Genomic DNA, 219,557 nt, shown 5'->3' with positions numbered 1-219,557 from the left:
AAAACATAAGGGTTTATGTACATGTTCTTATAAGCAGTATACAAATCTCTTAATTCTGGAAATAAGAATGTTCTTCTCTGTCTGTAAAGATGACATGTAAGTATTTTTAAGAGAGATCTCTTGACCATTTCTAAGGGCATTAGTGAATTGCATCCTTTCTTGTTGAAAACACACAGGGAAGCAACTACCCCTTGTGAACCATCCTCTTTCTAGATGAGGCCAAGAAATAAGGCAGAAAAAGTTATGGGAACATGGGCACGGAAAGGGGCCTGGTACTCCAGAGTCTGGTTGAAACCTATCACCAGATGAAAGTCAAGAACTGTAACACATTCAACACTTGTTAAAAGAGTTGCCAATGTGGAAACGACGTTTCCTTTGCAATAGATATGTGGAAACGACGTTTCCTTTGCAATAGATACTTTTAAGGAAGAATGCAAACATAACAGTGAATCATGGTTAGGGCTAAAACCCAAATGATCTTAGTTTTTGTGCTTAGCAGTAGGCCTTCATTTTTCTAGCAATCTTACTAGAAACTCACAGTAAAAGACATTTCTTAACCCTTTGTACAAACTTTATGATCTGTGACTTTACCTTTCCAGCCTACGATCCTATCCAAGGCACTCTCAGAACTACCCACTAGATATAGTTGTTGAAAAGGGGCAAAGGAGAGGGAGTCTCTTAGACACTGGACAGTTTAATCCCCATAGCTTCCTAAGTTGTATAAACAGTTACCAATGGACAATGAAGTAAGAATGCCCTGGTGAAACCCACACCTATGATCCTGGGTCTACTTTATTCTTCTGCTCAACTTTATCTATCTATCTATCTATCTATCTATCTATCTATCTATCTATCTATGTGTGCACACTAACATTTGTGTGCAAACGTGTGTCCAGGCCAGAAGACTTTGGGTGTCACTCCCTAGAAGCAATCTTATTTTTGAGATAAAGTCTCTAGTTAGCCTCAAGCTGGGCCAATAGAAGACCTGCCTAGTTTTGCCTCTCCAGCTCCTTATCACAAGGCCCTCCGTCTATGCTTGCTTTCTTTTACATGAATTCTGGGAGTTCAATTCAGGCCTGTAGTTTGCACAGCAAGCAGTTTATCCACTGAATTTGATTCCCAGCTCTGCCAAGTCTCTCTGTTTAATAAAATGCTGCTCTGCTTCAAACTTGCTTGCCTTGAAAGTCTTTTTGCACTGAAATCAAGGAACCAATGTAATTGAGAGATCTCTGAAAGGGTAGTATATAACTGTAATTTTTCCAAAACCTATTTTTAACAATGGATCTTAAATGCTTTAACCTCCTTTTGACTTACCAGCCACCAGGGGTAGCAGAAAAGAAAGGATACATGGAAGAGAACCCAAGCTTCATATGTCCTCCACAGGTCTTGCCTCAAAAAGTGTCTTGCCTCAACATCTGTCCCAACTGACATCACTCTGCCAATCAGCCCAAATCCTCAAAACAACAAAAAACTATAACATGCCACCAAAAGTTTTTTGTATGTTTCTCTCTATGTAAAGTCCCAACAAATATAACTTAACTATACAGTATAAGACAGACCAATCCATACATATGGTTAATAAAAACATCCTTCATCACATGTCCTTTCACATGATTACTTTAACAAAACATCCTTTCTCCTGTGTCTTCTTTACCTAAACATTCCTTCACGGGTCTACATTAGTCATTTACCTAGGTCCACTTCATACAAAACAAACAAACAAACAAACAAACAAACAAAAAACCACTACTTTATGTGTTTACCCCAAGAAAAATATCATCCAATCAACTTTCCAAAGAACCCTTAAGTTTCTACTTCAGAAGTATTCCAGGCTGCTGGGGTAGTTCTGGGTTGTGTTTCCTACTGCACTCAGCAACCCTTTGAATTTTCGTCCCTGTCATTTTCTTGCTTGAACTCCATGGACTTTGATTAAGAAGGTTCTCTAGGGGATTAGAATGGAATATATGATGGGATTTATTAGAGTGGTTTACAGGCTGTGGTCCCACCAGTTCAGCCATAGCTGTCTCCTGATGGAAAGTCCAAGTATTGAGTAGTTGTCAGTCCCCAAGGCTGGATGTCTCAGCTTCTCTTCAGTATATAGAATTCAGTCTGAATTCTAAGGAAGGGGGCACTAATGCCAGTGAAAGGAATGCCTCAGTAGCAGAATACATGCACTTGCCCGTGAGAGTGAGGGCAAGTAGACAAAAAGCAAATGTTCCCTGCCCCCTTGGCCTTTATCTAGGTTGCCATGAGAAGGTGTGGTCCAGATTTAAGTTGTGTCTTCCCACCTCAGAACACTCAATCAAGAAAATTCCCTCCTTACTGTTCCCAGCTCCTTGAATTTTTACTTTTAGATGTAGTCAAGTTGACAACCAAGAACAGCACCACAGGTTTGTAACATCACTCTAGCCCTGTATAATTTACATCAGCCATGAAACAAAATAAAGAGTTGTAAGTTATACATAATGATATACTTGTAGTTTGCTGTAGAGTAGATACTATGTAGCAGAAAACGGTCTTAGAACAGGACTCTTTTAGACTTTACAATAAGCTCATGAGCTATTACTATCATTTCCACAGAAGATCAAACTGAATCTGAAGATGTAACCTACCTTGTAGGTTACATCTTATAGGTTTGTAGGTTTGCTATCTTCTCTTTTGGAAAAATTCCTCCAGTGACTAATTCTACTACCTTTTGGAAATGACTATTTCCTAAGTATGAGAAAATGCCATTTTAATGTTTCTTCATTTTATTTTTATATACTCTCATTTATTATGGAAATAGGGGAGAAATACAGGGGCAACATAAGAGATCAAAGTAATTTGCTGGAGTATATACAATAGACCAGGGGTTGAGTTCCAAGCCTAACACAGTCACGGATGCTCAAATCTTTTGTATAAAATACAATAGTACTGCAAACCTATGACCTATTTTCATCCTTCGCACACTTTAAATCATTTCTAGACCATTTAGTTTATAATATAGCTGTTCTCAATCTGGAGGTCGAATGACCCTTTCACAGGGGTTGCCTAAGACCATTGGAAAATACAAAAGTATTTAATTATGATTCTTTTTTTTTTTTTTTGGTTCTTTTTTTTTTTTTTTCGGAGCTGGGGACCGAACTCAGGGCCTTGTGCTTCCTAGGCAAGCGCTCTACCACTGAGCTAAATCCCAACCCCTTTAATTATGATTCTTAAAAGTAGCAAAATTACAGTTGTGAGACAACAACAAAAATAATTTTATTGTTGGAGGTCACCACAACAGGAGGAACTGTATTCAAAGAATCACAGCATTAGGAAGTTTGAGAACCATTGCTATAATACAATGTAAAATCATGTGAATATCTGTTATACTGCATTTTAAAGACAATAATGGCTAGATTTGTGGTTACTTTGACCTGTGGGATAAGGAAGGATACATGGACTTATTCCATAAAGTTGAGACATGATAAAATGTTAGAATACCTATAGACTGCATCATGGTACTCTTTCTAGGACGGGGATAATTCAATGTTTGGGTTCACCCCACTTTCCTCTTTTGTTTTCTTCTTGTTCCTTGTATCCTCATCCCTTTGTTCTCATCTGCTATGATCTCACCCCTTTGACTTTGTGTGCAGTGTTCCCAAACCTCTTTCCCTGTCTTAGGTTTTTTGCTCCGAAGAGACACCATGACCATGGCAACTCTTATAAAGAGTTCTTATAAAGAAACACCTTTAATTGGGACTGGCTTAGAGTTCAGAGGCAGAGTCCACTGTCATCAAGGTGAGAAGCATGGTGGCCTGCCGGCAGACATGGTGCTAGAGAGGGAGCTGAAAGTTTATATCAAGATTGGCAGGCAGCAGGAAGAGAGAGAGACACTGGGCCTGACTTGGACATTTGAAACCTCAAAGCCCACCCCCAGTGATACATTTCCTCTAACAATGACACCCCTCCTAGTAGTGCCCCTCTTTATAAGCCCTTTTCCTTCAAACTACCACGGCCTGCAAATGCAAGTCTCCTACCCCTTCGGCCTCAAGTTCAGTGCTCCCAACCAGAACATACTTCCTCAACTTTTCTTGTGAAAAATTTTGGAGTCTTCAACTGTCTTAGTTAGGGTTACTATTGCTATGATGAAACATCCTGACCAAAATCATATTGGAGAGGAAAGGAAGGAAAGAAGATAGGGCAGGAACTTGGAGGTAGGAGCTGATCCAGAGGCCATGGAGGGCCATGCTGCTTACTTGCTTGTTTAATCTGCTTTCTTATAGAATCCAGGACCACTAGCCAAGGGATGGCATCATCCACTGTGGACTGAGCTCTCCCCTATCAATTATAAGAAAATTCCAGATAGCTAGATCTTTTGCAGGCATTTTATCAATTTTCTCTTTTCAGAAGACTAGCAAGCTAACATAAAACTAACCAGCATGTCAACATTCTTGGATGTACAGGTCAACGCTCTTGAATCCACAGAGTAGGAGACTCAGTACACATGCTGAAGCCAGTCCTGACTGAAGTAGCCATCAGCTGTGGGCTCCAGCAGCATAAGAGATAGTGTGGTCTGTAGGACTAGGCAAGGCCTTGAGCACCATCCTCCAGCTCCGTTGGAAAGGAGCTTTTCCTGGTCTCACCATTAGTATATTTATATAGCAGTGCAGGGAATGTTTCAGAAAACTTCTGCAGGGAGAACTAGGTGCAGGTAATTAGGTCACCAGATGATGAATGAATAGAGAGAGTGCTGAGGGAGGGCAGGGGTAACCAAAGGGCAGCAGAATTGAGCCACCTCTCCTCTGCTAGAGAAACAAGGCAGGGGGAGATGATACTGTCCAGCAGATGCAGAACTGAACCTTCTGAGATAGGGGAAGTGCCAGCTGACAGGACCAGCAGATTGGCTTGCAGTGGCCAAAGGTGGAACACCAGTGATGACAAGGAAGCCACAAGAAGCAAAAAAAAAAAAAAAAAAAAAAAAAAAAAAAAAAAAAAAAAAAAAGGGAAATGAGAATAGTCTGGTCATTCTGTCACCTTCTATTATTGCTTCCAATTGGACAAATGCTGACACAGGGCAGTGGTGGCAATTACCTTTAATGTGAGTGCCTGGAAGGCAGAGGCAGGTGATGCTCTATGAGTTTGAGGCCAGCCTGATCTACTTAGTGAGTTCAGTCTAGTCAGGGCTATGTAGTAAGACCCTATCTCAAACAAAACAAGACAAGACAAACAAAACAAAGATAATTGCCAATAAGCAATTATTATAAGGTAAGCACGGCAGTGGGAAAAGAGTAAACAGAAAGATAGGAAGCGTTCCAAAAGATAGAAAGTTCCGAACATGACTGTTGACTTGCTGTTTTTATTATGAAACATTTGAGAAGATGAGATATAATGTGATTAGAATAGTACTTAGAAATGATACAGAATTTTTTTTGAAAGATAAAACAGATCTTACCTGGTGCCTGGGGGAAGAGGGCAGGTGTCCTATTTGGGTATTAATAACTAAGGGGGTGTCTTAGTTTGTTTTTTAACTGAGAAACAATAAACAGTATTAACTTGGAGAAATAATTAAATAAAACAAAAATAGTCAAGAAAGTGACTCTAAACTTGTTGGGTTACTAGATCACTGAGAATCAATTAGATTGATTAGAGAATCAATTATCCTGATAATCACAACAGGAACAGCTGACAACAATAGTTAGCACTTTTTACAGATTCCTATTACCTTACTTTCCTAATAATGGTGACTCTCACTGTGTGTTAGGCTCACCTGCTTACACTCTTCCCTAACCCTGCCGTCTTACACATGTCCTTCCCTCAGGAAATAGAATTCTAACAGTATTTGCTTCATACACCATCACATATACTAGGGTTTGGTCACACAAATAAACTCTTGCAACACAGTGAACATCATGAATTAATTACTGAAAGGTCAGCAGCATATTTCTCACAGTCATAATCTGGTTTGTATAGCATTGGCACTGATTTGGCAGCAGGGCTGTGTATCTGGGCTTCTGAGCTTTCTGCAGGGCCAGGGAAGGTGACAGCAACAGTAGCAATCCCAAGTGCTCACCCTAGCATAGATGAGGCACCAAAAAACCAAAGCTAACCTCATAGGTTCTTCCATTCTACTAAACCCTACACAAGCATCTATGAAATGCAGTGAGAACATGCATTTACAAACTGCTTTTACCAAAAAACATTTAGTAATTGTGATCCAAAAGGTGACTAAAGCAAGGTGAACCTTGGTTCTCTGCTTTATTCTCTCTCTCTCCCTCCCCTGAGTCCCCCACGTTCCCCGAGTTCGTTCTCTCTCTCTCTCTCTCTCTCTCTCTCTCTCTCTCTCTCTCTCTCTCTCTTTCTGTTTCTTTTCTATGGATCAGATTGCTATTCAACTATGCGTAGACGTAGTAATCATTAAGAAATCTCTAAGCTTGGTATTGGGGCACACGCTTTTAATTCCAACTCTGGGGAGGCAGAGATAGGCAGATCTCTGAGTTCAAGGCCTCTCTTATCTCTAGAAAAAGTTTCAGACCAGCCAAGGCCTTGTCTCAGACCTTGTCTCAAAAACACAAAACTAAACCAAAAGGAGTGCCTGTCTTTTAAACCTATCTCATCTCTCTTCAATACTAAAGATTAAATAAAAAATGGTTTATTTAGTTTCCAGGCTGAGTAAAGACACACACACAGAGACACACGACTAAGGAGCTTCACCTAGAGCTGAAATGACCATCTTATAGGAACCAGCTCATGCCCCTCAAGCGATGACCCTGATCAAGAGTTTTGTTGATTGATGGAGCAATTTCTGGTTTAGAAAAGGGGCAGATGGTGTTTGGAAAGGATATAAATATAGCCCAACAGACAGTGGATGATGCTGTGGAACTGGTTTGCCTTGCCACTCTTTGCTGGTCTTTATTGGGCTTTGCTGATGCTGGCCTTCACTGACAACGTTGTGGCATTGGTTTGCCTTACCTTCTTTGCTAATCACCATTTGCTCTGCCTTCATAGTGAGAAACACACCAAAAACTCCCCATAATATTCTGGTGGTTTATTGCTGCTTCTATGGACACTGGCTGAGTGGCAGAACCTTGGGATTTCTTCTTGATCAAGCTACCATTGCTGATTCCTGAATGGTTCCTGAGAGTGGATTGAGCTTTCGGCTGCTGATTCCTGTGAACTGAACTGATAATATCTTGACAACAAAGATTAGATTTGCCCCAAAGAACTATTTCTAAACAGGTCCACGTCCTCCTTGTCTTATTAACCTTTCCTTTGCACTACTTCTGGTGAGTGATGGACTAGAAGGGAGGTGAAAGCATTTAAGAAACTTTATTAAAGTAGTTTTATTTTAAAAAAATCTAATCTCACAGTTGATCCTTTTAGAGAACCAAAGCTAAGGCAATGACTACCAAGAGCACACTTTGGTAGGACTTCCTGATTATACACATCGCTTGTTCCTTCTTCCAAGTCTTCTTCTGTTAGTCACCTGAAGACAGAGTTAGGGTCACTGGATTCTGTTCTCTGTTCTTCCTTATGTAATCACTTTGATTTTATTTTAAATCATCCCTCATCTCTCTAATTGGTATATGAAGACAGGTGACTAAATCTAGACTGTTATAGCTGCCAGGGAGGGGGCTTATAGCTTTGAAACTCTGATTAATCAGTGTAGGGCCTCTACATATTTCAATACTATCTAATGTAGAAACAAGAAAGAGACTTTTTAAAAGTGCTCCTTTAAACATAGCTACCAATTCTAAGGCATTGGTGGTGCATACTTTTAATGCTAGCATTTAGGACGCAGAGGCAGGTGGATCTTTGTCGAGTTCAAGGTCAACTTGGTCTATATAGTGAGTTCAGGCCAGCCAGGGTTATATAGTGAGACTCTATTTCAAACAAAGCAAAGCAAAGCAAAGCAAAGCAAAGCAAAGCAAAAGAAAACAAAGATAATTACCAATAAAAAAGTGAGCAAGACAGTGGGAAAGAACAGATGGAAGACAGGGGTATTACAAAGGATATGAATTCCAGATAGGACTGCTGTCTTACTGTTCTCAATTTGAAATATTTGAGAAGATGAGATCTACTGTGATTAAATGATTAAAATGAGATGGGAATACTGGATCTTCTTTAAGAAGGATGGATACTTTCTCAGGTAGCTGGAGGAGTGTTCCCAGAAATACAAAGACCATCGAAGTTGTTGTCTCAATAAACTGAAGAATGACATTTAAGGAGCACACAGGGTGAGCTTTAGAGAGATATTTCTTATAGATCCATAGGGGAAAGCTTAAAAGAAAGAGATGGCCCAGAGCTCCTAAATAGCAGGAGGGTGGTCAGGAAATGGGGTACCATCCAGGTGTCAGTCTGGGCTTATTGAAGACAAATTGCAGAAACTGGGTGAGGAATAGGGATAGAGATGAGAACTGGTCAGTCTGGTTGGCACACCCAGATGTCCAGGCATCTTTTCTCATTTTCAGTCACCTAAGGCAGTACCACCTGTAGGCGGACACACTGAGGAGATAAAGAAACAGGGATCAGAAGCTTTTCTGGTGCACTGGCCTCCATTGAGGACATTTGGGAACTGCTGCTTTGGCATTCCTGCCCTATTTGACCTGATTCTATCTTTTGATTTCAGGAGAAGTTAGGTCTTATCCCCTTAAGGAACTGGGTATTTATTTATTTCCACTGACTACCACCTCAATGTAATGTCCTCTAACAGGTCTTTCCACTCTGAGCCTCTGTCTCAACTATTAGATATTTTCTGAATGGGTGTCAGCTGGGAAAGCCAGCCTCCTAGCACCTGGGCACACTGGCTAATTCTCCCACAGGGAAAGAAGCAACCACCTTCCCTAGTTCATTGCCAGGCAACCCAGAGGGAGTCCCTGGGGTTGTGGTTGAAGATCTCTGCCATGTACACAATGTGATATTCATTGCATTCCTGGTCATGCTACTCAGAATATCCAGGCTGCTCATGTCACTATCCATAGCCATCCCACCACTATGGAGGAAGACATGGCTTCCCTTTTGGGAATTGGATAGTCAGGAAGGGCTTTACTGAGTAGTGATATCTAGGCAAATGTTTGAGGGAAATGAGGGGTTGTAATAAGTAGTTAACAACGTAGAACTCTTCAGTGTCTGAAAAAAACTCATAAAATGTGGCACTTAATTCAGGCCTGAAACATCTGGGTTAGGAGTGAGAGGTGCAAAGAAAGCACTGTACAGGAAACGTGTGTGTGTGTGTGTGTGTGTGTGTGTGTGTGTGTGTCTGTCTGTCTGTCTGTCTGTCTGTCTGTGTGAATGTGTTTGTCTGTGTGACTATGTGTGTTTGTGTGTCTGTATGTATTAGAGAGATGCAGTGGGAGAGACTTATTGTTGGGAAGAAACAGGTTGTATAAGGCTGAGAGATGTCTTAATTATATCTTTGATAACACAACAAAAACTTATTATATCTGTTAGTTTTATTGTTTAAATATTACATTTACAGATGATTTCACTCTCCTGGTGCATAGAGAATCTATATATAAAGTAAGAAGGAAGGAAGGAAGGCTGCCAAAGGCCATGAATTTCAGTGAGAGATCTGAGACAATGACAAAAGAAGTGCTGAAATACAACTGAGTGTGTAGCTGTGCAGAAGCTGTTTGTCACATACAGGTTAGCTTAGTCTAGCTATAACATGACCTTGGGGATGTTCTTTCTAAGGGAGGTCATTCTATCTCTGTATATATTATGTATCTATGTATCTATTTATATATCTATTTATGTATCTATCTATAATAGGAATGTTAATTGTTTATAAATAATAAATTATTAATTATTATTTATAGGAATTATTTACACGTACAGTCTAGCTAATCAAAAATGGCTAACTATGAATGGAACACCCAAGAATCTAGTAGTTGCTGAGTCTTTATTCATTGCCCTTCATTTAGTTTTTCTTCTCAGAAGGTCAAAAACCCAGGGTCCTTCTCCTATAGAGCCCACCTCAGTTTCTCTCAGGAGCCCTGGAAGGACAGCTGCTTCCCATCCTCACTTGGTCTGGTGTTAAGGTGAAGTAAAAGTAGAATGGGCCATGGTTGGTACAACTCTGTCTTGGAAGCCTTTGTTCCTGGCAAAGGGCTTGGCTGAGTTTAACATGTTCACCATTGGTTCTTCTATGTCTAAACTTACAAAGGTGCACACATACCAGCACATGGATGTGTATCCTCTCTTTCCTTGTTGGCTTCAGCTATCAATTAGACATAGCACTGAGTTATCTGAAAGAATCTCAATTGGGGTTTGGTCTCAACAGATTCGGCTGTACACATTGTCTTTAGGAGCATTTTCTTGATTGCTAATTGATATAGGAGGGCCCAGTCCTCTGTGGATGGTGTCATTTCTAGACATGGGGTCCTAGTTATACAAGAAGGATGGCTCAGCACATGCTAGACAGAGTAATTCAATAAGCAGAGTTCCTCTGTGGTTTCTGCTTCAGCTCTGTCATGGTATGAATATGCTTGGTCCAGGGAGTGGTAGTATTTGGAGTTGTGGCCTTCTTGGAGTAGGTGTGTCATTGTTAAAAGTTGTCCTTATAAGAGTGGACTTAGTTATGGTGTGTGTTCACAGCAGTAAAATCCTAAGACTGAAGTTGGTACTAGGGACTGGGGTATTGTTGTGATAGGCCTGACTATGCTTTTGTTTGGAAGAATGTGGATTTGGGGACTTTGGATTTGGAAAGGAGTGGAATGCTTTATATGGGGCTTAATGGGTTATCTTACTAGGAATTTAGAAAACTTTGTTACTGAGAGTGATTTGAATTATGCAGACCTGGCCCAAGACATTTCAGTGGAAAAGAACTTCGGAATGTGGCCTAGAGGCTGTTTTTTTCTAGTATTTTGGTGTAGAACATGGCTGTTTTTTGAACTTGTCTGGAGTTTGCCTGAGGCTAAGGTGAAGAGAATCAGATTAATTGCATTGACAAAGGAAGTCTGAGAAACACCCATTATAGAGTTTGTTCTCTGGTTAAGTTTCATGAAGAGCATTTTGAACAAGCATAACAAGCATAACAAGCTGAAAAAGGAAAAATATAAAATATATAGTTCCAGTATTAAAGGAGAACCAGGAAGTGAAATGGAGCTGAATCCTGTGTTCAAGGATATGAAATTGAATTAAGGGAGTGCTGACATTGGGGCAAGATATTACCCCAAGGGATCTTACGTGGAGCCCTAGTTGTATAAGAAGGCTGGCTGAGCACATGCCAGACAGAATAATTCAATAAACAGAGTTCCTCTGTAGTTTCTGCTTCAGCTCTGTCATAGTATGAATATGCTTGGCCCATGGAGTAGCAGGATTTGGAGTGTGGCCTTCATGGAGTACGGGTGTTCCTGTTAAATGGTATCCTTATTTAGATCCAGGCATGGTGGTACACACTTTTAATCCCAGGAGATAAAGCCAAGGACATCTTTGAGTTCAAGGCCAGCCTGAGACAGGGCAAATTCTAGGTGAAAAAACAAAAACCAAAAAACCAAAACCAACCTTAAATCCAGGCAAGGTGTTACATACTTTTAATCCCAGGAGACAGGCATCAGATTTCTGATGTCAAGGTCAGTCTCCAGATCAAGATCCAGGGCATCCAAGCTTAGGCAGTGAAGGAGTTAGAAAAGAGGAAGCTAGTAATATTGTAATAGAACAAGGGGACAATGTTCCAGCTACTGCAAGCAGAAGAACTCGGCAGTTTGGTCCTATGGTTCTGGCTTTATAATCAGTTAAGAGGAGAAGGAAACTACCGGGACAATTGATGCTCATTAGCTTAAGTAAAAAAACTAGTGGTGCTTAAGAAGAGACCAGCATCACTGAGGTGAAATCTTCTGGGAAGTGTTTGTGAGAACATAAATAAACTATGTTCCAGAGATGTCCAAGGTTGTACCTTGTGCTGCATCTATACTTGGTAATGTGTAAGAGTCACCCAGATGGTACTGGTTTTGAAGGCATGAAGGGGTCATGAAGAGCAGCTGAGGTTGGGTACTGTGAGAGGTCATGGAAGGCCATTGATGAAGGTGCAGCTTCAGGTGCAGTTGATGGCCCAGGTATGAATGGGTCATGCAAAGGATCTGAGGCTTGGCATAATGAAAAGAGCCTTCAGGAGGTTATTGATGAAACCTGGTTGCAGCAGAAGGCCCCAGTGTATTTGAGATGCCAGTGCCATGGGATGATCACCAAGAACTTCAGCAGCAGTGGAATGGATCAACCTGAGTTTAGAGTGCTACAGAGGACAGAGCTAGAGAAGTGACGTGAGCCCTTTGGAGGAGCCCAGAAGATCATGTGTGTATCCCAGACATTGAAATAAGAAGTTATAACATTGAAGCAGTCTTGGAGACCACAAGATTTTTGAGATGCCAGAGTTATAGGATATCTATCTCCCGATGAAAGCTGCTAACAGGGAGTGGAAGCAGCCAGAAGTTTGTTGCAGTGAACAAAGATGAAAAAGGAGTTGTAGATCTGAAAATTGCTTTGACATTGGACAGGGAGATGCAGAGTTTGGAGTTTATACAGAGTTGGTTTTCTGTCTTGATTCAGGGATTACAGTTAAGAGATTGGATGGATCTCAGAAGAGACTTTGAACTTTGGATGTTTAACATTGTTGATACTGCTATAGACTACAGGGACTTTGGAAGTATTATTTTTAATTATGCTATGGCTAGATATGACTCCCCTAGACTCAATTGTTTGGACAAGCCTATGGGGGCCAGGGAATGGAATGTCATTGTTTGAATCTGCTTGGTCCAGCAGTATTTGGAGTTGTGACCTTCTCAGAGTAGGCGTGTCACTGTTAAATGCTGTCCTTATAAGAGTTGGCTTGGTCATGGTATCTGTTCATATCAGTAAAACCCTAAGACAAGCTCCCACCTTGAGTTCCTGCCTTGACATCCCTCAATCTTGGATTGTAACCTGAAAGATGAAATAGTCTTTTCTACCCAAATTGTATTTGGTCATGATGTTTTTATCACACCATGAGAAGGAGTGAGAACATTTACAAACACACACACACACACACACACACACACACACACACACACACACACAAAACCAAATAAAAGAAAACAAAACAAAAAGAACAAACACAATGTAAAGATGTCACCATTGACTTAAGTACATGCACTACAGGAGTAGAGAGAAAGGTACTTATCAAAAGGACTGTGCATAAGCTAAATGGTGCAGACTTCTCTGGAGTCTTTTGAGGGACTCAGTAGCTATTTGTGTTCTGAAGTTCTGCGTGTGCTTCTGAAGTTGAAGATTTCTAATGTGCTTTACAATTTTTTTTTTAAAAAGATCAAAATTGGTTTTTGTGGTGCACAGGGCATGATCACAAACTGTCGAATAAACCTATGGGTCGCCAGGGTTGGGGGAATCCTAAATATAAAAGACACAAGGGAGTCCAGAGGCATTATGACAGTAAACAAAATGAGCCTTTTTTCAGAAAGTTACAGATGTGTGGCTGAGGAAGGAGTGTCAGCAGGAAGTAGTCATAGATGATTACGTTTCCTCTCATTCCTTTTCTGGGTTTTCTGCACCATATGAATAAAAAAAAGAAAAAATAGAAATAAAAAGGAAAGAACATGACTGGTACTAGCTGTGGTGGAGAAGAATGTTTATGATAGATATGTAGGAGAAGACAGCCAGTGGCAGACACACCTGAGAGAATCTCACTGGTCATGACCCTGAACTGAGTGAGGGGAGGGAGAGGAGAAAGGAGAGAGGAGAACCAAGTATAGCAGCCAGGAGGCCAGAAGTATAAAAGGAACAACAATAGCAAAACAGGGAGCAGGTAACAAAAGGCGTCTGTATTGTGTAGTTTGGAACCTCTGAGGGAAGGGCTGCCCAGACCCTGGGCTGGAGAGTTCAGGGTAGAGAACAGGGTATGCCAGCCATACTTTGTAACAAGTAAGGACTGTGGGATGCTGGGAGAAGCTGGAAATCAGGTCATTTTTGATGTTACATAGCCACCCCAGTCAGTTGTCCTGGGTTTGAAAGTTAGCAAGGGGAAGGTTGAAACTTGGGCCTCAGTCTGTTGGTATTTAACATTCTTATTTGAAATATCACTACAGAAAAGGCACTACAGAAAATGCTTCCTTGTAGGTGGCCTTCGTGATACATTATGTTACTTGTACTGGAATTTTCAGACTCTCTAGAGAAGAATCATAACCAGTGTCAGGGGAAGGTGGCTCCTTTCCTTTTCATGTCCTTTTAATTTTCCTTTCCTGCCATGAATTCTAGAGGCCCTTTACTAATAAGCTGGATACCCTTCCAGCTCAGCCTGTATGACGATGTTCCTGTCTTTTTTTCTCCTGGAAAATCAGGGTGAAAAGTAAAACTTCTCCCCAGAGTATGTCTTAGGAAACCCTATCTTTTGAGAAACTAATTACTGCATGCCAGACATCATCAGGTATCATGGGAGCAGAGAACATATCAGTGAACCAAAGCCCTTATAACACACACAATCATAGAGTAACAAAGCCTCCCTCTCTGGGTTTGGGATGCAATCTGAAAGATTCCCGAAGGGAGACCCTTACTCAAGTCTCAAGAAGTTGCAGACCCCAGACACACGAGAGACCAATCTTGATGCAATACGCAGAGGTGAGGTTTATTATGGAGAGCTCTGGGTCGACACGTATACCACACAGGAGACAGAGGGATCCCTGAGTGATTGGGAGAAGGGCTATCTAAAGGAAGAAGTCACAAGTCCCAGGAGATGAGGGGATGTCAAAAGGAAATACCAAAAATGTCACAAGGGGAAACTCTCAAAGTCATAGGATTGTTCTTAAGACTCTAGGGTTTAAATCAGGGGAAATGTCAAGCCCTCATTCTCCTGAGAACAGATCTTGATTCCTGTCCTTTAGGGTAAATGTTTGTCAGAGTTGACGAAGCATCTGCATCTGATACACATCTGGTTAGGCTTCGGCCCCGGTTTCCTGGAATACTATCTGCAGGATACAATGGCTGGAACATTATCTGTAGGGCACAATGGGGGCTTGAACAAACATCACAGGGGCAGAACAGAACCAGTTACTCATTTGCCCACGTCCAGTGACACCCGGAGGGTCAGTGAGTCTGCACCAGTCCTCCTGTATTTTTAACCATCTGTCTTCCTGAGTCAGATCCTGTTGCTGAGTTTTGAGCTAATTTAAAACCCTATCTCTCACAATCCAGGGCAAGTGCTCTATCACTGAGCTACTTACCCAGTCCCGAAGAGACATTCTCTGACTGAGAGTCATAAAGCATAGTGGGAGGGAATAGGCAGTTTAGAAGATGTGGTTCCTAATTCCTATACAGGCAGGGCTGAAAATGATGATTTAGACAGGTAATATGGGACACCACCTGCTCCCATTGCCACCATTTTGTTTTCTTCAGGTTGGAGTTTGGGGGAATCAACTCCTATCCAACCGTTTATTGTTTTTCGCTCTCACAAAATCAGTGAAATTAATACACTGAGTTGTGCCATTCCTTACAATAACAAGTCCATCCTCTTTATCAGTTTTCTATTTTTGAAAACACTTACAGGTAGGAAATTAAGGTTCAAAATACTGTGGTTAATATAGTTTTCAAGGGACTTTGGAAACCAACCCCAGAGCGTTTTGAATGTCAGCTCTTGTTCCTACCACTCCAGGAGCACATGAGAACAATTGTTTTGGTGTGACTTGGAGTTAAGTGTTTGAAAATTGTTTTACTACATGAACTGGACCAGTGCAAACACCTAACACCTTTGCATGTGCTGTGGCTTGAAAGTGACCTTCAAACTTCACAAAGTGCTGGGAATTGCCTCCCTTGAGCCATTCTTGCTCAGGTAGTGTTTGCTAACTATCTTCCAATTAGCTGCAGGCCCTGAGGGAAGGAAAGCAGGAAAAGGAATTTCTGTCCCTCTCCCCTGGGCCACAGACATTCCTCTTTTTCTTTGGACATTTTCACTCCAGCCCATTGGTAAAACCAAAATCTAAACAAGATCCTTCTAGTTGTCAGGCCCTGAAGTAAAAGTTATATGTTAGCTCCCTGGTTCTGAGACCTTTGGCCTTGGAGTTAGCCATGTTAGCAGTTCCGGTTAGCAGTCTCTTGAATCTTCTTAGTCTCCATAAATGAATAAACCAATGTCCCTGGAGAGGAATGCTATCATTGTAAGGGTCCACGATTCCCTGAAGAATAATACCCTGACTCCAATAGTGTGTAAACACAAAGAATGTTTTATTCTGTAGAAGTTCAGTATGCTGGGGTCTCCCATTACCAAAATTGAGAGACAACTAAATGTATTTGAAGGCCTAATTTAAAACATAATAGGGAATTTCAGGGTAACTGACCTCTGTGTTAATCTATTGGGTCCATCTCTACTGACATTTCATTACGGGAGTGTGGGGGCTGGAAACTTGCTGGGGAGGTTGGGAGGCTGTTACTGAGGAAGTAGCTGAGGAAATCTGGAAACTGCTGCTGATCCATTGTCCTTAGCTTCAGGCCAGGTGGTGAGGCAGCTTCTGAGTCCTGGTCTTGCCTGGAATTGCCCAGTTCTTGGACACAGAGATTTAGGCCTAGTCTCCTGAACTGTCAATTTGAAGCCTATCATGGAATTAGCCTAGCCTTCTTATCATGTCTCTATATCTATACCATATATCTATTGAAATGGATAGATCTGAATATCTATGTAAATAAGTGTTCTCTCTTAGATCTATTTATCTAGTCCCATGTTACTTTTGTCTCTTTAGAGAACCATGCTAATATAGGATTAATTACACAAATAAAGATGCACATTCTTATTATAACAGCATCTGATCTCATACAGTGAGATCATGTGTTCTCTTCTGGAAGGATTTTTAATATTGTGATTAAAAGAACTCGTGTACAAACTTCTTTCCTCTAAGAATGAAAAGGAAAGAGTAAGTTAAAATATATCCATTCTTGACTGTTGTCAACAAAAATTAACATTGGAAAGTTATAGAGGGGGAAAAGAAGTAGAGAGATGCAGAAGGGTATATTTGTTTTCTTTCCGAGTTAGGGTTTCTTTGTGTAGCCTTCACTGTCCTGGGTCTGGTTCCATAGACCATGCTGGCCTTGAAGTCAGAAATCTACCTACCTCTTCCTCCCCAGTGCTGGGATTAAAGGCATGTATGCCCATCTAAAAAGGAGATTCTTAATATACACCTTATTTAAACAATCATATGTATATGTGTGTATACTGGCTGGTTTTGTGTGTCAACTTGACACAAGATGGGGTTATCACAGAGAAAGGAGCCTCCCTTGAGAAAAATGCCTCTATGAGATCCAGTTGTAAGGCATTTTCTCAATTAGCGATCAAGGAAGGAGGGTCCATTGTGAGTGGTACCATTCTTGGGCTGGTAGTCTTAGGTTCTATAAGAAAGCAAGCTGAGCAAGCCAGGGGAAGCAAGCCAGTAAGTAACATCCCTCCTTGGCCTCTGTGTCAGCTCCTGCTTCCTGACTTGCTTTGTTGATGAACAGCAATGTGGAAGTGTAAGTTGAATAAACCCTTTCCTCCCCAACTTGCTTCTAGGTCATGATGTTTGCAGGAATAGAAACCCTGACTAAGACAGTGTGCTTGTGACTGCTTGTCTACATGTTTACTACATGTGTGTGGTGTGTATGGAGGACATATCTCCTGTGACTTGGACCCCATTGGATGTAAATGCTGAAAAGCAAGCTAGAATCCTCTGCTTCTGCAAGAGCTGCAAGTGCTCTTAACTGAAGAGCCATGTCCCCAGCCCCAGTATACTATATCCTATCATTTCAAGTTTTCCAAAACATTTTGAATGTATCAGTTATTTTAAAAAAAGTAGACATATTTCTCCTTAAAAGAGCTCCTCTAGATTTATTCTCTTCTTTTGGCATTCCTTAGTCATACGATAAACAAACCCAGACTGTTTATCTTCTTTGACAATGTTGTACATGTATATAAATATCTTGGTCACTTTTACAATTACCTTCTCTTTTCCCCTCCCACTGAACCCCTTTCTTCCTCTTAGCAGCCCTTTCCCTGGGCATCTTCTGGACTCACTGTATTACAACAGGTTATTTGCATAAAGATGAGTGGTAGGTTATTTTCTGGAGCATGGAAGAATATAGGCTTGAGTGCATGTGTGAGTACGTGTGTGTGTGTGTGTGTGTGTGTGTGTGTGTGTAAGCACATTTCTTTGGCAACAATAATATATTTTAGAATCATAACTTACAGGAAATAAAATGTAAGTTCCTCAGTGTTTCAAATTCTGGCATAATATATTGCCAATAGCCTTTAAAGAAACAGAAACATTTAAGTCTGAGTTTCAGCACCTGTGGAGCCTTGGCTTACTATGTTCAGAAGGAAATAGTCTGCACAACAGTCATGCAGCTCATGGAGTTGGAATGGGCTAGCATTTAAAGACTTGCATGTGTCCATAGATTTTTCTATCCATACTTCCTTGTTTTTGTCCTCCCTGGTGGTCTGTTATGTGGAAACTTCTTTTCTTTGTCCACATGGTTTAATGACTCTATAGTGTCTTTGGATATATTTACTTGTCATAACAACTCAGCACAAGAGATACTTTGCATCCTAGAGCTTCTTGTGTGCTCTTCTGGTCCTCAGATTTTCATGTTGAAAACCCACATCCCAGAATTTAGTTTCATGAACAGAGCGTTGCAGCTCTGATTCCTGCGGTAATAATTCCTTTCTGAAATTCAGGGATTATGAATCAGAAATTTCAAAATTCTGACTATTTTAAACATGCTTCCAATAATCCTCCCATTCTATTTATTTGGATAGCTAAAATCTAGATCTAAAGAGTATACAATTCAACAAGTTTAGTAATACTTTCACAAACCTGCAGCATATAATAATACTAAAACACTGAGAAGCACCTTCAGTCGGCGGATGCAGAGGCTGTGGAGGACGTTGCAGCATGGAAGCACATGTACTCACCCTCCACTCAGGATGCGTTTTGCATTGAAATTGGGTTTCACCTTGAGAGAGCATTTAAAGGACTCAGGCAAAATATAGAATATGTGCAAACATATTATTATTCATTTTATCACTTTAAATCAGCCTTTCTTTTGAAATGTTATACTATACTCACACACTCATTTAATCAGTGTGTTTAAGTAGGGTTATTTGCATGAGCCTGGGTTTTAGTTTATTTACTAGAGCACGAGAGACTATGTTTTTGATACGGAAAATAATGTCAGGTCTGTGACATGGGGATAAATACCATTTAACCATTTCAGGGAATAGTTGGTATTGGCAGACACTTGGTATCGTAGCATCTCATTATTACAGAAACCTACAGGAGAAGGAGTTACAGTAAATGTGTTTGGAACCTTTTCTACCTTCATTTCACGCACTGACCTTTTTTCCTTTTCCTGAGTTTCCTTCTCTCTAGCTCTTGGCCCTTCTCAGTTGTCCACATATGAAATGCCCATCACCAAAGGGCCTAGACTCTTAACTGTGCCTTTCAGATAGAGTTAACAGTTAGCAAACAAAAATACACAGTGCCTAGTTGTAACAGGAATGCCAGGGCTCCTTTTTGTCACTTACAGACACCAAAGAACAGAGACAGTCTTTAAAACTGAACTGTATTCATAGAGATGACAGCCTGATAGGAGAGTGGGTTAAAATCCGGACTATATCAGTCTACTCTCTCCTCTCCAGATGGAGAAGATGGGGTTGGAGACAAAGGCTATCAGTTACTGCAAAACTCAGTCCTGCACCCTGGTCAGGTCATCTTCAGCATTTCTGAGTCTGATAGTTTCCAGGCCTTGCTAGTTATCCTTCTACTGTCTCCTCATTCTGTGGATGTTTGTGCTCAGACTCATTCTGAAAGAGAGTCTATCTGGTTTCTGCTGGTATTAACTTTGTTTTCCTCCAGGGGCATTTGGGCTGGAAATAGTTTAACTCAGAATAAGCAAACCATTAAGAGTACATATGTGTGCTATGCTAGGAATGACTGTATGAGCAAATTCCTTTCTATGACATGACTTAAAACTGTGTTTTCATAATACAGAATATGAAAGTGCCCCTTATCAAAGATTCAAATTTCTGGGGGGGATTATTTGTTTGTTTTTTCTTTAAAAATTTTTTTTTGAGTAAAGTGTGTCTCATGAAATACTGGGACAGGAGAAACCAAAACAACCAGTTAATCCTTATCTGAAACTCAGATTAATCTGGAATCCACATAGTATCTTGTGACCTGATTCTTGTAAGCCACCTGATAGGAGGTGGCTAAATGTACTGCTCCTTAGCCCAGAGGAACAAGAAGTCTCTAGCCCTACAGCTCCCCTAGAGATCTTTTGCAAAAGGCATGTGCGGATCTCTTCTGTCCAACCCGTATAGCAGCCCTGGAAGCTCGAAACATGGTGAGACTGTGAACCTGAGATTTTAATTTCTGAAAGTAAGTTTAAAAATGTCTCAGGTGGCTGTGCTATACACATCTATATTGATCTATACTGAGTCATGTGTTCTCTTCCCAAAATCAGCTTATGCAATTCCCGCCCAAGAAGTGACTACGATGGTGCAAACCTGGAAGTAGGCTCACAGCTCTCTAAGGCTTAGACTGTGAATATCCATTCAGCGGAGATGAGCTTTGTCATCAAGATGGTCTCTTGCATGGGAAGGATGTTAGGTGCTAGTATACAGACACAGGTAAGATGTCACTCTTCAATAAACTTATCCAGTAGATGAGACAGACGACTATGTAAGTTCAGCATTAGAATGGGAAAAATGACCACATGGCAGATCTCTAAAACACATGCAGTTGCCGTTTTGTTGTTGTTTGTGCTTTGGAGCTGTGTAACCCTGATTTCTCCCCATGACTAAGCAAACATCTATTAGATATAGATCCACATTTAAAGATGATTCCTGTAGTGCAAATCAGTCAGCAGAGGAGAAGCCTTAAAAGAATTCATTGTCATTGTGAGATATAAACCTGGTGCACAAATGGGGAAAAGTAGCAAAAAAAGAAGGAACCTGTTGCTGAATTTCTGGTGGGTAGGCAGCAGGAATGGGAATTTCCAACACTGGCAGCAGACACTTTTATATCAAAGTCAGACAAACATGCTTTTGGACAGTGAGGGGCTCTCTGTGCCAAGATATCTGTCTGTCTCTGGTTCATGGACCAGATATGTGAATGCTTACTAAATGCCAGTCTCCCTAGTGGGTGCAGGGACATGACATTTAATATTAATAGACCAGTTCTCTACTTATTGGAGCAAGGCCTAACAGGAGAGGGATCTGATAACCTCAGACTCTATTTTAAAGAATTGAGACAGGTGCTCACTTTTGCAATATGTACATACTAAAATTGTCAATACAGAGAAGATTAGTATGGCCCCTGCACAAAGACACACAAATTTGTTCAGCAAATTTGTTGCTGTCTTCTGAGCATGACATGCCTATGACAATCATGAACTTACAGAAGGTGTGGTTAAAGGCACATGACTTATACAAGATAAAGACAACCTAAACCCTAGCATAGAACACACACACACACACACACACACACACACACACACACACACACACACACGGATACATATGGTTAAATGATATATAATAGATACATACACATATATGAAGCACGTGTATTTCCTTCTTGTTTTATATATGAAGCACATATATTTCCTTCTTGTTTCATGAGATCCCTGCTTAACATATATACATAAACACAAAACATGCATTGACACTATGATATACAAAAGACCTTCAAAATGTCATTGATATTTATATCTCATAATTTATAATTCATACTCCTTCTAGCTAGATCTGTTTTACTTGAGACATACTTAAGGCTGTGATATAGGACAAGAAAATTAGTAACTAGAGCTTCAGAGAGAAAACAGAAAAGCAAAGCCTTAATGCATCAGAGTCTAAAGGTATGGAGAATAGGGAAGAAACCAGAATAACTTGAGAAGCAAAGGAAGTAGATTATTTCAGAGGTGTGTGTAGGGTTCGGTGGAGCCGTGACAATTATGAGAGGATCTTCAGATTGCAGTAGGAAATATGGAGGATTCATTTATACCTCTTGAAGTCTGTGGTGGCTTACAGTTTGGACTGTTAATACAGAAAATTCAGTAGGGCTCACTGTTGGCTTAACTGAGTGGACTTTCAGTAATGTAAGTACTGGACTGCAGAGAACAGAGGCAATGACAGGCTTGGGGCACAGTGGGAACTTGTATGTATTGGAAGTATCTACATTTGAGGAGTGGGTTAGCGTTCAGATGTGGTTTTCATTCTGTGGAAGAGGACAGGGCTACAGATGTGTAATGGGAAGTTTATTACCTTTTTATTTATTTATTTATTTATTTTTTTGTTCTTTTTTTTTGGAGCTGGGGACCGAACCCAGGGCCTTGCGCTTCCTAAGTAAGCGCTCTACCACTGAGCTAAATCCCCAGCCCGAAGTTTATTACCTTTACATGGTTTCTAAAACTTCAAGATTGCTGAAACTGTCAAGGAGAGTGTGTAAAAACAGAAGTAGAGCCAAGCTCTCTAAGTCCCTCAAAGTTCAAGCGTATGAGGTTCTGATCCTTGTGAGGTAGACATTGAATGAAAGGCCAGTTCTTTTGTGGGATTTAGTCAAAGCTTATTTTCACTCAGGGTATCAGTAAGTACAACGAAGAGTGGTCATGTTCATGTATGCAATTCCCTGTAACCTGTAAGCCAGGGGTAGAGATACCAGAAACAGCCTGTGTCTGTACCTTGATATCAGACTCCTCCTCCAGAATCATGAGAGAACAATTTGTCATGCCTCTAAAGCCACCTAGTTTGCAACATTTTGTTATGTCAGTGATAACAGGCTAGCAGATCAGAGTACCAAGAACTAGGGTGTTGCTGTAACAGGCACCCAAAGCTGTGAGAGTGGATTTTGAACTGATTAATTAGAAAAGGGTAAAATATTTCTGAGGATCATGTTGGAAAAAGTTACTGCAAAGTACCTGTCAGTAGAATTGGAGACATCAAAGTTAATTCTGGGGAATGCTTAGAAAGCAAAGTGAAGAGCAATGTAACATGCTTCCATTTTCTGGGAGAATAAATGGTTATAAGCAAAATGTTGGTGCAAATACCACAGGCCATTTAGAGACATGAGAGAAAGGCTTTTGCAAGCCAGAGGTAAGATGATCCTCTCTCTAAAGTGGACAGAACTTAGCTGAACTAGGTCAAGTGTTTTTGAAGGTACTACTTACAAGCAACAATATTAGGTACTCAGTGGACTGGCTATATAAGCAAAGTGAGGGAGGCAGATTTAATCCCTTTGTACAAGTAAATGTCACAGACAAGAGATGATTAGACAAAGGAATGGTTAGCCAAACCCTTGGAGATTGGAAATCAATCACTCTATCTATCTATCTATCTATCTATCTATCTATCTATCTATCCATTTGTTGTCCATATATCTAATCTTTTTTAGTGTTATATTTATTGTGCCTCTGCATGTATGTGTGAGAATGTGTTAGTAGGAGTCCTGAGGCTTAAACTCGGGTTGTCAGCCTCAGTGGGTAAAGGTGGTTGGTTATTTGAACTCTTTATCTGTTTTTCCGAGACAGGGTCTCATGTAGCCTAGGTTAGCCTCAGCTCATGACAAATCTGAAGGTGACTAAGAAAGTCCTCATTGTCCTGCTTCCACATCTCCCATGTTGGGATTACAGACACGTGCCACCACACTTTTTAAATTAAAGACATATGAATAAGTAGCCCTTTGACAAAAGCATCATATCATGGGAACAAGTCATCATGAGCTTACTCCCTTAGTGAGCGAGCGAGAGAGAGGATCACTCCAGCAAAGATTGTAGAAAGTAGAACAGAATGAAAGAATGTTGTCTTTTTTGATTCTATATGAAGAGTCTATAAACTATTCTATTGTGAACAAGCCCTGTCTTTCAAGAAACATAAGAGAACCCCACAAGTATTTTAAAGATCATTATGGCTGACATTTCTACTTAGGGTATCTTTTCAGATTCAGGTGATAGTGGCACAGGGTAGGCAAAGTCCAGTTTGGATAGATATACATGGGTCAATCTCTCACTGAGAGCTGCTTGAATGAAATACCATCCAACCACAGGGTCTGTGCAAAAGAGGAGTCAGCTTCATACAGAGCCAAGCCACAGCAGATGACCTGAAATTTGGGCACAGAGTTTATGATTGGATTCTCAAGATGTAAGAGCTAATACACTTGATCTTTTCAGTTAATGGACTTGCCTAGGATGTCTCCCCCCTTTTTCATGCATCTCCCTTTGAACATGGACATGCTTGTCTTATGCCCATCAACTCTATTTTAATATCATTTATTTATTTGTTATTTTTATATGTATGGATGTTTTGCCTTTGCACCACATGTCTTCAGTGCCTGGAGAGACTGGAAGAAGGCATCATATCCCTTGAAACTGGAGTTACTGATGGTTGGGAGCCATCATGTAAGTGTTGAGAATCAAAGCCTGGTACTCTGCATGAGCAGTCAGAACTCTTAACTGCTGAGCTATTATTCTAGCCACACTGCTGTATATTAGAATTGTATGACTTCTCTGGTTTCGCAGTTTCACAACTGGAGAGAAAATTTGAGCAGGGATAAATATATCTTGAGTCTCAACTATAACTGGTTCAGATTTCTTAGATAACACTTCAGACTTTAGAATTAATGCTAAGCATATGAGGGTTTGGAAATGCGATAAGAGTATTTTGCATGGGAAAAGGACATTGGTTTTGTCATGTCAGGAGTGAAGTATTATAGAATGAATAGTGACTCAATATTAATTTGTTGAAACTCTAAACCCAAATGTTACTGTTATTGGACACAGGTCTTGGGCCTTGCAGTACACCAGTGCTCTTTATACTTACTTACATTCTGAGGAAAGGCCGGCAAACACATAGAAGATGAAGGCCAAGAGGAGAGGAACATCTGGTGCCAAACATCATGGCACCTTGATCTTACACTACCAGGTTCTAGAAGAGGAAGAAGTCATTTAACTGTTCAATCAGCAGCCAGAGGAGGACAGGACAGTGAAGATTGTGATAAGGGGTTATGTCTCAACAGCTAAATTGCATGTATGAAGACTTTAGAATTCAACACTCTTACTTCTTGCAGAAAAGACTATCAGCAGCGTACATAAGTTCTAAATCCTACAAAATGTACGTTCCCTTGGCATGGCCAAACTAATCATTATCAGTGAAAGAACTCCTGGAAAGAGTGTCTGCGAAGACACATTGACTAATTAGAACTCCAGTGATGTGGAAAAGCCAGATGCTTTGACTACAGAGGACTGATCACTGTACCTTGGGCTAGCTTTAGCCTTCTGGCCCATTTCTGAGCCTGCATTAACTTCTTGTAACAAATAGATAAAAACATTTTGAAATCTATTAACTTAGCAGTCCACTAGCTTCCGTCTACCCAAATGCTAAAGATGTCATCAAAGAGCACTTGAACGCTAAAGAAGAGCTTCTCCTCTCTTGCTGTATCCACGCCTCTAATGTACCCACTGATCTTATTTTAAACTTGCCTTTGATTTATGACTTTTTTTGTTCATATAAAACCATAAAACACCAAGAATATGGTTACATGTTTGAATATGGAATTTAGGGTAACCCAAATCTGTGTTCTCAGTCCATGTTCACTAAAATTTATCATTAAAGTCATTCTTTGTTGTTGTTGTTGATGGTGGTGGTGGTGGTGGTGGTGTTAGTGGGGTGTGTGTGTGTGTGTGTGTGTGTGTGTGTGTGTGTGTGTGTGTGTGTATGTGTGTGTGTATGCACAGTTATGGTGATCAGGAAGGAACTCTGAATTATTCGCTTATTCACTGTAGGAACCACCTGAAAGGAATAGTGTACTCACTGAATCTCTAGGAGTATGGGTGTTTTCCTCAGGTGGGTTGTTGAGTTCTTTCCAAAGTTCTCAGACCTCTCTTGCTTTGTTCACAGTCCATTTGTTTATTATGACCTGGTTAACTAAGGACCCCAAATTGACAGATACTTTTTTTTGTTGTTGTTGCCTTTCAAAGTATTTGGTTTACAGTAGTGAGTTTGTTTGCCTTGATCCTGACCTTTGATTTTTTGTTTGTTTGTTTGCTTGTTTTTAAATCTCTAAAGACATTTTGGGTTTTATTTGCTTTTGGAATCCTGAAGCAATTTTGGTTTCTGTTTTTGTTTGTCATGGTTTTTGGCATGTCTTTATTACCATGTGCCCTTTTTATCTTGATTTTCCCTCTCACATACCTAATTATGTGGTTTTCCCTTGCATCTCCTGTGACCTTGGCAAGCCTTCTGCTTAGGATATTTACAGGCACTTATTCAGCAGGGGAAAAAGAAACATGGTACTAAAAGGGTTGGGGGTCGTGGTGGTAAGCTTTCGAAATCCAGGGAGTGCTGGAGATAAACCAACATCTGGAGCTCCAGCTGGCCTGTGAGTGATAACTACTGACTTTCAGCTTGCAAGTATTGATAGAAGTAAGGAGATCTAACCAAGGATAACCTGGTTTTATGGTTCATCCATTGGGGGAAGAGGTTGTATTAGTCAGGATTCTCTAGAGAGACAACTGAGAGAGTGAATCTGTCTAGATAAAAACAGGTTCTAGTAGAGTGGCCTACAGGTTATGGTCTGACCACCCAGCACTAGCTCTCTCACTATGAAAGGCCAGAGAACCCCGTAGTTGTTCAGTTCACTAGGTTGAATGTTTCAGTTGATCTTTAATATACACCAAAACCTGGAAGAAGTTGGTCCTAATAGCTTGATATTGTAAATGTACTTGACAGGGCAAGTAAGGGCAAGTACCTCTTTCTTTTATGTCCTTTTAATAGGATACTTACTGTAGGATGGTGTTATTATGAAGCAAGGCAGGTCCAGGATAAGGCGAAGCCTATCACTGGATGAGAAGGAAGGGTAGGTGGGAAAATGTCTAGGAAGGAGAGAGGAGGAAGAGAAACCAAGGAATCGAGAAAGAGACAACGGAGCAGGATGATCTAGATCCAGGTGGACTAGGTCAATTTTATCTTGTCTATATGTGTGGTTTATGTCTTTATTACTTGGCAGTGAATTTATTGTGTGATGTTTTGTGAATTGAGAATTTAACATATAAATCTGATTGTTGGGTTACAGTTTGTTGAATCTTGATTTTAACAGGTAGTTGGGAGTTTATACTTTACCTACCAGGGGTCAGTTGCTGGGAGTGTGGGTAGGAAGCCAGGTTGGCCAGCTGCTACTGGACTTCTAGAACCATGATTTTATCCAGGGGCTGGAACCAGAGAGTTCGAGGGTAGCAGAGAGCCACCAGGAGAGATGCTAGCTGGTTGGAGCAGGAACTAGTGACTACCAGGGTACTCATGGGAACTGGTTCTGCTGCTTTTTTATTTTTACTGCAACAGGATACCACCAGAAGGTATGGCCCAGATTAAGGTATAGATCTTCCCACCTCAAAAGATCAGGATTTAGGATGAGTCTTACCATTTCAAATAATACAAAATCCAGAAAACCTCTCATGGATTTGTCCAGCTGTTCAGGTTTCAGTTACTTCCAGATGTAGTCAAATTCACATCCAAGAATAGCCATTACAGGGGAACATTTGATGTTCCAAAACTGGCATTTTAATTAAGTTATAGGTAAGAGCAACAAAAATCACAACCAAGTAGCTTGGTTTATTTAAAATGGAAAGTTTTTGTAAAAATTGGTTGGTAATTCATGATAATAAGAACTCTATAAAAAGTCTGCTTTTGAGTTAGAATGAGCTGCTAATAAGAAATATATTTAAGACTTTGGCCAGGGAAGCAGATTAGTGTCTTATTCAGTCATCATCAGAGAAACTTACTCATTCAGGAGACAAGGACAAACACACAGACCCACGGCCAGACATTGCAGGGTGGGAAACCTTGGAATACTCAGTCCTAAATGGAATGCCTCCATTAGATTCCTCCCCTCAGAGCTCAGGGAATGAGGAAGATAAGGCAGAAAGAGTGTAAGAGCCCCAGTGAATGGAAGACACCAAGAAATCAAAGTCAGTTACATCACATGAACTCACAGAGACTGAGGTAGCATGCACAGGGCCTGCATGAGTCTGCACCAGGTCCCCTGCACTTCCGTTATGGCTTCAAGTTCAGTGTTTCTTCCACTATTATTGCTGTTCCCTGTGACAAGTTTAAGGCAAGACCAAGATGTATTTACCCCAAAGATGTGGAGCTCTCAGGATTCTCGACTTTTTCCAAACTGACCAACCCTAAATCAAAGAAAAAAGGTCCCTACAAAGACCTCTGAAGCCCTCAAGAAGAGACCCTGCTTTGGGTCTCCAGTCTTCCCTATTTGCAGAGACCCTGCTGTGTGTGTTTTCTCATCTCTTAACAATACCACCCCCCTATTTATTTATTTATTTATTTATTTATTTATTTATTTATTGACAGGGTCTTTCTATGTAGCCCCCTTGGCTGTCCTTTCTTTTTTTTCCTTCTGTTTTATATTTAGCGATCACACATGAAGGGAAAATAAAATTTTCAGTATGCATTTTGAAATTAATAAGAATAATAAAGATGCCAGCAAAAGTTAATATACTTAGAATCATTCTAGTGGGTAATGATGTAAATGTTTATGACTACATATTTATCTCTGATATAGTTTTCAGTTTTATTTTTTTATTAATCATTTTATTTATTTACATTTTAAATGTTATCCCCCTTCCCAATCTCCCTTTCATGAATTCCCATATCCCCCTCTCTGCTTTGCCTCTAAGATAGTGCTCCCCCACCCATCTGTCCACTCCAGCCTCACCCCTGTAGCATCCTCCTTCTCTGGGACATCAAGTCTCCACAGGACCAAGCAACTCCCCTCCCACTGATGCCAGATAAAGCCATCCTCTGCTACATATACAGCTGGAGCCAAGGGCCAGCCTGTGTATACTCTTTGGTTTGTGGTTTATTCCTTCTCTGAGGGGTCTGGTGAGTTGATACTTTGTTCTTGTGGGGTTGCAATCCCCTTCAGCTCCTTCCCCTAACTCTTCTATTAGGGTCCCTGGGTTCAGTCCATTGATTGGCTGTATGTGTCTTAGTCAGGCTCTGACAAAGCCTCTCAGGACAGCCATATCAGGCTCCTGTCTGCAAGCACTTCTTGTATCAGCAATAGTGTCAGGGCTTGGTGTCTGTGGATGGAATGGATCCTCAGGTGGGGCAGTCTCTGGATGGCCTTTCCTTCAATCTCTGGGTTAAAATTTTTGAGATGGGTGGGTGGCCCCTTCCCTCAACTGGGTGCCATGCCTATCTACTGGAGGTGGTCTCTTCAGGGTCTATCTCACCACTGTTGGGCATTTCGGCTAATATCATCCCACCTGGTTCCTGGAAGCCTCTCAAATTCCTGGTATCTGGGACTTTCCAGTGGCTTCCCCCTCCCCGTTCCTCACTCCACACTGCTACTTATTTCTTTCATTCTCCTGGCCTCAGGGCTTCTCTCCTGTCTCCTCCCATATCCGATCCTGCCCCTCCCCCCATTTCCTCTCCCCCTACTTTCTCCTTCCCAGGTCCCTCACTCCCTCTGCCTCCCATGATTATTTTCTTCCCCCTTCAAAGCATCCATGCTTTGGCCTTCCTTCATGTTAAGTTTCATATTGTCTGTGAGTTGTATTGTGGGTAATCTGAGATTTTGGGTTAATATCCACTTGTCAGTGAGTACATACAAGTTTCTTCAATAAATAGTGGTGGTCTAACTGGAGGTCTGTATGTACAAGAATGTAAATTGATCCATTTTTATGTCCTTGAACAAAGCTCAAGTCCAAGTGAATCAAAGACCTTCACATAAAACCAGATATGCTGAATCTAATAGAAAAGAAAGTGGGAAATACCCTTGAACACATTGGCATGGGAGAAAATTTCCTGAACAGAACACCAGTGGCTCAGGTTCTAAGATCAACATGGGACCTCATGAAACTGAAAAGCTTCTGTAAGGCAAAGGACACTATCAATAGGACAAAATGGCAACCTACAGATTGGGAAAAAATCTTTACCAACCCTACATCTGATAGAGAACCAATATTCAAAATATACAAAGAACTCAAGAAGTTAGACTCCAGAAAACCAAATAACCTAAGTAAAAAATGGGGTACAGAGCTAAACGAATGGCTGAGAAGCACCTAAAGAAACGTTTAACATCTCAAGGAGATAAAAATCTAAATGATCCCAAGAGTCTACCTCACACCAGTCAGAATACCTAAGATCAAAAACTCAGGCAACAGCAGATGCTTGGAAGGATGTGGAGAAAGAGGAACACTCCTCTATTGCTGGTGGGATTGCAAGCTGTCACAACCACTCTGGAAATCAGTCCGGCAGTTCCCTCAGAAAATTGGACATAGAACTTCCTGAAGACCCCACCTATACCACTCTTGGGCATATACCCAAAAGATACCCCACCATATCATAAGAATATATGCTTTACTATGTTCATAGCAGTTTTATTTGTAATAGCCAGAAGCTGGAAATCATCCAGATGTCCCTCATGGATACAGAATGGAAGAATGGATATAGAAAATGTGCTTCATTTACACAATAGAATACTACTCAACTATTAAAATGAGAACTTCACAAATTTTGCAGGCAAATGGATGGAACTAGAATATATCATCACCGAGGTAACCCAGAACAATGCCTCTCTCTATTATAATAACTGAAATCTTTAACAAATAATTAATTAAAATTTAGTTACGAACACACATGCAAAAACATTAATGTACTTTACTTGTATTTGAACATAACTGGTATTTTCCTAACTTGTCATATTGATGTTTTCTGGGCTTTAGTTACAGTGTACAAGCTTTCATTTGAAATTACCTCATAAAAGTTGTTTTCCAAAGTTTTGAATAATGATCATAATGTCAAGATTAGCTTTTGTTGTGAAAGGACTATAAAAATGAAATTCATTGTAACTAAGATGCATATAATACAAACACCATAAAACTTTTTTGTGATCAAGATTCTGTGCCCTGAAATAAAATTAATTCTGATTCTTTAAGAGAACATGTTTTTAAGTATGGATCTATTTTAGTAATGTTCACCCCCCAAAAACTTAAAACAACAAAAACTTTGTTATATCTTTTCACTAAGAAGGCATTTAAAATATGTGATTAGATTTTAATATTATGTTTCCTCATTAGACTTTTTGCATTTTGACTAGTCAGTCATTACTACCACAGACTACATTCTTTTTGGAAAGTTAGGTCTATTTGGGAAATTCTCACTAAACTGTCTAGTGATTGTGGAACTCAATTTAGTAGACAAATATTTAAAACGTTTATAAAATTTGTTCCTTTAGAGAAACAGCAGATAGTACTATAAAGTCCTTTCAAATATAATAACTGAAATTCTAATTGTTACAGAGGCTTCCTCAATGGGTAAACACAAACACACTATTTAATCAACTATAAGAAATAAGTTATAATGTCAATGATTACTTTCTGATTATGTGTTAGGACTATATCCAGGTACTTCTTGCTAGCTCATGAACTATTAAATTCAAGGAGATTAAATTTTCTCATTGTGAGAACATTCATGTAGATACTCATCTTCAATGCAATTACAGCTGAGTGTCCTATGTCACTAACATTTCTCTCATCTTTTGTTTCTTACAGTTAAATAAAAATTGTTACCTTACAGTTAAAAATAAAAATAGTTTACATTTAATATAAACATGTTAATATAACAAATAATGTATTTATATATTATATAAAACATAATAAACATATATAATAAAGACATAAAACTATAGATATAATACTACTAATCTTGATTTTAATGAATTTACAAATGAAGATGTTTCTTTTTTATTGTTATTTTCTTACTGTGATTGTTTGCTTATCCCAAACATATACCTTATTCAAAACTAGTTTTCATGTTTAAGTGATTCAAGTGTGTGTGTGTGTGTGTGTGTGTGTGTGTGTGTGTGTGTGTGCTTATCCTAGCTAGAGTTAACTCTTCTTGTTCAAATTAGGCAAAAGTCATCAACCTCTAATAATAATATTCATAATTTTTTATACTTTAAGTAATGATGTTTCTTTATTAAAATAATATTTAAGATGTCCCATAACACAAATAGGATTAAAAACAGTGAGACCATATTTGTATTTTTCTGAATTTAGAAGGGACATCTTTACAGTGTCTCCTTTCAGGGTTCCACTTCTACCTATTTAAGTGTAAGATAGCTTAGAGTATGGATAACTGTAAATACATGGGAAAATATATACTAATCTAGTTTAAGAGATATGTGCATTTTTGTTGTTTTTTAATTTATTTATTTTATGTGAGTACACTATCTTTCAGACACACCAGAAGAGGGCATTGGATCTAATTACAGACTCAAACAAGACAGTTCCAGACAAGAAGAAATCAATGAAACAGTACCTTGTCTCAACATTTCTAAAGTTTGTGCTTTGGTAATAATTCTATGCCTGATTGTTACAAGCAGACAGGGTTATTCATTTTTGCTTTGTTTTGTTCTGGGTATGGTAAAAACTAAAATGATGACTCCATCTCAGTATTACAACTTAGTAAAACCCTAAACTGAATGTTTCTCTCTGGTGCCCAAGTACCTTCCCCATCTAGAGAGCTAAAGGGGGTATTTGTGACTGTGGGAAAATATCATAGATTCTATCCAATTATAATTAAAAGATTTATCAATTAGCACTAGCAGAACAAATAAACTTGGAGCTACATTTGAGACTGCCAGAAAAGAAGGGAATGAGGAAGGACTTTTAAAGAGGAAAAAAAAACCTCATAAAGTCCTTCAATATCTATGGCAAGCAAGTAAAGGATTTTCTGTTCTTCCAAGTTAAGTGATTGAGGTCACTCAAAATAATCTTTGGGTCTCTTATTAAGCAAGTTACAGAAACAAGCAAGCAAGCAAGCAAGCAAGTAAACAAACTAAAAGAAACATCTAGTCATTTAACAAGTAGTCATGGCTATACATTTTTGGGTGGGGATTACTGGGAACTTATCTTTCAGTCAGAGACAATGGTTGGTGGGGACCATGATGGATATTTAGTATAAAATGGAGCTTCTGTAGCTGTACCAGGGACAACTTTTATCAATCAATGTGCCCCAATACAAGGACTTTCCCAGGACCCTTGAGACAAAATTGGTGAAGATCTGCTCAAGGCCTGAAAGCCAACTGAAGCTGTAAGGTATTTAGTGCTGTAGAGACTTCTGTCTAGTGGTAAGCAGGACTCTGAGGTATACATAGTGACAATGCAGAACAGAAGCCATAGAACCATGTTAGAGATGAGCTGGGACAGAGCTGTGTGAGATGCTGTGCTTGATAGCCTGTCCTTAGCTGCCCCTCCACTGTCAGATGTGTATTTCTCTGAAGAAACTAGACACATTCCCACAACAGATCATTAGAAAGCATGATCTACTGGAAAAGATGGTGGTATTGGCAGCTTTCATTTGGTATCTTCCCTGGTAGTACACTGACTCTCTAGAACAAAATGCTTTCTGGCTTGCCCAGTCTCTGATACATTCAAACAAACAAACAAACAAACAAACAAACAAACAAACAAACCCCAAGCATCTATTTGTATTCCTAAACTAAGCATTTTCAATTTGACAAGTTGAAGTCTCGACCTCTGGGACTTGAGAGAAGATGAAAACAAAAGGGTAAATAATGCTCACAATGTATCCATTCACTAGCAAATGTTCAAAGTTTTGTTTTGTTTTAGGAACCTGGAGCTAAGAACATCTTAAGTCTTCTCTATCTTATCTCCGACCTCACCACATGGAAACAGTTCTTGTAGATCCTGAAAACCATCCTCCCACCTTATCAAGGCTTTTTGTTACATTTTTTCTTGTACCCGGAATAAAAGCCATGCTGACCTCGGAGGGTTCAGCATGTTCACACACTGTCAAGTTTTAACACCTGCCCCTTTATACAGATCCTGGGAAACTTTCCCTTTAAGTTCTTTATGGAGTTTAGGATGTAATTAACTTTTTCTTATATAGTCCAGTTCTCTATATAATAAAGGCTACACATTATGAAATCAATTTCTCTTCCAATAATCTTTTAGGCAAGGATGGTTATAAAAGATAAGCATTTGAAGTGCTGGTTTTCTAATCACAGAGACCTAGTTAACTTCTTTTGATTCTATTCTGTTTTTCATCCAACATCTACAATAGCAATAGCACTTGTTTTTGACTGTTGGCTTACAAGGAGGAGCACCCATGTAACTGACATGCAGTGGTGCTTAACCATCAGCTAGCTCTCTGTCTTGATCAGCTTGTGCTCTCTAATTTCAGGCTACACAATACAGAGTCAGGACCTTTTCCCAGCAAAGTGAACAAAGACACAGAAAGCTAATTAGGTAGGGGAGCTTAAACACATACCCGAAGGTCTCACACCTGGGAAATTTGGGTTCAAAGGAAAATTGGCAAGGAAATGAAAATGATTTCAAAGCTCTTATGAAGTGAGATCCAAGCCTCCAAGTTCTCAGACTTGAAGGAATCCTGAGCTGGACTCCTCACTCACAGTAGTAGCTATGCACAGTGTTATCAGATGTTGCACACTCAGCTTTCCTTCCGGCAGGAAGTCGCGCGCGGGACACATGTGGTCACAGCTATAGTTCCAGCACTTGGGAGGCTGAGTCAAGAGAATCCGTAGTCTAAGGTCATTCTCAGCTGCTTAGCATATTTGAGGGCAGCCTGGGGTAAAAGAGACCCTTCAGAAACACACAATACCATCCTTCCTCAGTATGGCATGTTGACACACACGTGTATTCCTAACATTTGAGAAATGAAGGCAGAAAACTCAGGAGTTCAAGGCCAAGCTTAGGTATGTAGTAAGTACTTAGTTTGGGTCTCATTAGATCTGTTTCTCCAAAACCCAAACAGCTCAGAAAATTCTTTTTTTCATTTTCATTTTATTTTTGTTAAGCCCACAGCACCCAGTCTTCTGGATACCCAATTACTTTTCTACACACACACACACACACACACACACACACGCACCCATCAGGGCTTGGATGTGCATTGCCTTTATTCCCAGCCCTTTGTAGGCAGAGACAGGCAGCTATTCGAGTTCAGGGCCAGCCTGGTCTAAAAAGTGAGTTCCAGGACAGCCAGGGCTATAGAGAGAAGCCCTCTTATTAAAAGCAAGCCAGTCAGCCAACCAGCCAGTTAGCCAGCCCAGATTTGTAGTACACATGTAGATTCGAATTCTGGGAACAAAATGACTTCAACTTGAATGCTTCAGTGAAGTGCCATGAGATTTGTATGTGGCTCCTGGGCTTATCCAATCTTTCTAGAGACACCTTTGACCATTGGGATTCCTTGACCCTCATTTTCTATCCAAAATCCAAGCAATGCTGTCCTGAAGAAAAAATTGGTGAGATCAAGCACACAGAAAAACGAAGTTGGGAACTTTCCTAAGGCTCCCAGATAATGCCTACTTCTATTGTTCTTAGGCCAGAGGCCCCAACTTTTACTTGTTTTAAACTGGAAAATATTGAAGTTCAGATAATATTCAGTACCGTTCATTGAATATCTTGGGCAGTAGACTAATAGTGTTATTCAAAAGATCCAACCTTCAGCAGACATTAGTATTCTTAGACTGGCGAGAACTGGATGTTCTGAGACGTTAGGCTTTAAACTTTCCTATCTATCAAACTGCAAGGGGTCTTACCAACTTCAATAAAGCTTACACTACCAAAATACTTCCAAGCAGCCATTAAGACTGTTTTAGAATCGAGACCCAGTAGCTTATCCTGTTCAACTCCTTTTTTGAAACAGTGGGGGCTCTGAAAAGAGCCTTTGTGTTTGAAGTTTCCGCAAATTCTTAAGTCTTAATTACTTCCCCTTGGCCTTGTGGTGGCTCTCAGTCTTCTTAGGCAGCAGCACGGCCTGGATGTTGGGCAGGACGCCGCCCTGCGCGATGGTCACGCGGCCCAGCAGCTTGTTGAGCTCCTCATCGTTGCGGATGGCCAGCTGCAGGTGGCGCGGGATGATGCGCGTCTTCTTGTTGTCCCTCGCCGCGTTGCCCGCCAGCTCCAGGATCTCGGCCGTCAGGTACTCCAGCACGGCCGCCAGGTACACCGGGGCGCCGGCGCCCACGCGCTCGGACGCCCACGCGCTCCGAGTAGTTACCCTTGCGCAGCAGACGGTGCACGCGGCCAACGGGGAACTGCAGGCCAACCCGGGAGGGAGGTCTTGGCCTTAGCGCGAGCCTTGCCGCCCTGCTTGCCGCGTCCAGACATGATAGTAGTACTGTGATGTAAGACTAAATAGCAGAAATAAAGAACTAAGACTGTGCAAATGTGGCTTTTTTTTTTTTTTTTTTAATAGTAGGTTCCTGGGTAGTAAACGCTACGACTTGATTGGTTACAAGAAAGCATAGAGATATAGCCAATAGAAAAATCTGTATCTGAAAACTTCATTTGCATAATTCCACCCACTAACCCTCTAGTTTTTCTTCTTCCAATTAGCTAAGACTGGTTCGAAATCCTTCATTAGCATAAACGCCCTATAAGTAGGAGAAGTCCGTTTCCAATTCACAGTGAGCTTCCGGTGTTTGGAGATCAGAACATGCCTGAGCCTGCGAAATCTGCTCCCGCCCCGAAGAAGGGCTCCAAGAAGGCAGTCACCAAGGCGCAGAAGAAGGATGGCAAGAAGCGCAAGCGCAGCCGCAAGGAGAGCTACTCTGTGTACGTGTACAAGGTGCTGAAGCAAGTGCACCCGGACACAGGCATCTCTTCCAAGGCCATGGGCATCATGAACTCGTTCGTGAACGACATCTTCGAGCGCATCGCGGGCGAGGCGTCGCGCTTGGCGCATTACAACAAGCGCTCGACCATCACGTCCCGGGAGATCCAGACAGCCGTGCGCCTGCTACTGCCCGGTGAATTGGCCAAGCACGCCGTTTCCGAGGGCACCAAGGCGGTCACCAAGTACACCAGCTCCAAGTAATCGTGCCAAGTAAGCTTCGGTTTGGAATTCCAAAGGCTCTTTTAAGAGCCACCCACTTTTCTCAAAGAGAGCGCTGTGGCCGACTGTTCAGTTTCATCCGAAAGCAGCTAAGGGGCGCTTATAAGCCTTTATAGTTCAGACTGTGGATGCAATGGGAGTTCATCGGTCTTAGTTTAGTATTTTGTTTAACAAATGTTTTATAGGGGAAAATTCAGTCATCCCAGTAGACGTCACTTCCGGCGAGGCTGAGTCCAGAACTAAGTTGTAGAACAGGGGTGAATGGAGACGGTAATTGTTCCCATTAGAGGGAGTTTGTCTTTAAACAATAATTCCCGATTTTGATTTGTGACGAAGTGCTTCCAAATAGGCTTGCATTTTAAAACTAGTAAATAGGAGGGGCCTGTCACAAAAAAAAAAAAAAAACTTCATATTTTTCGACTTAACAGCTTACGGAGCTATTACGTGGGATAAGACCTGAGATCTTAGGTTAGTTTTTGAGAATGTGATCTGGCATTATCAAAAACCTGCAATGAGGTTCTGGTGGGAAAGGAAACTGAATTGTTCAAATGCAAATGTAACAATTTGTCGCTAGAGTACTTTGGCCAAGCTATATTAATTTTTATAGTTCCAAGGACGTGAAGGCTTAGAGAAGTGAGAGGAAGAGCTGAAGCAAGGAGTGAACTGGAAGGACTTAATTTAAGAAAACCCAAAACGAATGCTTGCTGTGGATGTTGACTTAATTCAAAGTTAGAAAAGAATTTCAGTTCTTAGTGGAGTGTATTCTTCTGTTTGTCCAGACGAAAGGCTAATATTTCCATAGCCCTAACTGTCACTGAACAAATTTGGCCATAAATGCTGGCTGTACCCAAGCTCATTTCACTTCCTCTGGACCCATTTCTTTTAAAAGCTCTTGTCTTGCCTGTTCGAAGAAACAGTACTGTAGCTTCCTCTCTTCTCTGATAGAAGTTAACACCATATTATCGTCTACAATCCTTTCTTTCTAGAAGCTGTGCCTAGACTATTTAGTACTACATTATGTCCTGACAATGTGGAGAACCTTTCAGCCTTCTGGCGCCTTATGTCTTCTTCGCGCTGCAGCTTTGTTCTTGCAAACCTTCCTTTTTCTGGTTCGCTTTTGGTTGATTTATTGCCAAAACCCCACCAGTCAGGCTCAGAAGTGTATAAAGGGTTTCCAGATTGATACCTTTTCATTTGACAACAATTCAGTGTCGACTTTCACTTTTGCCTTTGGTGAGATTCCTGTTTCTTTGTGTGGCCTGTCCATTTTTATCTCCTTCCAATTCTCTCTGTCTGTCTGTCTTTTGCCACCCCACCCCCCCCCCCCCCCGTGTGTGTGTGTGTGTGTGTGTGTGTGTGTGTGTGTGTGTGTTTGCCTGTGAGAGGTGTGTGTGTGTGTGTGTGTGTGTGTTTGCCTGTGAGAGGTGTGTGTGTGTGTTTGCCTGTGAGTGAGAGAAATGTGTGGTGTTTATGAGTTCACATGGTTGTCTGTTCAGAATTATCATGACTGTATGAGAGAGAATATAAGTATAGAATAGTTGCCACCAGTAAGTGGATTTTAATGAAGCATAGACTCAAGACAGTTCCAGACAAGAAGAAATCAGTGACATGGTACCTTTTCTCAACATTTCTAAAATTTGTGATTTGGTCATTCCATGCCTGTTTCATATGCAGACAGGGTTATTGGCTATGTTCTTTTTATTGTGATGTTCCAGAGGGGAGTGAGAAACAGCATGAACTTGCCTGCTGAGGCAGAAAGTTTGCTTCTAGGATATATAAAACAGTATTACTTAAATTTTAATGAGTTTATTATAAGGGATATGGCAGTAGAATACCAAACTTGAAACTGAACAAGAGAGGATCACTCCTGTTGGGAATAGTTCTCTCCTGATAGGACCTCTGATTTAAAATCAAAACTTTTGTCTCAGTAGTCATAATACTTCAATAGTTATCCATGTCTGTGTTCATTGACCTTCAGTCTTTTCTATTGTTCTAGTTGACTCCTCTAACTTTGATAACTGCTGTGACTATTTCCTATTTTATGAATATAAGTAAATTTGAGCACATTGACTATCCCAGCAGGAAATGAATAAATTATAATGTGATTTAAGTATAAATAGATTTTTATATAGGATTTAAAAAGTATGTCGACTTTAATTAATTGAAAACCATTAATTAGTATAAATTAATACACATTCTTAGGCCTTAAATTGAAGTGTGGCCTCTAAGGTTGCAATCAAACTCACATAGTTCTAGTCATAATTGCATTTGTATATTTTTTGTTTACTTAATAGTTAGACTTTTGGTTTGTGTTAAGATGGATCTTTTTTTTATTTTTTTCTTTATTAACTTGAGTATTTCTTATTTACATTTCGATTGTTAATTCGTTTTCCCAGTTTCCAGGCCAACATTCCCCTAACCCCTCCCCCTCCCTTTCTCTATAGGTGTTCCCCTCCCCATCCTCCCCCCATTACCACCCTCTTCCCAACAATCTCGATCACTGGGGGTTCAGTCTTGGCAGGACCAAGGGCTTCCCCTTCCACTGGTGCTCTTACTAGGCTATTCATTGCTACCTATGAGGTTGGAGCCCAGGGTCAGTCCATGTATATTCTTTGGGTAGTGACTTAGTCCCTGGAAGCTCTGGTTGCTTGGCATTGTTGTTCATATGGGGTCTCGAGCCCCTTCAAGCTCTTCCAGTCCTTTCTCTGATTTCTTCAACAGGGGTCCCATTCTCAGTTCAGTGGTTTAATGATGGCATTTGCCTATGTATTTGCTGTATTCTGGCTGTGTCTCTCAGGAGAGATCTACATCCGGTTCCTGTCGGCCTGCACTTCTTTGCTTCATCCATCTTGTCTAATTGGGTGGCTGTATATGTATGGGCAACATGTGGGGCAGGCTCTGAATGGGTGTTCCTTTTGCCTCTGTTCTAAACTTTGCCTCCTTATTCCCTGCCAAGGGTATTCTTGCTCCCCTTTTAAAGAAGGAGTGAAGCATTCACATTTTGGTCATCCTTCTTGAGTTTCATGTGTTCTGTGCATCTAGGGTAATTCAAGCATTTGGGCTAATAGACACTTTAAGATGGATCTTTTATTATAAACGATTACAGTTTACAGAAGCTAGGATTTATTGTACAAAAAAAGACTACCTTAAGTTTACCAACATTTCCTACTAGATTTATTTCGTTGAATAAAAATCACTTTTTAATATAAATAAATAGTATATATTGAGCTAAATCAAATCAGAAGGTAATTTTTTAAATGGAATAAAAACTTAAATAACAAGTAGTAAGGACTCACCATGTCAGCTTAAAAACTGAATTCACTGGCAAATAATTACTTTAGAACTTAGATGACTTTTCCTTTTTTTTTTTTTTTTTCTTTTTTTCGGAGCTGGGGACCAAACCCAGGGCCTTGCGCTTGCTAGGCAAGTGCTCTACCGCTGAGCTAAATCCCCAACCCTTAGATGACTTTTAAATGGAATGAATTAGTGTCTTCTCACTTGGAGGTTACCAAACACAAGACATTGAAATGTTTGCTCTGTTTAAGTCTCCTACTGTTACACAGGTTATAATGAGTAGTGCTTACTTAGCACATTAGAAAGCACTGTTCTTTTGATTTAAAATGGTGAGACCATCTTTGCTTTTGCCACTTTAGATTTGTAGGAGTGAAAGATAGTGGAGATAGACCATGGGTTTAGAGGGCCAGGCAGGCTTGGGACTGGGGCTTGTTAGTGTTTATCCACAGAAACACAATTGCTGGCTTTGTTTAAGGGTTGTCTTTAATTGCTACCAAGTTTCCTAGCTACAGAGGAAAACAAATAAGCATACTAGATAATGATCATGTTTACTCGAAGAGTTGGCACTGTTAAGTAATATAGTAATTCACTTTAGTACATAAGACTCACAGGTGTAACAGACTGTCTCTTTCATTTTTATGTAGCTGGGATTTGTTCTCATATCTTAATGTAATGATCAGCTCATTGTAATTAATAATAAAAAATAAAGTTTGTAATAATAAATTTGACAGAATGAGTCTTACATCAAAAACCTATTTCGAGTTTTTTCTTGTTTATCTCTTGGTAACAAGCAATGTTTCTTTACACTGCAAAGAAAGGTTTAGGATTCTTAAGTAATCAGTTGTGTTTGAGTTCCCAGAGACTGTTTACTTGTAATCGATTCTTTAAAAAAATCGATTATTTAAAAATGTTTCGAAAAGAGTACCGAGGAGATAATTCAGTCAGTAAAGTGCTTGCTGTGCTATATGAAGACCAAAGTTTACTTTTCAGGACTTGTGTAAAAAAATGCCAGAGGTGGTGGTGGTGGTGGTGGTGGTGGTGGTGGTGGTGGTGGTGGTGGTGGTGGTATGTGCCTATAGTCAGCACACCAGGAAGTTTATGGTAATAATTAACTGAATGTCCTTGAGGTATTGGCAAATGACACTGTCCTGATCTTGCACGGTACAATACTCAGAAGGATGAGTTGAAGACTGAAGGAAACATTAAATGGAGAACCCTGAACTGAGAACTGGTTCACACAAGTATGTTGCAACCCATTGTTCTGTAAGGACAAAGTGAAGCCTCTGGGGTTGCAGTCAAGGCCAGTCACTTACACTTTGTGTGTCTCAGTAGCTTCACCTGGACCTGGATAACGATACTAGCACTGGCCTTCAGGAAGTAACACAACTAATTAGTTGTAGCATTGCAAAGTATCTTCTTTGAGGTATGGGGAAAATTGTCACTAAGTGGCAATGGAGAAGATAGTATAGGCCACTGTTTTTTGTTTTGTTTTGTTTTCATGTAAACAGCATATTGCCAATTTTAACATCATGAACCTAAAATTTCAATTTAGGATAGGTAAAAATGAAAGTTGTCAGAGAAAAGTCAAAAATATGCTTTTTCTTTTAAAAATTATGTTTTATCTCTTTTTTGTGAGAGTCTACTTTTTCCTTCTACCTTGTGGCTCCCAGGGATTGAGCTCAGCTCTTTGGAGCAAGCACCTGTAGTCTCTCAAGTCATCTTGCCAAGTCAAGGTTAAAGATCTTTAATCCATCTTCATGTTGTCTGCTCTAGTCTGACAAAGTTTATACATTTTCATTCTTATATTAAAAGAACTTACAGATTAATATCAAAATCTTGGAATAGTTCATCTATCATCGCAAGATAATTTTACAAATCATAGAGTTCAGATAAAAATGTCTGGTTGAGAGAAGATGCATTTTTTTCCCCAACACATAATCTCTTTAGGAACATTCCTAAGGAGATTTAAAACAATGATTCAGCAAGGTAGTTTAGATTCAGCACTTTAAAAAGAAACCCCCAGTAATCCCAAATTCATGGCATTAAAAATTCCTTTATGTGAACCTTTGCCCTGTGCACCCTGGGTGGCTAAGGTCACAGACACTTGAGCCAAGTACACAGTTGCTTTTGACCTTCTCTTCAAGACATAATAAACTCAATTACTTAGATGCTAAAAATTCATCTTGCCAGGCATTTAGGTACTATGGTTGGTTATAAATTAGGAAAAGGGAGGTGAATCTTCTTAAGACCCCTTAGTTCTGAGTGGAAAAAAGAAGTGGCCGGGGATGGGAGTAAAGACTCAGTGGTCAAGTGCCTGCTTTTCTAGAGTGCCTGTGTTCAAATTCCAGTACCTTCATGTCAGCTCACAACTGAGTGTAACACTAATTCCAGTGGATTTGATACCCCTTTCTAGTCTCCACTGGCACCAATTCAGCAACTAATATGCAGGCAAAATTAAAATTAAATTATAAAATACAATTAATATAATGAATTATATATAATATAATATATAATATAGTGCGATAAATATTACAATAAGATGTAAATAATATAATAAAACAAAAATAAAATTAAATAATAAAATAAAATTTAAAAAGTAAATAAATAAAAGAAGTAGAGTGTTTCACTCTCTTACAGAATTCTGTAGACCTAAATCCTAGTGTGCAAATTGTAGACTATGCAGAGTTCATGGCCTGATATTGGATCTCCCAGCTGCTGCCTCAGAATTGATGAAGAGTTTGAAATGACAATGCTTGTCTCATTCTGATAAGACAAACCTATCAAGAGGAGGCAACTTGGTTTGTTCTTGATCTGCAATCCTAGGCTTCCTCAGCTGTATCCCATTCTCCAACACTAAAATAACTGGACTCAAGAGCAACAAATTAAAACAGATTAACAACTTGATGGAATTTAGGATCACCAAGGAAACCTAATACTGAGTGTGTTGGTGAGGTCATGTCTAGAAATATTTAACCTTGGACGGAGGCAGTGCCATCCTGTGAGCTGAGGTTACAGACTGGATAAAAAGGAAAAAGTGATCTTTGACAGTGGACGCAGTGTAGACGGTGATCTCACAGCCCGGCCTGTCTTGGTGGATGGGACCCGGAGCCACAGTAAGCCCTCCTTCCTTCAGCTGCATTGTCACAGTAGGAAGAAAGCAAGAAATAGATCTTTACTCTCTCTTCGCTTTTGCTTTCTCCTCTCTATTTTCTTAGGTATAATTTTCCTCATTTTCTCTACTCTTATTAGCCAAACTTAGAAAAGTTGGTCATTTTAACTTTCAACAAATGTGCAATTCTATTGTTAGATTTATCTTAAACATACTTATACTGAAATAAATATAAAATTCTAAATGTGTAATATATTATAAAGTTTCTTAGGAATTCTACATAGATAATTCAGGTTCCAAAATATTGAACAGAAAATGAAACAAAAACCCCAAAACACTGCCAGCTGCAAGTGTCGATTAGAGATCCACTCTGTGCATAAAGATAATGCTGATGGTTCTAGACTCTTAAGAATCAAAAGCTGGTATTTTTGCCCAGTCAATTGTAAATACAAAGAGGAACTTTAATCAGGTAAATATTAAGTGAATGAGCAATGGGCCTCATCACACTCTGGCATTGTAGGTGTTTCTGGAGTGGCCGAAAAGGACTCTTGTTTTTCCTTTAGGAACCTCTGCGAACACTTGGGACACATGTGGCTTGAAGGGCTGGTTCTTTCCAGCCTCTGTGCCCCTCTCTGTGCTCTGCTCTGCCATGGTGCATAGCACAGGCACACTCCTAGCCCTTGCTAGTTTCTTATCTTCCTCAATCAAAAAAATCAATCTCTTGATTTTTTTCCCATTTCTTTCTGTGGGGCAAACCCTTCCCCACCCTGAAGGCATCTGCATGGCCACTTCCTTCCTGGGCAGCATCTAAACATGTTCTGGACAGCATTGTGCAATTTGGACTTTCTACACTTTACATGCTGCTCTACATGTGTACAGATGTAGGTGACAAAATCAGAAAGTGCCTTTCTGTAGAGATCTACCGTTTCCCGGCTCCTCCTGACAGAAACTTGTCAGAATCCACTAAAGAATAGTGTTGGTTACTTTTTTTTTTGTAAGTGTCTGCAAAATGTATCATGAAAGGAAATCTTTCTAAAGTGAAGTGTCAGCTTGAGTATTACATGGGTCAAGTGAGAGTCACAATTACCTTTGATGAGCTTAACTTGCAGCACTTTCTCTGCCACACTAATATGTCAGCCCACAGCTATTAGTGGGAATTGTCTATCATGCAAAACCTTCATACCTTTCCTGCACTGAGCTTGGGAAGAAAGCATAATTTAAGATATACCTTTGTATTGCTTCTTGGCCTTTTGGTTAAGATCAGGTGTAGAAGATATACCTTTGTTTATTTATCAAGTACAACTGGAAAAAATTTATGACACAGTCATTAGACTAAGCATGGGGGGCACTTTTTTATTAGGTAGTTTTATTTATTGAAAAGGAAGATAGAAGTGATCTCTCTAGCAGTTGCCTGAAGGGATGAGCATTTGAGAAAATGGAGGTTTCTGGAAACTCAATGACTGCCTAATGTGGGAATAACAATCACTACTTTTTCAAACTGTTCTCTTACAAGGACACTTGTAGTTCTGCACAGGCAGATCCACAGGGCTCCTGGTGAAGACAGTGCTCCCTCGCCTACTATACCCACACCTGGGCAGTACCTCTGCTTTGGTTAGGAACAAGCTACACTCTCTTTTTGTTTTCATCTATCAGGTTCCTAGGCTTCCACAAAAGGGAACTTCCAGGGAGCACTATTTAGACAGAGTCTGCCCATTAATCCTTTACCAAAACCAGGCTCAAGGGGTACAGGGGGTATTTTTACTGCATAGGCCCAGCATCTAATGACACCTGGGTAAATCAATCTCTCTGTTGCTGTATTTCATATTGTATAATCAGGAGAGGAACAGCAGTAATTATGGCATAATGTGGTTATGATGACTAAACCACTGAATGGTATTTATAGGCTTCTCAGAACCCTCCCTGTTCTAAGAAAAACCCCTATATGTGTCGCCATTGTTCTGTCTTCAGGTAGAAAGAAGGTACATGCAGGATAGCTGAGTCAACCTTTCTCTCTCTCTTTCTACAGGAGGAGTAGACCTGACATCGTTTCTACCAGTCGTCGGTGCTGGATGCTGTATCCTCTGACAAACGAGACAGTGGAAATGGCTGATACTAGCAGATTAGCCGCCATGTTTTCAAAACTCAAGGAACAACCGATAAGCATCTGACTAGAAATTCTATAAAAATGTTCACTGTAGAAATTCATGATAAAACGACACACATGAGTAGGAAAATAAAATACTCTTAGCAAAATTAAAATGCTCCTAGCAAAAGAAAACTTTTAAGTATTTGTGATGTGTGGATATATATGATGTATATATAATAAATAAGTCATGTAAAACAGAACTGCATCATGTTATAAGAATGTAATTTTAAGTAACTATGTTTAGAAATCATGATTTATGCATCAATGCTTATGTAATTGCTTTGTGTTTTTAGTTACTTTGAGTCCCTATTTTTGTGGAATACGAATGTACAAATCACAAATTGTTATTTATAAATCTTCACTTTTTTTTTTAACTTGAGGGGAGGATCAAGCAACTGAAATGGACAGACTAAGGATGTAACTAGAGTGCATGTATGCTGTGTGGAAGGCCCTGTGCTCAATCCCTAGTACTATTGTTCAAAAGGAAAAGGAGAGGGAGAGATAGATAGATAGATAGATAGATAGATAGATAGATAGATAGATAGATGATAGATAGAGGAGGAGGAAGAAGAGGAGGAGGTGGAGGCAGTTGTTGCTGTAAAATTAAAATAAATGGTTTCTTTTAACCTGCACTTTATCTGGCACGATAGTGCCCCACTATATCTGATAGATATCTTCATCTCAGTTGGCAAAGCGTCTCCCCCGCTTTGCTCCATCCTATATCACACTGCCAATGGCTACTCTCTGAGCCTGGCAATAATCTTTCTACCCATCTAGTTCTCAAGGCAGGTTGCCACCATGCCAGACATACATATCCCAATCCAGTGATGGCCCAACGTCTCTAGCCACCACACACTCTCTTAAATTCAATTAAATCACCTCATGAAAGAACACACAACACAATAACCTCTGATCCAATAATATAATTTGCTCATCTAGACATACAAAGCCCTGTACATATCCATCCCTTAAGAATATTCATAACAACCTATAAATGTGCAGAGAGGAATCTTACATCTGCCTCCATGTTCTCTCAGCTGGTTTCTCCTCCCTCGATCCAGTCTCCTCCTCCTCCTCTCTAAAACTTTTCTTCCACCCATCCTTCCTTCTTGTCCAATGACAGGCCTCATTCTATCCTATACCTGCCTTCACCTGTATAATGACATCATCCTACAGACTGTGACTTGTAACCCCATAACTGACCGAAAAGGCTGGGGCAAGAGGACTGGGAGTTGAAGGGCAGCCTTGACTATGCTGGGAAACAAATCAAACCTGGCCAACTTTGTGCATGTGATTTTTTTTTTTTTTTAATGTTTTCAGCTGCCTGGGGCAAAATACGAATCCAAGGTTTTTTTTTTTTTTCTTTCTTGATTTTAAATTATAGAACCTAAGTCTTCAATAAATTCATTAGTTCTATGTTACTTTTAAAGAAATAGAAGAATATATTCTGCCAATCTGTAAAGCTCCACCTGATGCTGGTATGCCATTGATAATTTATGACCTAGAAATTTTGTGTGATCAACAGTCAGAGAAACCAAATGGATGTCAAATACACAGGGTGTTATTTTCCTGGTGGAAGATTACACTGCCAGGTGGAAATCAGTCTGTGACTCTCAACTGGTAGGTTTTGTGTTTTGGGGTTTTGTATTCATTTGTTTTTGTTTTGTTTTTCCAAGTGAAACAGACTAAAATAACATATATGAATCCAGATAATTTATTAAGATACCTTCCTTGTTTTCTGAAGTGTATAGGTGTGTGTGTGTGTGTGTGTGTGTGTGTGTGTGTGTGTGTGTTTGTGCATACCTACCTGTGCATCCTGAGAGAGAGAAACAGAAAGAGAAAGATGTTTTGTCATCTCGCAACCAGAAATTTGATTTCTTGGCCTTCAGTTTTTATTTCAGAAATACTTCAGATGTAGATTTTTCCCCACATTGCTTCCTTAGAAACTGCTTTTTGAATTCTGAGGTTCCTGCAAGAGAGCCCCAACCTTATACATTCAGTCCTCATCAGTAGTGTTGTTGATATTGATGTAAAACAATAAAGCCTAGATAAATATTGTAACAAAATGGATAATATTCTTGACCTTCTGATGGTTCTTGGGACAAAGAATAATCAGCACATCTTTTGCACAAATATTTAGGAACTGTCACAAACAGCCCTAGTGGGATTTCCTTGGTTTCAGATCCTGAGCTCTGGTAATAAAGGACAAAAGAGGAAATTCAGGAGATATGACTCTGGAACCTTCACCTCCACCTCAACTCCAAGATCTAGTTTATGGTTTTCACCATTTGAAATTCAAGTTTCAATATAAACATCTCAAACATAAGTAACAAGACAACTCACAAACTGCGTAAGGACAAACATGTGACTTTGAGCACAAATGCCAGCCCTCCCCTCTCATCACTGAACAGTCTCTGATAAACAACGCTGTGAGTTTATTCCTAAAAGGAAATTCTTGAAGAGAAACAAGGAAACAAGTAACATCTCATAAAATTTCATTAATTTTGAATTGCTTTATTAAACTTTAAACATGGTTGATCAATGTAAGTTCAAAACTCACAAAACACACACACACACACACACACACACACACACACACACACACACACACACACACACCTGCAGTGCTAGAGTTGAATGTAGGCTCTACCTCATACTAGACAGGTGCTTTACTACCAAGACTCTTCCCCAGTGTATTCTGCATGGTTTTTATTTGGGGACAGTGTCTTATGCAGTTTATTTACTCTATAGCTTAGGTTTGCTTTGAACTTGGATCATCTCTCAGGTAGCTAGGGTTACAGTTCGGCACACCAGGCCTAGTCAATTAACTGTTAAGACAAAAGTACAAATGTTTTCCTGAGACATAGGCACCTACCCACCCTCATGTTTTTCTTTTTCTTTTGAAAAATTTTTATTAGATATATTTCTTTACTTACATATCAAATGTTATTCCCTTTCCCGGTTTCCTGTCCATTAGCCCTCATCCTCTACCCTCCCCCTCCCCTATATGGGTATTCCCCCCATACTTCCCCCTTACCACCACCCCCCCCAGTTTTTCTTAATAAACAACTTTTCCTCATATTATCTTGAACTTTTCTGTAACATAGAGATCTCTGCCTCACAAGGGTAGTTATCTCCCAAAAGAACTCGGACTGTATGACTGCTGCATTGGACTTTATGCTCTACTTCAGTTGATATAATCACACTACCCCATCTTAGCATTCTCCATAATGAACTAGCTTAATTAGGCCTCCCTTCTACTTGAGTATCATGTTCCCTCCTTTTTTTCTTCTTCTTTTGACATGTTTTCATTTTCTAGCTAAAGGTGACCTCAAAACTCACAGCAATCCTCCCTTCTTCATGCTGGGATTGCCAGCAAGTTGCCACCATGCCCAGCTGTAAGCACTCTTATTTCTAGACATGTACCATGGATAAAGCCCTGGAAAGAACATTTCTCTAACACATATGTAGACATGTTTACCAGCCCAGCCATATTAAGAGATTGTGAAATCTGATTCCAGCTTTATAATTTTTAAATTAAGGGTAGGCACTGCATCTGTTCATCTAGAGGTAGATACGACATTGGAAGCTGTTGTAATGTGGGATGATGTCACAGGAAGTGGACTATTGTGGTGTTCAGTTGGAAAGGAGTACCAAACTCCTTTGATAACAGCCTTGAGGCTGGATGATTTGACTATATAGATGTTATTGGTAAGATGCTTATAACCGCATCCAAAGCCCTTTTCTTAAGATTCAGGGGAAACAGCGTGCCTCTCACACGATCTGTGGAGTGTTTATTAGGCCATTCTCCCTTCAAGAAGACCACACCTTGGCGTTTTGGGATAATTCTAGGAACACTGTCTAATTCCACAGTGAGATAGTCAAGACATCTGTGTTACTTCTGTCAGGTATATATATAATTTCAGTGAGAATTAGGGCCTGCATAATTGATTTTCTTCACTAGTTAGAAGCCACATATGTAGAAGACCCCTCCCAAGATGTTGGATACATTTTCTACTAAAAGTTACTTTTGAATTAGCAAGAAAAAGAGAAAGTCTTCTTCTTCTTTTTGAATTTGATTGAAAATCAAGGGCGTTTCCCACTAGTTCTGACATGCAGGAACATTTGTCAATAAAGGGTAAAAAGTCAGGTGGAATCCAAGTTCCCGTGGGTCACCTGGTGTCATAACCTGAGCGATTCTGCAGAGAGCACACATGCAAGTTTCTACTTTTTGGGGGAAAAGAAACACAAATGCCCCTTCCCCAGGGGCGGGGGAGGCGCCTAGGGATGCACCAATCACAGCGCGCCCTGCTCTATATAAGGCCCCCCCCCCGGACCCCCTCTCTACTCCAGCGCTGTTCGCTCTCCTGTACTTTTTTTTTTAATTGGGTGTAGTTCTTGACCAGCTCTTGACTATGTCGGAAACGGCTCCTGCAGCCTCAAGTACTCTTGTTCCAGCTCCTGTAGAGAAACCTGCAACTAAAAGGCGAGGGAAGAAGCCTGGCATGGCCACTGCTCGCAAACCTCGGGGTTTCTCGGTTTCCAAGTTGATTCCTGAGGCCCTTTCCATGTCTCAGGAACGGGCAGGAATGTCCCTTGCTGCCCTGAAGAAAGCCCTGGCTGCGGCTGGCTATGACGTGGAGAAGAACAACAGTCGTATCAAGCTGGCCCTCAAGAGACTTGTGAATAAGGGAGTCCTGGTGCAGACCAAGGGCACCGGAGCCTCAGGCTCCTTCAAGCTTAGCAAGAAGGCAGCTTCAGGCAACGACAAGGGCAAGGGCAAGAAATCTGCTTCTGCCAAGGCTAAGAAACTGGGCTTGTCCAGGGCCTCGAGATCCCCCAAGAGTAGTAAGACCAAGGTTGTCAAGAAGCCAAAAGCTACGCCCACAAAGGGTTCTGGGAGCAGAAGGAAGACCAAAGGGGCCAAGGGCTTGCAACAGCGCAAAAGCCCCGCCAAAGCGAGGGCAACCAACTCCAACTCTGGGAAGTCAAAGATGGTCATGCAGAAGACCGACCTAAGGAAGGCAGCAGGAAGAAAGTGAGTTTCAAAGCCAGTTTTCAAAAACCCAAAGGCTCTTTTAAGAGCCACTTACATACTTCTTAAAATGGCCAAACACTGAGCAAAAGTTAGAGGTGGGCAGTCACTTAGGTCGACCTGCTGTTTAAACCCTAGAGTGGAAACCTAGGAGGTCCCTATGTGTAGTTTATTTGGTTGTGGCTTTACATTAGAGTAAAGGTCACCATTGTAACATGTCTTTCATTCTAGAATAAAGATCACCATTAAAATGTAAAATGGATGCATTTCATCCTAGAAATGCCACCGTATCAAAAAGAGATGACCTCAGTAGTAGCTGGCCACTCTGATCAAATACTGAACTTAAATTTACTCATTAGAACACCCGTGACTGGCGTCCAGGCTTTCATAGCACCACTGTGAACCCAGATATTCAGTGACTAAGCTAGAGTTTATACATTTTTCTTGAGTTGGATTTTTATTTCCTGAGTGATGGATTAAAAAAATACAACAGTTCCTAAGAAACTAAAATGTCTTTGAAGTTATTGCAATTGTGCGATGTGTCAACAAAGATTCATTTTTTGTTCCACTTAGAAAGTAGTTTAATACTATTGATCTAACAGTTATTGTTGAAATGTATTGTGTATTTTATGAAAATAGCATGTAGGCTTCATGAAACTGACAAGAGCCATATTAAAAATTAAGGATTTATTTATTTATTTATTTATTATGAAAATGTTAGGGTTTGAGTTCAACGCTCCAACATAACAAAAACAGTACCGGGAGTCTGGGATGAAGAATGTAAACAACTCAGTTTTTAAAGTCATTTAACAGTTTTATGGATTAAAGTGGGCCACAAATATTAAATTTACATTTATTTTAGGCCTTTGTATGAGGAGTGACAAAAGATCATTTAGCAGGGTGGCTTGAGAAATTGTTCTGTCAAGAATACTTGATGCCTTTAAAGAAGTTTGTATATCAGAACACACAAGTGGCTCACAACTGCTAACTCCAGCTTCCTGAAAATATGATTCTCGCTTCAGGCAGAGGGCAAACACGGCACACCCGCACGAACTTAAAATATCAAGCCATTGGACAACCATGCAGTTTGTGCATAAACACTATCAACAGGCGGTCCCTAACACTTTTGTGTATTTAGGCCTTATTAGTTGTATACAATGAGTAACAGTTAAACATGTCTTCGGTTTTTGTAGTTAGCCCTTGCCTTAGACAAAATGGCTCCTGCTCTTTTGAGCTGGCAATTTGGATGGCGCAAGTTTAGAGACAGGTACGTGGAAGTAAATTGACTGAAGGTTATTTACAAGGAAACACTGAGAAACTGGGCTCACTTATTAGAAGGGAGCCTTTCAAAGTTAGGTAGTCACTTAGCATTGTTAATACTTCAGTTCAGGACTATCTACTCAAAACCTTTAGTTAATGATACAGGGTATATAAGAAAGCTGCATGGTTATGGATTAGAATTACAGTCTTACTTTCTAGCTGTGAACATCCAACCAGAGTATAGCATAGGACACCGCTTATATGCTACCTCGCATGCTCCAGAGCAAAGAAGCTTCGAAAAGTGAACAACCCTTTGAATGAGTTCGTGGGTGGCCCTGAAAAGGGCCTTTTGCAACAGCTAAGGAAAGCGCATTAGCAGTTTAACCACCGAAGCCGTAGAGTGTGCGGCCCTGGCGTTTAAGCGCGTAGACCACGTCCATGGCAGTGACCGTCTTGCGCTTGGCGTGCTCCGTGTAGGTGACGGCGTCGCGGATCACGTTCTCCAGGAACACCTTCAGCACACCGCGGGTTTCCTCGTAGATGAGGCCGGAGATGCGCTTCACTCCTCCGCGCCGGGCCAGGCGGCGGATGGCGGGCTTTGTGATGCCCTGGATATTGTCGCGCAGGACTTTGCGATGACGCTTAGCGCCACCTTTCCCAAGGCCTTTACCACCTTTACCACGTCCAGACATGGTTGTGAGTAAAAGTCAAGGGAAGAAAGCAAGCTTCCCTTTAAATAGACCTTCTGCGGACCTGATTGAAGACCACAGGCGTTAGGAGGGGTTTTCGAATCAGGTCCTTGAAAGGGGGTGGGGCAACAAGGATGAGTCATTGCAATCTGAATGTTTTCATTGGCTAGCAAACCTCAGCTATTCTTTGCGCGCTTTGTCTCCTAAAGACAGACCAGGTTTAAGTCCTGCCAAAACCTCATTGTCATCCCCAACCCCTTCTTTCCCGCGAAAGAAAGGCTTATTGGCAGAAAAGCAGATATCCCCATTTCTCGTTCGCTTTTACTTCTATCGTGTTATTAAATTAATTGATGGTTTCTTTGTGAGGACTCAGGTAAGATGTCCAAAACAGAGTGAATTAAATAAACCAAGGATGTCCCTTGGCAGTAATGTTTAAGCCCGTCCCTGGCAGTTTTGTTTGGGAAGGCAGAAACATTGAAAAGGCATCTCCAATTGAGCACCCTAACTGCAAACTTCATATTCCCTATCTCGAGTCAGGGACCTAATGACTCTATCTTCTTTTTTATAAAAACTGAGACAGTCAAATAAAGTTAGGCTACCGGTTATCCGCAACCTGCTGTGGTTCCAAGTTTGTTTCCCTTCCAGCCCTTATTAAGCACAGCATGGCTTGCTCAACGTTAAAACGTGTTTTTTCGAGCTGGCAATTACAGTACAGGGCTAATACTTGATTAAGGTCATTCCAAAGCTGACAAAGTTCTTGTGAAGCTTGTGATAAGATTAGTGATGTCAAAACAAGGCTAATCCTTTTTAAAAAAGATTTATCTATCAAAAAGATAAGTACACCATAGCTGTCTTCAAACACACCAGAAGTGGGCATCAGATCTCATTACAAATGGTTGTGAGTCATCATGTGGTTGCTGGGATTTGAACTCAGGACCTGTAGAAGAACAGTTAGCACTCTTAACCACTGAGCCATCTCTCCAGCTCCAGGGTTACAATTCTTATTCAGGCAAATAGGGAGGGAAGTAGAGAAGCTTTTCCTCAAAACACTATTTTTCTTTTTCTCCACTTTGGACAGTTAAAAACCAGCACCCCTGAACCATCAGAATGTATGCTGGGCAGGGCATGGCCAAGTGCTGTTTAGTAATATGTAAACAAATGCATTGGTGTACTGTATGTGAAAGAGTAGGGATTAGTCACTAAAGAACAAACAAGTTATGCTCCAAAATGTTGAGGAAGATTTGAAATTTCAGGTGTCAGTCAATACACACACCTTTCATGCTTAAAGCTCTTCAGAATGGCTTGATAGCCATTATTAAATCAGAGTATTTTAAAAAAGATATTGGTTTAAAAATAACATGAGAAAATTTGGCACCTTACGTGCAACATTTTTTTCTTTGAAATGAGTCTAGGGGTTGCTGCATTGGAGTTGTCTCTCTTTTTTCCTTGCACCACTTAAAAGGAAATGGTTCCTGTGAGGACCTCCCAGCAGGCATGAGTCACTGTTGAAGGAGCCTCAAAGATCATTGTCTTCTCTACCTTCTGTTCTTTTGGCAGCTTGGGAACTCAGCCTTGGCTTAGCATACCAGCCTTTCCAGTAGCTAGTTCATAATTCTCTTTTACTTATGCACTTTCTCTTTGAAAGAAATAGAAATACACACACACACACACACACACACACACACACACACACACACACACACACACACAAACTTTGTTATTTGTTCTTTTAAGAGAATTCCATTTTCGCCCAAGCTGGCCTCCAGCTCACTGTGTAGCTGAGAATGAGTTGAACTCTGATGTAGTTGCCTCCACCTCCCACCTGCTGTCATTAGAGTGCACCTAGCACATCTGGTGCTTTTCTGGACAGGGGTTGCCCCTTCCACTAGTCCCTACCCAACACTGCCTCTCCACAACCTACTGTGAAGTACTGAAGGAAGCCACCAGGTGTCACCCTTCTTCTACCTTCAACATTGTGTAATTGTTTAACCAGAAATGAGTAGAGTTGGGGGAGATTTGAAATTTAAGTCTTAATTCCTCCAGTGAAGGTCCTAAAATTTTATGAAAAAGTCAGAAGAAATACAAAGCACACAAAATGCAAATGTATTATTTGTCCGGTATAATTAGTATCCCATTACTTAGATAGCTGTAACATGAAGTGGAGGAAAGCCTGCGTTCTGCTCTATACAGGGGGATATTTAGGGAGAACAAATCAGTGTGCTTTTGGCTTGCCTCGTAGATTAACACTGTTTACAACTCAGGCGATGATGTCCTTATGGCGAAGGAAAACTGTCAATCTAGCTATCACAGTGCAGTGAAAATATTCTAAAAGACACAGGTAACAAAGTGTAAATCTACAATCCAATTGCTCAGGAGGTGTGGTTTAAGGCAGGCCTGAGTTCCATAGTGAGCTTGATGTTGTCCTGGACTAGATGGTGTCCAATTTTAAAAACTTAAAGAAAACCAAACCAAAAAAGCCAAAATTAGAAGATATGTGTCCATACAATGGTGAGTTAACAAATAGTCATAAAATGGACAAGAGTATCAATTAACCTGTATTAACTGGCACATTTGCCAAATTGTTTAATAGTTGCACACATTTTGAGGGGAGTGATACATAGGCAATATACCAGGTGCTAGTGGAGATTGTCACTCATTGAGGAAATGATGGGGTACGTTTATCCATTTTCAACAATGAATTAAAATTCTGATGTGTTTTTTCTACCTAACTTTCACAAACAGGAAATAATACAAAAGTCAAAAGAAAAAAAACTTTACATCTCAGCTCAAAGTCAGTGTTCATTAAAGAAACTGGAGCTATTGGTCTGAGGCACTTGGTTTGCAAGATGGAATTCATACCACAGTCATGCAGGCAAATGTGTGCTTAGGGGGAAGTGAACATGTGCCATCTGAGTGGAGATATGAGTCCACACACATGTGCATGTGCATGTACACATATATGAGCACACATCTTCATGCAGACAGATGTGTATACATACACAAACATGATGCAAACACAGGCTTGACTTTTTAACTTTTGATGAAAGTCTTTTCTGAAATCTAGTAATTTCTAGGTTGTCTAGATTGCATTTTAAATGTGCACAACCAGCAATGAGCAGCAGGACCCTAGCAATCAAGAATTCTCTAAGCCTTTAGACAGCTTCCATGTTACTTCCTTAAGATGAGATAAATTGGTGGATTATTGGCTGCCCGGGCAATCACTTTAAAGTTCTAATTACAGAGGCATTGCTTTAAGGCTAAGCTTTATAACAGAACTTAATAAAAACAAACAAACAAACAAACAAACAAACAAACAAACAAACAGCAAACTAGATGCCAGAGGAAGCAGGAGACTGGGGAATGGAGTCACTACTTAGTCCCTGCCCTCTTCCTCTAAGGTTGAAAGGTGATAGTTGATAGTTGAGGACTGGTGTTTGGCAGCCGTTTCCCATCATGTGGGTCAAACTCACTGAAAAGAAACCCCAGCAGACAAGGAAAGGGCCATCTTCTCCTTTCCCCACTTACTTCATGCCATTCATGCCGTTGGGTGGTACAGAGGGTGCATCTAAGAGCCAGGATGGCATTTCTACAGCTGTCTTTCTGTGTCTCTGGTGAGCTGTGAGATAGTTTTCATTTTTTGCATCTACAGAAAAGTAACATTGTGGCAGATAATAATTTCTACTTCATAGACTCATCAGTAGGTCCACACATGCTTTATGTTTAGCAGGTGATCAGAGCAGAGTATGTTATTTAGCACAAGTGCAAGCTACACTTCATTATGATAACCGTTTATGGTTTCTATTTTCAGGACAAGGAGAGAGGGTACTTCATAGGCATCATGTCACAAATACATATGACACTGACCTTTGAAAACCTCATACCTTTGTGCAAATAGGGACATATAACCCTCACCATGTACACAAACATCTATATTTTCTCAGTGGGTGGCTTCTCCAATTGCACAGTGTGTAACGTTCATAGCTTTATTGCCATAACACTCCAATGGCAGAGAAGTCAGAGTAGTCACTAACAGATAGAGAGGCTCAAATGACAATTGAATGGGTCCTAGGATATGTATGAAAAATTCTGGCACAAGAATGTGTGCATCCCAGGATGAAGGTTCATAACTTCTTCAGATGTGGAAATGAATCATGTGTCCCCCAAATTTAGTGGGGCTTTTTAAGTAGACATACGAAGTCTAGGTGGATGCAGAAAACGAAGGATGCCTGCAAGTAGCAGCTTAAAGATCATGAGACTGGTTCTGAAGGGAGAGGTTGCAGCTGGGGCAGTCACTATTATTCAGGAACTGAACTTAACTGGAGAAAACACCTTAAGAAAGCAAACAGGAAAGCTAAGGGCAGAGTCCTCAGGCAGTTTCTGTGTGTTAGGTCCAGCTGTGTTCTAGAATGGAGCAAGTGTGTCCCCTCCAAGTCTTTGGCTGAGTCTTCTCTCTTCTGTGCTTCTGCATGCTGCAGGTCACTCACACTCTGTTAAGACATAGTCACCCATGGTTCCTCCTGGGAAGATAAGAGACCCAGGAAGGGACATCACTGGCCAGGCATCATCTTGTACTGTCCCTTCCCACCTCCTCCATCCCCAACCTTGCTATTCAAGGACTCCATTGGATTTCTGAAATGGTTACTCTTTGTGGGAGAATCTCTGGTGTACTGAGTAAAGGCTGCCTTTGTATTACCAGGTCTTGAGTACAGGCAGGACTTCAGTACTGTTATTCTAATGAAGCATCACCTGACTCAGTGTTTTGTAAACATCTCCATCATCTTCTGATTGGTTTAAGAAAAGCTGAACAGCCTATAGGGAAGCAGGAGCTTCCTGGGAGGGATAAGAATTCTGGGAAAGAGACTGAGGTTGGAGATTTGCCAGCCAGACACAAAGGAAGAAACAGGACCCTGTATGGTGGTAAGGTAATGAGCTATGTGGCAGTGGCAGGACAGGGCCAGATGGTCAGATTTACTTAAATGAGTAAGTTGAGAGTTTGCCAAGCTAAGGCCAAGATTTCGTAATTATTAAAAAAATCTCTGTGTTATGACTGGGGCTGCTGCCGGGTTGAGACAGTCTGGAGGTAAACCATTGGTATGGAGCTGTTTAGTAGCTAGCTACCTAATGGCTTTCCTTGTCACCTAACTCACTTCCTCACAACCCATTCACTAAACACAGACATTGTTCCCTTGCTTTTGTGACTTCGCCAGCTGCCCAATTACCAGAACATAATGTTCCACGGACCTATGTTGGCTCACTGCTTTCTCCCTTGTGTTTTATCCATGCTGCAGATACCCAGAGAGGGGGAAAGAGAATACATTGTGAGTGAGGGACAGAGGAAGTCAGGGACAACGCCCAATAATACACTATCCCACTCAGCATTGTTGTTGTTGTTGTTGTTGTGGGTTGTGGTGGTGGTGCTGGTGTGTGTGTGCTAAGACAGGGTCTCACAATGTAACCAACCGAGGCTGGCTTTTAACTCTTGGCAATCCTCTTGCTGACATTAGGGTCACAAACCACCATACCAGTTTTATATATCCTTTCTGGATGTAATTTGAGCATTTCATCCAGTGACACCCCACATTCTTCAGGGCTCTTCTTTAGCTGCCTCTACTTGTCCTGAATTCTATTCCACACTAGATTTAGGGTCTGGGACTTACCCAGTGACTTTCTTAACCTGAAATCCCCCTCTACCTTAAATAACACCTGCACAACAGTAGGGGCCTAGAAGGTGTTTCCTGAATTAGGAACTTCTTGTCTGGGAAAAACAAAACTAAGCAAAACACTCCCAGAGATGGGCTGGCACTTTCTGTAGGAACTGTGTGACCTGGAGGAAGATGCACCATGACACTTCCTCCATGTTCCCACTCACCTGAAACCTTCCTTTTCCTTAAGACTAGGATCAGAATTCCAACAAAGAAGATGGCACAAATGGTGATCCCACTTATGATTCCAATAATCATGTCCTGAGACCGTGAGGGCTCTAAAAACAACACGTGAAAATTCAAGTCCATGACTACCACATCCCATCCCAGAGCAGACTGCTCTCTCCCTGCAAAGGTGACCACCTCTACAGCCCTGTATGCCCGTCCTCACCCCAAGTGGCAGTGAGAGGCTGATCCAGGCCTGGGTGCTCCACTTGACAGCTGAACCTTGTCTCTTCTCCAGGGGCCACAGCCAAGGTCAGCCAGCCCTGATAGGTCCCATCCCCATTTGGCAGCACGTTCTCAGGGTTGACATCCTTGGCATCTAGGGGCTGGCTGTCCTTCAACCACCTCATAGTGATGTTCTGGGGGAAGAAATTCAGAGCCTGACACCTTAGAGAGGTCCCTGTAGAGGCCCAGTGGCGAGTCACTTTCACCAAAGTAGGCACTTGAAGGAAAAGAAGAAGTACATGAGGAGAGTTATTTTAAGCTGAGCAGGAGGACTGGAATTTTCACTTCTCTTTTTTGGTAGGAAAAAGAGCACACCCTCTCCAGAGAAACCGGCTGCCATAGATGCCATTTGGTATCCTGAAAATGGCTTCATGATGGCTTCAAGATGAAGCCACACACTAAGGAAGTGCCACATTGAAGAACAGCACTTCAATCTGTTCTGTTTAGCACTCTTTGCCCAGTCCTCTGGCCAGGCCACTGACATTCCCCTTTCTAACTTTGTAGTAGTTGTGTTACACACCTCAGTATAAATTGGAAATTCTGTCCCCAACAGTGGGCTTACACTTTGAAATCCAAGATTTGGGAAGACAAGGGTCTGTTTTGTGGCTAATCAGGCCTACATAGTGAGATCTACACCAACCTCAGCTACAGTGTGAGAGACTAAAGAAGAAAACAACAAACAGATAAACAACAACAAAACGAATGGCATTGACTAGATGTGGTTGTTTATGACTGTAATCCTGGAAAACTTGGAAAGCCGAATAGGGGGATTTCTAGGAGTTTGAGCCCAGGCTGAGTTTCATAACAAGTTAGTCAGTCTGGGCTACAGTGTGAGATTTTGTCTAAAGGGAAAGAAAAAGAAAGAAAGAAAGAAAGAAAGAAAGAAAGAAAGAAAGAAAGAAAGAAAGAAAGAAGAAAGAAAGAAGAAAGAAAGAAAGAAGAAAGAAAGAAGAAATGAAAGAAAGACGGATGAAGGAAAGAAGAAAGAAAAAGAGAGAGAAAGGAAGACAGAAAATTAGAAATGACTAAACTGGAAATCTTAGTATTCAGAAGTATTTTCTCTATACTTGGGAGTGGCTGAATCCTTCGCCTTGATACTTGGGATTTTACTCCCTGCCACTCTGCAGTTTGGGGCCTGAGCACAGTTCCGTGTACCTTGCTGTCCCAGAACCCCTCTCTGGAGCTCCAGGACCTGCTTCAGCTGCTGGGGGCAGTCCCTCTGCAGGTAGTCCCTGCTCTGTCTGGCACGGATCCTGTGCTCTTCCCACTCCATCTTGGTGGCCCAGGCCCTTGGCTCGGCTGCACTCCAGTTCAGTGTCTTGGGGCAGAATTCAAGGTGATCTTGCCCATCGTAGCCATATTTCCAGAAGCCACTGGTACTGTTGTCTTCATGCACCTCACATCCTAGGATCACCTGCAGGATGTGAGACTCAGGCACCACTCTCAACTTCGTGACTGGAAATGAAAATGTTGGTTTTTGTCTTTACCATCCCCAAGTATTGAATGTTCTCCCTCTTGGTTTCCCCCCACCCCAACCCCAGGATCTCACTTTAAGATATTACAGGATATTTGAACCTGTTTCTAGTTTGTGTGGCTGGGTCCTTAGCATTCTAATCCCTCTGTGTGACATATAAACACACCTTATTACTCACCTTTAATAGCAAACAGCGAAGGTAGAGTTAGTTTGTAGAAGGAAGCACCCATGTTTGAAAGGGATGTGTAATTGTGAGGCAGACAAAGTGACAGAATAGGATATACCCAACTGTCACAAGAAGAGAAAGGAAAAGGAAGAGACAGACAGTACAGGAACGAGAGAGTGCAGTGTAGGAATAGAGTTTGTGGAGAGCAGTGCAGTAGGGTGGAGAGGGAGACTAGAGCAGCACAGAGAGGGAGGAGGAGGCAGGTTTACCAGAGAGCTTTACAGAGACAGATTGAAGAGAGAACAAACTAGACACAGGTGAAGACAGTATAAGTAAGGAAATGAGAAGGAACAAGAAGATTGGAAAACATTGCCAGAGTTAGTGTGAGGTCAAGCACAGTAATGCAGAGGCTGAGAGAAAAGCCAGACTGAATAAGCAGCTGGGAGAGGAGTTTGGGCCAGAATGTCTGAGTTGAATAAACCAGCTAGAGTTCAGAAGGAGCTAGAAAAAGTGAGCTTATTGAGCAGCAAGTCTCAGAGGCCGAGAACATTCTAGTCCTAGATTGACTGTACAGAGGCTAGAAGCTTCCCTGAGTAGGCCTAGATTAGCACATGGAGGCAGAAAGCCTCCTAGACATCAACTACATCAGGAGAATAAAAGTTACTTTTTCAAAGCTATATTCCCAAGGTAGGAAAATAGTTCTATTCTCTTAGTACCTCAGGGAAGTGACTCCCCTCTCTACATACCCTTACTGTGGTTATAGTTGCCCATGATGGTCCAGAAGTCCACTATGAACATGTAATCCCACCCTTTCAGGCTCTGACTCAGCTGCAGCCACAGCTGGCTTGATGTCTGCCCCAAGATCCATGGGGCCCTGGGCTCAGCACGGCGACTCTCGTGATTGTAGGATACAAAGAGCTGGTCATCCACATAACCCAGAGCCTCAAAGAAAGGCAGCCCGAGGTCTGGCTTTGAGGCACCCATGAAGAGATATCGTAGAGAATGTGAACCTGGGGAAGTCAGCAAGCATTCAGAATGGACAGCCAGCAGACAGCAGGATCACGATGCAGAAGTTCCACAGCCCTGGGTTACCTCCTACTACTAGTGCATCCTCCCTGTGGAGTGACACAGTTCTTCTCTTCCCTGCACAGCCCTGGCTGTTCTGGCCTCTTGCTCTTATTCTGCTCACTTTGATGCTCTCTACTTGAGTGGATAGGTCACCCCCACCCCAACTTCCCCTGACCTAGACTCTGGAAGATCTTTGGGTTTCCCTAGCTATGCGGGCTGAGCTAGGAGTTGCTGCTGAATCCATTAAGATCAAAATCCTAAGGAGTTGGAGGTACTGGGTTTTCTCCACTTCCGTCTCTGAACATTTTCAAGTACAGATGTTGTCTAAAAAATGCCGGTGAGTGTCCTGAGATATAACTCAGGACAATCTGTCAGCAAACAGAGGGCTTCCAGGAAAGGGAACTGACAGCAACTCTCAGCATGGGCATTTTCCCATCACTTTCCCTCAATTCTGGAACAAGGTTGCCTTAGCTTAGAATTGCACCTGGCATGGGGTCAGCGCTTCACAAAAGTTTGTTGCCATAGAGTGGTGGCTCACAGTTCTGACCCTAATACTCTGGAGACTGAGGCAGGAGGATTATCTCAGCTTTGAGTTCGTCCTTATATGCATAGGTGAGTTCCAGGCCAGTCTGAACTACATAGGGAGACACCCCATGCCATGGTTTCTGGAAGGGAAAAAAAAAGGTCAGACTTAAGTTTATGTTCTTTGCAACCTGAGGAAAGATGTAAGCTAGTTAACTGGCAGTAACTGCTGTTTCCCAGTGCATAGTCAAAGAGGATCACAGATCTGAGCATTATTAAAGTGTATTAAGCAGCACTTTGGCATCCTTTAGAAAAGGCTTGCTAAATCCTTTTTAATGTGCAAATCAGCAAAGCCCTTCTGAACAAGGTCCTACAGAACAATGATCTACCCTAGGGGGTCACATATCAGATACCCTGCATATCAAATATTTACATTATGATTCAAAACAGCAAAATTTCACTTATAAAATAGCAACAAAATTTTATGATTGGGATCACCACAACCTGAGAAACTGTATTAAAGGGTTGCAATATTAGGAAGGTCAAGGAACACTGGGCAAGAACCAGGTGCTCAGAAGGTGACTCTGTCAGAAGGTACTATCCTCTTACCCACAGTGCTTAGCCTGCCTTCTGTGTCTCCTCAGACTTTTTCCTGCTGGACTCTCCTTTCTTTTTTTTTTTTTTATTATCTTGAGTATTTCTTATATACATTTCAAGTGTTATTCCCTTTCCCGGTTTCCGGACAGACATCACCCTCCCCCCTCCCCTTCCTTGTGGGTGTTCCCCTCCCAAACCTCCCCCCATTGCCACCCTCCCCGCATAGTCTAGTTCACTGGGGGTTCAGTCTTAGCAGGACCCAGGGCTTCCCCTTCCACTGGTGCTCTTACTAGGATATTCATTGCTACCTATGGGGACAGAGTCCAGGGTCAGTCCATGTATAGTCTTTAGGTAGTGGCTTAGTCCCTGGAAGCTCTGGTTGCTTGACATTGTTGTACTTTTGGGGTCTCGAGCACCTTCAAGCTCTTCCAGTTCTTTCTCTGATTCCTTCAATGGGGGACCTATTCTCAGTTCAGTGGTTTGCTGCTGGCATTCGCCTCTGTATTTGCTGTATTCTGGCTGTGTCTCTCAGGAGCGATCTACATCCGGCTCCTGTCGGTCTGCACTTCTTTGCTTCATCCATCTTGCCTAATTGGGTGGCTGTATATGTATGGGCCACCTGTGGGGCAGGCTCTGAATGGGTGTTCCTTCAGTCTCTGTTTTAATCTTTGCCTCTCCCTTCCCTGCCAAGGGTATTCTTTTTCCTCATTTAAAGAAGGAGTGAAGCATTCACATTTTGATCATCCGTCTTGAGTTTCCTTTGTTCTAGGGATCTAGGGTAATTCAAGCATTTGGGCTAATAGCCACTTATCAATGTGGACTCTCCTTTCTTAACATATCTTATTCTCTTCCAAGGATGAAGGCACAAAGATATAATTGTCCCAAACCTGAAGTTCCCTTGGATTACAGGAATACCATCAAAGCCTCAGGGCAGGACCGACCCTGTTTTCCCCACTCCATCACACCAGAGCAATTATCTATGAGGTCTAGGTAGCACATAGGAGCAGAACAAATTGTTACATTGTGCCCTAACAACAAACAGGTGAACAATTTATGGACTGGGATGCAGGATCCAGGAGCTATCTAGAGGAATCCTTTGCTTTCTGTTTAAATCTAAATGTCATGGCAGGACCCTGAAGATGGACTCTTGCTGGGTCACTTGATCTTGCCAGTATGGCTAGACCGAATAGAACTGTTTCGTTATTACTGGACTTCTTATTTGGAACTGTTACCAACCACAAGGGCCGCTAGAGTCCTGGCCTTCTGCCCTAAAATCTTTGGTTACAATATTACATCCATTTGAAATAAAAATGACGTTTCGAGATGAAAGAACAAATGCCAAGAATGCGGAAAGGTCCAAGACCCCCACCCAGCGCTCCCTTTGCTTTATCTAAAAACAAAGCAAACACACACACACACACACACACACACACACACACACACACACACACACACACACACACACAAGTGACACAGTGGGGTTCGACCCAGCGCAAGGAAAACATCCTTTCCCAGAACCGACTTTGGTCACCCTTTGGTGAGAAATTTCAGATCCCAGGTCCGTTAGGGAGGTAGGATAACACAGTCCACAATAAAAACACTGAAACAGAGATTGGAGACCGAGACCCCAGGCTCAGGTAAGCCAACGTGGCTCCTCACATGGCTGCCTAGTGACACCCTGACAGAGCAGGGGCAGAGGTGCCCCAGGCAGATAGCTGTGTGGCAGGTGTTCCTGCTCAGGGTCTGCGTGCAGAGAGCTGGAAGGGAGATCGGGAGATCGTAGAGGGATTCTGAAGGGAGAAACTCCAGGAGCATAGGAAGCTACTTTCGGTTTTGCGTCCCACACCCCCACCTTTTCCTCCCGCACTCACCGGGCCGCAGCGCCTGCGGGGCCACGGACCACAGCAGCAACAACAGCAGCAGCAATAGCAGCCGCACAGGGAGCCCAGCTGATCGGTCCATGCCTCCAGCTGGGTCCACCGGTTTTCACTAGGACCTGGAAACGTGGAGGATCCAAGAAGTCACCCTGTAGCCATTGCTGAGGCTTCAAACCTCTCATACAAAACTTCCTGGCAAGCTGGATCCCTTTCCGGGACATTGGGGAAAAGAAACAAGTACCAGTGGCTCAAGTCTGTGTCCCCAGCACTCATAGGCGGGGGAGGGGGGGGCAAAGATTGCTGTGTGTTCAAGTCCATCTTGTGCTACAGAGTAAATTACAGGATGGCTTGGGCTACAGAGTGAGACTGATTAAAAACAAACAAACAAACAAACAAACAAACAAACAAACAAACAAATAAATGAACGAACGAACCCTAAGATTAAAAAGAACAAGAGAGTATCCAGAACTTGAAATCTGTATCCTGAAGCCAAGAATGCTTGCTTATGTCACAGTCAGTGACCCAGGTGACCCACCCTCCAGTCCCCATCTCTTAAATCACTGTAGATATTGTTGATTGTGAAAACTTATCACAACTTGAGACCTAAATATTCAACATTTCCACACTTATCCAAATTATGACTTAGGCATTTCAATCATGTTAACATTTTTAATGTATATTTAGAGTCTTTTAACTATGTAACAAATTTAGTAAGTGGTACCTTTCTAGAAATGTCACTTGGCAATTTGAGAAGAAAAACAAATTAGGAAATGTAGGGCTCTTAACTGCATGTGATTAGTTCAAATATGGTAGAGAGAATGGGTACTTCGGGTTTGGTTATGTTTTTCTTCTTTTCTTTTTTTTTGTAATGTAATTAATGCATCTAATACGTAAAAATCAGCAGGTTTTCATATATTCAATGAAGTTAGTAGCCATTACCAATCAATCTGAGAATATTTGCCTTTTTTTTTTTTAACCTCACTGGATTTTAGCCATTTGCCTCTCAAAGTAATACATCGTCCCCGCCCCACCCCCAACCTGAATGATCACTAATTCATGTTTTCTTTGATTCTGACATGCCCTGAAAGTAGCATGCATACTGCCTGTAGCTGTTGTTTGTTTGACTGTGTTTGCGTGAGGGGGGGGGCTTCTGTTGTTTACTATTATGTCATTATATATCCTTGTCCTGACTGATCATATTCTCGACTCTACACTTTCTCCCCTCTTCAGCTTGTGCACTTGTGAGATTCTCCCAGTTTCTACTTTGGTGAGTAACATTTTTATGAACATTGGAGTACATTTAATGTTGTCTTATGATCTCATTGCTCCCACATATACAGCCCTGAGATGGCATAGTAGTCATTAAGCCTTTTAATGAACCGCTAGACTGTTTTCCAGTAACTGTAGGCTTCACTTCACCTTCCCATTAGCAGAGTATGTGAGTTCTGATTTTCTACATCCTTCACTGCCCATCTTTATAACTTTAGCCAACCCACCGCATAGGAAACGGCACCACAGGGTTTGCTTTCATTTCCTTGATAACCAGTGATATAAAACATCATTTAAATTATTGCCACTTTGGAAATCTTTGGAGAAATGTCCTTTCAGATTCTTGCCCATTTGGGAGGGGGGGCTTTGGGGGTTAAGTTATTTGTCACCTGTGTCATCAAAAGGGGTCTCTCAATATTATTTGTAACAGTGAGTTTTGTGAGACTACTAGTCATCAGTATGTGTCACTGTGTCCTGTGAAATCACTTACTAGCTTTTCTGAATTTTGAATAAGGTAAGGATTTACATCCTCTGTGACGCTGTCATGGATATCTCTCTAGCTGCTGTAAATGTTTGTGCATCTTGCTTGCTAAATTCTTACAGTGCCTTCTTCTCATTTGCCACTCCAGCTTAGTACATCAAGAACTTGAACAAGTGCTGAGACGTTATGTTAGCAACAGACGCATACCCCATGGTGAAAATATCTGTTGCCAGCTATCTCTTCAAATCCTATGAGAAATAACCACCTCAGGTCCTGTTAATATGCGAACCCATTTCCATCTATGATGGTTTGTATTTGCTTGGCCCAGAGAGTGGCCCTATTAGGAGCTGTGGCCTTGTTGGGAAGGTGTGTCTCTGTGGGCGTGGGCTTAAGACCTTCACCTTAGCTGCCTGGAAGTGAATCTTCCACTAGCAGCCTTCTGATGAAGATGTAGAACTCTCACCTCCTCCTGCACCATGCCTGCCTAGATGTTGGCATGTTCCTGACTTGAGGATACCTGAACCTCTGAACCTGTAAGCCAGCCCCAATTAAATGTTGTGCTTATAAGACTTGCCTTGGTCATGGTGTCTGTTCATAGCAGTAAAACCCTAACTAAGACCGATGGCATGATGAACGAAGCTAGATAACAGATATTCACACACATTTGACTTCTCCTCAGTATGTGAGTATGTCCCCAACCTCTCTCACAGGTAGATGTATTTACATGTCCTTTCTCCACGGTTATACATCTACCTATACATCTGCACTTATATGTATGTACTATATATGTATGTACTAAACCATCCACCCGACAAACATGCACCTGTATCTCACCTCCACTGGAGGGAAGTAGGGAAGTGAGGCATAGTTACAGAAACCAACCTGCTGCATAATCTGAAATGTCAAAAACACAAACCATATTGTTAAATAGGGATGAATAAAAGATTTTTAAAATCACACAGACACACACACACACACACACACACACACACACACACACACACACGCGCGCGCGCGCGTCTATGTTTTTGTGTGGAGTTATATATGTGGGCACACCTGTGGAAATCAAAGGATAACTTGCAGAACTTGGTTCTTTTCTTCCAGTATGTGTGTCCCAGAGATCGAACTCAGGTTGATTTATCAGTAATTACCTTTACTTGCCGAGTGATTTCACCAGCCAGGGATGAAGTTTGTAACATCGTAATTAGTACTTCTGTTCAGTGAAATATACCATGGATAAAGTTTTATAGCTAACAAAATATCAGAGACATAATAAACTGAAACATACAAAATGATTAGTAACTAGAATGTAAAAAGTATTTCTGTACACGAAGAAGGTTCAGGCAGAAACTCAAAGGCAGACTTGGATGAAAGAAATGATCATAAAATGGACATATTAGAAAGCCCAAGACATATGTTAATCAAAGAAATGTAAAGTGATATTTCATTTCACATTATCATGTTGGAAAGTTGAGTAATGCCTAGTATTGGGGAAGATAAAGACCTAGGGATCCTTATGCATTAATGAAGTGTAGGTGGCAGATTCCACTCCATTTCTTAGCTGTAACCATGAAGCTCAACAGAAGGTGTGAGCCAGTGGCTTTCTGCACTGAGATAATGCTGTTTTATAGCAATGCAAGTCAGTAAATGCAGTGAAGAAGAAACCTCAGTGGAGGTGACAAAATGTACCAACGATGCATTAAGGAATAAAAACACAGATTTTTTCCCCCTATTGAATTACCTTGGCTAGGAATGAGCCCACATTTGAATTTTCCACTTGTCTCCCTATCTGTTCCATCTGTCTGTAGTCAATGGTTATTGGACCAGGGTCCAGCCTCAACACAGGATTGGAGTTCTCAACTGGAAGCAGGGATATCTGTAAGTCACAAACTGACAGGCAATTTAAGGCTTAAAGTTACTCTCTTTGCTCTCTCTCTCTCTCTCTCTCTCTCTCTCTCTCTCTCTCTCTCTCTCTTGTGCACTCTGCTTTCTTCCATTGAGCTTTTCATTCTCGAACTCCCACACTCATGCACATCTCTGTTCATTACCCTTTCATTCTCACACACACTCTACATACACACCTCACACATATCTCACACACACCACATGCACTCTCCTTTTACTCACACACACAATCGTCAACCACACCTCAAGTTCTCTATTCACTCTTCACATTCTCTCTCCAGTCTTCACATGTTCTTCTCATGCTCTCTCTTTCGCTCCCTCATGTGCTCTCTCATTCACTCTCTAGCTTTGCTCTTGCCCCAGTCTTTTATTGATAATCCAAAAGCAGGTAGAAAAAAGACATTGTATAATCATTGCCAAATCAAATTAAAAAAATAACCACATCCCACAAAGAATTAAGAATTACAATTTTTCCTCAAAGTTTCAAGCTTTCCCTATTCCCAGGCCTGTGGTAATAATAATAATAATAATAATAATAATAATAATAATAATAATAATAATTGCAAACTTATAATTAATTAAACTTTAACTTTTCTACTAATCCAAAAGCAGGTAGAAAAAAGACATTGTATAATCATTGCTAAATCAAATTAAAAAAATAACCACATCCCACAAAGAATTAAGAATTACAATTTTTCCTCAAAGTTTCAAGCTTTCCCTATTCCCAGGTCTGTGGTAATAATAATAATAATAATAATAATAATAATAATAATAATAATAATTGCAAACTTATAATTATTTAAACTTTAACTTTTCACTTATTATACTTCAGAGCTCAAAGCTCCGAGGTCAGCTACTTGAATTTTCCTGTGAAGTTCTAATGATAAGTGACATAGGCAAAGCTGCCAGGTAGTAGCCAGAAAGAATCAAGTGAACCCTTAACTCAGTAATTCTGCTAGCTTTCTGTTCCTTGCACACAATGACTCTTGTAAGAGTCCCAGTATTTTGACTTATCCAGCAACCACTCTCAAATGCTATGTGAAACTTATTTCCTAACTTTAATAACTTTTTCCATTCTTAAGGTCCCAATATTGGCTCTAATTCATTTTCTAATAATTTCTTTAAAGTTTCTTTGCAAGTCAAGCATTAATCTGGAACTAATATTATGCAGTTATTACATTGTTTCCAAGATGAGAACACACAGCATGCACCTGGGCCCTTAGGGCTGTGCTGTACTGTGCCCCTATGCCTCATTTTCCAATTATTTAAGAATCATTACATCAAGGAACATCTAGTTTCACAGAATTCACCAGAGCAGAAGGAGAAAGAAGTAGGGAAGTCAGATATAATAGAATAATTATGCACACCAAGGCCAACTGAAAGGCAGTCATGCACAAATGAAATCTATACATCCGTTGTCCAGGGCTAAGGTTAGGAGAAATGGGATCAACCTGTTTTTACAAAGAGCTGCTGTGGGCTACTGAGATGTCTCCATCCTGGCCTACTGCAGGCAACCTCTTATTTCAGATGGTGGGTCCCCTGGAGGGATGTATCTCTGGCTCCTCAGGGTCCCAGAGGCCACCCTTCTTTACAAGGAGCTGCCACAGACTTCTGAGATGTCTCCATCCAGGCCTACTGCTGTCAGTCCCTGTCATCGTATGTTGTCCCCAGCAGACTATCTGTTGTTAGTTATGTGCGTCAGATCTTTACCAGGTACCTATCTGTCGTTCTCTCTCTCTCTCTCTCTCTCTCTCTCTCTCTCTCTCTCTCTCTCTCTGTGTGTGTGTGTGTGTGTGTGTGAGAGAGAGAGAGAGAGAGAGAGAGAGAGAGAGAGAGAGAGAGAGATCTGTGCCTATGACAAGCAAGGAACTTTCCTCTGTATTTATTGGAGTGTACAGAAAATGGTACTTGAGATAAGTGAGGGATTCTTTTCAGAGATCTTTAAAAGAAGTTTCCAAAAGTTACTTTCCTGACAGCGACTCAAACTAACACTGAAAACCACAAAGGTGTTATAAACCTATATTCATATGTTATTTTCAATTCTTATGAGATATTTGTTTTAATGTTTCTGTCAAACTGCTCGCTGCTTTCAGTAAAGGATAACACACACACACACACACAATCACACAATTTTGAAAAGGAACATATAATTTAAGGTTAATCTACATATTTGGCTTAGGTTGCAAAAGCTGATTACATGGGACATGAAGGTATATTAAGGTTAGTCCCGTTGTTCTCTTAAAGGTAGTGTAAATAAAATAAATACCGTAGGGCAGGACGCTAAGTACATAGGTTCACCCTCTTCGAACATAAAGGGAATTTTCGTAAAATGTTTCACTACAGCAATGTATTAAATGACCATATTTATTGGAAAAGCAGTAAGACATGACTTCAGTAAATGGAGGACGTATTCAAGTGAAAAATTATGTGCTTTTATGTATTGTGTCACTCAATAAAAAATCTATGGAATTCATTGAACCTTTTCCTGGAAGGGTAGATGAAGAATGGCAGAGGGAGATAAGGGGAACGTGCTGATAAACTGAACATACACACATGACCATTCACTGATAGCATACTTGCAGGCATTGGTGGGTGGCTCTGGAAGATCAAAACCATTTTACAATCCACTTGCTGAACACAGTAAATGCCTAGGGTGTGCTTTTACTCCTTAAAGGATATTGGAGCCAGAATCAGGAGAGAGAGAGAGAGAGAGAGAGAGAGAGAGAGAGAGAGAGAGAGAGAATATGAATGCAAACGCTGTACTCTTTTCTATCATGATGATACAATGTTGTGAAAGGCTCTCTTACCTCCCAAGAGACTGGAACTGTACAGCCAGACTTAATAATATACCATGAGATTGGTAGCCTAACAGTGCTTAACCTTCCTTTACAAGAATAATGTAACAAACAGCCTTACTTGCCTTGGCTTTCCCATGCAGTCAACTTTTACAATCTAAGCTAATGCATAGCTGCAATCTTAAATTATGTACTCTCCCATAGCCCTGACCCAAGAATAATGTGTTGAGGGGTATTCACCAGAGAAGACTGCTTGGACATGCCTTTAAGTCAATTGAAAGTCTTTTTCAGCCAGCGGACCACTACATCAGGTGCTTGGGATCCCGGTTTAGTACTGAGCTACTTTTTCACTGAGATTTTGAACACACAAAAAGAGAAACATGTTGTGGGTTGATATACTTCAGCTAACAAGAACAGTACACTGGAGCAGAACTACAGAAGCCAAAAGAACAAGGTTATAGAACATTTAGGAACTTTCCAAGAACTATGGGCTTTGGTGGATTTGGTCTTTGTTTTCATTTTGGCTGGGGGTACTGCCTACAGCTTCAGTGGCCCATTATGGAGGCACTTATGCTAAGGTCTGGGCTTCTGTTACATAATGTGCATGTATTACAATAGTTATTTGCAGGAAATAGCAAATAGGCTGGCTCAAAGTGGTCTTACAATATGAATATGCAACATAAAATGCTGAACAAAGCACACAGATATTGCTTAATAATCAATGACCTTTGCCATACTGTTCGCAACTGATTCAGTGGGGAACCATTTGGAGCTAGTGTATCTGTTAAAGATTTCTTCTATAAGGTATCCCATTCCCTTCTCATGTGATACTTTCTGTGCTGGTCAATAAAAACAAGAACGAAGCCCCTAGCTAGAGAAAAAGACACAGAGCAAGACAGAGGGACAGATTCACAAGACAACCTTCAGGAAGGCAGAGAATCAGACTCCCTCAAGAGACTGGTAGGACAAAAGCCACAGGGAGCACGATGTAGAGAATTCCAATCTGGGCTTGCTCTTGGTTAAACGACACCAAGTGACAGTGCTTTGATTTCTTTACTTAATATGACACCAATACATTACCGGTGACACGGAGTTTGTCATACAGTCCTAAGTGATTACATTAAGTTTCTCAGGAAATAAAACCATGCCTGCTGCATACAGCTCTGAAGGGTTCCATAAAGACTCTGGACTGCAATATACATTGTTTAGGGTTTATCAGGAACACACTTTGATATATTTCCACATTCACTAGTATTGTTGCTTTCTGGGACTTTCCTCCCATTTCTCTGCAAAATTGTATATCTTAGAGTCACCTGGTCATTTAACTTTAGCACATGCAACTCCAACACCACATAGAAGGTAAGGAAACCAGCCTTCACTAGGACACCAGGTATCCCTACCTGGTTTTCCCTTAAGGATGACCACATTTGTTCCATCCCCAATGAGTTACTCCCTCTGTGGTTCTGGGAAAGGCCTTCCTTCCTTGCCTATCATAAAAACAAGGGAAGAATCACAGGTTTCTGTGCCATAGGATACCATACTCCAAGAAGTCTGATTGTGACACTGTGTGAGGCAGGTATGTTTGGGAACAGATTCTTATAGGAATGTACTCCTAAAGCGTCCATCCCTTTATTTCAGCTAAAATTTCCTTCTGCCAGCTGATCATGCTGTGGTAATTTGAATGAGAAAATTTTCTTCATAGGCTCGGGTATTTGAACATTTGGTCTTCTGTCGATGGTACTATTTGGGGAGCTGATATAGCCATGCTGGAGTGTCCTGGCCCGTGGGAACATCAATGGAGACCCTGGAGAGGGGAGTGGGATGGATAGGACAAGAGGCACGAGAAATGGAGAGAAGACAGTATTCTGATCAAGTCTCACTTAATCAAGCAAAAAGCACTTGCTTATAATCAGAAAAAAATCACACAACACAAACTGGTAGTCAGGGTAACGATAAACATATGTCACATCAGAAATCAATGGCATAAGTTTTGATTTCCCAGAAACTCCTTACCTACAATAAGTTTCAATATCCTGAAATCTCTCACTAACAATAGAGTGAAACTTGTTCTGTGTAGAAGCAAGCTAGCAGAAAGTCTCCAGTATTCTTGGCTAGTGTTAACCCCCATGTATGCTACTTGGAAACAAGAGCCCATGAAGTGAAAATACCTAGCTCAGGCAAAGAAAGGCATAAGCAGGCCGGGTGGCCCCGGACACTGGAGGAAGTACATCATTGAGGGTGGGTGTGGAGAGTTTGTAACCTCAAGCAGCTTCCAATTATCTCACTTCAAAATTGAAATAGAGGTCATCACGTAGCCACACAGGGAGAGGGAGGCTGTCTTAAACCAGGAACTTATCGCTTACTGGAACCAGATTAACCGACCAGAGTAGTCAAGGAACTCTGGAAGGAGTTAAGACAAGCATCAGTGACAAATAAGAATAGATGCCCTGGTCTCTACAAGGAACACTATCCAAATTCCACGAGGAGGGAGGACAGCTTATCTCAAGCAAGGTGATGCATAGTTGAAACTGTTTAACATGCGTCTGACTCTGATTCTCAACCTCACTAGTGGGAAACACCAAAATAGCTTGCTTTCTCACATTGAAATTTTGGTTAGGAAGTACGTGCCCTTTCCCCAAGTTGAAATATGAACCCAATCCACTGGTGAGTGTTAAATTAAATGTCACTGAAGTTCCTATTCCAGCTTCTTGTGATTTTGGTCAGGATGTCATCAGAGTTATTAGGGTCAGGGCCTAGGCCCTGGAAGCTCTAATATGCTAGGATATCCCCAGTGGGGCAGTTAAAAAACAAGACAAAAAAAAGTAATAGAAAGAAGCAGAAGGGAATTTATTCATTGAGACCCTATTAAGAAGTGCAGTGACACCCGACTCCACTCAGTCTGTCTTTGGGGTACTGACATGGAGTTTAGAAATAAGCAGAGGGCAAGGCATACACATAACCAGGCATTCCTGTCCAAGGTATGGTCCTGCCGTCTTTGGCTCCACTCTCCCGGGCAAGGTGGCCTGACAACTTGACAGCTTGTATGAAATCTCTTGTTGGGAGACAAGTTCCTCCTGTGGCTGGCACAAGACTTCTGCCTTTTTTTTTTTTTTCAGGATAAGACTGTGGGGAGATTCCAACTCCTTAAGCCAACCATGGACCTCAGTGTCCCTATTAAGATCATAAGGGGTTATTTTCTTTCTTTGCTCCATGCTTCTAGGATGGTCCCCTGCTCTGACGGAATTAGGTCCCAGCCACCAATGGACTCTGAGTCTATGAGCCCTAGTGAGTTTCTAATGGATGTGAGACTGGGGTAGAGGCAAGGGAAGGAGGCTGGAGTTGGTCCTGGTGAGTCTTAGTTACACCAGAGGCTTCTTCCCAGATGGCTTGCACTTTTGAAGATAGCACTTTGTCACCACTGACAAAGGCATGGTGCTGTGCCCAGTCTTCTTAAACTCTGCGTTACCATTTTGAATTTAGGGATGTTTGCAGCAGAATGACCCAGGCTGTAATAGGACTTAGTCCTGTTCCTCATAATCTGATTTCAAAGACTCTTGTCATTGTCATCCTCTTTGAAGTTGAGACCAGATCTTCAGTTCAGACTCCATCTTAGAGAGCCTGACGTAAGGTTGAGCTTGAGTTTACTAACAAGCCAGCACCTAGCACCAGTTTCCAGGCTGCTCACCAAGTCAGCGCTTGGCACTAGTTTCAGGTTACAAGCCTGCCCCTGGTCCTCCACTTCCTAACAACTACTGGTCAGGAGGAAAGCAGAAGTTAAGTTTATGGTTTGGCTCCCAGTACCAGCCAATTATGTAAAAGGGCAACTCCGCAATAGCCCACCAATCAGATGTGTGCCAGCCTAAAACCCCCTTTGCTTGTTTCCTATCAAGCCTTGTCCTGCTCAGAGCTCAGGGCTTCACCCTCCCATTCTGCTGTGTCAGTGACAGTGGTGGGCCCAAGCTCAAGCTTGCAATAAAGACCCTAGTACCATAGCATCAGAATCAGTCCCTTGGTGGTCTTTTGGGGTTCATGAAATGAGCACAACAAAGTCACAACCCAGAATCTTTGTAAAATATCAGGAATTGATGTTCCAAATGTTTTGCTTCTGCTCATTGACAATAGAAAATGAAGAGCTGTGCATAAGGACCTGGTGCTTCTGCTCCAAAAAGACACAGTGCTCACAGCTTCCCAGTTAAAACCTAAGGTGAGAGAAACTTGGCAACCATGCCAAGTGGTGGATGGGTGCAGACCCTGGCCTGAAAAGGACCACCTACCTGTCATGGATCTGACCCTCGTGGTGGGGGTGGGTGGATAGGGGAAGCTGAGCTTTGAACAGGATCAGCTGGTGGTTGGGGGCCAGCTGCACAACTGGACACATTACCGAGAGGTCTGCTAGTTCTGCTCTGGTTCTGGCCACCACCTTGTGAGCTTCTACTTCCTCACCCGTTTTTACTGTGAGCACCTTGGGGACATCTTGGAAGACCTGTCATATGGACCTGCCCCTGACCTAGTGATCATCAACTCCTGCCTCTGGCTGGGATCTCTCCAGATACGGTTGCTGCTCAATGGAGAGCTTCAGGGAGAATTTTGAATGAGTGTTTGTAGGAATAGATCATGTTTTGCCAGACTCTTGTCTGCTGGTGTGGAACTTGGCAATGCCTTTGGAGGGAACATGTCACTGGGGGTTTCTTTCTGCCATAGCTCCAGGCCCTGGCAGTCTCTCATCCTGCAACAGGATGTGGTTGAGAGGAACTTCCACAGTGCTACATTAGGTGAGAACTACTCTTTCGACATCCTTGTTCTCCACTTCCATTTCCAGCATGCTGTATGTCACCGTCATCGAGATGGTATCCATTGGGACCAACATGCACACTGCCACCTCTCACACTTCTGAACCACATGGCTGATGCCTGCAGAGTGGAGCTGAGCAAACATGACATCTCCCACACCCATGGATTGAGGATTGGCCAGAGATGGAACATTCATTCCAGGGAAGCCATTAGCAGCCTCCAGACTTCAGAGGATGCTGGCCTTGCCCCTGCTCCCACTTTTCCATTTGCCTCCCCCCCATGTCTTTTCCTTACCTACTTCAGCCCTCATCACCTCTCTTGTTCCCAGCCCTGCCCCAGGATACCTCCTTTTTCCAAGGCCAAGTCCTTTCCACCCTATTAATTCAAATACAATAAAATGAAGGACTTCTCAATGCCAGTATGTGGCCCTGGAACACTGTGCCTGGCCCCTTCCACTGTCTCTCTCTGATCCTGTCTCCCATGATCAGCACTAGGGTCCAGTGGTTCACCAGGGCAAGCCACGTTGTGTTCTGAACTACCTCTACCATGTACCAAGGATGGGGGGGGGGTGTCCATGCAGGCATTGATTCAGACAGACTGATCCACACATATAAACAGGACAGACGGGGATATGCCCACTCGGGAACATGACTGGGTAAGCAGGATCTTAGATTGGGGCTAGAGATGCCAATGGCCCTGGAGGGTCTGCCGACAACCTAGCTGTTGGGTCGGTGTGTTCTTGTCTATTGCTTATATCAATAAAAGCATGGAAGGACAAGGGGGAGAGAGAGAGAGAGAGAGAGAGAGAGAGAGAGAGAGAGAGACAGAGACAGAGAGAGAGAGAGACAGAGAGAGAGAGAGAGAGAGACAGAGACAGAAACAGAGAGACAGAGAGACAGAGACAGAGAGACAGAGACAGAGAGACAGAGAGACAGAGAAGAGAAGAAGAGGAGGGGGAGGAGGGGGAGGAAGAGGGGGAGGGAAGAGGAAGAAGAGGAAGTTTGAAGCCATCTTGAATGAATTAAATAATTCTAGACCAGCTTTGACTACAAAGTGAATGTCACAGATACACACACACACACACACACACACACACACACACACACACACACACACAAAAGAAAGAAAGAAAGGAAGAAAGGAAGAAAGAAAGAAAGAAAGAAAGAAAGAAAGAAAGAAAGAAAGGAAGGAAGGAAGGGAGGGAGAATTAGCTGTTGGCCATTTTGTAGTTTTCTCTCTGACAAAAACAAACAAACAATAAAAAAACAAGATAAATAATCAGAGTGGAACTTTTGATTCAGCCTCAACCTCTCACCCTGTCACAATCAGTTATAGGCCACCAGTCTTGTCATCAAAATACTTTGTATGTGGAAGGGCTTTAAAATCTGCTGAGTAATAGTGTCCTGGTGAATGATTAACTGTTGATGTTTTAACCTGGAATTACACGCTGGGTCTGCCAGTACAAACACCTGCAATTGCAAAAGCTTAGTGTGAGGAAAGAAGCTGCAGGGGGAACCTGTTTTCTGCAGCCGTTCTGCAGCAGTTCTCTCCCCTCTGGACAAAGTCGAACAACCAGAACCCTTCTTGTTCAACTCGCTGCCTAAAAGTTTAAAATTATTAGTTAGCAATGTGAGATGGGTTGGGGTTTGATTTTGTTTTTGTATATGTTTTAAAAATTATTTCTTAATAATTTGTTCTTCTGATGTATTCTTAGCTGGCCTGCTGAGTGCTGGGATTTACAGAGATCATGCCTGGCTTGAACTTTTTCTCTCCCTTCCACTAATGTTTTACATAATTTGTGTTGTTCCTTTCAGCAGTGACAAAATTGTCCTGGGGTTCCACTTCAGTTGGACTTTCATATGATCATACTTTAGTGCAGCTTGCTTTTCTTGAGTTTCTTGGGAGTATGACTCAGGGGATGTGTGTTGAAATCAGGTGCCGGGCTAATCTTGAGACCACTGTACAGGTGTGAGCCCTTTATATCTCAATGATCAATAGATTTATTATCACAATTATTGATAGACTTTAATTTCATAATTCTCTTGCTATAAGACAAAAGCTGCTCTTGCCCTATGATCACTAGCTGAGGTATAGTTGTGAGGGCTGAGGTATAGATCTAGGTCCTTCTTATAGATATTCCTGAGACAGAGTCATGATGCACTACCAAAAAGAATTTCAGTAGAAGTTGGAAACAGAGTTAGAGTTAAACTAAAAGATATTTAACACATAGACATATTTTAACATAGACTGTTAGCAGATAGAGACATCTAGGAAGATAATTTACACCAACTGTATATATAGGGCTCTCAACAGAGTAGTGTTTAAGTGACTTTACTGTGGTCACATATATAACTTTAGTGACTGTAGTTAAGTCGGCTCAGGGACTTACATAAGATCATAGGGCATCTTCTGACTTGTGAACATAATTCAATACCTTGGGTGGGACTATAGTTGATAAGGTAAAACCACAGGGCACAAAGATTGCACAAGCGCTTATTTTTAATTTTTTACTATAATTGAAGTTTATATTCTTCTTTGTTGCTTCTAATAGTGCTGCAGGTTCATAAACAAGCAAGGCCTATTGGAAGGTTATCTATCAAGCCTAGAGCATGGTTCATTGCTTATTTGAAACAAGTTTTTATAAAAGGAATATTGTCTCTAATAGGCAACCTTCACAGCAAATATTGCTAATTGAGCTTCAATTGTTGACTTCTAGCTCTCGGACTTCAAGTAGACACCTGGTGAGGGACTCCTTTGTTTTATGTATCCCTTCAACTGCCTGTCTTTTTGTTTCCCCTATTTTGCAGGACAATGTCTTGTTAGCCTATTCACTGTGGCCATTTTACTTAAAAAAACAAACAGAACACCCCAAAACCACAACTAAGAGCTGATTTCATAACTTAAATCAAGGCTGTATTATCAAACTCTCCACCGTGTAAAGTGAACCATTGTTCCTGTTCATTCCGCTGTGAGCTCTTTCTCACAGCCACCATCCCTTATCCATTCTCCAGCTCCTACATGAGAACAGACTGTCTGGCTTGCTCTGTCATTCCCTAAGCCTGGCAGGTGCTAGGCTTGATGATGAACTCCTTGTAGAAGGTTTTCTTTTTTTTTTTTTTTTTCTTTTCTTTTTTTTTCGGAGCTGGGGACCGAACCCAGGGCCTTGCGCTTGCTAGGCAAGTGCTCTACCACTGAGCTAAATCCCCAACCCCAACTCCTTGTAGAAGGAATGAGCCAACATGGATTCTTCAGTCAGTTAGATCAGTGAGTCCAGTTCACTTAATTTCTTCTTCCCATGTTTCCTGACAATGGAGAGACTGCATATCATGAAGTTCCAGTTGGTCATAATGATTATTTGAAAAACGGTCTTAATAACCGGTCTGAAAGGGATAGAAAAATATGAGCATAGCCAAAGATTAATGCTATGGTAGCATTCTTGGTTTGGACTGCCATCTAGTGTCTATTAAGGCAAACAGCACCACGTGTTGTAAATGGCTGTGACTCCTAGAAGACACAAAACTTCACATTTCCATATATTCATTATTTCATGTATTCATTTATCTTAAATTAAATAGAGTAGTAAGTAGTTAATTGGTAGGGATGTGTTTTTGCTTTGTGTAGTTTATATATAGAAATTTAAAAGTCTTATCTTGGTCAAGCTTGGTTCAATTGATGGTCCAGTTCATTATGGTATCCAAACTGTTCTCCAATTTTGGAGTGTCCTCTTGCCATAGTCTCCAGAGTCCTGGGATTACATACATGAATCATCACACCTAGATCGATCTATCTATCTATCTATCTATCTATCTATCTATCTATCTATCTATCTATGTTTTGAGAAAATCTCCATGTAAGTATTGGCTGGCCTGGACTCACTATGTCAAACATGTTGGCCTGAAACTCACAGAGATCAGTGAGATGGTTGTCTCTGTTTCCTGACTGCTAGCATTAAAGGGGTATGGCACCTCTCATGGCTTCAGTTCCACAGTTTATGCCTAGTTCAAGTGTATCTGGTGCTGGAGGCATGAACTGTTAAGACTAGTGCTCTGTGCTGGAGAAGTCTGAGTTTTCAGTTTACCTTTGCTGAAATGCTAAGGCTGGGACTGTAGTGATAGCATTAGACAGGATACTGCTTACTGGGATGACCACAGTGCTGAAAAGGCCTATGTTGACTAGTATTCACTTAGCTGTTTATGAGCCTTAATGACACTCATTTCAGCACAGTCAGGGATGGGCACTAGTTTGTACACAGGTGTTTATGAACAATATCATAAATTAATTTCTTGTATATTCACCCGAAATATGTTGTACATCATAAATATGCATTGATTCACAAATCCCATGACAACCTATAAAGTATGAGGTTTATTATTGGCATCTTTCAAATGATGAAACGGAAGCATAGGCAGGTTAATTAACTCATCTGAGGCAAAGCAGCTGGAAAACTGCAAAGCTGAAATCAACTCAGCTAATCCATCTATGAGTCGGGGTAGACAAGCCCTTGAGAAATAGACAATGTTGCTTTGTTTTTTAAAACTATAAAGAAAACACAACTACTCCTAGTAGTCATGAAAAGTATACTTCATATATTTGACTGCTACAAACCTTAGGTCAGTTAAGTTAATAAGAATTTGGTCACATCAGAAGTTCTGTTTAATGTAAGCAGATTGAGATTAATGTGGGAGTGCATGTAGGGTAAGAAACATCATGGTCTTTCTTATGAATTACCCAGCAATACCCTCTTGCCATTAGAAGTATGACCTGCCTGGAAGGGAGGAAGCAGGACAGAGGGGTTATATGAGGTTCTTCACAGGCTCGAAAAGTGGACATGGAATGGGGTTCTGAATGACTGTTGGGACAGATCCTTATGTGCAGAGTCATAGACTTGCATCATTTACTCATCTACTGGTTCTCCAATGCATAACCACATTTGTTTACACTTGTGCAAATGCACACAGGTGTGCAGGCATGCAGGAACACACACACACACACACACACACACACACACACACACACTCTCCTCCTTCCCATTTGTGACAGCCCAGCAACACCTCCTCTTATTAGGGTAACTCCTGGGTTCTTGGGCCTTTGGGATGCATCTGAGAAGTACAAGTAACCAGAAAGGGGGAAACAGCTGACTGGTCTTGGTGTACTCTCATCCATCTGTCAGACTTGATCTATTCTCACCAATCTCTTCAAAGTAAAGAAGGGACAGCTTTTCTCAGAATCATGCCCACAGCAGATGGTTCTCACATCTTAGGGGGTCTAGTGGAATTACTGTTAAATGAGCAGTGAATGGCACCCCAAAGCTTAAAGGGAAACACATGTTCCTTAGTCCTCGCTATCGGTGGAGTGTAAGTTGTTTCTCAGTTCAGGCATCGTCCCTAGCACATGAATGGAGGTGTTGGAATTAAAACCAAGTCTGCTTGCTTCAAAGCTAAGTCACTCCATCACTGTCATCACCAGTAAGTTGTAGTCTCCACCCCCACACAGCCGTACATGTTTGGGATCAGTGTGGTATGGCCTTCTGACTGGGAAAAAAACCATAAGAACTTCCCATCTGATGTCATATGGTTTCTTTTTCCATGAGATAGAAATTTGTAGTGTAGCATATATAGCTTACATATGAATAGCATATAATTATAAATGCATTTAATTAAGTTTATATGTTAAAAGATTATTAAACAAATCATGGTTATCAATTATCTGATTAATTTAATACCTGTCTTCAATACTTAAATGGTCCACACAACAGATTTAGTATTTTAAAAGATTTTCAGAGGACTTACTAGATTATTGGAGTAGAAAAGGGATTCACATTTAACAGTTTGAAGACCCCTGTTCTAAGCTATTCTCCTTTTTTGTTTCTTTTTGAGATTGGTTTCACACAGCCCAGGTTGGCCTTGAACTCTGTCTTGAATGTTTGACTCTCCTGGCTCCCTACCCCTGGGCTTAAGCAGGTCTCTTACTTACAATTTCACAGATGCATCACTAATTACTTAAGGAAAAGGTTTAGCCATACCTTAGCCTCTTATTCTTCTCCTTTCAGCCTTTTGTTTTCCCATCAAGAGATCTTGCCCTGAAATGTTTGTCTGTGTCTGTCTTTGTAGGCTCCTCCCTGAGAAGAGATTCTCCCCTTGGTTGATTGCTGTTTGTGTTCACTGCAGGTGCTAAATGCTAAAATGAATGCTTAGGGGGTGTCTGGCGCAATGCATCCACAGCATGTTTGTGGTCTGGGATGACAAAATAATGTCTTAAGACATTTAGCTATATATTTCCTACAAAACAACCATGTGGGAGATGATTCCTTGGCTATGATCAAGGGTGATTATCTAACTTATGTCTTCCTTTTGTGCCTTCATTGTAATCTTAAGTGTATATTGTCAGGACTGTAAAAATGTTTTAAAGTCTTTTGAAAATAAGGTGGGAGGGGAATAAAAAGAGGTGTATCCCAGTGCTCTGCTGGTAATTCTAAAGTCCAGTGTCCAGGGACAGTTTTGCACTGTGTCTCTTTTTGTAATTCTCTATTTGCATTGTGCCTCTTCTTTATGCCTTACCGTTATGCTGTATGTCGGTTTCCCCATTGCATTTGCCTGTGCACTGGGGCATAAAAATGCAAGAGGTCTTGGCCCTTCATGGACTCAGGTATCAATGGGGGAAACATTGTAGCAAATGTTCAATCTTCTGACTGTTGGACATCTGCCCAGAGAGACTGGGAAAATAGAGAAACACTGCTCAATGTTATTTGTAGAAATTATTTGTGAGGTGAGCCAACACACTAGAAGGCTATAAACCTCCTGACATCGCTTGTATATTTTTTAATATTTTTAATGTGGTGCCAACATTATCTGTATCACAATGGACAAGTTATCACTTAATTAATGTAGTTACAGCTTTCAGCATCATCTCTTAATGAGTCAGAAAAACACAGGTTTCGATCACCCCAAGTTAGAATCTATACTAGTAACCTCGAAAAGCAGCTCCAGCACAATCTGGCACACTGGAGGGAGGAAATGGAAAAGAAAAGGTGGAAGCCCTGTCCCTTCAACTTGTCCTAAACACTGTGAGCCTCCTATGAGTATATCTTGCTGTTAAACTTTTCTGTCTCTGGCTCCTTCTGCACTTTCTCTACATATTCAATTCTGTCCACTACGGCAACACAGCTTGAAGATATGGCATGGCAAAACCTTATCTACCTGCAATCTTCACGATACACACATACAAGATCAAATGACATCCTCACAACATTTCATCAGTGCCCTCATTTCATTGATGGTTATCCAGTGATATTGAATCTAAAGGTCAGATGCCTAGTCTAAACTTTTGCTCAGAGCACATATGAATAGAAGTTTTCTTGCCTACGACTTATTCAACTTACTTTAAAATCTCAGACTCCAATGGACACTTATTAAGTCTCAGGTTGCTTTAAAGTCGACGTTCCACAGTGTATAGTTTCCATTTTAGAGGGTGACATCTGAAGATTTCCATTGGATGGCCTTTGGACAGTCTGACTAATCAAGCATCAGCACAAAATTTCTGAACTATTAAAAGTATGACTCATATATAAATACTATATATGGTAAGCTCATATATATTTATATATATATATATATGGAAGAATGATTGAGCTCATTTCTGAATAAGCAAGCTGAATGACAATTTAGTTCAAAGAATATAAGAAGATAAAGGGTGTATTTACTCAGAGAAGGAGTGAGCACTGAATGAAGATTGAAAAATTAGAGATATAATTTACTATTGTACAATACAAATATAACTTTTCATGGTTATCTTTTCTATTGCAAGCAATTGATTTGCATCAACACCAGGTAAACTTTATTTATTAATTAATTGCATTAAAGAGCTATGATTTGACTGATTCGGCTTGAAAGGCTATAATAAGTAAATGAATCGCAAGACTCAAATGAACAAATCTAGGATTTAAAAATTATTCAACAATTTACCATGACGGGAAAGGCGAGCAAATTTTCCTGGGGGAGATGGACAGCTCAAAGATGAGGACAGTATTCATTCATTTCCCATGTGACCAGAGCAAGGTGACATGTTCTTATTTCTTTTACTCAACCATATTGGCATGCTAAAGGTGCTTCAGTTGTGTACTTTGAATGATGCCTTGCGATTCCCATTTCAAAGTCCACACAGGAAGGCAACTCTTGAAGTGGTTCTACTGCTAGCAATTCATCCATCTCTAATCCCATTAGGCTGTTAATACCCAGGGGACACAGCCTAGGATATATTGTTTGCGAGTGCTAAACGTAATATTATTATGGTTTTAGAAAATATGCTTTCTTTCACAAACATCCCTGAACTCAATCTGTATAACCTATGACTTCACCACACATTTAGCGCTGACAACCTCACCACATGTTTTCATGTAGACATAGACTTGAACAGAGATTTCTGATAAAATTAGGGGAACTTCCTTTGTCCCTACATATTAATTATACTAGCAGAGAGTTTACCTTGTATTTTCTCTAACCACAACACGGCCATGTTGTAATTACTGGAGCCTAAGGCTGAAATATGAAGCTGAAAACCTTAAGCTAACAAAGCAAACTTGACTAGAATAGAGATTGCACATTCGGAGGAACTGAGAAGAGGTGACAGACAGCTGTCCACTACTGATGACACAGTGATTTGTACTTGTCTCTTTCTGTTAAAATTTGCTACATTTTCTATTTCAAAATTTCTATTTCTTTAGCTTGGTCAAATCTAAGTCAAAAGTGACCTTTAGTAAAGCCACTGGCTTTACTTACAGGTGCACCATCTAGTCTCCAGTCCAGAAGGTCCTCCTGTATCAAGACAAAGTATTTTCTAGATTAGAATTTCCATACACTGGAATTTATATCTGTATTGCAGCAGAATAAGCAAATACTTGCTCATTGCTTTAAAAAACAGATCTTTCAAAGACTCTAATTGCCACTTTGGGCAAGGAGGGCTCATGCAGACTTTAGGAGGGGGGGGTCCTTTCTTTTTTTATTATCTTTATTCTTTAAAGCGAGACCCTCACCCCTACTTTGCAAAACTCAGAGGGGAACCAGCGACTTTAAAAATACAGCCCAGTGTTTCCCTTCACAGAAGTGAAAAGGTTGCCCCGCCCCCAACAATGAAAAGCATTTTAAAGTCAGTGTCTTTAAATCAGATCTTTAAGTCCTAAGCCCCCAACCACATGATACACTCCCAAGGCCTATGAACCCTTCAACTAGCCGCAACTGTTTTATACTGGAAATCCCAGTCCTAGTCCATGGTTGTGGTGGGTCTGTACTCAGAAGTCACCAAGGACTTGTGTTACTTCCCTTGCGAAGAAACAGAATAATCGTGAAAATTTAGGCGGAAATCGTTTCATTTTTGTTCTTAAATTAAGGCAATCATGTAGTCTATAATCCCTGAGAAGAAGAACTTCCAAGGGCAAAGGAGCGACCAGGTAATTTAGAAGAAAAACAGAAAGTGGTCTCTATCTGCCCGGGACTTCCTTTGGAGTTGGGGGAATTAGGGACTCCTAGGCTCGTTGTCTTTAGGGATGAGTTAAAAATAAACACGTATTCTAAAGCCTGGGGCTTCTCGGATCCCTTACCGACCAAACTCGAGAGATTTGGTGCAAGACATTTTAATATTTTCTCCTTTTTGTGAAGTGTAACAAACACAAGTTGGGCGCAGCGCGGCTGCTCGGAGCTTGCCAGCCAGGAAGGCTGCCGGAGCACCAATCAGCGCGCGCCTGCGCTCTATATATACAGCGGCCGGGCCCGCGCTACTCCACCGGCGTATTGCCATTAGTTCCTGACTTCCAGAGGCTCATCATGTCGGAAACTGCTCCTGCTGCCCCTGCTGCCGCGCCCCCTGCGGAAAAGGCGCCGGCCAAGAAGAAGGCTGCCAAGAAGCCTGCAGGGATGCGCCGGAAGGCGTCCGGACCCCCGGTGTCCGAGCTCATCACTAAGGCCGTGGCTGCCTCCAAGGAGCGCAGCGGCGTGTCCCTGGCTGCGCTCAAGAAGGCGCTGGCGGCGGCCGGTTACGATGTGGAGAAGAACAACAGCCGCATCAAACTCGGGCTGAAGAGCCTGGTGAGCAAGGGCATCCTGGTGCAGACCAAGGGCACCGGCGCCTCCGGCTCTTTTAAACTCAACAAGAAGGCAGCTTCTGGCGAGGCCAAGCCCAAAGCTAAGAAGGCCGCTGCGGCTAAGGCGAAGAAGCCTGCAGGCGCAGCCAAGAAGCCCAAGAAAGCGACTGGTGCTGCCACACCCAAAAAGGCTGCCAAGAAGACCCCTAAGAAAGCCAAGAAGCCTGCCGCGGCTGCTGTGACCAAGAAAGTAGCCAAGAGCCCGAAGAAAGCCAAGGTTACCAAGGCCAAGAAGGTCAAGAGCGCGTCTAAGGCAGTAAAGCCTAAGGCTGCCAAGCCCAAGGTTGCTAAGGCCAAGAAGGTTGCAGCCAAGAAGAAGTAAGCTGCCTCCTTTACAATCCAAAAGGCTCTTTTCAGAGCCACCACATCCACTTAAGAGCTGTGACACTTTGATAATTAACGAAGCAGGTCTGCCTTGGACTCCACCCAGGCATCGCTCCGCGTGTTTGGTGGGGTTACTTTTCCCACTTCGCGACGTTTGCCCTGGGCAGCTCAGAAGTGTTACGTGTTGCACCCTCCCCAAGGCTGTCAACAGCAGAAAGCAACCCCTGGCGCTAGCCCGTATTGGACTGTAAGGTGATTTGAAAGTTCCGCCCTTCCACTGTGTTGGCTCACTTCCACCTGGGACTTCATTCAGTTTGGTTGGGCGTCATTCCGAACTTTGCGCTTCCTGTGGAAAAACGCGTTCCGGACTTACCCTCTGGGCTCAGCGTCTCCTGTGGGTGTTAGCCTTGAAGTGTGGGAGGAAGTCCGATGCTGGCGCCAAGACATATGAGGGGGCAGCTACCTGGACGACTGACCTCAGTTAAGTCTGATCTGGGGCTGAATGATTGTTTCTTGTACTTAACAGTTTGTTTGCTACAGCGATGGAGTGATGGATTGAACTGCGTCACAACCTTGGTCAGCCATTTTTTTTTCTTTTTAAAGTTTATTACCATTACGGATTACTTGTTTTGCCTCCTGTTGACTCAAGACAATTGTAGATTAACATTGCCTCAGTTTCCCGAAGGGCTTAAGGTAGACGTATGTCATCACTAAAGATCGACCTCACATAAATACTGAGGTTTTTTGGTAATGCTTTGTTCAGTTAATACATTGGCTGTGTGCTTATAATAAAAAACCTTTAGTTTTTATTCGCTGTCATTTTGTATTCATTCTTTTATACCTGCAGTCTTTCTCCTCAATAGGGAGATTGAGGTTGCTGTTTGTTGCAGCCTGGATCATATTTCTGGTTTTCCCTATAGTGAGCGTGTTAAGCGTTCCTTTTTGGAGACCTACAGAAGAGTGTTACTCACTGGATCCAGTGTTTCGGTGTCCTTAAGTGTTTAACCTGGGGAATCCAGGAGATCAGAAGGGAAAATCTGTTTTGTGTTTTTGAGTCAGCTTAAATGAACAGCTATTTTAGTGCAAAGCCCAAAAGACCCGTCTTCCCAACTCCATGCCCTCAGGACCATCTGTGAACTCTGCCTCGATTCTTCCCGGCTTTTATATTTTATGTTTCCCAAGTTCTTTGATAACCTATACCTCAAGTTTGTGTCTTTTGGTAGTTTCTAAGGTAAAATTAGACTCAGTGCCATCTTCAATGTGGAGGGTACTTGACACATAGCAAGGATTCAAATATTGTTCGGTAAACTGATAATTTACAATAACTTAAAGCGGAGATATGACCCCTAATTCCTCTCACAACCCTTGTTCTTTTTGTTGCTGTCATACTAGCCCATCCCTACCCCACCTCCCCATCTCTGAGAGAGGGTTTCTCTTTGTAGTCTTTGCTGTCTTGGAAGATTAGCTGAAACCACTGCCAGGCCTATTCTCAGTATCTTTCACGGCATTCCTTCTGTATTTTAATTAGTAGTTAGTTGTTAAGAAGACTGAACGTGTCAGCAGTTGTTCTACCACTGAAATGTGTCTCTGAGACTCTTGTTTTAACTTATTTTGTGAAAAGGTCTCATTCTCTCAACCAGTCAGGTCTGAAACTTGGGACCTCTGCCTCTGCCTCCAGTAGCTGGGTTTTCATGTCCTTGCTACCACACCCAGCGGCCGTCATTTCCTTTGTGGGTTTCATATATATTTGAAGATATTGTCTAGTGTCCTGTGATAGTTTGCGTATGCTTGGCCCAGGGAGTGTAGAATTACTATTAGAAAGTGTGATCTTGTTGGAGGAAATGTGTCACTGGAGGGAAGGGCTTGGAGACCCTACTCCTAGCTGCCTGAGAATGCACAGTCTGTTCCTGGCTCTCTGTGGCTGAAGATGTAGAACTCTCAGCTCCTCCTGTACCATGCCTTCCTAGATACTGCCATGTTCCTTCCCTCCTTGATGATAATGGACTGAACCTCTGAACCTATAAGCCAGCTCCAATTAAATGTCATTTGTAAGACTTGCATTGGTCATGGTGTCTGTTCACAGCAACAAAATCCAAACTAAGACATGTTCCATCACTCAGAGAAAAGCTTTTTGGTATTCTTAATGAGATTGTGTTAAAGTAAATTTGTGGAGTTTTCTTATGCTAAAAAAAAAAAAAAAAAAAAAGCCTTCAAATATGTCCCGATATATTTAACCCTAGGGGCATCTTTATTGTTGTTGGCAATAATACTTTAGGAAATTTGATTTCTTTAGGAACATCCCACAAAAGTGGACATTAAAACCACATTATTGAAGCAATCTCTGCACAACTGAATTTAGAATTTTAGAACAGATCTGTCCATTGATACATAAGGCGAGATCCTATATAGGCACATATCTAACTTTAAAATCTAAACAAAGTATTCATAAGGATAAAAAGAAACAGGTAAAACCCATTTTTTTTTTTTTTTCAGAGCTGGGGACCGAACCCAGGGCCTTGCGCTTCCTAGGTAAGCGCTCTACCACTGAGCTAAATCCCCAGCCCCGGTAAAACCCATTTTAAGTCCACTATATCCAAAGTATTGTCCTTCAATGTAAAATGGATATAAAATGAGTAATAGTCTACGTTTTTTGGTCTCTTATAATACATCTTTGTGATATGTGTATTTTATACTTTTAGTGCATCTCAGTCCAGAATACATAGTATTTCTAATGTTCAGTTAGCCATCTGTGGCTGTTGAGACAACATAGATAAATACAACTTTAGAATAACCTTTTCTGTATATCTTTGTTTTTTGATGGTTGTGTTTGAAAGTATATGTTAATAAATCATATACTGAAATTATGAAGAGAGAATGTCTGATTGTTGAACTCTCTGTGAGTTCTTGGTGAGCCTGGTCTAGTGGGTTCTAAACTAGGTAGGGCCTATAATAAAAAATACATTAATTAAAAATTTAAAGATAGAACAGAGTTATAGGAGCAGTAGTCAGCCACCTAATGTCAGGTGACTTGGGCTTGTTTTCTGAGCCACCAGAAAGGAGAACCCAAATCTGTTGAGCAAGAAAAGTAGAACTGAGCAAAATTGCAGGGAAGGGCATAGATAGAAGATGGGCAGGACTTCATATTCTCATCCCTCCCTTCTCAGTTTCTCATTTCCTCCCGGAGCCATGTGAAATGAATTCTTGTTACTGGAAAGACCTCACTGACCAGAATTGAATCAAGTTGTAACAACCAGGAGATTTAATTGTGATGCAGGGTGTGGTGGCATGTGTGTAAAGCCAACACTTAGGAAGCTAAAGTAGGAGGATCTTGGGTTGTAGACCACAACTGAAATACTGAGCAATCTTGTCAGAGAAAAAAAAAAAACCCCAAACTTGTTAAGCATGGTGCCCTTTAAGCCCAGCACTTTGGAGAAGGACACAGGGGTATCTTTGAGAGTTCAAGGTCAGCCTGGTGTACGTAGAAAGTTCCAAGGCAGCCAGTGCTATGTAGAGAGACTGTCAAAACAAAACAAGAACAAACTCATACAAACGACAACAACCAAAAGAAAATAACCACCCAGCCAACAAACATCTCATTTCAAATAAAAACACAAATAGTCTTTAAAGTAAGACCGAGGATATGGACATGTGGCTCAGTGGAGACTGCTTGAGTTTCATCACCAGTAAATCAATAACAATGACAACAATAATGAAATGGTGACAACAAAGCCCAAAGCAATGACACTGTGCCAAGTATCCACTGCAGTGCTCCTTCAGGTGTTTTCTGTTCTACACATTTGTTTGATTTCAGCACTCTAAGAGTTAGACATGGGAAGAATCACCCCAAGGAAAGATTATTGATTTCCTAATTTTCATTTGTGTTTCAATTTATTGAATTTGGATTTTTAAAGTTGATCTGGATATAGGAAATGTTGCATAAACATATTTTTTAGATTTTCTTTTCTTTTATACTTTCCCTTCACTTTTAGTACTAGACGTAAAACTAAGGGCCTTGTGTATGCCAGGCAAATGAGCTATATCTTCAGTCTCTATCTGTACTTATATACGAAATACCTTTTAATTGTTTGAGAGCTAAAAATTCTGACCCACTCACAGTTTTTAGATGCAACATCACATTTCCTCTTTTTTTTTTTTTTTTTTTTTTTTAAGGTCTTTACTTTTTTCTCTCCCCCTCACAGCACAAATGACCAGCTTAGGTCAGAGTAGCCATTAATCTTGAGCCTAAAAAATTGATGTGAAAAGACACATACTTTTCTCAGCTTGATTATGTGTATGAAAATTTCAGCAAGGACTCTTCCTTTACTCTTGAGTAACTCATGACCCATGAACTGATAAAAGTAAGATGCACAGGAGAAAAAAAAAAAACATTTTATAAGTTCAGAGTTCACAGAACAGAACTCACAGATAAAGTTAGGCTGAGGAACGTAGAATGAATGAATTGTGGTAGCCCAGCAAACTGTGGTTCAACCTTCAAAAGATGACATAGTTGGTGCAAACTAGGTTTGACAGAAGTTCAAACTGTGGTGACAGCCTTGTTTTCCGAGTAAGGCCTCATGCCAATGCCATCTCCACATCCAGAGTGGTAGGGATCCATCCTTTTCCAGTTGTAGAAATGGAGATTCTTCCATAAGGAAAATTTATTCTGATTTTTGGCTAGAGAACCTCATGCCAACACAACCAACATTCTCTTTTCCTTACAAGACTATCCTTCCACACAATAGCTTTCTTTGTGTTTGAAATCCCAGCTAGAGATGAGAAGCCAGATATTCAGGAATCCATTAGAGGCCTTTGGAAGAGAGTAGGGATTTAGGTAGTGACATTGAGAGTTAGTATTTCCTGTGCACTAATTTGTAGCAAGCCAAGAATATAGTAGCTGGTATATACATTTATTTTCTAACACACTCTTGGCATATCACATGGGGGTGTATGTTATTATTTCTTCCCTTTTAATGGAGGCTTGGTAACATTACAGATTCATTTAGTTTCTGTGGATTTGTATCACCTTTTACACAGGAATAATTTTCCACAAAACTATATGATCATACATTTTAAACTTTCTATTTGTTCATTAAAAACCCAAAAGACACGACTAAAACCTCTCAGCTCCAGGATATAGTGAATAAAAAAATAAAGTCTGAGGTAGAACCAGAAGCTAGCCTAAGACTTTTAATTCACACGGGAGAGATAAACTGTAGAGTATTCAAATATGGGCAATCCTTTGAACACGACTTCAAATATGTTTTAAAACGGACACTTTTACACTATCAGAAAAGTAAGATCAATTTTATTAAATGAAAAAGGAAACTTAAGAGTGTATAGGAAACGCTACAGTCTTACCATGAGTATTAGACAGCAGTTAGGAACATTAGAAAGTGAGACTAAAGAAATCTCTATATTGCTGTTAATCATGGAGACCTATATTTAAGGAATGTTAAAAGTATAAGCTTTTGTTGCAAAATTTAACTCATGAAAACTATGTACTATACATATGTATACACACATACACACATAGTAGCTTAGATATGTAACTGGTCTACTATAGAAATACATGTGTACACTATGGCAGAGCAAACAGCAACTTTACATGAAATTTTAGGTGGCTCTTAAAAGAGCCTTTTGAAAATGAAGGAATAGAATCATTTAAGCCCTCTCGCCACGAATGCGGCGGGCCAGCTGGATGTCCTTGGGCATGATGGTCACACGCTTGGCGTGGATGGCGCACAGATTGGTGTCCTCAAACAGACCCACAAGGTAGGCCTCGCTGGCCTCCTGAAGGGCCATGACCGCCGAGCTCTGGAAGCGAAGGTCGGTCTTGAAGTCCTGCGCGATTTCGCGCACCAGGCGCTGGAACGGCAGCTTGCGGATCAGCAGCTCGGTGGACTTCTGGTAGCGCCGGATCTCGCGCAGAGCAACGGTGCCGGGACGGTAGCGGTGGGGCTTCTTCACGCCGCCGGTGGCCGGGGCGCTCTTGCGGGCAGCCTTGGTGGCGAGCTGCTTGCGCGGGGCTTTGCCGCCGGTGGACTTGCGAGCGGTCTGCTTAGTACGAGCCATTTCTTTAGCAATAGGAAGAGAGTTGACACTACAAGGTTTTGTGAGGAGCTGTCCATCTTTTATACAATCAGACTGTTCGCTATTGGACCGGAGAACATTCAAAGGAGCCCGCGCTTTGTTGGGATTGGTCCGCCTTTGCTTCCAAGTCCTGATTAACCTATGCTTTCAGAACAGGCAAGAGCTCTCCACCTCGCCGCTCCTCCATCTTTGTTTCCACTTACACACTGTAGTCTGCAAAACTGCGGACAAATGAGCATCTGTACATCAAATTGGCTGAAGCCTAAAAAAAAAAAAAAAAAAAAAAAAAAAAATTACAAAAAAAAAAAAACCCAAACAAAACCAAAAAAAAAAAAAAAAGAACAAACAAAAAAAACCTCAATTCAGATAAATTTTATCTAAACAGCTTTCGTGGGCTTGGCCAGAGCTAGTTTAAATGAGAACACAGGTCAACACTTCCAAAACCAAATCTTTAGAGCCTGAAATCGCTTCTCACAAAAAGGCAAGTCATGATAGTGAAAACCAAGACGGGATCATTGAAATGGAGTGTGCCTTGACGTTAGGTAATTAGTATCATTGTGCTTTAGACAATTGAGATAAGACGTGTACAATAAACCTGGATTGTGACACTAAGAGGTAATCATGTATAACTGTCATGGTTTCTGAAAATCCCTTACACATGTAACGGCTAAAACTACTAAAAAGTCGCAAATTCTTATTACAGGGAGCAATATACATCTTAAAAGTCACATTAAGTTGAAAAGTAGTGGTCCCTAACTTCATACATTTCGCAATGCAGTGGCAGCCCATTTTATGGAAAAATGTGGGTGGCTCTGAAAAGAGCCTTTGTTTTGGAGAACCTTCCTGTGGGCTGTGACAATTAACAGCTTATTTGCCCTTGGCCTTGTGGTGGCTCTCAGTCTTCTTGGGCAGCAGCACCGCTTGGATGTTGGGCAGAACGCCGCCCTGGGCGATGGTCACACGGCCCAGCAGCTTGTTGAGTTCCTCATCGTTCCGAATGGCCAGCTGTAGGTGGCGCGGGATGATGCGTGTCTTCTTGTTGTCCCTCGCCGCGTTGCCCGCCAGCTCCAGGATCTCGGCCGTCAGGTACTCCAGCACAGCCGCCAGGTACACCGGGGCGCCGGCGCCCACCCTCTCCGCGTAGTTGCCTTTGCGAAGCAAACGGTGCACACGGCCCACGGGGAACTGCAGGCCGGCCCGGGAGGAGCGGGTCTTGGCCTTGGCGCGAGCCTTACCGCCTTGTTTGCCGCGTCCAGACATAATTGGGAGTTAGCTAAGTAAGTGAAGGAAGAAAAAAGACAGTGAAGCTGTAGGCGAACGACGAATATTTATACTAACGGAAGGTATTCTGTCTGTGCTTCTCTCATTGGTTAATAGTAGCACCCAATAGAAAATAGTACTTGAAATCCCTCATTTGCATAAGGCGTACTCTTTTTTTTTTTTTCCCCCCTTCCCTTATCGAGTCGTTTTTTATTTTAAATTTTACTTTAAAAAATAAAAGTTCGGGTTCTGTGATTTAAACTCTGGTTCCCATGATTAATAGTTGAGATCTTTTTTGACTCTTTTCCTGCTTTTACTTAAATACACATAAGTAAATGAATTTTTTTTTCCATCAAGTTCTTGGTATTAAAATCTCGTTTCTGAGTTCTGACTTGTTGAGGCACTGGCCTTTTTTCCGGGTTTATAATCGTGGTTTTGTGACAAGCAAAGACCGTGCGGAGCTTCCTCCACCTTGTCGTCCTGCTAAGGTTTAATTAGAATTTGATCTTGATGTAGTATCTCATAGGATATTGCCAAATTTCTATTTTATGAGCCAGAGGTCAGGATTGCCCAGCTAACTAAGCTTCTGTTGAACTACTCTCACAAACAACAAATGCTCCCTCTAGCGGCAGAGCGATGCCAGGATGTGGTTCTCAACACCAGGAAGAAATCATTTAAATTGGCTATACACTGTCTTTGGTGGGCTCCTCATAACGGGTTTAGTACATATTTTGAGGTTCTACGCCAGGCTTCCTTATAGCTCTACAAATCTCAAATCTCAAAGTAAAAGCATGCAAATACTTCTTTATTATGGCTGAATTATCCTTAAACTGCCTGGAAAATAGAGCCTGAGGAGAAGGAGAGCATGTCCCATGACTGACCCAGGAAAGCCTGCAATGTATGAGGCCGGAGAGATCCTGAAGTCTGTGCACTGAAAAGCACTGATGTCATGGTGACTGGAGAAAACAGATGAAACATGTATATTCAAGGAGAAAACCAAGGCCTGCGTCGTAGGGTTTCTATTCCTGCACAAAGCATCATGACCTAAAATCAAGTTGGAAAGGAAAGGGTTTTTTCCGCTTACACATTCACATTGCTGTTCATCACCAAAAAAGTCAGGACTGGAACTCACACAGGGCAGGAAGCAAGAGCTGATGCAGAGGCCATGAGGCTTGCTTCCCTTACTTTGCTCAGCTTGCTCTCCTATAGAACCGAGGACTACCAACCCAGGGACACCACCCCCTTTGCTCACTAATTGAGAACATACCTTACAGCTGGGTCTTATGGAGGCATTTCCTCAACTGAGGGTGCTTTCTCTGTGATAACTTCAGCTTGTGTCAAGTTGACACACAAAACCAGCCAGTACAGCTTTCCTTAGAGAATGAGACTAAGGACTCACCTCCTACTGGAAACTTAGCCCATCTGTCTAGCTATTCTTATCATATTCTTGTCTTTTTTTTTTTTTTTCACTTGACATAACAAAGTATCTTAACCGTTTCCTAAATTCCCTGTTACCTTCCCTTCTACTCCTTGTTCTTAGCCAGATGCTGAGTGGAAGGGAAGGAATAAGTCTCATGACTCAACGTCAGATAACTTGTTCTATGGCATAAGGGTATGAAAGAATGAGGAGAGAACAACATAGATACATGAGCAGTGCAGAAGCATCACAAGAAAGATCTTGTAAACCACTGAATTCTGATTCTATGCCCAAATCCAGGGTCACTGAGGTGAGGTGGCTCTGTGGTGTTTTCATCTAGACTTAGCAATGTACGTCAGTCAAAGAAAAGATTATTACATAGGTGCTCCAGTGTATTAAACAAATAAAAGATAACAATGTCTAGTGGTAACAGTTCTTTCTCTCATAAACAGTCCTTGCTTCGGTTTATAGGACAGATTTATCAAAATTGAGCTCTTTTTGGAGGTTGTATCTTCCAGTGACTAAGAGGGATCTTATTAAAAAAAAAATCCCTTGAAGCATTGCTATGAATTATTTTTAAGGCCTGGATTATTTCAATCAATGGAGAAGAAAAATAGGAGATATGAATCATGAAATCATGACAGATGAAATAATAGTAATGTCTTGTTTTTGAATTCCAGTGGTGAGACTATGTTGCCATTTACAGTTTCCCAGTGGAAAAAAATTAGAAGATTAACAGTACACACCTTCTGGGAAAAAAAAAAGATGATAATTTTGGTGAATGAAAATAGTCATTCTGGAAGGTGGCTAGGGAATCGAAGGGAGACAAACTATCATATGCTTATCACTGAGTCTACAAATCCCACCTCTTAATATTCCCAATAAGGTGTTCTCAGAAGTACATAGAGAAGTACTTTCATGAATTAAAACACTGTCAGGATTTCAAATTACTGGTAGTCTCAAATACTTTAACTAATGGGCAGGTAACATATTTTAAGGACATTACAGTGAAAAACCTGTCACCTGCATTCACTAACATAAAATTTGTCGTAGAACAAAACAAAGCAAAAAAACCAAAACCAAGATAAAAACATAAAACAAGCAAGCAAAAAGACCAAAAACAGGAATAAAAATAAAGACAAAGGAACCAGCACTGTTGGGGATGAGGTGAGTGGGAACGAAGGCTTGCAGAGCATGCTTTAAGTCCTGTGTTCCACACAAAGGCAAGCTCCGGGAAGACTGGGAGACTCCCATAAACCCCAGCACTTGAAAGGTAAAAGCAAAAAGATCCAAAGTTTCATGTTATTCTCAGCCACGTGGAGATTTCAACTTCTTCATTTAATTAAAAATGTGTTGAAAGACTGCAAGGGCAGAATTGAGAAGCCTGTGTCTTCCTGCCTTCGAATAAGCCAGAATAGGGCATTCTCCCCTCCTGTGTATGCTTTTTGCCTTATCAAATAAGGAACAGTCTAGACTGTCTGTCACCTATTTCTTTGAAGACCTCTGTTATTTTTCTAGTATTTGACATTGTTTCTTCCACTATTGCATGATCTCATGTAAAACAACATTCATGTCTCTTTGTGTGAAAAAAAAAAAAAAGAAAAAGAAAAAGAGAAAGAGAATAATCCCTAACTTGAGAGAGCAGTTCAAAAATGGTAAGAAGTAATATTAATGGGTCTTCCTCCAAATGGAAATTCTCAAGTTAAGGATGGTTCAGTAACTACATGCTGTGTTCATGTTTGTGTAGACTGCAGCTATCCTGGAATTTTCCCTATAGGACTGGCTGGTTTCAAATTCAAGAAATTCTCTGGCCTCTGTCTCCCAGGATTAAAGGAATATATCACCACTGCCCAGTACTCTTCACACCTCTTCCTCGACTTTTCAAGAGCCTGGCTTTCACATACAAAGAATCAATAAACCAATAACAAAGTTGGGGTGAAGTGCCATATCATGGATAAAATATTTTAAAATATTTTCAATCAATTACTCAGATAACTTTATTTTCTCCTGTCACTACGTATTCTCACAGCCAGTTTTAAAATGAAAAAAAAAAAAATTGAAACTTAATCCCATAAGTCCCACTTGTCTCCCACTCTTCCTGTCCTACCCCAAAAGCTCGAGGCACTGACTCTCAGTCAAGGGGTTTACCGGTTTTTTGTTTGTTTTAACCAATTACTTTATAAGTCTTGGAAGTTCAATCATCAATATGGATTTCTCAGGAAAGCTAAATGGCTGCCGCATTTTTAACTCTTCTAAGTTCAACCTACTGTCAATGTCCTACCCTGAATGGGAAAGGCACAAGACCTCAGGACATAAGAAAAAAATCTAATTAGAATGCTATGGTTGCTTTCACTGAAGGGCTCATTTGGCAGTATTTTAATACAAGTAATATACGCTGTAAACAACTACTTCAGAGATAGCATTGTCCCTATGTACTCAGCAGACCGCTGTTAAGACTCAAAAACCCTATCAAACTGGAAAGTACTAAGACCTAACAGCAGCAACCCTAAGTGGCCTCAGCCTTTAATCTAAACTCGGGGTAAAAGCCCAATTTCACTCGGTCTTTCATGAAGGCAACTTGGCTGACAAAGTAAGCAGTCAGAACTCTTCTAGAAATGATGTGGGTGGCTCTGAAAAGAGCCTTTGGGTCTGTTGTGAGCTCTGAGCGCTCACTTGGAGCTGGTGTACTTGGTGACCGCCTTGGTGCCTTCCGACACCGCGTGCTTGGCCAGCTCCCCCGGCAGCAGCAGGCGCACGGCGGTCTGGATCTCCCGGGACGTGATGGTCGAGCGCTTGTTGTAATGCGCCAGGCGCGACGCCTCGCCCGCGATGCGCTCGAAGATGTCGTTCACGAACGAGTTCATGATGCCCATGGCCTTGGAAGAGATGCCGGTGTCCGGGTGCACTTGCTTCAGCACCTTGTACACGTACACGGAATAGCTCTCCTTGCGGCTACGCTTGCGCTTCTTGCCATCCTTTTTCTGAGCTTTAGAGATAGCTTTCTTAGAGCCCTTCTTAGGAGCTGGTGCAGATTTCGAAGGCTCAGGCATTCTTCTCAAAAACCTATGGACAATCTACAGTGTTAAAGATTAAGAAAGCACGACACTGACTTATTTTATTTATACCCTTGGAATTCAAATGAAGGCGCAAGTGCCTTTACTTTTGATTGGATAGAAATAATACGCTCAAAGAAATAAACTTTGATGCAAATAAGGGACCCAAAATCGCATCTTTTATTGGTCAAAAGAAGGTCATATTGACCAATAGGAATGCGATATTTTGGGACTCGGACTAACGTATAAGAAATTTTAACAGTGGCTTCCATCTTTTCTAATTTGTTATCTTTAGTAATGTCTGGACGCGGCAAGCAGGGCGGCAAGGCTCGGGCTAAGGCCAAGACCCGCTCCTCCCGGGCCGGCCTGCAGTTCCCCGTGGGCCGCGTGCACCGTCTGCTCTACAAGGGCAACTACTCGGAGAGGGTGGGCGCCAGCGCCCCGGTGTACTTGGCGGCTGTGCTGGAGTACCTGACGGCCGAGATCCTGGAGCTGGCGGGCAACGCGGCGAGGGACAACAAAAAGACACGCATCATCCCGCGCCACCTACAGCTGGCCATTCGCAACGATGAGGAGCTCAACAAGCTGCTGGGCCGTGTGACCATCGCGCAGGGCGGCGTCCTGCCCAACATCCAGGCAGTGCTGCTGCCCAAAAAGACCGAGAGCCACCACAAGTCCAAGGGGAAATAGAATCAAGTTGGTGATTGGACTGTCAACGTATATAAAGGCTCTTTTAAAAGCCATGCACCTTTTCACATGACCAGCTGGTGACACAATACGTATAGATTCCCGCTCTATTCCTTTGTAGATACTACATCGATACTACCATAAGTAACAAGGTATTCATAGTTAAAAGTCCAATTTATTAAGAAGCAAAGTGTAATTTTTCATGACAGTACTTACAGGAAACTGATAACCTTTAAAATATCCATCCAGGGCCCGTGGCATATTTGTTGACCTTATAAAGACCAAGAATGTAATTTTGTATTGTTGAGTCATGGTTTTATTTTAAAAGTAGTTACAAGGCATTGCACTTCGTATCCTGGTTGAGACAATAAAAACACGAAGGTACAAAAGAGTGGATCAAGGGTCAAGCTGGGGCTTCTGATCACCGCACTTGGGAAACAACTGTGATGCCAAAGGCAAACAAAACTACATTAAAATACACCAATTGAAAGTTCTTTGTAAGAACAAAATGTAATTTGAGACTGTCGGGAAATGTAGCCTATCAGATACTCTTAAAGCTACCAATCACACTGGCTATTACCCAGCCAATGAATTTGTGGCGCGCGACTTTCGAAATGTTGCAAGGCCAATCAAAATGTTTCTACGTCTATTTAAGGGCAAGATTCTTTCTTCCTTCTACATTGGTTTATCCTTTTTACGGGATGGCACGTACTAAGCAGACCGCTCGAAAGTCCACGGGCGGCAAAGCCCCGCGCAAGCAGCTCGCCACCAAGGCCGCCCGCAAGAGCGCTCCGGCCACCGGCGGCGTGAAGAAGCCCCACCGCTACCGTCCCGGCACCGTGGCTCTGCGCGAGATCCGGCGCTACCAGAAGTCCACCGAGCTGCTGATCCGCAAGCTGCCGTTCCAGCGCCTGGTGCGCGAAATCGCGCAGGACTTCAAGACCGACCTTCGCTTCCAGAGCTCGGCGGTCATGGCCCTTCAGGAGGCCAGCGAGGCCTACCTTGTGGGTCTGTTTGAGGACACCAACCTGTGCGCCATCCACGCCAAGCGTGTGACCATCATGCCCAAGGACATCCAGCTGGCCCGCCGCATTCGTGGAGAGAGAGCTTAAACGGTCCTACGAGCAGTTAACCCAAAGGCTCTTTTCAGAGCCACACACACTTTCTGTAGATGCAGCTGTCACTCTCATTTCTACTGTGTTGGAAATTTTTTTAAGTGTTAAAAAGAGCGGTAAGTTTAATAATACAGCTTAGCCATGTTGAATTTAAAATGTTTTTGTTCTGTACCTAAATTGGGTGGCCTTCAGATTTGAAGGGAAACATGGATATTATAAAATAGCCAAGTACTCAGAGTGTCAGTTTTTGTCATAAGGACGTTCTGTCTTCATTCTTAGGTGCTCTGATTCTTGGGTGCTAGCTGTTGAATAGCTTCTGCTACCGTACTTAGACATGTGTCTTGTTCACATATTGCTTGATTCACCACTTGTCTGCTCTAGAACTTTAATACCAGTACAGACTAAGCATTATTACTAATTTTTTGCTCTTACTCATTGAAATTATGTTACAGAACTTAAAATATTTTGATGTATAATTTTTTTAGTAGGTTCTGGAAAGTAGGTAATTGTGAGTAGTGTCTCTGTAAAATAACAATTACATTGTGCTGGAATATTTCAAGTAATGGTTAGAATTTTTTTTGTGGTATTTGTAGATTTTGCACCATATTTTGAAAAACTATAGAGGCCCTTCAAGGATGACAGCCCCTCACCCCAGACATTGGCTCCCATCCTTCTTTCACTGCTTCCTTACATGTAACATTGTCTATCGAGAATGTGAGTAGGGAACAAAGTTATCAAGATGTAATTTGACAGGGTGATCTGTGTGGGTATGTTTTCCAGGAATACTAATAACAAACCCAACAATAACATAAAAACCCATATTACAAAGTATTTTCTTTTAAATTATGTCTGTACTCCCTGATATGCCTCCATAGGCTGAGCGAAGCAGCAGGATCACAAGTTTGAAGTTTGCTTTGGTTGCAGAATGAGTTCAAAGATACCACTGGTGGTTTGGTGAGTCCTTGTCTCAAAGTTAGAAGTGACTGGAGTAGAGGGCACTGCACTTGCTTAGCTTACCTAGTAAACAAAACAAACAAAACAGAAAGGAAGAAAAGTTCTATGTCCAGGTATTTGACCTGATTTCCTAGAGGCTGCTTTAGTCAGCTCTGCCTGGCAACTATATGTCATCCACAAGTGGTGTCATATGGCGATGGTGTCTCTTGAATGCCACTATTTAAATATTTGGTTTTAGCCCTGCTTGCTTTCATGCCCTCCTGCTTAACTTTTTAATGTATTACTCCCCTCTATAAGAATGTAGAGTTTTAGGTACAGCGTGCTGAAAGGCAGCAAACTTGCCATTTTTCTGTAAGAATCAGATGAGCGGTTTTCAAGGAGTCTGGCTCTTCTTGCCTCAGTCCCTACCACAACCATGCATTTAAAAAATAGATTCTACATTCACTCCTCATTTATTTGAGGCCTTAGTAGGATTTTACAATATCTAATAAATTGGTAAATAAATGAATATAGAAACATGTAGTAAATAAATAATAAATAACACATGCATGAATCTTCTTTCAGAGTTCCCAGTGGTGATCTAGCAGCATGTAGTACTCACTTGTACGGGAGGCTTGTTCAGGCTTAAATTCTATCATAAGTGCCTACTATGCCATCTGAAATGAGTCATTTTCTCCATTTGAAATTGGAACCAACACCATCTATCTTTTACGATTATCATTAGAATATATTCATTCCAATGTATGGTTTCAATTTTTCTGAGCTATAAATTATGTGGGCTTTTTTTTTTTTTTATGGCTTAAGTTTTTAAATAACCCAAACTAGCTTCTGAAATTACATCTTACTTGGTATCACGTAATCACATAGACTCTGCTGAGTTTATAAATTATCACTATATACTTAAAATCTTTTAAGGATTTTGTTGTTGTTGTTGTTGTCCTTAGCAAGGGAAAATAGTATGGTACGATACCCCTCTATTTGATTCCTAAAACAGGAAAAACAAAATAAAATCTTCTTTAGCAGAAGGCTATAGATGAGATTACTATGTGCCAAGCCATCAGGCAGTAAGACCAACTGAATTTCAAATTTTGCTAAACTGCTGTTAATCTTTCCTTATTGTTCTCCCATAGCCTATATTCCCACAGTTGCACTCCACTTGGACTAAAAAACTTTTTTTTTTTAAAAAAAATTTGTTTGTCTATGGTGACTTGTAGCCTTATCCTGTAAGTTACATAAAAAAATATTTTTGACAAATCATCCTTGTGCCCAGATGGAGGTCCTAACTATGACATTAAAACGTCAATATACATAATTGAACAGAGTGTGCCGTAGATACTGGTTGTTCCAAGGTCTACAGCAAGCATGATTTCTATCCTCCACATGCCACACACAAAGTGATGTTAGGCACAGGATAAAATTTACAACTCGAAGACAACAGTTTTGTTATGGAGGTTTGTATGAAAGTTTAAGGCTCTGAGAGACAATGAGGAAGTTAAGTTTAGGAAAATAGAACATGGAAAGGAAAAGAGAATAAAAAGACTGAGGTTAGCAGTAGGCCTTAGAATCTTGACCTGTAGAAGCAACTTCCTGAGTGTTCAGAGTGTCTTAGTAAAATTAAACATTTGGGAAAAAGTGAATGGGAATTCGTAAACTGAGCTACACTGCAGTGTGGCTGGCAACAGGTACACTATCATTGCTAACTCACTTTGGGAAAAGGACCAAAAGAACTCTCCAAATAGTTCTTAAAGCTTGATCCTGAAGGAGCTTGCAACCCCATAAAAACAACAATGCCAACCAACCAGAGCTTCCAGGGACTAAACCACTACCGAAAGAAGAAACATGGACTGACCCAGGGCTCCAACTGCATATGTAACAGAGCATAGTCTTGTTGGGGCACCAGGGGAAAGGGAAGCCCTTGGTCCTGCCAAGGTTGGACTCCAGTGCAGGGAAATATGGGGGGGGAGGGGAAATAAGAGGGATGTATAGAGGGAATACCCGTATGGGGTAGGGGGAAGGGAGGGATTGGGGGCTCATGGACAGGAAACCGGGAAGGGGAATAACCTTTGAAATGTAAGTAAAAGAAACAGATCTAATAAAAAAATTAAAAAAGAAAAGCTTGACCCAAAGAATACAAAACATCTGTTACTATACTTTATTACATGCTATAATTAAAAGTAATTAATTCTAATACACATTTGATGATACTGCTTGTGTTGGAACTAATAGCTTGGCAGGGAAATACTTCTAGTAAGAGTATTAAAACAGTGTATTTGGGGTTCTATTACTGTGATAAAACACCATTATCAAAAGCAACTCGGGCAGGAAAGGGTTTATTTGGCTTACAGTTCCACAACACTCTTCAACATTGAAGGAAGTAAGGGTAGGAATCCAATCAGAGCAGGAACCTGGAGTCAGGAGCTGATGGTCAGGCCATGGAAGGTGTTGCTTATAGGCTTGCTCTCCGTGGCTTGCCGGGCCTGTTTTTCCTGTAGAACACAGGTCCACCAGCCCAGAAATGGCACCACCCACCCACAGTGGGCTGGGCTCTTCCCTCATCAGGCACTGATTAAGAAATCCCCGGCAGAGTTGCCTACTGCCTGATTTTATGGAGGCATTATCTCAATTGAGATTCGTCCTCTATGATGGCTCTAGCTTGTATAAGTTGAAATAAAACTATCCGGCACAAATAGTAATAGGTAAAAATTAGTTATGTAGTACATCTTTGAAACAATCTCTTCTAATGTATTATTACCCAGTCCAGTTCTCACAGAATATGGGCAGCATTATCAGACGAGTTTTATAGGTATAAAGGGGGAACAGAAAAATTACCAGTTCACATTTCTTTCTATTAGTTCATTCCTTCGAATGAGAGCATACACTGTGTAGATATGGCAAAATGGAACCCAAGCACGAAGCAGTTTTACTGCTTTAATTAAAAATATGGTAATCTAAAGCAGCGATGAATAGATTACACAAGAATCAAGCTGAGAAGGCGCCAAGCACAACTATTTGACAAGGTAAAGAGGCTTGAGCTATGCAGACAAGGGCTATTTTAAGAAGTTTTACTAGTACCGGTTGTTTCAATTCCTATTAAAAATGTTTTATTATTTATTTTTTTAAAGTATCTTTCCACTTGAATTTTCACATTTAAGAAACAATCACATGTTCTTTTGACACTTGGTGAGTTGTTTAAAAAAGGCTTTAATCCTAAATATTTCAGAGTGGTATTTGTTTCAATTCCTTCAGGTACTGAGCCATAAAAATGTAACTCTGCTAAAATACATATAGAACAATATTATACTTATACTAAATGGAGTGTATTCAAATCTGGGGAAAACCCCAGGGAGTCCATAATGTCTGTATATGAGACCCCTTGGTCACCGCCCTGAAATGGGCGGAGCAAAAGAAGCCGTTGGCCACCTTTTGGTCCCCGCCCACTTGAAGTTCTCAACCAGGTCCGATAAGAGTGTATACTTGTACACGGAAGTTTTAGCAACCCAGCTTGTTGCTGGAAAGCCTTCAAAATAAGGTAGTTATGTAAGGCCGAGGCAAAGGCGGGGCTAAGCGCCCACCGCAAAGTCTTGCGCGACAATATCCAGGGCATCACCAAGCCCGCCATCCGCCGCCTGGCTCGGTGCGGAGGGGTGAAGCGCATCTCTGGCCTCATCTACAAGGAGACCCGCGGTATGCTGAAGGTGTTCCTGGAGAACGTGATCCGCGACGCCGTCACCTACACTTGAGCAAGCCAATCGCAAGACTGCCATGGATGTGGTCTATACTCTCAAGCGCCAGGGCCGCACTCTCTATGGCTTCGGCGGCTGAGCCAGTCTTCACTCACTTAAATTCACTGTAGCAAAAGGCCCTACCCTCACCAATCCACACCATCAGGCTGTGGATACATAGATAAGGCAACATGGTTGATTCATTTTGTTTCTCCCAGTCTGATAATCTGTATAAACCCAAGAGCTGGTATACTATGTGAGTACGGTGTTCCTGTCTTCAGACACACCAGAAGGGGACGTCGGAATCCATTACAGATAATTGCCATGTGTTTGCTAGCAATTGAACTCAGGACCTCTGGAAGAGCCGTCGTCCACTAAACCATCACTCCATCCAAAAATCAAGTCTCGAAAACCCTACAATATTGGGGAATTATATACGATTGGTGACAAAGATATATAAAATGTAGGGGGTTATTATATATAAATATACATTGTTACTTCTATATACTATTACGCTGCCATGTAGAGGTTGTTCAAAATTTCATTTAGTGGTGTGACTAGGCTAAATAGTGAAACTAAATGAGAGTAATAACTTAGAACTCAATGTATTATCTGTGGAGTGAAGAGGCAGACTGGGCAGTTCCTGAAGAAACAACCTATGATCTACATCCAAAGCGAGATTTGATACACACTGACCAACAGCTGTCATCCCAGCATTCCAGAAATGGATGCAGAAGGCTCTCTCAGTTTGAAGCCAGCATATGTTCTGCACCATACGGAGAAACTCAGAAATGAGATTCACACAGTGGATGTTGTGTGCTCAGTTTTTGGACCCTTTCATCAGTCCTGGAACTGCATCTTGTTAACTACTATGTACTGTAAAAGTGAATGTTCAATGTAACTCAATGGCCTACTTGAGAAGCCAGGTCCATCTTGCTGCAATGCCAAAATCTGTAATAGTGACAGCTTCTTGACATTCAACATTCTGAAAGAATTAGAATTTTTAAACTTATCAAACATACTCTCTGCTCAGAATATTCTGAATTACCGTACTAGTTACAATAAATAGTGCTGCCTTAAAAATACAGTTCTCATTTCAAATAGAATTAAGAGATGCTTGACCTGAGAGCTAAATATGAGTGCCCATGGTCCAAGAACACAAATTCAGGTTCTTCCAAGTACTATGTTTTACTTTGGGAGTGTTCCATGACATTTCACTAGTTATAGAACAAAGAAAGTCCTAAGGCAAAGTGCTTACCAAATTCACTGGTTGGGAACACAGTGATGGTGAACGGTAAAATCTAACAAAGGTATTAGGGATGAGCACACGCTGTTATTTTCTTTCTTTCTTTCTTTTCTCTCTCCCTCTTCCTCCTCTTCTCCCTCCTCCTCCTTCTCTCCCTCTTCCTCTTCTTCTTCTTCCTTCTTGTTTTTGTTTTTATTTTTTGAGACAGGATTTCTCTGTATAGTCTTGGCTGTCCTGGACTTAATTCTGTAGATCAAGCTGGCCTCAACTTCACAGAGATCTTCCTGCTTCTGCCTTCCAAGTGCTGTGGACCAACACTACCACCACAACCACTGAGTAGAATGAATGGAATTTTAAAGGGAATAAAGTTAACCCTCTATAATCTTAAAATTCCCAATTTGATCAATCTTTAACAGTGGACAATTTTTCCTCCCTCTTGCCTTGGATTTCGTCTTTCCTTCCTGGAACTTCAGCTCACAAAATCACCAAAGCTTATAGCAAACCAGTTTGCCTTTCATGGCAAACCCCAGGCAAAGTTAGATGAGAGGCCATGGTGGTGGTGGTGGTGGTGGTGGGGGTTTACAGCAGCCACTTCCTCATCACACTTCTTTATAATGGTTTTTCCTTATTTGGTTGGGTTTTGCTACAACTGAGCAAAGAAAGCTCAGCCATGGCCTCAGATGCTGTGTGTGTGCTGACTCACCCTTTTGGTTGACTTTAGTTTTTTAAATGTTACTCTTATTTTATTGTTTGATAGTTTGCATGCTGCATGTACATCTGTGCACCACTCTCATGCTTTCATGCTTCCTGCCCAGAGACCAGAAGTGGGAATTGGCTCTCCTGAGACTGCATTTACAAGAGATTATGAGACACCATGGTGGGTTTTGGAAATCGAATGTAGGTCCTCTGGAAGATTAGCTTAACCGTGTGTGTGTGTGTGTGTGTGTGTGTGTGTGTGTGTGTGTGTGTGTGTGTGTGTGTGTGTGTGTGTGTTGGTGCACACATACCAAAGCACACATGTGGATATCAGAGGATAACTTATGAATTCTGGGTCTCTCCTTCCACCATGTAGGTTCAAAAGTTTAAATTCAGGTCTTGAAGCTTGGCAGCAACTTTACTAAATAAATCATGTCACTGACTTATTTTATCTTGATATGTAAATCAGGTTAGCCTGGAACTTACTATATAGTCCAGTCTCATCTTAAATTCATGACCTTTATGAAGTTTTTTAAAGTGAATGCACCATAAATCCTTTTATTCATGTCCTCAGGCTACAGCCACATTATGCTTTAATTATGGTGCTGGCATATAAGGAACGACAGTTGGTCATGTAAGGAAAAGTGAGAGGTTTCTATCCACAGTAGAGGTGGACACCACCAAGGAGAATATATGTCTGTTAGGAATGTTTTGATATAAGGCCAGGCCTACCTTAAAGGCCAGTGTGATTACTAATACCTTAGATAAAAATTCTGCATCTACACAACTACATTTACTACTCATGAGAATTCAAAGTGTTTTCTGTGGGCCTCAGAGAGCAGCTGGAACACTGCATAATAGCAAACAAGTCCCTCCGGAAGGAACTTAGGGGACGGATAAAATGATCAACCACCCTCAGAACACAACACGTTTCCTCATTCCTCTGCCCCATTCCTGAAACTTTCCAGGATGTAGCTATGAATTGCACTCACTAATATAAAAAGAAGCTATGCTGAGTAGTGCATTATTCTCCAAGAAATTCACAGTTGGAAAACAGGAATCCCAAATCAGGGAGAGACACTCAGATCCAGCTCACAGTGACAGGCTGAGTGAGGCTCAAATCTCTCCCTTGTAAGTGATGCCTAAAATAAGACAATGGAAAGAAAGAAAAATATATAGACAACAAAACCACAAAAGAAAAGAAAAAGTGCCACCAAGCTGGGTGTGGTGGTAATCAGTAATGCTGGAACTTGGGAGGGGAAGGATCAAGTTGTCTAGGCCATCCCAGTTATTTTTCTAGTCGCCAGTCATGGAGTTCACATCCCCCACTTCTGTGCTCTCAAACGTACACTACTTGAACCCAAAATTGTAGCAGGAAGCCAAAGAACACACTTGCCTTTACCAACCTTAGCCACAAGGTGAAGGGTGAAAGTGTAAAGGAGTCATGAAATGGGGACTTCCGGGATTCCTACTGATCTGAGAAAGAAAAAAAATTCCCCACCATTATGGCGGCAATAAAGCCACTAGTTCGTGACAAATCATTGAGAAGCATCTACTTTACAACTATTGAACATACCTGAACCCCGCCCGGACTTACCGACGTTTTCACTTGCTCAGTTCGCTGAAAACCATGTTTTAACTTGCTTCCCCATCCCTCACTCCGGCTTTCCTAAAGGAACCAAGTGAGTTGATTAGCTGCGCATGCTTAATGAAGGCAGTTTATCTGCTGCCCAAGAAAAAGGTGCAAGTTTTCAATTCATTGAACTAAGATAAACCAAAGCAAAATATACTTGCACGCACCTGTAGACAATTTTAATGTTTATTTTCTCAATTTCTCCATATTCTCTGGATTGCAATATTGGGTGGCTCAAGCATCACAACTCTTTTTACAGAGAATTTGGGCGGCCCTGAGAAGGGCCTTTGGTTAAGAAAATAGAAATAAAAAGCCTTAACCGCCGAAGCCGTAGAGGGTGCGGCCCTGGCGTTTAAGCGCGTAGACCACGTCCATAGCAGTGACGGTCTTGCGCTTGGCGTGCTCCGTGTAGGTGACGGCGTCGCGGATTACGTTCTCCAGGAACACCTTCAGCACACCGCGGGTCTCCTCGTAGATGAGGCCGGAGATGCGCTTCACTCCTCCGCGCCGGGCCAGGCGGCGGATGGCGGGCTTAGTGATCCCCTGGATGTTGTCGCGCAGGACTTTGCGGTGGCGCTTAGCGCCGCCTTTGCCCAGGCCTTTCCCTCCTTTGCCGCGACCGGACATATCTTAAAGGGCAGAGGAAATAAGTTCTGAGCTTAGAGTCGCTCCTTTATATAGCTGCTTTGCCTTGATCTCCCACCCCCAACAGAATCGCAGAACAGAAAGCCCGCCGGCGGGAAAAGTGACGTCACAAATCCCTCCCTCAAGACTTGCGCGGAAAGGACCGAAAGCCCGCCGGCGGGAAAGTGACGTCACAAGCTCCGCCCTTAAGACTTGCGTGGAAAGGACCAAAAGCCCGCCGGCGGGAAAAGTGCTACCAAAGCCCCACCTTAATCCCTGCCCAAAGGGAACCGAAGGCCTGCAAGACGCAGACACGACCCTTAAGCCTGTCCCTAGTTTCAGAGTTTCAATATACTCTTATCCCACGGTAACGTATTGTGTAAGGAGCAATGAGTACAGCTAAACACTCAAACAGCACGTTTAGTAGTTGCTTACACTGCGTAGCCAGGTAGCGAAGTTCTACTCCCTTACCCATCACTGGGGATACTAGGTTTACCTAAGGATGGACTAAATGTTTTATATCACAGCTATTTTACTTGAAACCGTGTGTGGCTCTGAAAAGAGCCTTTGGTTCATGCCAGGAACTGTACAATTACGCCCTCTCCCCGCGGATGCGGCGGGCCAGCTGGATGTCCTTGGGCATGATGGTCACACGCTTGGCGTGGATGGCGCACAGATTGGTGTCCTCAAACAGACCCACAAGGTAGGCCTCACAAGCCTCCTGCAGGGCCATGACAGCCGAGCTCTGGAAACGCAGGTCGGTCTTGAAGTCCTGCGCGATCTCACGCACCAGGCGCTGGAACGGCAGCTTGCGGATCAGCAGCTCGGTGGACTTCTGGTAGCGCCGGATCTCGCGCAGAGCCACGGTGCCGGGACGGTAGCGGTGGGGCTTCTTCACACCGCCGGTGGCCGGGGCGCTTTTGCGGGCAGCTTTGGTGGCCAACTGCTTGCGCGGAGCCTTGCCGCCGGTGGACTTGCGAGCGGTCTGCTTAGTACGAGCCATTGCAAGACAAGTAAAGACTGAGTATTTTTGAGCATGGAAGTGGTACCCGCAGAACTACTATTTATAGTATACAAGGAATAGTGATTGGATGAAAATGTCGGTTACTTGTGACGTTTAAGATTCTGATTGGTCTATTTTTAAGAACTACATTTGTTGGTTATATGGGGCTACAGTAGTCTGCGACTGCACTGTGTGTGTGGAGGGGGAGGGAGTGCGCGTGTGTGTGAGTGTGTGTGTGTGTGTGTGTGTGTGTGTGTGTGTGTGTGTGTGTGTGTGTCCAATGACTGTCATCTTCTACAGCATTTCTGCCTCCCAACACATTGCGGCTTAGACTAGATGCCATTGAAGAATAGAGAACAGTCTTGATGTCTGGAGTATTGAAATATAGAATGTGTCTTTTGCATTGAAGGAGGGTAGGCCAGATTCTATCTTTTGATTGGTTTACTGAGTTTCGTAAATAGCCACTAAAACAGCAGATTTAGAATTCTTCATTTGCGTGGAAAGTGTTCATTTTCTTACAACCCACACTGTAAATAACGGAGAGAAACATGAGAATAAAAGTACAGAAGTCTGACTCGGATTATTCTGAGTATTTCTTCATTAAATACCTGTACTTCTATGGATGCTTTGAGTCCTTCATTTTGGGATTGGATTGTCAAAATATTTTCATCCATTCTTAGCCAGAGATCACTCGATGCGTTCAAAAACTTGTAAAATAAAACCAATAAAAAAGTGGTCAAAGAACGTTAAGATTGCACTTTTAAGTTTTTCTTTAAAAGGAACTGGGCAAGACTTTTCCAGAGCTATTTCGTACTTGCATATCCCTGGATAAGTCATGTCATGGCTTTTCTCTCGAGTAGTAAGTGCTGTCTCAGAATTGTGCAGCCCTTTTATTAGTTACTGGTTCGCAATATGAAATCACCGCCACAAACTGACACTCCTTAGAACACTGAAAGTTTCTTCCTTAACTAATATATAAAAGGTAACGTTACATAGCTCTCAGTACTCCCAGAAACCAATACGGAAGCCCGCAAACAAGGCCTATAGGCTAGCTTTCTGGGTTTTGATTGCCTAATTTACAGCCACTCTTCACTAGTTGAGGTACGTTTTGATAGGCATCTACCACCTTCTGATGACAAAGCAGGAGAGTACAGAGTGTCCCTGCTGTGCTTGAAATTCCACTTCAAGCAGGCAGCCGGAGAAGTTTTGAGGCAACCTCTACCCACAAAACGTGAGGATTGACAGGTCCCTGGAACAGCAAAGGAGTTAGGCTCTGAAGTCTTGCAGGCATCCAGGGACGCGAGGGGGCGGGGCTTCAGGGTTAAGGGGGCGGGCGTTAGCATGCACCAATCACGGCCCGGCCCTGCTCTATAAATACGCCGCGAGGAGGTCTTGTCTTCCTACTTCTTTTCTTCGTCTTGGCATTTGCTGGTCACTCCTCAGCAACCATGTCGGAGACAGCGCCAGTCCCTCAGCCTGCGTCTGTTGCCCCTGAGAAACCTGCCGCTACAAAGAAAACCAGGAAGCCTGCGAAAGCTGCTGTCCCTCGAAAGAAGCCCGCGGGACCTTCAGTGTCTGAGCTCATCGTGCAGGCAGTCTCATCCTCCAAGGAGCGCAGCGGCGTGTCCTTGGCTGCGCTCAAGAAGTCGCTGGCGGCGGCGGGCTACGATGTGGAGAAGAACAACAGCCGCATCAAACTCGGGCTGAAGAGCCTGGTGAATAAGGGCACCCTGGTGCAGACTAAGGGTACCGGCGCTGCTGGCTCCTTTAAGCTGAACAAGAAGGCGGAGTCCAAAGCCAGCACCACCAAGGTGACAGTGAAGGCGAAAGCATCCGGGGCAGCTAAGAAACCCAAGAAGACTGCTGGGGCTGCAGCAAAGAAGACTGTCAAGACACCGAAGAAGCCCAAGAAGCCTGCAGTTTCAAAGAAGACTTCTTCTAAGAGCCCAAAGAAGCCGAAGGTGGTCAAGGCCAAGAAGGTAGCCAAGAGCCCTGCCAAGGCAAAGGCAGTGAAGCCTAAGGCTGCCAAGGTGAAGGTGACAAAGCCAAAGACTCCAGCTAAGCCGAAGAAGGCGGCGCCCAAGAAAAAGTGAACAGTTGGAGGCTTCTTCCAGTAACCCAACGGCTCTTTTCAGAGCCACCTACATTACTCAAAGAGCTTAGCACTAACTAGTTCACAGCAATGTGGAACTGGGTACAAAATAAACAGTTCTTTCCCAGTAAACGGACAATTTGGGTCCCTCTAGGTCTAGCTTACCCCAAGTTCCTATCAAAATGCCTTTACCTGGGTAGTTTTATAATTTTTAGCCCTGGGAGACGCTACCCTCTCCAGGTGTGGGTAAGTTCTTCATGGCGTGGTTATGTAATGGCATGTGGTACCTCTCCCAGGTAAGTGTCATGCTGCCAACATGAGAATGTAGGTCCTTAGTGCTCCATATCACTGCAGCACTAGGCATAGGGTGTGGTCAAGATAAAAGTTTAAATGCAATACACGGTTTTTTAGTTCAAACTCACAAGACTACCTTACAGAAATGCTGGGCACTTGAAGGTTTGGTTTTGTGAGGAATTGTGTGTTACTACGTAGTTGATCATCTCCCAGTAACCCCATGTAGCCTGCCTGCTCTTGAAGCCTTTGTAGGTTTTGCTAGGTAGCCATTTTTGACCTTGAACCGATCCTCCTTCCAAGTGGTAGGGTTACCGCTCCCCTCCTTCCCACACACCCTGATTTGCGGACCTCCTCTATCCTATCCTTTGAGTTCAGTTTTTAAATTATTTGAGAGTGGGGTGGGGAGGTAGCTCTTGTGTCCGCAAGTTGGGGGCGGGGGTAGGGGCGCACAACTTGAAATTGGTTCTCTTCCACTACTTGAGTTCAATTCATCAGGTGACAAATTCCTTTTGCTCTGAGCCATCTTTCTGGCCCTGAACTTAGCTTTTGTTGTAAACAAATTATGGTATCTGCATAGCCTAGTGCAATCAATATCAATGTAGTGAAGACGCAGGGGATTAAAGATAAAACAAAGATTGGCAGGAGACAGCATGTGGTAGACACTGATTTGCCTTTCCTTTAAAAAAAAGTCATTTAAATAACGTGGTATGAAATCTGGCACTTAGAAAACTTTAATATGCAGTGTTTTCTTTACATTACTGTGCAATGAACCTGGAGTTCATTGCTGAGCTATAGTCTCGTTTTGTTTTTTGTGTATTAGTACACTCCAAAGACAGCAGCAGTAAAATTGCATGTGTCCATATATTTTGAGACAGGCTCCCCTAAATTGCTTAACTAGGCCGTGAACTAATCCTGCTGCCTCAGCTTCTCTAGCAACAAGAAGGTCTGTGTTTCTAAGTCCAACTTTTAAACATCTTAATATAAACAGGCACAGAGAAACAAGGCCTAGGGATAAGGGCAACTTCTTCCTTTCATTTCACATCACCTTTTATTTCTTTAAACACCCTGAAGCAGATACAGTCATGTTGGCATTTTTGTTTTAGCTATTTTATTTGGGTTTTCATGTATCTCTATTCAAACCCTTATTTCCAGCAGGGCTCCAAAACCAGGTAGGAGAGAAAGAAGGTTAGAGAGGAAATGGGGCATAGGTCTCTTTAAACTACTTCCTGTTGAATCAGTTCCTTGGGGCAAATCCAATCTTCCATTTAAGTCAGAATTTTCTCCAATTTCTTGCTTCTTTTCTCTTGACCATCAACAGGAGCAGAAACCATCAGGAGGAATAACCCTGTCTTCTTCAGAGCACCCCTCTATTTTTCAAAGCTCTCTCTGACTCTAGCATTTACATCTTCTTCATAGTGCCCAGAAGTAAACCATTTGCAGCTGGCAGAATCAAATCCTTACCAGAGCATGCGCAAGTCAAAAGTCTGCAGCTGTGGATAATCTAGGCAGCTCCAAATACCACACCTGGAATTAAAACAAACATGTTTATATAACAAAGATTTTAAAGAAACCAAAAGTCTTCATTACACAGTCAGACGTATTTAAAAGTGGGAGCATTCAGTGCACATAGTTCCATTACATTATTTGGGGGGCGAAATTGGGATTCCACTCGGTCTTTCACAAGGAAGGTCAGTTAAGTCTACCAATCCAGAAAGGGCGGATCACACTTAGGCTCCGCCCATCCTCCGCTCGCCCCAACCTTGGGAGCCCACTCAGGTCTTGTCTCATTCTATTGCCATCTTCACTTCCAGTCTCCAGCTCCAATCCCGACTTCTCGGCGTAGGAAATCAAGGCACCTCCGGCCTAACTTCCGGCGCTTGGCTCATCTATCAGATAATTGGACGCTGGGTTTGAGCGGACCAATCAGAAGCGTCGGGAATCAAGCCTTACTGGCAGAGCTGTGGCCAGAGGAGCTAAGTTTACCACCCTGGGAGGTCTCCAGCCTGGAGTCTGAAGCATGCTCCCTAGGAGGCGTCTCCGCCTGCAGTTCAGGAGCACATCTCATAAATAGCCGAAATTCTGTGAAATCTCACAGGAAAACGATTTTTCTTTTTCTTTTTCTTTTTTTTCAAAACAAAATATGGCAAACTTCTTTTTTAGTTATTTACACAGTAACAAAGCAATGGGTCTCTTTTCAACACTTCTGGATATTATAATCTCCTCACATCTTTCCTGGTTGCAACTCTCTGGTTCTTCTCCTGCCCCTAAATAAGCTTCCTCTGCCTTCTGGTCACAGCTCTCTTTGACCTCTCATTCCCCCATCTCTACTGTTACAACCTCTCCTTTCCTTACCAATCCCGTTTCTAGTTAATTCACACACACACCCCCAACACATACAAATTTAAATCTAGTTTTCATATATGAGAAAATATGCGCTATTTGTTTCTGGGTCTGTTTTCTTTTTGTTTGGGTTAGCAAGATTTCTGGCTCCAAACAAATAAACTCATGAACCTATTGTTTTAAATATTGAGTGGACAGCTCTGTGTGTGTGTGTGTGTGTGTGTGTGTGTGTGTGTGTGTGTGTGTGTGTGTGTGTGTGTGTGTTTTCTCTTGCAACTCATTGCACGACTCTGGAGTTGAAGGTTCTCTGGTTAATAATCGGATTTGGTCCCCTACTGCTGATGAGGAAGACACTGATTCAGGGTGCTCTCCCCATCAATCACTAGTCAAGTAAATGCCCTACAGCTGGATCTTATGGAGGCAGCTTCTCAATTAAGAGTCTCTTCTTTCAAGCTGACACAGGAGGGTGTTTCTGGGCTTTACCTTTGGGAGCTTTGGGAGGGTATCTCTGGGGCCTTATCTACAAACATCTCCCTCCTATGTTCTGTTACTCATACCCACTTGTTTCCTCATGAGACAGACACAGATGTGAGACTCAACTGTCCCAAGACAGACTCCATTTTGTTTTTGTGTTTCTAGTGTTTTGTGGGGCTAGTGGTAGTTGTTTTGGGCACTCACAACCGTCCATCTCTTCCATTGAGATGAACTACACTTGAGTATTGTCTCACAAATACATAACAAAAGCTATGGTTATCTGAAGGGGTCATCTTGGAATCCAGGGCACAGGGGCTCCTTCTTTCTCATGGTGCCTCAGCACTGATATGGTCTCAGGATTTCACTGTGCGAAGAGTCTGCTGTTTGGAGTGGGAAGGTAGAAACCTGTCTAACGTTTACCTCTAGCCTGAGTTAAGATGAACTCCATGCTTTCTTTGCAACCTGAGGACCCAGCACTGAGTATGAGTAACTACCAGGATTATTCCCTGGGGGACTCCAGAGTCCAAGTAACTCATTCTCCATCCTATGCTCTCAGTCCCCTTTGCCAGCTCCTTCAAGCCATTGTACATGTTTATTCCTTAAGCAAGCAGGAAAGAATTTATATACTTGCCCCATTCACCTGCAGCTACAAATGTGATCAGCCTTGCTTAAATACGAATAAATGATTCATTTCCCTCCTTTCTATAATTCTGTCTTAGTTAGTGAAATCACTCTTGTTGGATTTTGGAATAGTGAGGCTGAGGCTGACATGCTCACTTCCAGCCTTTTCTCCATAAAGCCCTGAGCACACTTGGCATATAGGTGACTGTCCTGACTACCTTAATAGTAGTGGCTGTTGTTTCCTGGTCTGTAGTTCTGTGTCTTGTAATTGCACCATATTTGTGTCCTGCAGAGAAGTGGTGAGGAGGAAAAGGCAACAACTCCGCAGGACAGAGAAACATAGCTGGCGGGCTTGGAGAAATTTTATCATGTTAGTGATCCACTGTAACAACTTCCCTTTGCACCACTGCCACCAAAGCAGTTATGAACGGATAAGCCACCTCAAAATGCTAATGAAGCAACAGAGCTTTAGAAACCTTTTGAGTTTCAAGAGGGTTGGGAGTAAAAGTCGATAGATCTCACATCAGAGCATATCCTGCCCTTCTGCCCTCTCTGCTGGGTCACAAGAGAGTTTTGAACTTTGTCTCTAATTTGTTCTTTGTGTTAAATGCTTTACATTATGTTCCTTTTGTCCATCTCCCCCTCCCCTTTCTTTTTAAAGATAAAAAGGTTCAAAGACCAGAGCAACTTTATTGGCTGTCAATTAGCCTCCCATAGTGCTTCCATTTTTTCAAATAACTCAGCAGAGATTCCTAGGTTTCTGTAAGTGACAAGTGCTCAGCAGGGCACCAATGGATCAATGATTGTTTTACTGGAGATTTAGAGGGACAAACAGTGGAGAGTGTTGTCTCCAGAAAATCAGAGACCGCTCCCCTACAACTCTGAAAGGATTCAGGACTTGGGCAGCTCTTACGTTGGCATCTGCTTTTGCTTCTCAAATAGCGCAAGGAATCTCAGAAAATCCAGAATACAGGTGAGTGAAGCTTAGGCCAGGCCAGGCTGCTGGGGCCTTTGAAGTGGCCCCTTGGCTAAGAATGTGATGTCCCTTTCAAGAAGGCCCATGGGGTCAGTATCCTTCCTTCAGAAGAAATCCTTTGCCATTCTTTCTGTCTTGGTTTTAAGAGGAAGACAGCCTGTTTAGAAGTTCAGTTGAACTTCTGTTTTAATTCTCTCTCTCTCTCTCTCTCTCTCTCTCTCTCTCTCTCTCTCTCTGTGTGTGTGTGTGTGTGTGTGTGTGTGTGTGTGTAGAACTAGGATGGGTCTCAGAAGCAGCTGCCATAGAACAGGAAGCAAAAAGCACTGCTCTTAAATAGCCTTCTACTCCCTTTGGTTGTCAGTGTGTCTTCCTGGGCCATATCAGAACTATAGCTCTCATTGAAGTCTGGCCTCCTTCCCACTTTCTCTGTAGCCTAGGCTCTGGCATGACACTCCCTAAGTTCACATCACCTGAACTTCTGGGAGCAGTTTTCAGCCACAGAGAAGAGACAGGAATCCCCTGGTTCTCCAGAAATGTTGTTCCCCCTCTCCCCTCTTCAGCCCTCTTTCCAGTTCTGTTAGTACCAGAATAAACCAATTCTTGGCCAGACATGGTGGTACAAACTAGTGTAATGCCAGAAGGCAAAGACAAACAGATTGACTCATTTATTCCTATAATTAGAAGAGTTGGTCATTTCTTGGTGGCCTGTTTCCTATATGTTCCTTTTTCTGTGTTTTTATTTTTATATGCTGTGTCATGTCTTCTTAATCCTCTGCCTTCTCTTTAAGTCCTGGTATTCTATCTTCCACTTGATCCATCCTACTTGGGAGGAATTTGTTTGGGTTTTCTAGTAGGGTTATTTGGTTTTTCAGTTCCCTCTTCATTTTTACCTTGAGTCAACTGCAATGTTTCTATCTCTTCACTGAACTCTGTTTTGGAGACTTGAACTGTCTTTGTCATCTCCATCAGCCACGTTTGTGTCTTCTTGAACATCACTCAGGCTTTTATTCTCTTCAAATTCATTGAGATGTGTTTCTGGCTGAGAAGAGAGGTTGGATGTGGCCTGGGTGGGGCCAAATGGGTCAAGGGCAGACAGGTCATAGTGGAAGCTTAGAAGTTGGTTTTGACATGGTTAGGAGTGGCCAGATTAGGTTAGAGCACTGGATATGGGACCCAGGGTTAGATCTAGGAGTTCCTGAAGGTACATAGAAGGGGGAGAGTGTCAGGCAGACTTGCCCATCTAGACCCAAGAGAAGATCTGGCTGCTCTTGATCTGGCTAGATAGAGGGGTTGAATGCCCCTACAGTTAAAAGTAATTGCAGCTCATGGAAACTTTTCATACTCTCTAGCTGAGTTCAACTTCTGAACCTTGCCTTGCCTCTGCCATTCTCAGCACATGGCACAAGAGAACACTGGACAAAAATGGACTGCTCTATAGCTGAGCCATCATGTAGACACCCGGTGCATTTGGCAATTAGGAAAATGGAATGTGAGCAATAAAACTGGGAAACTATACTTAAAAATGATTAAACTTTTATTAAGTTGAATGTAAATGGCTACATGGGATAGTGGTTATTATGTAAATACAATGAGATATTTATGTATCTTCTCAATTCTAAGCTGTTTCTCTTTTCTAGAGACTAAAAACCTCTGAAACCGGTAACTGTCAGTTGACTGCATTTAAATTTAGGTGAGGTTTACATCGGCCACTGTGGAAAACATTCCTCTACTTCTGATTGCTTTGGAAACTTCTCAGGAAAAGCCATGGGCTCAGACTTTAGCACAGTGAAGTCAAGAAAGGTCACTTTTTGCTCCATCTGCAAGGCCATGATGTCTCACCCAGTGAGCATCAACTGTGGACACAGCTACTGCAAATCCTGCACACAGAGCCATTATTGCAATGTCAGCTCAAAGACAGGATGGAAGATGTTGGGCTGCCCTTTGTGTAGTAGTCCATTTAGTTTAGAGAACCTCAGGCCCAACAAGGAGCTAGAAACCATAACTGATATGATCAAAGGGATAGAAGGGCAGGATCATGACACGGTGTGTGAGGAACATGAAGAGAAACTTAATCGCTTTTGTGGAGATGATGGTCAGCTCCTCTGCTGGCGCTGTTGTTGGGAAGATCAGCACAAAGGTCATACCTTATTTGCTGTGAATGATGTGTACTAGAACTATAAGGTGAGAATTATGGTTGGGGGCCTTTACACGTGTCCAGTCTAATGATCTCCTATGAGAATCATAGAGAATTGCTGTGTAATAAGGACCCATTTCAGACCCCAGCACCCACATAAAAAGCATGGCTATACCTCCCCTGAAACCTTAGTGTTGTAAAGAGCAAAGACAGAAGGATCAGTGGACTTGATGGCCACCAGCTTAACTCCAAGTTCAGTGTGAGACCCTACCTCAAAAGAATAAGGCTGAGAGACAGAACAGGAAAGCATTGTCTTCTGCCTCTATGTGTATACACAGCGTGGGCACTCCCATACATGTGCATGCATACAACTATATCTCTCCTTCTGCATACCTCTCTTTCATATACACACCACTCCTGTCATCATCACCACCTTCACCATCACCAACCAAGATAACTCCACACACAATGTCATACCGTAGGAACTTCTTCATCATTGCCAAGGTAAGCAGTCCTGTAGAGGAGGTAATGACACAGGAAACAAAGCTGAGCCAAGATTCATCCCCATCACTTCCAATTCTTAATCTCAGACCAAGTGATACTTACTATCACTTGTTCATTTTGTACCTACTATGTTCATTTAGAAAGTTTATTTGGAAAATAAAGGGCCAGAGGCACTGAGAAGATCCAGTACTGTAAAATAAAAACATCATGGGGAAATTTCAAATTATTTTCATAAGAAAGAGTGTGAGAGGGTGGGTTCAAAGAAGATTCCAGAAGGGTCAAAGATCTGAAAGTAAATGTTTGTGGTGAGTTAGCAATGGGAGGTTTGCCATGATTTGTAGGTCCTCCCTTGAAAGCCCAGGGCCTTCTGCACTGACACAGTGAGAGACATGGTCAGTCTTTCTGTTTTTGGATGGTTTTGTTTTGTTTTGTTTTAATGTGATGTGATTTTTTTTTTTTTTTTGGTTCTTTTTTTCGGAGCTGGAGACTGAACCCAGGGCCTTGCGCTTCCTAGGTAAGCGCTCTACCACTGAGCTAAATCCCCAGCCCGTGATGTGATTTTTTAAGACAGGGTCTCTCTACATAGCCTTGGCTGTCCTGATACTCACTATAGTCAAAGCTAGCCTTGAACTCACAGAGAGCTGCCTGCCTCTGTCCCCAAGTGCTGTGATCACAGGCATGCACCACCATACTTGGCTGCTATCTTGATCCTAGTCTATTCTTCCAGCTTGCAGGAGAAATTACTAAGTGGGCTCCTTGTGCTCTATTCCATGAAGCAAACATAGTCTCATATAAAGGCCTCAAGTCTTCCATAAGTGTGCTGCCAATCAGCACACTTGGCTCTCCTTCGGCCTCCCTCCAACAGCTGCATTGCAGAAATTCCTATTTGAATGATAAAAAAAAAAAAAAAAAAGGAGCGAGGAAGGATGACAGTTACCTGCCACAGAGTCAGACTGCTGGGATGAAACATTAGCCCTGGTGCTCAGCAGATGGATAACTAATTTGTGCTAATTTGCTTAAAGTTTCACATCTTGTTATCCTGGTCTGTACAAAGACATGATAGCACCCGAGTCCTTAGAACATATGCTGGGAGTTATGTTGGCTTTGTGGATATTAAACTATGTAAAGTTTAGAACAGCATGTGACATAAAGCAAAGGCAATATTTCGTTTTTCTAAATCAGTCACAGACTGTTTTGGAAGATCTCTTGGAAATTAATTCATACCTGTGGAATTACAGAGGACAGGATTCGTTTTCATTACAGGCAATTTCTGGTAGCCTCAAATTGTTCTAAGTGAACAATTAATTTGGGGGTTTCGGGGAGTAGCTTGACAAGGAACTAATCCTTTAAATTGGTTTCTTGGTATCATCCTCCAGACCCCCCTTCTCTCCAAATTCTAATAACTTCAATTAGTATCCTGGCCTTTCCTTTGTAACTTACCCATAATACATACTGTGGTGGTTTAAATATGCTTGGCCCTGGGAGTGGCACTATTAGGATGTGTGACCTTGTTAGAAAAGTGTGGCCTTGTTAGAGGAGGTATATCATTGTGGGTGTGGAAGGAAGACCTTCATCTTAGCCACCTGGATGCCAATCTTCTCCTGTTTGCCTTGGGAACAAACTATATAACTCTCAGCTCGTCCACTGCCATGCCTGCCTGGATGCTGCCATGTTCCCACCTTGATGATAATGGACTGAACCTCTGAACCTGTAAGCCAGCCCCAATTAATGTTGTCCTTTATAAGAGTTGCCTTGGTCATGGTGTCTCTTCACAGCAGTAGAAACCCTAACATACAGAGTTCCAGAAGTGTCAAACATTCAGTATTGGGTATGTATTCAGCACACTGTTTTACAAGCTCTCCCCACAAATGGCTGTAGCAATCTCTAACAACTTTTCCCAAGTGACTTGGTTTGGCAAATGACATTGGTGTCCCAATTTTACTCTTGAGACTTCCATTTATGCCTCCTGAGGTGAGTGATTTGCCCCCTTTCTAAGCCTCATTTTCCAAAGCACAGCAATGATGTTAAGCATCCCAACAACTGCCCAGGATTACTAAGGCAATCAGTGACTTACCACTTATAAAACCCTCAGCATACTCTCTGAGCGATGTACACAGAATTCAATAGCTATTCTTTGTGATCTCACCACATTTCGGAGTGCTGAGATTCATATTAAGTACCTAATGAGGAATCAAATTGAGGGTGAGGGATGTAGTTCAGTTGGTTGTGTGCTCGCTTAGCTTGCAAAAAGTTCAATGTTTGCCAAAACTGCATAAAGCAGGGCACATAGAGTATGTCTATTTCTTGTCACTCAGAAGGTGAAGCACAAGGTCATCTTTGGCTACTTAGTGAGTTCAAGATCACCTTGGACCATATCAGACCCTGCTTCAAACTGAAAACAAGATTGATAAGAATTGATTTTACTTAATGTTTTTCTTAACATTTTCAGAAAAAACTCCAGAATACCATGACAAAATTGAGTGAACTCCAAGAGACTCTCGAAGTTCAGATACATTTCATAACAAGCCAAATAAATGCCTGGAAGGTAAGAGTTTGAGTTCATTGGTGAAGAGAGATTTTTCTGTAGTGAGTCTAGGCATAGAGAAAGACCAGGAAAAATACAAGAATGGTTGGCTCCTGCCAATACATGGGAACCCTAAGGAAGAGAGCACTGATTTCATGGCCTAGATATTTACGTTTGTGAAACTTTGTCACCAAGCTCTTCCATCTTCTTGGGATGGCTAACAATTTCATCAAAAGCTAAACTAGCTTCTTTGGGCTTAGACTTGTCTTTATGAAATCAATTTGTTACAACTGTACTTGGGTGTAATGTACCAACATCCATTCCTTTGTTTCATGCTTGTTTTGCATGCTAGGATGTATGTGAACCTCCATCTTTGCTTTGTGGCCCAGACTTTCATTCTTTCTTTTTTAAAAAAGATGTTATTCAAAACATTAAATATGTATGTATATGGGTTTGTGAAGTGAGTATAGGTACCCAAGGATGGCAGAAGAGGGCATCAGATCTGGAGCTAATCTGACAGGTCCTCTATAGTAACCATATTTACTCTTAACTATTGAGCCATCTTTCCAGTCATAAGACTTTCATCTTTAATATTGCATGCTACCTATTTACTTTGTGGCATGTTTTGTTTCACATATTAAATGCATTAGTCTGATACTCTGGTGTTATCACTCTAGAGGCAGTGGAACCTGGGAGAATGGAGCCTAGAAATGAGGTGGGCTTTATTTAGAACATCAGACAATTGATATCCTGAGGGTTAACCAAGGTTGTATGATTAAAGTTCACATGCATTCAAGCTATATATAATCACAACAGCAAGGCATGCCTGGAAACACTCTGAATAACAGTAGTAAGATAATGGGTAATCTGGAGTAAACCCACACCTGGGAGGGGCATGAAAGTACAGTCCAAGAACAATCCTGTACTTTGCAGGACTAAAGCCACCAGACTTGCTCAGTTTTCTTGGAGTTTTCTCATAAGCACACAGAATTGTTATTACACAGCTTCAGTCATGGGTCATGTTCCAACACTTGGACACTAACCTTCTGACCTTGCTGTGTCAGAATCAAGCTCTTAGCCTCACCAGGTGAGAAACAAACCTTTGAGAGAATTCATCAAGCAGGATCACCCCAGGCTGAGTCTAATGAGGGCAGTAAAAGAGACCTATGTCATTTCTAAAGCACATTCATAGCGCTATAAAATCTGCACACTTGTATGGCTTCTTGAAGAGGCTGCCCACATGTCTGAAGTACATTCTTTCTAGAAGTATCTGAATTATCCCTTTTAAATATTTTTTTAAAAGGAAGGCACAACTTTGTTCCTAGGCATGGTAGAAGAGGTTTACTGTGGATAGGAGGAAGAACATAACCAAAAACACCTGGGAGAGTCCAGCATGATCATGACCCTGAGCCAGGCCATGTGAGGGGAAAGGGAGAATCAGGAAAACAAAGGGTAGACAAAAAGAGCCGGGTAACCAAAATGTTGGATTATATAGGCGGCCCAATCCCTGGGCTGGAGATGTTTAGAGTAGGGGGTGGATATATCAGCCATACCTTGAAACGGTAGGGACCAAGGGATCCTGGGAGATCCTGGCAGCCAAGTCTACCCTAATATATTAAATAAGACCTCAGTCATTCATCCTGGGTTTGAGGCCAATTACGACACAGTCAATTTCCACAGCGAGTGCCATTTCTTCCTTCTGCTTTCTTTATATATGGATGTTTAACTTGAACTTCCAGAGCATGTAAAAAAAATATGTATATCCTTTTGTAACTGATAAAGTATTTGAACAATACCCTCCTTCTCTAATCCAAGTTTCTCAGGTTCCCATCTCATCTTTCTCCCATATCTTAGTTGAACTCGAAGAAAATTAATCAGGAGTTGAACCTCTCCGCACACTTCTGAGTGTCAGGTAAGAACTTCTGGCACCTGTCTAGCTTGAGTGGCTCAGTGCAAGCCACCGAATCACTTATACACTATTATTTATTTTCCTCTCTATTGTTCCCTAATGCCCCATCCCGGAAGTGGTCCATTATTACTTTTACTGGTTTCTGCAGTTCTTCCAGGATATGTACTCATATCTGAAGATCTGGTTGTTCACTTATTTTTTGTGACTTTTGCACACTCTTGTTTCTTAGTATTTAACATGCTTAGCATACTATGCACACAGTTCTCTCTACAGACCCTTCTAAGTCCTGATTCCATTATTGGTCATATCTCTGCAGGCAATAACAGTCTCTCTCAGTTTCTCCATATGAGATAAAAAAAAAAGGGTTCACTCTGAAGACTAGAAACAAGGAACAAAGGAAAGGGAGAAATGCAAGCCCAGCACAGGCCTTTCTTCCTCTGCTTCCTAGTCAGTGCAAGGAACCAAACTATTCCTGTAGATCTGCCTTTCTACCAGAATGGACTGCATTCCTTTGAACTTTGGAGCAAGACAAAACTCCCCATCCCCCTTTAAGTTGCTTTTTGTCAGGTATTTGGTCACAGTAAGGAACTGTGTTTACTGCATAGTTACAGTAAGTAACTGAAATTCAGTGTTTATTGTGAATAGTTCTGATTCATAGAGCAATGTTAGCAAGGCAGTGTCTTAATTACTTTGTCTATTGCTTAACTAAAACATCATGACCAGGGCAAACTTATAAGAGAAGGCATTTAATTGATTTAATAATGGTTTAGAGTTCATGATGGCAGAGCAAAGGCATGGTAGCAGGAAGAGCTGAGATATCTTCTTGATAGGAAGTAGAGAGGGAGACTGGGAATGGCTGAAGTCTTTTGAAGCTTCAAAGCCTGTCCCCAGTGGCATAGTTCTTCCAACAAGGCCATTCCTCCTAATCCTTCCCAAAGAGTTCCACTAACTGGGGCAAACTATTCAAATATATGAGTATATGGGGGCCATTCTCACTCAAAGTACCACTCAAAGCAGCATGTAGTATACTGGAAATAATTTTAGGGACTTTACTCAATAATTAAGGAACATGTTAGGTATAGGACACAAATTAAGTGCTACTGATCTCAGTGAGTAAGTTTTGTGCCCTGTTCTGTTACTCAGTGCTTGGTACATCCTATAGCTTCTGGCCCATGATTACTAAATCCAAAGGCCTCTAATCAATATCAATTTGGGAAAATCGTTTTGTTTCTCTTTTCCATTGGTGATGGTTTTTGTTTGTTCTTTCTGTTTATTTGTGTTTTTTTTTAAATTGAGATAGTGTTTGTGTAAAATGTAGTTATAAACAAAGAGGGAAGGGCTCATTTATACTCTATGATCAATGTCAACAGTCCTAAAAGTTCTGAATCAGGAGGGTTTGGGCAGAACAGGGACCAGAGTAATTCTAAATAGTTCTGATCCTTGGCATCTCTGACTGACCCATGATGCTGGTGATAGAAATAAATGTATTGATGATATTATTACCACTGTTTCTTATGCATGTATCACATCCCAGAGAAATATTAACTCATTTAACTCTCTTCCTCGTGGTTTACAATAGGCATGGTGATTTTCTTTTTATAAGTATGTTATACATAGTTTCCATAGCTAAGACTTATATGTTTAAATCATGCTGAGATCTGATCACAGTTTTGTCTTTGTAAAGTATGATGTTTGTAACTCTTAAAAGACTGGTTATGGTTTTTTATAGTCAATGTGATCCAGGACCCCAGCACAGCCCATCTCAACCTAGCTCTGTCTAAAGGTGGAAGACTAGTGACTTACAAAAGATGCCACAGGGATCTTCAGGCTTCTGCCAAGAGGTTTTATGATTTGCCCTGTGTCCTAGGCTCTGAGGGTTTTACTGTATGAAGATATTACTTTGAAGTCTCTGTTGAGAATGCAACCAGTTGAGATGTAGGAGTCTGTTTAGAGACAGTGCAGAGGGGCTTTAACATGAAGAAGGAGCTTGAGTTTGGATTCTGGACTATCAAGATGTCTGAAGAGGATGGCCTTGAAGCTCTCACTTCTGCCCCTACTCCTCTCCTTTATCTGAGTGAAAAGCCCCAGCTAGTGGGAGTTTTTCTAGACTATGAGGCTGGAGTTGTATCTTTTTACAGTGTAACCACTGGCTCCCACATCTTCACCTTCCCCAAGGCTTCTTTCTGGGATACCCTGAGGCCCATTTTCCAGGTTTATCAACATTCTCCTTTGTTCCCTCCTGCCATAAATAATCATGGAAAGAAGTAAAGTCCCTATACCTTAAGTAGCATCGTAGAAAATCCATAAATCCCACAAGGCAGAAACTTTGTTTTTCTTCACTGCTAATTCCAATGTTTTTAATGAACTTTCAATAAATGTGCTTTGAATTAATAACACTTTTAAACGTGTTGAATATTGAATGATTCAAAACATATTGCACAGTCCCTGTGTTCAGACAAAAAAAATTGAGGTAATTATTGTTTTCTGTTTATAGTGGGCACAGCTGTGAGGAACTTTTTTTAAATTAAATCATTAAAATTGGAATACCCACTTGTAATTTGGGCCACATCTCCTGCTGGAAGTCTATATAAAGGACATGGAAGAAGGAAGCACGTTCGTTCTCTCTCTCTCTCTCTCTCTCTCTCTCTCTCTCTCTCTCTCTCTTTCTCTCTCTCTCTCTCCTTTTCCCCCTCCCTCCCTCCCTCCCTCCCTCTCTCCCTCCCTTCCTGCTTGCCTTAGTCTCTATGGCATGTCCATTCCTTCACTGGCACTACTTCTGGATTTCAATGTATATTGAAGATCAATAGAGATATTTAGCTTCCTGTACTGAACAGTACTGGATTTTTGGACTTTCTCTTGGTTGACAACCTTGGTTGGACTAGCTGGGCTACAGCCTATAAGCCACAGTAATAAATAAATCATATGTGTGTATACACATTACACATACAACATACATACTTACATACATACATACATACATACACACACACACACACACACACACATAGAGGTTGTTGATATTCATGCTTTATTACTATTCTGGAAAAGATGCAGGGGATTGAAAAAATTATACCATTTTCTTCTATGATTAAAAATATACTTTGGATGATTTTTTAGAATGCATTTTTCAGTTTCCTAGAAAATTCAATAACCATGTTTCTCAGTTTTTATTCCATCCTTCTTTCATAGTCTGCATAATCTACACCAGAGGCACCTAACAGAAAGCATCCTTTGTGTGGTCTCCCCATGCTGTTAGCAGATGTGCTAACCAGTAGATGGCGATCTTGTATTTTTGGTGGCTGTGGTAATACAGCTTTGGTTTTAATAAAATGTAAATACTTTTTGGACCAAGAAAAATAAAGGTAAAAGTCATTTTGTTCTTACAAAAGATTTTAAACAATTCAAGCCAACAATGTTTTTGGTGTTTTTCTTTTTTGTTGCTTTTTGGTTTAGTTTGAAATAGGGTCTCACGGTATAACTCTAGCTGTCCTGGAACTAGTCTTGTAGACCAAGCTGGCTGTGAAGACACAGAACTCTGTTGGCCTGACTCTGCCTCCAGAGTGCTGGACCATGTGCCAGAATGCATGCCCAACACACTTGGCAATAATATTAATTTTAATTCAGAATAAAAAATCCCCCCTCCCTCCTTTTACATAAGATCTGATTCTGAAACCCCAGGCTGTACTAGAGTTCACTATGTAGCCCAGGCTAGCTGCAAACTTATGGAAATCTTTCTGCCTCAGCTTCCCAAGTGCTGACTGTTGAGATTGTAGCTATGAACTACCACCTACAATTATGATTTTACTGACTGGTTGATCAGTTTTAGTTTTTAGAGACAGGATCTCATGTTGCCCATGTTGATACTATGTGGCAGATGATGACCTTGAACTTTTGAATTTTTTGCATCCACCTCTTGAGTGCTGGAAATACAGGGGACATCACTACATCCAATTTATGGTGGTCAAGTAGGGGGCTTCATACATGGTAGGTAGACATTCTACCAACTAAGCTATAATATATCCCTAGCCCCTTTGGTGGTTTTAAATGTCATCTCATGGGAACCTTGGTTCTTATTTAAAATCTATGACTTTCTTTTACTTTAGCAAGTAATCAACCTCATTAGAGTCAGGTTTCATCATCCCATCAGACTCCTTGACAGGTCAGTGTTCAACGATTTTGAATTGTCACTCAGATTTCTTCTATAACTATTTTGGGTCCTTAGTGACATTCTGCTCATAGTTCATTTCTCAAAGGCAGTGGCTGTTTAGGGTGAGAGTTGAAAGCCAGACAGCTCACTATCTCCAAATGGGCAGAGAAATATGGATAGGCTTAATGTGTGTGTGTGTGTGTGTGTGTGTGTGTGTGTGTGTGTGTGTGTGTGACACACAGACAGACAGACAGACAGACAAACAGAGGTGTGTGTATGTTTGGGGGGTGGCTGTATTTTTCCTTTCTTTTTTCTTTTCTCTCTCATTCTAATTCTCAAGCAACTACCTCCCTAAAATTTGAGTATTTTAGTGAGAAGACATCTAAAGTTAGGGAAACTGTGGTCTCAAAACATGTGTTGAATGTTGCTTTTTATGTTTTTGTTTTTGTTTGTTTGTTTGTTTGTTTGTTTGTTTTTGGTCTCTGTGCACTTCTGCTTGGCTTTAGTCAAATAGACCTGGGAGGCAGTAGCAGCATAAAGTTCATGACTAAGACAACTCATAAAAGACAGCATTTAATTTGGGGCTCATGGTTCTAGAGGGTTAGGATCCAATTTGTTATCCTGGGAAACATTTCAATAGACAGGTAGTCCTGGCCCTGGAGCAGTAGCTGTCAACTTGCATATTGAGACAATAATCAAGTAGCAGAAAGAGAGTTGACTGGAACAGCTTGGGCTTTGGAAACCTCAAAGCCCACTCCAGTGACAAACCTCCTAATCCTTCTAAAACAGTTCCACCAACTGGGAACCAAGCATTCAAACATATGAGCCTATAAGGATCAATCTCATTCAAACCACCAAAGAGAAAAAGAGAACACACACACACACACTTCTGTGCCCATCTGTGAATGATGAGCTTCCTTACGTCCAGAAGAGGGAACGAATGGCCCCTTACCCCAATCCAGGTAGTTCTTCCCATCCAGCTCTTCCCCCATTGTCTTCCTAACACCATATTTAGTCCCCACAGATACTCTGCTTCATCCCCAAGATGTGTTGGTGACAGAAGTCAATGGGGCTTTGCATGCCATATATGCTGATCTTTCCTTACCAGGTTTATAACTCTTAGTTTTGTGGGGTCTTCATAAGAGAAGACTGCTCAGACATGGGTTGAGCCAACAGAAAGTCTTTATTAGCCAGCCAGCAACTACACAGTATGTTTGGGATTCCAGTGTAAAACTGAACCTTCTTCAAGGTGAGCTTTTAAGCACAAAAACCATGTCCTGGTTTGACAGACTTCAATTGACAAGATCAGTTAGCCAGAAGTGGAACTACGGAAGCCAAAAAGCAAGGTTAGTACATTTAAAGGGCCCCCACACACCCTATAAGTGTGGACATTGATGGATTAGACCTTTATTTTACTTTTGGCAGTTGGTGCTATCTATGCATTGAATTTTATAACCTGAATGGTACTTTCATTATGGAGTCAGATGTGCTAAGGCCTGGAACCTAAGGTCAGGGGCTCTGTTATATTCACCACTGGTCTTAGTAAATAAGTCAAATTGAGGGCTCACTCTGCCCTAAAGAGGTATAGTTGTTCCTAAGGACCATTAATTTTACTGGTCTGATACATAATTGTCCATATAATTTAAGATGCAGAAGCCCACTATTAATCCAATCAGAATGAGAATTAAGAGCTGAGTCAGTACTGAGGGCATAGTAGTTAGCCTGGGTGACTAAGAGGACAGAGACTAGTGTCAATCATCTGATTTATGTCTTTGCCTTTTTTTCTTTTTGTGCTACTTTTTTTTTCTTTTTTTCCTGAGCTGAGGACCGAACCCAGGGCCTTGCGCTTGCTAGGCAAGCGCTCTACCACTGAGCTAAATCCCCAACCTTTGTGCTACTTTTTAACCATAGCAAGATTTTTAAAAATTATTCATGATTAATTAGAGTAGAAACAACAGATTTTTTTTAAAAGCTATTACATTAGTTTTCTTTATGTCATAAGAAGTGCGTCTAAATCTTTTAATCTAGGTCTTGATCAATCTGTGACTTAGTTTGGAAAGCATCAGAAGAGGCATACTTAGTCAAACTATTAGCCTATACCCACCAAGCAATCTCAGGGGCTCGTTATCCATATGAATTAACCCGTAAGGTAGCAGGCATTAGAATAAGGAGAAGTTGCCTAGGTTAAACGTGTTACATATTACACAAGCTCCAGCCCCTTGTAAGTCCTTCAACATTAATGTGTGTTGCCCCCAGTCATAGTGAGTTTTGTCAGCCAATGGGCTGGCAGTTTAGTTAGTTCTTATCCCTATGTAGTATGGGGGCTGGATGCCTAGGTATAACTAGCAATCTTGGCTTATTTTTGGCTAGGATTGATTAATTTTACCCCCAGGGTACCTTTCTGTGGCCTAGTGTTTGATGCTCCAGGTTGTCCCTGTTTTTCAGAGGCCAGAATCTTTTTGAAAAGGAATTTTTCAAGAAGCCTTAGTTTCATAACCTCAGTGGTTACAATGGAAACTCCCTGGTTTCTGGCAACCAGGGAGTCCAACTACAGGGCATGCTTAGAATTGCAAACTCTGTATTTCTATCTCAAAAGTTAAATTCCCATACCTTTCCTTTCTCCAGTCCAGCCAGATATTTATAGTGGGCATCAGTGAGGAAAGGGCAAGAAGAGTATGGGCTGCTGGTCTGTAGACATCCTAACTAATAACACCTTCCCTGTATCTGTCTTCCTCATTTCCTGGGTCCGGGCCTGAGGGCCATGGGCATTGAATCCATACTGAACACAAGTCTTAGGGTGGAGTATAGGGGAAGGGAGTGGAAGGGCTTGGGGACACAGTGAAACCTTCATTTCAACTTCCATTAGTCTGTAGTCTTGAGACAGTCCTTTTGGCAGCATCCGTGGCTTTCAGTTTTTTGATCTGGGTGTGGGGAATCCATGGTGAAAAGCCAGCTATATCCACAGCCATAGGTGTGGTGTGGAGAGAATCCACATGTAGAGTCCTTTTTAACTTGGTTTCAGTACTCCTTTGGCTACCTGCTTGACCCAGACAGTACCATTGGACAAGGGGAAACTGGTGGTAGAATTGGAGGTCATCTGAGTGTCTGGGAGAGTAGTAGCCTGTATGGAGGACTGGAGTGCCCATAGTGACTTGAGAAAGGGATGGGTAGAGAGTTCTACCAACTGCTGGTCTCTGAGCCTGGGAAACATGAGGGAAGTCTTCCAAACATAATTTTATATGGGACCATGAAAGGCACCCTGGTTCCCAGTTGAGGAAGTTTGAAACCCCAGTGACCCTGAAAGGGACAGTAGGCATTTCTCCTGACTCCCAGGAAACCAGGTTGGTCACTAGCCACAATCTTCCATAGATTTGTGGCCATCAGTTACATAAGGCAATGCCCTAAGGCCCTCCACAGGTAGAGGATGTGACCATATGTCATGTAGGCTCAAGATACATCTACATTATAATGAGGTACCTAAAGACCTGGAGGCTTAGCCTGTAGCCTTTTCTTCCCAGACACTCTTCCCTGCAAAAGGTATTTAATCTCAGGCTCACCCCGAGAAGTGAGGTATAGTTTTACTCATCTACTTTCCACCATGACAATAAACGCCTTAAAACTACTGACTGTCTCTTTTCATGGGGATCCACCATGGGGAGCCACAGAGAAGGCCTTCGCCTACAGAGCAGCTGTCTAATCTCCCATAGATGGCCTCCTTGTGCTCCCAGCCACCTCCATGACCAAACCTGCAGCCCACCTCTGCCAAGCCAAGGACTATCCCCAGGGGGCCAGTCGGAGCTCCTCCTCTTTCCCCCTTTGCCCCAGGCTAGATCCAACCCCTGCGGGGGTGGGGGGGTGGGGGAGTGTGAGGGGTGGGGGAGTGTGGAGGGTGGGAGAGTGGGGTGCCCACTCCATTCTCAGCTCTTCCATAGCTCCCAGCAGTGCCTGGATGCCCAAGAGCTTGAGAACCTTGACGGACAGGACGGACAGCCACAGCCTCCTTCCAGGCCAGAGGACCCCCAGCCAGCTCTGGCTGTGTCCCTCACCTCAGACTGAGCTTCCCCACCCTGGAGGGGTGTCCCGTGGCTTCCCACAGCCCAACACCTGCTTGGGGTAAGCACAGTCAACTTCCCATGTCCTGCCTCCCTGAGGGAACTGAGCCCTGGGGCAGAGCAGACACAGGACCACATTAATCCTACAATCTTATATGGAGTAAATGCCTCTCTATATGGGGTGCACTGGGCTAAAGCAAAATAAAAAAAATTTAAAAAAAAGAAAGGGGGGGCGCACTACCTCTAGGTATCAATCATTCTTTGCTGGACTCAGAGTTTTTCTTTTTACCTGGCCAGAACTCTGAAATCCATATGTACAATGAAGGTTTTTTGTTTATGTATATATATATATATATATATATATATGTATGTATGTATATATATATATATTTTAATTTGTGCCTAAAACTTTAGCTTTTGGGAGATTTTGACTCTGAAAGCCAGACCATTGTCAAATCTGATTGCTTAGGGGGAGGATGAATCAGAGGACCAGATTTGGAAACTGGAAGAGTATTTTAAGGTACTATTTGAGCAGGTTTAGTCTGGGTGGGGAACATAAAAAAGATATTATAAAAACTAGCAAATACTTTTATCCTCTCCCCACAGGGCAGGTCTTGGTGAAGTCAGCGTTCCTGGGGGTTGCCAGGGTGTTGACTTATCATCTGGCCTCTTTCCTGGGAAAGGGCTCCCTATTTTGGGTTCATTTGAGCACAAACTGTCATCTGGCTGAGATATCTCACATTAAGCTGTGCAGTCTAGATATAACATACCTTGATCTGAACAATTCAGAGAGTTTTGAGGACCCAAAATGAGTAGGCTGGTGAAGGTCAGTCACCAGAGTCCTATTGGCTGTTTCCTCCATCAACCTGTGGGTTTGAGCTGTCCATTTTTTCTTTACCATGGAGTCTCAGGCAACATACACAACATACACATAGATCGGATACATCATCAAAATATCAATAGGCCCCACTCGTCTCAGGACCAGGTTAGCAGCTCAATAATGGAGAACAGCAATTTGGACGGGGCGTCAAATAGTCTCTAGGAGAACCAAGATATTTTAAATGTCCTTTTTCCCAAAAATGAGAAGCCTCTTTCTTTATAGGTAATACCACGGCATGTTCCATAGTAAAGCTTACCAATTGACTGTCCATGCATATGGTGGTGGACTTTCCTTTTCCCCATCTGAGCGCCTGGGCCAGATCACTTCATTCTCAGGAATGAAGTACCTGGCTTGGACCCAAATAATTTTGGTTAAAGTAACTATGGCAGCTCTCCTCTACTGATTTTTTGAGCTTTCATCTCGTGACAGTCATGAATGAGCACCTATGTCATCAAGTAAGAGGGTAGCTTAATTGATGGTGGTGGGTTTCTCAAATCAGACTCAGTGATGAACCAGTAGCATGGTACAGGGTCACATAGTCGTTAGACATTCAGAGTTCTCATGCTCTTCTATGGAGGGCCTCAACCATGTCATGGAGTTCTGTGAGTATATCTTGACCCAGAGTTAACTTGCTTTCCTTCTTTCATTAAACTAGCAGCATCTGCCACAAGTGGGCCATCCTATGGCTGCAGGATCCAATTGTTCAGTCAGGTATGTCACAGGGTATTTTCCTGGCCCCACAGTTGAAATCCCTTCTGTCTTTTGTTTCACAGGCAAACAGATGAAAAGGTTTTGAGACATCTGGAAATCCTAGAGCTGGAGCAGAAGTCAGCTGTTTTTAAAGGCTCAAGTGCCTTTTGTTTAGTCTCAGTCCAGATTAGCAGATTAGTGTCCCCCACCCCTTGTACTGGCGTATGGATACCTTTGCTGTTTGTACAAATGCTGGTATGCAGACAGCATTATTCAGCTGCACCTATGGACTCTTGAGTCTCTTTTGTTTCTTAGTCTGTGGGATTGGGATCTCATAGGAATCCTACTCAGAGTATTTCTTTTGCCTCTCCTCAGCTAGTAGCCAAAATAGGTAGCCTTCTACAAAATTAGGCTCTCTTAGGCTACTTTTTTATAGGTCAAAGTCTGTAACTCTTGTAATAATCCCTTGAAGCATAGGAAGACTGCATTTAGTGTCTTTAAATCCTGGGGAAACCTGGTCCAAGTTTATTGCCCACCGTAACCTCCCACTGGGTTTGTCCATTTAGAAGCCAAGACAGGTTGATTCACCTCTGCTAACAGGAGACTGAAGAATGCATCTTCCAGGTCCAAGACAGTATACACCTGCTTCTTTGGAAGAACCAGACTCAAAAATTAGCTATCCCTGGTTTCTTCACAGGCAAGAGAGGCATATTCCAGGGTGATTGACAGGGTACCAGGATGCCTGTCTTTTTAATCTAGTCAGTGTAAACTGCAATTTCCCCTTTTGTTTCCAAGGTGATCGAATAGTGTTTAATCTGGATGGAAGTTACTGAACAATTATAGTTGTATAGTTGTATAGAAGTAGTTGAACAATTACAGGAACTTGGCGTTGAGCCTGTCCTGGAGAGCAGGATGTTCTTTTGACAGAGGGTGAAACACCAAAATTTTGCTGGGCATCTGTAAGTTTAACTGTGTCTCATCATCAGAGAAGGTGATGGCAGCTCCCAGTTTATGCAAAAGGTCTTGTCCCAATCAGTTCTCTGTTGTTGAACATCCTTTGAGCTACCCAAAGCAGCTGAGACCTACTTACATCTTCTAATTTTTAACTTTTATAACTTTTTCCCCTAAAGCATGGGGTTGACTGGGTGGCAAAAGAGATCTTTTTAGCAGCTGTCTTTTGTCTTTTTAAAAGGTATCTAGTGAGAATTGTTTAGAGTCTTCTTGGTTGGTGTAGGACAGAAGGTAAAATCATTTCTGTCCAGGCTGTATTGCTTAACAGTGATCTCTGTGCCCAGCCCATGGGCAGCTTTTTATGATTTTTTTTTAGGAGAATGGTGGGCTTTGAGGTTTCCAATTATACAGACACTTGATTTTAAAAGTGACATAAATCATAAAAGAGAAAGGAGTGAAACTTTCTATTTTCCTTCGGGATTAGACCAGGGGATCTTCTCTCTTTCCCTTGGGTTGCTTAGAGCAGGTGGGGAGTGGAGAAAAAGCTCACTGGGGGAAACTATTTCCCACTCCTTGGGTGCATTCCATGGCAGAGGGACCTGGATGAGAGGCCCAGTCCCTCTTCACCTCCACACAGGGACCAACCCTGACTGTGAGAAGGAGTCAAGTAACAAAACAAGCAAGTGTTTCTGCTCCCAGAGTGGGATAGGACAGGTGGAATGTTTGGGTGGTTTCTTTGGTCAACTTGGCAGAGCCAAAAGATTTCGGTCCCCAACAAGAGGGGGCACAAGTTTTAAGCCAGTGGGGAGAGGGTCTGACACCAGAGAGAGCCACCAGAAAGTTTGACCAAGGTTTAGGGTATGTCTTCCCATCCCAAATTATCCAATGAAGAAAACCCTCTCAGGTGTGACCAGCTGCCTGGGTTTAATTCATTTCAGATGGAATCAACCTGAGGAAAAATTAGAAGCTTAACCTTATTCTGCAATTGGATATTGTTATAAGAAGAGTACTTATTAAGGTTTTCAAGTCGTCTGCCTCCACCTGCAGACACACAAACTGACCATGGATATGTAGAACACTGTGTTCAATTTCAAGGAGATTTTTAAATAATTTAAGACAGAGGCTCTGCCACAGGGCTAGTCATTCCATCAGGCTAAACTATGGACACTCACGTAAAGAAAAGGTTACAGGATTCCCCACCCTGTGTTAAGGAAGGATTGTGCTTGAGGAGGAAGAAACCTGCACTATGAAAGTCCAGCCAGCCAGCTCTCTGACTCGCCCTGCTCCCACTTCAAATCTGGAAACTGTGTACAGCAAAGCTTGAAGGTTTCCACTGGGAATATTTGGAGACTGGAGTAACCATGCCTCCTCCTCTCTTTGGGCTCATGGTAATATTAGCCATAATGCTTCTATAGGTCTAGCCATAATGGCTATTCAGGACTGGACTCAGCATGAAGCATTTTTGCTAGCTCTGTTGTATCTGTGAATAAAGGTATGTAAAAATAAAAATGTCTGATTTCTCCATTAAAACCGTAATAAACTAGTAAATGACCAGTAAGACTTCTTCTATAAGGCCTGTCCAGTCTACACTCCCACAAGCATTAAGTTCCCCCACTGTACATCCTTGTCAGTTTGTGCTGTCATTTGCTTTACTGATCTTTGTCATTATGCCTGGTATCAGAGGAAACCTCAAAGAAGTTCTTTGATGTGCATTTCCCTGATGATCAAGGATGTTGACTTTTTTTTCTCAGTTGCTTGCAACACAGAATTTTAAACTAGAGCTGTAGTTTAAAAGCTCCAACCAGGACGAATGATGCAGAATAAACTTGAAGTAGAATTGATGCTATGAAAGACTTACCAGTAAACCCACTTAGGATATATTAAGTTACATAAAGTGGAATTTAGCTACTGGACACTGCCTCTGATGCAACTGGGGGACAAGCAGGGCAGTAACCAGGCCTATTAGAAACTAACTACAGGAAAGAAAATCTTATGTCATCACTGAAGTTTAGGGTTGTTGCTGAGGTTGCTGAGAAAACTTTTCTGCTAATGTTTGTTCATCAAGATTGGCCTGTGGTTAGGCTCTATTCCCTTTAACAAAAGAAGAAAGGCCTGACTTACAACCAGCCACTAGACCCTCCCTCATATCAAAGAAATGCCTCTTAGTGGGCACCTCAAGTATGCAGAACCATCAAGTACTGTCTACTATTAAGTCTCCCTGTGCTCTTATCACAAGAAGCATAACTCTGCCAAGTGGGCAAGGTGGGTCTGGGTAACAGCTATGCAGAAAAGAACAAGACTGGTATAGTTCAGAAATTACCCTAGCAATATCTTTGTTGTGTAAATCTCATTTCTGTTCAAGTACCAGGCTTTTGGTCTCCTGTATCTGTTTAAATTGCTCAAAGAATAACCTGGGACCAAGACCACAGGGAGATTTAAGGATGACAGTGTATGTGGAGTGTATAAGTCCAAGGTCTATATAAGCTGTACAATTTTCAGTTTGAACCTGGCTCCTTTTTGTGCATTAGCTAAAACCAGTTGCATGCGTTCTTAAAGAGCTTTCTTCATTAATCTGTGACTGGAGTGATTTCTCAGTGGGAAGGCTTATTCATTCTGTAACAATGCTTTGTAGACCCAATTAAGCACATCTCAAACTGAAGTATAACCATGACTGAGAGCTAGTTCTTGCATCTGAACAAGGAAAACTTCACACAAGTAAGGATGAGAACAAAGCAAAGGAAAACATTACAGAGGCTCCCATGAGGCATTTCTCTCTGTGAGTGAGGAAATTTATTTGTTACTTGATTACCAACTATCAGATGGGGGGAATGAATTGACATAACTATAGGCTAAGATCTGAGGCTTTGAGAAATCACCAAAACAACCACCTCAAATTCACAAAAATATTTCAGGGGAGTTCTTTTAGCAAGAAAGCACTAATTGTTTCTAAGAGTTTAGGCCACAAGAACTTTGGATGAAGCTTCCATTCCTGTGATCTGGCCTGCACCACACTGGAAAAGCCAAGAGCTACATAGCAAACAAGACTTAAAACAAAACAAAAACCACCACACTATCTTTATGTATGTGAAAGCATCAAATCCACATGATAGAAGTGGCTCCTCCCTCCTTTGTTGCCGTGAGCCCCTCACAGTGTCTCTCTTACATGTGCATGTGCCACTCATTCTGTCTCTTTGGGGGACATTAGGTTATCCTAACTCTATCATATCCGTCTGCTTTTCTTCCTTTTACTCCTGAAGCCACTGGATTGTGTATTTGGTGCTTTATTCATGTAGGGAGGCTTAATATTTTGTAATATTAAGTTTTTCTGTCTAAGAATACAGTATTTGATTCCTGCCTTAGCTACTTTTCTATGCTGTGATAAAACACACAGCCAGTGCAAATATAGAAGAAAAAGTTTATGTGTTCTTACAGTTTCTGAGGATTAGAGTCTATAATGATGGGGACAGCATGGCAGCAGGCTGCAGATAAGCCTCGCTAGAGTTGAATGCTAAGAGCTGAGAGCCCACATCTCAAACTCAGGCACACAACAGAGAGCTCACACAACATAGAAATGACACAAGATTTGGACAGTCCAACCTGGCCCCCAGTGACACACTTCCTCCAATAAGGCCATACTTTCTAAGCCTCCTCAAACAGCAACACCAAACTAGAGACAAAATTTTCAAATCTCTCATCCTACAGTGGACATTGATCATGCAAACTGCCACAGTTCTACTTACACAGAGCTTGTCTTATGTCCTTTAACAATTTATTGTTTTTTTTTCCTTTTGAGTCATACTGTTCTTGTTTAAGTAAGTCTTGGAAATTTTATTGTTTTTGTTGCAGGAAACCTTACAGCGTTCTTCTATTTTTTTTATTATTATTAACTTGAGTATTTTTTATATACATTTCGAGTGTTATTCCCTTTCCCAGTTTCCGGGCAAACATCCGACTCCCCCCTCCCCTTTCTTATCGGTGTTCCCCTCCCCACCCTCCCCCCATTGCCGCCCTCCCCCCAACAGTCTAGTTCACTGGGGGTTCAGTCTTAGCAGGACCCAGGGCTTCCCCTTCCACTGGTGCTCTTACTAGGATATTCATTGCTACCTATGAGGTCAGAGTCCAGGGTCAGTCCATGTATAGTCTTTAGGTAGTGGCTTAGTCCCTGGAAGCTCTGGTTGCTTGGCATTGTTGTACATATGGGGTCTCGAGCCCCTTCAAGCTCTTCCAGTCCTTTCTCTGATTCCTTCAACCGGGGTCCTATTCTCAGTTCAGTGGTTTGCTGCTGGTATTCGCCTCTGTATTTGCTGTATTCTGGCTGTGTCTCTCAGGAGCGATCTACATCCGGCTCCTGTCGGTCTGCACTTCTTTGCTTCATCCATCTTGTCTCTTGGGCATATACCCAAAAGATGCCCCAACATATAAAAAAGACACGTGCTCCACTATGTTCATTGCAGCCTTATTTATAATAGCCAGAAGCTGGAAAGAACCCAGATGCCCTTCAACAGAGGAATGGATACAGAAAATGTGGTACATCTACACAATGGAATATTACTCAGCTATCAAAAACAACGACTTTATGAAATTCGTAGGCAAATGGCTGGAACTGGAAAATATCATCCTGAGTGAGCTAACCCAATCACAGAAAGACATACATGGTATGCACTCACTGATAAGTGGCTATTAGCCCAAATGCTTGAATTACCCTAAATGCCTAGAACAAATGAAACTCAAGACAGATGATCAAAATGTGAATGGTTCACTCCTTCTTTAAAAGGGGAACAAGAATACCCTTGGCAGGGAAGAGAGAGGCAAAGATTAAAACAGAGACTGAAGGAACACCCATTCAGAGTCTGCCCCACATGTGGCCCATGCGTTCTTCTATTTTTATTCTGGAAATTCTATTTCTACTACTGGGAAAAAGCAGTCGATTTCTTAAAAAAAGAATTATCATGTTTTGAGTTAGCTTACCAAATTCCCTTGATTGTTTTACTGTAATCCTCAATCATGGGGAAACATGGACAGTCTTTCCCCCACGGTATTTATTCATGCAGCCTCTGAAACCAGCCACAGCTCTGAGAAGCCTTCCTCTGACACTTCAGTGTTGGCAGAAGTCCTTGTTTGCTCTTTCCTTCTACCTTGTGCAAGATTGCGTGGCTTGCGTTCATTACCCTTCATCCTAGGTGTCTGTCTGTGTACAGCCTCACTCAGTGGACTTTGAGCTCTGTAGATCATGAGCCAGGCATTAAATCAAACAAATTGACATTCTCGGAAAAGAAGCATCATGTGTGGAAAATGCCAAACTTAAAAAGAATTTAAAAGTACTGCTGTTAAACTGCCTTAATTGGTGATAGTTGTTAACAATCTAGAAAATCCTACATTTTTAAGACTTCAACTCTTCTGTTCTATTATTCTTGGTGTTTATGAATGTTACAGATATAAGATATTCAATTTTTTTCTAGTACTGGTGACTAAACTGGAGGTATCTTGCAAGCTAGAAAAACAGTCTACTATTGAACTATATTCCTAGGTTTTATTATGTAGCTCAATGCACTTATAACCATCCTGCCTCGGCCTCTCAAAATCTAAATGGTCTGAATGTTCACTGTACTGAGTTTACTTATCAGTGAGATGTTATTTAAAAATCACAGTGCAGGTAAGGAGTTTGAACCAGTTCCAAAATCCTTGACTTTTATCACTATGTGTGTAACTCAAGAATTCATTTATCCATAAGCTACTGTTTACTGAGAAATTACTGTCTGATTCTATTCAGGCTTCTGTAAACTACCACAGTGTGCCTCTGGAGGAAATTCAATCCATCAGACACTTTGGCTTTGGTCCAGTGAAACACATTTTGGACTAGTGTCTTCTAGAACTGTGAGAATAAGTATATACTGCTTTAAACACTCCAGGTTTGCTACTGATTATAGTACTCATAGAACTATAATAGTATTATAGTGCTAATAGAAAATTATGGAAGCTGAAGAGGTGGTGTTGTATGGCAATGTTCTGCCAGATGAATATCTTGAGAAAAGTTCCTTAAGACATAGGATGCTCAAAGAGAGGTAAAACCTTACATACTGCAGGGAGCCTCCTTAGCCTCCTTAAACAATCCAAAGGCTTCAGGAAATCTCTGAAATTTACCAAGCACATTAGGTCCCATCCAGTCCAAGTATAAAAGTATAGAGAGAGTCAAGCCTAAAAGAAGTTCAGGGAAGCTGAGATACCTGGGCAGTACACTCTAGGTTTCTGAATTCTGTGAGCTGTCACTCACACTTGGCTTGGCTTTTGGAGTTGCAGTTCTTATAAGCAACCCTCTCACCTCTACTCCTGTAAGTAACCGAAATAAAACTCAGGAGTTTACCATGTTGGACTTTGATGGGTATCCTTACTTTGGTCTGTTATTTATTTCCAATCTGAGTGAGCAGATCTTTGTTAATGTCTCCACACAGTAGATAGCTCAGTGGTTAAAAACATACACTATTCTGGAGTACTGAGGTTAGTTTCCTGAACCCTCATAAGTGGGGAGTCACAGGTTCCTATAACTCCAGCTCCAGTGTGGTTTTCAGGGTTCCTTAAGTACCCACACACATGCCATACATCCACACAAACACAGACACATAAATAAAAATGAGAAAATTAATATAGTTTAGATTTTTTTAAATAAAGAAAAAAATAAAATGAGTAGAGATCAGTCAGACTGGTTAAGGGGCTGTGCAGTTGTTTGGGGGCTCACAACGATAGGACTGGGGTCAGAGGCTGAGCCCCCGCTGAAATGCAGAGAAGGCAGGTCTTCACCTTGTTTTAGGAAGGCCAAGAGACTAACTAGAAAGATCTACACCATCCATAATCCAAAACCTAAAAGTCACAAAACAAACCCAAGAGTCAGGAGCCAAGCAAACGCACATCAGGAGGATACAGAGAAAATTAAGGTCGGGAACAGGGGGATTCTCAGAGTCACAGTTCACATCAGTTCACTGTGAGCACCAGAGGATGGAGGACAGTCTAACTGATTCACTGAATCCCTCCGCAGGACCAACTCATTAAGGCCATCTTCCTGTTAGCAGATCGATGTCATCTCATTTGTCCCATCAATCACTGGTCATTGTGCCCATTCCAACCCATTTTTCTTAATGTAGAGGCGAGTTTTAACTGAAGAGGTGCTTTATCTGCAGACGAAGAAAGCACTAGGAGCAAAGGTGGGGATGATCTCAGAAATTCAAGCTAAGGAGTATCGCTCCTGCTCCCATCCCACACCACTTTCCACTTTCAGTGGTTTGTTGACTGAATGGTTGTGTGCATAGTTCAAAGCAGAAAAACATAGTGACATCGTTGAGATACTCACTAGGTCGGTGAGAACTTGAAAGTGAAGTTAAAAATTAAGCAGCTAAGCCAAATGCAGACTCTGTCCCGAAGCATAGGGTCAACTTGGCGGAGTCCTGTTCCCACGTGATTCGTTACGTTTCCCTGTGAAGGGAGGACGACACAGGAACGCCTTTTGTCAAGCTAGCTTTCTAGTCTAGTCCTTCAAATACTAGTTTAATGGTGAAGGTAAGTGGTTTTCTTCTTTTAAATAGGATGTTAATTACGAAGCTATCAGAGATGCATTCAAGGGTGGAAGTAACGTTAAGAGAACTCAAAAACACACCAACTGCTGCCTGAGGACCTCCGTTTGGGAATGGTGTCTGGTTCTGGAGAAGAAGAAGCTTTCCTACAAAATAATTATCCAATCAAGACGCTAAGGTTTGAGTGGCCACTGGTGTCAAGGGCCACTGTGGATCGTGGTCACTAGCCAGAGGAACCTGTGAGTATTGGCTGTGGTATGTAAATGTGTACAATTGGCTTTGACTGCAGGATGAAACACTGAACCAGAACTGACAAGGTTTAGCTTTGGGACTGTGCTTAATAAGTCTTTTCTGGTTTCAATATACCCAATCTTGCCTCTTAAGACAAGACCAGCAAGAACCTGAGTAAGCTGGAAATCAAGGCAGCTGAATGTTTCTGCAAGGTTTGCTGCCTTTGTGCAGTTAAGAGGTTCCCAGGGAGACCATGGTACATGCCTGTTACGAGTGTAGTCATAGTGGACAGGATTTAGTGAGGATCAATCTCTCTCTTGTCCTACCCAGAGGGAATGGTGACTGGTAGGTGGAACTGAGGGAGGCTACACCAGAGTTGTGAGCCCCCTGTGGCTAGCACTATAGTTGAAGTGCGCTTGGCTTTTTGGCATAACTCTGTCTAGAAGTTTCTACTTCTTGTCTTTGAACATTCTTTTTTAAAACCATGATTTAACTTATAAATACATTGGTTGAGTGACCTCAGTCCCTCAGAAAAGTAGAGAGCTAATGAGTTGTCTACTTTTTTCCTCTTTGCAGTCTGTGGCAAGATGAGCACTTTCCTATCCAAGGCAGAATAAGTCACTTTAAAAAATTTAAAAACAAACATTTAATCAAAATATTTTTATTTGCTATATGCCTGCATTTGCTCATGGATCTGAGATGGTCTAACATGGAGCAAGTGGGGACATAGTGGCTGTCACTGATGTTGTTAATGTCAGTGACATTTGACAATGTAGAACTCCTTGGAGCAGCATCCCACATACTTCTGTTTTCATGCAAACAGTCCTATGAAGCAATATTGTCCTCTCTTTCCCTTTGAAACAATTAAGGCTCTAAGAGTTTATGAAACTTGCTATGGTTTGGAGAGTGGGAATTCAGGCTCTAAACTTCTGGCTCCTGATATTTGAACAATATGCAACATTTGCTTTGAGTAAATCAGGAGACTGGGCTAACAAAATTATGCAAGATAAGCAGGTTGTTGGGGAAAATTAAAAAGCATTAGAAATATTATTGTAACAAAGTAATGAGTTCTAGACCAAGGATAGGGTAAAGCCCCTTATGCAACTCTGTCTATATCACCATTCCCCTCAAATAAAACCCATGTGTGCCTTATGTATAACCATAATATCTATATTCCCTTTTCCTCCGATACAACCTATACTGTCCCCTATGATTATAGGTCTATTTGCAACTTTGACACTAGGTTTCACTATCATTGCTTGAATGAAAAGGTCTTTGAAATTTTCCATGGTCTCAATGTTTTACAGTTAGACTCAGAATGACTTTACTGTCTTCATCAGTGACACCAGTGACTTGTAATTTCATGAGCTCTGGTGATTGTTTTGAAGCATGGTTTTCATTATCATGTTATGGGGAGACTAAAGTTTGGAATGACCAATTTTTATACTTGTTTTATGAAAAAGAGAAGCCATCAACAACAAAACAGCGGAAGGCTAATAAAACAGAATTCAAATACTTGAGCACAGTAGAAGTTGTGTGACACGCCCCTGGATACCACACACACACACACACACACACACACACACACACACACACACACACACTTTCACACCTCATACTCCTCTCTGAGCAGTGATAGTGGAATGTGACTCAGAGGCAAAGTGTTTGATTGGCACACATGAGGTACTAGGGCCAATCCTCGGGGGAAACAAGAGGCTGTTAAGATCATTCATTCCTTTGCATGAGACTAAAACAGAGAGAGCAGAATACAGTTCCACTAACAGAACAAAAAGCAAGAGATAATTGAGGGGGTTTTCTTTAATATTCAAATCAATGTTCAACTTATACTTTTATTATCAAATTTCCTTTGGGAATAAATGATTAGAACTTAGAATATTTCAAAATGAAGCTAGTTATTATTTTTTAAACTTAGGTTTAAAATGTTAAGGAAAAAAATGAGGCTGTATTAATAAATAGAAAAACAAGTAGTCTGGCCTTTGAGCACTGACTCTGTGAACTGTAAGGATGAAACAACTGTCCAGTCTTCTGCACACATTTTCTCACCAATCAAGTGTGTACTTGGAATAGAAGACCTGTGTCTTTTGCCTCATCCAGATGAGAGTTACACTTGGAAGCCTTTCAGGTCAGAGCTACCAGCCAACATCTGCTCTGATGCTCATCTGTTCTCATAGCAGTTGAGCCTACATGTGGGCTCATTGTGATACAATACAATTTCAATTAGCACCAGGCTGAAATAGGAGGATCAGAAGTTCAAGGTCAGCCTGGTCCACTGACCATGTCTTGAAAAAACAAACAAACAAACAAACAGAAACAAAAAAAACCCCAATATATCTCAAATATGTATAATAGTTATTTATTAATTAATTTGACTCCTATGTATTAACCTTTCTTTAAGGACATGGTTAGCTGGGGAGACAGCTCTGTTAGTAAAGTGTTTGCACCTACAAACAAAATAAAAGTTTGGTGACATGTGTTTGTTCTCCTAGAGGTAGGGAGGTAGGGACAGGAGGGCCCCTGAGGCTTCCTGAGCAGCCGATCTGGCCCAATATGCAAACCCAGGTCCTGGTGACACACACTAGTTCAAAAAACAAGATGGACAGTTCTTGAAAAATGACATGTGAGTCTGACCTCTGGCCTCTACCTGCACTTTCACATATGCACACATTACAATAGATAGTTTTGGATAAAATTATTTATATCTTCCATGATGATCTTCTGTCCTAAAGTCATTTAGGAGGGTGAGAATATCTCTTTAAATTTGGGTTCAGGAAGTATAAGATCCTGAATTTATGAAATATACACATGATACAAGTGTTTTCTAACAGTTCTCGAAGATATAGTCTAAGATGGATATAATTTATCAGATTCTTAGAAGGTATATTCTTCTCTAAAAGAAGCAAATGTATATATCTCCCCCAAAGAGATGCAAATACTGAATTAAACCTATCCATATTTGGAGCCATAATTTTTATTTGCTTTTTAAAGTAGCTAAATTAATTTATGATTACAGCAGAAACCCTCCATTCCATATAATTTTATAAATTTTTAAAGATATTTTCAGCTCAATATAATGCTCATTTTATGAGTAGTAAAGCATATTCTAATCACAGAAGGGAAATCAAGGCTTCAGGAGTTTGAATCAGCTGCTCATATTATGTCTGTCCTCAGTCAGAAGAAGTGACTAATGCATGTTCTACACTTTTTCCACTTTTAGGAAGTTCAGGGTCCCCTGCTAGGGAATGGTGCTACCCATACTGACTGAACCTTTTCTTCTCAATGAACATGCTCAATTTACTCTCATACAAGGAACCCATAGGCCTGCCTCCCAGGTGATTCTAGTTCCTACCAAGTTGACCATTAACACTGAGCATCACAGCACATGAGGTAAAGAAGATGCTACAGAACACCATGCATGTCCAAAGGGATCAGAAAAATGGTCAGGATGAGAGTAAAGGCTGCTCTGAAACCATCTTCTTCAGCTCTTGGGCTTGACTGTTCTATTTTTTGGTCTACTCTAAGCATTGAATGGTTCTCTATGGTTTGATAAAGTCTTTGCAGCTTCCTTCTTTTAGTTTCATAGCACCACTGGATGGTTCGAGAATTTGCTCTAAGGATTTATAGTTAGAGTTCCTCCTAAAAACACAGTCCACTGAAAGCATAGTCAGAATGTAGAAGAGCCAGAATGTGGGAGTCATAAAGAACAAACAAATCAACAGCAAATGCTCACCTCTTCCTGATCCCTAGGGGTGGCATGGGCAAGAGGTAGCTGTGTGTCATTCTTGTATGATGTTCTCATAGGTCAAAGCCTGTCGTGGTGAAAGTGATTTGGGGCAGAGGGAAACTCCGCCATAAAGTACACATCATTCACCAGAGAAACAAAATGGATGAGAAGCCTACCACCAGGAAAGGTAAGGCACTGTCCTTGTTTGCAGGTAGTTATAGAAAACTCAATGCTTGGCTTCAGCCACTTCATCCATGATGGCTTTCCTCGCCTTTTCTTTATATTGTTTCAGTGGATGCTCTTAGTTTAACATCAGACCCAACCTCAATCCCAAGATGTCTCTTGCTTTTTACTGTTAAAAAATGCCATCGATTAATCTTGCAGAAATTGAACCAAATGATCAATAAATCCTGTATCCTAGGAATGCAATGAGTTTTGAACAAGTGATTTAAAAGCAAACAGCCAACTTAGCTGATTTACAGATCCCTGTGGAACACATTTGCCAAATGTCTGGCCACTTCCTCCTCTGAGCTTGGCAGCTTAAATTGATATCAAAATATTCATTTGCAGGCAATTTGTTCTACCCTTGGAGCCACTTGGAGATTTCTTCCATTTATTTTTGTTTCTTCACAGATCCTGTTTATGTCCTACAAGTCACAGTTTTCCAAATATGCAGGAGAAAAAGCCTAACCCATCAGTCACATGAAATCCTTCTAATACCAACCCATTGCTTTATTTTATTGGGAAAAGATATAGAATATCAGTACACACATTATACATACAAATACATATTGAAAATATGACAAATACATAAACACATACATTTGTATTACAACTCTATTGAATACTATTTCGTATCATTTTACCTATACATTTATCGAAAGTGTTTCTCTATATTTGCTTGAAAGACTGAAAAACCATGAAGCAGGGTGTAGTAATACATGGGGAAGGAGGAATCAGTGAAGTATCATAGTCTGTGAAATATCAGCTCTCAGCTGGGTGTGGTGGTGAAGATGTTCACAAGGCAGAGCTGGAAGCATCAGTTGAGCCTAAGAGTTCCAGACTAGTTTGAGCCACAAAATAAAAAGAAGGAGAAGAAAATCAGCATAATCCGGGAGAGAGTTCAGCATGGAAAAGGAGTGTTATTTCTCTGACAGTTCAAAAGAGAATCCTCAGACATGGAAGTGCTGTCTCCGAAAGGCAACTACCATGTAAAATCTCACAAGCGATATGAGAAATGAATGTGCAAAATGAGATGGACTGTTTCCTTGCAATGCAGAGGGGTGCCAGTCATGGTCGACTCTGCCATTGTCTTCTCAGTCTCTTATTTTAGAGCAATATTGCACAAAATCCTTGCATTAAGGTTTTTCCTTTCCTTACCGTCTGTCCCCACACATTTAAAGAATATTTGCAAGATTCCAAACTCATATGGCAACAATGTTTGGAAGAAACATGTTGGTAAAAGGTGGGCATCAGGATTAGCTTGCCCCGATGACAACTGGTTTATAGTTTCGTTGTCATGGAAGGCTGAGGTAGGAGAGATGGCAAGTTGCACTCTGAGCAACTTAATCAGTCTCAAATGCATTCTAAAAGGGGCTGGAGATCAACTCAGTGGTAGGCTGCTTGCCTGGTAAGCACATGCAAAGTCTGGATTCAATCTCCAGTTTGAAAAGGAAAGAAAAAGCACAAAAGGAAACAAAAAAATAGTAATATTGATCGCTGTCATCACCTGGAGTTCTTTCATATTTAACCGTGGCAGAAATGGAGTCAGCAGTTTCCTTCCGGTGTTCATTGTGTAGCTCTGTGTCCTGCCTAGGGTCAGGTTTCTGCTCTTTACGCTATGCGTTGGCTCTCGTCATGCACTTCTCCAACTTCACCATGATAACGCAGCGTGTGAGTCTGAGCATTGCCATCATTGCCATGGTGAACAGCACACAGCATCAGGACCCAGCTAATGCATCCGCTGAGGGGCCCGTGATGAATCTCCTCAGTAACCGGAGCAGAGGCATCAAGGACTTTAGCACCCGAGTGAGTATGATGAAGAGAGGGCTCTGTGCTGACAGAAAATAACAGGCAAGAACAGGAGATGGGGAGGCTTCAGTCTTGACTCTGCAGGTTATAGAATTCAACTGTAAGCTGAAAAGAACTGAAGTGATTTTTGAGCCATTGCTTGAGTCTGTGATAATAATCTTTCACTGAAGTAGCATTGCAGAGAAGTTGTAAGAAAGATGAAAGAAAAATTTAAAAATAGGACTAATAAACTACTTGAGTTTCTTCAGAGAAAAACTAGTTACTGTCTAAGGAACCCTTCTGGGTTGACTGATTCTATTTGAGTCCCTGCAGCTTTCAAAATTTTTAAGCTATTTATAGCTCGGCAAATTCTATAGGATGACTAGAAATGCATATGATTCTAATCCTGTGGAGAATCCATCTCCATTCTTCTCCAGTCAGCAGCTCCCAAATGTGATTGAATAAGGCAGTCTGTCATCGATTTAAATTCCATCCCAGTATTTCTGTCCAGCTTATATATGTGTGGTCCTTTTCATTCTTTCTTTTATAAACTACCATGTTTACCAGCTCCCCCACTAATCAGTGAGTTAACTAGTACCTTTATCATGGGTTCATTGCATATTTGTATAAGAGTCATAGAGATACCCTGTTTTTGTAAGCATCCTTTAACCTGTCATCTATTACACAGTCCATGAGTTAGGGATGTGTTATAACTCACTTAATCATTCACACTCCCTTGCTCGGGAACTCAAGGCACCTTCAAGTTAATTGACTTGTGTCTGGACGTGCTGCATCCCACTAGAGCCTGGTCTTCTTCCTCAGCACACTCTTATCCACCAATGGCTGAGGAAATTTTCTACTCAGAGCCAGGCACTGTCACTGTCAGTATGGGAGCAGTTTATATATCAGATGCTGCAAGTCTAAATGTGCTTTTTATCCAATGGGAATGTGTCTAACTTGCTTTCTTCACACAAATCCCAAGTGTGTTTTCAAAAGATGCCTCAAAATCATTTCCTCTCTTGGATCTTTCTCAACTGTTTCCTTCCTCAAGGTTTCTGTTCTATTTATGTCCACCCTCAAATGTTAATTCTAACATGAATCATATACTCTGAGTTATAATAGTCTTTTTTCTTTGTTTATAGTTGAGCAGGGACCCTCTACATAGCCCTGGCTGTTCTATATTTGTTATGTAGACCAGGCTGGCTCATAGAAATTAGCTTCCCTCTGCCCACCTCATGCTGGGCTTAGTGGCATGTTCCTCCAATGCCTGGCTGCTAAAAGTCTTCTTAAGTTAATAAAGTATTTTTGTTTTACATCCTTTGGTGATCTAATGTATAATACGATTCCAGATCAAGATATCTAGAGACTATTAAAGTACTGAGTTATTCATTTCTTTTTTCTTTTTTCTTTTTTCTTTTTTTTTTTTCAGAGCTGGGGACCAAACCCAGGGCCTTGCGCTTGCTAGGCAAGCACTCTACCACTGAGCTAAATCCCCAACCCTGAGTTATTCATTTATAATGTATATCTTCTTAGACCATACATAACAACAAAATGTGGCTTTTATTTTTCAGTCAGGGGTTAATTTTGATAAGAAATCAGAAAAGTTGTCTTCACTTTATTCAGTGAGAGTCAGCAGCATTCAAGTTTTCAAAGAAGTTCTTTAACATGGAAGCCATCCTGCTGAGACTTGCTGCTGTTCTCAGACTCTCATCTATTCAAAAAAAAGATTTATTAGTTTTTCTATGTATGAATGTCTTCCATATATGTGTTCTCCACATATATTCTCAGAAACCAAAAGGATATCAGTTGCACTGAAGCTAAAGTCACAGACAGTTGTGAACCATCACGTGGGTTCTGGTACCCAAACCTGAGTCCTCTGCAAGAGCAGCAGCTACCCTTAACAGCCAAGACATCTCTCTAACTCCATAGTCATGTATTTTTATCTCTTTTCTTTACTTCTTACATTTAAATTTTTCTCTCCCATTAAAGAAAACAAATTAGGGATGGAGTTGGTTATTTGTAAAAACAAACAAGCAAACAAATAGGTTAGGTAAAAATTTTGGAAAAACTAAATCAAACTAAGTATTTATAATAGAATTATAATTGGAATCTCTTGAATATAGAACAACTTTGGGTATACAATAGACTTTCAAATCAGGACTTCTTAGCAAAGAGGATGCCCCCACTAACTACTACATAACCCAAACCTTTCTTTGTTTGCAGGCTGCTGTTTATCAGTGGAGCACAGAGACCCAGGGCATCATCTTTAGCTCCATCAGCTATGGAATCATACTGACGTTAATTCCAAGTGGATACTTAGCGGGGATATTTGGAGCAAAGCAGATCCTGGGTGCTGGGTTGCTCATCTCATCCCTGCTCACGCTCTTTACTCCACTGGCTGCTGACTTTGGGGTAATTTTGGTCATCGTCATCCGCACAGTCCAGGGGATGGCACAGGTATCTAAACATTTTCTCAGACTGAATAGGATACAGATTCTCAACACCGGCAAAACAGCAAAGATCTCAATGACTTCTTGTTGCAGGGGATGTCATGGACCGGGCAGTTCACAATTTGGGCGAAGTGGGCTCCGCCACTTGAACGGAGCAAGCTCACCAGCATTGCAGGCTCAGGTGAGGATGCATACGTGCCTCAGTGGGTTGTGATTTGCTCTGTTTTTCTGTGACTCAGATGACTAAGAAAAAAATAGAGCAATATGAGACAATTACATAACAAAGAAGAAACATGTATCTGTGCTGTAAAGCCTCAGGCTCAGGAGTACGGCTGAGCATTGTGACCTATGTCAGTCAAAAGCTAAGGCCTGATGGGAAAACATGCTGAGCTTTATGAAAGGTAGAAATGGAATCGGTCATAGTGGCTATTGCCTGTCTTCCTAATACTACAGAGGCAGAGACAGGAGGATTCTGAGTTTGAACTCAGCTTATATTATAGACAATTACAGTTTCTTGAGACTCTGTCTGCAGTCTGTTCCCTCACAGAAACCCACCTGGTTGATTCTCTACAGCCACTGTCATGGCTTTCTCTATCTCCAAATGCTCCCAGCTAGTCTTTCTTCTCTGGCTGGCTTTCCTCTTTCCATCAATGCTTTTATTTTTTTTTTGTACTGCTAAGGCAGTTTTACCCATCAGCTTGAGTATCTTCCATGTGCCCCCTTACAACTATAAAATAAAGACTCACCTCCTTATCATATTGGGAGATGTTCAGGCATTTTGTTACAACATGCTGATCATTCAACTCCCTCTGGTAGCGTGAGCTGTCCACAGCTGTTGTCACTTCCCCAGGCTCTCAGCTCACAGGTTCATAGCTTTAAAAGATTCTATATCCCTGGTTTTGTTAAAACCACAGATATGTGCTGCCTTCTTCATACAATTGTCTAGTCTTCTCATTGCAGCTAATTTAATTTCATCTGTTCCCATTGTACATTATAATTTTATTATTGCCTTTACATTCTAAAGTCACATCTCAACTAGAAGAATAGAACTGTGCTGTGATACCAATTCAGTTGGGAGCAAATCTAGAATTTAAAACACGAAGATGATCAGAAGGAATAAGGTAGGGTAGGAGAAAATAGAATAGAATTGATATAATAGAAGAGAATAGAATACAAAATATAATTGATAGAATAGAATGCAATGGAATGGAACGGTACGGAACAGAATGGAACGGAACAGAACAGAACAGAACAGAACAGAATAGGATAGAATAGAATACAGTAGATAGAATAGAATAGAATAGAATAGAATAGAATAGAATAGAATAGAATAGAATAGAATAGAATAGAATAGAATAGATAGGCTAGAATAGATAGGCTAGAATAGATAGGCTAGAATAGAATAGAATAGAATGGAATAGAATAGAATAGAATAGAATAGAATAGAATAGAATAGAATAGAATAGAATAGAATAGAATAGAATAGAATAGAATACATAGAATAGAATAAGCTCCATTCACATTGTGCAGGTGACTATGAACTCATGAAACCATTCTGAAGTTTGTGTATGTGCAAGTGTTTGTGTACACTAAGTATGTGTAATATTGCTATATAAAAAGCATTTTCTACTGTGAATCTGGAAAATGCACAGCTGTAATTCGTGTTCAGCTTTGAGACAAGGTTTTACTAGATAGCCATAGCTGGTCAGATACTGTGGATGTAGCCCACAGTGACCTCAAATTCATGCCAGTCCTCTTTCCTGGGACTCCTGAGTACTGGGATTGCAAAGGCATGCAGTCATGCCTGGTTGTTGCTCTTGTCATTGTAGACCCCAAGGTCCAAGTGTAATCCAGTTGGAATACATTTGTGATAATAAATTTTGCTCATTATTCTTTCATCGATTAGAGTAAAATCTCCTTGCACATAGGAACTGTATCTCTCTAATTTTGGTAAGTCTTTACATTTCGGTGCCCAGCTTCACATTCCACCATGGTGAGCTATACTTGCAGAGAGTTTCTATGATAAGCTGAGAGGTTAGAGTTGGCCACATTGCTGTTACAGTGGTAATGTGTTGTTTACACATTGCTCTTTATTCCTCATGATGTTGAGTCTAGTGAACAGAATAAATCCTCTCATCACACAATAATTACAAATCAGCATGGGAACAATGTTCACATTTTAGCCACTACTATCTCCATAAGGTTTTCTCCCCTGTCTTCCCTTTAGGAGCAGCATTTGGATCCTTCATCATCCTCTGTGTGGGGGGATTAATTTCACAGGCACTGGGCTGGCCCTTTATCTTCTACATCTTTGGTGAGTCACTGCCTCTTAACTCATAACACTTCCACTTTTCAGGCACTTGTTTTAAGATAGACATCGCTCAGCCATTAGTTAAATGGAAAACGATGAAGGAGGTTGAGGATTGGTAGTTTCCTTAGTATATAGTTCATGAATCTTGGTCTCTCACACTTTCCCAGAGGTTTGGACATCCACATGCATGGGGTAGATGAGATCACTTTCCACAGCTTTCTGAGAAGCTTTTCAGAAATCAGTTACAAAGCCTTTCCTGTCTGCCACACACACCTCCCAGCATCTCTGCCATCCTGTCCAAGTCTCCTGCCGCTGTGCAGTTAAGACATCAAAGCCTATTGAGAACACCTTCAATGTGTCTACACGTTTTGTAATAATTGTTACATCTATCCAATATGTCTTTAGCCTGTTCTCTATCAAGTGAATTGTGCAAAGCTCAATTCAGATGTTCCTTCCTTCATGGAGTCTTCTGCAACTTATTGATCAGGTCCATTCATTCTCCCATCTCTGATCTTATCAGCACTTCCTTTTCAGGACATGTTTTCAGGATGTTCCTTGTCTCACTAAACTGTGAAATGCTTAAATCAAAGGATCCATTATTTAATGTTTTCCAGATTGCTTTGGAAATCATAGTATCTGAAATTTAGCTCCCAATAAAACAGATTAATCAGGTAATAGAGGTGGGATCTAAAGAACGGTTCTCAAAACCGTTTAACATAGAAAATGTTTGAACTGATGCCAATAGTGCACACCTTTAGCCCCTGCAGGTCATGGGCAGAGGAGGCAGAATTTTCTCAATAACTGTGTAAATCCCAGTCATTTTGTTTCACACATGGTAATCAAGCATGGAAAAGTTGCTCCTGCTTGGACTCCACAAAAGATTTATAGCTTGAATACAAATAGTAACCTCTTACAAACACATTAGAAATGTTTCTGTGCCACAATGACTGATGCCGTGGCAAGTGGTTTCATGCATGCACAACTACTTTTTCTTCAGTTCCAACCACACAAAGCAAAACAAGACAATGACATGTGTGCCAATTAATTAATAGATTAAGACCATCTATGGCTATAAATAAACACTGAATCCTTAAGCCCTGGTTCTACTGGCTTATTCATGCTCACATTATCTCCAAGATTCTGACACCGACAAAAAGCAAGTTTATATTTGAGAACCGGCATCTAAAAAGGTTCAATAGAGGGGCTGGGGATTTAGCTCAGTGGTAGAGCGCTTACCTAGGAAGCGCAAGGCCCTGGGTTCGGTCCCCAGCTCCGAAAAAAAGAACAAAAAAAAAAAAAAAAAAAGGTTCAATAGAAAGAGTTTTACAGGGTGGGAAAGAGAAAAGGGAAATTTGGGTCTGTATGGTGGATTAATTCCAAATTGGTATATGTGGTAGGAAGGCTATGATATTTCAGACAAAACATTATTCTTCCAATATATGAATTGACCTGAAGTATAACTACATCCCTACTTCCCAGGTAGCATTGGCTGTGTCTGCTGTGTCCTGTGGTTCACGATGATTTATGATGACCCCATGCATCACCCATGCATAAGTGTGAAGGAGAAGGAATACATCACATCCTCAGTGGCTCAGCAGGTACACTGCACCCTTTCTTTCCACCCAGGGACCATGCAGAAGTCTGCAGAGCACTGTTTCTAGGGGGAATCTACCCTAATGGCCGATGTTGATTTGATGTTTTCTTTCAGTCTAGTTCTCCCAGAAGATCCATCCCCATAAAGGCAATGGTCAGATGCCTGCCACTGTGGGCCATTTTCATGGGTTTTTTCAGTCATTTCTGGCTTTGCACCATAATCATAACCTACTTACCGACGTACATCAGTACAGTGCTCCACGTTAACATCAGAGATGTGAGTACACTCCCCTACTGTGATTGTGACAATAATGACTGTAGTCCTGCACTGTCCATTATATTTCAGTGTATAGAATCATTTCACCTTCACAATGGTGGTGACAGAGGCAGTGCCATGATTCCCATTTCACAACAGTAGAACTGGGATACATCCAGAGGTGAGATAATTTGCCTTGGTTTACATGACGACTGTGACTACTGCATGGTGGAGCTGCTGTGCATTGGGTTCTTAATCACCAAGATTTTCTGCTACACCTTACTAGTTTAGAAGTTTTCCCCAGAAACTGATATCCCTTTTCTCGGGCATTGATTCTCTTACCTAAGACAGTATGGCAACGGTGCTAGTTTCCCTCAAACAACTCGTAATATCAGAGGTTAGGCTAAGATGGGTCTGTGAGATAAACACTGGCACCCTGCACTGCTCTGAGATGTTCTGTGTACATTTCCTTCTTTCAGAGTGGGGTTCTGTCCTCCCTGCCTTTCATTGCTGCCTCAAGCTGTACAATTTTAGGAGGTCAGATGGCAGATTTCCTTCTATCCAGGAATCTTCTCAGCTTAATCACAGTTCGAAAACTCTTTTCATCCCTGGGTAAGGATAGGTGTGTGGATTCAAGTAACCACGCCCCTTCCTGTGTGGGCTTTGAGAAACCCCTTGACCTGTCTCCATCCTCCAGGGCTCCTCCTTCCATCCCTCTGTGCTGTGGCCCTGCCCTTTGTGACTTCCAGTTACATAGCAACCATTGTTTTGCTGATACTCATTCCTGGGACCAGCAATCTCTGTGACTCAGGGTTCATCATCAACACCCTAGATGTTGCCCCCAGGTAAGGGCTTTACCTGTCTATTGCCTTTATCAGACCCCTTAAGTGATGGTAGATCTGTGTCAATACCGATGTGCAAAGCCTGTCTGTTGCTGATGAGAACTAAATCAAGGTGAAGTAACATAACTACAAATGATGGTTCACATGGCCATGTGTTTCGTTTCTGGATAGAGAAAGTTTTTCAAGTTCCCTGGTAAGAGATTAAACTGTGTGTTTGGGTAAAAGGCCACAGACATCTGTTTTGGAAACTTCCAGAGTGTTTATTTTATCAGCTACCACACATAGACTATTCACCACGAGCCAGACCCATGCTAACACATCCTCAGAAATCGATATGTGTCAGCATCACAAATACATTAGGTAGATACTATTCTGATCCCCTAATTAGGGGAGAGGAGACTGAAGTACATGGGTATGAGACCTTTGGCAGAGGCAGGATCTGAAGGCGTACAGTTTGGCTTCAGAGTTGGAGACTGATACTTGTCTGTTATGCAAACTGCCCTCTGCACTGAACAGTGTTGTGAAAAAAAGTTCCCACACAAACTACTTCTCTGGTTATTCTAGCTATTGATTCAGTGGATGGATGATTTCAAAATTGGTAAATAAACATCTCTTTGGATGTCTTTAGGTAACGAAAAGTTACCTAAAGTATAGGCCAAGTTGCTTTACCATTAAAAATGTGTTTCATGAAAGTTGAACATCTGCTATAAATGGTTTTCTACATAAAATCATCTTCTCCACAGATATGCAAGTTTCCTCATGGGCATCTCAAGGGGATTTGGTCTTACAGCAGGAATCATCTCGTCCACTACCACCGGATTCCTCATCAGTCAGGTTGGGCATGTTATTGAACATCTGCAAGTGGCAGGTATTGTTTTAGGCATTGAAAATATACACTGTGCTCTCAAAGACTGTACAGGTGGCCAGGGGAAGCAAGCATGGATCTGAACACTCAATTCATGAAAATCAAAATGTGGCATGCCATGCTTCCCAGGGAAAGAAAAGTGAAAGCTGAGTTCATCAAAGGGAATCGCTATTCATTTCGTGAAAATGAGCTGTTTGGGTACAAATAACAGTTTTTCTATGACTTCCATGAGGTAAAAAGAATGAGATGGGGTGGAGAGATAGCTCAGCAATTAAAGACTAAGCTCACAACCAAAGAGACAAGAGAAAGGCTTTCATCGTGACAGAGTGAATAAGTCATATCAAGAATTAGTAAATGATGGAGATAGGAGGGGTTCATAAATCGGATTAATTGTAGACAGTTTTTACATCACTAAAGAGAAAACTAATATCCTAGGTCCTAATTAATAAAGACATTAATCTGTATACAGAGGAGAGAGGAGAATGGCTGTATGACTTTAGGGTTGAGAGTTTTGCTCTCAGCCTTCAGGTGTGGTCTAGTGAGCAAGAGGGAAGGCAGTAATGGAAAACTCAGGCGAGGATGGAAGAAGTGGACAGTCAGTCCAAGAAGCAGAGCTTTGTTTTGTTTTTAGTACAGCTAGGTGGCATAGATTCAGGGCTAATTTATGAGTAATTTATAAGAATTCACTATGATGACAATGGCAACAATGAATTGGCCTGACAGAGTTTATCAAACAGGTCAAGTGTAGCTCACACTGCATTGAGAGGCCCATGTAAGGAGCTGAACTGATTGAAGTCAATAGCTAAAAACTAAACAAAGCAAGAAGGATAGACCTTAACTATTCAGTTTAGACATAATTGTAAGGCTTCACTTTTATAATCATTGAAATCCAGATTTCTGGAGAAGCATCAATGTTGCTTAATTTGTTTTCTTTTGGGGAAATAGCTACCACAACAATGTGCTTTTTATAGTCATTTGGTTCTCAACAGTTTCATGACCCCTCTTGGCTAACAGGATACTAAGTGTATTCTATGTTTGCCCCCTAATCTGTGTGCATGTAATTAGCATTGCAATATGCAAAGTAGAGGACTTGTATAATCCTTAGGAGAGATATTTATATAATTAATAACTCATTGTGTATTTTTTTGTGTTCAGGATTCTGAATCAGGATGGAGGAATGTGTTTTTCCTGTCTGCTGCAGTCAACATGTTTGGTCTGATCTTTTATCTCATATTTGGACAAGCAGAAATCCAGAACTGGGCCAAAGAGAGGACTCTCACCCGCCTCTGAGGATGTAGGGTTGGAATCCAACCAAAGTGCTGACCCTTAACATATTTTGCTTATCACCATTCTTTCTTTGTATTTATGTCCATAGAAACAGCACTTCTCTATTCTGGCTGGGTGCTAGCTTTTTTCAAGGAGCTTCAGAAACAGATCCCAGGCTATACTCCAGAGTGAGTTAGTCTGAAGTGGAACCCAGGTGCCACTAAGTTTTAGACTCCCTGGGAGTTTTTCCAACACGCAACTGTGGTTGATAACTAGTAGAGGAATTTGAAGTCAATTTTAGTTGCCTTTGAATTTTCCTCTTTGGGAAGTACTAGATGAATAAAAATCTATCTGAAATAATCTGATAAATACCTTCATTGAGACTGTTAGAAGAACAGAAAAGGTCTTATAGGAATTGTACCTATAAACTATAAAACTCAGCAAAGAACAGAGTTGAAACCTATAATGATAGAATTAACTTTATTCCTTTTATAATACTCCAGGAAACATGCATGCAGTTAGATGCTGTTAAAATAAACATGCTAAGATTAAACAGAGTACATTAAAGCTATGTACACTAGGATTCTTTCTAAAGGTGGAATAATATTTATAAATCCTAGCCAACTTCTTGGAGGTTATGACCAGAAAATAACAAGAAAAAGATTCAATGAATGAGGTTAAAATGGAATACAGGAAGAAAGATTGAATAGATACCAGAAAGGGCAAAGTTGACCCCTTAAAACACTATCAGAGTTTAGTCATGTGGTGAAAACATAAAGAGAAGATAGAAACACTCTTAAGTGAACATCAGGGAAGAAATTTATAAGGGTAAGATGAATTGGAGAGAGGCTTGGAAAGAAATTGTGTAAAAGACATTCATCCTGAAGATAGACTATGTGACCCTCATAGTCTTCCAAATAGTCATATTCAACTACAGAATAAAATACAGTAGTAATTGGTTGGGGTTTTAATGTATACAATATACTATAAGGTACGCCATATAGATAGCTTATTCTATTTTTGCCTCAATTGTCTTAGAAAGGTATTTTTAAATTCATGTTAGTAATTTCAAAATAACTGCAGGACAAGAACCTTTGATTAATTCATAAGAGGAAGAGAATCTTCTAATCAGGTTAGAGTTAGAACCAAAAGGTAATTTTGACCAGAAGTTGTAAGGATAAAAGTTGGTGTCAGGTCCTGAGGGCGATGCTGAGATAATCTATTGGTTCTGCTTCCTAAATGTTTATAATACACAGAGCAAAGGAGTCTGTAGAAAACTAGAAGATGGGAAAGAGAGAGATTATATAATGAATTGGCATGTTACATATGAAGTGAGAGAGAGAGCTCAGAAAGAAGGAATGACTATAGTCTGGGGGACCACAAATGGAAGGAGGGAAGAAAGATAAGAGAGAAGATATGGGGAGAGACAGCTAAAACTCAGGCCCATTTGAGCAGTCATATGGAAACCTACTACCATAGAAGCTTCTTAAAATATATACACATATGAATAAAAGAAATACAAATGGAATCACCAAGAAACAGGAGACAAAGCTCTAATTAGACATCTTTTTACTACTAAATGAAACATCTTAGTACCAGAAATGGCTTACATCTAATTGAGTTGTTGTGTGGAGATGTCCCATGGAAACTCAAAATAACCCAAGCTATTTCCAAAGCCATTGGTGGCTCTCCATAAACTGAGGGTTAGGCCATGTTGCTGAAGACACCTACATTACTCATGAACACTGAAAAGTTGTACTGGTGCCCACCTAGAACTTTACTGTCTAGTCCACGGTTGAAGAAGGCACTCTTCATGCTACCAGAGAAGAAACACCAACCCAGCTAAAAACCTTGGATCTACAATAGTGATCTGCTTGAATGACATGCTGGTAAATAGTATCACAAAAGTTCTGGGAGTAACGAACTATCTGACTGTATTTAAGGTGGTCCATTCCACAAGAAAAAAAACCCATGGCTGAGAAGTCTCAGTTCGTTAATAACCCAAGACTAGATAGGTCATAGACCTATGAGAAAGGCAGGGCTGGAGAGATGGCTCAGCGGTTAAGAGCACTGATTGCTCTTCCAGAGGTCCTGAGTTCGATTCCCAGCAACCACATGGTGGCTCACAGACATTTGTAATAAGATCTGGTGCCTTCGTCTGTCACATATATGCAGAACACTGTGTATGTAATAAATAAATAGATCTAAAAAAAATTTTAGGGGTTGGGGATTTAGCTTAGTGGTAGAGCCCTTGCCTAGCAAGCGCAAGGCCCTGGGTTTGGTCCCCAACTCCGAAAAAAAAAAAAGAAAGAAAGAAAGAAAGAAAAGAGAAAGGCAAATACTACTATTCATCTCAAGGAACACGGCAATAAAATGATTCCTAGTGACCTTCTGCTTTACAGTGTCTTGCTCATCCATCATCAGAGAAGCTTCTTCCTGTAGTAGGTGAGAACAAATACAGAGACCCACAACCAGACAATGTTCAGAAAGTGAGAGACCTTGAAATGCTCGGGCTAAATAGGATGTCTCCATCAAATTCTTCCCCACAGGACTCAGAGAACTTTGAAAAACCAGGGGAAAGATTGTAAGAGCCGGTGGTTATGTTTCATATTTTTATAGAATTTCTGTGTTTCATGAATGTGTATCATTGCATCTCTGTGTTTCTTGTGCTTTTTCTTTGACTCTTTCCTCCCTCTTTGTATGTTTTGTTCTATTCTAGTTTGTTGAAACCACTTTTATAGTGGTCAAATATTGTTGCTTTTATGAGGAAAAAGGGTTGATACACAAGGTCTCTCTATGTAGCCCAAACTATCCTTGAACTCATGATCCTCCTTCCTCACTCTCCTGGGTGCTAAGATGGCCAGCCTACACCATCAGATTTGCTGCTCAGTTGCTTTTCTGAAACCAGGTAAAGTGGAGGTCAGAGGGCGACCTCAGTTGTTGCTATTAGGGAATCATTCACTGATTTTATTTTTGTATTGAGACCTTTCATTGTTGCGGAAATCACAAAGTAGAACAGTTTGGGTAGCCAACCAGTTCCAGAGATCTGCAAGCTTCTGCCTCCCCAGCACTGGGGATAAAAACACATGTTCTCATGCTCCACGTTTTTAAGTACAGCTTTTAGGGAATCCAACTTAAGTCCCAATGCTTGCCCAGCAAGCAGTTTGCTATCTTCACAGCTACCCTACCTCTTTTGATATGTAACTCTTCAGGTCTAGAAAGCAATTCATCTAGTGGTATCAGTGAATTATCTCCAATTCCAACTTTATGGACCTATGTGTAACACTATCACCTGGGGGACTATCAGAAAACATGCCATGGATGTAAAGAGGAAGACACAGAAGAGTACAGAGACGGAATGATAGGAAGATCAATGCATAGCACCCTTATCTGTGTCTCTGCAGTCACTCTGCCCTGTGAACATTCTTATCCATGAATGACTATCTAGATAATGTAGAGAGCCTGGCACATGGAATTTGGATGTCTATGAGTCTTTGGCCTCACACTCAGAGGGATGAATTAAAATATGTCCAAGAGGCTCAGGATACTGGCATAAACTATAACTCAAAACCCTGGTAAAATGAAATCAAGAAACCTTTTCCTCTTGGGAAGATATAATCATTATTCACACATTTCTCCAAAGTTGTTGCCAGTTTTGCACTGGCTTCTTTTCAATCAGAGCTTCCAGGTCCCTGTATGCATGAGTAGTGTGCATGGAAGAGAGGGCATCAAGTTGACTCCCACTTCTCTTACTGGTTACTTTCTTTCTTTCCTAAAATCAGAAAAATGCCAGCTGATCTATTATAAGGTCTAAGTAAACACATTTGGAAAAGGCATTTGGAAAGGGCATTTGGAAAGGGATGTCCTAAGTTACATTGTCTCTGTACCTGAACCCACTAGGCCTGTTTCTTTTAGTTCCCAGGCTGCTACTACCTGGGAGGGAGCCCCACAGCTTTAGAAAGCCCCATGGATATAGAGGATTTCTTTGCTACTAAAAACTCCATACTGGGCTTTCTCCATTTCCGCCTACTTTGTTTTCTATTTGGGACTTGGCGATGATTCTGACAAGACTGCGAACTCAGCAATCCAGGGTCATTGCCCTGTTGCCTCATGTCATCATGCCTGCCATCATCCTCCCAATTCAGACTTGGCTGTCAACATTCTTCCTTTCGGCCATTTTGCCTTTCTCTCTTCATGCCTTGTTGATGTCCCTCTCAGTACTATATGTAGACTTTTTTTTCACTTGCCCAACAGTCCTGTGTAAGGACCAAACAGAAGCTAGGTAACTGGAGTTCACACACCAACCACAGGCCAGTGAAATTGCTCAGTGGAGAAAGCATTTGTTACTGAAGGTTGATGAACTGAGTTCTAGTCCCAGAACCTATGGAAGGATGGGAAAAGGGAGCTGACTGCGCAAAGTTACCCTCTGACCTACACGTGCTGTCGCACGTAATGCCCCTCTCCATATTATACACTAATAATAAATTAGTAGTTCTAAAAACTCAGTTCACGAGTTAGATAGGAAGCAAAGCTGAGCTGTAAACCTCAAGGGTAGTCAGTCCCCCCACCCTTTGCTTCTTCTAACTGAACCCCATCTTCTGGAAGCCCCACAACCTTCCAGAACAGCCCCATTATTGAGAGACAAGTGTTCAAACACATGAGCCAGTGTGAGGACATTACACATTTAGTGTAACAGTATGAGGTGGTGTGGGGTCTCTTCATATTCTTTCCACACACTCTCTTCCCCCGTGTGAGACTTGATGCCTAGAGAGGAAGTACCACACTTTCCAGCATCCAGCAGGAAGGTGAGGTAGAAAGGAAGCAGCAGCTGACCCTTGGTCATATTCTGTGAAATATAAACTTGAAAGCCTTGAATTCTGGAAGTTCTTTTCCTCATTTTTGTTTAACCTCATCTGTCCTGAGGGCTATGAACAGTATGAGATGTCCCACCCTCAGACAAACGTGTGTGCACAGACATGTCATGTTCAGGATCACTCCGTATGCACAGAGCAACTTGAATGAGAAGATAAACCACATGTGAATCTTTTCTTTTAAGCATATAAAATAATGAGTTTCTTGGGACATTTTCGTTTGTGTTTACCGTTTTACATTTCTTAAGAGAGTCTTCATTTTGATGGAGTGATTAGGATAAATATGTTGGGGCTGTGCCTCTTTATTTCTCCCTGCTCGTTCTCTCTCTCTCTCTCTCTCTCTCTCTCTCTCTCTCTCTCTCTCTCTCTCTCTGAAGGTCTTGCCTTGTATCCCAGACTGACCTTCAATTATTATCCTCCTGCCTCTCCCAGAATGCCAAGATGGCAAGGATGGGCCACCATGTGTAACATCGAATGCTCTAGCAACTAAGCTATGTCACCAGCTCTAGTAGTGTGCTTTCATTGCTACTGGTCACACTTAACAACACTAACAACTCAAAAACAAACTATATAAAACCAGTAAATAACTGGCCAGTTAGGGGATATTTATGCTTGTATATTTGAAAGACAAAACTTCCTCTCTGTTGAAAAATGATTTTAAAAACCGCTAAAAATCATTTTCATGACAGGAACCAAAGTCAATGAGAGATTCACACAACTCATTGTTTAAAACTATTACATGCCCAGGATTCAAGTTTGGATTCAACAAAATAACTCAGAAAACAGAATAGAGGACATTCCCACAGAAGCTGGGCAAAGTTGAGCTATACAGAGCTCAGATGAAGAGTTGGAGTGAAGACCAGAAATTTCCAGATGGACTTAAAGGAAAAGGGATGGATTAACATGTAAGAGGAGCGTAGGTCAGCATGTGAAATTAGTTCTACTTAAATAAGGACTACACCAAAATGAATTGATAACTGGTCAGCCTGAGCTGAAGGTGACAGTGACTCTTTAGAACTTAAAATGCTGCTTTGGGACTGGGCAGTTCGCTCAGTGAGTGAAGTATTGATTGTGTAAGCCTGTTAATCTAAGTTCAGTTCAGTTCAGAACCCACATAAAGGCCAGACATAGTGCTACACATACCTGAAATCCTAGCACATCTATGCAAAGTAGAAGACAGGGCCAAGAGAATCTCCAGGAGCTCCCTGGAAGATAGCTGGGTATAAACACCAGCCAACAGCAAGAGATTCTGTCTTAAACGTGGTGGAAGGAAAGGACAGTAACCCATGTTCATATTTGACCTCTACATAACTTCATGGCATGTATGCTCTCTCTCTATGTCTCTCTGTCTCTCTGTCTCTCCGTCTGTCTCTGTCTCTCTGCTTCTCTGTCTCTATCTGTCTCTCTGTCTTTCTGTCACACACACACACACAAATCATAAAAAAAAATAAAAATCTTTAAAAGAATGCAGCAAATAAGCAGTGAAACGAGGCATTAGTGATGTGTATGTAAGGGTTTTTGTTTGCTTTTGTTTTGTGTTTGTTTGTCTTTGAGACAGGGACTCTCTGTATAACAGCCCTGGGTATCCTGGAACTCACTTTGTAGACCAGGCTAACTTTGATCTGCCTGACTCTGCCTCTCTAGTGCTGGGATTGAAGATGGGTGCTACATGGTCCAGCTCTATACTAGTCTTCATTGTTCTTAGTGGAGAGTAGTTTGACATGGCTTGCTAACAATTGCTGAAACAGAAGTTGAAACCTTGAAGTTTTCACTTGCACAAATGTGTGCTGTTTATAATGCATGTTAACAGCAAGGAGAGAAATCAACACACAACATTGTATCATTTAAGACAGTGAAGGTCCAGTTCTCAGTGCTGTCCATTTATTAACCCATCGATTATGTCTTCTGTTATCTACGTCTGATGTGACAGATGAGGAAACCAAGGAACAGCATTGATAGGTAACTTTAAAGCTGTGTTCTGAAGGTTTATTGATTGTAGAATAGCTTTCAATGTTAAGGTATCCATTTTTATCTTGGGTTACTTGGCCATCACTTTGCCTCTACTGAACCACTCACATCAGACACTGAATGCATGTTTAGATATACTCTCTAAACAAGAAATAATTCCAGGAAGAAACAAATTTCACTTTTTAAAATCACTGTGACCTCAGAGTGATTTAACAGTAGATAATTTTTCATACCAGAAGTGATCTATCACTATGACAAAAACCTAAAATAGTCCTGCTTTCATTGTCTATGGAAAACTCATAAAGGCAATAAAAGTAATGTAGTCTGAGGACTCAGGGGATGCCTGGTAAGTAAAGAGCTTGCTCTGCAAGCATGTAGACCTAAGCTTTAGTCCCTAGTATCCATGAGAACTGACATGTTTGCAATCCCAACTTTGGAGTGACTGCAGAAACAGGAGGATCCCTGGAGCCCTCTGGCCAACTAGTCCCATGACAAACTCTCATAAAAAATAAGGCAGAGAAATTGAGGAAGACCTGACCATTGACTTCTGATCTCAATGCACACCCATACACACACACACACACACACACACACACACACACACACACACGTATGTCCTAAATAAAAGCAGTCTGAATGGTATTTCAGGGCATCTGAAACATGCACTAAACAGACTTCCCAGAGTCAAGTTTCTGCTCCATATTATTTTGGGGCTTAACCAGACTATTTTAAAGCCTGTAATGATTTGAAAGTGAGTGAGTGAATGAATTTGAATTCTTGATCCCAATTGGAGAAACTGTTCAGAAAGGATTAGAAGGTGTGGCCTTGGAGGACGAGTGTCACTGAGAGTGGACTTTGAGGTTTCAAATGCTGTTCCCAGTTAGCTTTTAACTGTTTTACCTTCTACTTGTGAATAAGGGTGTTAGCTCTCAGCTACTGCTCCAATTTGCCATGCCTGCCTGCCTGCTATTATGCTCCCTACCTTAATAGCCATGGATTCACCCTCTGAACCTGTAAGCCCCAGTAAATTCTTTTTCCTAGTAGTTGTCTTAGTTATGATATTTTGTCACAGCAATTGAAAAGTATCTAAGAGAAAGCCCTTACTTCATTTATTAATATTCATTTAGAAATAAAATAAAACAAGATAAAAACCATTAGAAGAGAAAATTAAAATTTGAAGTCTCCTTTGCAATTAGTGGCATCCTGAGACAATTAAAAAATCTAAAAAAAAAAAAAAGAAAAACAAACCTATAAATATTTCCCTGCTTAAAGACCGTATGTTTGGTATGAATATGTATCAAATGACTATGCATAAAGCCCAAAGACTGGGCATGGAGGAATGCAGGAGCCATACAATCTCAGAATCAATCATTTACCTCCCTCATACTGCATGATCCTTTGGGATTGGCTGTAGCCCTGATCTGTGTTCCTCCATTCAGGACCTTTGTTGATAGAAGATGCTCTATTGGAACATAAGGGGTAGCCTTATGGGGAGAGATAAAAGAATTGGTTGAGTCATAATTTCATCGGACAAGGGAAGCCATGTAGGAAAGTTCCACCTTCACACAGGGAAAGGCAGAGATATGTATAAAAATGCATCATTCATCACTGTCTGAAAGATGTATCCCTCATACTTGCTTCATGGTCTCTCCTACACATAAAACCCATCAGTGGGCAATGTAGGTTAATGTCATTATGCAGGTGAAGGCAGTACAGGATAGAACGAGGACTGTTATTGGACGAGAAGGAAGGATGGGCGGGAGAAAAGATTTAGAGAGGAAAGAAGACCAGATCGAGAGGGGAAGAGCAGTCAAGAGAACGTGGAGGTGGATGTTAAGATTTCTCTCTGCACACTTACAGGTTATTATGACTATTCTTAAGGGATGGATGTGTATAGAATTTTGTGTGTCTAGATGAACAAATTATATATTATCTAGGTGGGCGGTTTATATCCTTATCAATTGGTTGTAAATTAATTGTGTGGATGTGTTGTACACTGAACATTTAACATATAAATCTGGTGGTAGGGTTCCAGTTTGTTGAGTCATGACATAACTGTTTTGTTGAGAATGTGAGCAGAGTCTGTGACAGGAAGCCATACTAAGCTATAGAATGCTTGGGGCTTCTGTGGCGTGGGGCCACGCTAGTGCAGCCACGGAACTCGATGTGTGTATCAGGCATGGTAACAACCCACCCAGGGGAAAGTGTGAAAGCGGCCGACAGAGAAACAGCAAGAGCATGTGGATCTGCACTGAGTGGGAACTCATGAGAACGGTAGCACCATTTTTAGTTATACCGCATTCAACGGTCTTTTCATTATTCTAAAACTTTGTAATGTTTAAAATCATAATGGTGGCTCTGCACCCAGGTCCTGTGGGAGGGAGAGCTAAACCTACAGAGAGGCAGACACGCCTGGGAAACCAGAAGAGACTGCACTCTGCGCACGTCCAGACGCCAGAGGAAAACACCAAACGCCATCTGGAACCCTGGTGCACGGAGGCTCCCGGAAAGAGCGGCGCAGATCTTCTCGGTTGCTGCCGCCTCGGAGAGGACTTAGGCAGTACCCCACGAGCACACTTGAGCCTCGGAACCTCAGGTAGGACCAACTTTTCCCCTGCAAGAAACCTGCCTGGTGAACTCAGGACACACAGAGGCAAAATTCCTCTAGGACCGGGCACTTCCTGTGTTTACCGGGAGTCCCACACCCGAGGATTCCGGCCCGCAGCAGCTCTCTGCTCCCAAACCCCGTGGGAGAGAGACCTCACCGCCTGGTCAGGTGGGCACTCCTGAGGCTGCAGAGCAGAGGAGACCACCAACACTGCCCACCCCTGCCCACATCCCTGGCCCAAGAGGAAACTGTACAAGGCCTCTGGGTTCCCGTAGGGGAGGGCCCAGGAGCGGCAGGACCCCTGCACCTGAGACACCACCGGAACCTGAAGGAAACAGACCGGATAAACAGTTCTCTGCACCCAGGTCCCGTGGGAGGGAGAGCTAAACCTACAGAGGGGCAGGCACGCCTGGGAGACCGGAGGAGACTGCACTCTGCGCACATCCAGACGCCAGAGGAAAACACCAAACGCCATCTGGAACCCTGATGCACGGAGGCTCCCAGAAAGAGCGGCGCAGATCTTCTCGGTTGCTGCCGCCGCGGAGAGGACTTAGGCAGTACCCCACGAGCACACTTGAGCCTCAGAACCCCAGGTAGGACCAACTATTCCCCTGCAAGTGACCTGCCTGGTGAACTCAAGACACAGGCCCACAGGAACAGCTGAAGACCTGTAGAGAGGAAAAACTACACGCCCGAAAGCAGAACACTCTGTCCCCATAACTGGCTGAAAGAAAACAGGAAAACAGGTCTACAGCACTCCTGACACACAGGCTTATAGGACAGTCTAGCCACGGTCAGAAATAGCAGAACAAAGTAACACTAGAGATAATCTGATGGCGAGAGGCAAGCGCAGGAACCCAAGCAACAGAAACCAAGACTACATGGCATCATCGGAGCCCAATTCTCCCACCAAAATAAACATGGAATATCCAAACACACCAGAAAAGCAAGATCTAGTTTCAAAATCATATTTGATCATGATGCTGGAGGATTTCAAGAAAGACGTGAAGAACTCCCTTAGAGAACAAGTAGAAGCCTACAGAGAGGAATCGCAAAAATGCCTGAAAGAATTCCAGGAAAACATAAATAAACAAGTAAAAACCCATAGAGAGAAGACACAAAAATCCCTGAAAGAATTCCAGGAAAACACAATCAAACAGTTGAAGGAATTAAAAATGGAAATAGAAGCAATCAAGAAAGAACACATGGAAACAACCCTGGATATAGAAAATCAAAAGAAGAGAAAAGGAGCTGTAGATAGAAGCTTCACCAACAGAATACAAGAGATGGAAGAGAGAATCTCGGGAGCAGAAGATTCCATAGAAATCATTGACTCAACTGTCAAAGATAATGTAAAGCAGAAAAAGCTACTGGTCCAAAACATACAGGAAATCCAGGACTCAATGAGAAGATCAAACATAAGGATAATAGGTATAGAAGAGAGTGAAGACTCCCAGCTCAAAGGACCAGTAAATATCTTCAACAAAAGATCATAGAAGAAAACTTCCCTAACCTAAAAAAAGAGATACCCATAGGCATACAAGAAGCCTACAGAACTCCAAATAGATTGGACCAGAAAAGAAACACCTCCCGTCACATAATAGTCAAAACACCAAACGCACAAAATAAAGAAAGAATATTAAAAGCAGTAAGGGAAAAAGGTCAAGTAACATATAAAGGCAGACCTATCAGAATCACACCAGACTTTTCGCCAGAAACTATGAAGGCCAGAAGATCCTGGACAGATGTCATACAGACCCTAAGAGAACACAAGTGCCAGCCCAGGTTACTGTATCCTGCAAAACTCTCAATTAACATAGATGGAGAAACCAAGCTATTCCATGACAAAACCAAATTTACACAATATCTTTCTACAAATCCAGCACTACAAAGGATAATAAAGGGTAAAGCCCAACATAAGGAGACAAGCTATACCCTAGAAGAAGCAAGAAACTAATCGTCTTGGCAACAAAACAAAGAGAAGAAAAGCACACAAACATAACCTCACATCCAAATATGAATATAACAGGAAGCAATAATCACTATTCCTTAATATCTCTCAACATCAATGGCCTCAACTCCCCAATAAAAAGACATAGATTAACAAACTGGATATGCAACGAGGACCCTGCATTCTGCTGCCTACAGGAAACACACCTCAGAGACAAAGACAGACACTACCTCAGAGTGAAAGGCTGGAAAACAACTTTCCAAGCAAATGGTCAGAAGAAGCAAGCTGGAGTAGCCATTCTAATATCAAATAAAATCAATTTTCAATTAAAAGTCATCAAAAAAGATAAGGAAGGACACTTCATATTCATCAAAGGAAAAATCCACCAAGATGAACTCTCAATCCTAAATATCTATGCCCCAAATACAAGGGCACCTACGTACGTAAAAGAAACCTTACTAAAGTTCAAAACACACATTGCACCTCACACAATAATGGAGATTTCAACACCCCACTCTCATCAATGGACAGATCATGGAAACAGAAATTACACAGAGACGTAGTCATGAGCCAAATGGACTTAACGGATATTTATAGAACATTCTATCCTAAAGCAAAAGGATATACCTTCTTCTCAGCTCCTCATGGTACTTTCTCCAAAATTGACCATATAGTTGGTCAAAAAACAGGTCTCAACAGATACAGAAAGATAGAAATAATCCCATGCCTGCTATCAGACCACCACGGCCTAAAACTGGTCTTCAATAACAATAAGGGAAGAATGCCCACATATACGTGGAAATTGAACAATGCTCTACTCAATGATAACCTAGTCAAGGAAGAAATAAAGAAAGAAATTAAAAACTTTTTAGAATTTAATGAAAATGAAGGTACAACATACCCAAACTTATGGGACACAATGAAAGCTGTGCTAAGAGGAAAACTCATAGCACTGTGTGCCTGCAGAAAGAAACAGGAAAGAGCATATGTCAGCAGCTTGACAGCACACCTAAAAGCTCTAGAGCAAAAAGAAGCAAATACACCCAGGAGGAGTAGAAGGCAGGAAATAATCAAACTTAGAGCTGAAATCAAACAAGTAGAAACAAAAAGGACCATAGAAAGAATCAACAGAACCAAAAGTTGGTTCTTTGAGAAAATCAACAAGATAGATAAACCCTTAGCCAGACTAACGAGAGGACCCAGAGAGTGTGTCCAAATTAACAAAATCAGAAATGAAAAGGGAGACATAACTACAGATTCAGAGGAAATTCAAAAAATCATCAGATCTTACTATAAAAGCCTACATTCAACAAAACTTGAAAATCTACAGGAAATGGACAATTTTCTAGACAAATATCAGGTACCGAAGTTAAATCAGGAACAGATAAACCAGTTAAACAACCCCATAACTCCTAAGGAAATAGAAGCAGTCATTAAAGGTCTCCCAACCAAAAAGAGCCCAGGTCCAGATGGGTTTAGTGCAGAATGCTATCAAACCTTCATAGAAGACCTCATACCAATATTATCCAAACTATTCCACAAAATTGAAACAGATGGATCACTCCCGAATTCCTTCTACGAAGCCACAATTACTCTTATACCTAAACCACACAAAGACACAACAAAGAAAGAGAACTTCAGACCAATTTCCCTTATGAATATCGACGCAAAAATACTCAATAAAATTCTGGCAAACCGAATCCAAGAGCACATCAAAACAATCATCCACCATGATCAAGTAGGCTTCATCCCAGGCATGCAGGGATGGTTTAATATACGGAAAACCATCAACGTGATCCATTATATAAACAAACTGAAAGAACATGATCATTTCATTAGAATCTGAGAAAGCATTTGACAAAATTCAACACCCCTTCATGATAAAAGTCCTGGAAAGAATAGGAATTCAAGGCCCATACCTAAACATAGTAAAAGCCATATACAGCAAACCAGTTGCTAACATTAAACTAAATGGAGAGAAACTTGAAGCAATCCCACTAAAATCAGGCACTAGACAAGGCTGCCCACTCTCTCCCTACTTATTCAATATAGTTCTTGAAGTTCTAGCCAGAGCAATCAGACAACAAAAGGAGGTCAAGGGGATACAGATCGGAAAAGAAGAAGTCAAAATATCACTATTTGCAGATAATATGATAGTTTATTTAAGTGATCCCAAAAGTTCCACCAGAGAACTACTAAAGCTGATAAACAACTTCAGCAAAGTGGCTGTGTATAAAATTAACTCAAATAAATCAGTAGCCTTCCTCTACAGAAAAGAGAAACAAGCCGAGAAAGAAATTAGGGAAACGACACCCTTCATAATAGACCCAAATAATATAAAGTACCTCGGTGTGACTTTAACCAAGCAAGTAAAAGATCTGTACAATAAGAACTTCAAGACACTGAAGACAGAAATTGAAGAAGACCTCAGAAGATGGAAAGATCTCCCATGCTCATAGATTGGCAGGATTAATGTAGTAAAAATGGCCATTTTACCAAAAGCCATCTACAGATTCAATGCAATCCCCATCAAAATACCAATCCAATTCTTCAAAGAGTTAGACAGAACAATTTGCAAATTCATCTGGAATAACAAAAAACCCAGGATAGCTAAAACTGTCCTCAACAATAAAAGGACTTCAGGGGGAATCACTATCCCTGAAGTCAAGCAGTATTACAGAGCAATAGTGATAAAAACTGCATGGTATTGGTACAGAGACAGACAGATAGACCAATGGAATAGAACTGAAGACCCAGAAATGAACCCACACACTTGATTTTTGACAAAGGAGCCAAAACCATCCAACGGAAAAAAGATAGCATTTTCAGCAAATGGTGCTGGTTCAAGTGGAGGTCAACATGTAGAAGAATGCAGATTGATCCATGCTTATCACCCTGTACAAAGCTTAAGTCCATGTGGATTAAGGACCTCCACATCAAACCTGATACACTCAACCTAATAGAAGAAAAACTAGGGAAGCATCTGGAACACATGGGCACTGGAAAAAAATTCCTGAACAAAACACTAATGGCTTATATATAACTCTAAGATCAAGAATCGACAAATGGGATCTCATAAAACTGCAAAGCTTCTGTAAGGCAAAGGACACTGTGGTTAGGACAAATCGGCAACCAACAGATTGGGAAAAGATCTTTACCAATCCTACAACAGATAGAGGCCTTATATCCAAAATATACAAAGAACTCAAGAAGTTAGACCGCAGGGAGACAAATAACCCTATTAAAAATGGGGTTCAGAGCTAAACAAAGAATTCACAGCTGAGGAATGCCGAATGGCTGAGAAACACCTAAAGAAATGTTCAACATCTTTAGTCATAAGGGAAATGCAAATCAAAACAACCCTGAGATTTCACCTCACACCAGTGAGAATGGCTAAGATCAAAAACTCAGGTGACAGCAGATGCTGGCGAGGATGCGGAGAAAGAGGAACACTCCTCCGTTGTTGGTGGGATTGCAGACTGGTACAACCATTCTGGAAATCAGTCTGGAGGTTCCTCAGAAAATTGGACATTGAACTGCCTGAGGATCCAGCTATACCTCTCTTGGGCATATACCCAAAAGATGCCCCAACATATAAAAAAGACACATGCTCCACTATGTTCACCGCAGCCTTATTTATAATAGCCAGAAGCTGAAAAGAACCCAGATGCCCTTCAACAGAGGAATTGATACAGAAAATGTGGTACATCTACACAATGGAATATTACTCAGCTATCAAAAACAACGGCTTTATGAAATTCGTAGGCAAATGGTTGGAACTGGAAAATATCATCCTGAGTGAGCTAACCCAATCACAGAAAGACATACATGGTATGCACTCACTGATAAGTGGCTATTAGCCCAAATGATTGAATTACCCTAGATGCCTAGAACAAATGAAACTCAAGACAGATGATCAAAATGTGAATGCTTCACTCCTTCTATAAAAGGGGAACAAGAATACCCTTGGCAGGGAAGAGAGAGGCAAAGATTAAAACAGAGACTGAAGGAACTCCCATTCAGAGCCTGCCCCACATGTGGCCCATACATATACAGCCACCCAATTAGACAAGATGGATGAAGCAAAGAAGTGCAGACCGACAGGAGCCGGATGTAGATCGCTCCTGAGAGACACAGCCAGAATACAGCAAATACAGAGGCAAATGCCAGCAGCAAACCACTGAACTGAGAATAGGACCCCCATTGAAGGAATCAGAGAAAGAACTGGAAGAGCTTGAAGCGGCTCGAGACCCCATATGTACAACAATGCCAAGCAACCAGAGCTTCCAGGGACTAAGCCACTACCTAAAGACTACATGGACTGACCCTGGACTCTGACCTCATAGGTAGCAATGAATATCCTAGTAAGAGCACCAGTGGAAGGGGAAGCCCTGGGTCCTGCTAAGACTGAACCCCCAGTGAACTAGACTGTTGGGGGGAGGGTGGCAATGGGGGGAGGGTTGGGAGGGGAACACCCATAAGGAAGGGGAGGGGGGAGGGGGATGTTTGCCCGGAAACCAAAGAATTATTATTAAGTAGTAAATAAATAAAAAAAATTTAAAAAAAGTGAAAACATAAAAAAAATCATAATGGTGAAAATAAGCTTGCTATTTCCACTCACTATACCTTACATTAAATATCTCTCTGAGCAGAAGATTTTCTTAGTCTTTCTTATACTTTTGGTTGTGAGCCTAGCCTTTAACGGCTGAGCCATCTCTCCAGCCCTTAGTCTTTCTTTAAGTGTGTGTTCATGTATTTGTTTCACCGTCACCCTTGAATTCACTTAACTGTGCAGAAAATGCTAGATTGCAAAGTGTTTTGTATGAGCGCTTTGGGGATCTTATTTCATGGTGTTGGGTTATTTTGTTGTCACAAAGATAATTCATGTACACATTAAAAGAGGAGAGAATCACATGTATCTTAGCAATTGCTAAGTGCACATGTGGTAACAATTAAAAATAAAAATTTAAGTTGGTGATGTGGGAACAATATATATGAAATAAAGCTATTAAATCTGTGATAATCATTATGAGTTTTTAAAAAATAGATTGACTATTATATAATGCATTTTTATGTGACTTAACTTAGGAAAACAACAATAGCAGCACCACCACCAACAATAACAAGGAAATAACACATGGTTTATAAAGCAGATTGGTTCTGTCCCAGTACCCAAGCAGCTCCCCTGGTCTGCACATGAACAAACTGCATCTACTTCATGATTTCCCACATCAGGATGTCCCACGGTTCTCCCTGAGCAGAGAGGGCAGGCTGGAGAGGAACTTTCCAAGCTCATTCACCATCACTTTACATGCGAATAAAAGGGCTCTATATACTGGAAGGCTTGTTCAGGAAGTATGTTCACACCACTCCTGGTTTCAGGGACAGAGCCGATTCTCTTCTTCACTCTGGTTTAGACTTGTCTTCTAGTGACTCATGAACCGGTAGCCTATGTCATTTATCACAGGAAATCTGAGAACTTCCTGTGACACTAATAAAACAGTAATGTAACATCAAGCTGGTCTCAATTAGATTTGTTTTTTATAAAAGCAGTGAAAGGTGCTGTAAGCTGAATATGGTCTTAACTGTCCAGGCTACAGTCTGAGACCCCCAAACACCTGTGCTACAGTTTCAATACCACCAATATTCAATACATTCCCAAACAAAACGCCTATGCCACAGTCCTATGGCCCCCAAATATCCATGCTGTAGTCCAAATCCCTAAAACATCCATGATACAATCCTAACCCAGAAGGAAATATCCTTGTAGCAACACTAACCACAAATATTCATGCTATGGTTCGAATCCCCAAAATATCAGTACTTTGATCCTAATCATAAGAATGATAGTATTAGGAATCTGGCCTTTTGGAGAAATTAAGCCATGATTTGATGGGCTTATCAAAAGACACAAGTGGTGTGGAGATGTAGGTCAGTTGATAGAGTGAGTGTCTAGCATGCTTCAGTCCCTCCAGCTTTGAGCCCAGCATTGCACAAACCTGGTAGGTGCCACACTTTTGAGCCTGTAGTACCAGCATGTGGAAGGTAGATGGGGGAGGTTCACAGTCGGATCCCCAGGTACATACCACTACATGAGACCCTGAGACAGCAACAACAAAAAAGAATTAACTGGAAGATTTGCAGCCAATAAAGTGCAAGCAGAAAGGCACATTAATTAGAACTCAAATTTAAAAACCAAGGTAGGAGCCAGATTTGTAACCTCTGGCAATGGTGAGCAGAAAGATCGTGAGTTCAAGGTCAACATGAGATACATCCAAGAAGGTATCTCCAGGAAAAAGAAAAGAAAAAAAACATCTTTGCTGTATGAAATTTGAATCCTACAGAAAAGACCCCGCTGGTTGGGAGTGTTCGTGTGATGGTATAGTTACCAAAGAGAGTACTGTGGGTCTCTGTATTCAAATGAGTCTTAAAAATAAGGGAACAGCTCACTGAAAGAAACATACAGAAGAATCAAGGTGTCTGACAGGCTTTTGGGTTTTTGTTTGTTTTTGTTTCTGTTTCTGTTTTGTTTTGCTGGGTTGCGGCTAAAAAAAAAAAAAACTGATTGCAAGCTTCTGCTTCAACATTAGAGGGCGCTATGCGGACAGACAAACGAAGACCTGGATCTGGTCCTCTGAAGTCTATAGTTTAAGATAGCCCGCTCGCTCCTGTGCAACAGCAACTCCTGTGGACGCCAGCGCCCCAGTACCTGGCAGCCTTGCTGGAATGTTGCCTGTACCCAAGAAGGCTAAGAGCCACTAGATAATAAAGCTCATATGTGAACCTACTTTTTGAAAGAATGGACCCCAAGACTGCTGGTAGCCAACCAGGGGTTCACAGACAGTTCGTCGCAGGATTTCACAGGCTCCCTCCTTTTCTTTTGGCAGTTTTTTTGCTTGATCTGTTTTCTGCAGCATTAGGTACCTACCAGTAGTTTCTTAAAACATTAGCACTGTATTTTCATGCATGCTGTGGTTTTGTGCAAGACAGTTTGGTGTGGCTGCCTATAAAGTACTTTAAAGCTTAGTTTTTTTTTACTGGCAGTCAAGTTACAACAATTTTTATTTATTTATTTTTATTGGTTACTTTATTTACATTTCAAATGTTATCTCCCATCCCAATTAAGTTACAACAAATTAAAAAGAACAACAAAAAACACTCTTGATGCATTTCTTTCTCCAAGTGTAAACCATGTGTCTAATAAGTTGTATTTGATATGCTGAGACATTACTTGGCCTTTAAATAGTTTAACATAAGACAATATTTTTCAGCAATTGGACATCAGTTTCCTCCAAGGCTTTGCCCAGGTGAATGTAAAGGTATGTTATCTAAAACTTACAAACAAGAAAAATTACAAAATAACCCTTACTCTGTAGGGTGAACAGTAATCTATTCCTTTTTACTTTAAGTAGCTTAACTCTTTTGTGATTATTCATTTTACTTTTTTCTTTGATAGAATCTCAGTGTATAACTCTGGCCTGAAACTCACTATGTAGTTCACTGACCTCAAAAAATCACAGAGATCCACATGTCTGCCTCTGCCTCCCAAATGCTGGATTAATGTATGGGGCACTGTCCCTGGCCTGTTTATTCATTTATAATAATCTTTTTGAGGCACCGCATCTACAAGGGAGATAGTTCATAGCTTTATGTGTTGTGATAAGGAGAGTAGCCAATCTGAGGACTTGATGCTATCATATCCCAGCAATTGATTCAAAGCATAGTCTGAGCTGAGTCAATAGGACCCTTTCCTGGGCTCTCTCAGACTTAGTACCTGAGCTTCTTCCCCTTTGTGAAAAATGACATCCCAGAAGTGGCAGCAGATCTGTTTATATTCTCCTGAAGAAGAAGAAGAAGAAGAAGAAGAAGAAGAAGAAGAAGAAGAAGAAGAAGGAGGAGGAGGAGGAGGAGGAGGAGGAGGAGGAGGAGGAGGAGGAGGAGGAGGAGGAGGAGGAGGAGGAGGAGGAAGAGAAGCAGAAGCAGAAGCAGGAGGAGGAGGAGGAGGAGGAGGAGGAGGAGGAGGAGGAAGAGAAGCAGAAGCAGAAGCAGAAGCAGAAGCAGAAGCAGAAGCAGAAGCAGAAGAAGAAGAAGAAGAAGAAGAAGAAGAAGAAGAAGAAGAAGAAGAAGAAGAAGAGGAAGAGGAAGAGGAAGAGGAAGAGGAAGAAGAAGAGGAAGAGGAAGAAGCAGCAGCAACAGGCGGCAAAAAGTAAGCTCTTGATAGTGTGTTGGAAAAAAGAGATTTAGTTCTCGTCACTATGGTTCCCAGCACTATGCTTATTTATTGTTTGTCCTTCTGTTGTTTGTCCTTCTGTGCCCTGTGCCCTTCCACACCCTACATCTCTTTTCTCTTCCAACGACTCTGGGAATAACCTGAATGGGGCGGTGAGAGATAAATCACAGACATACAGACACACAGACAGAAGAGCTGTGGTCTCTGATGGAGAGGCGCCTGCATTGCTGAAACTCAGCACAATTATTGTATACAGCTGAGGGAGGAGGCAATTGGCTAATCTTAGTAGAGCAGTCCCGGGCTGCGGTCATCTGGGAGGAGGAAGCTGTGACTGTTACTTTTTATGCACTGATTTTAGAGTTAATGATCAACAGTTTATCAGCATCAGTATCTGAAGCAGAGAGAGGCTTACCGTTCCCCTGATGAAGAAGGCTTTGCCATTCATGTGTCCGAGATGTTAGGGTCCTTGGCCTGACCAAGCTCTTGCTGGGAATGCTCATTCACGTGTGGGTAGGCTCACTCCTCAAATCATTTCATCTGAACTTCTAAAACTTAACTGCATAGTATGGAAGCCAGTAAATAGATCTGACCCCTAATCCTTTTTACTGGCTGATCACAACAGATCTCTGTTCTGATTGAAAGGCAAGTATTGACACATAATGAACCAAACCAAGCAAAACCTTTAATATAAATATTGGAACTTGAAAGGAGCAAAAATCAATCCCAAGGCAAACGTCACATCTTCATAGAGGTAAGGTAGGACAAGGTGAAGAGAAGAGGGAAAGAAGGAGGAGGGGGAGGGGAGAAGAGAAGGAGGAAGAGGAGGAGGAGAAGTCCACTGTGATTTTTTCATACTTTTAATCCCAGTGCCAGAGAAGCAGAAGCAGGCAGATCTGTGTGACTTTGACTGCACACTTTGTTTTAACCCCATTCCCTTCCTCCTACCCCCCTTCTCTCCCCAAAAATAAATAGAGGAGAAGGAGAGGAAGGAGAGAGAGGAGGAGGAAGATGTTAGTTATCCTTCGCATTTTTAAAAGTACAGAATTAAAATCCTCCTACATCTTGAGGAACTAACACTCGGAATAATAAAATTGTTTCATGGTCCCAGGTGAGAACTCAGTGGGTAAACATTTGCCCAGCAAGCATGAGGATGCAAGTTCCATCCCTAGAACGTATGTGAGTGTGTAAGGTCTAGTGACCTGTGTTTGTAATCAAAGCACCGGAAAGGATGAGGTAAATGAATCCCTGAGGATGACTGGCAAATAACTTAGCCTGCTTGGCAAGTAGAAGGCCACTGAGAGACCTTGTCTTAAAAGTAAGGTGGGGTTGGGGATTTAGCTCAGTGGTAAAGCGCTTGCCTAGCAAGCGCAAGGCCCTGAGTTCGGTCCCCAGCTCCGAAAAAAAAAGAAAAAAAAAAGTAAGGTGGATAATCTGAACTGGATAGTTTTATGTCAACTTGACACAAGCAAGAGTCATTTAGGGAGAACGACTCAATTAAAAAAAGTGCCTCCAAAAGATTTGCCTGTAGGCAAGTGTATAGTGAATTTTCTTAATTACTGATTGCTACGGGAGGGCCCAGCTTACTGTGGGTTGTCGCCACATTTGGGAAGGTAGTTCTGGGATGCTGTAAGAAAGCAGGCTAAGCCAGCTATGAAGAACAAGCCAGTAAGCAGTGCTCCTCCATTGCCTCTGCTTCAGTTCCTGCCTCTAGGTTCCTGCCATGCTTGAGTTACTGCCCTCATTTCCCTTAGCAACAGACTATTACATAGAAAAGTAGCAAAATAAACCCTTGCCTAATCAGGTTACTTAGTAATAGTGTCTTATCACACCAAGAAAAACCTAACTAAGACATATAGAGCTTGAAAAATAGAATCTAAGGTTGACCTATGGCCTATCCCCCCCTTTCTCTCCAGACAAGAGCAGTATACCCAGATTCAAGATGCTAGATCTTACTCAGTTCAGTGACACAACCAGTCAATCTTTACTCTCTTCTCTCAAGGCATACCTTAAGTGCCAGGAAAGCCATTAATTCACACCTAAGCAATAATTGACATTTAAGTTATGGAATATATGCATCTATCCAGGAGTTCAGGGTCCCAAATCAATTATCAAGGTCAACTCAATAGCTTCAAGAATAGAACACCAAAGTTAACAGAAAAAGTATGCTCACAAATGAAAAAGTAATCATATAAGTAGTTACATTTATAATCCTGTCTGGAGTAGTGACACACACCTCTAATCTCAGCATTTAGGAGGCAGAGGAAGGCAGATCTCTGTGGTTTGAGGCCAGCCTGTTCTACATAGTCAGCTCCAGGACAGCTAGAGCTACACAGTAAGACCTTGTCTCACAGTTAATTAATTAATCCTATCAAAAATATTTGCTGATATATTTACAACAAGTAAATATGCACATGCACACACAGGCAACACTAATTGGATGCAGTAGAATATTAAAAGAGGGTAAGGGCATTATATTGGGAGGGGGACATGCTCAGGAGGAGCTGGAGATGAAAAATGTTTGGTGGATATGATTGTAGTACACTGTATATACGAATGAAGTTCTCAAAGGAGAGATGGAGATAAGAAAATAGAGAAAAGAAGTCTGCTTTGACAGTTACAAAATCTCTTTATGTTACAAATACCAACTTGGGGTGTCAGCTGCCATGTAGTGCATGGGGTGCATGTGCATGATGAAGAAACCCCAAAGCACCACGAGGGTTTGCAAGTATGTGGGGAGAGATGGGAGAAGAAAAGAAGGGAACAGCAGTGTGTACACTGTGGAAAGGAGAACAGGAGACTCAGGGTAGAGAGGAACAGATTGATGTGAGTAATCTGCCTGCTACCTGGGGCCATGGTGAAGTCCTGGTCTGTGCTGCTGCTGAGGGCCATGCAAGGGGATCTATGTTAAAGTGTGTGGTCCATGTTACCACAAAAGGCCAAGACATTCCTGGTCTGGCTGCCTCCTAGAATCATCTCAATGTCTGAAACCTGCTTAGAGTTAGTCCTGCCCCTCACCAGCTAAGACACTGGTTAGAGCCAGCCCTATGCCTTGCCTGGGAAGCATGGGTGAGCTGACTTGGATTTTTATGAGAGCTGAAGAGCTGGTCCTGTCCCTACCTCACTGATTTTGTCTGTATCCTCTCTAAAGAGTGTGTTTATCACACACGTTTTTCTCTTCTTGTCCAATATCTCTGGTACTGTGTGGTTTTACAGCTTTGGGTGAATGTTTCTTGGCATTCTTTGCATTCAAACTATAAAGTGCACCAGAAGACAGCATGTTTAAGAAAAAAGGTGAGGGTCTACAGCTATACCACCCTGAATACGCCTGGTCTCGTCTGATCTCTGAAAAGAGATGAGGAATATTCTCAGTGAGACAGTCCAGCAGTAGATTGAACATGGGAATGAATGTAACAGAAAACACATTCATCAGTTTACTCAGTTAATAGGAAGCAAAATTACAGAGATGGCCTTCCACTAGGAGCAATGTAGCACCAGTACTTGACCTCATATTAGATTTGTGACTCATGTCCATGACCCAATTTGTCATGGAGAACAAGAGGCAAATAAGACTTTAACTTGACCACAGATGGAGGCAAAAACATTTGCCAGAAATGCTAATGAGAACTTAGATGCTGAGTAGAGATGATGCAGCAATTGGGTTCATGGCTTAGATTCTGAGGTTACAGGGGAATGCCCACTGTCATTGAGCCAGCGTACTCCATGTGGTTGTGCAAGGTTGCCCCTGAATCATCTGATCATTGCTGGACTTTGTGAGCTTTAGGCAGAGAGTACACAGACATTGTCCTTCCTCTATCAGGGCTTGGCCTGGCCCTCTAGCCTAGGCTTCTGTGATTGTCTCAACTGGGCAGTGATTGCCTCTGAGATGTTAATCAGAAATGGAGCTGCCATATAGATAATCATTAAGTACAATTGTTCACAAACTTAAGGAGAGCATTCCTTGGATATTCAAATCAAAGTGGGGAAGTGGGTACTCTATTCACTCTGAAGATTCTCACACCAACACAAAGTAATTTTGAGCTCACCCGGGAGGAAAATGTGTAATCTTTAAAAGGTGAGTAAAATGAACTAAGTCAAGGAAATATTTCAATTCATACTCTATTGTTTAGAAACTAATTGTATTGGTGAGGCAAAGTTGGATTGCTTTCAGTGTAGAATTACAAATTAAACCAAGTAGAACATTAAGCTCTAATTTAACATGGTTAAAAAAACACGAACATTTTAAAGTAAAGTTAAAAATTAAAATGTGAAACTAAGCCACATATTCCAACTTGGTTAATTTAGAATTAGAAATACTTGAATTCTAAAGTTGTTGATTATTTATCCCAGAGTACAGAGTTCTCTAAAAATGACTCAGGGAAAAATATTTGACACAGGAGGTAAAACTCATAAGACTCCATAGACCTTTCTATATTTAAATTCCAGAGGTGTATATAGACTGTGTCTGCACGTTTTTTCCTCCTACAGTGAAAGATTGTATACTATGAAGATCGTATACTACATAGGCTCAAGAAAACCCTCAGTGAATTATTGATTTCAGTGACAGATCCAGCAACTGTAAGTCCTTAGTCTCGGCTTTCTGCTATTGAGAAGTGGTTTGTCCTCTTATAGTACTTATAATCAAACACAAAAAGCAAAGAAGAGGTACTGAGACTGTAAAGCGGGACGGCACTTAAAGCTACAGTGAAAATTTCCTTGATCACAAGACTCAGGAAGCATTGTAGAAGAAGGGACACCTTAAGTATCCAAGGTAGTAGGCATCTACTGCAAAGCCATATTTGCCAGACAAGACTGTGCTGTTGTACACAAGAGCTCATGGAGGCTGTGACCACAAACACAAGACCTGAGCAAGATCCAGTCAGCCAAAATCTCAGCACAGTCAGGGCAGGAGCTTATGGAGTCCCACCCATGGCCAAGGAACTATTGGCAACTGCTGGCTGCTGGCCTGTGAGAGCTTCAGTTTTCTTCAGACTCTAAGATGCTATCCATACTCCAGTAAATAGTTCAATACCCATGAAGACACAGGCAACACTAAGTGATTCAGCATATGAAGGAGGAGGGGGAGGAAAAGGAGAAAGAGGAGGAGGAAGAGGAAGCAGCATTAACTTGAGAGGGTAAAGTGATAGTGGGGGATGGGAAGGAATTGGGGGGATAGAAAATGAGTGAGGTTTGATCATAATGCATCATGTGCGTGTATTAAGTTTTAAAGAATTACTTAAAATGAGTCAGAGAATTTCCCATTGTACATGGTAGCATGTATGCAAGTTGAGACATAACTCCAAGCATTATTTTTATGTAGTTTATTAACATAGCAGAGGTTAAAAGAGGGGGGAAAACCTATGGGGAATAAACACTGAATTTATGAGAGTGGCTTGTGGGTTTTTTTGTTTGATTTGGTTAACAAAGAGCTATGGAGAAAAAAAAGGAAACAACATACTGACTGACTTTTAATAAAATTATGGCTCACCTCGTTCAAAGAAGCAGAAGAAAATTAAAGGAGCAAAAACAACAAAGAGGGGGAAAGTGAACATGTATTTAATTTGTAACTTTTCTCTTTCTTGACTTTTTCACATTTCAAGCCTTTAGAAAGGAAAGTCTTTAGAAACATTGAAGTGCAATGTGACCAACAACCACGTGCAGTAGATACTTCGGGGTGCTGGGGAGACACTAGACAAGGAGGGAGGCTGTGAAGATCACAACTGAAAGCAGAGGGTGCTTCAGCCTCTCATTAATGATTAATGACTAATGTACTGGAGTAACAAAGAATACTGAGCTACTGAGCGGTCTGGCAAGAGGCTAAGAGAAGCCTGCTGAGGAAACACTGGAAAGCCTTACCTCAGGCACTAAGTTGGTAAGTCACTTACTTTCATTGGGTAGCAAAAGGTCTGCACTGTCCTTCTTGAATACCAGCTGATGGTTTCTACACATCCCTCCTCTGACTTGAAATGTCCTCCTGTTGACAAAATGAAATGTGTGTATGTAAATGTAAAACTCTACATCTACAAAGGCAGTGGGGGAAGGAGGAGTGAGGAAAATGAAAAAATGGAGGAAGAGGACAAAGAAAAGGGGAAGGGGGAGGGGGAGGGAGAAGGGGAAGAAGAGAAGTATGGGAGGAGAAATGGAGGGAGGAGAAAGGGATAGAAAAAGAGGGTCCAAGAGGGAGGGGAAAGGAAGGAGCATATTGAGGCAGTAGAAAAGGAGAGGGAGGAGAAGAAAAAGTAGGAGAGAAGAGATTAGAAGTGAAGGCTTTGTGCCAGACTCACCAGAGCTTTGTTGCTAGCTGCTGGAGACAATGGCAGCTGTGGAGACAGATCCAAGAAACGCATGCTATAAATATAAAGGAATGTTTTTAAAACTTCCATGTAGTCACATAGAATCATGCATGTGTGTAGAAGTGACTTGTCCAGAGAAGCAAGGAGGTAGGTCTACCATACCCAACAGAACTTTTTATTTAAAAAAAATGACAGAGAGAGAGAGAGAGAGAGAGAGAGAGAGAGAGAGAGAGAGAGAGAGAGAGAGAGAGAATGAATGGTAGGGAGATAGTCAAAGTGGCTCATGAACAAACATCTGTTCTTTCGCTCATGAGCTGAGTGGCCTAGGGGAAGAGAGACAGTGAGTTTTCTAAGGTCGATGGCCCTGCCTAGGTCCTGAGTTTACAGCAAGTGGCTACAATGACTTGTTAGCCTGACAACTGCTGGGGACATAAGGGATGGTGCAAGCATTGTGAAAACCACTCTAGATAAAATAGTGTGAACAATCACTTCTTTGCCTGTTACATTGTCAATGCAAAAGGCACCCAGCTCCTACCTTACAGCAAATACAAGATTATGCTGGAGCCCTGTTTGAGAAACCATGGTCTTGGAACACAGATTTAGGTTATGCCAGATGTTCATGTCCCAACATAGAAGCAGTTTCATGAATTTTATAATATTAGAGAATGACAAAAATCATAAATCAAGGCAAGTTTAAAATACATTGGAGTGTACAGAGAGAGGAAGATACAGCAAGAGGGGGAAGTTTTCCTGTAGGCCTCAGATGCTATCTGGTGAAATCCTTAGACTTTTGGATTAGCACAAGCTAGTAGTAGCTGTGTAGTAGCTGTCATCATCATCTTTAAATGTTAATAGATTTCAAAAGGTAATTTATCAATCATGGAACGTTAGTTCTGACACAGAGTTGACCAAAGAATGGTTGTTGAGGTGGCTAAATCTATCCCAAGTTAAGATAACTAGCCTCTGAACTTACAATATTTCAACCTTTCCACACTATTGCAGCTCTAATCAGTGAATCGGTCTTTGTAGACACACCTGCCTTCCAGGAACACTCACTGACATTGCAAAAATACATGCCCTGTCCTCCAGATTATCTTGCTCTTTTTCTTAGACAGCTGTGCTTCAGCAATGTGACTACCATGGTGGTCGGAAGAAGTGCAGCCTTTCCTAATCAAATTAATTCATTGCTTCAGATCCCCATTCAGATTAATTAGGAGACAGAACTATAGCATAAGCCGGAGTAGGGTTGCTCTTATTTAAGAACACTGGACTAAGAAAACCAATGAGATGAAATGAACCTTAACCAAATTAAAATGTATGAGAGGGGACTAGAGAGATGGCTCAGTAATAGAGTGCTTACTGTATAATGTAAATACCTGAGCTAAAATTTCTAGCACCCATGCGAAAAGCTGAGTGCTATGACATATATCTATAATCTCAGTTCTAGAGAGGCATGTGTATCCTTGGAGTTCCCTGACTAGCCAGTCTTGAATTTCAGGGTCAGTGAGAGATCTGGTCTCAAAAAATAAGGTGGAATGTAACTGAGGAAGACCCCCAGCTTTGCCTTCACATACGTGAGTACACACACTCATGCTTATGTAAACATGCCCAGCCACATACATGTATGTTCATGCTAGAAATGGCTGGGATCTACTGCTGAGATACAATGCTTATATAACATATGAGGGTCTGGGCTTGACCCACAACATTAGCCAAAAGAAAATGAGCGCATGGCTTGGAATAGAAGAAGAAATGGAGAAGGGAGACCATTGTAACAGTGGTCTGGGTCATCAGAAGATGGTTGGTGGCCTAAGGAGAGTGGAGAGAAGTAATCACGGAGTTCTAAAAATGGGAATCAGCTCTCACAGCTACATCTACTGACATCACAAAAGATCATCACGCTGGAGAACTCACTGGAGAACACTGCTCATGAAAATAGGGTAGACTGTGTTCAGCCTGGGACAACCAAGTTCTGTCACCATTAGGTGCAGGTGGCTTTACCTTTGACTCTTTAGGAAAATATTTCCCAGTTTTTTTAATAGAAAAGCAAAGCACTTTCTCTAGAAATTAAAGGCCAATGTTTAAACCTCTTACCCCATTTGTGTGTGTGTGTGTGTGTGTGTGTGTGTGCACGTGCATGCACACGCTTGGCTTTGAGGAGTATGCTTGTGCCACAGCATGCATGTGGAGGTCAGAGCACAGCTTGGGGAAGTCACTTTCTCATTACTTCCTGTAGGTCTTGAGGATCAAACTCAGTCTTGATGGCCAACATATATGTCCATGTGGAACCATCTTGGCAGCCCACCAAAGGCTGATTTTTAAAATGGTATGGTACATCATGGAATTAGAATGGCCAATGTTGAGAAGAGTCAGTTCATTAAGGATTTATTGATAGCAAATAATGCCATGAAAAGATGCCCAGCTTCTCTAGAGAAGGGTAACTAAAGCCAAGACAAAGCATACCAACTGACTTCTGGAATGCTTCACATTTCAAAGTCTGGCCATACCAATTGATTGTGTGGATGCCTCAAACACTGTTAGCGAACATGTAAAATGGCACAATCTCATTGAAAAGCAGTTGGCCAAATTCCTATGAAAACAAATATGCACTTATTACACAGCATAAACCTTCTAGTACTAGGTATTTGTTTAAAAGAAGTAAAAGTTTATGGCTATACAGAGTCCTGGTCATGGATATCCCTAAGAGCCTCATTGTGATGCTTAAAAAAATCTATAAATATTACAGGTGTTCATCCACAGATGAATGGTTAAACAAAATGTAATATAACTGTCCAGTGACAACAAAGGACAAAGCCACGAATATGTATGATGCGCATAAATTTCTTTTTTTTTTCTTTATTAACTTGAGTATTTCTTATTTACATTTCGATTGTTATTCCTTTTCCCAGTTTCTGGGCCAACATCCCCCTAACCCCTCCCCCTCCCCTTCTATATGACTGTTCCCCTCCCCATCCTCCCCCCATTACTGCCCTCCCCCCAACAATCACGTTCACTGGGGGTTCAGTCTTAGCAGGACCAAGGGCTTCCCCTTCCACTGGTGCTCTTACTAGGATATTCATTGCTACCTATGAGGTCAGAGTCCAGGGTCAGTCCATGTATAGTCTTTGGGTAGTGGCTTAGTCCCTGGAAGCTCTGGTTGGTTGGCATTGTTGTTCATATGAGGTCTCGAGCCCCTTCAAGCTCTTTCAGTCCTTTCTCTGATTCCTTCAACGGGGGTCCCGTTCTCAGTTCAGTGGTTTGCTGCTGGCATTTGCCTCTGTATTTGCTGTATTCTGGCATAAGTCATTGGTGTCTTGTTCAGGAAATTTTTTCCAGTGCCCATGTGTTTGAGAAGATTCCCCACTTTTTCTTCTATTAGTTTGAGTGTATCTGGTTTGATGTGGAGGTCCTTGATCCAGTTGGACATAAGCTTTGTACAGGGTGATAAGCATGGATTGATCTGCATTCTTCTACATGCTGACCTCCAGTTGAACCAGAACCGTTTGCTGAAAATGCTATCTTTTTTCCATTGGAAGGTTTTGGCTCCTTTGTCAAAAATCAAGTGACCATAGGTGTGTGGGTTCATTTCTGGGTCTTCAATTCTATTCCATTGGTCTATCTGTCTGTCTCTGTACCAATACCATGCAGTCTTTATCACTATTGCTCTGTAATACTGCTTGAGTTCAGGGATAGTGATTCCCCCAGAAGTCCTTTTATTGTTGAGGATACTTTTAGCTATCCTGGTTTTTTTGTTATTCCAGATGAATTTGCAAATTGTTCTGTCTAACTCTTTGAAGAATTGGATTGGTATTTTGATGGGGGTTGCATTGAATCTGTAGATCGCTTTTGGTAAAATGGCCATTTTTACTATATTAATCCTGCCAATCCGTGAGCATGGCAGATCTTTCCATCTTCTGAGGTCTTCTTCAATTTCTTTCTTCAGAGTCTTGAAGTTCTTATTGTACAAATCTTTTACTTGCTTGGTTAAAGTCACACCGCATAAATTTGAAAATAAGTATTCTGAGTGAAAAGAAAGCATTTCTGCACTGTTCAGTTTCCATAGCATGTCTGGGGAATATCAACTACTACTTGCCATCAAAAGCAGGTTACCAATAACAGAAGAGAGAGAGCAGGGCACTGGCAGGGCTGCCCAGTGACACTACTTGGTCAGTTTATTAAGGCACAAACAAAATGTTTTTCTTGAACTAATCCATTAGCAAAGTTGAGCACTGAATAGTATACACATCTTCCAGTTCTACACAGTGTTCTACATAACAATTTCCTTTGGCCTAGAGACCCTAATATTGTACCACAGCAGTGAGATTTTCCATGTGGAGAAGACGAGGTCTATTAGTTATTCAATAAACTCTACAGACATAGCATCAATGTCTGGAGAATACCAATATGGAATCAGAATTGTATCCCCTGTTTGTGCAGACTTGCTTCCCAGCTCTCCTCAACACTCATAGTGAGTTATATGTGGCAGCAGCATGAGGGTCCTCCAGGACATTAGGCCAGAGGAAGCCAGTGCAACTGCTGTTAACAGCAGACAGAAAAACAGGCATTTAGATTTGTTCCTGCGTCACTTTGGCAAAGTAGGTTGATATGAAGTTGTACTGGAACCAGCCAGAGGTCTTCAAGCATTATACAGTGACTCTGATAAATCCTGCCATAGCAGTTCCAAACCTTAGTGGCAGAAGGCCTATGGTGTTGAAGTGGGAGATAGTGACCAGCTCCACCCTACCCTGCACCCCAGATAGATGGAAGGAGCCTGGTTTTGACTAATTGGTACCGACTCTTCAAAGGTCTCAAAGGCATTTTTTCCTAACTAACACATATGGGTTATATATTGCCCTGATAGACCACAGAGCATCTAGTGCTCTTCTCTCTCTCTCTCTCTCTCTCTCTCTCTCTCTCTCTCTCTCTCTCTCTCTCTCTCTCTCTCTCAGAAATCAGCCCACACACTCCTCTTGCTCTCTGGGATGAAGAGTTGATAAGAAAATATGCTGTGCTTGCTTTCAGTCCCTCTTTCATTTACAGCCGTGATCAAACCCAGCCTTGCCCCCACCCCTAACTGACAACATTGAATCACACTAATCTTGTCAGTGCCTTCCTGACTTCTGTTACATAAGCCAAGGCAAACTAGATCATGTGGTGTGCGACTTAAAAGCCCCCTTTATTGTCTAGAATTGAACCCCCGCTCCTACTGCTATGATATTCTGTCTCTTCTAATGCTTTCCCACATTCTGGTCCAATAATAGTGACCCATGAAACTCCCCCCTCCCATCTCCATCTTTCTCTCCATAAAGTTCAACTGAAGGGTAATTTTATGTCTGTACTTTTTTTCCTCTTTCTTCCTTTCTTTCTTCCTTTCTCCCTCCCTTTCTTTCTTTCTTTCTTTCTTTCTTTATTTATTTATTTATTTATTTATTTATTTATTTATTTATTTATTTATTTTTTCCTAACAAAAGCTAATTATCCAGAAGGAAAAACGACAATGGCCACAGTGGTAGAACTGAGCCCTACAAGTGAGCAGTGTGAGTTTGTCCTAGGTCTGCCAGTGAATAAGAAGACCCCTCCCCGGAAAGGTAAACCATGCACAGCTGCTTACCCACTGATTTTACGGCACATTCTTTTCTGTAATGTATTCATATGAAACAATGGACTAACCACTTAAAATTTTGATTCCTTTTGAAACACACTAACATTAATGCACACTTCACAGTTATGTGAAAGAAGAAAAAACACTCAGAAAAGTAGTTTTTCACAGTTACTTTCTCATCTTTATCCATGAATTTATTCTTCATAATTGTAAACAAACTTCATGTCCTGTTCCTTTAATACCTGATTGCAATAATGCAAACATAATTGTGTTGCTTGATTAAAGTAACAAATTACATAAATATCCAAAATCAAAGAAGTTTTGTAAGCTTAATTTACCAAATATAATTTTACTGCATTTATTCTCTATGATTTCTATACAATTCTATACTGACTGTATTTGCTGTATTTTTTCAGTATTGCATTATAAGATTATCCTTTTCAAATGTTATTAATTCTTTAAAGTTAGTACCACGTTAGACCAAGGAGTGGGTCTCACTGTGGCATTTTCCTCCTTGTGTCATACTTTGCTCATCTTCCTCCTCTCTGCTCTGCCCCCCTGCCCCAGTCCCCCATGCACCTGGGGCTCATTTCCTTCCTTTGATGGAATTCTGATGTTGTGAAAGCCGAAGGGATTACTGTCTGGAGGAAGGACAGGAATAGAATGTTACACTTAAGGCACACTTGATGCATTCTAGCAAGTCCAACTTTCACATGTCCTTACCTGTCGGATAGCCCTGGCTAGTCTCAAGCTCAATGTCTTCCTGCTTCAGTCTTTGTCACCCAGTGATCCCTGCAGGCATATCACCTTAAAGTCAATAGCCTGAAACCACTTGTCTTTACCACCTCACTATCTTGTGGAAGGAGTTGGGGACAGAGCTCCCAACAGCTTGCTGTCACTGACATCATCTAAGACAGACTTACTGTTTGGCTTTGTCTGTTGTTCTCCTCTTGGGAACATGAGCTCCGCTCTCTGTGTGCTGCTACACATGGAGAATGATCAGTGTGTGTCCAGCTCCTGCCCAGTTCTCTGAAGTGAATCAACTGACTTGTTCAGGCACAGGATGGCCTAGCTAGATGTAGGCTTCCCTGAGAGACAGGCATTTAGTCCACTGAGGTATCCATGTAGCTCTCTGATACCCTGAGAAGATGCTGAGCTCTGAATGCTTGGCTTGTTTACCACAGTTGCTACCTAATCTACTTCTCCTGGAGGGAGTGGGGGGAGATAGATACAGAGACAAAGACAGAGAGAAAAAGACAGAGACAGAGACAGAGAGATCAGAAGTGCTCTCTGATGAAGCACATCTGTAATAATACCTTGGCATAAATATAGCTTCCTGCAGTCATCATTTTCTGATTATCAAGTTGGTCTGTCTAATGTATACTGACAGGACATCTACCCAGTGCAGCACAGCAGGGATTCCTCAGGAGCAGTAGAAAGAGGTTGGGAAGCAATCAGCATTCCTTAGAGGTCCCTGTCTGAGCTAGTCTCTCATTTCACTCACAGATGTGTGTGTGTGTCACCTGTTTTCTGTTCTTAGGACATCGTGGCCAAGCTCTGGGAAAGGTGGAAGAGGATATAATTTCACTGCTCTGCTCACTTCTTTTTCTACTACGGGTTCACTACAGGTTCTCAGCATTTGAGGATCCCAAATTCACTAGTGAGGAAATCTTTCTAGGACTTTAATCTTAAACTTGATTCTTTTTTAAAATAAATATTACATTTCAAATGAAAGTTTATCCTCAATGCCTGAGGGTTAATTAAAATCAGCTGTCTTAATGAGCAACTTCTTCAAACTTGAAACTTCGTTTGCATGCATTAGGCATGATATGTTACAAAAATTATATTTGTCATATGTAATATAAACATATATGGCACGTTACCAGTTATACATACTATATTTGTACATATGCACGCAACTTTCACATAATATATTATGTGTTGTGTAATTATATACATTTATCTTTTAATGTAAGTTTTACATTTACTGTGAATCATTTCATTGGCTCAAATTGAATGATTCAGAAATAGGACAGAGAAAATTACAGGAAGGACCCAGTATAAGCCAGGTTCTGTATACCTATAGTATCAAATGTTACTTGGATTGATTCAATCATTTTCCTCACTCCAGAAGAATCAGAAGTGTCATTTCAGTCATCAGGTGATGGTCAGTAATGACTTTCTACATTATGTCTTTTTTTGTTTGAGACAGTTTTTGTTTACCTAGCCCCAGACAGCAGCCAACAATGACCAAACTCCTGATCCTCCTGCCTCCACCTCTCAAGTGCTGAGATTAAAGGCTTATACCACCAAGCCAAGCTTTCTGTTATATCTTGTGAAAAACTAATGCTAGCTCAATGAAGCCAGCCATGATGTGATGTCTTGTTTCCAGTCCCGAGTTTATGTTCCATGCGCTATTCAATAGCCTTCATCGCACATATCTGCAACTTCACATTGATAGCACAGAATTCCATCATAAGCATCACCATGGTAGCCATGGTCAACAACACGGACCAGCCATCCCACCTCAATAGCTCTACTGAATGGTTTCCTGATGGTTTAAACGGTGATCAACATGAAGCTTCAAAGCATCTTTCTATAAAGGTAGGCAATGCAAATTTTAAGTTTGTTCTCCCAGTTGTGTTCATGGGTGTGCAAATGCATGTGCATGTAGGACCTGAAGGCTTAAACGTTAGGCTGTGCTAACTGCCCTGCAGGTTCCAGGGATTTCCCTGCTTCTGCTTCCTCAGTGATTGGGATACAAACTACAGTGGTGGGCTTTTTATGTGGGTTCTGGGACTTAAAGTGAGCTCTTAATGCTTGCACAGCAAGCACATTGAGCCATCTCCTCAGCCTCTGGACTCAAACTTTTGCTATTCATTTTTTATATTTATTTTTCTAGAGTTTATACCTTCAAAAGCCCTTTTTACAATTCTGGGAAGAGAAGCCAGGGACTTACACATTTTAGACTGGTTGCTCTATAACTGAACTAGTATCCAGTCCTCTCCTTTTTCTCTTCTGTTCAATTCCACTTTCAGGAAGAGCCTCATTAAGCTGTCCAGGCAGGCCTTGAGCTCACTTTGAGGCCCAAGCTAGCCTTGAATCTGTGCTTCTCCTGCTTCAGTCTTTTGAGTAGCTGGTATTACAGGTCTATGTAACGAGGCCTGGCTGTGCTCAAATTTTTTAATTGAGAAATTTTGGATCTAAGGAGTCTTCTTAGAGTAGGTAAGGTAGGTAAGTACTTTTCAGTATGTGGCTCATAGAGGCATTTTATGTTTCCCAAAGGCCCCTGTGTATAACTGGAGTCCTCAAACCCAAGGAATCATCTTCAGCTCTGTCCAGTATGGCATGATGCTGATGCAGGGTCCTGGCGGATACTTGGCAGGGAAATTAGGAACAAAGAAAGTGGTTGGAATTGCTCTGTTGGGATCGTCACTGCTCACTCTCTGCATCCCACTGGCTGCCAATCTTGGACTAGCTTTTCTCCTGGCAACTCGAGCAGTTCAGGGCTTAACCCAGGTACCAAGTATCTCAAAAGTATTTCTTCTTCTTCTTCTTCTTCTTCTTCTTCTTCTTCTTCTTCTTCTTCTTCTTCTTCTTCTTCTTCTTCTTCTTCTTCTTCTTCTTCTTCTTCTTCTTCTCCTTTTCTCCTTCTTTTCTCCTTCTTTTCTCCTTCTTTTCTCCTTCTTTTCTCCTTCTTTTCTCCTTCTTTTCTCCTTCTTTTCTCCTTCTCCTCCTTCTCCTTCTCCTTCTCCTTCTCCTTCTCCTTCTCCTTCTCCTTCTCCTTCTCCTTCTCCTTCTCCTTCTCCTTCTCCTTCTCCTTCTCCTTCTCCTTCTCCTTCTTCTTCTTCTTCTTCTTCTTCTTCTTCTTCTTCTTCTTCTTCTTCTTCTTCTTCTTTCTTCTCCTCCTTCCCCCTCCCCCTCCTCCTTCCCTTCTCCTCTCCCCTCTGCCAAATGTAAACCAGGCTGGTCTCTTAACTCACAGAGATCCACCACCTGCTTCTGCTTCCTGATTTTTGGACTTAAAGATGTGTCAGCACACTCAGCCCCAGATACGGAGCATTTTCAAACTCTGAGCTGAATAGTTCTACATAGTACTACATCAATATAGCTAGTTATTTTTATTTCAGGGCGCTGGATATGGGGGACAGTTTGCACTCTGGCAGAAGTGGGCTCCTCCAAATGAACGCAGCCGACTCTGCAGCATTGCCATGTCAGGTAAAAATGTGCAGTCTAGATGGGTACTTGGCAACTCAGTGCTTCCTATTGGGCTCCTAAACATTTTTCTGTTGAACAGTTCTTTTGCTTGATGATAAGAAGTATTTATATAAATTAAGGAAACCAATCCTTTATTTGTGATGTGACTTATTTTTCCCTGCATTATGATTTGTGGCATAACATTGTTTGTGATATGACTTCTTACCTATAAAAAATGTTTTTAATGCTGTTAAATTGATCCCTTTTGTTGAACTTGAAATTCCCACTCACTCATGGAAATGTTGTGAAAGCAATTATCCATGTGTTTAATGAATTTTTAGGGTTTCATTTTTATACATTGATTCTTGACAGTCATGTGAAACTTATATTTTCATTCCTTGTGATATACGGATTCAATTTAATAATTTTTGGAATTGCCTTAAATTTTTCTGAGAATATCGTTACTTAAAAAAAGTTTTGTTGCATGTATTTATTTACTGCATATGCATGTCACAGCATAGAGCTGGAAGTCAAAGAACAACTTCCAAGGGTTAATTTTCCCTTTTTACCATGTGGGTTCTAGGGATCAAACTCATGTCATCAAGCTTGGCAGCAAGCATTTTACTCAATCTTGCCAGTTCCTGAGAACTGTTCTCTGAAAATGGCCTGTTAGTGTAATGTGCCCATAATGAACATTCTGGAGGCAGACCCCTAACACATACTAGGGAAAGTGGAGAACAGATGGTGTAAATTAACAATGGCCACTGACAAGGTTAGCACTGGGTAGAAAAAGGGTAACGCAGTGGGCAATGTGTGTGTTCAAAGATAATCAAGAACTCTTCAAGTACAAAACCATGAGTTAGTCACACACATTAGAGGAGCTTGCTGTCAGCAGGCCTTGAAGGCCCCCTCAGAAACCCAGAACGATAGTATCCAGTGTGTGTCTTGAGAGTTCACTTTAGCAGACAGAAAGAGAGTATACAATTTAGACAAAAGAAATTTGCCTCAGTTACCCAACTGTGAGAGGATCTCAGAATGCAAGACACAAGGGAATAAAAGTATGAGACTGCAGACACAGCAGCTGTGGGAGAAACCCAACCAACAGGAGATAAAAATGCATGAATGTAAGCTTATGTGATGACAAATGCATGCAATGTCAACACGCAGAAGGCTGAGATAGGAGGATTGCCACAAAGGCTAGCCTGGGCTATGAAGTGAGTTGCAAGCCCTCATCTCAACAAAACAAACATAAAACAAAAGGCACAAACCATTTTTTTAAACAGAATAAAGACAGTGAGCTTGAAACCCTAGTATCTCCCTGGCCCTTCACTTATTGATCTATAGGGCCTAGACCAAACAAATCAGTTGCCATATTTATGTAGCTAACATATGTCAGGAGCCCACAAACTCTCAGGCTTCCTGGAGGAACTCCAGGAAGAAATTTTTTTCTGATTTCAGAAAGCATCAGGAACACGGCTGCCTGAAGGTGGCACAGAGAGAGCAGATGAAAGAGTCCATCAAAACAGAGGCTCCTGAGCTCATCTTCTTGCTCCAGTAAGACTGATATCACTTCCAGTGATAGCGACATCTGGTTGAAAGATAGGATTTCTCTACCCAGAAGTTAGAGAAACACATACAGAAAAGCACCTGTCTAGGGTCAAAGGGCCCAGCTACTGACAGCCTTCAGTACAAAACATACTGCATGTTCCCTGTTGGTATGTCTAACCTTTGACATTGTCACCTAGAGTTCACACCTGGGAAAAAGACTGAATGATTAGCACATGAAGTCTCATCTTAAACTGAAGGGCTGAGTCAAGTTTTCTTTAAGGATGTGGTCCTGTTGTGGTGACCACCCACTAGTGAAAGCCACACATCCAAGAATACACAAATTGGACTTGGTTTAGAGATAATCAGGCACAGTTGGGTGGACTGGGAAGGACAGATGGACCTAAGAAGAATTAAGGCGGTAAATATGATCAAAATAATTGCATGATATTCTCAAAGAGCATATTTTATTAAAATAAAATGAAACAAAATAATCATAGATATCTCATAATGTTTAAGATTTTGTGCTAGACTGTATTTGTAGCTATTCTGGGGTGGAGGTAGTCTGTGGGGCATAGCTTGGATATGCTTTCAGGGTCCACAAAGATGCATGAGTAGGGAATTTTATGGTTACTCACAGAGCTTTAGAACTAAGCAGGTCAAATAGGACTTGTAGCTCATGCTTAAGGTGATAATAATAATAATAATAATAATAATAATAATAATAATAATAATAAATGTCTTGCTAGCTTAGCCCAGAGCTCAGAAAACAGACAAGCAGACTCTCAAAGCAAATTGAGTGACTTCATTGCACACCTTTCTGAGTTATTTTAAAACATGGGGTGAAATAGAGGGGAGGTAAAAGGGAGAGAGACAGAGAAAAGGGGATGGTGAGAGGTAGAGACATGCACACAATGGGGGGGTGGCATAGTTCTCTCATGGGAGAGAGGAGGCAAGCATACGGAAGGGCCATCTGTTCTCAGATACCTAGATATCCTGTCTTTCTATTGCCTCAGCCTTCTCAACTGAAGTCGTGGTTATGAAAAACAAAGTTAGAGTTCAAACAAGAATGTCCCCAAAGGGAAGGCATCCTGAAACAAAGATACCTGCTAGCTCTTTGGGAGGGGACACATGAAGGAATAGAGCTTGTCAACTGGAGATCCTGATAATTGTTGTGTTTTGGTTCTTGAGTACCTAGGGCAGAGTGAACAGCACCATAGGATGGTTAGCCTGGGCCTTTACACATACTGAATCAGTAGTGCTGTGCTGATCAGAGCCAGTGTACAGTACTTATCAATGCCTATGCCAAAGAGCCCCCTGAGATATCAGTTTTAAGATACAGAATGATGTGGAGAAGATGGGTACAGTGAAATGTCACAGAGCCCAGCACTCCAGGGATTTGGTGCTTCACATGCCTCTTCCATGTTCACAGTCACAGGCTATGACAGTTTTTTCTCACAGAGAAACACCAGAGAGTACAGAGGGGGCTCTAAAGAGATAAGTATCTGTTTTGGTTTTACTCCCTTTTTATTTTCTAGATTATTAAAAAAAATCTTAACTTTTAATCTTTTTAATTAACACAAAAAGTATAATATATATATATATATATATATGTATAATCTATATTAAGGACATAGTACCATGAGATAGTTCAGCACATGTGAACACTTACTGATGTTCAAATCCAGGCATATCTATCCCCTCTAACATTGACCATTTCTCTTTAGTGAAATTATTCAAAATTCTCTCTCTTAGTTTATTTTTTGAAATGTAGTGTGTTCTCATTAGTTAACCTCTGCCTGCTACTATGCAAGAGAACACCAGAACTATGCTTTATCTACAACTGGGATCCTATGCATTAGCATTGCATGCAGATGGGTAAGGGCCGAGAGTAGAGAAGGAAGGGGTGAAGAAGTGAGGTGTTCACTTAGGAGCCCAATCTTGAAGTAGATGGGAGGGGTGAAGGCAAGCAGACAGGAAAGAACATGGCCTTGCTTAGATAGAGGAGTCTGTATTTCCTTATAATCAAGGTAAAGGCAGACATTTAGGTGAAAGGTACTGATTGGGTGGACCTGAGGGCAGAAAAGGTATTCACTTCTGGCTTTCTTTCCATGTTTCCTGGAATTTGGAATTCTCTTTCAAATGCTCCCTTCCTTGTTGCTAAAAGGCCAACAGGGGACAGTTTATTTAACTTTGTGTGGCTGCACTTGATCAAATGCAAGTTTGATTGCTGGCATTTAAGTGAGGTAGCAGAAACAATGTGCTTCAGTGAGCATGAATAAAAGAAAAAGAAGATATTAACAATCATTTCTACACCTTGCAGTGTAGGTTAAAAAGAAGTTTGAACAAAAGAGTGAATCTATAGGCCATAGATAGTTCTGATTGCACAAATGCCTGTGAGTGCTGACTGTGAAATACACTGTAAACAAAGTTAAGGAGGAAAGAACTGTGGCCAGCAAGCCACATAGGGACTATTCACAATGCACAGTCAATAGCTGAGGCAAAGAGAAACAGTGGAGAGAAACAGAAAGAAGACAACAAATGATAAAGTTGGTAACCAGTGAAAATCTCAACTTCACTAAAACAACTAAATTAAAAAATGGGGGGTTCTATTATCTTTATTGGAAGAAAAGTGCTTAAAATTTTTGAGGATACTAGACACTATCAAGAAGATGAGAAAGAAAGAACTACGTTGGCAACTTAAGTTGAACAGTTTTCATCGTAGAACTTTTGCAGTAGTTACCAAAATTTAAAGTTTGCATAGCCATTGAGCTGGCAGCTCATCTTCTGATTCTTTAGTCACAAAAATAAATTGTGTTTTCATTTAAAAATAGGAAATGATGCCTGTTTAGACTTATACTCTATCGTGCAGTAGAGATCTTTGTAAAAGCCATTATTCAATGAAGATGAACATTGGGGCTGGAGAGATAGCTCCATGGTTAAGAGTATGCACTTCTCTTGCAGAGGGCCCAAGTCCAGTTCCCAGTACCCATATCTGCCACTGCATCTCTAGGGGATCTGCCATCCTCTTCTGCCCCCATGAGCATTTCATTCATAGTCTACTCCTGCCACACACTGTAGACAGACATATAACATAACTCAAAAATTAAATAAAAAACCTGTTACATAAACCCTCGGGCCATTATGATCTTGTTTATTTTAAAATAACAACTCCATATCCATATGGAATTTGACATGTTGGCTAAACATAAAAAGTGAGGTGTCTTAGGATTATCTGCAAAGCTGTGAAACAGAAAAATGCCTACTATTAATTAGAATGTTCTGTGAAGTTATGGAAATTAAAAGTGTCATTAACATATTTATAGAGAAACAGCTTCCTGTGAATACATTTACAAAGAGAATGAATGAGCTCCAAATAGCATATAAGTGCAGAGAAAAGAAGGTGAGCGACTGTGACTTGCACAATAAATTGATGTGATGTTTATGTTCAGAGGGGTAGAGAGGGTAAAAGTGGAGAGTGTACCAGAACCTTGGCTCTTCATGGTTCTTTATTTCCATAATATATGCCTATAACTGTAAATTAAGACAACATTAAAGGTAGTATGACAGTCACCTGCAATGTCACTTGGGAATTATAAAGAGGGAAAAAAGACTCCCTGGGGGTATATGAATTAAAGGATCAGTCTGAAGGTTTTACATATGCATGTGCTTATTCTGTGGTTTGGTGGCTTCTCTGTGTTCATCTGCCAGACTACAATATCTGTCTGGTGGAAGGCAGGAGTCCCATCACCTTTTTTCTGTCTCTCTGCAGGAATGATATTGGGAATCTTTGCTGTGCTCCTTGTGGGCGGCATCATTAGTGAAGCCCTCGGGTGGCCCTTTGTCTTTTATATCTTTGGTAAGCTGCTTGCTGGTTTCTGGGATATTAAGGAATGTGCTTCTGAGTTTGTGCACCCATGTGTACTTTTCTAAAGGAAGAGAATCAAAATATAAAAATGTTAAGGAAACAAAATATCAAAATAAAAGGAATTTTGCTAGCTGTCTTAGGGATTCCATTGTTGTGAAGAGACACCATGACTAAGGCAACTCTTATAAAGGACAACATTTAATCGGGGCTGGCTTTACAGGTTCAGAGGTTCAATCCATTATCATCAAGGCTAGAAGCATGGCAGCGTCCACGCAACTTTGGTGCTAGAGAAGGAGCTAAGAGTTCCACATCTTGAAGAACTCAAGGTGACCAAGAGAAAACTGAGCATCCTCAGTCAGCTAGGAGGAGGGTCTCAAAGTCTACCCCCACAGTGATGCCCTTCATCTAACAAGGCCACAGCCACTCCAACAAGGGCACACCTCCTAATAGTGCTACTTCATGGGCCAAGCATATTCAAACCACCACACTAACTGAGATGTGGAAATCTTCTGGCTTCATATAAAGTGCTGCTTCCTGCCATAAGACACAGCCATCAGGATGTCAGTGTGCCTTATAGGAAGGAGGGGAAGACTTGGAGAGCAGTGCTTTCTAAAAGACAGAAGAAAACAATCCACGGAGATAAATGTGGCTATGGGGTTTGTCTTGTTTAAGCTTAGCCAAGGGGTAGAGTCCTTAGCAAGCCTTGAGGTTCCCAAAGAAAAGAACATATCAAACACAGAGTAATTTGGAATAACTTCACTATTGACCCCGAGACTTTCATTTAGCTAGGAACCAAGAAAGTACTGCTTAGCCTACAGTTTCCACTGGAGTGGCCTTGCATTTTATTTTCAAACTTCCCATCAGCTTGTTTTATTTACAAGCCTGCTCCTCTTTGAGATAGTGAGTATCTTGGAAACAGAGATGGTTTATTGTCAGGTCTCAAGACTCTGTAGAGTTCACAAAAAAATGAAAATACTGGTCCACAGATAATTGGGTGGACATATTAATACCAAACAAAGATAACTTCAGAACAAGGAGTATTATCAATTCAACAAGAAGAAACAGGAATCTGAAATACACACACACCCAACAGCAGAGCTCGCAAATGCACCATGCAAAACCTTACTGGATGAGGGTGGGAAGTAGCCCAGTTGGCAATGTTCTTGCCTAGGATGATGCCATGGGCTCAGTTCCAGTACCACAGAAAACTGGGCATGGTGACATATACCTCTAATCTCAGTACTCAGAAGACAGAAACAGGAAGATCAGAAATTCAAGGTCATTCTTGACGACATGGAAACTTTGAGACCAGTCTGGGATATATGGAGCAGTGTTCTATGGAGTGGAAGTAGAATGAGAAAACAAAAACTTAAGGAAATATTAGCCACCTTAGCCAAATCTGTGAGCTCCAAAGTCAGAGATCGTGTGATGGAAGTAAAGTGGGGAACTATCAAGGAAGATGCCCAATTTTCTCTCTCTCTCTCTCTCTCTCTCTCTCTCTCTCTCTCTCTCTCTCTCTCTCTCTCCCCCCCCCCCCGCCTCTGTCTTTCTGTCTGTCTCTCCTCTGTTTCTCTCTGTCTCTGTCTGTCTGTCTCTCTATCCCCCTCTGTCTGTCTGTCTGTCTGTCTCTCTCTCTCTCACACAAACACACACACACACACACAGAGAGAGAGAGAGAGAGAGAGAGAGAGAGAGAGAGAGACAACCAGACCTTTATATAAAATCTAGAAAGAATATTCTTCTAGAAGAAAGCAGAGAAATTTTATTTGTTCTTTATGAGCCATAGAGGAAATCAGTAAATTGGAAATCACCAGAGTTAAAAAATAAATATTATCTTTAAAGGGAATTGTTAAGACAATGAAACAACAGACTAGTTCAAGGAGAAAATATCTACAAACCACTAAATTAGAGATTTTCCTAAAATGTGTAAATAATTTTCAAAACTATGAGAATATGAAACCCTCAATTGAAAAATGGGCAGAAACATTTTATCAAATGCATACACAGAGAACACACATGTATGACCAGACACCTAATTAAGAACCTTTAGTCATGGGGGCATGGAAATTAAAATCACAATGAGATATCTCCATATACCTATTAAAATGGCTAATACTGAAAACATTGACACTCTTATGCTGTCCCTAAGGTCTATGATCCTGTTCCCACAAACAAATTAACAGGAAATGTTGAGACATCTTGTTTGAGAACTGAGAAGAGTTCAGAATGAGTTTTGGCAGTGGCTTAGCCTGGAAAATGTCCCAACATGAGAAGAAGTCATTCAGTATACCCAAAGAACTCTAAGGCAGACCAGCACAGAGATACTTACACATCTACATTTATTGCTGCACTATTCACAGCATCCCAGGGATAGAACCAACATAGACTTCCAGAAACAAAGAGCAGATAAAGACAATGATGCACAGTGGAATTTTTATTCAGCCAGAAAGAAGAATGGGATTATGTCATTTTCTGGAAAAATCTAAGTAACTAGAAATCATCATATTAAGAGAAATAAATTAGATGCAGAAAAACAAGCCACATATTTTCTCTCATTTGTAGAAACTAAAATTCTTTACAACTGCACACTTGTCTACCTATCTACATATATGTATACATACTTAAGTCACAACATACATACCATATACATACATGCATACATACATGCTTGGGTCATAACATACATGTACATGCATGCATGTATACATACATACATGCTTGGGCCATAACAAACATATACATGCAAATTTACTTGGGTCATAGCATACATATGCATTCATAGGTCATAAGATCCATATACATACAAGCACATATTGGTCTTGAACATACACATACATATATGTCTATATATGAGTCACAACATACATATATGCACATAAAAGCAGATAGGCAGCTAAGGGAGGAGATTAGTAGCTGGAGGGAAGGAAAGGGACAGGAATGACTGAGGAAGGATAAGAAGAAACTGACATGATCAAAACATGTGATACATTTAAAAGAAATTATTACAAACCAACATTGTATACAGTGACTATTACACCGATTAAAAACAAGACAGTGCGGGGATTTAGTAGTAATGAATCAAGGAAGTGTTGGCAGATGTACTGTGACGGCAACATGTGGAATCACGACAGGAAGTATGTGGAAACTCTGGGCTATCTTTGCAACATTTAAACAAACTTAACATTGTTGCATAATTTAAAGTCCACCTTAGGAATTATAGAAATGGGCTCCTTGATGAACTCCTCTCTGCTTGCAGGAAGTATTGGTGTGGTCTGCTGCCTTCTCTGGCTCATTCTGGTTTATGATGACCCTGTCTCTCACCCATGGATAAGTAGCCCAGAAAAGGAGTATATTTTATCCTCCCTGGACCAACAGGTACATATACTCCATATACTCCAGCCTCTGCAGAAACCTTACATTCACATCTGGGTTCCTAATGGTGGTTCAGACTCTGAGCCTCATGTTGGTATTACTACTCAGACCAATGCATTTATTTTCAGTTCAACTCAGAAGAGCAACCACTTCCCATCAAAGCTATGCTCAAATCTCTGCCTCTCTGGTCCATGTGTCTTTGCAGTATGACCCATCAGTGGCTTGTTAACACCCTTATAATATATACTCCAACCTACATCAGTTCTGTGTTCAAAGTTAACATCAGAGATGTGAGTAAATTTTACTCCATTCCTTCTCCATGTTTGCATGACCCCCTCAGTTACTCATCTGTCACAAAAATTCTATCTGTGGGACATTAAGTCTTATTACCCCAAATAATTTGATATTTAAAGCTAATGATAGACAGTAACCTTGCTGGGAGTATGACTTAAGAGGTTGCCAGGATTCCAAGGGGAAAAAGTGGTTCCGGCATGTCAGGATGATTAGGGGATTACCAACAAGTTTTCTTCATCCCTTAATTATGGCCATTCACCCAGTCTTCTCACCTCAGAATGGGCTCCTGTCTTCTCTTCCCTTTTTTGTTGCCTGGGTCATTGGTATCCTGGGAGGCCTGCTGGCAGATTTCCTACTAAGCAAGAATTTTAGGCTCATAACTGTGAGAAAAATCATCACAATCTTAGGTAAGAATGGGGGTGTGGTATTTGAAATGATTTAAGCATTCAATGGTCAAAGAATGCATCTCACTCTTGCATTTGTCTGTTCCACATTTCCTAGGAAATACTCCCCCTGCTGCCCTTGTTGTGGCTCTGCCCTATGTCCAATCCAGCTATATTGCAACAACTACATTTCTGACCCTTTCCTGTGGACTAAGCCCTCTATGTCAGTCAGGAGTCTATATTAATGCATTAGATATTGCTCCAAGGTAAGACTCTTGTATCTACTCTTAGTTTCACATTTTCTGGGGGAAAATGGTCTGTAGTGTTTGGGAGCCTCAGCATTTGGAAGACAATAAATCCTAACTATGGACCATGGCTGGACTTAGAGTGTATTGGTGAAATATGGACTTGTCAAACTGCTTCCTATTGACTATGCATGACCCAAGTCCTTTTGATGAATTCACACATAAAGCAGGGCTGAAAGACATGGTCAGGTGTGTCTGGATTTAACTTGAGATGTTGCTGTCACTCACAGGTATGCCAGCCTTCTCATGGGAACATCAAGAGGGCTCGCACATTCATCTGCTGTAATGGTACCCATTGTTGCTGGCTTTTTCCTCAATCAGGTAGTTTCCATTCTAAGACAGACTTTTAAAATGCTCTCCCACATGTATTTGTAAAAGCAATAGCTAACGAGTGTATTCAAGGGATGGGAAAGAGTGTTGACTTTGGGGGTGACCATGAAGTGTAGAGCAGAATGAACCAGAGTTGAGGTCACTCTGGAACTAATCAGTGAATCACTTAGAATCGGCCGCTTGAAATGGCCAACAATGCCATGGAAATCTCAGGAGAATGTTTCCTGCTAAGTCATCTGAGGCTGAACTTTCATTTGTGAAAGTGAGCACACAGAGAGAAGAATTGGAGAGCAAACATGGTTAAGTGCCTGATGCACGTTGGCATCACAACAGGTATTTTATACACCCACAATCCTGCTTGGCTTTTCCTTCTCTCATCAGTTTGGAAATTAATACTATCACCCTTATCTCCTAATACTTAAACTGAAAATCTGGTAGAATGAGCTTTTCTGCTCAGAGGACATAGCTCTGAAGCCCCGGGTGTCTTTTCACTACATCACAGCATGGATGGAAGAATCTTAGAGCCAGTTTTAGCATAGCGGTTGTAGCAAAGTTGGCCAACAGAGAATATGTGACACTTTGATGATAAAGACAAACATAGCTCTATAGGTCAGTCGTGAGGGTCTTCAAATCTCTCCTATTTAGAACATTTTGAGCATATTTTGGAGTTCTCTCTAAATATCAAGACACTTTCTAAGAAATTAACTTCATCAAGGAAACCTTCTGGAAAGTGTCCTCTGAATTAGTGATTCATAGGAAAAGAGATGAGAGAAGTAATACCCATTTTGGGTCTTGTGTTCCCAGGACTCTGAATTCGGGTGGAGGAATTTCTTTTTTGTTCTATTTGCGATTAACCTATTTGGCTTAATCATCTACCTCGTGTTTGCGAAAGCAGATATCCAAGAATGGGCTAGAGAGAGGAAGCTCACCCGTTTGTGAAGGTAACAATGATTTTTAGTAGAGTTACAGTCACCGAAGCAGGACTTCCAATTGTTAATTTCTCGTCACTTTCCTTCCTCAGCTGTCCCACTTTCGGTAAAGAAGTCATCACATATACTGGCTCCTATGTGGGAAGACATTCATGAAAAATGACATCATATATTTTCCCCCTTCCATCTAGAGTTCTTTTGGAGAAAACATGAGATGAATAAAACATTAAGTAAAATGAGGAGGGACCAGGTTGTCATCTTTGAATCGAGAAATTGGTGCTGACATGGTAGTTTCAGTTTCTTAAGGACCAAAGTTTATGAACCCTTGATCCAGAGTGCTAATCTTACTGGAGCAATTGTTTATTTTCTATTTGTCAAGTTGAATAGCCTTACTCTTTATGCCTGTGGTACAGAACAAGCACTCTTTGACTGGCTTTCACTCCTAGCCTGCAATTTCTACTTCCTGGATTGGCACTGACACATTTCACATATGTTCCATTCTTCTTCACTGTGCTCAGGCTACTGGACAGTGAGTTGTGTGGCCTGTACCCATACTCCCTTATCTACTGGCTTCAGCCAGACTCTTGATGGAGAAAGGAAAATGTAGTCTGAAGAACTTAGCACAGAGGATCACTGCAGTCCCCAACCCTAACCGACAACCCCCTATGTGTTCTGGTTACTTCTTCCCTTTGTCTGTTTGTTATTTTTGTCTTTGTTTGTGCCATCTCTGCTACTCTCTAGAACCTGTTGTGGTTTTCTCACCCTCTGCCTGATCCTGTGAAAATTATCTCTTTTCTCTGTCCTGAAACAGCCCAGTGTGGCTGTTATCTCTCTTCTGTGAGATATGCCTAATTTATGGTTAAATCACTCATAAGGATCAAAAGTAAAACTGACTTAGTGTTTTTGTAAAGTAATGATTTGTAGGTGTCTATGGTCAGACCAAATTCAGAGAACCAGGACAGCATTGAGAACTGTTCCCCATGCTGATCTGTACTGTCTAAGACAGAGATTACTCTCCTCAAATCATATCCTACAGAGGTAGCAAAATACAGATCAGGCCAAGATTAGAGAGGCCAACCATGAACCATGTGTTTACAGCAATGACTGTGATCTTGACATGAGTTCTGCTCTGTCTGTTGGGAGACTAGAGTAAATTAAATACAGTTTTTCTTCTATTATGCAGAATAGGGCACAGCAGCAAAGGGACATGCATGGGACAGAGATGAAGATTTGCAATCCCATGCTGAAAAACACTGGGGAGGTTTTGTCTGTGAAGCAATTCCAGGGGTACATACTAAATGGGTTGCCCTACTTCTACAAAAGCAAGAAACAGGATGAATTCTAAAGGGAGTCCCCTGTCTGCATATTCATAGAAAAATACAAAGTTCAAAATTAAAGGAAGATGAGTGGGTAAAACATGAAGTGCTCCTGTGTCATGGGAGAGAGCTTGAGAACATTATATGAGCAGTGAAGTGGGGCTCATAGCAATAGCTACATAGGCAAGTCTTTCTAGATGGTGCATTCTCCTATAATTTCAGAGTTAGGATGACACGTCAAGTGAGCATCTGTATACTGGTCTTTAAAACAGCAGTTTTAGGGGCTGGAATAAGGCAGGAAATGAAGAGAAGAGGGGTGGAAAATATTTGTGTGAAAGGATTTGAAGATCCTACCATTTAACTGGATGGATGGTAGAGGAAACAGACAGAAGGTGAGACAAGATAGAATACTAGACAGAGACAGAAAAAGATGATCTCTGTTCAGAGGAAAGATAATGAGCTGACTGGGCTGTGCTGAGTTAGCAGTGATGTTGGGAAGGTTGAGTAGCCACGGGTATCAGTTTTCTGCTTTGACAAACTGCTACAACCAGGCAACTTTAACAATAGCAACTACTGCCTCAACTACTGCCTTAGTTCAGAAATTAGAGTGATTGACAGGGCTCTTTCTCTGTAAGGAATGTGAAAGAGGATCTGTTCTCTACTTGTATTTTAGTTTCTTTGTAGCTTCAGGAATCTTTTGGCTTGGATTTTGCCTTCTCAGGTTAGAGAGTTTTAGGGTAAAAGTCCTGGTTTCCAGGAGTATCCAAGGATGAGACTCCACCATTTGTCCCACATGCCTTCCAAAGAGATTACTGAGTAGTGGTACAGGACAATGAAAGAAGATTAACTAGACATGGCTACATTGGGAAGCAGTGTCCCTAAGTCTGTCTTCAAAGTGCCAGTGGTCTATTGGTCATCATGTCAGTGCTTGTCCTTGTATGGAGTTCTGGAGAAGTTGTCATTGCTGTCACCACTTGAGGGGAGAAATCTGAGTTCCATGGAGTGATGATACCTGCTCACCACCTGGGTAACTGATAATTATCCTCACTTGGGAGCAGGAAATTTATCCTGCAAACTATAGTTTGGCTCTTTTGTCATAAAGATGTCTATTACAGGTGCTTTAATCCTGGACTTCAGTGCAACTACAGAAGAGAATGACTGTCATACAGCTGTGATAAAACATCATGGCCAAAGCATTGTGGGACAAAAAGAATTTATTTCACCCTACAACTCTCAGGCCACAGTTCATCACCAAGAGAAGACAGTGCAGGAACTCCAGGCAGAAACTGAAGCAGAGGCCATGGGGAGTGCTGCTTACAGGCTTGTTCTCCATGGGTTGCTCATGCTGCTTTCTTATACAACTCAGCACCACCTACCTGCCCAAGGTTGGCACCACCCCAAGTGATCCAGGTCTTCCAACATCCATCATTAACCAAGAAAATACTATATAAGACTTGTCTATAGGCAATCTGATGGAAGCTTTTCTCATCTGGAGTCCTTCTTTCCAGACACCTCTAGCCTGTGTCACCTTGACACAATAAATCAACCAGGACAATGACCAAGGAGAAAACTGATTGTTCCTGAGTAATAAAAATAATTAACATCACTAAACAGTCCAAAAATGGCTTAGTAGCATGGCAAAGGCCAAGCTATGAGCAACAAGGGTGGGGTTCAGTCCTGAGCAGTCTAACCCAAGAGACTGCTTGAAGCTTCTACCACACACCATCCATGAAGGTGTGTTCTACTTGGATCAGAAACACTTGCCAAAAGTCAACAAACTGTACCTGTTCTTTTATTAAATCTTTATGACAACCCCATAGACTAGCATTTATTATTTCAATTTTTCTTATAACTCTGAAGTTGAATAGCCACCTCAAAGTAATACATTAGAGGCAAAAAATTAATCATAGCTAAAATTTCATTGCACAGAATAAACATACTATTAATCTTGGTTAATATTTCTATTAATCTCTAAAGAAGTTGCAGGTATTGCACTAAGCAATGCATCATCTTATGCTGCTGGGTCTTGGTAAATGAAAATTTGCCTCACTAGCTCAGGAGCTATTGCAGACCAAAGACCCCCAGCTAGCTGTCTCTCTGGCACACAGGGTAGCCTCTATTTCACCATGGTTGATGAAGACCCTGGGGAGAAGACATTCTATGCGTAGGTGAGTCATCAAAATATCACCTGAATCTCACAAGAGAGTTCTCTCAAACACCTCTCACCCCTGAGGATGGGCATAACCAAGGGTGGTAGTCTCTCTCTTTCTGGCCTTCACATGAATTCACCTTTGACACATTTCAAGTTCTGCCATGCGAGCCCATGTGTCCTTCCCCAAGGACCCGGACATCTTAACTCACTACTTGAACTTGGTGGAGCTCAGCATTATTTAGAAGACAGGTAAAAATCCCTAGTCACATACTGAGGTTATATCTATACCTCACCCAGCACCTTATGTTCTGGCTGCCAGACTTCACAAGCCACCCTCTACTAAAAATTGCTTCAGCAGTTGGAATTTGTGAAGGACCCAATCCTTGCTTTCTTTTTCCCTGCCAATTCATTTTTATAATAAAAGCACATATAGCCTCATACCTATTCTTCAATTCCAACATGGCTTCTACAAAGTTTCAAAAGGAAACAGAAACCCAACTCCCAGCCTCAAAGAAACATCAGTGAAAGAAGACCATTCAATGAAAGTGAACACATTTCTGTTGAGGCAAATAATCTCTCTAGTTAAACTGTTAAAACACATAGCTAGTCTGCTTAAATTGCAAGGGCTTTCCCTAAGTTTTCAAAGATGGCAATTTGAAAATGCATTGCACATAAAAACATGCTGCCAAATCTGGTTCTTATCAAGGATTGTAAGAACAAATGAGCAGAGCTGAACAAGAGTCTGTCTTCTCAACGAAAAAGTATTATAATATAAGCAGGTTCTATTGTCAAAGCTAGCTATATGGTAGTATATTGAACAGCAACAATACCAGAATCAGTTATCAATAGTGACATTATGAAACAATGTAAGTGATGGTCTGTAAGCAACATTCGGGCAGACATAACCCACACTGAGAAAGAGGGAGGATTTCCAAGGTCTTGTCTGATGAAATCTACTAAATGGCATTTATAGAGTGTAGCTTCTCACTCTTATGCTTTGGCAATACATGTCAGTGCTAATGATACAATAACACCTTAACTTGTCACTTTTATTAAAGATATCAATAAGAAATATGATTATGGAAACACATCTAAATCAAAGGATTTATACCAAGCAACAAAAGGATATGCTAAAATTAATTTTCTTTGTCCACTATCAATATATCTGGTGCCAGGTTTGCTTGTTTGTTTTGTCTTTTTTGTTGTTACTGTCTGTTTTTGAGTAGCTCACTGTGTAGCCCTAGTTGGCCTAGAAGTCATTTTATAGACCAGCCTGACCTGAATTTCCAGAGATCCATTTACTTCTGCATGCTGAGTGCTGGGATTAAAGACTTGGATGAGACCTTAACAATAGGTAAACAAAGGGGACTTTTCAAATTAATAGAAGATAAAGAGATTGGTGTCCCAATCTCATGCTTAATGAGATATTATCAAGGTAATTTATACACAAAAGCATTAAAAATGGATAACATCAGGCAAACTATAACCAAATCTGACTTTCCTAAGGGCCATATCATCATTAAGTCCAAGAATTACTTAGAAATGTCAGTGTGTTGACTATGGTAATGCCATTGTTTTCTATTTGGATGTAAGATAGCTAACTCAAAGACACTGGTTAAGAGATTATGATTTTCTCCATGTTATCTATTCATTTATGGTATCAAAACAGAAATTTGTACCAGAATTTGCTGATAAAAAGATGTAGCATTTGTTAAAAAGCCTTATTGGCTCATTTAAATGAAAACAGATTTCACAATTCTTGGAAAAATAACTGATATTTTGGTATATTTGCAATTCTATTTTTAGTTGACATAAATATGTTGCCTAGAAGTTTTAAAATGGAACATGATTTATCCCAAACTGAACTGCAATCTGACACTCCACTTAAAGAAATTCTTTGTGCCTGTCTTAGTCACTATTCTATTGCTGTGAGGAGACAGTATGACCAAGGCGACTTTCGTAGAGTTCATCATCATAGTAGGAAGCTGGCAGTTTTCTGAAGCTGCAGCATCATCTGATAAATTACATCCTGATCTGCAGGAAAGTCTGGGAGAAGAAAGAAAAGAGAGAAGGAGAACGAGAAGGGGAGAGGAAGGGGAAGCAGAAGGAACAAATGGAGACAGAGAGACAGACAGTCTGGGCCTAGTATGGACTTTTGAATATTCTGCCTACTCCCAGTGACATAGTTCCTCAGACAAGGTCACATCTCCCAATCCTCCTAATCCTTAAAAGCTCTACTGCCCAGTTGTCTACAAGTATGTGAGGCTGTGAAGACAGTTCTCATTTAAACCACCACATCTTTTTGGGGGTTTGGCTTTTATAGGTCCTTCCTTCCCACAGAGGACTATCGTTCACTTCACAGTTACACCACTTATTTGTGTTATAATTGCCTGCCGGTGCCCACATTTATGCGGAATTGTTTTCAAAAGTGAAATACAGTCTGAGTAGAATTAGAGGGAGATATCTAATGAGCACTGTGAGAACTCTCTAGAACATCAGCTGCTTCATTGAACCAGGGAGTCAGTAGCTTGTTAAATATGACATCAAACAGCCCAGTGCTTTCATATGCCTTTTCTTTTACTTACGTAATGAATTTTTGAATCAATACAGTTTTATTACTTAGATGGGCTCACTTTATTATTGATAACAAACTTGGAACCTTCTCATCAGCCCTGAAGGTTCTCCTAATGAGACATTAGATAATTAGGGCTACTCTGTAAGCCCCTTATCTGTAGAGGCAAAAATATGCATACATTTTTATTGTTTATGTTTTTGTATTTAATATGTGGCCCTGACAGCAGGTGATGATGTAAGCTGCTGGAGCTGAGTCCCTAAAGGCAGGTTGTGACAAAATCACAACATTCCTCCCTTTCATATTACAAAAGTTGAGTGCATAGGAAGGGCTGGTGAGGAGGCAGGAATGAGGGAGGGTGCAGTGCTCTTTAGTCTGCTTCCTGCTGACTGGAGGCAAGGCATCTTTTGAGATCCAAGAAAACTAGGACACTAGCCAAGTCCTGGGAGACCTGGCTGTTTCTCTAACTGTGTAGGCTCTCTGGGACCTTCTGGAGCTAGGAAAGTATAAGAGGGTGGAGAAGCTGAGGCTAGTTGCTTTGAAGCTGTCCAGGATGCTGGAACACACACACACACACACACACACACACACACACACACACACACACACACCCTACATTAGAAGCAGAAGATAAATTTAAGGAATTTAGGGGGAAAGCTTTTTCTTATGTATGCATTTGAAACTTTTAGGGCCATAATCCTTGTAATTGGGGAAGGGGAGGTCCAAAACCAGGGAAAGGTGAGATGTTCCACCCTCAGAAATAGGTAATAGATGGAGAGCCTTCGTCTGTTGATTGACAAGGGAACTTATCTGAAGTCCATCTTACTCATGAGAGGTGGGTTCAAGTCGATTCACTGAAGCTTACAAGAATTTTTTTAAGTTTATAAGAGATAAGTTTAATGGTAATGTCAGCATTTCTGTTGTTTGTAATCTGTACTGAAACCCACAATGTCATAGTAGAAGCTTGAGAAACATTTGGGTTAAAAACATGAAGACATTTTAAGGTGAGCTCAGGGAAGACAGAAGCCTTCGAGGGAGCAGAAGGGCAAGACCTTGCTTTATCTTGATTTTCAGTATGAATACAGAAAATAAAAGTGGATCTTCTTCCCTTTATGCAGAAGATACAAATTAGACAGGTGGTTTTACTTTTACACAATGAGAAGTTCCTTTAAGTCTATACTTAGACAGCAATCTAATAAAAATAAAGCTTGTCACTATCAGACTAATAGCTTATCAGAACTCCATTGACGAATGTTAAAACTCTGAACTTTTGAAGGTTTAATATAACAGTAGTTTATTGAGGGAAAGAAATCTGAAGCATTTTTCATTCTTTTTATATACCTTTAATCACTTTCTTATCACAACACATTATTTTTGTCCTCTGACCTTTATAACTTGCCATACATTTTAACTTGCATTTACATATCTGAAAACCCCTTCTTATACCCCCAAACATTTTTTTAGTTCCTCACAACTTAAACTTTTGTATGCTTAAAACTAACATAAACTTTACACTCTCCCCTATCCAGTTATTAATTATGAGCCACAGGCGGTCGATTACTAGGAGCAACCACTGTAAAGTGGGTTCCTTTAAATGAAGAAACAGTAAAAAGTTACATTGAAATCTGTTTTGTGAGTTTATCTCTTTTCTGAGTCTGGTAACATGGTAAACTGTATTTAGACAGAGAAAGCAGCTCTAGGAGAGTAAGGCCTGAGGCCTGATTGTTACACATGAAGAGAATGGAGAAGGCAGCTGAAGCCTTGGCTGCTGCTGTTACACTGACAAAGCTATCACTAGTCTAGTCATCATCCCCATCAGAGACCGGAGAAGGAATTTCCCCTCAGTAAACCAGAAGTACAGACCAGTTTCCAACACTATTAAAAATGACAAAAGTCTTTGTTGAGGTAAAATTTTAAAAAAAGTTTTCTTTTATCCCGCACTATACTAGCCAGCAGTATAGTGCCACATTGCATCTGTGAAATCTTGTCATCTCAATCATCAAAATGTCTCACCTGCTAGGCTCCATCCCATATAGTATAGTAGCGATGGCTACTCTCTGAACCTGGCAACAATCTCTCTACCCATCTAGTTCCCAGGGCAGGTTGCTACCATGCAAGATAAACACATCCCAATTCCACGGTTGCCTAGTGCGTCCAGCCACCGCACACTCTCTTGAACTCAATTAAATTGTCACATCAAAGAACACACAACAAAATAACCACTGATCCAAATGATAAGATATAATTTGCTCATCTAGAAATACAAAGCCCTGTACACATCCATCCCTTAAGAATATTCATAACAACCTGTAAATGTGCAGAGAGGAATCTTTTTTTTTTTATTATTAACTTGAGTATTTCTTATATACATTTCGAGTGTTATTCCCTTTCCCGGTTTCCGGGCAAACATCCCCCTCCCCCCTCCCCTTCCTTATGGGTGTTCCCCTCCCAACCCTCCCCCCATTGCCGCCCTCCCCCCACCAGTCTAGTTCACTGGGGGTTCAGTCTTAGCAGGACCCAGGGCTTCCCCTTCCACTGGTGCTCTTACTAGGATATTCATTGCTACCTATGAGGTCAGAGTCCAGGGTCAGTCCATGTATAGTCTTTAGGTAGTGGCTTAGTCCCTGGAAGCTCTGGTTGCTTGGCATTGTTGTTCATATGGGGTCTCAAGCCCCTTCAAGCTCTTCCAGTTCTTTCGCAGAGAGGAATCTTAACATCAGCCTCCATGTTCTCCCCGCGGCTTCCTCTCCCTTCCCGTTCCAGTCTCCTCCTGTTCCCTCAAACTTTTCTCCTGCCTATCCTTCCTCCTCATCCAATGACAGGCCTTGTTTTATCCTGTACCTGCCTTCACCTGCATAATGACACCAAACTAGATACCTGGACAATCACCCTAGGCTCCTCTGTGGCCACTGGGAACAGAGATCCCAAGGCAGAATCAGTCTTTAGATGCCAGGCCAGAAGATCCAACACTTTCCTGTAGAAACTTAAGGGGACTGTTCTATCTTGTCTAGGTAAAGTGGGACAATCAATTCCCCAGTGTCCTGCTTTGTATAGCTTGTACAGCATGCTGTTAGCAGACTAGGTAAAGAGCAAATTTCTATCCAATGGCCATCTTTGCCACATTTAAATCAAGCTCCAGGTTGGGGAGGGGCTCTTCTGTGCCCATTATCTTCTTTGGAGGAGATCAGGATGCTGCCAGAAGCTATCACAGAAAGCTTATTGTTTTATTAAAAAATTTAAATGTCATATTTTGCAGATCTCTGAAGCATTTGAGGATCATCTATCTAGTAAGTATATCAGAATAGACAACCTTTGCTTGCTTCTAGTTACTTGATTCAAAGTTAGTTAACTTTGAAAGCATATGCAGGAGGCTAAATAAACCGTGTTACTATAATTAATTATGATAGTACTTAGCAGGACTACAAGTTTAGTTCTGAACACAATAAAGAATGTGGTCATTTATAAAATGACTGGCTATTTATTATCTTAATTATCCTTAACAGTTTACAGTAAATTAATACTTTTCATAAGACTAGAACTCTACATTGCACCCCTATTTGGTTTAGCTGTTAAAATAATGATTCTGAATCGAAACTCTTCTAATATTAAAAACAAGGCCATAGAGAGACTCACAACTTTACCAATCATTTTATGGTGTACCGTTATATCCATCGTAGTTAATGTGGCTTCGTTTATCCAAGTAGCCAAAACTTAAAAGGCAAAGAAGCTAAACAAATATTGCTGTGAACCTGAGTAGACCTTAGGAGTTTGTAGATCACGATTAGCAAGTATATTTATTTATCAATCAATAACATATGTTATTACTTATCTAACTTTTCCAGCAGCTTAGTGTCACATAGTTACCAAAGAGATAAGTAGTTAGACATAAATCTTAAATTCGCTTTTGTTAATCTGAATAGACCTTTATAGTCTTAAAATGTCATCATCATATACAGTATATACATCATATACATATACACATATACAATATGGTGTAGCAAATATAACTCTGAATTTCTATTATCACACAAAAGTCCATGCCAATCCTTGAGACTTCTTATTGCTTCCTTAGTCTAAAAGGAAATACAGTCCCAGACCCGGTGAGAGAGAGACCCAACCGCCTGGTCAGGTGGGCACTCCTGAGGCTGCAGAGCGGAAGAGACCACCAACACTGCTCACCCCTGCCCACATCCCTGGCATAAGAGGAAACTGTATAAGGCCTCTGGGCTCCCGTGGGGGAGGGCCCAGGAGCGGCAGGACACCTGTGCCTGAGACACCGCCGGAACCTGAAAGAAACAGACCGGATAAACAGTTCTCTGCACCCAAATCCCGTGGGAGGGAGAGCTAAACCTTCAGAGAGGCAGACAAGCCTGGGAAACTAGAAGAGACTGCTCCCTGCACACACATCTCTGACGCCAGAGGAAAAAGCCAAAGACCGTCTGGAACCCTGGTGCACTGAAGCTCCCGGAAGGGGCAGCACAGGTCTTCCTGGTTGCTGCCGCTGCAGAGAGCCCCTGGGCAGCACCCCACGAGCGAACTTGAGCCTCGGGACCACAGGTAAGACCAAATTTTCTGCTGCAAGAAAGCTGCCTGGTGAACTCAAGACACAGGCCCACAGGAACAGCTGAAGACCTGTAGAGAGGAAAAACTACACGCCCGAAAGCAGAACACTCTGTCCCCATAACTGACTGAAAGAAAACAGGAAAACAGGTCTACAGCACTCCTGACACACAGGCTTATAGGACAGTCTAGCCACTGTCAGAAATAGCAGAACAAAGTAACACTAGAGATAATCTGATGGCGAGAGGCAAGCGCAGGAACCCAAGCAACAGAAACCAAGACTACATGCCATCATCGGAGCCCAATTCTCCCACCAAAACAAACATGGAATATCCAAACACACCAGAAAAGAAAGATCTAGTTTCAAAATCATATTTGATCATGATGCTGGAGGACTTCAAGAAAGACATGAACACACTTAGGGAAACACAGGAAAACATTAATAAACAAGTAGAAGCCTACAGTGAGGAATCGCAAAAATCCCTGAAAGAATTCCAGGAAAACACAATCAAACAGTTGAAGGAATTAAAAATGGAAATAGAAGCAATCAAGAAAGAACACATGGAAACAACCCTGGATATAGAAAACCAAAAGAAGAGACAAGGAGTTGTAGATACAAGCTTCACCAACAGAATACAAGAGATGGAAGAGAGAATCTCAGGAGCAGAAGATTCCATAGAAATCATTGACTCAACTGTCAAAGATAATGTAAAGCGGAAAAAGCTACTGGTCCAAAACATACAGGAAATCCAGGACTCAATGAGAAGATCAAACCTAAGGATAATAGGTATAGAAGAGAGTGAAGACTCCCAGCTCAAAGGACCAGTAAATATCTTCAACAAAATCATAGAAGAAAACTTCCCTAACCTAAAAAAAGAGATACCCATAGGCATACAAGAAGCCTACAGAACTCCAAATAGATTGGACCAGAAAAGAAACACCTCCCGTCACATAATTGTCAAAACACCAAACGCACAAAATAAAGAAAGAATATTAAAAGCAGTAAGGGAAAAAGGTCAAGTAACATATAAAGGCAGACCTATCAGAATCACACCAGACTTCTCGCCAGAAACTATGAAGGCCAGAAGATCCTGGACTGATGTCATACAGACCCTAAGAGAACACAAATGCCAGCCCAGGTTACTGTATCCAGCAAAACTCTCAATTAACATTGATGGAGAAACCAAGATATTCCATGACAAAAGCAAATTTACACAATATCTTTCTACAAATCCAGCACTACAAAGGATAATAAATGGTAAAGCCCAACATAAGGAGGCAAGCTATACCCTAGAAGAAGCAAGAAACTAATCGTCTTGGCAACAAAACAAAGAGAATGAAAGCACACAAACATAACCTCACATCCAAATATGAATATAAAGGGAAACAATAATCACTATTCCTTAATATCTCTCAATATCAATGGCCTCAACTCCCCAATAAAAAGACATAGATTAACAAACTGGATACGCAACGAGGACCCTGCATTCTGCTGCCTACAGGAAACACACCTCAGAGACAAAGACAGACACTACCTCAGAGTGAAAGGCTGGAAAACAACTTTCCAAGCAAATGGTCAGAAGAAGCAAGCTGGAGTAGCCATTCTAATATCAAATAAAATCAATTTCCAACTAAAAGTCATCAAAAAAGATAAGGAAGGACACTTCATATTCATCAAAGGAAAAATCCACCAAGATGAACTCTCAATCCTAAATATCTATGCCCCAAATACAAGGGCACCTACATACGTAAAAGAAACCTTACTAAAGCTCAAAACACACATTGCACCTCACACAATAATAGTGGGAGATTTCAACACCCCACTCTCATCAATGGACAGATCATGGAAACAGAAATTAAACAGTGATGTCGACAGACTAAGAGAAGTCATGAGCCAAATGGACTCAACGGATATTTATAGAACATTCTATCCTAAAGCAAAAGGATATACCTTCTTCTCAGCTCCTCATGGTACTTTCTCCAAAATTGACCATATAATTGGTCAAAAAACGGGCCTCAACAGGTACAGAAAGATAGAAATAATCCCATGCGTGCTATCGGACCACCACGGCCTAAAACTGGTCTTCAATAACAATAAGGGAAGAATGCCCACATATACGTGGAAATTGAACAATGCTCTACTCAATGATAACCTGGTCAAGGAAGAAATAAAGAAAGAAATTAAAAACTTTTTAGAATTTAATGAAAATGAAGATACAACATACTCAAACTTATGGGACACAATGAAAGCTGTGCTAAGAGGAAAACTCATAGCGCTGAGTGCCTGCAGAAAGAAACAGGAAAGAGCATATGTCAGCAGCTTGACAGCACACCTAAAAGCTCTAGAACAAAAAGAAGCAAATACACCCAGGAGGAGTAGAAGGCAGGAAATAATCAAACTCAGAGCTGAAATCAACCAAGTAGAAACAAAAAGGACCATAGAAAGAATCAACAGAACCAAAAGTTGGTTCTTTGAGAAAATCAACAAGATAGATAAACCCTTAGCCAGACTAACGAGAGGACACAGAGAGTGTGTCCAAATTAACAAAATCAGAAATGAAAAGGGAGACATAACTACAGATTCAGAGGAAATTCAAAAAATCATCAGATCTTACTATAAAAGCCTATATTCAACAAAATTTGAAAATCTTCAGGAAATGGACAATTTCCTAGACAGATACCAGGTACCGAAGTTAAATCAGGAACAGATAAACCAGTTAAACAACCCCATAACTCCTAACGAAATAGAAGCAGTCATTAAAGGTCTCCCAACCAAAAAGAGCCCAGGTCCAGACGGGTTTAGTGCAGAATTCTATCAAACCTTCATAGAAGACCTCATACCAATATTATCCAAACTATTCCACAAAATTGAAACAGATGGAGCCCTACCGAATTCCTTCTACAAAGCCACAATTACTCTTATACCTAAACCACACAAAGACACAACAAAGAAAGAGAACTTCAGACCAATTTCCCTTATGAATATCGACGCAAAAATTCTCAATAAAATTCTGGCAAACCGAATTCAAGAGCACATCAAAACAATCATCCACCATGATCAAGTAGGCTTCATCCCAGGCATGCAGGGATGGTTTAATATACGGAAAACCATCAACGTGATCCATTATATAAACAAACTGAAAGAACAGAACCACATGATCATTTCATTAGATGCTGAGAAAGCATTTGACAAAATTCAACACCCCTTCATGATAAAAGTCCTGGAAAGAATAGGAATTCAAGGCCCATACCTAAACATAGTAAAAGCCATATACAGCAAACCAGTTGCTAACATTAAACTAAATGGAGAGAAACTTGAAGCAATCCCACTAAAATCAGGGACTAGACAAGGCTGCCCACTCTCTCCCTACTTATTCAATATAGTTCTTGAAGTTCTAGCCAGAGCAATCAGACAACAAAAGGAGATCAAAGGGATACAGATCGGAAAAGAAGAGGTCAAAATATCACTATTTGCAGATGACATGATAGTATATTTAAGTGATCCCAAAAGTTCCACCAGAGAACTACTAAAGCTGATAAACAACTTCAGCAAAGTGGCTGGGTATAAAATTAACTCAAATAAATCAGTTACCTTCCTCTATACAAAAGAGAAACAAGCCGAGAAAGAAATTAGGGAAACGACACCCTTCATAATAGACCCAAATAATATAAAGTACCTCGGTGTGACTTTAACCAAGCAAGTAAAAGATCTGTACAATAAGAACTTCAAGACACTGAGGAAAGAAATTGAAGAAGACCTCAGAAGATGGAAAGATCTCCCATGCTCATGGATTGGCAGGATTAATATAGTAAAAATGGCCATTTTACCAAAAGCAATCTACAGATTCAATGCAATCCCCATCAAAATACCAATCCAATTCTTCAAAGAGTTAGACAGAACAATTTGCAAATTCATCTGGAATAACAAAAAACCCAGGATAGCTAAAGCTATCCTCAAGAATAAAAGGACTTCAGGGGGAATCACTATCCCTGAACTCAAGCAGTATTACAGAGCAATAGTGATAAAAACTGCATGGTATTGGTACAGAGACAGACAGATAGACCAATGGAATAGAATTGAAGACCCAGAAATGAACCCACACACCTATGGGCACTTGATTTTTGACAAAGGAGCCAAAACCATCCAATGGAAAAAAGATAGCATTTTCAGCAAATGGTGCTGGTTCAACTGGAGAGCAACATGTAGAAGAATGCAGATCGATCCATGCTTATCACCCTGTACAAAGCTTAAGTCCAAGTGGATCAAGGACCTCCACATCAAACCAGACACACTCAGACTAATAGAAGAAAAACTAGGGAAACATCTGGAACACATGGGCACTGGAAAAAATTTCCTGAACAAAACACCAATGGCTTATGCTCTAAGATCAAGAATCGACAAATGGGATCTCATAAAACTGCAAAGCTTCTGTAAGGCAAAGGACACTGTGGTTAGGACAAAACGGCAACCAACAGATTGGGAAAAGATCTTTACCAATCCTACAACAGGCCTTATATCCAAAATATACAAAGAACTCAAGAAGTTAGACCGCAGGGAAACAAATAACCCTATTAAAAAATGGGGTTCAGAGCTAAACAAAGAATTCACAGCTGAGGAATGCCGCATGGCTGAGAAACACCTAAAGAAATGTTCAACATCTTTAGTCATAAGGGAAATGCAAATCAAAACAACCCTGAGATTTCACCTCACACCAGTGCGATTGGCTAAGATCAAAAACTCAGGTGACAGCAGATGCTGGCGAGGATGTGGAGAAAGAGGAACACTCCTCCATTGTTGGTGGGATTGCAGACTGGTAAAACCATTCTGGAAATCAGTCTGGAGGTTCCTCAGAAAATTGGACATTGAACTGCCTGAGGATCCAGCTATACCTCTCTTGGGCATATACCCAAAAGATGCCTCAACATATAAAAGAGACACGTGCTCCACTATGTTCATCGCAGCCTTATTTATAATAGCCAGAAAATGGAAAGAACCCAGATGTCCTTCAACAGAGGAATGGATACAGAAAATGTGGTACATCTACACAATG

At 41.3% G+C, this 219,557-nt stretch overlaps 13 protein-coding genes, 1 long non-coding RNA gene and 4 pseudogenes across 44 annotated transcripts; 11 read left to right on the top strand and 7 right to left on the bottom strand.

Moving 5' to 3' along the window:
- The first annotated feature begins 21,225 nt into the window (after positions 1–21,225).
- On the top strand, positions 21,226–21,318 carry LOC120097965 (U6 spliceosomal RNA; annotated as a pseudogene).
- A 13,465-nt stretch (positions 21,319–34,783) lies between these two features.
- Positions 34,784–36,353, bottom strand: Hist1h2anl1-ps2 (Histone cluster 1, H2an-like 1, pseudogene 2; annotated as a pseudogene).
- On the top strand, positions 35,829–45,763 carry Hist1h2bq (histone cluster 1 H2B family member Q). 4 transcript variants are annotated; one of them, XM_063276432.1, is made up of 3 exons: positions 35,829–35,968; positions 36,364–36,853; positions 45,292–45,611. In XM_063276432.1, exon 2 carries the CDS (start codon positions 36,464–36,466, stop codon positions 36,842–36,844), a length of 381 nt encoding a protein of 126 aa, XP_063132502.1. In that variant the 5' UTR covers positions 35,829–35,968; positions 36,364–36,463; the 3' UTR covers positions 36,845–36,853; positions 45,292–45,611. The 4 variants fall into 4 exon arrangements, 3 of the variants coding, with proteins under 3 accessions (XP_063132502.1, XP_063132503.1, NP_001100822.1); XM_063276433.1 differs by having other exon boundaries at positions 35,852–35,947; XR_010058867.1 differs by lacking the exons at positions 35,829–35,968; positions 45,292–45,611 and adding an exon at positions 38,287–40,911 and having other exon boundaries at positions 36,369–38,247.
- On the bottom strand, positions 45,329–109,118 carry H4cl1 (histone H4C like 1). Its single transcript, XM_017600719.3, has 5 exons — positions 108,981–109,118; positions 108,159–108,449; positions 102,344–102,382; positions 91,686–92,021; positions 45,329–52,409 (listed from the first exon to the last, which is right to left on the bottom strand). The coding sequence occupies exons 1-5, from the start codon at positions 109,018–109,020 to the stop codon at positions 52,087–52,089; spliced, it is 1,029 nt and encodes a 342-aa protein (XP_017456208.2). The 5' UTR covers positions 109,021–109,118; the 3' UTR covers positions 45,329–52,086.
- On the top strand, positions 49,758–50,502 carry H1f6 (H1.6 linker histone, cluster member). The gene has a single exon (NM_012579.1). It carries the CDS (start codon positions 49,827–49,829, stop codon positions 50,451–50,453), a length of 627 nt encoding a protein of 208 aa, NP_036711.1. The 5' UTR covers positions 49,758–49,826; the 3' UTR covers positions 50,454–50,502.
- Positions 56,359–64,416, bottom strand: Hfe (homeostatic iron regulator). Of its 4 annotated transcripts, XM_063276285.1 has the most exons (7): positions 64,246–64,381; positions 61,740–61,920; positions 60,934–61,197; positions 59,703–60,002; positions 58,489–58,764; positions 58,265–58,375; positions 56,359–56,912 (listed from the first exon to the last, which is right to left on the bottom strand). In XM_063276285.1, the coding sequence occupies exons 2-7, from the start codon at positions 61,744–61,746 to the stop codon at positions 56,872–56,874; spliced, it is 999 nt and encodes a 332-aa protein (XP_063132355.1). In that variant the 5' UTR covers positions 61,747–61,920; positions 64,246–64,381; the 3' UTR covers positions 56,359–56,871. The 4 variants fall into 4 exon arrangements, with proteins under 4 accessions (XP_063132355.1, NP_445753.1, NP_001166905.1 ...); NM_053301.4 differs by lacking the exon at positions 61,740–61,920 and having other exon boundaries at positions 56,365–56,912; positions 64,246–64,416; NM_001173434.1 differs by lacking the exons at positions 60,934–61,197; positions 61,740–61,920 and having other exon boundaries at positions 56,365–56,912; positions 64,246–64,416.
- On the top strand, positions 73,239–76,258 carry Pced1a-ps1 (PC-esterase domain containing 1A, pseudogene 1; annotated as a pseudogene).
- On the top strand, positions 85,265–86,756 carry H1f2 (H1.2 linker histone, cluster member). The gene has a single exon (NM_001408767.1). The coding sequence runs from the start codon at positions 85,307–85,309 to the stop codon at positions 85,943–85,945; it is 639 nt and encodes a 212-aa protein (NP_001395696.1). The 5' UTR covers positions 85,265–85,306; the 3' UTR covers positions 85,946–86,756.
- Hist1h2ah (histone cluster 1 H2A family member H) lies at positions 92,843–93,340 on the bottom strand. The gene has a single exon (NM_001315492.1). It carries the CDS (start codon positions 93,295–93,297, stop codon positions 92,905–92,907), a length of 393 nt encoding a protein of 130 aa, NP_001302421.1. The 5' UTR covers positions 93,298–93,340; the 3' UTR covers positions 92,843–92,904.
- Positions 97,175–97,805, bottom strand: LOC102549061 (histone H2B type 1-N-like). The gene has a single exon (NM_001409025.1). It carries the CDS (start codon positions 97,762–97,764, stop codon positions 97,384–97,386), a length of 381 nt encoding a protein of 126 aa, NP_001395954.1. The 5' UTR covers positions 97,765–97,805; the 3' UTR covers positions 97,175–97,383.
- On the top strand, positions 98,065–98,457 carry Hist1h2af (histone cluster 1 H2A family member F). The gene is given in 1 exon segment (NM_001024282.1): positions 98,065–98,457. A coding segment is annotated over 1 exon segment (393 nt).
- Positions 99,042–104,650, top strand: LOC134482710 (uncharacterized; annotated as a pseudogene).
- Positions 103,938–107,979, bottom strand: LOC134482711 (uncharacterized). The gene is made up of 2 exons (XR_010059172.1): positions 107,785–107,979; positions 103,938–104,659 (listed from the first exon to the last, which is right to left on the bottom strand). It is a non-coding gene; the product is annotated as an uncharacterized LOC134482711 (long non-coding RNA).
- Positions 108,959–109,482, bottom strand: H3c1 (H3 clustered histone 1). The gene has a single exon (NM_001408762.1). It carries the CDS (start codon positions 109,445–109,447, stop codon positions 109,037–109,039), a length of 411 nt encoding a protein of 136 aa, NP_001395691.1. The 5' UTR covers positions 109,448–109,482; the 3' UTR covers positions 108,959–109,036.
- A 1,359-nt stretch (positions 109,483–110,841) lies between these two features.
- Positions 110,842–143,440, top strand: H1f1 (H1.1 linker histone, cluster member). 2 transcript variants are annotated; one of them, XM_063276195.1, is made up of 2 exons: positions 110,842–123,318; positions 141,610–143,440. In XM_063276195.1, exon 1 carries the CDS (start codon positions 110,896–110,898, stop codon positions 111,538–111,540), a length of 645 nt encoding a protein of 214 aa, XP_063132265.1. In that variant the 5' UTR covers positions 110,842–110,895; the 3' UTR covers positions 111,541–123,318; positions 141,610–143,440. The 2 variants fall into 2 exon arrangements, with proteins under 2 accessions (XP_063132265.1, NP_001099583.1); NM_001106113.1 differs by lacking the exon at positions 141,610–143,440 and having other exon boundaries at positions 110,850–111,593.
- On the top strand, positions 118,009–131,299 carry Trim38 (tripartite motif containing 38). Its single transcript, XM_039096440.2, is given in 4 exon segments — positions 118,009–118,425; positions 121,332–121,427; positions 123,883–123,925; positions 125,024–131,299. Coding segments are annotated over 4 exon segments (1,116 nt in total). The 3' UTR covers positions 125,584–131,299.
- On the top strand, positions 138,117–157,523 carry Slc17a2 (solute carrier family 17, member 2). 14 transcript variants are annotated; one of them, XM_006253967.5, is made up of 12 exons: positions 138,132–141,583; positions 145,648–145,757; positions 147,387–147,598; positions 149,804–150,037; positions 150,124–150,211; positions 152,258–152,344; positions 153,821–153,939; positions 154,050–154,211; positions 154,670–154,802; positions 154,888–155,035; positions 155,776–155,866; positions 157,053–157,523. In XM_006253967.5, exons 2-12 carry the CDS (start codon positions 145,730–145,732, stop codon positions 157,185–157,187), a joined length of 1,437 nt encoding a protein of 478 aa, XP_006254029.1. In that variant the 5' UTR covers positions 138,132–141,583; positions 145,648–145,729; the 3' UTR covers positions 157,188–157,523. The 14 variants fall into 14 exon arrangements, 13 of the variants coding, with proteins under 13 accessions (XP_038951637.1, XP_006254029.1, NP_001100823.1 ...); NM_001107353.2 differs by having other exon boundaries at positions 141,538–141,836; positions 155,776–155,900; XM_006253966.5 differs by lacking the exon at positions 138,132–141,583 and adding an exon at positions 141,700–141,836.
- Positions 157,524–176,660: 19,137 nt separating this feature from the next.
- Positions 176,661–207,039, top strand: Slc17a3 (solute carrier family 17 member 3). Of its 11 annotated transcripts, none has more exons than XM_006253941.5 (16): positions 176,662–180,863; positions 181,277–181,366; positions 182,389–182,660; positions 188,553–188,669; positions 190,224–190,343; positions 191,076–191,287; positions 191,969–192,202; positions 192,814–192,901; positions 198,198–198,284; positions 201,550–201,668; positions 201,794–201,955; positions 202,237–202,366; positions 202,461–202,608; positions 202,878–202,968; positions 203,782–203,918; positions 206,338–206,349. In XM_006253941.5, the coding sequence occupies exons 4-15, from the start codon at positions 188,579–188,581 to the stop codon at positions 203,914–203,916; spliced, it is 1,617 nt and encodes a 538-aa protein (XP_006254003.1). In that variant the 5' UTR covers positions 176,662–180,863; positions 181,277–181,366; positions 182,389–182,660; positions 188,553–188,578; the 3' UTR covers positions 203,917–203,918; positions 206,338–206,349.
- The last annotated feature ends 12,518 nt before the right edge of the window (positions 207,040–219,557 follow it).

The sequence above is a fragment of the Rattus norvegicus genome, chromosome 17 (assembly GCF_036323735.1).
Source record: "Rattus norvegicus strain BN/NHsdMcwi chromosome 17, GRCr8, whole genome shotgun sequence".
Taxonomy (NCBI): Eukaryota; Metazoa; Chordata; class Mammalia; order Rodentia; family Muridae; genus Rattus; species Rattus norvegicus.
Note: the sequence above shows the minus strand (reverse complement) of the source record. Positions and strands in the feature narration are given on the sequence as shown.

Excerpts from the sequence above, each read along its gene's own strand:
- Hfe (NM_053301.4), bottom strand. The coding sequence starts at position 64,336 with ATGGACCGATCAGCTGGGCTCCCTGTGCGGCTGCTATTGCTGCTGCTG. Across the intron at positions 60,003-60,933 it reads CAACTATAACCACAGTAAGG|TCACGAAGTTGAGAGTGGTG; the intron begins GTATGTAGAGAG and ends TTTCATTTCCAG. Across the intron at positions 58,376-58,488 it reads GCCTCTCACTGCCACTTGGG|AGCCCTCACGGTCTCAGGAC; the intron begins GTGAGGACGGGC and ends TGTTGTTTTTAG.
- Hist1h2bq (NM_001107352.1), top strand. The coding sequence starts at position 36,464 with ATGCCTGAGCCTGCGAAATCTGCTCCCGCCCCGAAGAAGGGCTCCAAG.
- H4cl1 (XM_017600719.3), bottom strand. The coding sequence starts at position 109,020 with ATGAACCAAAGGCTCTTTTCAGAGCCACACACGGTTTCAA. Across the intron at positions 102,383-108,158 it reads GCTTAAACGCCAGGGCCGCA|GGAGCCCTGGGTCAGTCCAT; the intron begins CCCTCTACGGCT and ends ACATATGCAGTT. Across the intron at positions 92,022-102,343 it reads TGTTTCTTCTTTCGGTAGTG|AAATGGCTCGTACTAAGCAG; the intron begins GTTTAGTCCCTG and ends CTATTGCTAAAG.
- H1f6 (NM_012579.1), top strand. The coding sequence starts at position 49,827 with ATGTCGGAAACGGCTCCTGCAGCCTCAAGTACTCTTGTTCCAGCTCCT.
- Slc17a3 (XM_006253941.5), top strand. The coding sequence starts at position 188,579 with ATGGCCACAGTGGTAGAACTGAGCCCTACAAGTGAGCAGTGTGAGTTT. Across the intron at positions 198,285-201,549 it reads CTTTGTCTTTTATATCTTTG|GAAGTATTGGTGTGGTCTGC; the intron begins GTAAGCTGCTTG and ends CTCTGCTTGCAG. Across the intron at positions 201,956-202,236 it reads TCAAAGTTAACATCAGAGAT|AATGGGCTCCTGTCTTCTCT; the intron begins GTGAGTAAATTT and ends TTCTCACCTCAG.
- LOC102549061 (NM_001409025.1), bottom strand. The coding sequence starts at position 97,764 with ATGCCTGAGCCTTCGAAATCTGCACCAGCTCCTAAGAAGGGCTCTAAG.
- Hist1h2ah (NM_001315492.1), bottom strand. The coding sequence starts at position 93,297 with ATGTCTGGACGCGGCAAACAAGGCGGTAAGGCTCGCGCCAAGGCCAAG.
- H1f2 (NM_001408767.1), top strand. The coding sequence starts at position 85,307 with ATGTCGGAAACTGCTCCTGCTGCCCCTGCTGCCGCGCCCCCTGCGGAA.
- Slc17a2 (XM_039095702.2), top strand. The coding sequence starts at position 147,332 with ATGGAGTCAGCAGTTTCCTTCCGGTGTTCATTGTGTAGCTCTGTGTCC. Across the intron at positions 150,038-150,123 it reads CAGTCCAGGGGATGGCACAG|GGGATGTCATGGACCGGGCA; the intron begins GTATCTAAACAT and ends TTCTTGTTGCAG. Across the intron at positions 155,867-157,052 it reads CCGGATTCCTCATCAGTCAG|GATTCTGAATCAGGATGGAG; the intron begins GTTGGGCATGTT and ends TTTTGTGTTCAG.
- H3c1 (NM_001408762.1), bottom strand. The coding sequence starts at position 109,447 with ATGGCTCGTACTAAGCAGACCGCTCGCAAGTCCACCGGCGGCAAGGCT.
- H1f1 (XM_063276195.1), top strand. The coding sequence starts at position 110,896 with ATGTCGGAGACAGCGCCAGTCCCTCAGCCTGCGTCTGTTGCCCCTGAG.